The 228,449-nt window shown below is 40.4% G+C and overlaps 13 protein-coding genes and 2 long non-coding RNA genes across 25 annotated transcripts; 7 read left to right on the top strand and 8 right to left on the bottom strand.

The window, feature by feature from the left end:
• Positions 1 to 3,504: 3,504 nt before the first annotated feature.
• Positions 3,505 to 20,609, bottom strand: satb1a (SATB homeobox 1a). The gene is made up of 11 exons (XM_067611262.1): positions 19,917 to 20,609; positions 19,351 to 19,580; positions 18,793 to 18,969; positions 18,555 to 18,681; positions 17,249 to 17,372; positions 15,897 to 16,008; positions 14,719 to 15,254; positions 12,346 to 12,543; positions 8,654 to 8,809; positions 6,318 to 6,521; positions 3,505 to 5,115 (listed from the first exon to the last, which is right to left on the bottom strand). Exons 2-11 carry the CDS (start codon positions 19,565 to 19,567, stop codon positions 4,201 to 4,203), a joined length of 2,766 nt encoding a protein of 921 aa, XP_067467363.1. The 5' UTR covers positions 19,568 to 19,580; positions 19,917 to 20,609; the 3' UTR covers positions 3,505 to 4,200.
• LOC137197818 (uncharacterized) lies at positions 12,457 to 19,094 on the top strand. Its single transcript, XR_010931509.1, has 2 exons — positions 12,457 to 12,546; positions 18,925 to 19,094. It is a non-coding gene; the product is annotated as an uncharacterized lncRNA (long non-coding RNA).
• An 18,856-nt stretch (positions 20,610 to 39,465) lies between the features above and the next one.
• On the top strand, positions 39,466 to 86,013 carry kcnh8 (potassium voltage-gated channel, subfamily H (eag-related), member 8). The gene is made up of 16 exons (XM_067612522.1): positions 39,466 to 39,523; positions 42,497 to 42,730; positions 46,534 to 46,665; positions 51,627 to 51,754; positions 52,539 to 52,776; positions 52,980 to 53,137; positions 62,333 to 62,537; positions 65,423 to 65,632; positions 67,166 to 67,365; positions 68,845 to 69,094; positions 74,648 to 74,862; positions 76,786 to 76,824; positions 77,980 to 78,254; positions 79,364 to 79,479; positions 79,761 to 79,840; positions 83,774 to 86,013. The coding sequence occupies exons 1-16, from the start codon at positions 39,466 to 39,468 to the stop codon at positions 84,359 to 84,361; spliced, it is 3,126 nt and encodes a 1,041-aa protein (XP_067468623.1). The 3' UTR covers positions 84,362 to 86,013.
• Positions 86,014 to 94,898: 8,885 nt separating this feature from the next.
• On the bottom strand, positions 94,899 to 99,816 carry LOC137197816 (polypeptide N-acetylgalactosaminyltransferase 15-like). Its single transcript, XM_067611261.1, has 10 exons — positions 98,908 to 99,816; positions 98,607 to 98,773; positions 98,310 to 98,514; positions 97,238 to 97,405; positions 96,820 to 96,937; positions 96,091 to 96,285; positions 95,859 to 95,990; positions 95,671 to 95,772; positions 95,438 to 95,581; positions 94,899 to 95,336 (listed from the first exon to the last, which is right to left on the bottom strand). The coding sequence occupies exons 1-10, from the start codon at positions 99,432 to 99,434 to the stop codon at positions 95,136 to 95,138; spliced, it is 1,959 nt and encodes a 652-aa protein (XP_067467362.1). The 5' UTR covers positions 99,435 to 99,816; the 3' UTR covers positions 94,899 to 95,135.
• A 4,518-nt stretch (positions 99,817 to 104,334) lies between these two features.
• gpnmb (glycoprotein (transmembrane) nmb) lies at positions 104,335 to 111,382 on the top strand. 2 transcript variants are annotated; one of them, XM_067611259.1, is made up of 12 exons: positions 104,335 to 104,533; positions 106,019 to 106,174; positions 106,256 to 106,417; positions 106,551 to 106,724; positions 106,826 to 106,987; positions 107,102 to 107,425; positions 108,530 to 108,583; positions 108,759 to 108,977; positions 109,520 to 109,625; positions 109,781 to 110,001; positions 110,169 to 110,259; positions 110,634 to 111,382. In XM_067611259.1, the coding sequence occupies exons 1-12, from the start codon at positions 104,464 to 104,466 to the stop codon at positions 110,785 to 110,787; spliced, it is 1,893 nt and encodes a 630-aa protein (XP_067467360.1). In that variant the 5' UTR covers positions 104,335 to 104,463; the 3' UTR covers positions 110,788 to 111,382. The 2 variants fall into 2 exon arrangements, with proteins under 2 accessions (XP_067467360.1, XP_067467361.1); XM_067611260.1 differs by having other exon boundaries at positions 104,336 to 104,533; positions 106,256 to 106,396.
• Positions 111,383 to 112,122: 740 nt separating this feature from the next.
• On the bottom strand, positions 112,123 to 133,217 carry igf2bp3 (insulin-like growth factor 2 mRNA binding protein 3). 4 transcript variants are annotated; one of them, XM_067611254.1, is made up of 16 exons: positions 132,425 to 133,217; positions 131,397 to 131,457; positions 125,567 to 125,615; positions 121,823 to 121,874; positions 121,481 to 121,544; positions 120,265 to 120,543; positions 120,005 to 120,139; positions 119,425 to 119,547; positions 119,138 to 119,273; positions 117,845 to 117,976; positions 117,580 to 117,648; positions 116,471 to 116,593; positions 116,274 to 116,348; positions 115,874 to 116,005; positions 115,606 to 115,719; positions 112,123 to 115,126 (listed from the first exon to the last, which is right to left on the bottom strand). In XM_067611254.1, the coding sequence occupies exons 1-16, from the start codon at positions 132,597 to 132,599 to the stop codon at positions 115,025 to 115,027; spliced, it is 1,821 nt and encodes a 606-aa protein (XP_067467355.1). In that variant the 5' UTR covers positions 132,600 to 133,217; the 3' UTR covers positions 112,123 to 115,024. The 4 variants fall into 4 exon arrangements, with proteins under 4 accessions (XP_067467355.1, XP_067467356.1, XP_067467357.1 ...); XM_067611255.1 differs by having other exon boundaries at positions 116,471 to 116,590; positions 132,425 to 133,216; XM_067611256.1 differs by lacking the exon at positions 117,580 to 117,648 and having other exon boundaries at positions 132,425 to 133,215.
• A 6,517-nt stretch (positions 133,218 to 139,734) lies between these two features.
• On the bottom strand, positions 139,735 to 146,619 carry tra2a (transformer 2 alpha homolog). The gene is made up of 9 exons (XM_067611246.1): positions 146,479 to 146,619; positions 144,974 to 145,107; positions 144,666 to 144,831; positions 144,156 to 144,209; positions 142,342 to 142,530; positions 141,621 to 141,736; positions 141,204 to 141,326; positions 141,050 to 141,120; positions 139,735 to 140,860 (listed from the first exon to the last, which is right to left on the bottom strand). The coding sequence occupies exons 1-9, from the start codon at positions 146,512 to 146,514 to the stop codon at positions 140,850 to 140,852; spliced, it is 900 nt and encodes a 299-aa protein (XP_067467347.1). The 5' UTR covers positions 146,515 to 146,619; the 3' UTR covers positions 139,735 to 140,849.
• Positions 146,620 to 147,383: 764 nt separating this feature from the next.
• ccdc126 (coiled-coil domain containing 126) lies at positions 147,384 to 152,187 on the bottom strand. Of its 5 annotated transcripts, XM_067611251.1 has the most exons (5): positions 151,848 to 152,187; positions 150,787 to 150,908; positions 149,805 to 149,894; positions 148,922 to 149,603; positions 147,384 to 148,723 (listed from the first exon to the last, which is right to left on the bottom strand). In XM_067611251.1, the coding sequence occupies exons 4-5, from the start codon at positions 149,157 to 149,159 to the stop codon at positions 148,473 to 148,475; spliced, it is 489 nt and encodes a 162-aa protein (XP_067467352.1). In that variant the 5' UTR covers positions 149,160 to 149,603; positions 149,805 to 149,894; positions 150,787 to 150,908; positions 151,848 to 152,187; the 3' UTR covers positions 147,384 to 148,472. The 5 variants fall into 5 exon arrangements, with proteins under 5 accessions (XP_067467352.1, XP_067467353.1, XP_067467351.1 ...); XM_067611252.1 differs by lacking the exon at positions 149,805 to 149,894; XM_067611250.1 differs by lacking the exon at positions 150,787 to 150,908.
• Positions 152,188 to 152,472: 285 nt separating this feature from the next.
• fam221a (family with sequence similarity 221 member A) lies at positions 152,473 to 155,080 on the top strand. The gene is made up of 6 exons (XM_067611247.1): positions 152,473 to 152,673; positions 152,923 to 153,096; positions 153,190 to 153,380; positions 153,481 to 153,551; positions 153,656 to 153,788; positions 154,859 to 155,080. The coding sequence occupies exons 1-6, from the start codon at positions 152,609 to 152,611 to the stop codon at positions 154,966 to 154,968; spliced, it is 744 nt and encodes a 247-aa protein (XP_067467348.1). The 5' UTR covers positions 152,473 to 152,608; the 3' UTR covers positions 154,969 to 155,080.
• A 5,291-nt stretch (positions 155,081 to 160,371) lies between these two features.
• LOC137197810 (uncharacterized) lies at positions 160,372 to 171,033 on the bottom strand. The gene is made up of 4 exons (XR_010931508.1): positions 170,569 to 171,033; positions 166,849 to 166,968; positions 161,012 to 161,182; positions 160,372 to 160,846 (listed from the first exon to the last, which is right to left on the bottom strand). It is a non-coding gene; the product is annotated as an uncharacterized lncRNA (long non-coding RNA).
• npy (neuropeptide Y) lies at positions 164,760 to 167,963 on the top strand. The gene is made up of 4 exons (XM_067611245.1): positions 164,760 to 165,301; positions 165,622 to 165,809; positions 167,478 to 167,567; positions 167,683 to 167,963. Exons 2-4 carry the CDS (start codon positions 165,622 to 165,624, stop codon positions 167,702 to 167,704), a joined length of 300 nt encoding a protein of 99 aa, XP_067467346.1. The 5' UTR covers positions 164,760 to 165,301; the 3' UTR covers positions 167,705 to 167,963.
• On the top strand, positions 169,490 to 191,054 carry pals2b (protein associated with LIN7 2, MAGUK p55 family member b). Of its 2 annotated transcripts, XM_067611243.1 has the most exons (14): positions 169,490 to 169,639; positions 176,064 to 176,126; positions 179,656 to 179,927; positions 182,933 to 183,033; positions 183,688 to 183,840; positions 185,529 to 185,681; positions 185,848 to 186,075; positions 186,860 to 186,991; positions 187,078 to 187,174; positions 187,456 to 187,524; positions 187,613 to 187,774; positions 187,885 to 188,087; positions 188,274 to 188,402; positions 189,375 to 191,054. In XM_067611243.1, exons 3-14 carry the CDS (start codon positions 179,798 to 179,800, stop codon positions 189,549 to 189,551), a joined length of 1,734 nt encoding a protein of 577 aa, XP_067467344.1. In that variant the 5' UTR covers positions 169,490 to 169,639; positions 176,064 to 176,126; positions 179,656 to 179,797; the 3' UTR covers positions 189,552 to 191,054. The 2 variants fall into 2 exon arrangements, with proteins under 2 accessions (XP_067467344.1, XP_067467345.1); XM_067611244.1 differs by lacking the exon at positions 179,656 to 179,927.
• Positions 191,055 to 191,980: 926 nt separating this feature from the next.
• On the bottom strand, positions 191,981 to 214,558 carry ago2 (argonaute RISC catalytic component 2). 2 transcript variants are annotated; one of them, XM_067611242.1, is made up of 20 exons: positions 214,117 to 214,558; positions 212,910 to 212,957; positions 210,985 to 211,165; positions 210,730 to 210,850; positions 210,429 to 210,610; positions 209,328 to 209,464; positions 209,113 to 209,247; positions 208,644 to 208,731; positions 208,037 to 208,184; positions 207,820 to 207,939; positions 206,867 to 206,989; positions 206,581 to 206,714; positions 205,514 to 205,698; positions 204,449 to 204,608; positions 204,226 to 204,316; positions 202,920 to 203,114; positions 202,648 to 202,782; positions 202,220 to 202,321; positions 201,762 to 201,961; positions 191,981 to 201,631 (listed from the first exon to the last, which is right to left on the bottom strand). In XM_067611242.1, the coding sequence occupies exons 1-20, from the start codon at positions 214,133 to 214,135 to the stop codon at positions 201,523 to 201,525; spliced, it is 2,613 nt and encodes an 870-aa protein (XP_067467343.1). In that variant the 5' UTR covers positions 214,136 to 214,558; the 3' UTR covers positions 191,981 to 201,522. The 2 variants fall into 2 exon arrangements, with proteins under 2 accessions (XP_067467343.1, XP_067467342.1); XM_067611241.1 differs by having other exon boundaries at positions 210,985 to 211,182; positions 212,912 to 212,957.
• Positions 214,559 to 219,175: 4,617 nt separating this feature from the next.
• Positions 219,176 to 221,687, top strand: dlx5a (distal-less homeobox 5a). Its single transcript, XM_067611905.1, has 3 exons — positions 219,176 to 219,872; positions 220,315 to 220,499; positions 220,736 to 221,687. The coding sequence occupies exons 1-3, from the start codon at positions 219,515 to 219,517 to the stop codon at positions 221,048 to 221,050; spliced, it is 858 nt and encodes a 285-aa protein (XP_067468006.1). The 5' UTR covers positions 219,176 to 219,514; the 3' UTR covers positions 221,051 to 221,687.
• A 3,048-nt stretch (positions 221,688 to 224,735) lies between these two features.
• Positions 224,736 to 227,576, bottom strand: dlx6a (distal-less homeobox 6a). Its single transcript, XM_067611904.1, has 3 exons — positions 226,984 to 227,576; positions 226,088 to 226,281; positions 224,736 to 225,831 (listed from the first exon to the last, which is right to left on the bottom strand). The coding sequence occupies exons 1-3, from the start codon at positions 227,288 to 227,290 to the stop codon at positions 225,592 to 225,594; spliced, it is 741 nt and encodes a 246-aa protein (XP_067468005.1). The 5' UTR covers positions 227,291 to 227,576; the 3' UTR covers positions 224,736 to 225,591.
• Positions 227,577 to 228,449: the final 873 nt, after the last annotated feature.

The raw sequence follows: 228,449 nt of genomic DNA, 5'->3' as shown, positions 1-228,449 counted from the left end.
GAATTGACATGACTTGAGTCATTTCAGTTTTGGCTTTGAGACTACAAAATTAGTAACAGAAACCCTATATTGCAAAATGGAGACACAAAGTTTGAAAGACAGGGATCAAGTTTCCATCCAAACGTAGCACAAATGTGCACTGAATTCCCAGAAAATCCACAAAATAAATGCAAATTAATGTGCATTTCCTTCCACTGCTGTTATGCAATTATTATGAGTTGGCCACAAAAAGATCAAGAGTTGGTGGTGCTAAATTATCCTGTCAGGTGGCATTAAACCATTGCAGAAGAAGAGGGTGCTTCTACTGTAGATGTAATTAAAAGCGTCAGCCAAATGCTTTTACAGTGATATTTAAGTCACATGCTCCATGTCTATGTCATGATATATGCACTAAGTCTGTTTCCAGTGCACTTTGTTGCATTTTGTTTTTATTGCTACACCAACGATTCCACCTCAGCTAAGTGTATACATTTTTTGTTTGTGATATTTCAGCTTTTTCTTTTTTCACTTTATTTTTTTAATTTGTAAACTGAAAATGTGCATAAAAAACAGGTGAACGGAAATGCAGTTATGGGTATACAACCAGACGGGGAAGGTCTAATGAAAGATGCTTTTGAGTAGCATTGTGGGAAATGTAGGATCCTATGGAGGATATTGACCCATGATGTGGACCAAAAGTTCCACTGGAACAATGTTGACCATTCTTTTCTTTTTATCTGTGTCTTGCAAGTGCCCCCAACTTTATGGAAGTGCAATACTAAATTGCTGGAGTGCCCCTTCAAGCAAATTTGGCTTATAATATTTTGCTGTTATACACTGTTTTATGTTTGCTTATGTAAGTAAAGAATCTGAATCTTCTTTCACCATTTCTACCAAGTTTTCTGGAAAATGACATCATCACATGGGCCTATCTATCTCTGTGAAAAAATGTGTATCTTTTATTGTGTAGGCCAAAATTAAATTGCACTTCCTTGTCAAATTTAACCTCTTGGAATATATACAGAGGCCTACAGGGAGTTGGTGATATTTCCAATAATTGATCATCATAGACACTCACCAGGCAGGCAGAAACGATCCGCTGTCTCACATACCACAAACTAGACTAAGATCTTTGCCAAGATTGCTCTATTTGGGCTTAATGGCAAGCATTCCCCTTGCGGTCTACTATATAGCCCTATGCTTACCTTTTTCCCTGTCCTTCTCAGTCAGGTCCTTATGTGCATCTAAACAGCAACAACAGCTTTAAAAGTAGAATAAAAACAATATGGATGATCAGAAAGATAGAACAGTGATGCTAATCTATTAAGCTTGATGTTGTGCTGGACACCACACCACCATGGAGAAATAAAACACATCATGAATAAACAAGAATACCAAAGGGACTCTACAACACGAGGGTTAATTAGGACAGTTTTATGGAGGCTTAATTACAGCAATTTTTGAGGTCAGACAAGTCAGGTTTATCTGTAGAGTGCTTTTAATTAACACCTCCATCACAAAGTGCTTCAAACCGACAACACAAGACACAAAAACAAACTAAACCAAAGCAGCATGACGGTCATGATGGGAAAAAGCAAGAGTCTGTGGTGACTTTAAATAGCATTAATGAGTCAAATGTGTGCACTGGTGCTGTGTGTGTGTGTGTGTATTTGTGTGGCGGTGGGGGTTAACACAAAGCAGTCGTAATGATCATCATCACCATTACCATCATCATCATCACAGGCATGGCATTTCAAGAGAGCCATTATCATCATTATTATAGCTAATATTACTGATGATGAGGCTTTCATGGCCTCTCGTTGGCCCTGACTAAGGTATCGTCATGGAAACAGATGATAGAAAAGAGCATTGCTTTATTGAATTACTCTATGAAGCTATTCTGACCAAATGGGGCTTGAATGTTGCACTGTCTGAGTATAGTATGTGAGCAGCAATGTGAAAAGTCCCGAGGAGAGACAGATGAGAGTCAGGGGCAGACGGGGGTAGACACAAACACAGACAGAAATATCAGTTCAAAAACAAAAAAAAAGAAAAGAAAAGAAGATAGAAAAGAGACAGAAGATAGAAAACACTGGCAGCACTGACGGGCATGTGATCGGAGAGAGAGACACAGATCCACTGGTACAGAAAGCTCTGGTGATCAGCACAGAAGAATATTGTCTGATGGCTGGAAACAATGACACCAATTCACAACTCACATCAGAGCAAATCATAACAGTATAGCACCAGTACAGACAGTGTACATCGAAACCACTGATTAAATCTTAAGCATGTCTTAAAATAGTATTCTGATAAATGAGCCTCATTTCTTTTTTACTTCTCCATTTGTTTCAATGTGTCTAAATCCAATTCTATACATTTCTAACATACCCTAACTGAGTATTTTCAAAGTGCAAATGTCATCCGCTGCTATTATGCTACTCAAGACCTGGTTGTAGAGTTTAAAGGATGAAAACAACCATCTTTTTATGTGTCAGAAAGCAGAAATAGCACGGTGGCCTTCCAGCTATCTCAGCCTCTGTCATGAGATCTTAAACCTGAGTTACATCATGTGTCACTGTCTTTATGAGTAAAAAGTGCCCACTTTCAGTTTGAGTGTTTAGTTTTTTTCAGAAACATTTTTATGTTTTGTCAAAAAAAAAAAACACTAAACCACTAAACTAAACTTTAGATTAAGTTTAGTTTTTTTTTTTTTTAGTTTACAGTTACTGGTCCAGTCTCACTCGTAAAACACATAAATCTTTATTAATTGTAGTCAGACTCTTTGTGAAAAAAAAAAAATCTACTGAAAGATCAGATGGCTAGAACAGATTGAAGTAACGCAAAAATACAATTATGATTGAAAGTCTTCATTTTTACAAATGAAAGAGCTGTCATTGTGTTATAAATATTTCATGTACATACAGAATGTACTTCACTCATAATCTTCAACTCCGCAGTCTTTCTTCCATGGAAACACATATGAAGAACATTGTGCACTCAGTTCTAGTACAGCTCGCTCTGTGTGAAGTGTAAAAGGAGAACAAAAAGCAAACTTTATGCTGTCATAATACTTCCTCATATTCTCGTCCATTTCTGCTACATACGGCGATAAATCAGTTAAGTACGACAACCACAAGATGTGTAAAAATAACACTTACAGCTTTTTTTTTTTGAGAGACAGACTTACAAATTCATGCAACGATAGAAATACTGTATGTAAACTATAATCTGCTCAGGAGCAAATTAGATCTTAACAAATTTTAATATTGTGAATAAAGTTGCAAAATAGGAACAAGAATGGACATTTTAGATACTCCCACGGTGATCAGTTTGGTTATTCACTCATTGTTTGATCAATTGATTTATTAAGCACTGCAGTAAAAATTGCACAGGATGCCCCATCACTTAAAATAGGATTAATTCCACTTGCTATATATAATTCACAAATTCAACTCTCAATGTTCCCAAATGACTATAATCTTTGTCCTCAAAGTTCATAAAATGACATATGACGCCATCATGTAAATAGCAAGTGACTTTTTTCTCGGACACATTTAATTTAAAACAGAAACATTATATTTTACAGACAAATATGGACAAGAACAATGTAAGAAATTAAAGATAGGCTTCTGAAGGAAACGTTTAAATGACTGGCAGAAATCTGATTCATAACACAAAACACTCCTAAAGCATAGTTTCAATACAAACAATGGAGATACGGATCATATAAAAACAGACGGGCAGTGCCACTTTCTACAAGGCATTTCTGGCATGAACATTTCTGGAACTTTAGATCAGTCAACTACAGTTGCTCTTATTAAACAGTGATTTGTAATCTGAGGCTCTTTGCAGTATCTACACAGAAACCATGTGTAATAACATTATCTGTACATATAGTCACAGTTATTTTCTGTCTCAAGTGCATTAGGGAACCTCAAATCACAGAACCTGTTTTCCTAAATATAATGTAGGTCTCTGGTGATGAATACGAGCATCCTTCTGTGGTATAAACAGATAGAATTAGTCTTTCCACAGCCTTTCAGGACACCCTATAAACACGCCAAAGCACTGTGTCAGCACTCAATATAGTATGTAACAATGGTTGAGTTGCACATGGACCAAGGATGTGTTGTATCAGAGAAGAAAAACACCTCAGTGGCTCGCAGGGAACATACTGTATGACTCATTCAACCTGTGTTGAATGTACTGGGGTTTGTGCTAGATGTAGCTCTCCCGCTCTTCCTTCATAGGGGGAATGGTTTGAGTGCTAACATCCAACTCTTTCAAAATAGTTATCTCGCTCACATCATTTCTCCCTGTTTCCTCCTCCTCCTCCTCCTCCTTTTCTTCTGTTTCAGCCTTTGCGTCACCTTCCTCCTCTTGTTCCTCAGTAGTTCTGACTGCCTGTGACTGGTTTGGGTCTGTACAGCCATGCTGATTTTCTCGCTTGTGTTTTTGGATCTGGCTCTGATGTTGATGCTGGTCTCGACCTTGTCCATGCTCCTGGCTGTTGAAGAAGCTGCGGATGGTGTGTTTGGGCAGGCCCAGCTGAGCCGACAGGGTGTGGACTGCCTCCTCGTCTGGGTTGAGGCCCACATCCTGGATGAAGCTTTGCAGGATACCCAGAGCTTCGTGGGACACTTTTAACCCCTCATCTTGGACCTCATCTCCAGCTTTAACCTCATTATCTGCCTCTACACAAACCCCAACTCTACCTCGGTCCTCATCCTTCACACTGGACCACTTCACAGAGAGCGTCTCCTTAAACTTGACCTCTTCACCGTCTCCAATGCTCTCATTTATGCCTTCCTCGTCCTCATCTCCACCTCTCACCTGCTCCTTGCTTTCTGTACCCTTGTCCCTCACCCTCCCAGTACAACCCCAGTCCCCACCCAAAATCCCCCTGTCCCCTCTTCCCCCCTCAACCCAGTCCTTGCTGTCACCTCTCTCACTACTGCTACTGCCCCTGCCCTGCAAACGTACTCTCAAGTGCCCCCAGTTGCCCCCAGCCTCAGACTCGGCTGGTGATGCGGCGCATGGTTGCCGCGGAGACAGGTGAGGTCCTGCCTCAGGTTGCAAGGGTTGATGGGGTTGAAGATGGTGTTGCTGTGGCAGCGGAGAGTGGCGTTGATACTGATAAGAGAAAGAGGTTAGAAGTAATTAGAGTAAAAACTGTGCTTGGAGTGCCCTGGTAGCTGAATGGTTACTGTGCATTACACTGTAATGTTCGATTCTAGCCAGGGACCCTTGTTGCCGTACTTGCATTGTTGGATATTACACTTTAATTACATTCCTGGTATTCATGTTCATATTACACTCTGATATTTTAATGGTACATAATATAAAGTGAAGTCAGCCTAGATGGAAATATATTTGTATACTTTGAAGTGATAGGTCTTAACAATAAGGGACAAATTTAAATATTTTTTAATCATTAAATGATTCTACTTAAATGTCGAAACACTAGTTGTTAAAGAATTAGCTTCATTGCTTCATGAAATGTGCTCCATTCATTTTAGATGGGTACTGTCTGTCAAAGGAAACTCTATAGCTCTAAATTACAGATATTGTATTGCTATTATTATATTAGAATTGCTCTCACATAACAACTGCAAGCAAACACTTTCAGTAATTTTGAACTGTAACTTTGACTGTGTGGTGAATATTCTGCACCACACCAACAGAACAGATCACAGTCTGAACCATAACATGTTAAGTTGTCTTGTTATTGATATTAATACAGTGGTATCCAACAAAGTGTACTTCCACAAAAACAGGACACACCACAATTTTTTCACATGTTAATTCTGCTGAATTTGTGCTATAATCAAACCATCAATGCACAAACTATGGAAATGAAAGACAAATAACTAATGAGCCTCACAACTTAATGTGGTAGTCATCCTTTTTTCTGACATCTTTGGCATTTGGCTTTCATTATTGTGCTGCTTTTGCACTGCAAACCCTAGAGATCTATTGGCATTCAATGTGATGCTTTTTCTTTCAAATTTCTGGTAAAATTCATATTATTGTTTATATATATGTCACTTTTCTTAAATAGATTTTCAATGAGCTTTACAAAAAGAAAGTCAGGTCATCATCTCAAGCCCTCATGATGAGGACAATCTGCTCTCTAAAAAATGATGATTGGAAGGTTAGCGTTATCTTTCCAGACTGCTGTTTCTGTAGCTGGTAACATAAAATGCAAAAACCTCTGTGAAACTGAGGATTATTTTTCTCAAGCAAGATCTACCAGACACAGGTAGTTTAGAACACCGAATGAAAAAATGTTTATGTGTAATGATATTGTGTTTCTCTTGTTTTTGTAGCCTTACCAGTGTATTGTCATTGCTGAGCAGTGTAAGTCTGTCAGTGCAGTGCTGCTGTGCAGTTGTGTTGATGCTCTCCTGTTCATAGATGGCATCGCGTTCAGTCTGGGACAGGCTGAGGAACCGGCGTATCATGCACAGGTTCTCCCACAGGGTTCGGTTCTCTGGACTGGGGTCCTCCTTCCAACGCAACAGCTCACACAGCCAGCCCTACAGGAAGCACACACACAGGCGCTTACCAAGTAATCCACTGTGTAAGACATAGATGTTCTGTGGTCATTAAATGATCTGTCCTTCACTCAGAGGTCATGTCAGCACACATGTACTCTTTTTAAACAAGACTCTGACACCCACTGAGCTCCTGTGGTAAGATTCTGTCAGACCTGATCTGACAGCTCTGTGAAGCAAGAGGAAGCGAGGAGAAAATGTCTCTTTGTCTATCAACTAAAATATTGCAGTTGAGCTGCCTAATGTCCTGCCATAATTGCCACAGTATAGTAAACATATCCATTAGCTATGCTAATCACAATAATCATTCTGCTAATTAGTCCATTAATTCCATTAATTAGTATGTAGTTCTACATCAACAAGCTCATCTTCATATAGCTCAGATTATCAATATCTTACAGTCTTTCTGCCTATTTTGAGTCATAGAGGAGGTCTCTACATGTAATTTGATTTTGTGTTGAACACTGTTACCCTAAGTACTGGATGACAACGCCACTCAGAGAGATGTTAGTTGTTCAGCTTTAAAGTTTAAATTTGTTCACATTAGCCTAGAGTTAACATTTTTTGTGATACATATTTAGTAGATTATGGTGTGGAATTATTGTTGCCAAAATGTGCACGATTCATCTTGGTTGCATATAAACAGGAAAGTGACAGTAAGTTGATATGATCTTAAATGGAGTCAGACTATTTGCCTACCTAAGTCATATTTATGCATACATATTTATGTTCTCTAAAATCTATTAATTTGATCTATTCTATAGAATGAATCTCTGGTTCACTGATCACATAGTGGTGTGACATCACAATTGCCATGACAACACCATGTAAATATATATAATAAGTTTTAATTCATGTCACCACTACACACCTACTCTCCCAGTACTTTTGTGACTAATTAGAACTTAAGTAGTTATAAGTGGTGAAATTTGAGCGTCTGACTTCAGAAACAAACTGCAAATGAGTATATTCAGCCTTCTTTTGGTATACAGTATATATATTGATGTTGCCAAGCTTTTTATCTATTTCTTGTTTGCTCTCAATATACAACACAAAAAATAAAGTCAGTTTTTAGGAGTGTAGACGCTCTAATAGCAAAACTGAAAGATGATGGTAAGATTTTCTTATTAACTAGAATTCTTTCTGCATCATGACTTGTGAGTGGCAGATTGAGGAACGTAAAGCCAAGTTAGTTTCAGATTCATGAACTGGAGCATGATTATGTTTGCAAGCAGTCTGATACACACACACACACACACACACACACACCTGGCTAGAGCCCAACTCTAGCACACAATGCCATCCAGATGCACAGCGCAGATAGAACAGAGAGATCCAGCATGGATCTGCCTGCCAAACAGCCCGGGTAATACAGAGAGAGAAAGAGTGAGAAAGAGAGAGGTAAAGACCACATAGAGAAAGTAAGGTAAAAATGGAGGCCAGAGAAGAGATAGAAAAAGAACCTCAGGGGTTTTGGACCACCTGTCTGTATTGGCATGACCACTAAATGACCTCTAACATCTTGATGATGAGAAGAGAGAGAGAGACAGGGAAGTTACAGGGAGAAAAAAAGAAAAGAAAGAAAGACAAGTGGAAATTTGAGATATGCGCAAGAGCAAGAGAAAATGAGACAGCTAAAATCCCCCCATTCCATGAAAGGAAATTATCCTCAAAACAAAGGCAATAACAAGCTTATGGGGCCGACATAAAACTGAGAACAATAAAGACTCAAATAATGTTTGTGTGTGTATGTGTATTAGTGCATTTGTTTGCCTCTGCGTGTTGTGTGATTCAGCGTACATGCATGTGCTTGTACAGTGTGTCTTTGTGCACAAATCAGTGGTATGTGTGTGTGTGTGTGTGTGCCTGTGCATGTGTTTTTGTATGGCGACTATTAAAGCGATAATTTAGGACACAATAGCAGTCTGATGCACTGATGATAGTCCTCTGCAGAGTACAGCTGCTGGTTGATTATCTGGGCTTTCCTCCACACACACCACCCATCCTTGCTTTAACTGAGGAGGTAGATTTGCTAAATTTGAACATCCATGCAATAGGAAAGATTTGTGTGTGTCACCTTCATCAGATTCACACCAGCATGCAAATGTAAGTACCTGACTCTTGGAGGCGGCCACCTTTGCAAACAGGGCCTGAGACACCTTGGCTCTCTTCATCTCATGCTGAATCTCCTCATAGATAGAAGAGCTGACATTGAGAACACAACTGTCTGTCCTCAACCCTCTGTCTGCTGTGACTGGGGACAGTCTCGCCTAAAGAGAGAGAGAGAGAAAGACACAAGGAGATTGGATTTAGATATGAGCTACAGTAGAGACAAAGTAAAGGGCAGTTGCAACAAAGATAGATCTAAAACAGAGCAGGCCGAGCAGGAAATGGGAAGCCGGTGAGGGATCATGTCCTTTACATGGCACTAGATGTGCCTGTGCAGAGATCTGGGGTAATAGATTGAACCACTGCATGTTACTCCCTCCAAATGAAACTCTTTTTTGAAAACTCCATGTTTATCAGAGGAAACGTGGCAGTCTGCACCCTCTCCAGGCCAACAGAGGGAGTCTACAGTGTGGTAAACTGGGAGCTGGCCATTCCAATTTGGGATGAATTGGTATATATTAAAATAAAAAAAACTTCAAAAAAAATACAGGAGAGGTGATGTTATGAGAAAGACTCTATGAAGGACTCACTGATGACATGGCTAGAGTAAGCCAATGGAGCCAATCCTTTGCCTTGACATGGTTCATGTCATATTTCCTGCACTGCAGTATTGAATAAAGAAATTGAATGTGCATCACACATGGGAATAAAAGTGTGATGTATGAGTATTTGTACAATACAGTATTTGTAGATGTGAAGCAGGGTGTAATAAATATCTGAAGAACTAAGTGTAGCTACGGTATAGCAGATGATACTGGTCAGCTATTTATGAGAGTGATGACATGAGGGAAGGAACTGCTCTTGTGACTGGTAGTTTTAGTATACAGGGTTCTGTAGTGCCTGCCGGAGGGGAGAGGTTGAAAAAGGTTGTGTCCTGGTGTGAGGAATCTGTAGTGATTTTCCCTGCCTGTGTCCTGGTTCTTGAAGAGTACAAGTTCTGGGGGGTGGGCTGGAGAACACCAATGATTTTTTCTGCTGTTGTTACTGTTTGCTGAAGTCTGTTCCTATCCTGTTTTGTGGCTGGTCTGAACCAGACCGTGATAGATGTGCACAGGATGGATTCTGTGACTGCGGTGTAGAACTGGCTCAGCAGTTCCTGTGGCAAACCAAACTTCCTCAGTTGCCACAGAAAGTACATCCTCTGCTGGGCCCTTTTGAGGATGGAGTTGATGTTGGTCTCCCGCTTCAGGTCTTGAGAAATGGTAATTCCCAGACACTTGACGGTCTGCACAGTTGACACAGGGCCGTTGGATGTTGTGAGGGGGAGCAGTGCTGAGTCTTGAGCGTGTTCAGCTCCAAGTTGTTCTGAATGCACCAGCCATTCAACCTCCTGCCGATATGCAGACTCATTGCCATCTTGGATGAGTCTGATGACTGTAGTGTCATCTGCAAACTTCAGGAGTTTAAAAGCTGGATCCTTGGAGGTGCAGTTGTTGGTGTAGAGGGAGAAGTGCAGTGGGGAGAGGATACATCCCTGTGGAGCACCAGTGCTGACTGTCTGAATAGCAGAAGTGGCTTCCCCCAGTCTCACCTGCTGTTTTCTGCCTGTCAGGAAGCTGGTGATCCACTGACAGATGAGGGAAGGAGGTTTTCTGGAATGGTGATGTTAAATTTTGAGCTGAAGTCCACAAACAGGATCCTTGCATATGTCCTTGGGCAGTCAAAGTATGGCAGGATGTAGTGCAGTCCCATGTTGACTGCATCATCTGCTGACCTGTTTGCCCAAACAGTGTCCTGTGATGCTCTTCAGGTGGGTCAACACCAGTCGTTCAAAGGACTTCATGACAACAGATGTCAAAGCGACAGGCCTGTAGTCATTCAGTGCTGTGATGGAGGGTTTCTTGGGAACCGGGATGATGATGGAGTGTTTGAAGCAGGAGGGAACGTCACACAGCCCAAGTGATCTGTTGAAGATCTGCATTGGATTGGAGCCAGTTGGTCAGCACAGGTTTTAAGACAGGAGGGGGAGACAACGTCTGGACCCAGTGCTTTCCTGGTTTTCTGTCTGTGGAAGATCCACATCCTCTACACATATCTTGAATGCAGCCTGAGTATCAGGGGGAGAGTAGGAGGGTTGCCAGAGTTGTGATTGGGGCTGTTGTTGTTGGGCTGTAGAGGATGAGGGTTGTGATTTGTCCCTCTCAAACCTGCAGTAGAAGAATTTCAGATTGTCAGCCGGGTCTTTGTTTACCTCAGCAGGGGGGAAGAGTCCTCTGTAGTTTGTGATGTCTTGCAGGCCTTTCTGCACTGATGCAGGGTCATTGGCTGAAAACTTGTTTTTCAGCTTTTCAGAGTAGCTTCTTTTAGCCACTCTGATCTCCTTTGTCAGGGAGTTTCTGGCCTGCTTGTACAGGACTCTATCCTCACTTCTGTAAGCATCCTCCTTGGCCTGACGAAGTTGTCTTATTCTGGCTGTGAACCATGGCTTGTTATTGTTGTATGTACAATTGGTCTTGGTTGGCACACACAGTTTTCACAGAAACTAATGTAAGATGAAACAGTGTCAGTCAGTTTGTCCAGGTTGCCAGTTGCATCTTCAAAAACAATCGGTGCAGTTAAAACAGTCTTGAAGTTCCTGCTTTGCCTCGTTGGTCCATTTCTTCACTGTTTTGATCATAGGCTTTGCAGATTTTCTGCCTGTAGGTTGGAATAAGATGAACCAAGCAGTGATTAGAGTGCCCCAAAGCTGCCTGTGGAACAGAGCGATATGCATCTTTAACAACTGTGTAGCAGTGGTCCAGTGTGTTATTATCCCTGGTAGGACGATTAATATACAGTCTATATTTTGGTAGTTTGTTGTTTAATTTTGCTCCGTCAAAGTCCCCAAGGATTATGAAAAGTGAGTCTGTATGTTTTTTGTTCCAAGCTGGTTATCTGGTCGGCCAGGGTTTGCAGTGCATTATTCACACTGGCCGGGGGTGGGATGTAAACACTGACCAGGATGAAGGAAGAAAACTCCCACAGTGAATAAAATGGTTTGCAGTTAATGTACACTGTCTCCTAGCTTGGGCTGCAGTATTTACTTAGCACTGTGGCAACTGTACACCAACCTTTGTAAATATAGATGCAGATTCTGCCATTTTTCGTTTCCCAGATAGCTCTGTTACACAATCCGTTCAGTGTAGATGGATCCCCAGCAGATGTAATCCACTGTCAGGGACTGATTCACTGAGTTAGGTTTCAGTGAAACAAAGGGCAGCAGAATGTGCAAAGTCCTTGTTCTACCCATTGAGGAGAAGCAGGTCATCCATTTTGTTGGGTAAGGAGTGGAGTGTTGATGTTATTAATTGCACCTGTGCTTGTCCTGGTTTAACATTTCAAAATGACCTTGTTTTATATGCAGGTATCATTCTGTGTATATTCTGTTGTATCTGTGTTTCACCACCATTCATATAAAACATGTGAAACATCATCTTTTTAGCAGTGCATATTTTAAATCAGTTACATTTTACTTTTGCTTGTGTATAGTTTTACAGCAGTAAATTGAATTCTCCTTGGGTAAACATTCAGTCAGCAATATTTCAGTGCGCTTTCCTGAGGAGACACACATCAGTTAAGACATTTCACAGCAGGTTTGTGAGACTGACTTTTTATTTCATGTCTCTCTTTTTGTCTCCCAGTCCTTCTGCTGACTGACCTGTGTGGATCTTGGTGGCGTGTTGTTGCAGCTGGGTGTGAATCCAGTCAGGCTTCTTTCTTTCTCCTCCTGGTAGATGCGCTCCCTCTCAGCCTCGGGGAGCTGTAGGAAGCTGTACATGGCTCGCAGGTTGACCAGCAGAGACTGGGAGGCATGTTTAGGATCCTCCTCTTTCCGCAGAATCTCTGACAGCAGGCCCTGGTAAATGCACACACACACACACACAAACACACTAATTAACAGTCATATCATATGTCATATGGAGTACACAGTGATACATGCATGCAATGTCAAATTCATTCTGACATATCGGTTCACATTATATTGTCTTTAGATTACTATTCTAAGAAACTGATCGCTGGTGTGAAAATATTACCATCAGAGTTATCTGAAGGCTTTAGGTTATACCTTTGGGATCTAATCATCTATGCATTCAAATAAAAGACTTTTAAAGGAATATTATGACTTTTTGGCAAATATGTTTATGCACTTTCTTGCCAAGAGTTAGGTGAAAAGATCGATAAAGCCTTTATATCCTTTATATCCATTAAATCCTTTTATTTTCCTTAAATATGAATCAAAAGCCAGAGGGGAGTTAGCTTAGCTTTGCAGGGGAAAAAAGCTAGCAACCTCACAGTGCCCAGTCAAGAAATAGTAGAGTAGGTGTTGGTAGGCACATTTAAAAAAAATAGAGATAGAGTCAAGCTAGCTGTTTCCTTATGTTTTCAGTTGTTACGCTGAGCTAAACTAACCATTTCCTGGCTGTAACTTCATATTTAACTGACAGATACAGGGATAGAAGAGTGGTATTGATCTTTTCATTTATCTCTCAGCAGGAATGGTGTATTTACCAAAATGTTGAACTATTCCTTTAAATCTTTTCAAAGCAGACATTATGTAGCATATTATAACATTCAACTGGACAGAGGGATTACAAACATTGTGAGTCCAATTTGAAGCCAAATGCACTTATATAGTAATTTATTTTTATATGTTTCATTTTTTAAATCAATATTTAGGCATATAGAATGGTACTTTGTTAGGTATTTCAAAGAATTGGATAACCTTTTAAATACTGACTTTCTTAACACTTTGAACATCACACATACAGGGGATATTGGGATTTTGTATTAAAGATGATTGATTTTTTTTATTATATTTAAGTAATGATGGAAAATATAAAGTTTCTCATACATGCCGAAATTAATTTTTCAAAAGCTCTTCATATCCAACATAAATCTAATTCAGTCAGGCACCTTGACAAGTTCCTACAGATTAATGTTTCACAGCTATAGGTGTTATAGAGCCAGTTTCCAGTCACTGCTAAGCATGCTTCTCATCTGTAGAGCTAGCGTTATTCTGGGTGTATCTGTCTATGCAGGAAAGCCTTCAAACATCAAATGCAGATTGTAGGGCCTCTTCCTGAAAAGAAATCAGATTTCATGCTGGCAGAGAGATGGCATGGGAGGAAACAGCCTTCTTATTCAAATCATGGATCATCTTTGGATCCACCCAGCAAACCATGCCTTCCAAATAGAGTCTTAACATGAATTGTCAAATGACAAATGCTTCCCTCATTTCTAGATGGCATCTTGGCATCATGCCCAACTTGTATGGCTGGCACCAGAGCACCTTGGACTTGGCATTGGGGAAACATGGGGGTGGATAATAACTGGCTCTGCTTATTGTGATGAAAATGATAATGATGGTAATAATAATAATAACAATGGGCTTAGCCTGTCCTTTGAGCCCCATTTCTGTGGGCGTGGTGGTGAATGTAAGATAATGGACACAGATAACGCGGAATTTTAGTATTAGAGGCAATGGTAGAGGGAGATTTGGATAGCGAAACGAGGGACACCAATGGGAAGAAAAAAGATGGGAAGAAAAAGGGAAAGATTTAAGAAGATAGATTGACAATGAGAGGTAGAGATTTAATGAATAGAAGGGCTGCCGGAGTGAAAGGTGGCAAGATGGAGGGGCAGTGAAAAAGAGGAAGAGGTAGAGAGGGAGACAGCATTTCTCCAAGGGGTTGTGATTAGTTGGCCCAGCAGCTGCTTCAGTGCTGGCACCAGCTTTGTGCTGCAGAGAGCTGGCACAACCACACACACACACACACATACATACACACACACATGCACATGCACATACACATGCACATGGGGGAGGGAGCATTGCGGCAAAGGCCATGCCAATGTGCCAACCATCAAACACATGCACACAGAACACACTTACCAACTACTGCAACACCAAAAAACACTTCCAAAAGATAATCACCGGCAAGCAGTTGCAATCTCTTTTGAATTATGACATCTTACATTAAGACAACAGTCCCCAAACTGTATCACTCAACTGTCCTCCCTCCTTCCATACCTGGGTCCTGTTGAAGGCCACACGGGCAAAGATGGCTTGGGAGATGCCTGCTCTCTTCAGTTCCTCTCTCACACAGTGGTAGATATCACTTGGCACATCCGTTTGCCCCAGAGAAGACCCAGCCGATGTCTGGTTTTGCTGTCCTGCTGCAGGGCCTCCCCCTGGGCCACACTGGGCCTGCTGCGGGCCTTGGGAATCAGGGGCTTTGGAGAAGACCTTGGCAGGAGGCCTCCCTACAGGCGGGTGGTTGAGATACTGCTGTGGGGATGGCGAGAGACCCTGGCCAGCTAACATACGGCTAACAGCATACTGCTGGTTGAGAAACTGGGCCATCACTAGCTGCTGGCTGACCATTTGGCAGTTGAGAGGTTGAGTTACCAACCCGGGGGGATGAAGACCGAGAGGGGAACGGCCACAGATGTTGGCTACTCCTCCACGAGGGAAAAGAAGGCTCGAGCTCTGATCAGCTGGGCTACCTGTGATCGGCTGCTGGGTGAGGGTGATATGTGTTGACTGGTCAGAGAAGCTGTTAATCTCTGGTGCAGGACAAGGGAAGCAACGACAGATGCAGAATTATTAACACATTCAGTTATAGCAGCATTTCCCAAATCAATACTACACACTAATTTTAAGCAGGTTTTGAGTACTATATGTAGTGTGTTGACACTGGAAATGTGACAAAATGAAGAATACTAAAACCAGTGTACATACTAAATACGATTTTTCCAGTGCTCAAAGGAAATGGAGAAGGTGCTCACACTTGGAAAAAAATTAAAATAAATTTGAATTTTCTTTGTTAAGTTTAATTGGCAGCAGTGGCGTTGTGCCCATTCAACTTGAGAGGGAACATGGCCCCTCAAATATTTGAGATTGGATGGTTTTAGACATTGTTAAATTCTATTTTCACAATAAGTGTTTTAATTAGCCTTAATAATATGGTGTATAAACAAAAGTTGTTTTATTTGTGTTTACCTCCAAGGCACTTTGTTCCTTTCAGCTACAAAACACTGCATAGTAGCAGTGGAGCTGTTGACCTTCTGTATACTGCTAAAACAGTATACTATAATGATTAGTATGTAGCAAAATCTAAAGCATTAGTATGTAGTATAGATTTGGTACACACTGTTAAGACTTATCAGGAACACTTAATGTTTAGAGGCTTAATTGAAATCCCTCACCCTTGAAGCATTTGGTCTTCTTGAAGTGCTTGTACCATCGACCAAACTCGTGACACTTAGCAGCTGAGACATTTGCATAGTAAGTGCTATTTACAATAGATGATATCATACTCTGAAACAGAGGGGAAAAGACAATAGAAATTCATTACATTTTCCAAGCTCCTGCTATGGGCGGCCTGGGTGTCTCAGCTGTTCACACATCTGATATTAATGAACTCAGATCTGTGTTATTAAAAAGACCCCCAGGTAAATAGGATAATAAAGACAGATGAGTATGTCAGTGTGTTAGCTGTCTGTGCATGTGTGTGTATGTACAGTATGTGTGTGTGTGTGTGTGTGTGTGTGTGTGTGTAATCAAACAAAACACTAGAGGTCATCAGAGACTATGGCTCTCTGTCTCTCTCTCACTCACTCAGACACACACATACAAACACACACAGTTTGTCCCCGAAGACCGTCCTGTGCAATCTTTACATCTGATTACACCTTTCATCTTCTCATATTTATTTTAATCTGCTTCTCACAAACAAGAGAGGGGGTAAAGGGAGTAATAGGAGAGAGAGGGAGAGAGAGAGGGAGAGAGAGAGAGAGAGAGAGAGAGAGAGAGAGAGAGAGAGAGATATGGGGGAGGAATGATGGGGGAGGGAGGGTTTGGCTTATATCAGATCTTAAAACTGCAGAGAAGGAAGGAATCAGAAGAAGCGAGAGATAGTGAGCAATTTCTCTTTATCAAACTGTAGATGTCCTACGCACCCGCAGGCAAAACAGCAGATAGACTAAGTTGATATTTATGAATATTCATAAAGGGGCCATCTCCAAATACTGCATGATTAATGTGAAATTATTTGTGCAGTTGTGTCTATATTTGCTTAATAAAACACACAAGAATTGAGGGAGATCTTGAAACCAGATTTGGATGTGAGTTACTGCTGAATCAGACAAAACTGCGGAAAAAGCTAAATAGCAAAGAGCGAGCGTGATGGACAGATAGTAAGAGTGAGACAGTGGGTGTGAGACAGTGAGTGAGGCTGACAGACAGATAGGGTGGCAGGCAGTCGACAGAATCACGATAGGCAGCAGCCGAGGCAGTTGGGCTTTTTAAGAGATAGCCATCTCTATCTATTTCTCTCTCGCACTCTGCCCTCACGTCTTATCTACCTCTGCATCTGGACTTCCTGCATAACTACTGGACCACACAATCACTGTCTCACACGTCAAAGTAGGCACACACATATACACACACACTTGTGCATAGAAGGGCAAAGACATTACATGCACTCTTTGAACTTAGGTCCTATGTCTCTTTTTGTATGCATGCTTTATGTGTGTGTGTGTATGTGTGTGTGTTGTACCTGGGACAGTGGGCACTCTTTGGCCAGCGAGCTCTGGTTCATGTCCTTGAGGAGCTCCTTCAGAGCGTTCCTCACCGTTGAGTGACTCCACTGCTCTGCTGGCAAGTCCTCCAATTTAGGACAGCTTAATTAAAAAATAAGACTCAGTTTAAGAAGTAGATCTTCTTAAAATGTAACTGTCTTTCATTGCTTATTTCTATTTAGAGTCTTAAGTGGCTAGATCACCTCTCTGCATGCAGTTGGTGATGGGCAGAAAAGACTCTGGATGAGGTGCCAGTCTATCATAGAGCTAATGAAAGCCCTGCAATAATCATACTCAGACATTCACTCACACCCACAGAGTGCACTTCCTGTCTAACTTTGTACCACATGCTTACCATGTCTCACGTGTCAAAGCACAAACACACACACACACATGCACACACACATTTCGAAAGGTGTGAATAAAAGTCCGGGTTGTGGGAGGAAACTAAAGTCTTTGAATAAACGCATGTGAACACAGGGGAAAACATACTCAATCTCAGGTCTTAGGCTTTTTTCACATAAGACATTTTGAGATGTCACAGTACGAAAAGCACAGATGTAATTAATAAATTTAATGATGCCTGAATTCTGTTTAGCTCCTGGTCTTGTGCATGTTTTTCCTATTTTGACAAGTCAAAATGTCAAATTGTCTGCTAGGAAAAGGAGCTTTATTAAACCTCCCTACTCCTCTGAATTAAATGAGTCTTGTAATAATGTACCGTCCTATCCCCCACTGTGGGTCTGATCCAAGACCCAATATGTGGCATAACAAAAAGGAGATGCTGATTATTCAAAAAATATTAATAATATTTAATATGAAATATTTAAAATAATAACAACAGGTAGAAAATAACTCATCAGTATTTGTTGCAACAAGCAAATAAAACCACTAATTAAATGTAATATAGTGACATTAAAATAGTCAGAAAATAAGAATTCTATCATTCTCTGTTGGAAACTAGATATTGTATGGTCCATTCCCTTTGGTTTTATATTTTCTTTATTCAAATGAGGGCTGGTGGGTGGCTGGAGTCTTTTTCATGCATTCGGTGAACTGCAATGAAATACTCAACAAGTCTTGAGTCACGGGGCGAAGACAGACAATCACACTCAGGCTCTCATTTACACATACTGGTAATTTAAAGTCTGTAGTCAATCTTTCCTGCATGTTTTTGGACATGAACACAGGGAGGATATGCAAATTCCACACATACACAAACACACAGAGCAAGGAATAAAACCTCACTGTAAGTGCAAACAGATACAGATGTCTGCTCCCTACCTGTGCAGCTGAATTTTAAGGGTGATAACATGGTGAACATCCTGCAGCATGTCGGCCACTGTGGCATCTGGTGCATCTGTTACACAAGACAGAGGCACCGGGTTCCACCTGCCCACCTGAATCAGACCTGAACACACAAACACAAACACACACAAGTGAATGATCCATTGTGAAAATACTCTAAGATAGACTTACTTATGTCCTTGCCTCTCTGTGCTAGTGTGTGTGTTGCGTGTACCTTTGGCCTGTGCGGCAGAGCTGTGCGAGTAGCCCAGTGTCAGCAGGGCCATCTCTATCAGCTGGTTAAACAGCAGGTCTCTCTTGACCAACACAAACTCAGCGTGTTCTTCTGTCCTCTCTCCCTCCAAAGAGCTTTCCCTGTGCTCCACCACACAGAATACCGGCAGCAAGCTTCCTGAAGTGACCCGACGCAGATGATTTTATGCGGCATGACATTTGACAATGTAGTGTGAAAGCAGAGAATGAATATGACTTATAGTTTTTGAGTTGCCCCTGAAAAAATAAAATTGTCAAACAGCAGTCATGGGTAGTTAATGCAAATGATTTAAATTCAAGTTATCAAACAGGCAAAGTGGCGAGATTCTCCAAATGTAATCACATCAGACTTTATTCTAATTAAGATCAACATTTACACCTTCCTAATGAGGCCAAGACAGTTACTTAATATGTGACAGGAAGGAGTAGTCATTCTACTAAAAAACACAATCTGTAACATCAAATTAACCAAGAAAACACTTTTAGAGAAGACTTTTGGATCCCATATCGACTCATGTACCTTTAGTGTGCCAGCTCTTGCCTTGTGACCTCACTGTGGTGGGTTTCTGGGCCAGGCAGGGGTTTTTGGCCCCTGGACTCCCTTGCCTGCTGCTCTCCTGGGCCGAGGGTCCCGCTCCGTTTTGTTCCAGACGAGCCAGCTTGGCAGGAGGGGGCCGGGGGTCTGCAATGGGATCACTACCCTCAGGTTTCTTGGCTCCATTACACAGGGGGTCCATCTGTGGTCTCACACTGATACATGCACACGCAGACACACTTAATTATGACAGTGTACAAGCTTCCCTAATAAGAACAAAACACTTTTATTGTATTGAAAGTGTATCAGTGAGTTAATGGAAATCCTATTGTACTTTTCAGTGTGTTTAAACCCATATTATGTTCTTTAAGAATGTTATATTTTTAAACATATGTTTGGAATTATACTATGCAATTTGTGTCCTCATAAAATTGTTACTAATAATAATTTCTACAAAACACATGGTGAGTGTCAACAGAGTGCGAAAGAGAGATGTTTCAGTAAGTATCACTTATGATTTTAGAAAATGAGAAATTTTGACACACACGTACACGCACACAGACTCCGATCTGAAGGATATCCGGATCAGAATTGGGAGACGACCTTCACACAGATGCAGCGATTAGGATAACCCTCTAAATCCAATAAAAGTCCGGTGAATGCTACAGCGCAGTTTCCCATAATAAACCTGCCGTCATATCCAGGCGCGCCGCTGCAAGCGACAGGGATTCAGTTCATCTTCAGCACCTAAATGCGCGCTAATCGTCCCACGTCCGATTTTGCTGAAGTTTGATCGAGACGAGACCAACCTGTTTCAGTCGGCACAACGTGCATGCCCGACCTGCCATCATACATCAACACTCCATTCCTGTCGACATCGGCTGTATCCATATGTTGTGTTCGCTTCCATTGATCTCCAGGAACAGACCCGCTTCTCCTGGCTGTCGGTATGTGTCCAGCTGTACGCTCCGACGCGTCCTAATTCACATCGACATATCTCGTGTTCACAGTCCAAGTAGTTTTACCGCTATTCTTCCTTGTTACCCGGTTCACAGACCGCGCTTCGCTTAACAAACAATAAACTGGCGTTAGCGCAAGTTCAGAGCGACCTCCTATCCAGAGCAGCGGGACATGCTGCTGTGGATCAAGCTCTACAGAGAACAATACAGGGCTTGGAGCTCCTGGAGTAGCTACATTTGGTATCATATGTTAGGCTACAGCACTGACTGCGGGACAGCAGTTGTTGGTTAGGCTACACTTCAAAGCCCTATGCGCACGCGGAGAGAGAGAGAGAGGGAGAGAGAGAGAGAGAGAGAGAAAGACACACACACACACACACACACACACACAGACTCATAAATACACGGACCCAGCTGCATTAGCATATGGTGTAATAATGAATTCACTAGCGCGCTCCGTAAATGTATTAAATGTGACAATTGCGCATAAATCTATTTATTATTTTCTGCCGCATGCTGTGCACGCACTTATTATTGTCTTTAGGGTATTGGAGCTCTCCATGGTAACAAAGTGGAGCAGGACAAGGTGGAACTGGCTGACTGATATTAACTTTCGAAAGCTGATGTTTTATTGTCACAAGATTATCCATTGCTTATACTTAATATGCAGATAATCACAGTTTGCAGAATCCTGCTCTGTGTCACGTTACAATTATAGTTGTAGGCATATAGTATAATATAGTATAGTGTTTATAGTGCAGTATAGTGTGGTATCCCCTAGTTGTATGACATGGTTAATTGACTACAATATAGTATAGTTGAGTATAAATGAGTATAGTTCATACAATACAATACAATACAATACAGTACAATACCATACCATACCATACCATACTATACTATACTATACTATACTATACTATACTATACTATACTATACTATACTATACTATACTATACAGCATATACACTATACTATACCATACTATACTATACTATATACCACTAGGCATATATATACCACATAGTATACTATACTATTCTGTAGTACAATACAGTATACAGCACACGTTGGTATACTCTACTATGCAATACAATACTATACTGTACTGTACTGTAATATACTATACTATACTATACTATACTATACTATACTATACTATACTATACTATACTATACTATACTATACTGTGACTATATATACCACTGGGCATATATATACCATATAGTATACTATACTATGCTGCAGTACAACACAGTATACAGCACACCTTAGTATACTCTACTCTACTCTACTCTACTATACTATATACTGTATATTACAATAAGCATATACATTATGTGCTATACTATACTACTCTATACTATAAACTTACACAATAGGGTAGCACTTCTGATAAGGTACTATAGACAGCAAGAAAAAGCTCTGGATAAACATGAACAGACACATTTTAAACATCACTGTACCTCAAAGTTTTGATACAGCTGAATTATTCAATTTCCATGAACAACAGCTTGTCTTCTGCCTTGTTTTCAGACACCTGAAGTTGCAGTCAAGTCCTAGCAGACTTCCACCATGCAGTCCACTGCAGACAAGACACACTTCACCTCTGGAGCTGTAAAACCTTAAATGGTGCCTGAAATCTGGGTGTGTATGTGTGTGTTTGTGTGTGTGTGTGAGTGAGAGAAAGAGAGAGAAAGAGTCAGAGGAAATTCTTGGCAGATAAGATTCAAAGATTTGCCCCATGAAATGCTACACCAGTGTGGTCTGTCTTCTCTACAGACAACACGTCGATGGGTGGATTTTGTGCAATGAGAGCGTATGTTTGGGGAGAGAGAGCATGCTCTACTACTTTTGACTAATTAAACAAAGTGAATTAGCTATCTCCCCAGCCAGAACGATTCATGGCTAGTTACACATCATTCATCGTGACTAATTCAGAGAGAGAGATGTCACTCAGCTGGGTGGAAATGTGTGTGTATGTGTCTGTGCATGTATGTGTATTACACTTTCACCTCTGGGTATGCTGCTGTATAAGATCAATGTTTTGTGTGTGTATGTGTGTGTGTGTGTGTTTTAGAGATATCTACTAATGTTTTGTGTGTGCATGTGCCTTTAAGTGTTTATATGCACACATTTTTCTCTCTCTCTCTCCCTCTCTACTATTTCATCACTGGCTTGATACGTCGTCAATGAGGCTGGCATGCTAAATGATAATTAAGACCATTACACGCTCACAGAGCATGCTACCAGTGCAGCACACAGCTCCCTCAATCGGAGCCTCATCTCAGGGGACACCCTACTACTCACACAGTCGTGTATCTCTCCAAATTAGGTTAGATTTTCATTCCACCTCATTCACCATGGATGTGATGTGGTTATTATAAACTCATGATATGGTTAGTGAGCCTGCCGCCGTTAGCTGGGTGGAGGCATCATGTTGGCGCGTTAAAGGGGAAATGGATTGCCAACCCTCAGTATTGCACATCTCTTGTTTTTCTTGCTACTCCATGATCTCAAGCATGTTTGCAGATGCACACAACAACGTACAATCTAATACATACAATGTAATGCAAACGCACACACACAGACACAAACAAATGTATGTGTTTGTTTGTGCAGACTGACTAGCACACAACAACAGTGGGGGCTTAAGACACAAACACACACACATCATACCACATACAGCATATACACCATATCACCTAAACTTAAATTATCACCATCATCTCCATGTCCACTGGTGGAAAGTAACTAAATACATTTACTCAAGTACAGCTTTGAGATACGTGTACTTTACTTGAGTGTTGTCACTTCATACTTCCTTTATACTTCTACTCCCCTACATTTCGGGGGAAATTATTGTACCCTTTACTCTACAACATTCATTCTACAGATTAAGATTTTACATTTAAAAAAACATATGATAAGCTTATGAAAGACAATACATTTTAATGATTAAACCAGTGGCTTCAGGCTATTTTGGCTTGTAACCCCTTATAAAAAAGCAACATCTAGTTGGGGCCCCGTATCACGTTTCAGATGAGTTGTTAGCAGTTCAGCCAGAGTTATTTCTCCTTGAAATTTGTCAGATAGCTTCATTTTAGTAACCATTACTATTCAAAGCCCAAATAGCTCAAAAATTTCACAAAAAAGCAACAAAAAAAAAGAAAACAGATTTGTGTAGCTGAACTGTGTTTTTTCTTCTCTCTTACCTCATTAATCATCTCAGGACCCAACAGATTTAGGGGTACCTGACACTGTAGTTGGAAACCACTGGACAAATCTACCTCACTGTATATAGGATGGTTAAAACTATTTCCATCTCAACTGAGTGCAACAGTAAAATGCTACTTAACGTTTTCACAAGCTAATAATGTATAATGTAGCATATACAGTAATAATGTAGCATTCACAGGGACTATTTTCTGCTGGACAAGTAGTTTTACTTTTGGTACTTTGGGTACATTTTGCTGATGATACTTTGAAATTTACTTTTACTTGAGCAGGATTTGGAATGCATACGTTTTTCTTGTAATGCATTCTTACATTGTTGTATTGGTACTTTTATTGTTACTTTTTATGTTCAGTATCTCAGTACTTGCTCCACCACTGTTCTTGTCAAACGACTAATGTGAAACACCCTAACCCAGAAACCTCTCTCCACAAACATATTAGATATCCATACAATAATCTTATCGCTGACATTGTATCAGAGCTAGGCTTGAGGGCAGCTGTCTCTCCTCAGGTTTCTCTTGATCTGGGGTGTGTTCAGCTCCTCAGGCTTGTTAACATACCTGCACAGGTATCAAATATTGGCTGGAAAAAAACATACCCTCATGCACGTATACAAGTCTGAATGTCTCTGACAAAAGAGGCTCAAGTTTAAATTGAAAAACCCCCAGTTTTCAGATGAGATTGTGAGCTTAGGATCAGATGTGAGATTGTGCCCTCCTTACTCACAAGATTTAAAAACCGATGAGTGTTTGTTTTGTGAGGAGAGGGAAATAATTTTCTTTAGGTTTTGTTTGAGATAAGGATGATAAGTGAGGATAAAGAACAAAAGAAAGAATGGGCGAGAAGCAGTTTGACAAGAGGTTATTTGGGTCTACAGTAGAGAATGGTGTGTTATGTGACATTTCTATTTAATCTTGTTCTACAAAAAGGCCTGGACGTGTGATGACTGTAGTGTGATTGAGTGTATGAATGCATACATACTGCACATACTGTATGGGCACTGCCAGTCCTATTAGCTTTACCAAAGTCTGTGTGTAAAATGAACTTATAGACGTATCTTTAAGCAGCCATGCCCACTTCCTGTATAGCACCCGAGGGCATCTTAAAAACCATTAAGTTAAAATGCTGGCACAGTGTTGCCTTTGCAATGCAGCAAGGGAGTCTTAAAGCATCAATGCATGACTTTATGGTATACAGGCATGAGGCCAGATCTGATTAGAGTTTAACAAGGACTGTTTATAACGACAGCAAGGCGCACAAAGAGGCTGAGGAGTGCTGTTGAAATTACACTAGAGCAGCACATCACTCATCCAAAAACCAGTGCTTATAGCTTATAGATAAAAACACACAATGAATGTAATTACTTTTCTTGTAATTGTGCACTACTGTTCAAATTCTTTGATGAAATTTAAAGCAGTTTATTTATTTCTTATCTATTTCTTTGAAACACATTTTGTATGTTAAATTTCAGACTCAGGTGACTCCTAGTGGTAGTATCAAAAAGACATCAGACCCAGTGACGCTGAGGATGAATGGCTTAAAGCACCACAGCGATGCACCAAGATGCAAATGTTGCTTGTCACAAAATCCATAACAGCTCAAAATAGCTCAATGAGATCCTTCTCTTCTGCCTTAGCAGATTGGCCACGAATATGAAGGATACTATCCATGTCTTCGGTATAATCTTTGATTCTAACTTTTCTATGGACAGCAATCATGATATGACTTTTGATTAACCAGGGTTAGGATTGTTAACCACACACAATTAAGTGTTTTCAGACTTTCATCTCATCTTATTTAGACTTTTGTAAGTCACTTTTTTTCGGGGCTGAGCCATCAGACAATCTTCTGCTACTTAATCCAATACGTTGGCTTTTGTAAAATGAAAGTATAATAGGCTACATCTCTTTTAGATTGTTTACTGGTTGCATGTTAGTGTATTAATACACTTTAAGTTTGTAATAATAGATTTTAAGGAGGTAGTATAGTCTTGAGTTTGACTTTGTAGTCTTTACAAGGTCAAGCTCCCTTCTTGTATTTTTACTTTTTGATTCTGTTTTTATCTATTATTCATTGTAACAAATTTAAAATGGTCTTTAATTGCTTGTTGTGGTTTTAAAATTTGCATTTTGGTCATAATTTGTGTAGAAAAACACTTTGTACCCGAATGGAAAAGTGTGATATAAATAAAGATGTGATGGTGATGATGATGATGATGATGATGATGATGATGATGATGATATGCAAATGTTATTTTTATTAACATAGAATTTTGAATTTTACTTCCAAATCATGGATAGTTTTATGAATGCTCCGGCTTATAATAATAGATAAATTCTGATTCCGTCTCTAAAATCTAGTTTATTTTCTATGCTGGCTCTGAACTTTAATAAGAATTTTTGACCACCCCCTAACTCAACTCAACATATTAGCTTTTACTGACTCCAAGAACATGCACTTTCTAACCCTAACAAGTTTCCTTTACTGCCTTAACATTAGTGAATCCTTTTTTAAAATGCACTTTGTATCTCAATGATATCCGTAGCTACAAATCAGGGTTTTTTTGCACAAAAAAAAGCTTTTCTAGCCTTTGAGTCAGTGATCGGTAATTGAATGACGACAGAATATTAAATGGAGTGATGTAAGTGAAGAGACTAATTTGTAGAGGTTTAATAAAGCTTGTGGTGAGGTAACACTGCAAGCAACTATGACTCACTTTGATTCAACTGTCACTTGAACTTAACTGTGGCTTGCACACACACACACAAAATTTGTGTTTGGAGCAGTGATCAGGCTTAAATGATGCATTAAGCACTTTATTACTCAGGTGAAGCATCACTGTGCGTTGGCTGTCTGTTTTAATTTTATTAGCTGACATATTTATGGAAGTATCTCTGCGGTTAACTACTTCACACAGCCTCACCTCAGGGACATGATTCACAAGCTTCTTTATGTGTATCCTGTATGTGTTTGTGTGAATGTGTGCATTTTTTTATGTGCTTGCTTGAGGCCACTGAGGTGATACATGATTCACAGCCTTAGAGCACCTGATGACTTCACTTTGTCTGAATGACATAACAGCGGTAACAGCTGCTTCACTTTTGTGGAGGGTCTGAGTAGGAGGCACAGTGCTTGACTTTTGGTGTTCAGTACCTGTACACTGTAGCGCTATTAGTAATGGGATTGACCTAGATTGGAGTTCGATTCTGTCTACAGTGGCTGCATGTCTGTGTGTATGAACATGCTCCAGGTGTGTTGCTGCATGCCAGAGATATGAAGGTGTGAGCCTTGACTAGTAATTGCAGCATGAGCCCATTCTTGCAAATCTTTGGTGGCAATTCAATTTCTAGATTTACAAAAACAGAGTTTGCAAACAATAACATGTAAGATATCTTGAGACATCTCAGATTACATACAAGGGATTCATTTTTGAAAATCCTTTCTATTATCTGAGAGTTCAGTGATACATTTTAAAATAATGAAGGAATTACACATTGATACTTTAGATTAAAATTGTTGCTGTAAATCACATCCAAGGAGTGTGTATGTGCTATAAACTGTATTATCTACAAGTTGTTGGATGTCATTTGTATATGAATTTGAAAATGCGCCTGTTTTCTCTTTAAATAGTTTTTTATTTATTGGAGCTTGACACTGTGATGTCCACATGAGGGCGCTATCATGCAACTGATAAATCTGTAAAACATTGATTGGTGCTCATTGTGTTTTGACTCCAACCAGCCATGAGTTACATGCATGTCATGCTTTGATTTTACCATCGGGTGGCGCTCAGAACTCGTGTAGTGTCCTCTGCTCCTATGGCCAGCTGTGCGCCTGCTGACAGGTATTTGTGCGCTTGGAGAGAGAACAGCGTGGACAGGTTGTCAGTCAGACGATGAACACAGTAATGTAAAAGATCCGTGTCTTGCATTTTGTTATACTCTGGTTTATTTATTCATTTTTAACCGTTGTACAAGTTCTGTGCATGGCCTAATTGTTTTGACATATCTTTATTTTTACCTATTTTCACGTTTTTTTTTTTACTACAAGGAGCACTGGTCTCCGATCTGTATTAAAGACAAAGTATTGTTAAACTAATTTTCTATATAGTGCGCTACATCATATAACAAGATCAGGGGTAACGGTGATATCAATCTGATTTCATTTTCGCTGCTTTTAATTGGATTTCCATCGATTGGGCTACAATTTGACCACTATTGTTCTATCGTGTAATTGTGCCACAATGAATACTGAGCATTTGCACAATGATAAACCTATGACTTCGTGTACTGATGCGGTGATATGACAAAAAAAATGGATTTATGTAAGAAGTTGCAGAGAGAAAAAATATATAGAAAACAAGATGTAAATAAAAGTTTTGTTACTGAAACTTCCTCTTTGCGCTGTTGTGGAGAGTGATTGATCTCTCCCACCATTGCGCGCTGTGGAGAGATGATCATTGAATCCAGTGGCATAATAATGGCATCGCTGACAGGGAGTCTCACTCTCTCACGGTCGTCCTGGCTATTACCTGAGCTGCACCTGTGGGCTTCATCTCCTCTTGTCATTTACACACGCAACAGACGCTCCAGACACACGGGTGCGCGCATCACGTGCACTCTCCATCTCCATCCAAGGATCGCATTGTGCTGAGTTGACCGGATAGCTCTTCGGTCATATATGTTCAGCGCCTTAAAAGGGAGCACCTCACACGTTTGGACGACTTGCACCTTCTCTTCAGTAACTTTGATGGGGACTTCGACATTAAGCAGGGAAAATGCCTGTGATGAAGGGATTATTAGCGCCACAGAACACGTTTCTGGACACTATAGCCACACGGTTTGATGGCACTCGTAAGTTTGGCTTTAATTGGTTTTTACACACTAGAATCCTTTTTATTTTTTAGCAGCTATAATAGTTTTTGGTTTAAATGTCTGACTGACTTGTATTCCCTGGTTTATGAGGAGCTTGATAACACAGACTGTAGCCTTTTTTAATGGAGAACCCTGAGTAGATTAATACGGGTACGGGTTTACCTGCAAAAATCAAATGAGGACTAATGGATTCTCGGTGCCTTTCAAGATGTTTTGCACACTTGCATTTTGGGTTTGTTGTCCTTGATGCGAATGGCCTTTGAATTAAGGGTAGACGGCACCAGCCATCACAGGCTGATTTGGTTTTGCTGAGATAGACTTTAACTTCAAGGTAAGTCAAAATTGTTTCATGTCTCAGGACCAAAGAGCGCTTGCACAGCAATTAGTCGGCGAAGACTGTCGCTGTCCGCGGTGCTGAAACCTCAGCAGCACCACGGACAGCGACAAAGGGTTAACTGTGCGCTCACAAAGGCTCCCAGCCACACAGCATACATTTAGAGAACTTGTTCACAAGTTGCATCCATGTACATATTTGTGTACACACCTGAATAAATACAACTTTTTAGAGTTGTTCACACGTCAAAATCTTGTGAAGTTAACCTTTATTATCTCTGCTCCTTGGCCGACAAGTCCTGCCGCGAGTGCGATGTTCCTCCCGCTGGGCTGAAACCAGCAGTCGCATTTATCAAAATTAATTGGTCGGCGGCAGCAATACAGCCAGCCTTTCCCCCAGGCTGAGGCATATAGGCATTTCTAAACGACAACTTTTGTCTGAACTCTTGCCTCTTTCCTTGGTAGTCTTCTTTTTTCATAATGAGCATCCCCTGTTTCTCTTGAAAGACTTTTTGAAATCAGCTTTACAGTTGAAGTTTACTTAAGATAAGTTGTCCTACTCTCTCATTCTCTAGGCCTAGCTCTCTTTGTGCAGTTTCAGCTCATTTTTAGGCTTTTAAGGGCTACATCTTGGTTCATTTGTTTGTTTTGGCAGCTAATACACCAGCGTTTTTGAAATGATTCTCTTTAGAAACTGTGGTGTGTAGTGTATCATATCAAGGAGGTCAACACATTGAATACTTCATATAGCATGTTTGGGGAAAAACTCACAACATATATTACTTTTTGTGGTATGATTGGTGTTTCTTTTTTTTTTTTTTTAAATCAAACACTTCCACTATTTGATATATCTGATCAACCTAAGTTAAGGTTTGCCACTTACTGTTAAATGTCTTGTGTTAAGTATAATCGTAATAATGTGTCTTGCATTTAGTGGGGAAGTCCAACCCAAACCAACCACCTGACCCCACCCATATCCCACTCTTTGGGGCGTTATACATTTCCTCCTGTTTGTTCACCACTCAGTGAGCCACCATAATAACAATGAACATCCATCTTTATTTCTGTCCCCCTATAACATTCTCCAGGTTGAGCACCACTGTATGAGTAAGAGCAGGCTATGTGTCAAGTGGCAACAAACATTCATCTGCATGGGAAGGGGGCTCTGTTTTAACACAAGGGAATTGGAGTGGTACTGTACCTAACTTCTCTGGGGGTTTGTCAAGCCCTAGAGAGTGAACTGCTGTCCTTGAGCTGCAAGGGAGGAAATTAATGTTGGATTTGAACTGCAAGATGGGCTAGACTGGAAGCAGCAGAGCCTGACGGGACAAATTGGGTCTGATGGCCTGGCCAGGAGCAAATATAAGGGGAGTGCTGGGTTCACTGCTATGTGATCCCCTTTGACGTCATCCAAAGCGTAGGCGGGCAGGTCAGACCTGGAAACAGCATATGATAAATGGATGAAAACTAAAATGGGCAAGTCTAAAACTTGATCAGATTTTTACTCAGAGGAAAGGTTTTTACATTTGCCAGTGGCTTTTTCAATGCTCCCACTCACTAAGAGGTGTAGTCTCCCATATTCAGACTATGGCTTATTTAAGTAAAGTACTTTTTATGAAGTGTCCCAGGCATAACCCAGTGGTTACAGAGACAGTGTAGTTACTGCAAACTGTCTGCATAATTTCTTTTAAAAGCTGTGAGAAGGCACTGGATCCACACATGCTCACTTAAATAGCTCCGATGAGAGTTGAAGCAAAATTTCTAAGCCATTAAATAATTATATTTGGGCTTTTTCATTCTGGCTCTGTGTTTGAAGGAACGAGCAGCTTTGCAAATACACAAAATTCCTCGAAGGATATATAAAGATTTTTAGAATATTCCCGCAGCATCCAACACCTGATTTGGGCCAAGTTTTTGTTCATTTTGAACAAAATCATCTCATAGCTCAGTTTATGACATTTTAAAAGGCCAACAGTGTTTGAGTGCTTTACTGTGCACTTTGTTGATTTATTGTTTGACAGACACAAACACCTCTGTTCACTCTACTAGGCTCGGTGTGTCCTCATTTGCCCGTACTGTAACAAAAATAACAGAATCTGTCTGTAGCTTTGCACTGTGATGACATTGCAAGACTGCTGTGACACTTTCTGTCATCACTACAACAGTGCTACGTCCAGGTAACTAAACTGTCCATCATAAGGATGTAGTTAGTGGTGTGCTACTCATTACAATCACATTCTGGACCCCTTATAAGGGCCCAATATAAATCTGAAAGGTCACATGATGATTGTGACCAGAGAGAGAGAAAAATATTTGTGTTACACAAAATGATGTTTTTTTTTTACTACATTTCTCTTTACTTTTGGTTGAACTGTGATGGCTGTGATGATGTTTTAAGGGTTCACAAGCCAAAAAGGCTGGACACTACTGTACTACATATAAAGTAGTCATTTGAATATTATGGGCATTTTCTTTTTTTTATGAAAGAAAGATATGAATGTGTTTTCATTTTGATAAAACAAAATAATATATAGAAATCTAAATTCATAATTAAGATCTTTAGTTCTTTTATAATTGACGCATATAGATAAATGGTGGTTAAAATGCATCCGTAGAGTACATATGATGGATAGCAAACTGTCACTTAATGCCTCTGAACTGAAGTCATTACTGTAGTCTCATCACCAGTACAGAATACTTGCTGACTTGACTGTCTGTCAAGCCATGATGTTATTCATAAGGTAGATGGAGACCATATTGTACTGTCCTCCTGACAAATTAAGCAGACGGTTTGATGGTACAGTTGTAGCAGAGGGCTGTGTAAAGCCTCCCAGTGTATGCTGCATGCTTCCCATTCTGCCCCATTCTTCAAGATTACTATTTTCTAGCTCTCAGCACACACTGGTTCCACCTCCACTAGGCAGGTAATTACTGTCACAATCACTGGTGCCAAGACTTGGAACAGCTGTGTGTTGAGTCGGTACGGGGCGGAGGTAGTGGTAATGTTTAAATGTGTATGTGAATGAAAGAGAGAAAGAGAGAGAAAGAGTCTGTATATGTATAAAGAGAGCTGAAGACACAGAGGAAGAAGAGAGCAGTGCAAGAAGAAAAAGGAAAGTGAGCTGTATTTTCAGCACTTTGCTGGTTTGTGTCCTAGAACTTTATGTGTGTGTATGTGTAGCCCTGCTCAGCTGTCTCTGTCTTTGAACATGAAGGCACTAAAAGCACAAGTTTCCTCTCCACTGATTAACTTTCTTTAAATGCAGCGCATTTAATTAAGCTGTTAAAAAAAAAAAGTGGATGTGGGATCTCGCATTGTGATTACCACTTGCTGCCAGGTGAATGTTTAAAAACTCATCAGAGTATCACACACAATAAAGGAGGCCGTCATTATCAGATCCTGCTGTCTCAGAGAAGACAGTTGCTGTCCCTATGGCTCAGTCTCTATGACCTGCAGGAAAACCCAGGGAGCTAATTACTGAGTATGAAAGACCACAGACCACACACTGACACACATATGTTTCAACAAGGTCGACTGAAGTGGAGATAACCTGCATTGTTTTCTGGGATTAACCAGGATTACGTGCGTCATACAGTGCCAAAACATCATCAACAATTCCCTTTAACTAACATTTATTTTACAGTGTGATTATACCAGCTTGTGGAAAGAAAGGTCTGTGCTGTCCTCAGCCAGAGAATGACTGTGAAAGAAGTAATGAGCGCAGTTATGAGACTGTGAGGGAGTAATCAATCATCATTGACTGTAGTGCTGCGGGGTGCAGAGGAGCTCTCAATTACTGGCAGTGGATTGGCACTGCTGTTCCCATTTTCTCCAAAGCCCGCTTAATATTGAGACTGCTTTATTTTAGGGTAAAAATAAAGTAAAGTGAGTATGGTGCCGTGCTTTGTCATAATAACCAATGTAAAATAAAGAGGACCCCCTTTTCATGAAATCATATCATGGTATTGCCATAGTGCACAGTCACACCAGCATAGTGAACCATGTTGCATTATCTTTTGCAATTTAAACTCTGGCAGACCTGCATTGATTGATGTTTTTGACCACAAGCTGTAAATACATATTACATTTTATCACTTCATAAAGTTGATAGAGCAAACATGTTGGGAACAGAACTCTTTAAAACATCCAGCCGACATGGAACAACATTAGCATTAATATGTTGTGCCTCGGCGATCTGAATGTAGCATAAATCCAACATTCACTGTCCCTCTACCTGTTTTAATCTCCACCAACTCATGAGGTAGCGGGGTGAGTTTATCAGTTCTTTTTGCTAAAAACAGCTGTCTGCTGCTACGCACAATTTTGTGCCTCAAGACAACATGTTTTAACTTGTATTAATCAGAAACAGGCTGTTTTCTATCATCATCATCATCATCATGCATCATCAGTTGCATGTCCTATTAAAAGTAACAAGATCCAGAGCATCTACCTACTCATTCACATAGCCAAAGGCATCGGCTAAGTGCAGAAAATGTAAAGTAGGCCCAGTGTTTTGAATGAATAGCAATCTGGCAGCATCCAGTGGCTTTAAAAACTCTATGACAAAGTATTCAGTTAAGCTTCCATCATCAGTATAGACTCAGCAGGCAAACGTCCTCGCTTTAAGGTCACTAGACTTGATTATTACTGTGCACTTAAGAGGGGCTAGAATCTCGTTTATACCAGCAAACTTCTGAGACTTCTGTACAAGAGCACCCCAGTCACCATGGATGTTCTGCCTTATTAAACCACCTAATTAGCGAGATTCCTCTCCTAATCACTGTTTCTAATGGACTGTCCAAAACGATCGACAAACGGGGTTTCACCAGCCATAGTCTGGGCCAAGTCGGCCATTTTTAGACTCAATTAAATTTTCAAATGAGAGGATTAGGTGGTGAGAAAAAGAGAGAGTGAGAGGCTATGACGGAAAATTTCATGGAAGCAGAGAAGGAAATAGACAATGGAGAGTGAAAAAGATATTGACCAAGAGAGATAGAGAAAGAGAAGCAGGGAGGGGGGGGGGGGCCTCGCAAATTACAGGAATGTAATGACTGGTGTAATGTTTCACTTGGTGAGAGCCTCGGGGAGGGACTGTATGATAAAGAGCCACAGAAGTGATTAAGGCTGTGGATTTGTCTAATGATTTTCTCTCTTCAGTTATGTCGTGTGAGAAGATTATCACTTTGTGCCTGGCTGGATGTGTGTGCCCGTGTGTATACTGTATATGATGGAATTTATGCTTGTTTGTATGCTCTAATTTCAACAAAATATAAAAATATAATGATACACAACTTGCAGTTTACTGATACAATACAGACACTTTAGTACTAGATATTAATCGCATAATCTCAAGGGTTGATTATGAACGTTGTAACCTTGGTTGCCATGGTGTATGTCAGTGGTTACTATGGCAACTCCGGAGTGACATTTTTGTGGTTATGTGACTGCTCTGTATTAGTTTCTTTAGAGGCTAGCATGAATTCTAGCAGAGAGGTGAGAAGGTCTTTCCATCCATCTCTCCAATTCCCCACCAATTTTTACCACACTCCACCTCCATCTTTCATCATTCCACCTCTCACAGCTCCATCTTACTTTCAACTTTTACTCTCTCTTCACATCACCCTACCACCCTCTGTCCCTTTCTCACCCTCATCTGTCTGCCTCTGTATATTTCTCAATCTCCCCTTCTCTTCCCCTTACCTGTCCACATCCCCCTCATCTCTCAGTCTCTCACCTGCCTCACCATCCATCTCTTGCTCTCCCTGCTGTTTCTCTGTCACTTTCTACTTCCCTCTCTCTTTGCCGCTCTGTCTATGTATATGCTCCCTCAACCAGCACGTGAATTGTTGTTGTGCCTTAAATAGCTCAGGGGTTGCTCTAGGTAGTGGCACAGGAGCTGGTGAATTTGCATACGGAGCATTTGTGAGTGTGTTTAACACACATCTGGGACAAACCAGTGTGTTCACAAGAAACCCTCTCCTCAAACATGCACTCACCTCCACTGCCACTATTAGGGGATCGCAGTGAAGGAATGTACCTTATGGCGTAGTTTGTGCTGCCTATATTTCCCTCTAACCCACACTAGTTTTAATAGAACCAATTTGCTGAGAATGTCTGGAACAAACAACAAGTCCAGGACAAAACAGATTGTTTGTCATTGCCTTCTAAAATGACCCACATGAGTGTTTTATGAGCTGACACCTCCATGTGTCAGGTTTGGTTAAGTTTAGAAGAATTTTGTGATTAAAGGTTAAGTTTGTTAAATACCTTTATTTTGTCTCTTGCTGAGGGTTAGATAAGAAGATCAACAGCCACCACTCTCATGTCTGTAGGCTCAATATGGACAATCGCTAGAGCTGGGATGTGATTAGCTTAACTTAGCATAAAGGCTGGAGGTAGGGGTAAACGGCAAGCCCAGCTCATTTCAAAGTTCAAAAATACGCAGCACCTCCAAAGCTCACCAGTTAACATGTTGTATGTTTCTTTGTTTCATGTGTACACAAACAGAAATGTAAAAATGACAAATATGTGGTTTTAGGGGAAGTTACATGCTGTAACTATTTGTTAGCAAACAACAGCTTGGAGCAATGACTTCCTGGAGACTTGTCATCACGGTGAGGTTGCCAGGCAACCAGAGGAGAAGCTGCACAGAACTGGGCGAAGAGATTAAGAAATAGTTATGTGATACTCCCTCTAAACCATAACATTGAGTCTAACATTTATGTTTGTGTATGGGTTAAACAAACAAGATATCAAGTGAGCTTAACTTTGGTAACAACATGGATAGCTATTTCCCTCTGCTTCCAGTCTTTATGCTTAGCTACACTAATCGCCTCCTGCCTCTACCTCTATACTTAAAGGAATAGTTGGTAATAGACCATCAGACAGATATACAGCTGGGGAATACGCTATCATGATTGTATGCTATCTACGAAGCTACAGCCAAGAGACAGTTAGCTTAGCTCAATAAAAAGACTTAAAGCTCACAACCACCTATAAAACAATAAAGTTAATGACGTTACTTTGTGTTTTGTTGGCAGATTTTTACCTTTGGAAAGATCCAGGTGAACTGTTATGCTAAGCTAAGCTAACCATCATGGCTCCAGCTTCATATTTAATTGACATACACAAGAGTGATATCAATCTTCTCATTTAAGTCTCAGCAACCAAGCAAATATAATATTATTTCCCAAACTATTCACCAAACCTAATGCATTTTGAGAGGAGTTAATATTTATTTTGTGCTGGGGTTTTGATGGTATGATTATAGTTGGAAGTATCTTTTATTAATAGCTCACACATGCTTTACAAATGATTCGTTCACCTGCAATTAGAATGCACATCAGTTGACTTTCATTGTATAAGAAGGCTCTGCAACCATCTCTCTCGTTTTCCTTCTTGCTCTCTTTCTTCTCTCCCTGCCCTCTTTCCTCCTCTGCCCTCCCTCTCCTTCTTCTTGTCTCCATCTTTCCTCCTCCCTCTCTTTTCTGTGTCCCTGTGGGGTTTCTCCAGCAGCTGTCATGCAGTAGTTTGAGCATGAGGGGAGATGATCTATGGGCTTCTACACAGGAGCAATTAGCCAAAAGAAATTCTGAATGGAGAGAGAGATAGAGAAATGGGAGGTGATGAAGAGGTTGAGACAAAGGAGAGAGGAAAATAAGATCCAGAGTTTTTGAAAAAAGGAACAAAAGAGTAAGATAAGGGGGAGATATAGGTGGTGGAGTGGTACAAAATAATGAAATGACATCTGAAAAGGACTGAGAGATGAGGAGATGATTCAGACTTTTTTCCTTTAGCAAAGGTTCAGGGTGCAGAGGAAAGATAGCAAAAGTAGAGACAGATGATGCTCTCATAGAGGTGGTGGGGAAGAATGTGAACGTGCAAAGAGTGAAGGAAATAAATGGATCAGGGGGAAAGAGGTATAGTCTGGTGGAATTCCAAGGGTAGAGAGAAGATGAAGAGTAATTAGGCGGAGAGATCCAAAATGGTAGGAGGGATATAAAGAACAGCTGTGAGGAAAAGAAGGAGGGGGCGAAGGTTGAAAGGGGAGGCAGGGAAGGGAAAGAGTGGTAGGGCAAAGGAGTGAGAGAAAAAAGGGGGATGTAGTGAGGTAAAGGAGCAAAGGTAAGAAAATGAGTGGGTGTGGGGAGGGATGGGGTGGCACACGGAGCATTAGCAAAGGAGAGAGGGAAGGAGCCAGGGAAAGTAGGACAGTAGGAGGGAGGGGTGGGAGGAAAGGTAAAGAAAAGGAAGGATGAGGGAATTTGGAAAAAAGGACAAAGAAAAAACATTTCGTTCTGTGTCGACCAAAAAACAAGTGCCAAGCAATTAGCGGTGTCTGGGATTGCATGTGAAAATGTTTATGAAAAATGACAAGAAACAATGAAATCTCCTAAGCATTTTTCAATAACACTGAATATTTATAACTAAGTTTGAAGGTGTCATTTTTCAGAATTCAACTTTCAAATCCTAAAATAATCTGGATCATGTGGGTGTGATCAGATTTGATTGACAGTGGCCTGACAACAAGTAAACAGCCCCACAACCCTTATCACATTTTGATTCAAATGTTGCTAAACCCTGATTGGTGCATGGAAATAAGTGACGTCACCTTTTTCCAAATCCCTTGTCTAAGATAACCAAAACTTTTTCAACTTTGGCTGAAAATGTTGTGTTTACATGAGTCCACATTGCTAATAGTAGGTAGCTGATTGCGAAAATAGGTTTTCAGGGCCTTAAAAGTGAGCATGATCATCTTAAACACTTTTACGCTTGTCAACAGGCTGGTTGTAAATGTAAGACTATATAAATGTATCTACTTGTTTTCACATTACATAATTGCCTCTAACTAGCTCTGAAAACAGAATTCTAGGGAAAATAATAGCAAGAAGACATTCAAGTGTACAATTATTATACAAGTTATTAAAAAAGTAAAATATACGAAAGTAATAAGTAAGTAATATGGGAAGTTTTGTTCAAAACAGGCATGTTTGGTGTCATGGTGGCGTTTTGCATTCCCACTCTTCATTATGGCCACTGTTATTTATCTATTTTATCAACCGGAGCTCCTACATTCCTCAACACCTTTTCTAATTGTGGTGACTAGCAGCATCTGAATGATGACAGCTGAGGTGATACCGATGTGTTTCTCAAATCAGTCCAGGTCAGGTTGTGGTTAAGTTTTGTTCCCTGTCTGGATTAAATTGTTATTTGTCCAGATCCGGACCAGAGTCCGCCTGTTAAAGTTATAATCTCAAAGATTTTCATTTGAATAAATGTCTAAGTCACTTTCTATCACCGAATAATGTAACACAATGGTAATTAAGCCTATGGCCCGCTGATGAAAGCTCTTGCATTTGCAGTATTATGATTATTACAAACTGGGTGTTGATGGTGACTTTGCATTCAAATCACAAACGGCACAGTTAGTGATGTGTTTTCCATCAGCCAGTGGTTGATCTGCCAGAGAGGATAGGCAGACCTAATGCAACAGACATGCTCTTCAATTAGTTTGTGATAGTGTGACTTTACAACAGCGACACTGTTTGGATCTGTGGGAGTGAGGGTAAGTGAGGTCCAAAAACACACCTGCAATTACCGCTTGATCACCATGTGAGAACTAACGGGTATCTTTGAGATTGGCACTTTAAGTATGTATGATAATAAACATTCTCACAGATTTTAGACTCGATATCAAATTGAGTTTGGAGCTGGTAATTCCTAAACACCTGAGATTACCTATACATAACACCTATACATAACAACACATGTTGACCAAATTATATTCTTTGCAAGCTCTTGCAGGCCACATAAAATGAGGTGCCAGGCCAGATTCGGCCCATTGGCCTTGAGTTTGACACGTCAGTATATTTTCTGCTTCTAAATGTATCCCTGTAAACAGAAAACACATCACTTCTTGTGCAGAATACGGTATTTCTTAGGAGAGAAAGACTCGGACTGGTTTTGTCTGTCTTGGTTTGAACACATGGGACTATGGTCTAGGGTCCAATTAAAAATTAGGAGCTTTTCAATGAGGACAATGTCTTTTATTTATGCGGTCACTTGATAAGTCGTCCAACCTGCATCACAAAACAGGATCACTTTTCCTCCCCTCCATACATACATGCTGTACTGGCACACAATGCACAGTATATCTGTCACTTCCCTCCAACTAAAGTAATCCTCTGTTAAAGACAGTACATTGTGTATGTCACTGTAAACGTTAGCTGCCTGTCAACGCCTTTGTCTCGTGCTCTTGAGGCAGCCACCAGACAGGCTGCAGGCCTTTGCACCGGGTCCCTAGTAGCCAAGCAGTCCTGTCGTTCTCTCTCTGCTTACTGCGAGCCTGAGGGGCCTCATGTCTGACAGCCGGTCCCAACGCTGAGACCTGCTCTGACCATCTGTCTGGGCCACGCAGTCAGAGTATTACTGCTGACAAAACATTCTTGGTGTGTCTCTCTGTTTTATGAAAGGGTATCATAATTGCTGGATTCTATTAATCCATGAGGGTGGAGGTGATTGTAAAGCTTACGGGAGCTACTAGATAATATAATGTGTCAGGTGGTTTACACATGGGATTACAAAAACATTATTAGAGGATAACTCCAGTTTATCACAATTTTTGGTTTTTCATCGATTTGGCCATCATTCTTATCAGTAATAATACAGTTTCACTCAGCAGGTTCATTCCTAAGATGCAGGAATGCAGCGACATAGCTAAAGTGAAGTCCCACATGACAAGAAACACAAGTGGTGAGATGATCAGACAGGTTTTAAACAAACCCACAGATTAGCCAAACTTGATTGGAACATAAAACACGTTGGACATTAAAATGATTGCCCAAAATCTTAATTTGAAACATCCATCAAAGTTGCACACAAATTTTACTGTGCAATAAGGGATTAATACTAACATTTATGGTGCGTCACATTGGTTTAATTTTCAAAATCAACAATGAATTCATCCCACTGACAAGTATTGTCTGTGTATACCAAAAGACTGATATAGCTCCTCTGTGCCACCCTCCAATGTTGTATGAAAACTAGTAAAAACACATAAATCAACCACACTGTTGCTCTAGTGTTCCTTCATTACAATGAACATGGACACTGTAGTTTTTTTGAGTCAATCCCACATACACTGTCCTGTCTTCACTAGAGCACCACTGCCACTGAAGTCCCCCAAAAATGCACTATTGACCCTAACCCTAATCCTAACCCTGAACCACAGTTCTCAGCTGCTTTAGGAAAATATTTAGCCTTGTGACACCATTTTAAACATTTGTGTTTTCAATAGAATTCATTGAGCTTGGGGAAGTAACAACGTATTGAGAGACGGACTAACACTCTGTTGGTTTAGGTCTTTTCAAGGGATTTTTTGAGAAAAACAAAAATATAGCATGTCGCCAGCCTTATCCTTTAACTTCCATTACATAATTTCAGGGTATCTGCCCCTCTCTCCTGCTCAGAGAAAGTCCCACCCTCCTGAAATTGACATAAATCCTGATTTCTAGTGAGTGCCAGCAAGCGTGCAGAAGCAATTGTTGATCGCTGAATGGGATTATAAAAAGGAACATGTTGCTTATTCCTCTTGAGGGACGGATACAAGGATTTTGTTCTCTGCTGTCGTATTCCCAATTCAAATCTAAGGTGGTTTCCTTCAACAAAGCCTGACATACAACATAAAACAATTAAACACCGGGGTTGGCGGAAAAAGGAATTATTGATGCAGAAAATTGATTTTTGTAATAAAATATAATTGAAACAAGTCACTTTGCAGGATGTCTCAAGCAATGATTATTAACAAGCTCATGTTGCTTTGTATGTTTGTGTGCGAGTGTGTTTATTAATCTATGTGTGATTCATTTGTTTACTGTGATTATACTGATGTCATGAAGGTTATGTGGGCATAATTTAACAATGCTACATGTACAGTAATGTGTTTTTATGGTAGGAGACCTGTATTTTATTATGCAACTTAGGGACTAGTTTGAGCAGACACATTATAGAATCTGCAAAACCACTGGTGTAACCTGTGTCGTACTGTAAACATTAGCTAACAGCACAGCTCAGCATCATTCTCCACATATGCAGGCGCAGTGGGTGTTTGTTTGTGTGGAAGCGAGTGTCTGTGTGCTATAATAGATGGATTCACGTATTAAACAGCTGTTCCACTTCAACCTGGTATTTAGAGCTAGACACAAATAGGCTGATTAATTGTGATAGGCTTCAGCACTAATGTGAAACTGTTTTCACAATTTACACTCCAGCACATTCCCTGCCGATCCTCCACTTCTGCTTCATTGCTCACGTTTTACTCTTTTTTTTTTCTTTTTTTTTAAACCAAAATTTCTCCTTAACACATGACCTCTCCTTACTGCAGCTCTCGCTGAAAGTATTACGAATTCAGGGTCAATTTCTTGACATCGGGGAATGAGTTTCAAGAGGAGGATACCATGGCACTTCAGCTTGCAGATAGATCAGTCCTTTATTGAGGTAAATGACCTTCATGTTGCAGCCCACACAGGCCTTCATCTGCCTGAGTTGAGGATCCCATCAGCCTTTGTGTCTGAAAGTCACATTTTAGCCCCGATGGCTAGTGAGAGTGATTCACTGAAACATCCACAGAGACACTCCTTGACCAGTTGAATTTGTTTCCATTTTTATTACCTGAAGTTTCAAAAGTGGGTGGTGGTAGCCTTGAGGTTACAGCAGTGGGCTCACAACCAGAGTTTTGACAGTCTCAGTTTGAGAAAGTAGTCAGTAGTAATAAACAGCTTCCATGGTACTGAAAAAAATCCTTAAAGCTGCTCTAATCAGTATTTATATTAACAATTGACCACCTGACTTCTTGTATGTGAAAGTGGTCGAGAATTAGGAGAATTATTTAAAGAGAATCATCACCCAACTCTGCCCTTTCCCTCAGCTCTACAGAGTGTTTCAACTTCTTTCTAATGATTGCTTTGGTTTTACGGCCCACAACTTTACTGTTATGGCAGGCAGCATTAGCATTGCCCACCCTACGCTACTTGCTGAGCAATTTTAAAAACTGACAAAGTTAGTGACCAGCTAGTGAATTTAGTGGAGTTTTTAGCAGCTGAAGAGCCAGATATTTCCCTCAGGAGTTGGGGAAGACCAAAACAGAGCTAAAAGAAGAGTGAATTTTGCACTTATTTGTCTGGAATGCAAATTTTGCGTTGTGTCTGCTGGATGTGTAAATACATAAATGTTTGGTAATATGTATATCTGCTCCAGAGTGGACAAAAATCACTTATAGAAGATTTACAATTGTTAATGTTTTTACTATTACCAGTATTATTTAATGATATTTATACAATGCTTTGCCTGAAATGTAAAGTGTAATGGATCTGTGGTAAAGTTTTAAAGTAAAAAGTTTGGTCTATGGGGAGTTTTACTATTTTACCTACTTGTCTAGAGGCCAAAAACATTGCATTCATTTACAGTGAAGAAATGTTAAACAGCCCTTGTGTAATTTTAACAGTGTATTTCCTTTCTTTCGAGAGGTGCCATTTGATCTCATTGACTTAACTGAGCTAAACCAAGCTAAGCTCATTGTGCGTTATTCCTTTAAACTGTGTACAGAGACACAGACCTCTTTGAATTTGTGTGAATTTGGAGAACTTCCAGCTCCACCTCCGGAAAAAAAAGTCATTAACTCACTCTTTGTCCTTCTCATCTTGCTTCTTCCTCCCTCTTCTCCTGCAGACAGCAACTTCATCCTGGCCAACGCTCAGGTGTCGAAGGGCTTTCCCATCGTCTACTGCTCTGATGGCTTTTGTGAGCTCACAGGCTTCTCAAGGACGGAGGTCATGCAAAAGAGCTGTGCTTGTAAGTTCCTATATGGGCCTGAGACCAGTGAAAGCATCATTCTCAGCATTGATGACGCCTTGGAGGAGCGCAAGGAGTTTAAGGATGAGATCATGTTCTACAAAAAGACAGGTAAGCATTAGCATTGTCTAGTCTGGTTACCATAAAAGACTAAGTCTGTGCCTTCATCTACTATTCACCAATTAAATGTTGTAACCAAGGAAAGTGGATAAGTACAGAAAGCCATTAGAGAGTGCAAAGAAAGAGTGATTACCATGTAGGACTTCCCATGTATTTCCATAAATGGATGGCAGTTCTCTGTGGCTATTTCTGAAGAGGCTTCATTTAAATTGGCATAGATGGAGCCATGGATAAATCAAGTAATGGGTGGAGGAATGGATGTTTAACTTTTTTATTGGCCCATTCTCATTAAAAGGTGATTACACAAAGCCGTCAGTCACAAAAATCCTCCAGTTATTATTTAATGCTGACTGACACACATTAAACTTTCATAGCTGTCAGCTTAGTGACTCCTTAACCCTGTCTCCTTCAATTACAATGAGGCCAATTGCTAGCCTGGTTTGGTTTGATTAGCCAGCTGGACAGTGAACAAAATAGAGTTTAAAATAATGAGCACATCTAGGCATCAGTGGATCCATGTGTACTGTGGGATGGTTTCATCTAGCAGTTTACCTTACCTTTATTCGTCTTGTTTGGATTTCTTTGGTTCAATCTGGAGAAGATATAAATTACTTGTTACATTAGCACTACATGCTTTTCTTACTTGGAAACAGCAGTTGACAAAGCAATCTCACCACAAGGTCCATTTAGTAGTTGTAGAGTAGAGTTTTCAATCATTTTGCACAAAAGTTCGTTCTTGACCTTTCTGATGTTTTTGACCTTTCAGTCTTAGCTTTTGAGTCAACATGGACAAGTGAAACTCTTAAAGTGCTCTGAAAAATGGAACTTTGAACATCTACAATTTCTTTACAACCAGGCAAACTTCTTGCCTGATAATCAGACCGTCTTCCCATTTTGTTTCACTTAATTTATTCTGCCTGACATTGAGTTCATCTTAGTCACTTTCTTGTTGGGAGGTTATTTTGACTTGATTTTCCCTGAGCACTCAGTGGAGGGTGACGTATCTGTCCCACCGACATCATTTTCATGCGAGAAAGCTTCAGATGTGGTTGCTAGGAGCCACTCACCATTATATTGATTTATGAGTTATTTCTGTAAGTGGACTTGCAACAACTTGTGCAGCTGCATGAATCTCATCCATGCTTGTTGTTATTTTTCTGTTGCTATTGCTTTATTAATATAGCTAGGTAGCTTGCTATCTCCACAGACAATATAGGCAGAAGGGAAAAAGATGCCCCCATTCTTAATATTAATCCTGTTAAACTCTGATTGAACAATTGTGTTTCTAACTGGAGAAACAATGCCAGACTTTTCTGAATTGCTCAACAATAAATCTGAGATGGGCAGAGATTCAGAGGCCTTTAGCAAACTAAAGATTGTATAAGACAAGTGAAAGCTCCTGAACAGCTATTTGTAAGGATCCTTTACGATGCTTTATGCTTTTCTAAAAATCAATCAAAACTCATACAGGTATTATGGTATGTGCATGTGTCATATGTTGTGCCACTTTTCTATATTTTTTTCTGTGATTGATTTCTAAAGCAGATTTAACAGATGGCTACAGTTTGTGTACACACAGCTTTGCTAATACCATCACAGATGTCATCTGTCTATACCTCGCTGTCTCTTGCTTTGTTGTCTTTTCTGTCCTCCATCTCCTTTTCCCTTTTGCTTTCACTTTCCTTTTTTTACCCTTCATCTTCCTCTGTCTCTTTCCTGGCAATGCCATTTTCTTTTCTGCCATTCGTTTTACCATTTCCACATACAGTAGTACTGTTTGTGTTATTTTGTTTGTCAGTATCCCATGCTTGTCTTGCTGCCACTTTCCCCTCTTCAGTCTTCTTGTGTTGTCTCATCCCTCTCTTTCTGTCTGTCACAGCAGAGCCTGAAAGTAAACGTTGCTGATTGACTCAGTTTGTCCTTCGTCTGTCAGCCTGAGAAAAGAGAACGCTGCGTGTTCGCAATCAAGAACACTTTTTCTTCCACTGTAATTTAATGTAAATAATACTGTAATAAATATTCACACACATACACACACAGACAGATAAGAACACACTGTGATTGAGTCATCACCAGGCAAGGAAGATAGTGAGTGGGAGTGATGGGAGGGAACTCCATGGGAAAACCCTCTTAATCAGCAAATTCATCCCTGTACAGTCAATGGAAAAGAATGATGCTCTACTTTGAAGTCTTTCATCTTGACAAAAAAATATTTTGAGAGGAAAAGAAAGTTTGTAGGAGAGGTTTAAATAACACTCAGTCTCCAGTAAAATAAGAAACCCACAAAAAGGAATAAGAGTTTTAAATGATCTAAGAGCAAAGCAAAAAATACCCCTACATCTAACAAAACTATCAGCAAAACAGCATATGAGTAACACTGCCATGCTGCTACAGCATGATGTGGATTAGACTGAATTTGATGTGATTAATTAACATAATGACTAAACATACTGAGATGCACTAATGCTCAACATAATTCCTTATTTCATGAAGATCATTAATGAAATTTAAAGTTGGCACCAGAGAAAGGGGGGTAGCACAACAAGCTGTAAACACAACATTGACATATTATCGCCTTATAAAGTTGATAGGGCGAGCTATGTTAGCAAGAAGTTGCCTATTCACACATCTAGCAGACAGAGAGCAACATTAGAATTCATTTGGAGTTGTGTTTCCATATGTTTTTGGTCTCCAACTAACTCCTGTGGGAAATATCTGGCTTTTTAGTTACTAAATGTTCCAACTTGTTCACCATGTAATTATTAACTTTGTCTATCTGCTGTTTGATAGTGTACAGATAGCATACTGTCTTAGCTTTTGCTGCCTGCTGTGGTTGGCAAGGTTCATGAGTGCGGTGAGAGAGAACCAAATGTAAAGCTGTGGGCCATAAATCCAAAACAATAAGCTGAAAGACGCTGAAACGCTCTGTAGCGCTGAGGGAAACTACTAATTCTGATCATTCTCTGTGGGTTCATCACTGCCAGTTGACCGCTGTCACATTACCCATAGTCACTTGATCCATTGTTAATATTTGTTTTTGCAGCCTTAAACTCTTCCTCCACTAAAAAATGTGTTTTTCTTGCTACTTTACTTGGATGTTTGACCTTCACTGTGAATAATGTTATGTGCAGAGTTTGGCACAAGAAGGCTGTTTTCATTTTCATCTGCTGAAGGGAACGTTTCTTGTGTCTAAAACCTTTGAAATGAACAGTGTTTACATATTCGTAGATATTAAATTTTTGAATGAGGTAAAATGTGTAATGTTTTTTAAAGAATTCTTTAAAACTTTTTGTTGAAAAACATATAAGACTATTATTCAGAGCAGAGTATTTTTATATGTATTGAGTATAGAAAAAGTATTGGCACACCTCCCTACAGAGTGACAAGTACAATATACTTGTAAACCAAAAAGATCTATGTCCTATGATTTTTTTTTTGTTTGATAAATCAAGCTATAAGAGTGATACAATAATGGGCCCAAGCACAGTAACTACACAAACACACAGATGCTGACCCGGAGTTCCTCTAAAAAACAATCTATTTAGCAGAGATTGGACCTCGGAGATGGCTTCATCTCTTGCAGTGCCTGGGGAACAGTGGCTTGGTCTATTTAAAGGCTCTGCTTCTCCCAAGGGACTTCCAACTGTAGATAGGCTTACTAATAAGTCTGGGAGTCTGTGGGACTGTTGCTCCACACACACACACACACACACACACACACACTGTAAATCCATTCTGAATATAATCAGAGATAGTGTATAATAGTGTTAACAAGAGTGTTTTTTCCTTTTTAGTGGTGCTGTTCTGGTGCCTGCTGGACATTGTACCAATTAAAAATGAGAAGGGAGACGTGGTGCTCTTTCTGGCTTCATTTAAGGACATCACCGACACTAAAGCCAAAGCCATCCAAGAGGACAAGAAGGAAGGTCAGTATTTGGATGTATGTATGGAGTTGCGTTTTACTGTTGTTGAGTGGATTCTAATGATTCACAGATAAGAGAGAGAAATGCATTATAAAAAAGCTCCCAAATATTTATTAGCAGGTGAATGTTGGTCATTCTAAGGACGTAAGATTCACTACCACAAGGCAGCAAGGATGTGTCATCTATCCTCTGGTCCAATTGTTAAAAATGTGGTGCTTGATTTTGTAGACAAAACCCATCCTCAAGTTAACATGGTAACATAAAATCTATATGATTGCCACATGTTGAAGGTGAGTTTAATTTTTATTCCGTCAAGATCACTATAGATGACCGTGCCATCTCTTCATTCTTCCTTTAAGTTCTCTTTACATCTAAACAGTCCTGTAGGGAGCTGATATCTGTACTCAGTTGAATAGATTTGTAGTTCTTTTTTTCTTAAGTACAGTAGATTGAACGGAAAATTGACAAAAATAACAGACAAGCACACCCCTTGCACCTTATGAAATCTCATTTTAGTCTAATGAATAGGTTTAAAGGTGCAGCTTTGGCTGTAATATACTTTCAGATATAGAATTTGTAACAAAACAAAACAAAAAAACCCCAAAACAAAACAAAAAAAAGCAAAAAACCGGAGTCTCTGATATCCTTGTTAGAACTACACTTCAATTTTCCCTTTCAGTATTTTAATTATATTCATTATTGTAAGTAATGTGTATAGTGTTTAATAAAGTGTGTGTGTATGTGTGTAAAGTCAGCAAACCTTTCTCATCTCAGGCCTACCTCCCCTAGATTTTCCTAATTACTCTCATTACTGTAAATAAGGGGCACAGGAAGCAGAAGCAGAAAACAAAGTTGTTTTTTTTTGCTCACTTAATGAAATGATTTTCATAGAAAAGGTAAAAAAACTGATGCAGCATGCCTTTAGACAGCGATGAACGCCTCGCTATAATGGGTTCAGCTTTGACAAGTTCGTTTAAATATGAATGAGAATATGCCCAGTAAGTCTCACCAAATATTTGCATTTCGATGCATGCATGTTTTTGTGTATTTAAGCCACTGCAGAAGATTTAGTAAGTAAATAAATGAAACTTCATTTGCACCAATGTTACAAGGCATGTAGAAAAAACTGAACAATTAACGTCCAAAAATAAAATCGTTTAAGTGGTTAAATACAGTGTGGGAGCCAAAATTTTATGTATGTTTGGTTTGGTAAATAAGTGCAGTATGTATTTTGTTAAACATTTTATGTTAATTGAGATTGGTAAGTGATTTCATTGAATAAATTGTTAAAGGTCAGCTAATAATCATTTGATTTAATTCATGTTGATGATATTTTGTAAAAGGCAACATTATTTAAGCTTTCTGTTAAAACAGTGACAGTAAAGTAAAGACAGAGCAACATGGTTTTCTTACCGTAGTACAGTTTGCTGATTAAGAGAACTTAGCTTTGAACACTCCTGTAAGAAGATACTATAAACTGTAGAATAAATACTCTGGCTGATAAGCTGATAAGAGCTGTCTCCATATGGAACCCAAGCGTGGCTATTGTGAAGCCAAGAGACATCTGGAAGAACATTTCGGAAATGCCTACAAGATTTCAGTGGCATATATCAACAAGGCCCTGAACTGGCCCAACATCAAGTCTGATGACAAGTCTGATGACAGAGAAGCTCAAGTTCATCCGGCCTCTGTCTCAGAGGATTGTAATGTTATGACTGACGTGGAGTACATGGAAGAGTTGGACAATGCAGCTAACATGCGTGCTACCATTGCCAAGCTCCAGTAACCAAGCAGTGAGTCCCAAGTCTAAGTCAGAAAGTGATGGCAGCCTGTGCATTTTCCAAACCCCGCCTCTTCTGTCAGGGTGGAGAAAGACACACATCTTGCTAAAGACCATGGGGGAGAAAAATATTGTTAGCAGTCACATGGTGTCTGGCTTAGAAGTGAACAGTTTTGACTGCAACAATTTTCTGGGGCTCACAGATACATACTCCCAGAAGACCATTCCGGCAACTAATGGTAACAGTCCTTTACAAGGGGATGTCGATAAGTGGCCTTACTTTCACCAGGTGTTACTCCTGAAAATAGATGCAAAGATAGCACTGTTTATTGGGGCTAATGCACCCAAGCCTATTGACCATTGTAGATGACAGTCCATATACTGTAAGAACACGGCTTGGCTGGATCATCAATGGACCTCTCTGGGAAGACACTGGTCACAGTACAGCAAGTGGGCTAATAGAGGTTTCAGCCAACTATATATCAGTTGCCAGACTGGATGAACACTGGAGTCAGCAGTTCAAGAGTGACTTCCCTTAGTACGAGCAAGCAGAATCTCACCAGTACTGTCCTTGGTGTTATCACCAGATTCAGGCAAGAGCAGATGGCAGTCATGGCTGATGTGGAAGTGGTGTTCCACCAGGTGAGGGTGCTGGATGAAGATTTCGACCCTCTACGGTTCCTCTGGTGGCCATCAGGCAACATCAATCAGGAGATGGAGGAGTACAAGATGGTGGTGCACTTGTTTGGTGCTACCTTATCTCCGAGCTGTGCCAGCTTCACCCTGTGAGAGTGTGCAGAAGACAGGAGAACACTTGGCTAGGAATCCTATCCAAGTGCCAGGTTTGTTGACGTTCACATGGAGTTGCAGGGCAACAACAGATGGCCGAACTGCCTCAAGACAGAATCCTGCCAGACGAGCCTCTGTTTAACAACACTAGAGTGGACTACTTTGGGCCATTTGAAGTAAAATGTGGAAGAAGTACAGTGAGAAGGTACGGTATCATTTTTACATGCCTGGCAGTCCATGCAATACACTTAGAGGTAGTGTCTTCATTGGATACATACTCCTTAATGTGTGCTCTTCGTCGCTTCAGATTTAGGAGAGGCCAGGTGAAAACTGTCCACTCAGACAATGGAACAAACTTCATTGGAGCCGAGCATGAGCTGAAGCGAGCAATTGAAAAGTGGAATAGCCGCAAGATCAAAAACACTTTACATTAGAGTGGCATCCAGTGGATGTTTAATCCTCCCACAGGCTCCCTCCATGGAGGAGTCTGGGAGAGGTTGATCAGTTTTGTAAGGAAGATCCTGAGTGCCACCCTTAAGCTACAGACACTCGACGAGGAGGGCCTACACACCCTGCTATGTGAGGCAGAGGCCATCATCAACAGCCAGCCTATAACCAAGGCGTCCAGCGATCCAAATGATCTGGAAGTGCCTACGTCCAACCACCTCTTGCTCCTCAAGACCAAGCCGTCTCTACCACCAGGTTGATTCAATGGGCAGGATGTATATGCATGCAGGAGGTGGAATCAAATCCAGTATATAGCGGACATATTCTGGAAGCAATGGACAAAAGAATATCTACCACAGCTGAAAGAGCGCCACAAGTAGTCCTGTCCATCTCGCTACTTCGCTATTGGAGACATTGTGTTGATTATAATGTACATGAGTTAGGCAGAGGCCCTCATTGAGCTTCAACCAACACATACAGATTCATGAACAACCAGTAGATATGCAGACACTATGACATCAATAGGGTGTTTCCACCCTTGCTGAGGAGGCCTTTCAAGGACGGACGGACACTCTGGATGTGACCCATTTAGGTCTCTTTCCTCCTCACTGACTAGAGTGCACTGGTGTGCAAAAGAGGGAAACCCAGTCTCTGGCGTCAACAGTTCCCTCACTCTACAACCTGCTCTCCTCTCCCCAACGTCACTGTTCTCTCCTTCTCAGACATGAATTTTCACCCTCAGTAAAATCTCACAGTCTGCTTTGAGCTGGCTTTCTGTTGTCCTCTTCTCACCTCCCTCTTTCTCCATCACCTCTATTTCTCATCTATCGCAGCTGCTTTTACAGTATCTATCCATTCCCTCCTCCCCTCTCTGCCCTACATGCTTTCGCCCTCCTCCGTCATACACATGCACACCCATCCCTGGCGTTCCTCCCCACCTATTCTCCCCCTCTACCCCCACAAGAATGGTTATAAAAGCGAAGGGAAATTCATTAGATCTAAAAATAAGCATGTCTCTGTCTCTGTGCTCCTGCCGTGTCGCGTCCCCCAAGGCTGCACCGCGTTATGGATGGGCCCTGTCTGTTCGCCTCGTCTGGGGTCTGTATACACACACTCGCACTCCAGAGAAAGCACACACACTCTTTCCAAAGGACACTCAAAAGCAGTTATCACTTCTATTCTCCAGCTTTGTTATTGCCGTTATCCGCCCTCGAGCCAAGCTGGCCTTAGCCCTTTCCTGTGGGTTCACAGCAGTGAGAATGGGGCTCAAAAACCAGTAGCTATAATGTGCTTTCTCCTATTACCCAAGTCTTTGCTCTGAACACATCACTCTCACACATCTACTTTATCTACTAATACAATACACTTGGAAGGGATACACACAAGCATGTTTGCAAGCACCATCCCAGTAGCAATGTACCATAACAAATCTACCATACCATATTTAACTGCCTCTCTGCCCCAGTAGTGACTTATCAAAGCTGAAAATTGCTCTGTTATGCTGGAGATAGTGTTTACACAATAAGCCATCATCAGCCAATATTTATGGCTGAATAATGTGAATCAAAAGCAGGTAGCAAATGTTCTTTGACATTTACAAAAGAAAAATGACAGTAAATACACAAGTTGTTTTTTAAATTTCACTCACAAATTGTGCAATTGCTCAGAAATTACACATTCTTGCTGTTGCATATTCATGTTTTCCTATTCAGGACAGAATATTATGTATTTCATCAGGCATAATGACTGATTCAGTCATCAGGAGTTAACCTTGGGGGGTAAAGTATTGTAGGAGAGGATGTGTACTGACATTTGTGTGATGATGATGATGATGATGATGATGATGATGATGATGATGATGATGGTGTGTGTGTGTGTGTGTGTGTGTGTGTGTGTGTGTGTGTGTGTGTGTGTGTGTGTGTGTTTGTGTGTGTGTGTTTGTTTACAGAGCGGCGGCGCGGCAGGGTGAAAACAGGCTCTCCATTCAGCTCAGCGCGTCTGCGGAGCAGCACAGTGCTCTACCACATCTCTGGTCACCTCCACAGCAGAGAGAAGAGCAAGATTAAGCTCAACAAGGTATTATCAGACACTTCAAACAGCAGGGCAGGAAGCAACATGATGACGGTTCATTCAAAAGTGGGTGGGGGTGGACTGCTACACTGGAAGGGAGAAGATTAATGCTGTTATTGGAGCTCAGTGGACAAAATCAGAGTGCAGGAAGCTGAGGGGGAATATTGTGTCCAGGCGGAGAGGGGCTGTTAACTAAACAAAACTCTCCAATAAACAAGGTGTTATTAGCTCACACTCTTTACCACAGCTACTTTAAATATAGTAGTAGTAAGTAGTATGGTAGCATCAACGGATCCCAGTGGATTTATTGACTACTCTACCACATCTACCGACCTTTGGGAACAGAGTAAAAAGACAGATTACAATACATTCAAAATGTCTAAGATAAAAACAATGTTTTAAAAACACAGCTAAGTTGAGCTGGCTGTTAAACCAAAACAAGGGAGGAAAGATGCTAAAACAGCTAAGGGGAACTTCAGACTGGGTAATATTGTCTATTGGGTTTTGTGACTATGAGTGACCTCTATCACATTATTTAGTCATGCCATCATTTGTTAATATAAAAGTAGGGTTTAGTGCAGCTTTACATACTCCTGAACATAAATGTGCTGATGTGTGTGTGACCAGCAGAAGTGAAAGTAACCCATTCAGTAAAAGTTGTCCAACTCAATGCTTCTATGGTTTCAAATTTATGAAAAAAAATGTGAACATTTGAAAACAAAACAAGTGGATATGCTGTAACATATTGTTGCTACTGTAACACTTCTGTTATATTTTCTGTCCTGTCCAGAATGTGTTCGGAGATCCGCCTGCTTTGCCAGAGTACAAAGTAGCAGATGCCAAGAAGTCCAAATTCATCTTACTTCATTACAGCACATTCAAGGCTGGTTGGGATTGGCTGATTCTGCTGGCCACTTTCTACGTTGCTGTGACTGTGCCCTATAATGTGTGTTTCATCGGTGATGATGACGACCTGACCCGCAGCACAACTGTCAGTGATATCGCAGTGGAGATACTGTTCATCATAGGTTGGACTTTTTCATCTTTTATTGTTGAATCACAGTAGATGTACTAAAGATTTTTTGATACTGAACTCAACAGAAAAAAATTCTTAAATGTCAAAGTGGCAACATATCTGTACTGTAATTTTAAGTCAAGTATAAATATGACAACTTGAGACATTACATTAACCAGCAGTTACAATAAACAAACTTCTGTCCTTTTTTTTCAGACATTGTTTTTAATTTTCGCACCAGTTACGTCAGCAAGTCGGGCCAGGTGATCTTTGATGCTCGGCAGATTTGCATCCACTATCTGACCACATGGTTCATCATCGACCTGGTGGCCGCATTGCCCTTTGATCTGCTCTATGCCTTCAAAGTCAGCGTGGTGAGTAGCTATTGGCTTTATGGTAATATAGAGCATAATCGATGTGTTACTGGACTGTATGTTTCTAGTGTTTATTGACCTCCAACAAATTTAGATATAAAATACGGCAAAAATGTTCAAACAATATCCTATATTCAATAGAATTCCCTGAAATATATTGAAAAAATTCTAGTGATTAAGTAGTAAGCAAACAAGGAAGTATGGAAGAATGAAAGAAGGTAAGGAAGAAAAATGCAACTTTAGGTGCAAACAAGCCATTTGAATACCATTGTAAAAAACAAAGTTTTATGACTGATGAATTGCCCAGAAGCAGAGACCAGTCTCTAATCCTGTCAACACAGTGGTGCATTGTAAAGTGCAACACCTCCAGCACACTTGACATTTCAGAAGAATAGATCGCATGGATTGTTTCCAGTGCTGCTCCAGCACCTCTTTGATTATGGAATCAAATAAGGGTCATCAATATTCTGAGCTTGTGAAGTGGTTTGTGACTGTAATAACATAATAACGTTTTACAGCTGTAGAAATATTTTGTGCATGTATGAAAAAGTTTTGTGCACACAGATATAATTTACACATGTGTAAAAATACTTTTTGGAAGTATGTTTACTGTAGAAATATTTTGTGCATGTGTAATTAAAATTTGCACAGGAATATTTTCAACAGTGAGGTTTCACAAAGTCTGAGAGACAGGCACACAAATTTCCTATCTTTGTGTGTGACAGTGAAGTTACATGAGAGACCGACACACAAATTTCGTGCCTGTGTATTACACTGAAGTTACAGGCTACAAGCTGCAAGTTACAAGCATGAATTTTGACCCTGTTTTTACGTCTGAATCCAATTGGTCAAACATACAGTCAATCTATCCAATCAGAGGGCAGATGGTCCGTTGTGTTCATCCTGGTTCATCCCTCTGCAGGTCCTGAAAATGTACATTAAACTCAGGTGGGTTTAATTGTACTTGAGGATGCTTTAACTGTTAGATATTAGGTGAACATTTAATGTGTTGTGCATTTAGCTTGCAGCTAGTTGTTAGCTGTTCAAGCTGAAGGCAAATCAAGAATGAAGACATAGATAGATAGCCTTTATTTAACCAGGGAAACCAACTGCTAAGCTCTTATTTACAATGCTACCCTGCAAATACACAACCCAAAAAAAGCAATAACAATAACAATAAGTGTAAAAAGTATAAAATCAACAACCATATACAAAACATAAATACAACACAAACACAAGACAAATGACAAACACAAAACACAAAAAAACACAAAGAAAAAGACTGAAAAATAAGTACATTACACATGGATAAAACAGTCACATTAAGAAAAACAGGAGCATTCATTATGTAAAACATCGTTCAACAGAATCTTAAACTGTTCTTGGGAGAAAAATGTGTCTAATTTAAGGGAGTCCTGAAGTTTATTCCACCTATGAGGAGCATAATACGTGAATGCAGTTTTTCCCAGTTCTGTATTCATATATGGGATATCCAAGGTAATGTATTCTTGTGAGCGAGTATGGTATCCCATATTTCTAGGTCTTAAAAGTGACAATAAATAAAACGGAAGCTTATTTAGGATGACTTTATAAATTAACTAAAGACAGTGTTGTTCCCTTCGAGTGGTATGTGATGTCCACCCTACCTTCTCATAGAGGATAAAATGAAGGGTTCTAAAACAGTCACCTGTAATAAATCTAAGAGAACCGTGATACACAGCATCAAGAGGTTTGAGGGTATGGGCAGCAGCATACATGTAAATTACATCTGCATAGTCAAGCACTGATAAAAATGTTGCCTGTACAATCTGCAACCTACTGCTAAACGAGAGGCACTGCTTATTTCTAAAAAAAAAAAAGAAACCTAAATTAAACTTAAGCTTTTTAATCTGTTTCTCAACATGAGTTTTAATTTTTCATCTAACCAGATACCCAGGTACTTATAAAATGGGACTCCTTTAATTTGAGCCCCAGATATTGTACTAATATTAAAACTTAGAGGATTTTTCATTCGGGATCTGGTGAAGAGCATGTAATTAGTCTTATTTGGATTTAATAAAAGCTTAAGCTTAACCAGGGCCTTTTGAATAGCCAAAAAATCAGACTTTAAATTAGACAAAGCTTTGTCAATAGAGGTACAAGTAAATTACTGTCGTCAGCATAATAATTATTAGAGCTGTTACTAACCAATGAGTCCAAGTCATTATGTACAATGTAAACATGATAGGATCCTGTATTGAGCCCTCTGGTACCCCTTTTGTAACTTCAAGGGAACTAGATTGATGACCATCTACAACTATTGCTTGAGTTCTGCCAGTAAGATAACTTTGAAACCAGTTACATACATTTGTGTCAAAACCAACTGATCTAAGTCTATCCAAAAGAAGAGTATGATCCACTGTGTCAACTGCTTTAGACAAATCAATTAACAGGGAAATACAACACTCTTTATCCAGAGAACTAATTATATCATTTACTACCTTACATGCTGCTGTCAAAGTGCTGTGTCCAGGTCTGAAACAGACTGATGGGGGTTTAAAATGCAGGGCTCAGATAGAAAGCAACACATTTGATTATTGATGAGCTTTTCTAAGATTTTGGCTGAACAAGATTTTTTAGCCCTTCAGAGATAGAAGATAACCAGTCAAGGTTAAGGTCACCCATGAACAAAACTTCAGAAGCCTCATACACAGATATAAGATTTACTAATTTATCTAGTGCACTTTGATTAGCAGACAGGGGGTGATAGGCCCCGATTACCACCATGTTATTATTAGGATCTAGAGAGACATTTAATGCTAGCAATTCAAATTCTTTTGGCAGAGACACAGAGTGTAACACAGACACAGCAAAAGAATTTCTCACAAAAATAGCAACCCACTAGTAACAATCCATATATTGAATCCTTACATGCCAAGAGAAAAAAAAAGAAAAGTTACTGTTTGGAAGCAATAAACGCTCATGCCAAATAGATTAACTGGAATAATATTAACAATGAACAATATTCATATTTTGTACATATGACTTAAGTGTAACAACCGCTCTTGCACAGCAGTGGAGTCAATGATACATTTTTATGCATGTCATGCCTCCTGCTGATTTGTGTCTACAGTGGCTCTTGAGTGGTCAAGGCTGGTACAGCAGAATGTAAACCAAGCTAATGTGGATCATCTGGCCTTCTGGATCAAAGCTGTGGCATCCTAGACCCTGATAAGACTCATTTTATTACCATTTTATTACCATGGTCCTCTTTTGGGATGGAACTGTAGTCTTTGGCCTCCTTCAGTATCTGAAATATGAGAATGACAAATCATGTCTACTAGCAAATGGGTGTTACTATCAGGTCACACAAAGCTGCAGATATGTCTGCTATAACAGCACTGCTTCTCACAGATGTATTTAGCAATTACACACAAAGTGAATTCTTTACTTATTGGCACAAGGGAAGGCTAGATATAACTCTTTTTAAAAAGATTTTAGAAATAAAGCTTCAACATCATCAGTGGCAGTGCAACACATTATAGTCATATGTGATAGTCATGATAGTCATGTGATTACGGTCATTATAGTCATATGTGAACTGGGCAGTTTGTGAAACTTAATTGCCCTTCTGGGATAAATAAAGTTGTCTTAATCTGAATCATCCAATAATGTCAACTGCTGATCCATCTGGGGATACAATAGCTAGGTTATCCTAGCAATGCTTACATTATTAAATCAAACATATTAAATCAGAGCAACAGTATGTAATACAGCTGAGCAATTGGTTTGCATTTAACTTGAAAACGTTCCTTGCCAGTATTGATGCTGCTACTTTGGGAATGCTAGCAGACATTTGCTAACATCCTAAAGCTACATTACTGTTCTATTCTGGGTACATAAAGCAGCCCTCCTGAACTTGAAGATATGCATTTGGACAACTGTGTTGGCTTACAATAACAGTGAACTAACTGCAAGCTAAATACACAACACATTAAATGTTTACCGTATTAGGTGGAGCGGAGCAGGTGTACCCAAATGCAGGACACTGCAGGCTGAGCAAGGTTAAAAAATAACTCCTTTATTAAAGGCTTGTGCAGACAAAAACAAAGCTGGCAGGTCAAAAGTAAAACTGAACAACGCAGAGCAGAAAAACAAAATTCCCAGAAAACACAATATAATCATGCACAAACCCAGCAGAACTCACATGAACACAACTGAAATAAGTGCACAAGTCACAACATGCACACAGCAAAATAAACTTCAGCATATATTGCTGTTGACAAGAACATGAATAAATCAGTCTGTCAGGCAGAGTGGCCTGCATATCAAGGCTGCATCAAACAACGTAAATCGAACTAACAGACAACTGCAGCTCTGAATAACATAACTAGTGTTTCAGTTCACTTAAGCACTTAGTTCCAACAAGAGTCAATGTAGAAAGCAACAGTCTCTCAAGTGATCCTTGAATATAATCTTCAACCTCTTTTATCTGTCCTCTTCCCACTCAGTCCAGTATTAAACAGGCAGAAGCCTAAGGGGATCTGGTGGACTGGGGCAGAGCCATAACATACCTATTATCCACAGCATCCTCAAGTACAATCAAACCCACCTGGGTCGCGGGAGAACTGTCATTCATCTTAATTTTCAGGACTCGCAGGGGGATGAACCGGGATGAAAGCAATGGAACCACCTGCCCTCTGAATGGACAGATTGACTGTATGTTTGACCAATCAGGTAGGAAATTTATGTGTCCGTCTTTCATGTAACTTCACCGTCACACACAAAGGTAGGATATTTGTGTGTCCATCTCTCAGACTTTGTGGAACCTCACTGAAAATTTTCCCGCACAAATTTTAATTACACATGCACAAAAAATTTCTACAGCTAACAAAACATTTTTACACATGTGTAAATTATATCTGTGTGCACAAAACCTTTTCACACAGCACAAAATATTTCTACAGCTGCAACAATTTATTATACATTCAAAAACCATTTCGCAAGCTCAAAATATTAATGACCCTTATTTGATCCCATATTTGATTCTGTGAATTAATTCCACATACTATACAAGGGCTGAGAAAACAATTAAACCTGTAGGCTATCATTAAACTGCTTTTCTGTTCTGCTTGAGTCATATACATGGCCCCTTTAAGAATAATTGAATGGGGGAAGACACCAAGATTTGGAGCAATTAGGTAGACCTTTTTGTCTTGTCCCTGGCTGAGCAATATCACCCAGTAGAAGCACTACACTAAAGGTGTGTTTTGATTGGTTGCTTATAGACATTTTTTTCCGGCCTCTAATTTATTGACACAGATGCTTTGACTGTGTTTAATGCTGCTGTTTACTCTCACCCAACCAGTATAACATGAATCAAAAGGTCCAATATACAACATTAATCTCATATAAATGCATGTGTGACCAAACATGCAGAAAAACAGATTGGCTCCTAGCTATTAAAGTTGGTTTGTATGTTGTTGTATGTTGATTTGTATCCCCATTAGCTGCTGTTTTACATACAGGACATACAGTATTGTGATAATTCAAACCAACACCAATCACACACAACTCACTACGACATAATGACAATAAAGCACTCAATGGATGCATTCACATCAACATTAACATAACTAATTAGAATAACATGATATCCACATGATGCATACAAATAAAGCATTACATACAGCATGTGATAGAACATGAAATAAAAGACACAGACAAGCTCTGAAAAAATAAGCACTACTATAATGATCATACCATCACTATGACAAAGATGAAAAGGCAAAGAATATTAAACTTTTCACACAATTTTCTTGAATAATTTATCAAAGGAGTGAATTATATTTTTATGCATTCCTTGATATATGAAACTATGTTGGATTGAATTTGTTCTTATTTCTAGTAAAATATTTGGTGTATCAATCTTTATATACAGTCTATGGTATCAATACTAAAAGTGTATTTTTTTGTACAAAATGTATGGGAATATATTGTAGGTAGAACAACAGAAATTCAACTAGTAATCAATACAATAGAAATGAGGAACTGATGTAAAGCGAGCTTTGAAGACAGAAAGACCTTTAATAAAAGAAACAGAGAAAGACAAGCAGTAAGACTGTGACCAAAGAAAAAGAGCAGGAGTTAAAAAAAAGTGCTGTGAAAGGAAGTCTGAGCAAAAAACAGAGTAGACATCTTTTACAGTGTGGAGGGGAGGGGTGGCGAAGGGGTGGGCACACTGACTGGCCGCTCCAGGCAAAGGTGCTTGTTTTGTTCCAGACTCTATTAATGGAAATACCACATGCTCCCAGTAGAGTAGGATTTGGGTATAGGGCTACTTGGGCTGCAAGTTCCCCCGCTGGAGACCAGGAATGGCCAGTAATTGCTCAGCGTTCTGCGTGATGTCCCCTCTAAGGATGGAGCATTCAGACTGATGTCCCCTTTGAGGACAGAAGCCATCTTTCACTGAAATGAGCCAAGGGGTCCCTCCCTGGTGCTCGCTTTCTTTTGCTTTTGTCATAAATCTCTGTCATTTCAACTTTTTTGGAATGTTTTACAGTCTGACAAATGTTCCCATTTCACTTTGATTTTCTTTTCTTTTTTAAGTTATTTTATGTTATTTACTTTCTTGATATACTCCTATTTCCTGTGATCATCCCCTGCAATTCTCCACTGTCTGTTTCTCTTTCTGCCGTTTGTTGTGTGAACAGCTACACATTTACAAACTTCCCAAACAGACATTAGTTTGGAGTAATTTGAATCACCTTGTTTTGTAAAATGTGTTTTAAGAGATCTGAATTTTTGAGTTCTTTTTGTTTTCTGTATAAGTGAAATTCTTCTTTTCACTGCTCTTTTATAATGTTATACATTTTCTAATAATTTTCTAAAACTTTGAAAAATGTGCAAAACACTGTAATGTATCCTTCATTCCTGATCTGTCCATTCCATCCATCATATTTTGTAGTCAAACATCATCTAGACAAATAGGTCAGCAATAAGATGATGATGCAAGCACCGACTTCCTCCAGTGATAGCGCCAGAACACCAGGGCCGAAGGCAGCAATTTGTTATTAATACTTTACTGCTACTGTTATTATTAAAGCTCCTGTGAATACGTCTCTTGGCCCTGGAGGCCTAGCTGCTATCTTTGTGGAGACCAGCTTAGTTATTCATGCCTATTGGCCTCATGCTGCTGCATCAATAGGATAAATAAAAAATAAACATAACCAGTCACGCTGTTGTGATTGACTTGTAGGGATAAAGGCATGACTGCAGGGTGAAAATGATGAGCATCTTTGTAAAGTTATAGTCTCATGTACACAGATACTGCTGAGGGAAGGTAAGCAATCACGTAGCTAAATGTAAATTTCACACCTGATGAGCAGAGAAAATGGAAACGTGAATGGCACGGGCAAGATGGAATATAGAGTGAAAAGTTGAAGGAGAAAGTAGCAGGAGGTGCGTTGCGTACATTATATTGCTTACTGCTCATGCTGCTGGAGGAGAATGGGATGTGGCACAGCCTGCTCTCTCAATAGGTGGGATGCAGGGTGGTGATAGATGGTGGAGAGGAGAGGAGATGGAGCTACTCCCCAGGGCTCGGTAGGAGGCTTCATTACCCTTCGTGCAGCACCAGTTCTCTATTTCTCACAGCAAGAGTGTGGAAAAACCACCATAAAACAAAGTGATGACACATGCAGGAGGAACTGTCCACACATCTGTCCCTCTAGTTCAAATACTCTGATTGTGCATTTCTCTCTCTCTCTCTCTCTCTCTCTCACACACACACACACACACACGCACACAAACGCACACATTTGCTCTCACTTCTTTCTTCATCATCTCTCTGTTGCCTATGTCCCACATCCCATCACTTTAATTATTTAATTTGTTACATTATATACAGTATGTGTTTGCTATAGCGTTTCTGTCCCACTTTCTCATTCTCCACCCAGTCACCCCCCCCCGCCCACACACAAACTCAAACACACACATGCACGCACGCACACACACACACGCACACACACACACACACACACACACACAAATGACACAAATACACATGCAACAAACATCCTCAATAAAAAGGTTACAAATATCTCCCTTGTCCTACATCCCTCTAAAATAATAGCTGATGTGTGTGTGTGTATGTATGTGTATGTGTGTGTGTGTGTGCATGTATATCTCCACTGGGGATACAGTACATGATGGCAAGCCCCAAATGATAGACTGCTGCCAGAGATTTCCTTAGGAGCAGGTGAACAATAGATGACATTCACATCACATGAATGAAGGAAAGGTGTAAAAGGGAAGTCAACACCATGCATATAAGTCAGAAGGAAGCAGAAGGACTCGCGGCAAAAGTAGTTTAATTTGTGAAGGATTGAAAGAGTGAAAGAACAAAGGACAAACAGGGTTAGGGGAGGCAGAAAAAGAAGAAAATTGAAGTATGTGTGATGATGATGATGATGAGGATGAGGGAGGGAGGTTAAAAAACAACAGAACAAACACACCTGTGAAGAAATGCCTGATTGCTCTAATTGGTAATTTCATATTCAAGGATCCTTCATCAGGAAACCGTCTTATGGATCATATTGTTGATGCGTTTACAAGCATGTGCCAAGCTCTAATTGTAGAATATGAGAGCACTTTAGCAGCCTCTAACGCCGGAGAGGACACGTAGCATGAGAAAGAGCTTTTTGTTACTTCAGGCAGTGCTGCGTATGAAATTGTATATTAGCGTGTGTGTGTATTAAGCTGGTTTATCACTCTTCCCGGGAGATTAACCGTCTGTAAAAGGGAGACAATTGCAGTCTGCTCCTCACTTTTATAGTGTGTTTTTCTGTTTCATTTTTCTCTATTTCTGTGTCTGACAGTCTGACTTTGCCCTCAGCACAAATCTCAAGAAATGAAAAGGAGGTTATGTAGTAGTGGTTTTTGATCACTGCTTAGCAGGGACTGAAACATGTTGCCTTCAGGAGTTACGGTTTGCAGAGAGGGTGGTGGTAACAATGTATTGTTGATGATATATAGTGATGACTGTAGGAGTAGTACATGATAGCAATTCCTATTTAGGCTTAAAACACACAATAATGTTGACATCTGCCATCTCCAGTAGACGCCATCAGTGACAAAAACTGCACAAAATTGGTAAATTTATCAATCTGTGTCCTAAAAATAAGTTGATCTTGTGTCATTGGTCTTTATTCCCAGGTGTCTGTGGTCCACCTGTTAAAAACGGTGCGCCTGCTCCGTTTGCTGCGGCTGCTCCAGAAAATGGACCGCTACTCGCAGCACAGCACAGTGGTCCTGACCCTGCTCATGTCCATGTTCGCCCTGCTGGCCCACTGGATGGCCTGCATCTGGTACATCATCGGCAAGATGGAGATAGAGGCCAACGCCTACAACTGGGATATCGGTGAGTCGTGGGAAGTAGCTTGGTTTGTTGTGATGCACGACAGCACCCTCAAATCTCAAAAATGGAAAACAGTCATGACATTAATAATATCATTCCTTCCAGCTCACTGTTATACTGGTATGTGATTTCCCCAGATGTATTAATAATTGCCTTGATGTACTGTCTGATATTCGCCATTGATTAGCATGATGCAGATTCTGCTTATTCACCACAAAACATTATTACACCACAACACATTAGGACATTGTGGAGATTAAGATTTATTAAAAACTATGTGATTACCTCTGACTGTCATGAGACACTTGGTAAATGTTTACTGTCATAACTGATTTATGACATTTCAATGAATGCATCTAAAAGGCCTCCCTTTTTAAAACTAATCCAGTTTGAATAGGAATTTAGTTGAATAAGTAGCTGTTCTGCAGCAAATTTTTATTCACTAAGCACTTCAAGGACCTCTTGTCCACATTAGCTTAAAAGCTGCGATTGAAAGTTCATCCATACTAATGTTTTCAGAAAAACTTTTCATAGAAAAATGGACTGGAAGAATCAGTACTCCTTGCAACGGCTTTACAAGATATGTCCAATGAGAGAGCAGGCCATCTAAGTCTCACTCCTAAAAAAAATACATTGAATCTTTATGACTACCTAACAACTATAGCTGGCTGGCTGCAACCCTATATTACCAGACAAGAATGTCAATATTGGACGATTCTGCAATATGCCACATTATGCTCAATGTCAGGGTACAGTGTGGTTAAAGTTAGGTAAAGACAGTGGCTATGGTTAATGAAAAAGTGAACATAAATTGCAGAACCGTGACGGGAGGCAAACACAGATCTCCACACCTTTTGTTCCACCTCGCTACATAAAGCACACTACTTCCTGCACTGGCACTGAACATTAGCATTGGATGTAAATAGTTTGGTGCAACATAGATGTAATCCAAGGATACTGTGATTGTGACCAGCTGCTGTAGCGAATGTTTGGGAGGTATTTGACCTTAGCCCAGCAGCAGTACACTTAATGTGTGGCAGTTTCAGAATAGATCCTAATTGGATATTTATGGCATGACATACAGACAATTGTGCTGTTTCTGTTAATGTAAATGTCATTCTTTATGTGTTTTGTTTTCTGTATAGATTGAGCATTGAGGCCAGTTTAAGGGTTTTTATTTTATCTACATTTTTCTCATTGAGGGAGCCATTATCCAGCTTCGTCAAGCTCTTCCCTAAATCAATAGAAAGGAAACACTGCGCTTTTATGCACCCTGTCCAAACCTCTGTCTAATAAATGGCTCATGACTTGTGGTTTAGAATAAAGACAATAAAGCTAAATTGTCAGGTTTTTTATTGATCACCTGGCATTAATAAAAGAAGTGATTTTTCACTTTTTTGAACACATAAATCTCACATATATCTCATGGAGGAGACTCCTGTTTTCCTCTTTTTTTCTACTCTTGGCTTCTGTGTTCAGATTTAATTTCTGCTTTGTGTTAACTATCATGTGTAGAGCTTGGTAAACATCTCAATATTCTGGTGCACTGCGATTTCATTTCTCATTATTTCAAAATCACATGATTTTGAAAAGCTATTGATGCAGGTAAGATCTGATATTCACCTCCTGTGAATGTGTTTTTCAGCATGGACCTCAACCCTGTAGGCTTTCAAGCATTTAAGGCAGATGTTTATGTATAATGAGGATTAACCAGCACTTGACACAAGTATTGATGTATGGTTTGGTTCTTAAGTACTAACATCACAGTCCTCATTTAGTATTTGAAAAGACAACATATGGATTTGGATTTGAAATGTGTTGTCATGTAGAGTAGATGTTTTGCAGGCCAGTAACAGTACTGCATGTTCGTCTGGGTCTGTTAATGTTTCAGAAAATGGTATATGTTAGCAGCTAAATTAAGCTGATGATTTCTTCATTGATTTTATTGATTGTTAAGTCAGTTGTAAAATATGTATGGAATGGAAAATGTGAGAGCAACAACCGGACCAGTCTGTGTGTGTGTGTGTGTGTTGTAAAATTGACCGAGAGAATAGTGTGATTCCTCTGGTAATTAATGGCGAAGCCCCGAGGCTTTCCTCTCAGCCTCCAGGTCCCTCCTATAATGAGGCCCCCTGGGCAGATCTCTGGTCAGTATCGATGAGCTGCACTTCTCGCAATTACCTCTCTCTGGCATCTTCATAACTGGTTCCGGGTCAGCATTGACTGGGTCATGAGAACGATGCAGATTTCTCTTCACCAATTACTGCATTTCAGTGTCATAAAATAACAGGTCAGTGCATGAGGCAGGATTAATGTGTTGTATCCTAATTATGCGTTTCTGATGCCTAACGTGCATCGAAGTCAGGCAGCTATGAGAGGCTTCCATCCAATTACCATTCATCAGTGTCTGCCAGAGACTCTCCTGGGATCAGCTGCTTGTCTCCACACTGTACTGACCAGGGATCAGTTCTGGTTTCCAAGAATCTGATCTGCTTCTACTGTTGAATCCATTGTTCTCAATGTAACATGGAAAAGACGACTGCCTACCACAGTTTCCAGAACCTACATGCTTTACTGCACTGAGCTTTGAATGGACACTGCAGCGCTTTGTATCTAAAAACACTATAGATTCTATGTATTGAAACAATACATTTCCAGTGATAACATACAGAAGACAAGAAGAAGATTGTGGAAAATTAGTGGATATGTGGAAATATTAATAGATTTATAATAACCTTTGGCTAATAGGTACTACTCAAAATAGATATGGTTATTTGAAACATGCTGTTGTGACAAAATGGCACAATGTTATTAACTTGGAAAAGTATTTAATCTTCTATTTCTCATTCTGCCCATCAATTCCCCCACTTACGCCATCTTATAAACAGGATGGCTCCATGAGCTGGGGAAGCGTCTCGAGTCACCGTACTACGCCATAGGAGGCATGAACGGGACCAGCAACGGTCCATCCATCAGGAGTGTCTACATCGCCTCACTCTACTTCACCCTCAGCAGTCTGACCAGCGTTGGCTTCGGCAACGTGTCTGCCAACACTGACGCCGAGAAGATCTTCTCTATTTGTGTCATGCTTATAGGAGGTAAACAGAATACACACACGTCACTGATCACACATAAATAAATGAATGTAGAATGATGAAGTAGAATTATATTTATATCATATCTGGGTTTGAAGAACAGATTTTTGCAGTGCAAGAGCAACTGTATCACACACATTTGGACAGGCATGGGCAGAAGTGGTGAGCCCGCACATATACACACATATACCATAGTTTTATTATAATCCTGTAGCCTGTGCTTTTATCAAATATGTCTTATCAGGTTGGTCTGATCCAGTTTAAACTGGCCTGTTAAACTAGGTCTGGTTTTTGGGGGGTAAAGAGAGGTCACTGTGGCGGGGTTTTCCCTTTCTGGTTCGGTCAAATATTAAATGTTCCTGGCTGCCTGGGGGCAGTAGCAGTCACACATACACACACACTCATGTTTCCATCACTTCAGAGGACATTACATTGACTTACATTCATTTCCTGGAGACTTATCCTAACCTTAACCACAATCACCACATGCCTAACCCTAACCATTACCCTAACCTTAACATAACACAAAATTTAACTTAACTTTAAGCCAAGTCTTCACCCTAAAATTAATAGTTTATGTCAAGGGGACTTGCTTTTTGTCCCCATAAGGGAGGCGAGTCCCCACAACATGAGGAATACCTGGACCACACACGACATGACATTGATACATATGACATACTGTATGCCAAAAGACAAAAGAAACATTATCAGGATAAACTGTTACTTTAGCACAATACAAAAGTCCTTTTTTTAAACAACTGCACATGTCAAAAAAGTGTTGGTGGCACAAGACTCACACTCAACATATATATGTTCAGTGGTTTCATGCCCAGAGGTGAGTGACACACCTGCGGCACAGTTGAAGACAGAATAAGATTAGGAGAATACATTATCTGTGGCGTTCAAAAGGGCAGGTATCTGTCACTCCAATCAAATCAACTCCGCTCAGTGCTGACACTGATCTCCCTGTCTGGGAGGTGCAGAGCCGCAGACATGAATGTAAATATAATGTTTAGCTGGTTGACTGGTTTGTATGTTTATTTGTTCACACACAAACTGACAGCTTCCAATAAAGATTGTGTTAACATGACAGAAATATTTTGAGGTTTGTAGAAAATACATTTTAATTATTTAAACAGAACTACTGGCAAGTAGTCTGACTTGGTAGAGGTCTGTTTGGGTGTGGAGACATGAACAGACGGAACATGACTGCTCCTCAATGCACCATTGACCTGGTTTGAGCCGGCAGGCGGTCTGAGTGCAAATCCCACTCATTCCAGTAATGCTGCACTGGTACTGAAACAACCCCTGCTGGGTCTCTTCCTGCATTTTGGCACTGTCAAGTTAAGAATGAGCAATGCACTTCACAAGCGCCAAGCTTCCACCATAAAAATAGCATCCAAAGCTATTTTTGTCTCCTGTCTTCGAAATCCGTTGTCTGATCTATTTCGCTTTATTTCATTCATGCTTGTGCTCCGTTAACGCTTCCCTGTCTAACTTTCCTTCACCTCCTTTCCTCTGTCTTCTTACCCACAGCACTGATGCATGCATTGGTCTTTGGTAATGTGACAGCCATTATCCAGAGGATGTACTCACGCTGGTCCCAATACCACACCAGAACCAAAGACCTCAAGGACTTCATCCGTGTCCATCACCTGCCGCAGAGCCTCAAGCAGCGAATGTTGGAGTACTTTCAGACAACCTGGTCAGTCAACAACGGCATCGACTGTAATGAGGTACAAAAAGAGGTCCAGTCTGATTCAGTTTCAAGTTTTTTTGTGTCAACTCATAACACACGCACATACATACACTCAAGCTGACTCACACCCTCATTCTCCTCTTTTTTTCAGTTATATTTCTGACACCAAGGATCAATAATGCATTTGAAAGATCACATACTCCCCACTCCTCACATATCAGCCCCATTTAAACTAAGACAGTAAGAATGATAATGCGATCAATATTACATGATCTCCTACAATGTAACAGCATGCTCATTCTCGCAGCACTGACTGACACAGCATGGACAAGAGCCTCTAAAGAGAAATCACTTTTCTCTCATACATAGTGACATTTGAATGACAGGATATTTTGTGACCTGGAGATTCAGGGGTTTATACCCTTGTAGATCCTTTTTAACCAGTTGAAATCAGGCTAATTTTATACAAAATATACAGAAATTTGAGGTGTGGTGAATGCTACATGCCAGCAATGGAAAAATGTGAACAATACATATTAGCATCAACTGAAAAATGGAGACAGGTGGAGACAGAGGCGAGGTTTGCAGAAGTGGTATGAGGACAGCTTAGAGAAAACACAAACAGAGAAGGAGAGAGTGAATGACACCTTTCCTGACAAGCTCAGGAAAACGGACTCAACCATTCAGTAGTCTAATAGGAACGTGTCCCTCTAGGCTGTGAATGCCTGCGAGACAGCTGTCAGAGCCCAGAGCAGCGCTTAGATGGAGTGATGATGATGAATCCCAGACAGATGAATTATAGATGGGCCTGTTGATTAAAGTCAGCCTGGCCTCTGATGACTCATTGATCAATTGTATGTCACGGTGAGCTCCAGATCTTTGTCCTGACAAGGAGACAGACAGATGATATGCAATGTTTTGACTTTTTTTTAAACTGTGAAAGGGGTATTCCATATTGTATTTGAGTGTTAACGTGTGTAGCGTAGCATGTGTGTATTGTGTTGATTTACACGGTAGCATATTAGTCTTTAGTGATTTTTAAGGGTTTTTTTTTTTTACATTGAGGGTCCATCATTGAGTTGATATCAGCGTTCTAGCATTTGACCTAAAATAGTCCTTAAATGTACTGTATATTCATCATAGTGCATAGAAAATAAAAGATTATATTTTTTTCTATTGGCTGACTGGACATAAAATCATAAAATGTGTATCCTAAAGAGGGATGAGAGGTTTCTCATTTTCTTTTTCAAGTTTTTTCTTATCAGAATTGAGGGTCTAAGGATAGAGGGTGTATGTTGTGCAGACTGGAAAACTTTCTGTGACAAACTAGTGCTTTTGGGTGATAAAAATAAACTTAACCTGGCTTTAAAGGAATATTTCCTGTAGTGCAGTAGGTGAAGAATCAAATCGGGGGTGATCAAGGCCGTGAATTTAATCACTGAGTTGCAGCATGGTGGTAGTTTCAAAGCTCTCTTTCTCTCTCTCTCTGCCTTTCTCCCTCCTGTCATCTTCACAGCTGCTGAAGGACTTCCCGGATGAGCTGCGATCCGACATCACCATGCACCTTAACAAGGAGATCCTGGAGCTGTCGCTGTTCGCCTCTGCCAGCCGCGGCTGCCTGCGCTCCCTGTCGCTACACATCAAGACTTCCTTCTGTGCTCCTGGAGAGTACCTCCTCCGACAGGGCGACGCACTCCAGGCCATCTTCTTCGTCTGCTCGGGGTCCATGGAGGTGCTGAAAGATGGCATGGTGCTGGCTATCCTGGGTATGATAAAGGGTTGGAGGGGAGGATGGAGTGTGGCGTGTGTGGGATGAGGAACAAGAATCCCTCTTTGCCATCATTATAGCTTTACAAAGAAACTCCCCGCAGCAACCTTCATAATAAAGCTCTGAGCGGCTCATTGTGATAAAGCTGGGTCCTGTAAATGAGCCCATTGTTTAGAAACAGGAACATTACAGTATCGTAAAGGCTACAGCTCATTCTCACAGTCTATTGTTATTAAGCTACCATAAAATCAAATGCCATTTTTTCAATATGTTCTAGCAGATAAGAGCCAAAGAAAGACTTAGTCTCACATGAAAAATGAAGGAGCTGGATTCTTGCTTTCCAAAGCTTTATTTTAACATGTTTTCTTGAAGGTGAGCAGTGCTGAGAGGCAGATGTTGAAACAGATACAAGCATTCACCCAGTGCAGCTTGTATTATTTTATACATAGGTAATCTGCTCAGAGCAGCCCATGATCATCCAATTCCCTACAGGTTAAGCCACTGCAATCCTCCAGCTGAGTGAGGTCAAGTCTGTTTTAAAGCATTGTAATTCAGGCCTGTCAACTCTAATCTGTGTTGTCCAGTTCAGTCCGGCCCATTTCATCAGACCAATTCACTGGAGTCAGGTAATTTCAGATCCATCTAGTTCAGTCTAGTCCAGTTTAGTTCTGTCCAGCCCGGTCCTTTTTAGGTATGTAGTAGTTTTGTGTGCATTTTCACCTGTGCTTTTAAATTAATTTTTGATTTGCTAAGGCTGCAGCTAATTACAGCTACTGGCTTTACCTTGATTCCCTCAGTACATTCGACAACAGAAACAGAAAAAAAAAACCTGAAATCAGCAATTCTATAAAAAAGAAAATATAGAGATGCTAAAATGGAGTTTGGCTACTCATTAAAGAAGGAATGAGATTCCAAAACATTTGCTAAAGCTGCAATTCAGTTTAAACTGAGAAAAGGTACTTGGGGGTCTTTATTCATAAAATTATAATAATAATCATTATTTTATGAGAAGGGTTGTGCTTTAACTGCAGAAGGAGTCATTATGGGAACTTCTAATGAAAGGAAAAGTAGCTGAAATGACTTAAAAAGATGCATTATAAAAAGACTGCTCGTTAAAAGGAAGATGAAAATACTTGCCCCCACAGACATTCTCAGGAGAGCAAACTGACCAAGATGGAAAAACTAGTCCAGCAGATGCTCGGTGTAGCGGGGTATTTTTCAGGATGGTATTCATCCTGTATGACTGGTGTCTTCCTAGAATCCCGAGTTAGTGCAAAAGTAAAGTGCGTCAGTAATGGGTTTTTTTTGTTCCATGAACTTATTTTACTGAAATAGATTATGATATATACTTACTAGCCTCTTTATCAGGAACACCTGTGCAATCTGATGCAATCCAATAGAACAGCTCCGCCATAAACTCTACTTTTACTAAGCTTGTACATTTTCAGTTCTTGTTGACATTGTCAGAAAGGTAATAATTCTACTTTATGTTCACTATTGAGGTCTTAGCGGGTGGTGGTGGTGTACTGGGGTGCATTATATTGAAAAGTGTTCCTAATATTTTGCCTCCTTCATGTATGTTAATATAATATTAGGAACATCATTTAATATAATACATCCCAGTACACCACCACCACCAGCTATCAGTTCAATAATAAACATAAAGTAGAATTATCACCTTTCTGACAATGTCAACAAAAACCTGAACAAAAAACAAAACAAACAAAAAGAATGTCTGGCAGAGCTGCTGTACTGGATTACATTAGATTGCACAGGAGTACCTAATGAAGTGGCCGGTGAGTGTATGTACTCCAAAATCTTCCCTATAAGTATTTTGATGCAGAGCTGGATCCAAACAATTTATGTTTTACGCTAAAAAACTTCAAAAGATTGTCATTAAAAAAATAGTTCACCATACTGGCAAATACACTTATGCGCTTTCTTTAGTAGTAGAGATTTTTCCTCTCAGAACTGCAGAGAAAAGCTCTACAAAAACCATGCATGTCTCAATGTTCAGAACAAATGTGAATCAAGATGCAAACAAGCCCCAGTTAAGCTGCTGAATAACACAACCTCTTGTCCTGAGTGACCTTCATGGCTTTTACTATCTGACCTTCATGACAGACATATAGACCAATCTGCTGCAAATGTGTAAGCGTGCCAGGAATGTGTGTATGTGTGTGAGTCAGTAAGAGAAAGAAAGATCTGAGTCTGAATCTCCATCCATCACGATCACTTGAATTAGACACTCTATTTGTGCGGTACAATCTTTTTCTCCATCTCTGTTATCCCACTTGTATATATATATGTGTGTGTGCTGTACAAGTGTGTTTTTTTGTCTCAACACCTGTATGCAAGTGAAGAAAGTTTGTGTGTGTGTTTGGGTGTGTGTGTGTGTGTGTGTGTGTGTATGGAGTAGGCGGATTTGTTTACTGGTGAGTGTGTGTGGGTGTGTGGGTGGATGTATGTGTGTGTAGGCTTGACAGGCGGAGAGCATTGTCTCTGTGCTTGCCTGCTGACTGTGCAGAAGGTCAGGCTGACATTGAGTGTCTGACTGAAGGAGAAAAAAGCTTCTCTGTCTCTGTTTTTCTTTCTATGTGTGTGTGTGTATGTGTGGGTGTTTGTGTGTGTGTCTCCCCCCTCTTCCTTGTCACACCACAAGTCCGCAGACACAGCTCGGTAACATAATAGAAAGTGAGGCCACAGCAGGAGACATGGAGCAGAGAGACAAAGGATGAGGCGGAGAAAGTGGGAAAGTGGGGTTGATAGAGAAATGAGAAGAGAATGTGTGTAGCGGTAAATCTGAAACAAATAAAAGACAAGAATGTGTGTTTGGTTGGGTGATGCACTAAGGGAAGGAGTGTAAAAGACAGAGACTTTAGAGAAAGTAAGGGAGCAACAAATAATTGTAAATGTGGAGAGAGGAAGCAAGGCTGAGGGATGGGTTAGAGGAAGGGATAAGAGAAAAGAGTGAGAGCAGTGAGAGGTAAGGTGGAGAAAGAGAGGAACAAAGGACAGTTGCAAGGAAGGGAGGTGGGAATGGAGGAAAACTTGGAGGAAGGAGGGAGGAACAAAAAAGTATGGGAGGAAGGACAAGAAAGGGAGGGAAACTAAACAGGGAGGAGTGAAGGAAAGAAGAAAGAGAAGAAAGGGGGAAAAGAGAGGAAGAAGAGAAGAAGGAAAACACAAAAGAAAGGAAGGGGACAGAAGGGAAGAAATTGAGAAAAAAAAGGGAAGGAAGGAAAACAGGGAAGAAGAAAGCAAGAGGGGACTGAAAATGCAAAATAGGGAAAGGAGGAAGGAAGGAAAGGAAACAACGAGGCATGGTGAAAAGAAGGACAGAGAAAAAAGAAATAGGGAACAAAGGAAAGGAAGCTGCAAGGAAAGGTAAAAAGAAGGAAAGAAGAACAAGAAGAAAAAGAAGGACGGGAGAAAGGAAGGAGGCAAGAAAGGAAACAGGCAGGAAAGAAGAGAGGATGAAAAACAAAAAAGAAGGGAAGGAAGACAGAAAGACAGTAAATTGGGAAAAAGAAAGGAAAACAGGGAGAAAGAAAGGAAGAGGAAATAAAATGCTAAATAGGGAGAAGGGAAAGAAGGAAAGAAAATGGGGGAAAAGAGAGAACGAAAGGGAGAAAAGAAGAAAAGGAAAGAAAACAGAGAGGATGAGGAGGAGAGAGGAAAATATGAAAAGAGAGTGTGTATGCGAGCACAGAAGACAAGGACAAAGGGTTTTGATATAGAGGAAATGGAAAGAGAGGAGTGAGAAATCTTCGAAACTGAGCGACAGAGAGGGTGGGAGAGAAATAATGAAAGAGGTGAGGAGAGTTGACTGAGAGACAGCAGGAAAGAATCGGAGAAGAGGAGAACGAGAACAGTCACGACTGCTGCTTCATCAGCCTCGGTGTAATTGAGCAGCGTTCACAGTTCACAATGACCATAATGAATATTTTATCACTGCTTAAGGGGCATTAACACTAACGGGGTACTTAGCTCAGTCCTGTATGTGTCACGAGAGCAGGAAATATCTGTCACCGCCGTTTCATTCAAGTAGTACCAAAAACTGTGAGAGTGATTATGTTTTGATAAATAATAATCAGACTGTAAACAGTGATGATGTGTTCGTTCATTGCCTTTGTTTATACTTGTTCTTATTTTGTTTTTTACTACCATAAGCCTCTTTTTCTCAATAAAGTTCTCACTTTGCAGTCGTCATCCACATACGACTAGTTGTACTTTAACCTTATGTGACAAGTTTGTGGCAACAATTCATTAACAACAGAGTCAATGGTACAAAAACTGACTATAAAATCTTGTTGTCTAGTCTCAGTTGTGGTTTCCTGATCCTTGTAAAGAGAAACAAATTTAAATTATAGCAACAATTCAAACCATACTTTCAGTCATAGTAGCTAGAGGAATAACTAAGCTGATAATGGTGGCACTTTCTAGTAAGACACCCTTTATAGAGAGTTCATAAGGTTATCTCTCCTGTGGGAAACTTGCTTTTTCTTTTTTATTACTTTAGTTCATCAGTGGACTGTGGTTTTAGCACTTTACTCCTGGAAAAGTGCTGCAGAGCACCAGGAGCAGAATCTGTACAAATTATTAAAGATCCCCTCCAGACATGTTTTAAGATATATAAAAAATACTCCGTTTTGACTAAAAAAAATGTGTCTGGTATGGTTATTCCACAAAAAAAAGTTCAGTTATCTCAGTAAAAAACATAAAATTGCATCCACTCTCATCCTCTTATTGAAAAATGCTGAATACATGAATATGCAAATATTTATTATTTATATTTAAAGGTTTAACTGTTGGAAACAAGATGTCTCCTACTTCACTGTAAAGTCCATTCTTAGTGTCTGTGCACTGGAGGCTTCAAGTTCCCAAATCACACTTGTTTATGTTGCATACTGGACCAAAATTGGCTTCTAAATTAGTTGTGATGTGACAAAGTTTTTTTTTTGTTAGCACGGAGAAACTTTCCACTCTCAGCAGATGAATATGAAAACAGCCTTCTAGTGTCAAACTCTGCACACATCATTCTGCACAATGAAGCTCAAACATCCAAGTTAAGAAAGATTTTTGAGTGGAGGACTTCAACATTTACAACTCTGGACTTAATGGATTATTACACAAATGCTCCACTAATGATTTATCAGCATCTGCATAAGACATGCAGAAGACTTACATTTTTTTTCTGCTGGCTTATTAAGAAGTGATAAACCTGTGACCCTTCTCATTGCATATTAATATAGCTATTACTTACAACTTATACTATTAGAAAGTAGTACTCTACAGATTAATGTAATGCTTTTTGGTCTAGTGCAGAATGGCACTATGAGATAGTACAGATTCAGTCTTGTTTATAGACACATCAGGAGCAGACATACATCCCCAGACACCATTTAATAAATGGAGAACCTAAAACATGTCTTACAGTCTACATCATACTCTGAGCTCTACAGTCTGTGCCCTCAACCCTTTAACAAGAGTATAAACAATGTGCTATGACCCTTATTCTGACCTACCTCGTCCATGTCTCTCTGAGCAGGTAAAGGCGACCTGATTGGGGCGAACCTGTCCTTAGATGACCGAGTGATAAAAACCAATGCGGACGTGAAAGCTCTGACCTACTGCGACCTGCAGTGTATCAACCTGAAGGGGCTGTACGAGGTGTTGGACCTTTACCCGGAGTACTCGCAGCACTTTGTCCAGGACATCCAGCAGGACCTCACATACAACCTGAGAGAGGGACACGAGACACATGTGAGTCACGCAAATGCTTTTGATTCTCATTGGTGAAATTCACCAAGAATCTGATTTCATTACATTATAACTAAAGAGATGAAATCAGAAATAACTTTTTCACCAGAAATATGCATATTATGCAGAAAATGAGCTGTTTTAAAGGGGACGTATCATGTACAATCCCGGGTCTATATTTACATTCTGAGGCTCTACTGGTATATCTTTGCATGATTTCCTTATTTATCTTATATTGACCCTTCATGCAACTCCTCAGTTCAGCCTCTGTCTGAAACAGGCTGTTTCAGCTCCTGTCTCTTTAACGCCCCCCTCCCAATGAGTCCACTCCATTCTGATTGGCCAGCTCCTGGAAGCTGCATCTGGGCCAAGACAAAGTAGTATTAGGATTTCATTTCTTTTTCCCATTCTTTACTCAAAATATAAATATCTCAAATACATCTGTACATATTTGAACCAGATCTGAAATATGCAAGTGGACAATGCAAACAACACATGGACACCAACCTTAGCAACAAAAGCTATGGAACAGACAGCCTTTTGTGGGCATATGCAAGCGATCAGTTCAATGGGGAAGTGGAGTTAACATTGCAAACAAAGCATTCAGAGCAGACTGAAGCCCTGGCTTTTTACTTTCAGGGAGCATTTTACAAATGTACACCTCTAATTTTCGAGCTTTAACATACACATCCATCATCATAACAGTATATTAAAGATAACAGAAAATCACAAAAAGCATGTTATGTCCCCTTTAAAGTGATTTATCCTGGATAACTAGTCCCCATGCATCCAAATGTTATTATGTTGCCTGCTGGATGTTTACATTAACGGGTTCCTTTTATGATGTTGACAATTTAGAAAAAGTTTCCAGTTCTAGAAAGTGAAGAGAAAATAAGGGAGAGGATGAGAGGATGAAATGCAAGGGAGGTGCTGATTGAAATAAGTAAACAAACACACAACAACAACAACAACAAAACAATTAACAGTTAAACTAAAGAGATTTTCTCACTTCACCTCACTAAAATGTTTATATTATTGATTTTTTAAATCTGTACTTCTCGTTTGTTTTAATAAAGACATCCTGACAAGTTCAAAATGTTTTTATTGTTGTTGCTGTTGTATGTATTTAAAAAAAATTAATGACTCCTATGTATAACCCACAGCAGTGCAGCACAAGAGAAACACTTAATACACACTTGCCAAGTTCTCTGTGTAATGAATCAAGGTTCTGTAACAATGTGTGTATGTGAGAGAGAGAGAGAGAGAGAGAGAGAGAGAGAGAGAGAGAGAGAGAGAGAGAGAAAGAGAGAGAGAGAGAGAGAGAGAGAGAGAGAGAGAGAGAGAAAGAGAGAGAGAGAGAGGGAAAAAAATAGCTGGGGCACTTGGGGGAGCTCTGCTGCTGTAATTACAGTCAGGTGTTCCTGTCTGTCCTGCCCAAACACCACTGGCCCACTTACACACACACACCACCACTGGCCCACTTATACACACACACACACACACACACACACACACACACACACACACACATACACAACCTGCCAAAGGGCTTTTTGGGGAAGCTAAGGTGCAGAGGGGCAGCCCAAATCTCAGGACTGAGCTCAGTTTAAATGAAGACCGGATGAAGGAGGCAGCTCGGGATGGAGGGTGTGTTTGTGGCTGACGGCTGTGAGATGTTGAGATTGCTGTTTGGATATTACTCGGCTGTATATGAGCACAACACAACAATATCAGTGTACTGAGGTGGATTATTTCCCATCACTGGTATCACCGCAAAGCATGTAATCATGTATTATTTTGCTGTGCCCACTTAACAAAATGATTCACTGCTGAGCCTTGTGAAATAGCTCCTCCGTAATTTAAAACTGAGACGAGAAAGGTCACATCTTGATTGCTCTTTTTTTCTATATGTGTCCTCCCTTCCAGGTCAAAGCCAGACTGTCCACAACACCTCTAGATACTCAGGTAACTGGACCACAAGCACTCGCACACACAGACACTGATCGATGATTGAAAATCTAAAGGCAATATACCCAGCTTTGAGACAAGTACCATTAACATAAAAGACTTGTCCGAAGTCGATCGCCTCACCGTATTTGTTGATACCAGTCCACAGCGTTTTAATCAGCTCGCAATAGAAAATAATGAAACTCAAATTAATGTTCAACCCCAGATCAATTTTTATACTTTGAAAAGTCCGCGGGGCAACCCTGCGGTAGACCTCCGTCAATGATAATGGACTCAATTACTCTTTTAGACTTAATGATTCTGATTGAGAGATTTTTTTTTGTTGTTGAGGGAGGAGAAAGATCAATTCTGCTGGAGAATGAGTTGGCAGTCATTAAATAAAGGCTGCACCAGAATAGAAGGCGATGAAATGCTCTACATGCTGTCATGCTGCTCTTTCAGTGTTGCGAATCTGCACAAAGAACACAAATACAATAATCAGTAGTCAAATATTTTACAGAAAAACCAATTCAGCTGTCAGACCTATTAACTTCACGCTGGTGTTGTTTTCCTCTGAGAGAGCTGGGTCAGGGGCCTCTGATCAATAGGTTACTGTAGACCTTATTTCTGTTATTATCCTCATATAGTTGATCCGCACCCTTGCAATTTAGCACAGTTGCAGACCCTTGACAGCAGAGGACACAGGTCTGCCTTCGTTATTCTGCAGGTCACAGCTGTAAAATGTCGATCTGGGGATTTTTGGTCAACTTTGTCATTCATAAATCCAGCTGAGTGTTCTGCTCCTTGCACTTAGAAGTCATTAGACATGTGTCTTTCAGAGTCATGGTATCAACTGTATTTTTCTAGCTGTAGTCAATTAAATACAAATGAGTGTATTCAGCATCTTTGGAGGCAGCAGGAAAATGGGTTGCAAAAAGAGGCATTTAAGAAAAGTAGATATCATCAAGGCTAATGCTTTAGATGGCTCAAAACAACATGATAACAATTTTGATTTCATACCAGCTCTCTGCTTTTTTCTAGTTATGTAATCTGCAAAAGTTCTCTTAGTATCCACACTCCAAGGCCATATTTCAAAATGTCCTCAAATCACAGGTGATATTTGTTTCTGCTCTCATCTATTACATTCATGTACTCTTATTTTTTCATTTCCAGTCAGAGGGGAGAAGGAACGGGCGAGTGATTCAGGGCTATCCGCCCATCATTGAGGCACAGGAGGAACATGAGGAAGATGAGGAGGAGGAAGACGAGGCCATGTCTGTTTCTCTGTCATCGGAGCAGAACCGAGCAGTGAACCTCAGGGACACCGGTGGGAAGTCTCCACTGAGCCGGCCCAGCCAGAAGACCACAGGACAGAGCTCCAGGAGGTCTCGGAGGAAGGTCCAGGAAATTACTCTCACCACTTTAGACCCTTCCAACCTGAGTCCCAGGTGAGTTTGACTGTCTTTGATTTCTCTGTCTGCCTGTGTAGACTTGTGTCTCTGTGGGTCTGTGTTATGTCTATTTTTACCATTTTTTAGCACGACTCATACTGTACAAGGTGGGTGCTTTTGACAAAATTAAAAGTCATAGTCAAAATTGAGAGACAATATTTTATGACCATTTATTGTTTATTTTACACAGTCTAAACACTTAAGTTCAGCTGATTGCACCACTTTTCTTTTACATTTTGGAAAATGCTTTCTGCAAAGTCAAGCTAACCGTCTCCTGGCCGTAGCTGCATATTTACCGTACAAACATGAGAGTGGTATGGATCTTCTCATCTAACTCTTAGCAAGAAAGCGAATAAGCATATTTCCCAAAATGTCAAACTATTCCTTTAACACCATGAAAAACAACACTACAGTGTTACGATAACCAAAATCTAAGATAAGATCTAGTGTCACATCAGAATATCAGAATTATTTACTTACTATTGTTTTGAAATTATCCAACAGTTATGACATTATCAGTAGTAATCTTCACCTCCATACTCTCTCACACACACACGTTTCCAGTGGTGGAAAATAAATCCATTTACTCAAGTAGTGTATTTGAGTACAAATCTGTGGTACTTGTAATTGAGTATTTCCATTTTTATGCAACTTTATACTTCTACTCCAGTGCAATTCTGAGGGAAATATTGTACTTTTTACCCTGCTACATTATTTTGACAGTTATAGTCATTAGTTATTATATTAGCATAAAACATATGATGAGCTTAGAAAAAATTATGTGTTTGAATGTTTTAGATTAAACTACTAAAATAGTTAATTAGCTCCACCTTTACAAAACAAAACAGTCAAATGCTACTTACACATTAATGCATCAGTAGTAACATAATAATATAATATATAAATGTGTAACTATCACATTTTTCTGCATTGACCACTTTTAATACTTTATTTGCATTTTGCTAATAATACTTATGTACTTTTAATTACATAACATTTTTATATTGGACTTGTGCATGTAAAAGTGTATTTTTACAGTGCGGTAGTGATACTTCTACATATGATCTGAACACTTCATCCATCGCTTCACTTTTCTCTCTCTGCAGGATAGTGGATGGTACTGAAGACAGTGAGGGGACAGAGGGTTCCCTGGCCTTCTCCTTCTCCACAAACCGAGGTTGTCCTCTCAACGAACCAACCAGTGCCCCAGCATCTGCCACAGGTCCTCCCATCATACAATACACAGCAGTTTCCCTCTCATATAAAACTCAGCACCATTTACAATCCCTTCAACTTCCAAAATCCAGGGTAGTGAAAAATGTTGATGTTCAGAATCCTGCAGTACTGTTGTGTAATTAGGGTGATTAATGTGAATTTGCTGTGAATTTTCTGTCAATGTCTACACTATTTATCAGCCACCTTCAACCACTAACTGCTGGGTATAAATTTGTAGCTCTTGTTCGTCGCTGGGAGTGATTTGTAACTCGCTAATTTGTGTCACAGATATGCTGCAGATCAGCACAGCAGAATTAGCAGCTAAAGCAGAGGAGACCAGAGGACAACTGCGACACCTCGACCAGCAGGTAGGTAGGAGTGTGTGTGTGTGTGTGTGTGTGTGTGTGTGTGTGTGAGAGAGAGAGAGATAGACTGACAGGAAGACAGAGATAGAGGGAGACAGGTTGGCTAAAGGCAGCGACACAGTGCCAGTGTTCAGGTAAGCATAAGCCATATGGTTGTGACAGCAGGACTCAAAGATCTAATGAACCAAAAGAGATTTTAAAAAATACAGAAATAATAAAGTAATAATGTCACACAGTGGGCAATTTTGCTCCAGAAGATGTGGTGTTATGGTTTTTGAATAATGAGGCCTTGCAGGATGGCGTCAAACATGATTTATCAAGATCATTTTTCAACTATTTTACCCTACATTCAAGTGTTTTCATGAGCCTGACAATAAATGTAACATTGGAGTCTGTTGAAGCTCAAATAATCCTGATCTAAAATGTTTTTGTTTATTTTGCTTCTTTTCACCAGGACTTAGTAATACTGTGCCTGTTCAGCTGTCATATGTAATACCATATTTGGATGTTTTATAGACTTCAGTTACCAATTGTTCAGCTTGAAATAATCTGTTCGTGCACACAGAGTCTAAATCGTGCTGTATCCTATGGTTTTGATTGGCGGGTGGCTAAATTGACATTAGACTTTTGGCAGGTGAGGAAGAGTGTTTGCTTCCTCCTGCTAAGCTTCAGCCTGTATCCTGGGTTGAGGGGATAGCAGCAGAGAGAAAAAGAGAGCTGGAGAGAGTGGGGGAAAGGAGAGCATTAGGAGAAAAGTAATGGGGCTTTTTGAGTAGAACACAGAAGCAAATGAGAGAGAGGGATGGAACAGAGGAGTGTGAGCAACAATAACACGACACCTTCACTTGCAAACACACAGTTATTGGCTCAGTTGTCCTTTCTCTGTCTCTGCGGGTTACTGGTGTTTGACAGGAAGTCTCTCAGCATGGTCTTATAGGTTGTTAATCCTCACTTGGATCCATCCACACTGATCACCATAGGAGATGAAAAGGGGGTGTTGGTTTAAATCCTATCTGATCTTTTCACAAACATACATGTGTGTACTGTGGCAAGGTGACTTAAAATTGAAAAAGGACCAAATGAGAGCATTGGATATTATGTGATCCTTGCAGGGTGTATGCAAAATGTGTTTCTTATGCAAAAAATATTGAATTGTGTCAGCATTAGCCTATAAACTCATTGTTCAGTGTCAGTCTCTCCTCCCAAGCAATTTATGGTGGTCAATAAGGTTTCATTTCCAGCACAATGTGCAATAAGCCAATGTTTCATTTTTGATTCTTGCTTTTGTTGTTGCATCTCACCTGAAGGTAAAATCACTAGACAAAACATGAACACAAAAATCCCTGCATGAGCCTCATTTTTTAAATTCTTAATCTCATAAATAACTACATCAGTAACATTTCTACAGTCAAACTCAAAGACCAAGGGCTTCTTGAGACCTCTGTTTTTGTTCTGCAGCAAACCAAGTGGTGCAACTTTCACTTTTTCTCACCTCATCGGCGTGAACAGCAAAGCACAAATTGCTATTCTAAACAAAAAATGTGACCATCTGAAAAGTGAATAGGTTAATTTCTTTGTAGATTCTGACCCGAACTGCACAAAAGCAGCAACATTTTAATGAACTACAAATTGTGTGAGCACAGCAATAAACCAGCTCTGCCTTTCTCTCTGACCTCTTACCTCTGCCCTTTAACCTTATGCTTTATTTATGCCACTGAAGGGTTTATTCTAGTGGGATATGAGTATAATATCGCTGAAGACAGACCTAACATGGTGACCTCTGTACTATGTCATGGAAATCATACTATGCAACTGCCCAGGAGAGCTAAAACAATAAGAGCTTTGTCTGAACAACATGACTAATTGCTCTTAAAATTACAAGAACAGGCTAGAAAAGCACTAAAACATGACACACACATATACCACACATGCACTTGAGAATGTGACAGGGGATACACACACATGTATGCACAGTAGTAGTGGCCAACTTTAATAAATTAACAGTGAGCAACAAGATCAAATATGGGAAGTAAGTAATTAAATACAATTAATTGTATAAATAGCACATATAATTTAAAGCAGCAATAAATGATCAAGTTATAAATTGTGGCAAATGTGTTAGCAAACAGTTGCATATTTCCACATCTGGCAGATATGGAGAAACATTAACATTCATAAGGAGTTATTTTTGTGGTCCCCTGGCTAATGTAAGTCCAATACTGAATCTTCTTGTTGCTCTTTTATGGTCTCCACCACCTCCTGAGATAAATATGTGGCTCTTTAGCTGCTAAATGTCCCACTGTGGGAGGTAGAGTTTTTTTTGCAAATAATAGCCTGCTGTTTGGATGGAAACAAGGTTGATGAGAACAGTGAGACTGAACCAGAACAGTGAAGTTGTGGGCCAGAAAACCAAAACAATGAGCTGCAAGACGCTAAGACACTCAGCTGAGCAGCATTTCAGAGTCTCTGTGGGTTTCTTACTATGAGCAACACCTGTCATATTACATGACATCATTTGATCACCTGTCAATATAAAAATATTGATTAGTGCAGCTTTAAGGCATGGATGCGAAGAAAAGTAAACTCACATTGAATAAAAAATGAAGTGGAACTATCTACATGAAAGACAAATTTAGATGACCAGTTGTATAGTGAATGTGTACACTAAGTTATATTGCATCAAACTAAACAGCATGCAGAGAAAGGCATCTAAAGTGCATTCACTCATTGCTTGATCAACCAGGCAATCAGGATTTCAGCTTGATCTAATGAATCCTTTAATGTACTGTGACCTAGCAGATTACATGCTCATTTCAAGTGCTGTAGTACTACTGCTGAACACTTATTCAGAGCCAGATGTTTGTTTGTTTGTTTTTTTATAGATTACATAGTCAAGTTACCATAGGAAGTATATGATCTAATGATTCAAAAACCATCAGTTTTTGAACTATACATGTACCTACAGCTGCAAAGGGTTTCTGGTCATCCATGGCTGCTGTTTGTCTGACCATCTCTACAGACGGGTGTCTCTGAGGTGAGAGTACTGGAATCATGCTGACAGCGTGTCAGATTGGACTGTCCTGTCGCTCGTAGCTTTTCTATTTTTATCAGAGCCAGAGTTTAGAACCAGGGTTTTATCAGCCACTCCAGAGAGAGAGAGAGAGAGAGAGAGATATGGAAGAATTGTAGGAAATTGTAGAATTGTGAACAAGGGAGAGAGAATATTTTGTTCTCCTAAAATGATTGTCGGTGCAGTAGAAGAAAGTTAAACAAGCTCAGTGTAGCAAAATATTGAAAATGTAACAGAACACAACCAAATGTGCATTTGGACTATTAGCTGATTTCTGATTAAGAAAATGAATTTGTACTACATTTTCAGGGTAAACAAATGCACATATCTGTTGTATGTATGCCTTATAATGTGCATCCATTTAACCGAGAGTGGAAGAGGGATGTCCTAGCCTGATTTGATCAGAATATACTTATGCGTGCAGCCTGATCACCTCTTCATGTATTCACACAGCGACTGGAGCAGTTCCCACATGGAGTTGTGTGTCCTGCTGAGGGCTGATATGCATCCAGTTGCACTGATGATGTGCGTGATTGGCCTGATGAATGGTCATGGGTGCTTTGACTGGCAGAAACAGATGGCACATTGGCAGGGCCTCGTGGTCGTGCCCTCTGTGGACATGCCAGGAGCAGAGAGCAACTAATCACCCGCCCCTCCTCATCATTGTAATGACCAGTTATAGCAGCATGATGTTACATGCAAAACCACATTCAAGAGACAGATATATTTTGACCCAAAATGACTGACCTGAAGACACAAAATTCATCATAATGTTCTTGGTAATCAGTAAAAGCTTCCTAGAACATTTGTCTTCATTACAGAGCCAGAAAAGTCAACTAAAGATGCTTTTTTATTTGTGTCTGCAGGTGAGCACCCTCGGGAGGGAAGTGGCCGACCTTGGTCGTGTCATGAAGAGAATGGCCCAACTCATGGAGACCCTCATGTCATCAGTACCACATGCTTCAGTGGTCTGCCCAACGCACTACTCCCCAGCACACCACAGCTACCTGCCCCATCCTAACCCTCCACCGTCTTACCCTTCCCCGTCCTCGTCTCAGACTGCCTCCACCTGGACAGACACGCCCATGTCATTGCCCTCATCTCCCCTCACAATTCCCCAGCAGCATGGTGCAATATGCCACATGGACTCTCTCACACATAGACCCCAGGACCTTCAGCTTGGGTACTCCAGCTCAAGTCCACCTCTAACCCCCAACACATCTGCCTTTCAACTACAACACTCCCCTGTCATCGCGGAGTCTCACCTGCCTTCCTCATCCCTCAGCTCACTGGAGACTTCTCACTATGAAGATGGGGTTTCTGAGTCCATCAGGTCAAGGGTATACAATCCACCTCCGCAGGACGGGGGAGATGAGGGCCCTCATCAGAGCTCTGGGTGCTCTCCTCAAACTGGACTTAGGGGGACCTACCAGCACCAAACCAAGGGTTTGTAGCGGGCCTCCATCTGAACATTCCTGGACTCTGCAGGAATTTTTTCCAGGACATTTTTCTGGGACATGTTCCTGCACTAAAGATCAAACTGATCATTGGAGGACATTTGCAGGGATGCAACGTAGATTTCTTTTGTTTTAAAGGCACGTGTTTAAAAATCTGGTTGCATGAAAACAAGTACAGAAGGTTTAGGTGTGTTAGCTTTACCTTATAGAATCTTAGTGTTGTTAAACAGGATGTAGAAGTTTGGGTCAGTTGTGGAGCTGTATAATGGCAGCTCTCTGGATAGAGTCCACTCCCAACCCCCCCACCTTGAGGCTCCTTCAGAGAGCAACGGCAGGATTGTGCCATAATGGAGGACAAGAGGGATACAGTGTAGGAGGAGAGACTTCTTTCTGTTTCTTTCTTTCTTTTTTTTTCGCTCCTGGCTAGAGATGGTTTCAGGTTGGCTGGTTTGGTTGGAGGAAGAGAAAGCATCATGAGTGGAGGTGGTGGGCTTTGGAGACAAGAAACCCCAAGGACCCCACCTCCCACCCACCCACCTCTGTTATTTCCTCTCCTTTTAACCCTTCTTTCTTTGTTCACTCAACCTGTGCCAGATGCTCTGGATTACGTGGACCAGTGCGTGGCTGGTTGGGGCTGGTAGGACTGGGAGCACAGGATGGTGTGAGGAGAGAGATGGAATGTATTGTGCTCTTTACCGCAGGTCCTCAGGGAAGGGGGGGAGGAGGGGATGGGTGGAAGATTGGAGCGGCTGGGAGAAGTTGGTCATGGAGGTGGGGTGGGGGGGTTTGTTACGCCTCGGGCAGCACAGCCCCTGCTGTCGTCAGTCACACTGAGCACAGGGACTCTTTCTCCCTCTCTATTTCTCTTTTCCTTTTTCTCTCCATACACCTATACCACTCTCTCCCCCCCTTTCTCTCCCTCTCTCCCTCCTTCTTTCTCTTTCTCTTGCTCTCTGCATGCTTTTCCGAGCCTTTTGAGTAGTGCCTGTAGACATACATTAACATGCTGCATGTCACCCTGTGGAAATCCAGCTTGCCATTTATCTATCTATTTAAAGGAAACATGGTTCATTCTTTTAATAACCGAACCTGGCATTTACTGATGCATATTTATTGGATGTGGGCTCAGTTTAAACAACTGAGTAATTTTAGGCAAACGGTAGTTCGGAGACACCCCTGTTGTGTGGTGGCCTGGAGCAAACTGCCAATACTATATTGGTTCATGATCCATGGTGTAGGTCATTTCCCTGATGGTCGCCCAGGGTTACAAACTCTGAGATCCATTTTCTCAGCTGTTCAGAGTGAAGGCAATATTCCCACATAAAAGCACAATAAGGAAATTAAGACGCTTTTATATTTCTATGAATGTATCAATACTAAAGATGTATTTTTTTACCTCAAAGAATGCAAGAGTGTGGGATGGCAGTAATGATGCTACTGTATATGAGGTTATGGCAGTGCTGTTTGCTGGTACCAGCCAATGCAATCCTAACCAGGAAAAAGGGTCATAACTCTTCGTCCCAACAGATCTACAGTTCTCTTTTGAATTCATGTAGGTTTGACTCTACTTCTCTGCAAATGGAATGTACTGTAATGAAACTTTTTTCCCTTAACATTTTGATATTTATTAGATACAACTGTTATGCTAATAAACGACAAATATGACTGTTAATCCCGGGCGGCTGTTTTTCATTCAGTGTTCACAGAAACATTCATCAAAGCTGGAAAGAGGTTATTAGAGGTCACATCCAGGAAATCCATTTTTTTTTTCTCTTTTCCAAAGCAAATGAATATTTCTTACAACCCACACATATAGGCTAATATGCTTATGAATGGCTATTCACCTCAGTTATTGTGCTTTGGATGTCAGTTGATAAAATGACATCATAACAGAAAGTGTTTACATTTCAAAGAAAGAAAAAATTTCCTGATCCTAAAAACACAACTTTACATTTAAAGCCAGGTCTTTCATTGTTTCATGGACATGGCAGAAATAAGAAGTAACTCTTGATGAGTTGGATCAAATGCTAAGCCACCAAATTTCTGCACAGATTTTTATGATGTTCTGCTGACATTCAGATAAATTAATAAGTAAATACATAATGTCCTTGGATTATAGCTAAACTAGGTATAAATTATCTAAGTTTGATATCTCAAGACTGGTGATGGGCTGATGGGAATGTCATAAACCAATTGGACAAATTTATATTTTTGACCTGATGATGACACTATCATCAAAATTATAACAATTCATCCTGAGGGTGACATGGATGTCCTTACCACATTTCATGGCAATCTCAACAATTGTTGCAACATTTCACTTAAAAACCACAAATGACAACATCATGGCACTGGAGGAAATATCAGGAGATGACCAGTGTCAGTAGGATTCGTCCTCTAGGTGACATTACTGTCTGTACAAAATTTCATGGAAATCCATTCAGTAGTTTTTGAGATATTTTTGCCGTCCCAAAATGACCAACTGACAGACCAACATTGCCATCCCCATACTATAGTACTAACATGATTAAAAACATAATGAACATATGAACATAATGAAATAGACATGCCAAGAAACCACAGGCATATAAGACTTGTTTGGGTGTCTAAAATTTTGAAAATACTACATCTTGTATGATTCATACAATAGAAAATACTGAGTGGAGGTAATGTTTGCATACACTAAATAATAAATAATGTAATGTTTAAAGAAATTGTGAATCATATCCACAGACATTTATCTTGGGTATATATCTCAATGTATCTGAGACAACCTACAATCATGCAACTGACAGGCTGCTAAGTTGTTCCTGGACTTTTCATACACCAACACATATATTTGTGTACACAAAAACACACAAAGCTAATAATGCCAGATCTCTGTCATGCAAGACTGTTGCTTGTCCATACTCTGTTTATAATAGTAGTGTGTATTTGTTTGTTTTGTGTACGCGCGCGTGTGTGTCTGTCCTTTGTTAGCTGCCGTTACGGTTCATTTGAGGTGAAAGTGTAACATCATCACGTCCCACCGGTGACGTAGGCAAGGGTGAAAACTGAGTAAGCATGTGTTCTGTGGATCACATTGACACACCTGTCAAAGGTCCAGCTGCTCTCACCTGGTGAGGCACTGCTCCACTCAGTGTGTGTGTGTGTGTGTGTGTGTGTGTGTATTATTTGTCTATGTTAGGAAGTGTGAATTACATACATGTGTTCAGCAGGGATGCAGGTGAAGGGGAGTGAGAGTTTTTTTCTTATTTGTGGAGATAACATTACAACCATGTCAGTGTGTATGTGTTTCTGAATGAATGCATGCGAGTATTGAAGTGGGCAATGACGTGAGTGAAAGAGTGAGACTTGTGTGGGCAAAATATTCTCCACTTACACAATTTCTTGTGTATTTTACTGAGAGGGGAGCTGCAGGTGGGTGGGAGTGTGTTTGCATTTGGGATGATTATTTGTGTATTTAGCAGCGCCTCCAGCACATCTGTGGGAATACTGTCATTTAGCCTGGGGTCTTGAAGACCCATCCATATTTGATGGTGTACAGACGATCTTATCCTGACTGTTTATGCATCATTTTATCTGCCCACTTGCAAACTCATCTTTTATTTACTACTTTCCCACTTTATCTGCCATTAGCAAACTGAGGCCCATCTGCCTTCCTCCTTTGCATCCTTGCTTTCTTCGTTTCCACCACTTATGATTTTCGATGACTCAGAAGGACAGAATAGGTAAGGGGAAAATGGGAGAAAGCACAACAGAAATGTTAATAAAAGAGAAAAGTGGAGCACTGTGGTAGCTGAATGGTTACAGTTCATGCAACATCGCTGGTTCGAATGTGCCTGGGGACCCCTGTTGTATGTCGTGCCCATCTCGCTCCCCCTCATTTCCTGTCTCCTTCTCCACTGTCAAATAAAGGCACAAAAATGCCCAAAAACATATCTTTGAAAAGGATTGATGAAAGAGGTGGGATGAGGCCTTATTTGATATCTGAGCATTCATTTTTATATTTAACATACACTTAACTTTGTGTTTCATATTAACTTTGTTGCTGTGTATCTGTGTATGTGTTTAATCCACTCTACTCACATTGTTTAATGACGGCCCTGACCCAAATACAGCAACTATTCATCTCTTTCCACTCTTTTCATCTGAACACACACTGAAAGCATGCGCACACACACACACACACACACGCACGCACACACACGCACGCATTCACTCTTCCATTCAAATGAGCACTTTATCCCAGTGAAAAGAGCCTCTTCACTTGTCCCTCGTCCCAGATTGCAGCACTAAAAAACACCATCACTGTGCAGGAGGTGAGTCTCTCTCAGTTTATACAAATCTGTCCATTTCTTTCCTTCATCTCCACAGATATAATGGAGATATGTTGAAATCTGCATGCTGCGGTGTGGCGTTTCCATTCAGCCTTTACAGACTCTGATTGGCTGCCTGCTCAAGGAAAGAAGCCGAGCCAAGGACACATTATGTGTGTGTTTTAATGTGTGTGGTCCGATTTACATGCTTATGTGTGTCTTTTGTACAAGTATGTCCATGTGTATGCATTTATAAGAGCACGCATACACATGTAAAATATGGAGGGAGCTCTCCACACAAGGGCTTTGCATTGATCTGTTCCAGTCTGGGTGAGACAGCGGCTGCTGATGCACATCCAATGGTTATATTTGCATTGGTGTAAAGTAGGAAGGGAGGGAGGGGTGGGCGGGTGGGTGGGGGGGCTTGTAGGACATCTTGTGTGTTTGATAAATGAGTCTGAGCTGCTCCCCTGGGTGCTATGGCACAAGTGGTGGTGGCACAATGAGTGGCAGAACAATGTGCATGTCAAAAGTGGAAATTAATGATGGTTTGTCCATTAAGCCAAGATACGGCTGCTAAATTACCTCTTTTGTTGCTCACCTGTCAAGGGAGTGGTCTGGCATTTTTAAGCACCAGATAGAGGGATCATCACCATGTAGAGCTCTCTGTAAATAGTTGTCTTCTGTTGTGTTGGTGTAAAGGTGATGTGACAGCCCCTGTTGAAAAGTCTGGACTAGAATGCAGAGACGTTTACAGAATAAGACAGAAGGTATTCATCTGTCTGTGAAAACCTGGCAGCATTTTACCCCTAAAATCACTTTAACACTGTTAGACAGCCGTAGATGATGTTTTCCTCCATTCTGTTGGGTGGTGGATTGTTTTTCTAGGATAACTAACCAAAAATTGTCCTTTTAAATAGCACCCAGAGGTCTGCAACTTTTCCTTTTAGCCATCTAATAATTATAAGACAGGACACATGTGTCTGGTTCTAAGTCCAGGTCCAGATTCTGCTGATGGAGGAGGTAATGAGAACTGAGACAAGCAGGAAAGGGTGCACTATCCTTCCTGCCTAGAAGCAATATTGGCCCATTTCTTCCTGATGGATTTTCAGTGCTATCAAAATATTGTGCCTCTGTTTATTCACAACCATTTCCTGAACTAATATCTTAACTCCCACATAAGGATGAAGATTTATATCAGCTCTCTCACAGGAACATCAGACATTTATTTTTTAAGCTACTCTATATTAGTTCTGTTTTTCAATAAAGCCCGATAAATCAGTTGGGCTAATACATCAGCTGATATATCTAATCGGTGTGTATGTCGGCCAATATGTAACAAGAAATTGCAGTGAATAAACAGAAACACCAAAGATATTTGAGTCATTTAGAACATCATGAATAGGATGTACAACAAGGAGCACTCACAAGTTTATTTTGCAGCTTTTTAAAATATCAGTACATATCATAGTCATGATTCTTTAAATAAAATAAAAATAAGGGATCCTTATCAAAAATGTTTGTTAATGTTACGTGTTTAAGCTAAAAAGAAAGATGAAGAAATTAAATTTTCATCTTTGTGAGGCTGACGGAGACTATGTGATTGCTGAAGTGAAACATTCCACTTTTGGTCCTTTGCCCAACAAACTTATGTAACTTTTCTCTGTGTGGACGTGATAAGACAATGTTAAAAGGTCATTTGTGGATATCTTGCATGCTTGTTAAATCCACAGTGTCAATAAGCACTGAGATGTCAAAAGAGCCTTTAAACTGGCTTAATCACAGCCTCTCAGTAACCTCTGGCTGAACCAGTGTGATACTGAAGGGGTAACATTAATAAAAACATAGTCATGCAAATGTTAATGCTGCCAGTTGACACTTTAAAATACTTATATTTTAACCACCTGTCAGCCATGTATTTCATATTTGAGGTGAAAATGAGATCATGGCTAACACCTACCATGCATGTTCAATAAAAAGCAAAATATGTGCTGCTTCAAAATACCTTATGTGTTACCCATCTGTAGAGTTTAAAGGCTTCACTTATAAAGTGTTTGTCTCACCAGGAACTTTGTAAATGAGACATTCAAAAGCCGTTTTTGTTTCTGACCTTAATTGCTGCTGCAAGCTGAGTTTTTGTCACATTTTAATGCACTTAATCTTTGCTCAGTGTCAGCCCCAGCTCCTGAGGCTCATCCACATAGCCTAATTGCACAACAAGCGCATTACGAATCACTGGAAACAACAGTGTCTGTGTAAAGAAGACCCAAGGCTCTTTGAGGCGCGCACAGTAAGTACAGCCAGCTCCGTCCTGGATGAAATAGCCCCATGGATCTTCATAAAGAGGCCACAGCTTCCTGCAACACAGCAGCTGACATCCATCTGAGTCACCCGGGTACCTCGGAAGATGTGTGTGTGTGTTTGTGTGTGTGTGTGTGAATCGAGGGTGGTGAGGAGGAAAAAAAAGACCAGGAACAAAGACACTGTTGGCTGGTAAGAATGGGACATGCCCAGCAGCCATCGGTGTTTGATGTGGGTGTTCACTGTATTCACCGCACTCACCTCAGCATGGAGAAGAGATGGAAGATGCTATTGATGGAAGACAGAGGGGAGGGGAGGGCAGGCAAAAGGTCACATACAGCAACAAAGAAGGAGGACAGTACAGGACAGGAGGGAGTACAGAAGAGGAAGAGTCTCAGGAGGAGAATTTGATTGCAGACAGAAGGAGATCGAGAAAACTGGACACATGATAAACTGCTGCCAAATACTGAAGCACTATTTACAAAAGTGGACAAAGATGAATTTTGTGAACAGAGTCTAGCAAAATCTCTAATTTGAGCACAAACTAGATACTGAGATACATATAGATTTAAAAAAAAAAAAATCTAGTACAAAATCTAATCTGAGTATAAAATAAATGCCAAAGAAATGTAATGGCACCTTAAAGAATAGGTTCACAATTATTCAAGTCTGTCTTAAAACAATCAGGTGCCCATAATACATTTTTCTTGCTATAATCATTCCTCCTGTTCATACAGACCATTAGAAGATCCCCTCCAAATGTGCTTACAATGAAAGTGATGGGGGATAAAGTGGATATCTGACACAGTTGTCTCTCAACGGACAATGTTTTCCTGTTCAGCTGCAGTGGAAGGATAACAACAAAAAGAAGGAATTTGGCACTAAAAAGACATTAACTCTGAAATACATTGTGTTGATTTGACTAATTTGGACTACTGAAGCCTCATATTTGCTTCAAATAAACTTTGAAATATATTTTTGCATGGAGGGAAGGCTATGGATTTCATCTCCCATCACGCTGAGGAATGATTACAGAAAAAAAAAAAACATTTGTCAATGTTTTTTGGGCACCTGACTGTTGTTTTAGGACAGACTTGGAAAGTGGAACCTATCCTTGAAGTTGTCATATGCAATAACCTTGAAACACATTGTTTTCCCACTTGAACAAACATGCTGAAAGAGTGTTGTTTTATCAGTATGCTTGACATGACTTGTTACTGCTGAGACACACAGTGAGTGATCTTGAGTATTTAATGTGGCCCATCATATCTTTTACTGGGGTTTTTCACACATTTTACCATAATCTGCAATAGAAAGTGACATCAGACATCTCTGTAGGGTTTATGATTAAAATTATGTAAAAGGCAGAAACAGGGGTACAATCTGATAGTTGGTGGACTAAAACCTTTAAACATAAAGCTCTGTTATGTGTTGTATTTGGGTAAATCATAAATAGTATCACCTTGGGAGGTAATGGTAAATACATGGGTGAATATTTATGCATATGTGCCTTTATTTAACATTTGTATATGTGGTGGAGAGGTTCAGGAAATGTGGGGAGAGGAGGGTGGACATGAAGTAAAACTCCTTAGCCACATTCAATATATAAATAACGCTCACTTGGCTTACATTTTGGCAAAAAGTGACTTACAATGTTATTCAATCCAGTGATGTCATAGTCCCATAATACAGCATGCAGTGGCCAAAGATATTGATCACTGCTGTTTTAAACTATGAGTTTTATGTATTAGTGGTGCTGTCAGTCAGACCTGTCACTGGCTTTATATTGTCTGTTATTAAACTTTATACCTACACTATGTCCTGCAATCTTTGACCTTTATTTTTTATCAAACAAGACAATCATCACTATCAAATCTATGAGTAAGGTCTGGCTGATCATGGATTGAATTTCACAGTGAAATGACCCACCTACACAGTCTGTGACCTCTGGTCATCTTTGAAGACCCACAGCAGAGATACGGTACATTGCCCATCTTTAGTAGCCCAGAGTTATGCAACTGAACGAAGACACACTGTACACTATTAATCACCAACATGTCTTTGACCCATGCCTCTAAGCTGCAGACATAGCCATATGACTGGGTTTTATTGAAAAGGTGCTGTGTGCTTGGGCTAAGTACTAAGTGCATCATGGGTTAGGAGGAGCATGAATGTGACACAGTATAGATGGTTATTAGCACTGAAAGCCTGGGGCCAAGCAGAGAGTTACTACGGACGAGCTCAGGGTCTTTCCCTTCTTGCCGTGTTCACCATCCTAATCCTGGGCTTAAATAACAACTTCACTTATGATTTGTTTAGCTGTGAGTTGGATACTTAGACATGTAAATGTTTATTCAAATCACTGACACAGCACATGACACTGGTTCCTGTGTGCTAATCACATTATCAAGAGCACACACTCCTCTCAATTAGGAATCACTGTTCATTTCTAACAATAACAAAGTGATCAGGTGGGGGTGTCAAATAGATTATAAAGGCAGATGGCTCCCTCTGCTGTTGAAAATATGTGACATTATACAGTTTATTTTGTCACATATACATTATGTTAAAACAGGAGAGTGTAATAAACAAACATGTTTTAAAAAAGAATCAAATATTTAAGATTAAATCATTTTGGGAGTAGTCAATGTAAAACTAATTAATGTTTAATTAATTTTGAAGACCCTGCACACCTATGGTTTACTCAAACGTGTTTTCACTTATTTTGCCTGATTAGGTCTCTTCTCAAGAGTTTTGCTGCAGCTGTTATGGTGGAACACATCACACATTTATCGTTCTTAAAGGCTTTTCTCACAGAAACATTGTGACATGTCACAGTGAGAAAACCACAGGTGTAAATAATAAGATGTAGCTGCTCCTGTTTCAGGGTCCTGGTATTGTGTATGCTGCTGTCATTTCTTACTGGGACACTTGAATAGAACAGAGTCATTGTTAATGACATTAATAACACCTGTGCTTTTCCTGCACAGCTCTAACTTCAACTTGAAAAGGCATCTAATCAGTCAGATAAGTGAAAACACCTGTGTTTGATATCATGCAGTACATGATATATATAACAGCCTTCACGCCTCTTGGAAGGATCTATCCGCAGGGATTTGTTCACCTTCAGCCACACGAGGTCAGTGCAGGTCAGTCAAGTTCCTCCACACCAAACTAGGAAAACCATGTCTTTATGGACCCCATTCTGTGGACAGGCATTGTCATGTTGAAACAGGAAACTTCATTGAGACTTCCCCTAATTGGACCACAAGAGTATAAGTGTTCATGTATTAACTAACTGTGGGGCCTTTATAATAACTTTAGTCTGTTTTTTATTCTCAAATCAGTGAGCCTAACTGTAGGCCTGTAGGCAACAGGCAGTTCTTTTTTATAGTGATTTGAGTATGTTTTAATTGATCCCTATCAATAATTGAGGAGTCATTCAGAAAATAGATCCCATTTTCTGTTATCTTCTTATCCTGTGTGTGAAAAATGTTTTTAATAACCCTGTTTTTAATAATTCCTTTTTTTTTTTTTTTTTTTACTTCAAGTCAAGGGGATAGGAAGGATGAATTGACTTGTGGTGTAGGTCTAAAAATTCATGATAGCTGTCAAGAAGCCTTTTAAGATTTTGCCATGATTTCTGCCACAACCCAGCACTCAAATCATAAAGATATAGTGGTTTTAAATGTGATTCTGTCTGCTGAATATTTAAATATTTCAGACTCGTAGTCAAAAACATTCAAACGTGAATTAATGAAATGCATTTACTGAAGTAAGAAAGAACTTTCTACATTTCTTCATACTATTATTTACAATTTCATTTAGCATATGCTGTATGATTTAATATATATAAATTAGCTACAATACAATAATAGATATCCAAATTGATATTCCCAATATATAATCTGTCATTTTATTATTTTATTTATTATATTTTATTATTTATTATATACACAATAAATGCTATTTGCAATCCTTAAAACAGGAACAAAAAAGCGTGATAAAGTGGAGCAAAAAATTATATTTGTTATACTTTTCTACACCATTTCACTATAGGCGTACTGCATGTCACTATGTATAGTACATATATTATAATATGTGCCAAAGGTTCACATCTTGCAAATTCACCAGTCCATTTGTGCTTTCTGTCAGGCACCTTTAGGAGCCACTAATTGCTCAAAGTGCCACTGTTGTCTGGGTTGATGGGTGCAGGGGCGCAGGAAGAGACCTCCCACGCTGGTACGGGTGCTGACTTCTTTTGGTTTAACACTGCTGCTGTGTGGGAGCCCTCCATCCTTTACAGCCTCCAGACATAACTGGGACTGTTGGTGAACGAGCTGGCCGCTCAGCTGAAGCGCAGCAAACAGACATATAGAGTTAGCCAAACACCTTTGGTGACTATATAAATGTTTTAAAATGTACAACAAAAATGTTTAGTGTTCTGTCTTGCCTTTATGAACTTCCACTGGAGTCTGCTGGTGGTTGGTCGGGGGTTGGGGCATGGAGAGAGGATCACATGCTCTCCTTTGGTGTCTAAACACAAAGACCCCATTGGACCCCATCGCACTTCACCCTCAGAGTTTAGATCACAGTGCTGCAACGACAACAGAGATCATTTTTGTCACTGTGTGTTACTCGTCTCTTTCTGACTTTCACCACTGGATAAAGTGTCAGCAAGGTTACCTGGCTGCCCGTCCCGCTGCATGGTGCTATTTTCATGGACCCACCATGCAGTCCCTGCCCTCTGGGGTAGTCTGCACAGCTACCGGTGCCGACATTGTAAAGCTTCAAACAGGCACAAATATGACACATCACAGTCTGTCATGGCTATCGTGTATATTTGTGTGTGTATGTGTGTGTGTGTGCGCTACCTCTCCTGACAGTCCAGGCATGTCCTGTGGGATGTAAAGTTGTGGATACACCGTAGTGAGGTACCACTGGAAGTTCCTGCAACCCAGACTACTCTTTATGTGCAGACGCTCTGTGATATTAGGACTCTCAGACTGTACAAAAGACAAAAAAAACATTTATGTGTTTAGATTTTCAGTATTCAGGACCCTCACCAGTTGATCTCTTGACAAAATCCCACTAACACACACATACCTGCCTGATGAAATGAGCCAGTGTGTCTCTCCTGTAGAAGATCTTCCGGTAATCGTCCATCCAGGTGTCTGCAATGCGGATCTTGTTCCTCTGAAGCAGGTCCTCATCTGGGAAGCGGTAAGGCAGGTGGTGGTGGTCTAGGTGGGCCACACGGGAGCAGGGAACCACCTCCATGGAGCCCCCGCATGACCACACCTAGGATAGCATGAAAAATAAAAACAGGTTTATAACCCTGATGTACATTTTACTGTAAAGTGACAAAAAGCTTCTGGAATTTCTGTAAGTATAACAAGAATTACTGTATTTTGCATGTTGGTCCATAAATGATCTTTTGTTTTGCAAGTTGCATTTTTCCACACTGTACCATTTTACTGTTTAATCTCCCACAGAACAGGCTACAATACCCCAATATGAATTATAATGGTCATCACAGGAAACCAAGGGGTCATGTAACATTCCCTCTTTATAATTGTGCAGTGAACAGACCAAGACATTCCCAGACCACAATCCAACCTGAGATTTCCATTTGCAAAAGGCATCATGTCCCAGCTCAACATTCCTGAGGCCCTGACAGAAGGCAACTAAATCATTCATCCAGAGTAACGCTTAAAAAGATTATGTGACTTAGAAAGGAAAAGCAAAAGCAATCTGTCATCTGTCTGTCCTGTGCGAAGCGTGCAAATGGGAGGATTTAGCCGGAAAGTTGATACCAAATAATATTCCCCTCACCCTGATTGACAGCTCAATTTGTTCTGCACCCCACAGCAGCATCCCCGGGTCGTAGGCTCCCACACTCTGGAAGAAATGTCTGTCGATAGCCAGAGCTCCGCCTCCTAAAGCTGGGCTCCTGTCACAATCAGAGTCAACATCACTTTACTGGCCAAGAAAAAAAACACAGGAATTTGTCTTGTTGTCACTGGAGCAAAGACACAATACGAACTTCAGAGGATCACAGGCTTACTTCAGAGGTTTCTAGTTCATACATCTCTCTCATTTTCTGCACTTTTCATAGCAAAAGGTAAATTGTGCACCCATAAACATAAAAGTATATGTGATCAGTTTTTCCTCTCGAGGTTCACTCTGCATTACTTTAAGTAAAACTCCACTCTCTCAGGTAAACTCATGTGAGAAGCAGTTGTAAACTCACCGCACAGGGTTAACAGCCGAGCTTGGGTCCTTATCTTGCAGCTGTGGTTCTGACTCCCAGTAGAAGTCCAGTCTCCAGTTGAACACTCCTTTGACTGGCCACTGGGTGGCATTGTACTGAAAAGTCTGCCAGTCTATCACATCCATGAGGGGAGACACCACTCTGGTCCTGCAGAGACACCACATTCATCTGAGCAGTGATTTTTCTGTTCAAATGAGTCTTTTTGTTGACATCTGTCAAGTATCCAAAATAAGGGCGATGTTATGAATGGAAAGCATGTTCCTGACAGTCAATTTGAAAGATTGAGAATTTTTAAATTTGAGTTTTCCACAGCTACATTTTATTATTCAAAGTCTGTGTGCATCAAGGTGACATGGATACTGACAAGAGGAGAAGTGTTTCTTCTTCAGTGTGTGTTTATATTTGCACATGTCTGTGGTTGAGTGTGTTTCAGTCTGTGTCACGGAAGCCAAGTTTAGAAACATGCATTGTCCTTTTGCTGGGGTTTGTTCTGGTTCGCATATGTTATTTTGAAATATTTTTACCGAGAGGTCATGTGTGATATGATGTTCAAAGGACTGAAAAGATTCATGTGGTGGAGGAGGGGGGCAAGAAATGGGAGAAGGGTCAAACATGTGGCTAAGAGAGTTGAGTGGTTGCAGATTCCAGGCTGGAGAGTTCAGCCTAATTACCTAGTCTAATTAGAGCCACGCTGCAGGCAGTCTGAGACACAAGACCTGAGCCAAATCATGAGAGCTGAGGTTCGGACACAGCAGCATATGTATCCCCTGCCTTCCTAATGAGTGAGGACAACTGATCACTCTGAACACCTCCATCTTCTCACTTTTCTCAAGTGCTTCTGTCAAACAGCAGAACGCAACAGAGACAAGCAGGGAGAGAGAGTTTGGGCACAGCTGGTTTTCCCCAGCCAGATGTTTATCTACACACAACTAATGTTTTCTATTTTTGGTAACCAGCAGATCAGTTTGCAATGAGTGTGTTTATCATACAACTAAATAACAAGGCTTTTGAACTGCTGGTCATTACTCTCATTGAGGATTAGAGTGAATACCTGTCCTGGGCCACTCTCTCCAGCAGCGGTTCCAGCCAACCCTTCTGGCATTCACAGTGGGAGTCAATGAACACCAGCACCTCCCCTGCAGCCCTGGCAGCACCCAGACTACGGCACCCTCCAACCCCCAGTCGCTTGGTGCTGCGAATCAAACGCACCCCATCCAGATGTGCCACATACTCGCTCAGCACACTCTTCAGGTGACCTGAATTGCACAGAGGCAAAGACAAGGACGTGTGATCAGCAGATTAATCAGGTCAGACGGATGGATGAATGTGAAGGGGCGCAGAAACGTACCGTGTTGGCTCAGGTCGTCCACCAGCAGGACCTCCCGTAGGTGCTGTTTAGGTGCAGTATCCAGCACGCTGTGCACTGTGCGCAGGAGCGTGGACCAAGCCTCGTCATGGAAACAGATAACAACACTGGCCGACGGCAGCGACTCGCTGTACTTCTCCCCCAGACACCTGTTAAATGGGAAACAATTACACACAGTCAAAGTAACAACTTTGACGCTCTTTAATACCAAAGTGGGGTAATTGCACTGCAAAAGTTTTGGTTTATATCTTGTGAGCTTTGGCCACATGCGCCCTGCACTCACTGAAGATGGCGCATCTCAGGCAGCCTGCGATGCAGTGAAATCTTCTCGCTGACCACTTCGTTGAAACCGTACTTCTGCAATGCAGACAGCTCCTTATCCCTGTCCGCGCCCTTCAGGTGTAGCCGCACTGCCTTCCCCATTTCACCGTGCGTCGGTGGCGCCGGGGTGGTATGCTTATTCGTTACCGGCAGAAGCACCTTGTAAGTCGCCTTCCTCTGCGGAGGGTTCTTGGTGCCTTGCGTCGATCGCACGAATAAAAGCTGGTCTTCTTGCAGAGAGTTGAGCGGGCTGAGGTCGACAACGAACTCTAAGGCATCGTCCCGGGAGTCCACGATGACATCCAAGTCCGGTGGACTGGGGACCCGCTGTAGGGGACGGCGGGGAGGGCCAGGTTTCTGATAAGTGTTGTCCCTTTCCCGCTTAAACAGGTCCGAGAGTGCTAGCGTAACCAAGGCGAACCCGAGGAGCAGCAACCAGAGACAGAGCATCCTCCTCCGGAAAACTTTAGCTCTGCCCCACAGCCTCATACTGAGGAGAGGGGAGAAGAGAGGGGTGCTTAGAAGTTAGCCCAGTGCTGTCTTAACTTCCCCATGTTGCCTCAACTTTTAAGTGCACTGATGAGTGTGTGCAGAGATTACCCGAGAAACAGGAAATCAAATAAATCGTACATATTGAGCAATCTCCTGACGAGTAGAGCTGTATCCATGGGGCATCAGACCTGCGATACGTGTGACAGGCAGGGCAGGTTGAAGACAAACCCTCAACTTCTAAATGGTGGAGGTGCGCAGACTTTGCCTCTCATGATCCAGCTCATCCCGTGGTCCTAAAGCCTGCGTAAATCTGAGAAGTCAAATAAAAGCTTGAAGATGCACCTGATACATCCACCTGCTACATCTACACCTGCTAAAGGGGCTGATAAAGTATTCTGAACAGTTCAGAGGGTAGCAGGGGTTATAATACCCTTTTAGACAAACTAAAATTCCAGTTCACCGTGGCGCACAAACTATCTGCTACTCAAACTGTCAGACTACTTAGAGTTTATTGTTTTTATGGTATTTTTAATTTTATTGCTTTGCTGGGGATTCAGTGGTTAGTTTTACTGTCATCTTGTGTCATTCTAATATTACTGTCAATCCCAAAAGTTATGTTCTGCTCTGAAACGTGGTCTGTCATGGCAATGGCTCAATTTACCAAAGCAATATGTTTTCTAGCAGCAACAACAGTAAATTATAAATAAGCCCACATTGCAGCGGAATGAGACTGTTTTTATATTTCCTCCGGTCTGTGCGTGAGAGTCAGTTTGGTGCAGGCGTCTCCCCGGTGCGTCACACATCAAAAGAGGCTCTCTCCGGCCAGCTGGCGGCGGGCCTCGCAGTCCCATGACCGTCTGTCGGTGCCGGGAAGAGGGGCGGCTCGCAGCTTCGATCTCCCCGGTTCTCCGGGGAGATCTTGGCAACCGGCGCTGCAGTTTTCATCTGAATGGAGACAAAGACCTCGATCCGTCCCAGTTCGAGTGCTGGACGAGTGGAAAATTTTTGTCAGAAAGTTGTTTTCTACTGTATCACAATGAATTTAGCACAAAAAAAAAAGTGGCACCAAATGAGATTATGGAAAAAAATGTTTATAAGGGAAAATGTTCATAAGTCATGTATTGAGTATTTCAGTGGAAAAGGACAAATTTAACCTAATTATTTCCTAATACCTTTTCCAAGTGACCTCAGAGTGCCTTGACAGGAGGTCAGACTGCCCAAGTTTTCTTCACCACATCACCAAATGAAGACCTTTCTGCGTCAGCTCACTTCACAAGCTCTGCTCTGTATTATGGCTGACTCGAGCTGTGGAAGGCCACTGCATGTAAGTTGGCAGTACAACCTGTGGAGCTTTTACTTCCAGTTTGGCTGCAGTCAGAGACCAGTTCCCTGTCCTGGTGATGGTGGTGACTGTCTGGCGGCTCTTGCGTCTGTGATTAGGCCGTCCTGGGTGAATTGGTGGGATTAGCAGCCTCCTGCCTTCTTTCCATTATCCACAAATACACTCACCCTCCCCTCTGCTCAGGATGACAGGGCAGGATGGTTTCTGATGATTATGATTACAGTATACGCAGGAGGGAGGAGGGACACCTGGAGGGACAGATTGAGAAGTTGAAAGAGCAAAAGAGGGCAAGAAAGAGAGCAATAAGATGAGGGTGTTACAGAGGAGGTGGACATGAAAGAGAGGGCATGAAAGACCAGAGAGAGAGAGAGAGAGAGAGAGAAAGAAACGACCGGCTCCTGACTCCTGTGTTCTTGTGGGAATAACGTTGTTTATAAGGCACGAGATTGAAAAGGAAAGAAGGTCTTCATGTATTTCCAGTTCTGCACAGTGAACACTCCCATATGTTCCATCCTGCGGCCAAAACACACACACACTGAATTGAAGTTTCCACTGCCAGCACATTTTCAGACACACACATAAACACAGAAAGAACACGGATACACACACGCACGCACACACACATACACACACACACACACACACTCACACACACTCACACACACACACTCACACTCACACTCACACACACATAGACACACATAGTGAGAGAGGAGGTCCAGTCCCACACACACATACTCAGGAATGTGCCTGCATTCCTCCATCTGACGAGGAGCCAGAGCTGTAAATGAGAAGGCACGACAAGTAGGCCTACTCGCATGCATCCTCCCCTCACTCACACACACAAACACACACATACACACACACACACAAACACACACACGGAGAGAGAACGAGAGAGAGAGATAGAGAGAGCAAGACAGGGAGAGAGAGAAAGAGAGAGAGAGAGAGAGAGAGAGAGAATACAAATGAAAGACGAATTGGCTACATGATGCATTTCTGGGCTGTTGTTCATTCAAATTTCTGTTTTACAACCATAGATGTCCTCTGTCTGGCCTGAAAAAGAGGAGCAACGCACACGCATGCGCGCGCACACATACATAAATATAAATATATGAATGTATGTATGTGTGTATGCATGTATGTATGCATGTATCTCTCTCTCTCTCTCTCTCTCTCTCTCTCTCTCTCTCTCTCTCTCTCTCTCTCTCACTCTCTCCATATATATATATATATATATATATATATATATATATATATATATATATACATATATATATATATACATATATATATGGAGAGAGAGTGCGCAAAATATCATGTTATGTTCAGAAATCACATCACATAATTGAGGGTTAACTTCCCTACATTTCAGACAAAGCAGCAAAATGTCTTTCTTTCGGCAAATTTTGCAGTCGTTTGCCACAACCAAAGAGAAAAGGCATGACTCTCTTTATTCATTCTACTTTGTTTCATGTTTTTATGTTTGTGTATATTAGTTCTGATGGTTTGTATTTGTTATCTTGCGATTATTGTTTTTTTCTTGTGTAAAAACATTCAATAATGTTAGTGTTGGCAATAATGTAACTTCACCATTCATGTCAATGAAAAAGCTTATTTGACAGACACAGACACAGACATTCGTTTTAAGTGAGAAGCTGCGGAGTGGTGCTGCCCTCTACTGGAGAATGAGCAGTATTGATGTTCACTGACGTTTTTTTCCCTACAGTTCATGTTTTTTGACGAAAAAAATGAATTACAAAATTAAAAAAAAATCTTAAGTCATGGTCAACCTACTGAATTTCTTCAGGAGCTTCATTAACAGATGCTCAGGTGTCATGAAAATGGAATGAATGAACAACATCTGATGTTTTGTTTAATTCACACATTTCCAGTAGGAATGTGTTCAGTATACATGTGATCATATGATGTTATGAATTATATTTGTGTTTATCTGCTCCTGGTAGAACACAAATGTCAACAACAACAAAGTCGATTAGAATGCATATTATTATTACTTTACTTCTTTAGAAGCTGGACAGCTGGACCGATTACATTGAGTGGTGGTGTGACTTAGAAATAATTTAATTGGATTATAATTAACTAATCATGCACTGTAGCCCCAGAGACAAACCAAATCATCATCACCTTGTGGCAGGAAAACCTTATGAATAACCTTATCTATAGGCTAATTCATGTGAATGTACCGGGTGTATGTTAGATAGCTTATGTTGGCTTAATTCCTGACATCATTTTACCAATCAGTAAAGGGATTTGAATTTATTCTACATTACATATGAAGTCGTTGCTGTTTCAAAGTTGACAAATTCTTCTCTCGTTCTGTTCTTCTTTGGATTTAATGCGGGAAATCAACTGGAGATAATTAATGTATTTTATCTGAATTCTCCTCATGAAAAAATAACATGTCTAATGCAGTCTGCTGTCAACGTTTTATGTTTTAGAGGTAAAGAATTTCCACACCGTAAAGAATAAAGTTTGAATAAAGTTTTCTGTTACAAGAATGATGAAAGCAAATTTTATTTGACTTTTAAACAGACATGTGAATTTGAGAGAGATGTCATGTTTGCGTTGTTGCTGTTTCAAAACTCTCCTTGTGACAGGTCAAAAAAAAACCAAACAAAAAATGACGTTAATCACATGCTGGATGCTGTCGTGCTTTACATCAGACGCTTTGCTTCTGCTTTTGCGGATGCAGCTGTGGCGCAACCTGCTCACAGTCTAGCACGCAGTGGTGCGTCTCATCATGACATAGCTCAAATGCATCAATCTGAATTACTACTATTATTTTATTATTATCAATATTATTATTGGAATACCGACTGTCATGTGGTTAGCTGTCACACACGGACATTTAAGGTTATCAAGCGTCCAATCTATAATTGAACGAAAACGCCCACAATCAAAAAATAACTTCATAATAGAGTTTTCTAATTATATCAAATGTAATATGATTCGACTTGTTCAGGAAAGGAGATACTGATCAATCTGAGTCGAATTTTATTGGAACCATGACAAGAAGTTACAACTGTCTTTAATAAAATTCTCTTTGTTTGGATAATAATAAAACAATTTCGTTTTTGGATGAATTAAGTTTGAGAATCATACTAAAACCTGTGTGTTGATAACAAAGATAATGGCCTAAATTCGCAAAAAAATGAAAGTTGTCGACGACATCGCACTGCAGCAACAAGTAATAGTTAATAAAAGATTTTGTACACACATGTTCATCACATTTTCAAAAGCGTCTGATACCAAATCAATTAACAAATAAACACGGGAGGTGATCATACAGCCTCTATGCATGAAGTTATAAAAATGTTTATAGTCCCTCATCAGAAAGAAAAGCCTTGATAATGTGTCATCAGAGAGAGTTGAGGAAGTAAGAAGACGAGGGGGGCACGCGCATACACCATTTCTCTCGTGTGTTTCCTGTGTCCAGGACACTAATAAGGGATGAGATGCGTCTTGTTAAAAAACATCACATGTTTGTGCGCTCAGCGGCCCCAGATTAAATTACTGAACATCAGGACAAGCAGAGGGAAGTACTGGCAGAGCTGGACGAGCAGAGAGTGGGACAACATCTGTCGGTGCAGAGATAGTATTTAGGGAGGTGGACAGGTTACTTTTTTAAATAATATATATTAATATTTTCACCTTGTGGAAATGGGAGCCTTGAAGTATGTTATTCTTCTAGCCTGTGCCTGCTTTTTGTACCAAGCGGATGGACACAAAAGTAAGTGTTACTACTTTAAACTTTAGTAGTCAGCAGGCTACTGGAAGTCAAAGTTATACAGTATTTTGAACAGTAAGTCTGAAGAGGTCTGGTGTTGAAATATTAACTGCAGGATCATCGTGTTAAATGTCCTTGCTTCAATTTAAGCATTCACATTGATATCACAGAACTGCTGTGAACTTATCTGTCCGGGCTGAGAGAATATTATGTCATTAAGTATGAAATAGACTTTAAATATATTCGATATTTTGCTCAGTTTCTGTAATAACTGTCCTGTAGTCAGCTCTCTGTAGTCAGAGTCCCATGAGTTTAATTAAGGCGTGTGCCCTGGCTGACGCTCTCCAGTCAGACTGTGACTGAATAGCAGACACTCACTCAGAAAATAGAAAATTATCTTTGCAAAGTAACGATTTTACATTCCTGCACCTCAACCCTCAAACGGTATTACGACATATTTCATTTACAAAGTCGAGCTGGGGTCACATATCCAAAGGGGGGAAAAAGAACACCAACAAAATACTTTAATTTTAAACATTATTACAACAAAAGTTGTTTTCATTATTACAAATAGGCAACACAGTTATTTCAGAACGTCTAAGTTTGTCATGCCATCAGCTGATGATCTTTACATATGTCTGCCTTCACTGAGATCTGGATTCTTTTCCTTTAATCAAATTACAGAGATGGAATTTGTTGTTTTCCTCTGCCATCCACATTTGACAATTAAGATATGTCACTCAGGCTAAAGTCTAACAAAGCCATGGAGTTATACAGAACAAGTTTACTGATTGACTAAAGACATTTTGGCAGTATCAGATAAATTAATTTCAGATAATAATGAATGAGTCCAGGGTCAGATTTTATTATCTGTGAGTGTTTATCATCTTTCTCACTGAATAGATATTCTCAGTATATAAAGGTTATCCCAAATTTTGTGTGTTTTTTTCTTTTTCTTATGTATTTGGCTTTTCATGTCCAGTTTCAATTATATTGTGTGCTGGACCATAGTCCTTCTTATACTTAATTACTTCAATTAAAACACTAATAATAATATTTCAATTAAAACACTAATAAAAACTGAATCTCAGCATTCATCTCTCAGGTGAACAGAAAGTCAGATTGTTGTTCTTATTTTTTAGATGGGATTCATGAAAGATTTTTATAATTTTGTAATTTAACACACTGTCGTGAGATAAAATGTTTCCATGATAACTTTATAATGAGTTGAACTTCATTATAAATAAGATTTGAAACCAGCTCTAGCACCATGCTTGTAGACACCGTAATAAAAGTCTTTTGGGGATAGACTTATCAAATTATCTTTGTAGCTGAGCAAACAATCACCTTTTAAACTGTAGCCTGATGGAATTCCTGTCACGCTTTTTACACATAAAAGGAAATAAACAATTCAATAGCCTCTAAATGCACACCGTTAACTAACAAAACTAAATGTTTTCATATAGCTGCTCTGCTTTCTCTCTCCAGCATATGGTGACATGTTTCCCCACAAGCATGCAGTAGTAGGAAAGTTTCCATTTCCAATTCCACCAATCCCTGGCTGGGATCCTGATACCAACCCATGGGATGAATACCTTTACCCACCACTAAACCCGAAGCCAAAGGAGCTCATGCACCGAAAAGGTGAGTTAGGTCATCTTTTTTCATCTGAATCTTTGCTATTACACGTTGAGTTGTTAACCAGGGATATCCACCTCTCTGCAGGTAAACCCAAGGTTCGTCTGACCAGTGACAGCCCGGCTCTCAACGGCTCTTCCATCACCTTCACTGCAAAGCTGGAGCATCCTCCGTGCCAGAAGGAGGATGCCAATGGGGACCTTGTATGGGATGACCACTGTGCGGACGGTACGGAGCTGGAGGCCTCAGGTGCTGCGAGAAACCCTGAAAAGGCCACATCCTTTAACACCTAACATCACATTCCACCACAAAATACCATGATACCATGAAACAAACAGACTTAAAATAATGCTTTTATTTCACTTTTTTCTCCTGTGAGCAGCAAATGGTCAGGTGCGCTCCGGCTATGTGTATAACTGGACTTCCTGGTTGGATGACTATGGCTTTGGAAAGTGTACAGACACCACGAAATGCAATGTATTCCCTGATGGAAAGCCCTTCCCTCAAAGCAATGACTGGAGACGCAAGAGCTATGTCTACGTGTGGCACTCAATGGGTGAGACATGCAAGTTTACAACTGTGCACAGGTGCATTAACAAAGACAAAATCCACCTCAAACTGACTTCTTTCTCCTTCTGACTTCTCTATTTGTTCCAGGCCAATACTATGAGACATGTGATGGCTCCTCCTCCAGCTTGACCCTCAACACATCCAGCATCCCCGTGGGGGCAGAGGTCATGGAGGTCTTGGTCTACAGGAAACGTGAGCGCAGGAAGTACAGCCCCCTTACCACTGACAACGCTGTTTTCTATGTCACAGGTAGAGACAAACCTCAGGTTGACAAATAACTGTTTACATGTTTCAGCAAATAGACAGATCTAAGCACTGGTAACTAATTAATTATTTATCACTCCCTTACACTTGCTCTCTTAGATAAGATCCCAGTGGCAGTCAACATCTCCCAGAAGGCTGCGGTCAACCAGTCCCAGAATGTTTTCTTCCGTGGTGAAGATGTAGTCTTTCAAGTCAAGCTCCACGACCCAAGCGGCTACCTCAAAACCGCCTCCGCCATTGACTACATCTGGGACTTTAGAGATGGCAACCAGCTGGTAACACACCGTGACGTGACCACACACACCTATAGCACGCTAGGGAGCATGAGTGTGAAGCTGGTGGTGGAGGCTGCATTTCCTATTGAATGTCCACCTGCTGGTGCCACCCCGACCCCAAGGAGCTCCACACCATCTCCTGCTACAAGTAACAGACTGAGACAATCACATAGATATATACATAAGTACATGTGCATATAATGGGCAAAGCATTTTGTGAGCTGCTGTATGTTTCTTACTCCTTATGACAAAATTTTGCTTTCAGCATTTTCATCTCAGTGTCCACTGGGGGGCGCCAAAGGCAGACATTTTCTAACTCTACAATAGTGGCTTTAAAGTTAAAGGGATAGTTTGACATTTAGAGAAATATACTCATTCAAGTTCTTGCTGAGAGTGAGATAAGAAAATCAATACTACTGTGTTAAATATGAAGCTACTACCAGGAGATAGTTAGTTTAACTTAGTAGAAAGGCTCTGTCCAAGGTTTTTTTTTTAAAAAAATCTATCATCCAGTACCTCTAAAGCTCAGTAAGTACCATGTTATATATCTTGTTCATTTAATCTGTACAAAAATACACTACAAGATATATTTAGTGTAAATTAGTGAGCTATAGAAGTGCTGGGAGGTGTTTTTCTTTTCCAGCCTTTATGCTAAACTAAGATAAATGTCCCCTGGCTATAGCTTCATATTTAGGGTGCACACAACCTCTTATCTAACTCTCAGCAAGAAAGTGAATAAGCGAATGTCCCAAATCCTTTAACTTGCTACGCTATATATAGAATATGTCTGTTCACCATGGCTCAGATTTAAAGACATGGACAACAAGGTAGTCTAATAGTGAAAGATTTTGTCCTTCAAGCCTTGGTTCACCCTATATTTACTTTTATGCTCAAGTTTAATATTATGTACCAAGTTTTAAGACATTAATTTCTGAAATGTATGTGGTTGAGCATGTTTCTGGAAATAGTTTTTAATTTCGATTCATCAAAACTTGCAGAGATTAATATCTCAAAACCTGGATAAATAAAACCAAAGCTATCTGATTATGACTGAAGGTAATTGATAAAATGTGACCCCTCTGTCGGCAAGCATCCACCCTGTTAACCTAGAGCTGAACACTGGATTAATTATGTTACAAAACGGCAAAAAAATGCAAAAAAGTGACTCTCTCCAAGCAGATCAATTTGAAGAGTTACATAACAATGCACAGGTGTGTGATGGTCATATCTGTATTCTTGTCTCTTCCTCCAGAAGCCCCCACACCGGACACTCATGCTGTTACTATCAAGATGGAGACCACACACAGTGAGTTGTCACAGCTGACCGTGTGTTTGCTGCATGTATCTGAACAGAAGCTTGTTTATTTTTAATGAAGAATCTATAACTTGAACATAAAACCATACCTGCATGCACTTGCACCATGCACCATGCATGCGCTTGTCCAGTGAGTTCATATCTTGCCACTTGTTTCTTGTCTCAGTGCCACCCAGCACCAGCCGGGCCCTCCCCACCTCCACCCCCATTTCCATGACAACAGGGTTGCCCACCACAGAACCCCTCCCCCCTCTTGTTGCCAGTGTTACCCCAGAGTCCAAACCCACCAGTGGCCTGGCCTGGCTCCGCAGCAGGCGCCTGGTCCACAGCAATGCGTGTTTCCGCTACTCCTATGGGACCTTCATGGGTAACATCAGCATTATTGGTAGGTGGGAGGAAGCAGTTTCCTTTTCATTGTGTCATCAATGTATTTATTGTGTTCTATCAATTATCACATGTTATATAACATTTCCTTATTAGCACTAAGTTAACATATCATATGGCCTACTGAATTGCCTCATTGTTTCATTTTCATTTGGCAGGATTGTGTCATAGAGGAACAAAAAATAAACAATATCGTCAATAACTAAACTGACCTTTTGTGTCTTAAGTTTAATTATACACTGGTTTTTGAGCAAATTAAATTAAAAAATAAAGAAATTCAATTTCTTACATGCATTTTTATGTGAATTATGGCAGGATTATAATTTCATTTCAAAAATGCTGATCCTTCATTTTTTTGGTCCAGTTTTTTCCCCCACAACCCTGTCTTTGTGGAGCGAAACACACACATACACACACACACACACACACACACCACCCTCCAAATGAAAACCTTTGAGGTAGAACGGGCTTGCTTCATCTTTTTAATGTTATGAGAAGATGATCTCACATCACAAACCAACTGCATTAATCTGTTCTCCACAGAGCCCAAGCACTCACTGAGCAGCGAGGCAAACAGCCGCATTGTGGACGTGTCGGCTGCCAGAGTGACCAACACTGACATCAACTTCCTGGTGAAATGTATGGGCAGGTGAGTGTATAATTATTTTATCATTTATTTTAGATAAATGTCAAACAACATAAGGTAAATGTATATTTGTTTTTCTCCTCAAAGACAGTTTTAAGATGTCAATAAATTATATGTAGAGCTGAAAATTTCATTTCCTCATCGTCGTTCATCCTCAGCATCCCCACTTCAGCCTGCACCATCGTGTCAGACCCCAGCTGTACTCAGGTGCGTAACATCATGTGTGATGATGTGCCACCATCGTCAGAGTGTGAGGTGCGTCTCAGGCGAACCTTTCTGGAACCAGGTACCTACTGTGTCAACATCACTCTGGAGGACTCCAGCAGCCTGGCTCTGGCCAGCACCACCATCACCATCAACAAGTCACAAGATACACCTGGTCAGTTACACAAACACATCTGTATTTTCTGATATCCCATACATGTTCACAATAATTTCTTTTTTATATATGTGTGGTCTCATCACAAACACACTCCGCTTTATAGCAGCTTTGTAGGAAGTTGATGAACAGTCTGTCCCTCTTACTGTTATTCTCTGTTCCTGTAGTGTCCAAGACTTCTCACACTGCAGAGGTGGTCCTCTCTGCGAGCGCTGTGCTGGTGGCCGTCTTTGCATTCATTGCCTACCTTGTCTACAAGTAAGCAGTCCTCACATTTAGATGTGAAGTTTAGATGTTTTTGTGATGTTTAGAGTACATCGCATGTGTACATAGTGATACTGTCCAGCTGAGTACTCTTGAGTTTTATGATCCCATATGGAAGGAGACGAACACACTCTCACAAAAGATGCAAGCATTATTTATACCAGTGACGTACAGGTTTGCTAGAACCAATACTTTCACCCATGCAATGATTATCATCCTTCCCTTTGGACGTCTGCTTCTATTATTCTTTTCCAACCCTTCCTTTACACCCTTTTCATCATTGTGACTTCACCTGCCTCATTTTCCCCATGAATATTCCCCTCTCCTTCATCCTCCTATCCCTTATCTTACTTTTCTCTCTCTCCCAGGCGCTACAAAGTGTACCGGCCCATACGTAGGTCACTAGTGGAAGACGCCTGCGTCCATGCTGGGGTTGGAGGTCGCATGATGCGCCTGAGGGAGTCACTCTTCCCTTCCAGTGAGGAGAGTCATCACCTGCTGACTGAGAGACGCCCCCTGTAGGCTTTCTGTGACACCTAAAACCAAATCAGAATTTCTCTTTTCTATCTTTAATGGTAAAAATACCGAAGCCTATGCAACAAAAATCATACAAATCTAATCAAAGGTTGAATCCTTAAAGAATCAAAATAACAGAAATATATTAATATGTGTACGAAAATATTAGTAAATAATACTAATGTCTTGTTTGTGTCATAATTTACTTGTTTAAGAGTGTTGGCTCCAGCAAATGGATAATGCTACAGCAGTATATGACTAGTGAGATTATTTACTCGAGAATTTGTTAAATGTCTGATTGAGGCACTGCTCTTTTTGATCTGGCTCATCTGTGGGTGAAGTAGTTGCTGGGAGATGAAATAGGTTCAAGTGGCTGTTTTCTTAAGAACTGCTTTACAATATTGTGAATTCCTGTAACAATAATCCACAGTTAAGTATATCCTTGAGATTTTTTTTCTCCCCGATACATAAAATGCATACTTCAACTGATGCTACTAGTATCAGTGGTCTCGTCCTCATACTCAGATTGAATTCAAATGAAAATCGTTATTGAAGGAACTTGACATGAGGTCCCTAATAAAGGCTGTGAACTAACAACTCATCTTTTGAAGGCATTCGGTTCTGTTGCCATTTCTTTGTGATTTTTTTGATTGTTTCTGCACAATCACAAGTGACCTGCAGATAATTCAAGGTTTGGTGAAAGGCTGGTGGAAATCTTTTTTTTACCATTCACATCCATTTTAATGTTATTATTAAAATGAAAGCAAAATATCCACCATAGAAAGATTCCTCTAGTTTACCTGTCAGACTAAATAATGTTATACCCTCAGTGACAGTACATATTTAGATTTATCATCCTGTGTTTGCCAGTAACCACCACACAGTAGCACTGCAAAGCATTGACTATACACATAATACCAATCCACAACATGACTTTTCAGAATATTTTTAAAGGTGCTATTTTTAGCATGTTTTAAATCAACACTACTGGAAGACTGTTTTACTGCTCAGTCAAAAGGTACGTTGCTATTTGTCCTTTCCAGACCAAAAAATAACATGTCACAGGTTGTCGTCAATTTACCCTTCTTTTTTTTGTTTTTGCACACCGTAAAATCTGTGTGATTTAACTGATGCACAATTCTGAAGAGTTTGGAGTGCCCAGTTACAGCATTTGCTCTAAACAGTTCTGCTTTTGAACAACACGACATTCTGTTGTAAGAATAACTAGCAATATAGGTTTGGTTGCCTGTATGGACATGCACAAATAATGATAGACCCAAATACAATTAGAACACAAAATCCTCAATACACCCGTGGAAAGGACAGACAACACAATTTAACTTTTTTTTTTTTTTTTTTTTTTTTTATTCAGAGGCATTTGACAAGTGGAGCTGTGTGAGGGGGAGGTGAAGGGGCACAAGCATGGTTGCAGAGAGGGGGAGGAGGGAATATCATGCTGAAGTTAGATCACTTTTCCAAAAACTCAGAGACCCAGTCCCTCAAATCTGTCCCATACCAAGAGGATGTTCCACGTTACACAGCCAAGAAATGCTAACAGAAGAAAATAGCTACCAAATCAGCGAGTGTGTGTAGCATTTGTGAAAGACAAAAGGTAAAAAAAGACATGACTTGTATCTATTTTGTAGTCTTACAAATCAGAAAACAAAAAAAAGGCAGGCCCTTTTAAAAAAAACAAAACAAAAAAAAAAAAAAAAAAACTGTATTTTCTCGTTTTAAACTATTGAATGCTAAATCAAACACGTGATTTGACCTTTTTCACAAAAAACCCAAGCAAGAGTTCAAATACATGTAAGCCACACCACCAAAAATAGAAAGCAGAAAGAAATAACCATCGTTTGAGGATTTCAATTAAGCCAAAAAGAGTATATATAAACACTGGCAAAAGAAAATATTTTTGATCACTTTCGATTATTCTCTCAATTCTAAAGAGTACATGATTTTATTTTAAGTTTTCATTCATATCTGGGGAAGCATGGGGAGGTGTAAGGAGGGGGGGGAGGGGGGGCGGCTAAATCCTAACAAATAGAAGAATGCCTCTACTTCAAATACGTGTCTAAAGAGGTAGATCAAAACAAACTGCGGAGGAGGGGAAGGGGTGGGGAGGGTGGTTTGGCAGGAAGGAAGCGGGGAATTGGGAGGTGTCAGGGATAATTTTAAGTATCACTTGTGCCCCTCAGTTAAAGCGCGGTGTTAGGATGGCGCGCCCATGTAGAAAGAAGTGTTCGTGGGACTGAGGTATCAGTGCGCGCTGGCGCTCAGTGGGGGCAGGGTGGGGTGCCTAGTGCCACAACAACCCCCCACCCCCTCAGCTGAGGTAGACGGCGTTCTACTGTGGAAGCATGGATACACTCAAGCACTTTTACCACAATCAACATATTTACATTCGGCATGAAGAGACAAATGAAATAAATTGTATATTTAAGTTTTGGATTTCTTTCCTCTTTTCTTACCCCCAGTCAGGGTTCATTCAGTATTTTGTGTGCCTTTTGAGCTTATTTTCCCTGTAGGAACAACAAATTGAAACATCAAGTTACATTTGTGAGTTACAGAGAATGTCTTTTTTGTTTAAATCATTTTGCTATAGCAAAAAAAAAAAAAATGCATCTATCAGTGCGACTCCCCCTACCCTCACCATGCAGTGAACAACGTTAACATTGACTTGATGGCCTGGCTACAAGGGCCACTCCGAACTGACAAAGCTTGCTCTATGAAAATAAACCTAGTCGGGCTTGGACCTTGCTAAGACACTATTGTCAAGGTGGTGGCAGATGGCCTGGGAACAGAACAGACAAAAAACAGACGCTCTGCTAACTCTAGGGCAGCTACAGAGGGAACCATTACAGTCCATCCTGTACTGCCCTGACCACAGCCCTCCTAGGAAGGCGAAAAAGGAAATCTTTTTGACAAATTAAAGTACCATTACCAATAACAATGTCAATCCCAAAACTAAATGGCATTGCTGCAATTATGTACGGTTGGCATTATTTGCATGTCTTAGTCATTTTGTACTTTTTTTCAGAAGATGGTGGACCCTCAGGGGAAAAACTGAGGCGATTTTCTCTGGATACTCCTGTCAGCCGCCAGCTGAGGGGGCGCCAACTCTTGCTCCGGGGCCGCTATGTACAAATAGACTTTATGTACAGGGTCATCTTAAGTCACACATACACATGTACAATGCCACCTAAAGCACCAGAGTTGAAGGAAGGTCAGTTGGCAGCTGACCAAATTTTAAATTTTCTTAAAAAAATAAAAATGTTCAAAGACTATCAGCTTTATAAAGTATACAAAATACCACAAAAGCAAAATAAAAAAGAAAGGAACATTTTTTCATATATATATAATCATTTTCTTTTCTCTTCTGAGGTACTAGATCCTGAGGTAGTTAAGTAAAATGCATATTAAATTGGTTTTCCTGGGCAGCAGCAGTTCGGCACCGTTTCCCTAAGTGTCAGTCATGGCGCTGCCCTCACCTCTAAATATATATTCATCTATGTATATAGGTCTATCTATAAAATGCATCCGAATTTATAAAATGCCACTATCATTACAAGGGCAGGACGCCCAATATAATCCACCCTTTCAGGGGTCCTGTCCTGAAACAAGAATCTTTCCCCTAAACATGGCCCAACCAACCTGAGCCAACCCTCCCCCCAAATAAACCTCTCTGTTGGTCCGACCAGGACCTTGATAGCAATGCCTTTTCCTTTCCACAGAAAACTCATGAGAAAGCTTCATCAACCAATTGAACACTGAAAAAAAAAGAAAAAGTGTCAACTAAATCTGAAGTCAACCAAAAACATCTTGTCAGGTTTGAAGTACCACACCAAAGAGGTGATAGGAGGGGGATCCTTATTTCTTCTTTGTGTTTCTAGTGTAAAAAGAGGAAAAAAATAATTTTTGAACACACCCGTGGGGGGAGGAGGAGAGCGGTCGAGGGGTGCGCACATGTGAGGGCAGGTGACGTTGGGAGCCCTCAAAAGTACATTCTCACAGAGATGCAGAGAGGTAAGGTGGGTGGGGGTTTAGAGGTGTAGAGTCTCTTAGCCACACTTGAAAGCTCAAGTAAGACAAGGAGGGGTGGATGTTTGGTTGGGTTCTGATAACCTCTGACCCCTGAGATGAGCATTACAACCCCTTGTCTTCTTCTCCCCCTGGACTCTGCTGCATCTATCCAACTGTCTAGTCTTCTGGCAGATTCAGTCACCATTCCTCCGCTAGATCTTTACTTCCTGCGGGGCAGTGGAGGTTGGGCTCCAGATGTGGGCTTAGGCTGTTGCTGCCTCCTCACCTGGGCTAGGATCTCCTGAATCTTCCTCTGGGCCAGCTAGACGACATGGGGAGAAAAGGGGTGTGTTAAAACCAGATTATAGCACAAAGTTAAGAGTCCTATGAAGGGATCCCGTGATATCCTCAAGTGATGCCTTATGCTCAGTCCATGCTTTTTTTCAGCATGTACTGGACAACTACAAGACTTTCTTCAATTAAATTAAGATGGCCAATGTTTAAATAGTTGGATTTTCATAAGATCAGTTCAGTTGGGATATGACTCAGTCTGTATAGACTTTGCCCTGGCAAACCTTACATGGTCCTGCTTAAAAATGACTTATGAGAGATTGTATGACTGCGATTAAAAGCAGACACTAAGCACTGTGTTTGCCCACAAGTATCTTACTGCTAGGACCTTTATTTGATTATACAGAGACAGAGAAAGACTAATACTTAATCATGTGCCTTTTGGGAGATCAGACCCAGCTTTTGACTTCCTGAGATACTGTACATGTCGGTTTTCTTTGCGAGACCCACCTGGCATGCAAAGAAGTGGCCGCTGATCTTGACTATGACCTGATCATTCTCGTCAGGCGTCTGGTCCCTGGGCACCACCACTTCTGCACAGGTCAGGTTCTGCAGCTCGTTTACCTGCAGCCAAAATTGAGAGATCAAGATGAAAAAGAATAATAAACTGGATGAGATCATTACTTAACGGCTTCATTTTTTATTTGTTGGAACAAACTTGAGGTTCGTGCCAAGATAGCTTTCCAAATTTCAAGCACTGATCAGTCTCCTTATTTACCGTTTTTCCACCCTTTCCGATGACCCGTCCAGCAGCAAAGGAGGGAACCTTGATGTGAGCCTCCAGCTTCACCTCCTCTTTGGGTCCAAAGAAATTCTCTTCCTTCAGCTTGCCAAAAATGCGACACTGAGCCTGCAGCCGAACACGTTAGAATACCAATTACTTTTGCTCTTTTTTTCCTGGGGAAAAATGTCTCATTTCAAAAGTGCAGCTTAAGAAAAACTTATTTCAGTTCTGGCTGTAAAGAGCCAGCAAGATACTACTGATGAAAACAGTAGATGAAATGAGAACACACTGACTGCAAAATTAAGACCTCGCCAACAGTTGCTACTGTGAAATTTAACAATGTGGTTCCATTCGTTTATTTCTATCAACAATATTTCATGTGAAGGTACAACACCTTAAACTGAGCCTCTGGTGGTCCAACGATAATGACCATCCTCTGTTTGGCATCCATCCCTTCTGCGGGGGCAATCTGAAGGAGGGCAGGCAGCCAGCATTAAAAAAGAAAAAACAAACAAAAAAAAAAAAAACAGCAATCTGGCACTGACAGGTTATCATTGAGATTCAGAACTTCACTGACTGTCCATCACTCACCTTGATTGAGGCTCCGGCAAAGTGTGACAGCTGTTTGATGTGTTGACCCTGTTTTCCAATGATGGCTCCCACTGCAAGCGCAGGGATGAACAGGTGAACTGTCTCCGACTCTGGGTGTCCCTGCTGGGTATAAGCACATTAGTACTAGTGTGACCAGGAGGCGATCACACAAACAGCAACTGAAGACCACTTGCTCAACTCCAGCCACCAATGCGCAAATGCAGACTGTGGATCTAGCAAAGCTGTTAAATTCTTTAAGCTACATTGGAGCTCACAACCTCCACTTGAAATCACCAAATGGCCAGAAGTGGCATATCTGCAATGCAGTAATACAAACGTAAATGTTGCAATACATTTTTAGTTTTATACTGCTTAGATCACAGTGTCAAAATCTATATCAAATATATTTAGCAAATAGATTCTCAGTTTCAGTGTATTAAAAAAAAAAAAAAGCCACAATCTCAGTTTGCCACATGCATCAGTTTAGTACGTCAATCAAAAAAAAAAAAAAAAAAAAAAAAAAAAAAACCCTCAGGTGTACATGAAGCTCATTTTTTGACATTACGCAGAAGAGTCCTATTAGAACTGCCTTGTGCTGTAGCAGTTTGCAACAGCACATCATTTGTGTTTGAGTGAGTGATTGACATGAGCTCTGGAAAAGGAGGTGGTTGCATCGTCAAAGGGGAACAACAAGTACCGCTGTTGATTTAGGATTGAGCCCAACATTCCAGTCAATATGTCAGCTGAGGGCACACTAACAACTTGCTTTGGCAGCCTCCAAATCTGGAGAAGGGCTTTTAGCGCTGAGAATGTTTTACTGGCTGTTCAGAAAACATTCACCTTCCTAAACAAGTGGAAATGCCTCCTATTTGTTAGAAATAACACTGTAAAACATGTGGTGAAACTCAACTAAAATACAACTGGTAGCCAAGCTGCTGTTGCCCTCCAGGATTTATGTTTCCCCGAGATTAAAATTGCACACAGATTAGGGCCTGCCTAAAGGTCAGAAATCAAGGGGCAGCTGGAGAAGAACTGTAGCAAACCCTGCCATCTTGTCCTGCTGCGAGCCGCCACAAGCCGTGCAAAGCACTTTGGGACGGGTGACTTACAGCAAGGGGCTGGCTGCTCGCCGACAGCATAGAAGCCCAAAATGGCCCCTCACCCCCATAAGGACTGCACTAAAGGGAAAAAGAAACATGAAACTGAGTTGCTAAAGACTAAATATCTGATTTTGTTTTAATAAATTATAGTTTTCACTGGCCTGACCCAAGAGTAGAAGCAAGTTTAAAATTAGAAAACACAACCAGTTCTTGGTAATGGTAGTGTAAAGGGGCAAGCTACTGTATAGCATGTGACAAGGAGACTGTCACTTACTCCAAATGATGAGCATCCAGCGTGGGCTCCAGGAGGTGGGACACTGGACATGGAGGGACCCATGCCTGGTGTTCCGCTGGGGAACAAACCCAGAGCGTTCAGGTTCAAACCTGGAATCAGGTTTGACTGGAGCTGGAGAGAAATGAGAAAATTTTCATCAACACAACATACACAGCAGATTACAGATACCCCTTAACACCTCTTATCTGAAATAATATTTAACAAAAAGACATGTATATCTAGAATATGGAGCTCAGTAGAGTCTCACTGAAGGGTTTAGTCCTATTTCATCTCCACATTTTAAGATTTAAGTATACATTTTCAACTAGAGAAGAGGTACACTTCAGCTCAGAAAGTGAACAAGTGTAAATCATAAAACTTGCCATCTTTTAATAGCTGCACATTATAGTATGGTTAGGTAACCTTTAGGAAAAGTTGGGAAGAAAATAAACTTTTGCAAGGAGGGAATTGGCTTATAATATGCTCAGAAAAAAAACAAAACCCCACAGTGACCATTTTGGGGAAGGAAAACTCCTCAGACGACTGGTATCAAAACTTATGTAACAAATAAGGACATCAGATAGAACTGAAATATAAAAATCACTTCAGCTTGATTCTAGCCGAGAGGTTTGTAAGAGACAGGAAAATATATCCAAATGTGAGACTGTGCTTCCAGTTTCTTGATGCATTTTTTTCCTACCACACTTCTTAAGTGATACATTTATTATGTGCACTTCATAAACATGACCACTGTGTAATAAGCTCATCTGTCAGGTACAGTTGATACATCCTCTGCTTAAAGTAGCCACTGTAAGCTCAGTGCCAAAAGTTGAGATGGGATTGCGTCACAGAAAAGTTTAAGTAATCTCAATATTCACATTCCCGAATATCTAAAATTTCATATAAACTGAAAATCGTTCTACTCATAAGAAGTGATTAAGAGAAACCTGGTCAGCACATGCTGCAGGAAAACCATGATTTCTATAAGTCATTTTTAAGTGTGTATATTTATAAACACATATGCGAAGGTGGTAGTGTTTTCAGATCACTGTTGTGCATGTAACCACTATTACCTGATTTCCTTTCTTTTTTCATTATGTGGTTTGCATGTATGTAAACTTTCACCTTCAGGAAATACTCCACTATTGCAGACTGTCTGCTGTCACTTTTGAGACAATTAGTTGAGGGAAACACGTAGGTTTACCACCACATACTTAAGATTAAAAATTAGAGAAGTCACACTCCGCATTTCCTGGAGAATTCATTTTAGTCCTTGGTGTAACGAACACTTACATTCATAGCAGCCATGTCGCTCTCATACGATTCCCTGATCTTCTTCATCACCTCCTCCTCTGCACTTGCGCATGCCTCAATGGCGCCCTTTATTGTGATGGTCCGCTCTGGGTTGTACAGGGTCAGGTCCTGGAGACTGGATAGAACAAGGGGGCAAAGAAACAAGAACTGTGTGACAATATAAATTGTGATACCACAGCAGCTACTATTAAGTTATGCTAAGGACTACAAATGGTGTCAATACATCATTTATCGGTGAACTTTGGGAGAGTGTCAAGCAATCTTACGGTGAGATTGTGATCTTGGTCCCCGTGTCCTGCTCAATTTTCTTTAGGTTGCGTCCTTCCTTCCCAATTAATCTTCCTACAAAGTTGTTGTGTGCAAGGATCTTCAGTGGGATCTCCTCAGTACTGCACAAGACAGATAGCATGTTAAGTTAAACAGTCCTTCACATTTACTGAACACTGAATGTGACTTCTACCAATGTCTATTTCTCTGCCTGCTGTAAACTATGAATGTCTTGCTGTATAGGTGTAGAAACTGTACAAGCTGTCAAAGTTAATTTTCTTGAGTAATGAAGTATCTGTTCTTCAGTTTTTACAGGCCTGGCTAACAAGTCAATGGCACTGACATCCAATCACAAACCTTTGCCAGTTGTAAAAGCTGTGCATACATCACCCTCATGCAGACTGTATCGTCACACATGTGAATAATGACTGAATTTAAAGAAAGTGAAAATATTCTAAATCCGACTAGGCCAAGGTGTGTTTAACCCAATGACTTTGTCTGATGTTTCACAAGTATATACACACACACACAATAAGTAACGTATTCCATCTTTCTCATTCTGTTTGAGCATAAACTCACAACTTTGTGTCAAGGGCTTCCTTCTGCATGATCTCCATGATTGTTCTGCAGGCGTTCGAACAACCTTCGGGGGTGGAGTGAATTGTGATGGGCTTCTCTGCTGCACCTGCATTTTCTTTCCTATGGATGTCAATCCTGGGGTAAAAGGAGAGAGGATTTAAAGTAAGCCCACTGTAATGCTGGAAGTCAACACTCCAGTAAAGGAAAGCACACAGCTCACTGGCAACGTTCAGCATAATTCCTGACCTCAGTGTACGTACTTTGAGTGGGTCTGTTTGGTGATGTTGCGGATAGTGGCGCCCTCCTTGCCGATGATTGCCCCTACAAACTGGGTGGGAACCAGAACACGCAGCGGGATGTCTGACTGAACTTTGGGCCGGGCACCCAGACCTGGAGAGCTAGAACGAGGGGGTCCACGGGCGTTAAAGCCTCTGCGACCCCCCGGTGAGGGACCCTCTGGTGCAGCTGTCTCATCTGGGATATAAGATACTTTCAAGGCATAGTTCTCCATCATTGATCCGTTCAGCTTCTCCATTGCCCTACGGAGCATAAAGAGATGTCAGCCTCTGAGTAAAACATTTGATTGCCACTGAGTGGGTATGATTTAACAAAACAGGAAGGCTTTTAGACAGTCATGGAGTGAAAAGATCCGCTTTACTGCCAAACAAATTTCTGTTGAGGCACTTAACATAAAAAGGTTTAGGTTGGATTCCTTTCCCCATCTCTTTGTCAGAGGGAGAATCCAAGAACAGGGGACATGACAACAAAATCAAGAGGCTTCAAGCCAAATTGATGCCATTGTCTCAAGTGACGGATACAAGGGACAACGAGGAGCTAAGAGCTCCCAATAAGCCAAACAAACTTAAAGACCAAACATGACTTCATGAGTGTACAACAAGAAATTCACCCTAACCTTAAGAGAGTATTAACATTTACCACACATCTGCCTTGTCTGCTTCAAGAATTTTGATTTTTACTGAAACAATAGCGCCTCAAGACTTCCACAACCACTCGTGCCAAGAGCTACACTGTAGTATGATTCATGTACACCAGGGGGCACCAGATGGCTAATTTAACCCCCTCCCTCTCCAAAACACATGCACACACACACACACTCTCTCTCTCTCTCTCTCTCTCACACACACACTCACTCACACACACACTCACTCACACACACACACACACACACACACACTCACTCCCCCCTCCTCCCAGTCATCATTGCATGTCAAATTAAACTAGACTGGTTTCTGGAAGGAGGAAATCAGGTGCACTGTACGAACACTAGATAGAGGAAGTTGATGTAATTTCCTGTAGAGAATGCTGGGTAAAGTAAAAAACTTCAGCGGATCCATGTCAGATATAAAAAAAAAAAAATGAGTTGGAGGTTAATGATGTGAACACAGTGTGTGTTAGTTGTGTGTGTGTGTATATATACACACATATATGTGTGTGTGTGTGTGTGTGTGTACTCACAGCCTGGCCTGGTCCTTGGCTGCATATCGAACATTGACTACTGCAGTCTCTGTGTCAGTGTTTACTGTGGGAGAACACACAGCGGAGTCATTCACACACATTCAATGATAGTGACACAATTTACCACCATGGGCTACTTTTACATAGTAATTTCTAATTGTTTGACCTTCTGCAATGATGCATTTTTTTAAATTATAAAATCATCACTGCAAGTGTGCACAATTATTAAACATTGGAACACAAATTCTGAACGCTATATAAGGTGTGTGTTGAGGCAAGGTGGTGGAATTACATTTTAAGTAGACTTGCAACACAAAAGCTTTAACAAGAGTCTGTATTTACCTTGTTCACAGCTCTCTACAGCACCATACTGAGCAAGCATACTATCCAAAACCTGAGAGAAAGAAAAAAGAAAAAGCCATGATTACTCAAGAGACTTTAGAAGGCTTTGACCAGAAGCTCATCCATGGAAACCAGCGCAGCTCAGTGCCAGGACACAGCCCATTAATTCTGAACCCCAGAGTTCAATGTTGAGTAACGTGGTTGAATTTGCTGCCTTCTTGTAAAAGCCTGTCTATCTCAAATTATGGCTGTCCTCTTGGTGCACCAGGTGTTAAGTTAAAAATTTAAAACGCCATTTTAAAAATACTTTATTTCTGTGTATTCTTTGTAAATAACCATTTTTAAAAATTAAAATTAAAATGATAAATGTATCAGGATGCTTGTAAATCTAAACATACACTTATTAAAAAACAAAAACAAACAACAAACTGATGACCATTTAAAAAATAAAACACATTTATAAAGCTATGGTTGCTTTAACTTGTTGGACTTTGTGTTTTTTTCCCCAAAACATTGTCATCATACATGCACAAAAGCAACTAGCAAAAAGAAAAAAAAAAAAAAGAAAAAAAAAGTTGCTTTATTAGAAAACGCAAATGAAAGCCATGTCAAGCTGGCCATCTGCCCAAATCTGGAGACCACAGGATTTTAATTCATAGATGTGATCAATTGCGAGCGAGAGGGGGAGCGAGGGATCTAAGCTAAGACCTTCGACCATGCTCAGTCAAACCCAAGGCCACACCCCCAAGAGCTCAACCCCACTTTCCAGCCAACAAGACTGCGTCCCTGCCCCCCCACTCCACCAACCCACCAACCAAGCAACCTCCCGCCTCTCTGCCATCTCCACTCAGAATCATTGGCTGCTCCAGCACTGATATGAGTTCCCTGAACCCAAGAGTTGCTAACTGCTGGCTGGCTGCTCCGCCTGTCCATCTGCAGAGTCTGGCCAATGGGAATCCAGGCCATTCAGGAAAGGGTGGGGTACATTCCAGCAGGAAGCAGTGGCTGGGGGAGGGGTGCGAGTTCATGCTACATATTCTGTGAATCGGCGCACATGGAAGGGAAGGGGAAACAGTCCAGGCCCACCCACCCACTACAGCTTGTGAACACGCCACTACTCTCCACCACCATTCGCTAGCTGTAGGGCTATAGACACACACACGCACACACCATGACCCATTGTCTTATCTACCTGATAGATACATACAAGGCCTTTGCATCAAAAGATCCCAGTCTATTCTGTTCCTCCATTCTTTTAACCCCTCCCCCTCTCTGAAGGGGAGAAACCTCCATGTCACCTTTTGAGAAAGCAAACAGCTCGCTCGCTACATACTAGTAACATGGGTGGATCTGGAGCTGCAGTTTGAGGGACATGCGTAGGCAAAGCGAGCCCACCATTACAAAACACTGAGCCCATCCGTAGCCATTTGATCACAGTGTGTGAATCAAGCTGAAATCTAAAATCCATGCATCAACCTTACAATCTTACATTTTAGAATAATACTGATCAATTGTGCAATTCAATAAGGAATTTCTCATTATGCTTCCCTACTCTTTATGGAGCAGAAAATTAAATTGAATAACACTACAAGCACACGCTATCACAGCTAAACCTCTTTGGAGAGACACAAGGGGAGGAGGAGAGAAAAAAAAAGTCACGTATAGCTGTGTTACTGGCACGAGATTCCAAATGGAAGTTAACAGTGAGATCCTGACTTTCAGATGATTTCTGGGGGGAAAAAAAAAGCTTGCATGCATTTTGAACATTTTTAAGTTGTAAGGTAAATTTATGTCCAGAGAATGTACGTGTGCCCAGCAGTTTAGTATGTCATCAAAGTACAATGTGTAGCTGATACTGAATACCAGAGTTTTAAAACTAAACGCTTATCACATGCAGAGAAAGAAAGACGTGCAATGCACGGACAGACACACACACACACACACACACACACATTCTCTCTCTCTCTCACACACACACACAGACTGTTGCTCAATGCTTACACTCGTTTTTCACTAATCAGGCAGTGGCCTTGAAATCTGACCATGTTCTAGTCCACCATGTTATGTTATAGTTTCTATTGATATTCATCTTTACATGACATTAACCCTTTATGGAACACAAAGCAAATGGACTGCATTTGAAATTTAACACTGACCTTGAGGAGCAGATTTACTGCTTAAAACTCAGTTTTAATAACCCGCTGTAGAAACCTGCTATAAGAACATCCAAGGAACTACTACTTGTGCAACTGAGGACAGTTTTGCATGATCAATTCAAACATGATTTTGTTGAATTTGTCACAGTAAATTCAAGGGTGTATATTTGCCCTCTCAATCCAGGATCATGTCAAGTAATTCATGCAGTTATCTGTGCTGGAATAGATGTGTGTAGAACTTTTTTTGTAAGTGATTAACAGCAAGTCATGAATTTTTGTTTTTGACTTTTTTTGGGGGTAATGTGGGAGCTTGTTCTAAGCTGCTGCGTGAATATGGTAAGGGACACAACGTAATGGACATAAAAATAATATTTGTACTATTTAATGTGATTCAACACAGTAGCCTTGAAACCAATACTTTAGTAGAGTAAACTGTTGTATTTTCATGCAGTGTCAGCAGTGTTTTCAAAATATACACTAATTTTTCAGGCTGTGTGGGGTATTTATGGATAGTGTTATTTATATGGCATTATTTAGTTACAAATTAATAATGGAAATGTTATAGTATCTCAGATACCAAAAAACATCCTTAAATATTGATACAGTTGAATCAACACCTCTCTGACAAACTTAATAAACTTCACAATTTTCAGGGCCAATGTAATGGATTGTACAGGTGCAGATTTTATTTCACACACCCTCTGTATGTCACGAAAACACAATTCAAAAAAAAAAAAAAAAAAAAAAAATCACATCATTTCCAGAGGCATGAAACACAAAAAACTCACTCACAACGACACTGAACAAATAGAGACTTTCTAAAAAAAAAAAAATTAAAAAAAAAAAGTCCCATAACCACATAAGGACTTACACTCTTGGGTTAGCCAGGTCAAACCCGGCCGCATGAATGTTTCACAACCCCTCAGACAATACACTATTTTTTAATTTAATCTCTAAGTTTTTTTGGCAAGAAAATACATGGTGTGAAAAGGCTTTCACTTTCAAAATGGGCACATGTGATCAGTGTCGAAAGACACCATGACACAACAATTAAGTCACATTTCCCATTTAAGCACTTCAGATCCTGTGTAGCCAGAGAATAAATTCAAATCAACAGTAAGCTTTTTCAAAATGCTTTAAAATCACGCCTAGTAGAAAGCCAACACATGTAGGAATGTAATGCAACAAAAAGATCACATAACTACTTGAAGTTTCTTCCTCTACTTGAGCCAAACCACCTTGAGATCCTACTCTCATAAAAAGGCAATCCTTTAAAGATTCCTCTTTACATAAAACTTGACATCCTATTCTAGCCTTCCCAAGTTGCTGTGAATCTATCTTACAACCTTCATCATCAAATTTCCAGCGGTATTAGCAATCATTTATTTCTGTTCCACCAATCACAGTCACAATCATTGGTCGGTATGTTTAACTGGGCTGAGCTGCAGCCTTGTTCAAACGAATCAAGCGCGTGCTCAATTGAAACCCAAAGGGTGGCAAGGTGACTCCAAAGGCCACTAAATGAGCCCAGTTGGGTTGCCCCATGGTGCCCCGCCCTGGAAGCAGTTAGCAGCCTGTTAGCACTCACCTCCCACTGCATGTGAGGCGGGATGTTCCTGATCTGCAGCTTACAGCTCCTGGAGAGAGAACAAGGGAAGAAGAGGGTGGGGGATGGATAAAGGAGGGAGAGGAAAGAAGAGATAGATGAAGGTAGATGGGAAGAGAGATGGGAAAGAGGAGGGGGAGATGGGGCGGAAGACAGTTAGTAATCAATAACACCTAGGGAACAATGATACAAATGATGTAAAAGGCATATATTTAATAAAAAATAAAAAATAAAAAAAAAAGTCCTCTTTCTCTCTATCATCTAGTTAAACAGACCAGGGTGGAGAAGCTGCAGATATGACTTCTGCGTTAATTCCATTTCCAACCCAGCAGGTGCACTGAGTAAAACGTGGGAGTAAGTGATGAAGGAGAAGCAGGTGAGGGGGAGATTTAAAATCACTACTGGGTGGCTTAAATTGAGTTGAGGTTGCTCAAAATTAAAATTAAGCTAAAAAAAAAATTAAAAAAAAAAAAAGCACCACGCCCTTTCTCTCAAACCACCAATTGTGTCAGAGCCACACAGAGAGCGAAGAAGGAAATAGGGAAGAGAAGCAGGACAGTGGAGCGGCAGGAAAGAGTATTAGAGGAAAAGATGAAGAAGGCTACAATACGCTATCCAAATGTCTTGTCTTCAAACTGTTTGAGTCAAGCATATTCCCCGTAGCACTGCATCATGAGGTTTCAACCACTGCAGGGCTCAAGCCCACACTTTTCAACCAAAATAGACACTTATCCAGGAGCATCCAGCTGTTGTATCAAAAAAAAGGGGGGAAAGGGGGTGAGGGGAATCTCCACTCAGCGCGTCACACTAAATAGGAAGAATCGAAATTGCATGCTTGTTCATAGAGAGTGAGCATCCAGCAGAGGCAAGTGGAGACTACCAATTAACAATGGCGCTGCTGTGCCCCGTCACTACAAACAACCAGGACAGAAATCCCCAATTCATGCTTTAAGAAAAAAAAAGGTCCCCAATTTAGTTACATTTGGAGAACAGCAGCACGAGTATGCGGGTTATGTGTGGAGGTCACGCAGACAATGGAACTTGTGGATGAATGAGTGAGTCAGAGTTTCAGTGTTGCCTGTGTGTTTGCCTGCATGTGGATGTTGTATAAAAATGTGAGAAAAAGTGCATGCCACTCCAAAGTCCACCGCCTGTTGACACACATAGACCTAAATGAACATAATGTACATATGGCTGGGAGCTGATACACGCACACACACACACACACAATGTGGAATCACAAACCCTGACCCCTACCAGACTTACACATACTCTGCACATACCTGACACACACACACACACACACACACACGCAGCATAAGCAGCTCATTTAAGTTAGACTGCGTAGACACCATTTTCTGTCTTCTATGTGAAAACTTAAAGCGTTATATTACACACATCTCTTGTTCTTTTCCTCAAGCTTCACTGAGCTGTTAAATGACGTCTAAAAGTAGCTCATCCACTTCTAGAAACTGTTCCACTGCTAATGGTTGTTCTGTAGAAGATAGAAGGTTAACACATATAACATGCAGCATTCATAAACTCAGCCTTTACACCATGAATTCAAATTTACCTTGGAAAACAACAACATTTAAGAAAAAAATAAATAAAATTTAAAAAAAGTGTTATTAAAAAGATCACACACAAGCACATCTACGCAGTAAAACCTACTGCACATGTGCAACAAGGGCCACAGCAGAGAGTCCTTAGCTTAGTCAATACGACCGTAATCAAGAGAACAGTTCAACAACATATTTAATTTGAGACATTAGGAAACTACTTAATTCTAAATGGGCAAATTGTAAAGAAAATTCCCAAATAACTTCCAAGAGGAATTCCAGCCCTTTCCGGCCCACTGTGCCATTCCTGGCTGATCCGTCCCCCCTCTCCCCACACATTCTGTATGCTCTGCATTGCGGTGGGAACGCCATGCGAAATGTGCGAATGCACCGAGCACTTCCAGTCGGATTAACCTATAGCTCCACACACAGAAGAAGTCAGCCAGAGTATGGGGTGGAGGTGGGGGTTGGGGTGGTATACATTCCCTTGTCCCAGCCTTTGATTTGGGGAGGGGGGGGTGGGGGTGGGGGGGGGATAGTAAGTGGGGTGTGGTGTGGGGACTAGCCCCTGTTTCAGGCAAGGGTAACAAGGGCCCTCTCTGCCCTGTGGGGGTGGGGCCCTGTTGCCATGGACACGGACAAGTCCACTGACAGGAACATGTAGAGCGGGGTTAAAAGTGGGAGGGGGAGAGAAGGAAGGGAGGGCCAGGAGTGACTGGGGTTGGCTCGTCATGTGATGGCCAAGAGGAGGCCGGGCTCCTTATTTACTTTTAAAAAAGGGACCAACATTCTACACGTTCACCCCCATCCTCTGCCACCATGCTGAGACCTATGGGCCTGAACCGAGGAGACACACAAGTGTAAACACGTAAGCAAGCATGCAAATGCATCCATAAAAAAACCACAAGAGGATCCACAAGTCAAGCAACAAGAGACTGCACCACACCTGTATCAATCTCCATTTCTCTGCCATCCCAGCAAACTGAAGCACTCAAACGTCAACACTAACAGGGACGGTGTGGGACACATGAGATCTGTGCTCAACGCTCATCCAGCCATTGACTATTCAGTATGCAGAGGTTCTGAATGACTGAACTCCACACAGTCTGGTTTCCGCTACCCTCTCACAGGCCTTATATGCACACTGTGCACCCAATAAGCTACATTCAACACTTGCGTTTGGATAGATTGGTTTGGAATTCCCTCAGAGAATTCCAATGAGCTGAATATCAACAATTAGAAATGACTCAACTTCTGCAAAGACTATTACATATTTATGTCTTTACCTCCCCACCTCATTCACAGTACTTTTTTTTAATATATATATATATTTAAGAAAAAGTAAAAATACAATGGCATTTTCATGTGAGCCTAGGAGCAGGGAGAGTTAAGGAGCCTTTGCTTGTAGTCTGGGTAAAACAAGGGGCCACATTCATAATTCTCTGGCACCCCAAGTCTCCGTTCCAAATCCCCGTTTTTGCAGGTGGGGCCCCACAGTGACCCCATGACCCAGAATTCTTGTAATAAGAGCCAGGAGCCATTTCTACAACCAACACTGATACGATCTACACTACTGTCTCAATTTACAGACTTTTTTTTTTTTTAAATATAAATACTTGACGTAAAAACAAAAGCTACTTAAAATAAGAAAAAAGCAAAAGAGCTCAAATTTTACAATAGTCAGAACAATTGCTAGGAGCTGTGTGTTAAGTGTACACCTGTGAACAAAGTATGTTTAACGTCTGTTTTCCCCTCGCTCATACACGTACGTACACACACACACACACACACACACACACACACACACACACACACACACACACACTCACACACTCACTTGGGGCCACCCCTCCTATAGCCATCTTTTTTCTTCCTGTACATGTGACTAAGCGGGTATGTGCATGCGAGGTTGGGAAAGCTTCATTTTAATTTTGTTGAATTTATCCAACACGAGGAGTACATCTGACCCAGGAAGTTAAGTCAGAGTGCATAAAAAATAATGACACTGTTGCAACTCAGTTTGTCATACAATTAAGGATTAAATTAAATTTTTGGAGTGACTTTTTTTTTTTTTTAAATATTCACTTTGTAATTGATAGCAAAAGTGTGTAGGCCAGTTGCGCTAACAAGCACAGACCCAGCTTTTTTACAAGAGTGAAAATATAATTTCCAATTAATTTTGGAAATATTGCTGTTTTAACTGAATGACACCTGTAAGATTCTGATTAATGCTAGATTTATTTATTTTTTTGTACAATTTACATACTTTCTGAGAATAGAAATAAAAGCACAGGATATTGTCAAGAATGAGTGGGTGTCATTTTTAAATGCCAGATTTAAAAAAAAAAAAAAAAAAAAAAAGTCAAGTACAAAACGTTTTCAGAAGTCAGACAAAGTTAAATGTAAATGACTACAAGATGGCTGAAAGGTTTAATAACTATGAAAAGAAAACAATAGCTGTGGACAAGATGTTTTGAACTATTAATAAATATATTTTCAGGAGTCACCACAGTATACAGCAGATGTTTTGCTAATGCAGGAGAGATAATTTTAAGCAGCCTTTTGGTCATAACCATTACAAATTCAGAGAAATGCACATCAAAATATCACATGATGCATTTTGGACAATATTAAGCAACACACTCGCCAGCATTCACTCTACGTTGCACTACTATCGTTATCAAGCCCAAACTGGAGCCATCCCACCTTGATCCCTGTCTGCTACAGCACTTCCCCTTCCTGATGAGTTCAAAGGTTAAGCCATGGTGATTGGCCAAGCCCCCAGCTGATATTTGCAGGCTGGAATGCAAAGAGGGGCCCCAGTATGGAAGTGTGTGTGTGAGTGTGTGTGTGTGTGTATATATGTGTGTGTGTGTGAATGTGTGTAGCCTATACTCAGAATACTGTTCCCATTGACTACTGCTATGTTCCATGTTGTAAAGGGAGGGCACGTTTTACTTTTTTGAAGTGTGGCTGAAACTCGACTCTGTTGCTACCATAGCCAGCACAGCAGACTGCACTAAAAGGCAGAGCAACGTCACCAGTTTTTTCGTGATCAGGAAAAATTTGGAAGAAGGTCTGAAGATTTGACGCAAAATTCCCCTTGTAGCTCACCTGGTTTATTTATCCAAGCTACAATTTACACCAACCGCCAACCCAGCTACCAGAGAAAAGCTTGTATAATGTCCAGGTGGAAAATACATTTCACGTAAAGATGTCAAAAATTCCCTGCTCGCCCCGTATTCACATCTAAGCACTTTATAAATTAAATGAAGCCACGTTTAATAGTTTAAAATACGTGTTTCACCTCGACTTCCCTGTTTTCACTTCAGATGATCATTTAATAAAACTTTAGTCCTACAGAAATGCATATTACGTGTAATGACTCTCAGATATCATTACAGCAATTACCAATCAACGGCCATTTAATTTAAAAATCAAGAAAACGATCAATTTTGACCGAAATGCACCACCACCAAAAAATACGCACACAATGCCAAGAAGCCCCAGTATTTTTACGTCCTCAACACAGATTACGTAGACCCTTCAAAAAATATTTATAGTAAGACTACTTGTGATCATGAATTGAAACACGACAGTGGCTACGGGGGTCTAACTCTGAAACTGGGGGTTTCCGTGACTTGGGCCCCAAACCTCCCATTCCACTCGCGTTTGGGAGTCCATCTCATGCAACAGCAGCACAATGTGCAGAGGAGGGCGGAAGCGCAGGGCAGGCAGGGAGAATGACGGGCAGATCCTTCTCAAATGGACGACTCCACAAGGCCTGTACGCCTCAAATCCAGCCTGCACTCACTCTGCACACATTTCAGCCAGCACACCCAGGCTTCACTAATCGCCCTGGGGTTGGAGCACAAATAATATCAAGTGCTGTACAAATGCAAAAAAATAATAGTGGATGGGCGAGCGAGACAATGCAAGCAATGTGCTGGTTAAACCCAAAATGACGGTTTTAGGAGCACCCCACAGCCATGGCGAGAGGAGGGAGTATACCACCATACACCCCTTTTATTTGACCCCAGAGCATTCAGGGAAAAAAGGACACCTCATTTAAACAAAATGAAAATACATACGCCACTGAATTTAACAGCAGCAACATGGACGCACATTTCCAGTAAATAGCCTATGACTTAGGGGAAAAAAAATAGGCTTCTTGTAGAAAATGGCTAGAGGAAGAAAAAAAATAGGAGCTCCCACGAGTTGAACCAAGCACTGTATGATAAAACTCGACCTACCTTTGACGTTTAGGGACAGAGTGCTCCACTTCGAGAACTTTCCCATGAAGTTCAACTTTACCTAGAAAACAAAATATTTTAATTTCATTAGTCTTTTGACCTCCTAAACAGACCTCCCCTTCTCGCTTTTGGAAATGCAATTAGGCCTAGTGTTTACTACTCATTTTATGGAGTGTACTAAAATCTAAACAGGCATATGGACGTATGGCAGCGTCCAGGATATTTTCAACATAGTGTGATATTAGCAACACAAATTGCTGAAAGTGTCCGAGCCTCTAATAACACGAGGACACAGATGAGCCAGACATTGTACCAATTCGTAAAATTATACGAGTTTAGCTAAATTGTTACGTGTCCTGCATGAACAGGCTTAACTTTAATTTAATAACAAAACATGAGACGAAGTGAATAATACACAAAAGCTAATGGTCGTGTGGCTCAGTTAGTTGGCCTACATTTGACCAACACAATTAAACCACCTGGTGTGTCAGCATGGGCGAAATGGCTTCACAACGTAGCGAGTTGTGGCCACAGGAGAGGGCCTATACTTTGAAACCTGGGTAAGAGTGTGAGTTCAAATTGAGGCTGGTAAAAGCAGCAACACACTACGACCTCTAGCCCTAATCGTGCCAAAGTGGGCTGTGTGTTAGAGCCTACAATAAGGCTCACTTCACGGCGTCCACAGCCTCGCTGCCTATGCGCCCCACTGCCCTGAACGGCACATAACCGGCATAATGCCTTGGTATTCTCATCCTCATGATTGTGTTTACTCGACCATTTTATCAAGCTACACTCAGTGAAATTACAAGAACTGAATTTCACTCAAACCTCGGGTAGCCTTTTCTCTGAGCCCACAGTGTCAAAAGGCCAAGTAAAGATTGTGTGAGAGAAAGAAATGCTTGGATACACCCCCACCCTACAGGACTACATGCATTTCTCATAGGGGCCCTGAAGTAAGGCAATCTTCACACAATTGCAGCAGTTCGTGCGTCTTTCCAAATAGCACTTTTTTACCCAAAATCTCTCACCTGAAAGAACATCGATGGCCTTCATTGCAGCCTTCTCGTCCGGGCAATCCACAAACGCATAGCCAGTTTTGACAAGAAATGGACCACTGTGCGGAATCTTCCACTGCTCAAAGATAGTTTCGAAGTCCTCCTCGCTCGCCTCTGCGCTCACGTTGCCAATGTATAGCTTATTCATGTTCTGCGCCGATAAAGGGACAATCTTTACGCTGAGGGAGAGATAGTTATTTGCTCTCACTGATGTGCAGTGTTTGGAGTAGCCTAAATCGCCTTTACTACTACGGAGTGGCTGTGGCGTGCTTCCCGGTCGTTCAAGCCACAGATAGATTTAAACTGGCAGCCTCACAGTGCGTTTGCGCTCCCTCGCCCCTCTGCCTCTATCGCGCAATAAATAAATGCTCAATTATTAATCTCGTGTCTCCAAACGATGGCTGGCTGGGTGAAAAGGAGGAGAAACTACTTTGTGTCTTCCTCCAAACCCCTTGGCAAAGAGACAGAGAATGTCACACAGGGTAAGGCTGGCGCCCGCCTCTAAGTCTAGAGCCTAGAATAAGAAGAAGAAGAAGAAGGGGGAGAAAAAAATCCTCTTGCTATTCCGGCTTTTTGAATGAGCCACGTGTTCAAACTACAAATCAGCCCACACGTGAGGAATCCCAATTGCTCAATTAAGTGTTTGGGATTGGGGAAAATTGCACGGGAATCTGGGGTGGGGACAGCAGAGGGGAGTGGAGAAAAAAGGAGGGGAAGAGTGGATTGCTGTTGGGAAAAAACCTGGCCAGCTATGTGCGTAAAGGGATTCCGTGAGAACCAAGTGTATCTTTACTAGAATCACATTCGTGAGCCTTTCTCTAAAAGCCTCGATTCTCATTGGTCAGATGAGGAATAGTAAAACGGCAGTGCGCTCACGCACGCCCATAGCAGGGAGACGCTGATATTGCGGGGGCTTGTGCGCACGGCTGTGCTAAGTGCGCTGTACTGATGACACAGTAGGAGGAAAAGGGGGTGGGGCCATTCATAAATGATGTTGCATTATATTGTTAAATTGCATACTGGACACATTAAATTTTAAGAAATGTAGAGTAGGGAGGGCCCTGTGCTGTTCCTTGGGCCCTCACGCAATGTGGGAATGACACGTATTACTATCCAAATGACGGCATCCATCTTCTCCAACTAGACTGGAGCCATCCCCTCCCTGATCCACAACTCAAAGTCCAACTGCAGGCCCGGCTGGCCCGTGGTCACACAAAATGATATTGAGGGGGTGTCTTTGGTGCTGCCACACCGCTCGTTTTCTGCAACTTTCAGACCGTTTGGCACAGCGAGGAAGCCTTGGCCATGTGGAGCGAATGCACATGGCGAATCCTTTCTGCCATATACCACTGGCATGGATTTGCATTTGCTGAAAGAGGGAGGGGTCCCCTACGCCAAAGTGCCCCTAGCGTTCTATGTAATGTACAGCCCAAGTGAATCACGTGTGGAATACATGTCTAAAATATTACACAACTGTCAAAAAGATCTTTTGCAGACCATAGGCAAAGGCCGACACTTTACGCGTATGGTGACTGTGCAGAGAAAGGCCGTGTTTACACGACTAATGTTGTAGTAGAATCCATACTCGTTGATGCACTGTCAGCACAGAACTTGTTCAAGTTTTTTCCGACACTAAGGATCCCCAAAATGAAAAATTCACACACAAGGTCACACACACTGAGCTATCATTTGATCTAATCTGACAACAGACTTGTGAGGAAGGAATATGAAACATACAAACAAAAATTCTTAAAGTCCTTAAAGACCTTGGTGTTATGTTTCCATCTATGAACTTAACTAGTTGAATTACGAACAGCTTCAGACTGAGGGTCTAGTGTTTATATGTGCTCAATGCGCCGCACATGTGACAGTATAATTTGAGATACGAGGTCATACGAGTCAAGTGTGGGCAAACATAAGGGCATTATTCAGCCTAATTCCTGTAGTCTAATTATTGTATATGAGTTCTCCTATATGAGTTATGATAGGCAAATTAAAAACTAAGTTAACTATCTTTGCCATAAAGTATAAATCTAAACTATACACTGTATAGTATTACCTTCAATTGCATTTTCCTGTAAGTGTATTTTTTATCGCAACCTATAGGCTATATTATTTGCTCATCACGTAGCCTTCAAACTGCAGGATTTTGACCATTTTACCAAGAAAAATGTGTTGGAAAAGTAAGTTTAGGTGGGTGTTACCTCCACCCCAGCCCTGCAATTGCCAGTGCAAAAAGCTATGCTTTGGGCTGAAATGATAGTACCAGGTCCCTGCGGTGTTTGTTAATGAAAAGGCCTAGGTGTGCATGCTCATGTAAAGCAGGTTACAAAGGGAGTGTTGGTTTAGTGGGCCCTTCAGCCACTAGCTCAGACTGGGGCTATGGCTGCTGCCTCAGTGGGTTTACTCCTCTGCTTCTGAACAAACACACAAAGTCCTCTGATTGGTCGGAAGGACTGTCCAATCAGAGGGCTGCAGAGTCGCTCCGTACTACTTCTGCTGGCTCTGCCTCAACGCGCTCATTCATTGGCTCTTCGGCTCGACTATTCTATATGAATCAGCGCGCCAATTATGCATTTCTCCCCATGTTTCCTCTCTTGGGCTTTGTCATAAGTCATAAAGATGTAACGAAACACGGGCCGATGACCAAATCCGCGGCACTTTTCAGAGCTGTTATCAACTTTTGAGGAAGTTTAGGTTGTTTTTACGTTTTGGGGAAACTCATATAAATAGTTGAAGCAAATAGAGAATAAAAGAGTGTGTTTAAAAGGCGCTTTAAGGGCACTTCCTATACCAGTTTAATCACTTTATAATTTGTTTCAAGTTTCAACTGCCGAAAAGTTTCTTATTAAGTTTAACTCAGTGGTTAGATGCTTATATTCCTCCTGTATGGACCTATATAAGGAATTTATTAAACCAAAGCGCTTTCCGCTGGCCTAGTTAGGTTCATACAATTTTTTAATAACCCAGTTTATTTGGCTTTAATGATTTCCACTGCAAATAAAATAACGAAACGCAGACACAGGAACTCAGTCTTAAGTGTGCTCTGCCTGTTGAATGGTGCCACATAGATGGCAGATTTGTGGACTTGGACGTATAGAGACAGCAGTCATGTGAGTGCTCGCCCGGCTCTGTCGGTTTAAATGAACTGATGCATGGCTGCAGCCTGCCTGTGTGTGTGGCTGCAGGCTCTGCAGGAGGAGTGAATGTATCGCTGAGGAATGTACAGAAAGTCTCCCCGCCCCCAGTTTCAGGACTCCTCGCTATGGACAAATTCCATAGGGGCAAACTGACATAAAGTTTCAGACTAGACTGCATCCTATGTGGGAAGATTGCTGCGGCTAATGTCAGTGTAGGAAAAGAACTGACAAAATCGATTTGGTTAAACATAGTCTGGGATATTTCTAGAGAGAAAGACAGGAGGAAAGGGGAAGTAGATTGTTTAAGTAAAACGCAGCTTATAGCCCAACTTTGAGCTGTTGGCCTCACTCAGAGATATAGGCGTCGCCAAACGCAAGGCTCTTTCACAAAAACCCCTTTAGGCTACACTGAATCAAGGGATTCTGTTTTCCGGTGAGATTGCTTTATTTTTTTATTTATTGTTAGGCGATTCAAATCTGTAACAATGTTTTCTTTCCACTTGAGTTGTGTAATCAGTAAATCCACTGACTGACCGCTTCGGACAGAGTCAGGGAACACTGTGGTGAACGCCATGTTGAGGAGAATGTGGAGCCTTACAGCAACATTAACTGATGGAAACAATGTCCCTTTTGATGCTAATGCAAGCTTTTTTTTTCTTTTGGTCCAGACACATGTTTTGTATTTACATCAAGTGGTTACATGCAGGCTCCAAAACAAAATATTAGATGCTTTTTAATCCACAGATTCTCCTATGGGATGGCACCCCTCATCTCATTAGAAAATGGCGGTTTGTGTCCCCTCAAAACACATGCCAAGGAACATTTATTTTTAGCAGTAAATAATGAGTTAATGCTAAGTGGTAAAATATTAAAATAGAAGCTATATTCAAGGTAATATCTTTGCTATTTTTAAAAGAGTAATGCATGTGAAGAAACTGTCGTTTTTCTTGTTTTCTCGTCACTCCCACTGTTTTTTTCTACCAAAACTCAAATGTTGCAATTGCTATGAAAAAGTTCACTCAATCTAGGTCAATAGTAGCAGAAAAGATTATTTAAAGGTGACTATATTTTTTAAGGAAATAACTGGCCCTTTGTTTGGTTGAAAATAGCTCAGAAAAGCTATTAATAGCAGCTACACATGCAATCCGTCATGTTTTCTCTCACAACTATCCCTGTAATTTCTCATTCTATATTTGTTTAATTGCAAGCCATTTGATTACATGCACACGTTGCATTTCACACGCTGTATAGAGTGTAAAAGAAATAGCTTGAAATTCTTATTTGTTTTTACTTTTCTCTATTTTCACAAAAATACAGTTTTTTATTATTAACATCTGCTGATTTTTGTATTTTTTGTTACCTCAAGATGACTACATCTTTATTGTTCTTTAGCATTTGATCAAATTAACACCACATGTTCATGCAGCACAAACGTCTGATGAAAGTGGGTGTTTTCACGTAGTCACATGAATATTTGCAGACTTTGTCACACATTGCAGTTATATTGCATGGCCATGCTTTAGCATGTTGCTTTGTGTCTGGTATAGGGGAACTTTCCTCCTGGCTGTTGTTGTTTTGCTGTTTTCAGCACCTTGATTGATTAGTGACACTGTGATTTGTGTTGAGAAATTTCCCATTTTAACAGCCCAAAAGCAATCCATTTCTTCAATATCTTGTTTTCTAAAAGAACAAAGAAACAGGATTTGTTTTGCCTTAAGTTTTCACACTTGTAATTTTACATTAGATTACGTTTATTGCAAAATCAAGTGCAGGATTTATTGAATCTGGAATAGACACTTTCAGATGGAAAAGTTTCTGTAAATTCTTGCAACAAATAAAACTGTTATTTTCCTCATGTGAATATTGATGTAACGTAAAAGTGGTGGAGATTATATCAACTTATTGATTTTGGTTAATAATTTCTGTTGAGTAATTCAAATTATTTGATGTTCGAATTAACAGGGCTTTTGAATCAGCAACTTTTTAAAATGTTATGGCAGAGTAATTAACTTTTCCGCTGTCTGTGGATTGTCACTTGTTTATATGTAACAGTTTTATAAATTGGTGCTGAAATATTTTTTTTGGAACAAATTAGCAAACACTTAAACAACAATTAAAATACGTTTCTGGCTTAGTAAAGAACTGTTTCTTTATAATTATCATGTAAAAAAAAAAAAACCCACCAAACACCAAATTTCTTTTAGATGCAAATAGATAAATGCACTAACTTCTACAAATGCCATTTTCAGAAATCATATTCCACTGAGTAAGATGAAGAACTTAAGATAAGCCCAAAGTAAAATGAAAATGAGCTTTTTTAGTACCATTATATCATCAAGAACTCTGACTGATCAGCATGATTGAATAGCAAACAGTTGTTAATGTTTATTATACCCTATGGACCCTTGTGTTTACAGCTTAGACATGAACAACTCACATGTGGGGAAGTTTAGCCTGTAGTCCCCACAGGTCCTGCTGTCCTCAAAACACACAGAATACAACATGTAGTTGTTGATTAACCTTCAGGCATTGTCCAGTAGTTTAGGTGTGTATCCTCACAGCTTTTTTCTGATCTCAATTACATGATGTCAGAGCTACAGGTTGCACCTTGTCTACTTTGGGTGTGTTTGGTTCATGAAAATATTTTCTTGTAAAAGTATATGATGGATTTCATTCATAACAGAGACAGGTTTATTGTATGTAGAATCAGAATGTACACCATGTGTCTGGCCCCGAAGATGAAACATTGATTTTACTCATCTATTTTTGTGAAGTAGAAGATGTAGACTGTTTCCCCCCAATAATATGAAGCAATCTACCTATTCTGTCCCCTACTGGTCAACCTATCAGTAAATGCCCCCTGCAATGACATATATGGCAGGGTAATTTAAGTTAAAAATAAAATGTATATCACAGCCTTGCATCTAGCCATAAAATCTAGTGAGTTATCTGCATTTTGTTCAATCTGCGCACCTTTTCTCTACAATTGAAACTGCTAAGAAGTGGCTGTAACAGACATTGGAACAAGGGACACTACCTAAAATTGTATGGTTTACTTGTTTTATTAGCTAAATCTCTACAGGAAAGAATGCTAATAATTTAAGTTCACTTAATGTAAAAACCAGAGGTTAAAATGAGCACAAAACATACACACAATAGACATCAGAGTATATGGCTTGGACTGTTGGATCCTCATTGAGAAAGACCTCATACTTTGACCCTCCTGTCCCACTAGCTAGTGGTTACCTTGGAACCTGAAGAATTATCTTTGAGTCGGTGTGAATGAATGCATAACTCTGAGGGGCCCCATGACATGTCAGCAGTGATTATTAACCCCATTTGAATGGAGTGCTTTATTATTGGGGCTAAGGTCTACAGATAAAGAGCCCTCCATTCCCTCAGGTTTGCTTTTGTGATTAGCCACTCAGTCTCAAGATCTTGTTTGCTCTCAAGCTGTATCAATCCAGTATCTTAACCTCCATCTCTCGGGGGCAAAAACTGATCATTTTGCCTTGATGCAATCTGCCAGTTTTTGTTAAATGCAGGAAAATGTGACTGTATGAAGAACAAACTTGGCCCTGTTCTGTCATCGTTTCATAATGTAAAGCACATTTGTTTATGTTTAAAATAGGGGAAATGTTCTAGTAATGTCACTGTTGAGGTGATGTACATCATAGTCACATGATACCGAAGTCATTTTAATGTGCATCATGGTATTGAATTTTTTTAACAAAGCACAAGCTCTTTCATTGTAACTTCATATGTATATTGAGAAATTCAATGTAATTACAGAATTCACTGCAGTATAATATGTTTTCTAACTTGTAAACTTTACATCTTATGTAATAAACACCACCCAATAAAAGCTTTTTTTCCCCATGTTTCCACTGGCGTAGCTTGAATGAGAGAAAACTAAACTTTTGGAGAATATAATGTGGTTTTTAAATGTGGCTCCAGATCAACTTTTCAATTTGTGTGAACATGAACTTATCATGCACATCATCTTGGCGCTGGTCTTTGTCTATGAAATTCTCCTAGCTTATTTTTCCCACCTCACCCACTCAAACTTCTTAACTCCCACCTAGACAACTAAAGCTCAACTTCAATTTCATGCACATTAAGTCAGAAAACCACGTTACAAACTTTGGAGTTTTCATATATTTGTATTTCCATACAAAGAAACAACAATAAAAAACATAATAGAGAGCAAATGCCAGTAGGTTGGCTGAAGAGTGCTACTTCACGAATGCAGGTATCAAAAAAAAAAAAAAAAAAAACCAAACAGGTGCTCTTTGGATCCAAGGACATATCATGAGACCAACAAAAAGTTAGACTTGTACTTTCCTTTGAAATCAATAAGTCATAATAAAAAAATAAATTAATTTAAAAAATACCAAGGCACACTACTTTGCAAAACTTAAAAAGCCTTTAATAAATGGCTGACATATAGAGTTGCTAAGCCCATTTATTAAAGGCTTTTTAACTTTTGTAAAGCAGTGTGCCTTGGTTTTTTTTTTTTTGGTTGACTTATTGATCACAAAGCAAAGTACAAGTCCAACCACTCTCTTTTATTGGTCTCACGATAAAAAAAAACCAAAAACAATACATGATAAAACTCTCTGGAGAAACTCAAAGCAGGACTTCCTCAACTTAAAAAAAGAAAAGTTATTCATAATGTGAGCAGAGACCCCAACCACCGATTGCTGGTAGCACTTCATTTTACAGCCACATTTACCTGCTACTTACCAGTAGGCCCAGTTAGTTCCAAGTAGCATTGAGATTTAAGTTATATTCAACTAATACATATGCAAACTTTATTGTTTGAGTTACCTCTTAATACATATGGGAAAACTGTCACTATTCTCAACTAAAACCCAGTTTTCCTTCCCCATTTATGACAAGAACTCTTTTAACAGAAATGAAAGTAATAGACCAAAAACACAGCTCATTATCCATCATTTAAAAGAAAAAAAAAAAAAGGAATCACTGCTACAGAAAATGAAGAGGGAAGGAAGGATGCAAGTCTAAGAATGACACAACAGTAACCAACAGTTGTTGAGTTCTTTGCTCACACCAGACATGGACACGTAAAAACGCCTAAAAATTAAGACATCTATTGCATGTAAACAAGAACTATCTCAAACTTAAAAGAGTTCTGTTGATATAGACATGCTAGTTCAAATTGTCCCCTCTGAAACACCTTGATGAATCACACACCACCAATTATTGGAGGGAAGCTGAATGTTGTAAAAAGCAACTTAGTATCGCCCTGCGAAAAGAAAATAGGAAATATATATTAGCACATGTAAAGGTCAGTGCATTACTAATAAAATTCTAGCAGCTTTCACCAGTGATTACAGTACAGGAATCTGTTTAAATATGCATACAAAGAGCAGTCTGACTTCATGTCTAAATAATGACACAATAGTTAAGCAAGTACTGTATGCTTCACACTTACGTGGGCTGTAGGAGCGAGACCGTGAGCGAGACCTGTATCGACTGTAGTAGGGTGATGGAGAGCGCTTGCGACTGCAAGGAGACAAAGAAAAATTTTAAATGTTCTCCCACGTAATAGTGCAACACTGGCTTTGTACTCACAAATTATTACTCACCTATACCTATAGTCATACTCGTCATATCTGTCGTAGCGGTCATAGCCACGATCATAATAGGAGTCTCTCCCCCTCCTGCTGCTGCTGCCGCCGCCACCGCCGCCGCCGCCACCACCACCATTGCTGTTGAAATAAGAATATAAAAAGGCCATGACTTCCAGGAATCTTATCTCTTGAGAAACATGGCACCATGTCAAAACAGATAGAAATTGTTAAATTTTAACAATGTGTTTCAAGAAAAGATGCACAATTAGATATACAACAGTGATATGAGAGAGCGCTGACCTCAGAACAATACACCTTGCATCGCATTTCTCTACTCCTGACTACTCAAATGTACAGTCACATGCAACTATGTGATGTATATCTACTGCCACATACTAGGTAAAGAGAACTTGACATTAGTGTTGATCTTACTGAGTTGGACGGCCCATATATATTCCTGGTGTGGGGGTATGGGGACGTTTGGTAATGGAATAATCCACTCTGATGCGTCTCCCGTCCAGCTCCATGCCGTTGGCTCGCTCCATTGCCTAGGGAACACAAGAGGGATGAGGAGACATAGATGTTATCATATTATTGCAAGCTCTTTGGTAAAAATTATTAAATTCACAAAAGACCACCTACAGTACATTACACACAGTAACCCATTTCTAGGGATGCATGGCTCTAAGATGAGGTAATTTGTGGCAAGGCAGACACCTAGTGGTGAACTCAGGTAATCACATCTAAATAAAGACTAAACACTATCAGAGAGGAAGAGACCTTTGAACCTGCATGTACTGCAAATATAAAAAAGTGCTAAGCAGGCAACAATAATTGCAAAGACTATGCTTAACACTTTATACTAATACTCTTCACTCCTGGTTCTCACCGGCAGCCATGCAGCAGCCCTCTTATTCTAGCCATCTAATCATGGGATATTTTACACTTTGGACGACAGATGAATCAAATTAACTATAGTACCAGTCAAAAGTTAGGACACAACTTCCCACTCACTTGAATGAGAAAGTGTGTCTAAACTTGGCACTGACTGGTACTGTGCATAAAAACACAGAAAACAAATGACTCTCCAGGACCAGGCCTGAAGATTATTGGCTATCTGATGAGTAAATAAAACCACAAACATTTCCCATACCTCTTTAGAATCCTCAAGTCTCTCAAAGTAAACAAAGGCAAAGCCCCGGGAGCGACCTGTGCGCTGGTCGTACACCACATTGACCCCGGCCAGAGGACCATAGCGCGAAAACACCTCCCTCAGGTCACGCTCTGTGGTGTACAGGCTCAAGCCAAACACCCCCAAACATGTACTGGGGTCAGGGTTCGCCTGGAAGGGTCAACAACAGAGAGTCAGAGGTGATGATGTGGTTTACCACATCTACCCATCTAATGTTTTGCATACTAAATCCAGTGAATGGATTTTGTATGCAAAGCAGTAGATGCTTCTTCATCCACAGGCAACATTTTACATGTTTAATGCACTGGTTACATTTCCAAAACACAAATATAGAAAACAACAAGGCACCAGGAAAATATATTCATATATAAAAAATATATAATGTATATATATAATTATATAATAACATAGAAAATATATAATTAGATACTACTAAAAAAAAGGTAAAAGATCTATATAGAAGTTAACAATGGCTACAAGAACTTTTCCCTCCAAGCATCTTCAAATGAACCAGACCATCAGAAAATGCTCAGTGGGTAAACTATGACAGCTTTAATAACCCCTTAAACAGCTTTCAAAAAGATGCCCCTGGGAGACTTATATATAGTACAAAACCATTTCATTTGCCTCCCACTTGCTTTGAAAACCACACCTAATTCCTCTTTTCCACACGAACCTTTTACAGCAGTAGTGTACTACAAACATCATTGAGCTTACACAAACTGTAGTAAAAATGTTTCATTCATTGTATGACGTTCCACACCAAATGGTGGATCATGAAAATGTATTCACTTTATCCTTTATTAACTTTAATGATTTATTTTTTTACTACCTGTTGCAATATATTACTAAACATCAGTATTTCCAGGTGTAAAATAAAGATTTTCAAACATTTGTGCCTTTTCATTTATACCCCAACAGTAGGTTTATTAAAGGCTTTCAAAAGGGTTCCCCATAAAAATATTATTGTCATAAGATCAATTTTAGAAGTGCATTAACTTCAGTGGTATGTTTAATATACCAATTTTATATATTTATATTTGCAGGTTCATGTCATGATTGTCTGATACTGCATATTATAAGTAAAATACATGAGGACTGCATACACACATGCACTTACTGAAATCATCCACATATTATATTGGTCCAATATAATTACGATAATACAAAAATATTAGCCTTGATATTAGTTCATGTTTTTGCCAAGTACTGATAACCTGACTTATACCCACTTTGCACCAGTGTTTCCACCAATGTTTACCTTGATAAAGGATTGATACTACAAGTGCAGTCAATTTATTGATAACTGTCATCAATTCAAACAGGTCCATCTTTATACGTGCCAGGTAGTGAATGTCCTTTTTCACCAAGCAACCTATTTTGCAAATACAGGTGTGACCCTGATTGCAAATATGTGTTTGACCCAATTTCAAGGTAGGTCATCCATGCATGCAGCTGGACAAGGGTCTTGGTATAAAGTGGTAGGATATATTGTGCACTCCTGCCCAATTTTTCAAGCAATGGTGTATTGAGGAAAAGTTTAAAAAAAACAACACTTTAACTTGACAGATGGCCCATCCAATGAGCACTGCAGTGATGGTTGTTTTTATTGCAAACCAGCCACATGTCTGAATATAACATGATCTATTTCATTTCCACTGGGTTTCATGTCACCCTTTATCCCTGATCTAGTATTACACTCAGGGAATCCCCCTTTGACCCACACACAAACATTACATTGCTCTTTCCCAAAATATGTCAGAAGGTCCACATACCCTAATATCAGCATCACCGCTATGACTGCATGCTTCTTTTGTGAAGTCATGGCTCTGTTGATATAATGAAAGGAGGGGAGGGTGAAACAAAGGGGTTATTAAATGTCATGTCAGTGGTGGTTTCCCACAGCATTCATCACAATCATATCAAAAATTACTTCCTCACAAATAGAAAATTCAAATTTCCTTGCTCTTGATTTTAAACTAAGTGTCAAGTTAATCATAAAATACTTGTAAATGTTTGTAATAATACAACTCAAATTCATATGCAAAACCGTTCAGTTTGTTTAACACATCCAAGTTATTTTGTTTGCTATGGCCAAATATATCTAAATGAAAAGATAAAAAAGTGCTGACACTGTAAGATGCTAAATGGAAAACAGTTTTGGGGAGATCAAAATGTCACGACTAACATGATATAAATGTGTGTGAGCATACACAAAGTGTCTTTTGGCTCTCCATCTATGGCCTACTGTACATTGCCCTATCTTCAGATCTCTTCACACTCACCCTGCTGCCAGTGTGACGGCGGCGGTTCGACATTGGGGAGGTGCTCTGGCTCCTCCTGCGCCGGTATTCAGGGCTGTAGGAACGAGAGCGAGACTTCCTTCGGTGGGAATATGACCGAGAGCGTGAGCGGCTACAGCGCCGGTTTGAGTGCCGCCTAGAACGAGACCTGAATAGGAGGCGGTAGAAGAGGAGAGAAGGAAAACAAAAACCCTGTAACCTAGTGACATATTTCAGCCTGTAATGAGCATTTTTTTGTTTGCAATATGATCACAATATAACAAAAGGTAATTGTAAAAACGGTAACATACCTTGATTTTGACCGAGAGTGGGATCTGGACTCAGAGCGTTTGGATGCTCGGGATGGGCTCGGGGAGCCGGACCTGCTCTCCGACTTGACCCGAGCTGGACTCCCACGATCCGATTTAGATGGGGAGCGAGACCCCTATTGCCACAGCAGCATGTTAACAACTTTCTCATGGACAAATAAATGTATTTCTTACACAGAAAAAAACAGTCAAGCACAGAGTAATGACATGTGGTAAGTAAGTTGCACATAAACCTGTCTAAAATCTACAGCTTATGTACTGTGGAGGAAAGGGTTAGTAAACTTATCATTTCAATTAATAAATCTTTGGTTTACAATAAGATATAATATTAACCATATACAACAGTGTACATGACAGGTCTATTTCCATGTCCACCTGGGCCATCAAGGGAAAAAATAAAACATGCATTTTCATGTTACAAAAAGAGAGCAAGGTAAAGAAAAGACATTTGTGACACAAGCAGTATATTTACTTAACCTAGGGACACATTCATTCTTCCAGATTCTTTACACGCTACTCCCTTCTCTCGGGATTTCTATCCTTCTTCATTCTTCTTTTTTCAGTTTTCACATTTTCTGATTCCAGGTCTGTTTTTCCTCTCTTCACCCAAACTGAAACCAGTTTTCATTTTAGCCATTACACTGCAAGCGCTTCTATCTGACACCAATCTTCCGTCACATTTTCCTCCCTTTCCACTTCTATGTTCTGCTCTGTAAATGTTTTCATTAGCCTTCTTTTATCTTGACAATTTTCTTCATCATTCTTGGATAAAACTCTTCAAATCCTTCACGATCAATAACCTTAATGAAAAAAGAACATTCAATAAAATTAAGATCATAGGTTTATGAAAAGGAAAATATCTTTAATAGAAAAAAGATAATAAAACACTGAATGCAGTAGTTACATTGTTGCTAAAAATAAGTATTTCAAAATGAGCACAACAATTTAAGTTAAAATGGTAACAAGTAAAGAGCTTAGACACATGTAGCTTTTCTTAATCAGAGCGTGAAAGTAGAGAAGGAAGAGTGGCTTAGGACTAATTACATTTCATATCAAACAAAAAGAAAAACTCGGGTTTCCAACGTGCATCAATGACTGTAGATAGCTTGTAATATAATTCATAAGCGAATCTGCCAGCTGCAGTAAAATGAACTGGGAATGCAAAATTATGACAACTTGCAAATACCGAGGTCTAACCCTGGTGGTGTTTTAAGCTAGCGGTAATTAGCTTGCTAGCAGAGCACTGACCGTCCATGTGGAAAAAAAATGTATATATACACTTTAATACACAAGTATTGTTGGCTTAAGGCAAAACCAATAAAAATGGCCGCCTCTCTAAAAGGTAACGATACCGCCAACAACACATGAAACTTCAACGATAAACAATTTATTTAGCGGTTCGTGTTCCCTGTCGGGCAGCCACACGGGAGAGAGAGAGAAAGGAAGAAAAGGGGAGATATTCGATATAATTCAGTGTCACTGCTTACCCGTCCTTCATAGTTTCCGTCCTCAATGTCACTCATTTTTCAGTACAGCTAATACAACCAAAGTATTATAACAGAAATAACTTAGCACCGTGGTTTAACACAATGTTTTATTCTGCTCGGTTGCTAACTAGAAGATGGCGCGTGAAGTGGCTGCTATGTTTATGTACTGCAGGGTCTGACGTCATCTCCCGTCTCGTCTCCTACGCCCCCTTCATGCGAGTGAACGTCTCGTAACCTCGCTGTAAGCTAGTGGAGTAGAGCTAGAAAATAACATGCAATTACTCAAGTACAAGTACCTCAAAATTGTACTGAAGTGTTTGGGTAAATTGTTACTTTCCAGCACTGCCCATGACAAGACAAGGTTTAGCTTGTACGTAATGTCAAGTACCTCAGGGTTTTTTGCAGCGGGGTCAGTAAAACTTTATGAGCTGAAAATCCAACCATGCGCACACCCACACACCTTACTTAAGGTCTCATGGAGGGTGCCCTATCTGAGAACCACTGGCTGAATGTTTGGATAGACGCAAGTAAAACTGGATTTATTGTTTTGTGAGTCATCTCATATCACAACTAAAACCATCTTCATCTCCTGAATGGCACTTTTGATCACATTTAATTTACAGGAAATACATAGAGGATCTGGTATAAAAAAGAATTCAAATGGGAGGGACACTCATTTTTTCCATGGGGGCATTTTATTGGTAAAGTTATCTCACCTTTCTACTTAAACATTATGAAATAAAGTACATGTAGGGTATCACTCAATAGAGACACAATCAAACCACAGTTTAATAATTCAGTCTAGCGGCTCTAACATACAGTTTAGTTTGTAATGTGAGCAACATTTTGAAGCAGAGTAAAAGGGCAATTATGACTACTAGTATGTTTTCTTCAAATGACAAATGTTCTTCCTCATATTTTATTATTCCATAAAGCACATTGCTTTTTTTATCTCACAAAATCCCCAAGTTGTACTGATGAAAGTATTGCCCACCTTTGTTGCTGAGGAATGAGTATTCCAGAGCTTGATGTCTGCCTCCCTAAAATATCCCCTAATGTCCAAGTTGGATTAGCCCAGTATTTTTAGAAAATCTCTATAGAGTCACAGTGCAACATGAACCCTGAACATGTGTAAGCAGCAGGTCAGTCATCTTAACAGCACCACAGGGCTAAATACCGACCTCGCAGTACATTCAATCCATTCTACATCTGAACTGAAACAACTCCCAAAGCAAGATAAAGGAACTAAAGCATTGGATTTCGACTGAGACAAAGCACACACACACACCCATGTTTACAGTGGCAATTAAGCTTCATCCCATCACATTCTGCACGTACATCAAATTGTCTCGTAGCAACAGTCAATACACATTTGTCCTTCAGATGGAGTGCAAATAACATTCTTTGGATTATTTTTCTTACAGGTTATACTGTTTAATTATCCTTAAAATCACTAAATGTGTTATCTAAGAGGAAAATCTTCTTCATATAGTATTTAGCAACCGCACCAGCTAAAAACCCAGACGCAGCGATTCCTAACTATCATGAATGAACTGTTAAGTCCAGCATGTGGATATGAAGCAGTATTGTAAATTTGTATACAATGTACACAGGGGAGCGCTTTAAGCCATTTCTACGATAAAGCATATCAGATTCTGTGTCTGTTTCTAGTGTTTATACCTTTTTGCAGTCACAAGATCCAGATATGACATTATAAAAAATGCTAAAATTTAAGTCAAATAAAATCAGCAATGGAAATATATAAAACTGCGCTAGGTAGTCCTGGTAAAAAAAAATAAATATCAGCATAGGACATAACATAAAGAAGTCCTTCTTCTTCCCACCAAACATTTCTGAGACGCATCCCACATATAAAGTTTCTGGATGTCCATATGTCTCCCTATTGCTTTTCATTAGTCTGATGTTGTTACATCAGTGATAAATGCTGGAAAAGTGTGATGTGCTAAAAAAAAAATTTCAATACATCTATAAAACTATGCTCCTTGATGTTGCCGAGGCCTATTAGGGATGTGTGGGTGAAAGCGCAAAGTCCCTGGGTGGCTGCCAGGTGTGTCCTGTTTCGGAGCTTTCTGGAGGGCAGCGGGAGCAGAAGCAAGGACACCCCCTGCTGTATGGGAGGTGTTAGTGGAGGAGGCGTTGACCACCAGTTCAATTTTGCCCTCCAGTTTGACCAGCCGTGTCAGAATGTCGTCCAGTAACACAGCAATAGTCCTCTTCAGATCAGCTGTTTGTGTGTATGTGAAAAGGGAAGGGAAAGAAAGAAGGAAAACCAGAGAAAGTAAATTAATTCTTGAGTATGCTTTTCCACCACTGTGTAGCAGGTAATGTTCATACAGAAGTAAACAAATATTTTAATGTGCAGAAAATACAGTAGTAACCACATGTATTGCCCAGAATTCCTGAATTCTTCTAAAATGATTACCGTAACCAGCCATGGAGGTTCCTTGTGGTCCACCAGGTGCATTCTGGTTCTCCTCTGTCAAGACCTTGACATATCGCCGACTGAGCTCCAGGATCTCCTCACGTAGCTCAGCGCTGCTCCGATGGCGAGGCTGCTGCACAGTATAGCGCAGCAGCATGAGTCCCCACACCAGGCCGAATAGCAGCAGCAGCACACTCAGCTTCTGGGACATGTTCCTGCGCAGGAGTGTGCCCAGCATGGTACTGGGGATGGCAAAGGGGAGGGGAGCTGGAGACGCCTGGTAGTGGCTGAGATCTTGTCTTGGATGTGAAGATGTAAATAATTTGATAGAGTGATAATTACTTGATTCCTGTAGGACAAATTCTCTTTTCTGTCGTCCGTATCCAGAGAGGCCAGAGGTCAAAGTCTACCACACAGCATTCCTAGAGCTGGTGTGGATTTTGTGCTTTGCTCAAGTGAATTCTGGCAAGACATGCGTTGAAGAGGTGGTGAGAAGGCGTTGAGCAACAGCAGAAGCAAGGAAATGGAAACAGAAGGAAGTTGACGCCCACAGGTGCCGAAAGTCAGGGGTTTTTGGAGAGGTACTTTGGTTGCCAGATGTCTAGCTCCAAATCACCGATGCAGACCAGGTGTTCAGGCAGGGTGTCAGCAGACATTGTTGACAACTCAGACGAGTACGGCTCTATAGAGAGATAGAAAAAAGGAAAAAAGCAACAGGAAGGAAATACAGAAACCACACACGTTAAAGCACAACATAGTCATTGAAAACAACTCAACAAACATGATTTCAGTTTCTTTTTTGTATGATGTTTTAAATTTTCTGTGCTGTGCTGTGCTGTAATGCCATGAATTGGGGGGGAAAAAAATCTGAAATTTTGCATACCATCGACCCCTTACAGTTTCACTTCTGTGGTCCCTCAGGCTCAGAGGCCTGCTGAGCATTGTGGTTTTACCAGAATGACTGTGAGGATTTCTGGGTGGATAAATACACAAACCTGTATGAATGTGCTGGATAAAGAACAAAATTCACCTCATCATTATTGGCAAAGAGGTGGTGGCTACATCAAAGTGGCTTCCTAGACTGTTTAACTCTGGGTCAGGGTACACAATAGCCCACTCAACAAATCTTTTTCAACCCTCTTAGCCCAGAAACCTGATTACCAGTTTAGATTTCATGGGACCCACTTTGCAGCTCTAGATAGGAGACACAGCAACAGACAGAAGCACAGAGGGCATTCAGTTTCTAATCCCACTCTCACAATGGTTATCGGACTGACAAATAGCTTGTGAGTGGACTGTGCACATGCAGGGGAAATTAGGTGATTATTTTTCAATTTTCACAACTTTGTCACCGGGTTCATTCTCTGCACTTTCTCTGTGGGTGTGTCACTTCCTATTGGGGTCAGAGAGGGGACACTGACTGAGGGAATAAATTATGAAAAGAAAGGTAACAGAATCCGTTTAACGATGCTTACACACACACACACACACGCACGCACGCACACGCACGCACACACATGCACGCCCTTCCTATGACCTGGGCACATGTATCACTAGATACATAATGTACAGAGATAATGCGTACAGATAATCTCTAGATTTATGACAAGGAAACAGAAAGCAAGGTGCAACGACTTAATGAAGTAACAGTTGAATGCATCCAGGAAGCAAAGCAAACATGCATTTGCATTGACCCACATAAGAAGAAAGCTCTACCACCCACTTTTTGGGTGGTGCAGTGTTTAGCTTCTAGTCTTAAACAGCAGCTGAAAAATGTCTCTCACAATAAGATTATAGGAGTCATGTCAACTTCATTTATGAAGCCATTTTTAAATAATGAATGAATCAAAGAAAAACAGCCAAACCTGACAAAATCAGAAATACTTGCTCACAGACACCACACATGATACACAGAGACTTTATGCACAGTCAAGAATGCTCATGTGATAGGTGCTATGTTTACAGATGAGGTTGAGCCATTCCAGTCCTGCGGCAGAAAAAGAAAACATTCAGGCTGATTTTTTTGTACTCTCCATATGGCAAACAACAGCTCATTTCCATCTTAATTAGGCATAGGGTTGACATCCAGAAGATTTTTGGTATTCAAATCAGTCCCCGCTATGATGGCAGGGTATTCACCAGGCCTGGTCATTGTTCTTTGGAAAAGGCGCACCATTTAAGCCACAGTTTCAGACAATGAATGTTCCACTTGTTTAGAGGACTGTTTAAATATTGTGTACCTGATGAGATGGTTGACAGTGATAGGGCACATAGTATCCCTCAAAATGCCTAATCTAGAGGTTAAATATTGACCACAACAGCTGTCACACGTGATCCAACAGCTGGTGGTCTCACCCATAGACTTAATCAGATGATTTGAAGAGCATGAACTAAACACTGAAATGTCAATATTGTCATGGTGGAGGAGGTAAAAGATATGAAGATTTTGGTGCTGTGTACGGTAACATTTAGGCGCCTACAGCAAACATACAAAGTCCTGATAGTAAACCACATAATTGCAACTTGGTAAACATGTGATTATAATTACACAATGTCAGTTATACAAATACATGAAAAGAAAACTAACCAACACCCCGCTGGCAAAGGATGACAAATTAGGGATACTTCGGTTTAGTTTCAAGACTTTTTATTACCTGCATCATATTTCTAAATAAATGTTATCAGCTGCTCATAGTTCAGCAGAGAGAGAGAGCTGCACAGAAGGAAAGCTCAGTTGAAACTGTCTCCAACTCCACTAACAGTTAGCTCGACATGTTAGCCCCGGCAACGCTCAAACTTGTCAGTCAACAGATAAGATAAGTTAGTGCGAAATTCTCTCAGTAATTGTGGTAAATCCCGACCCAAACTGACAATTTACCCGAATGTGTTGTCTGAGAAGCTATTTTCTGGTTGAAACGGAAATTACCAGGTTCCAGGGAAGCAGGGACAAGGCGTCCGAGAGCTCCAGCTGCTACCTCTGGCTGACACTGAATGATGCTTGTTGTTTGGCAACCCTGGTCTGTCGTTGCTGACGCTGGGGAAAATATCTTAGGCAGGTCGCTGTCTCCGTTTAAAAGTTAGCCGCCTAGCTCGATACTGAGCTGCCTGTTCACTCTGGTATCCATTTGGTTTCTACTGCTACAGTCTCAGAAACGGTGTGGTCTGGTCTATGCAGGCTAAAGTCGACAGCTACAATTACAAGCATGCAACTGTGCTGCCTGTCATGGTTCCCCTGAACGATCACTGCGTGCGTCATTGCGACGGCATTATGGGAAATGTAGTCATACCGCGTTGTCTCACGAGTTAAAAGGCAAAAGAAAGAAAAGGCAAATTTTGAAAACCCAACAGATAGCGTTGATTTGTTTTAATCAAAACAAAAGAACAGTTCATATACATAAATATTAACTAGGTAATAAAAAAATGTGGAATGGTGTGTTTTAGCTACATAACCTAGCTGCTAAGGTTAAGTCTACTGTGTGTGTGTGTGTGTGTGTGTGTGCGCGCGCGCACGTGCGTATTAGTTGCACTTCACTTTGCAGCCGTTAGAGGGCCCAACGACAATTTCCATGGCAACGACAAAGCTGGTGGTAAACAGTCGTTGTTTTCTGTGTTTCAGCTGTACAGTCTATATGTTTCAGGCAAGACGGTTTGAAACAGCAGCTCGAGTTTGGGTGTTTTTTTTCAACAATGGAGACAATATCTCTCGACAAATCAGCCTTAAAAGCAGTGGATGAGTACTGGGAGTATAGAAGGTTTGTCTGAATGTTACAGCAGACTATTCCTCTATAACGTTACCGACTTTTATTGTCTTTAGGGTTTTTGTACACTTAGGAGCAAGCCAGTATCAGCATGTGACAACTACAGAGGAACTGATGTAACCTAACAGCTAAATACAATACAAATGCAGACTGTTTGAATTTAAATTTGTAATTAACCCTTTTTTTATATAGGCGTTTAGCCAAGAATCTTTATTGTATTTAATGGTGGTTTGTCTCCTTCAGAATCGTGGGTGATGATGATGGAGGCAAACTGTTCACTCCAGAGCAATATGAGGAGTATAAGAGGAAGGTGCTCCCTCAACGTGTAAAAAACAGGCTGTATGTAAGCTTTGGGGTACCAGGAGGTGTTGAATGTAAACTCATTGGCCCTGAGACACAATGCTTCTGTACACATAGGTAATACATTACACTATATCACATGATATTAGATGTCCTTCACCTCTACATTCAATCACACACATAAATATGTGCAAACTTTGTATCTTTAAGATATAAGCAACACAAGACAGACTTTGAAGTTGTTCCCTCTGAGCGACCCTTGGCTCTACCGTGCCAGGTCAGGGGATGTCATTGTTCTGCCTACCAGTATGTTCCCAAGATCGGGCCAACACCTGTCCGCTGCAGGTGTAAACACTTACCCCACGATCACAGTGAAACTACTGGACATTTGTGCAAGAAGTGTGAGTCTGAAATCCTTTCTTTATTAGTTCACCATACAGAGTCATAAAGACACTACATCCAAGAAGATTTTCACACTGAAAGTTTTCTGGGCTTTTTCAGGTACCTGTACTGGGTTCCAGAGCTCCTACATCTGTGGCTGTGGCCAGCCCAGCTCTGCCCACCTGACCCTGGCAAGTAGAGTCAACACGGGTCAGCCTTGTGTTGAAAAACACTGAAGGGGTATCGGACATCGCCATGAAATCACTATAACGTTGTTTTTCTATTTTCTTGGCAGGTTGAGACAAAGCTTGAGAGGGAGGCACAGGGTCGGCCGGTAGGCAGGGATGTCCCTTATGCTGCCATGGGGGGACTGACAGGGTTCAGCTCCTTGTTGGATGGTTACCTCGCTTTGGAAGCCAGTGGATCAGGTGAGTGAGCAGCATGCACCGTCATTGAAGACTATATGTGATGACTCACTCTCTGATTTACAATGAATAGCTACATGACAGAGCTGTCTTAAAATGTGTGTATGCATGTGTGGTATATGAGAGGTGCTCTGCTCTATGCTTGGTATGCTGAGTGTGGAATATTCCATGTACATGCAGTCACATAGAGCAGCATCAGCCCCAAAATACCCAAAAACCAAATACCAGTCAAGCCATTTTTCCACCCATTTTCATTTATTCATTGAGCCAATTTTTGGTGATCAGGCCTTCAAAAACTGAGAGTAATGTAGGTGTACGCATGCATTTTAATAAAAGCAAAGAGAATTCCCTTTAGAGGCATGTGGGGGCAGCAAAGAGCAGCATCAGCGTTTAATACACACGATCAGGGACCACATATCCCTTAAATTTCACCACCACATAAGATGACATGAAGACCACATGTAAGATGACATGATTGCACAGAGGTCCTCAACTGAAATACATTACAAAGCATTACGAAGCTTACAGGTAAGGGGAATATTCAGTCATAATGCTTCAGTGTAATTGACGTGTTTGGAAACACTGAAATGCAAATGCAAGAAAGCCAGTAAAAACTGCTAATTATATCAGTGTCTGAGAAGTCATTTTCACCTTTCCTGAAAACCACAGGGGTTTATTCAGTTATTGAATGTGTTTAGACATTTATGGTCACAAAATTCAGCTTTGACTTTGCACACACAGTAACACTAAATTTGAAAAAACAGTATACTGTGAGGTACAAGATCGGGTTGTATGTAGCCATTGTATCTTCTATTTTAAAGTTATCACCCAGTATAGTTTTATCCTTAATTAGGGGGAAAGTGATTAATTTTTGAGTTGATCTACTGTTTGATAAATGAATTTTACATTAATTAGTGACTGCAAATAAATTAATTCTATAAAATGTAAAACTTTATTTATGATTTAATACAATCAGTGCTCCAGATCCTGATATAATTAGTGCACACAAAATGGTTTTTAAATAATTACCACATCTTCACATCTTTCTGTAATCTCTGTTGTATCTTTTTCAGATCAAGACAGAGAAGATGGCTGCCAGCAGAGATGCTCAGCATTAAAGATCAACCAAGCGTCTACTAAAGCATCTAGCTCTGTTCACTGCAAGATGACCAACAAACAGTGAAATGTAACATTACACTCAGAGTCCACCTGTCACTTCTGTCCATTAGATATTGGACAATTAAGGTTGATCAGAGCAAATAAATCCTTCAGTTCTGCTGATCTCTTACCTTTAATTTTGTCCAAAGCTTAAGTTTTTGATAATTGCAGTTTTTTTTATGAATGATGTGTCTGTCTTTGTCGTGACGCTGTGGTATAATTTGCCAGCAACTGTAGTGATTCAATTCAAAAGCTAGTTTGAAAGAGACTGTTTTTATTTGAATACTCCAGTATAGTTTGAGGCTTCTTAGCAATACCTCAAATTTCCCTCTTGTTCCATTAGTTGGTCAGTTTACACATCTGAGGTTTGTATGATTGATGTTCTCTTACAAAGAGAAAGCCACCCACTCAACATGTCACCAAAATAACAGCAGACCCATGACGCTACGTGCTCAGTGATGAGCGCCGTTTTTAATTTGCAGATAGATGTACTGTCTCCGATTGATTAATCCCATTCCTCACGGCAGATCAGTGGTGATGAGACCTGATTTAATCCACGCAGTAAATGGAGAATGAAGCAGGTCATGTTTTCTCCATTGGCAGCCCGCTTTCCAACGTTTATAACTGAGAAATAAAATTAACGGGGATCCAAATGAGGATTCACTCCCACTCAAATGTTCCCACTCTATGGATGGCAAGTCACAGAGGATCAGCCTCCACGCTGGTGTTGGCCAGTGCACCTCAAGTCACCTGTATTGTGAGGCCAGCCATCTCCTAAGGGAGTTGCATTTGTGTTTGTGTGAGTGTGTGTGTGTGTGTGTGTGAGAGAGAGAGAGTTGAACAGGTGGTCTTGACGGAAAGGAAGTAGGGCTATGCCTGAAGGATGGAATGGATGCACCTGGGTCTCTGCAGCCGAGTGCTGAAGAGGAAGCAAGTGGAAGGGATCTCATCTGAAAGCTGACACTTCATATTCGGCGTGTATCTACGATGACCATCGTATCAGGTTTCAACAAGATAAAGTATGCACACACACATGGACAGCCTCATACACACTTTAAACCAATGCTGCTTCCCCTTCACTACTGAGGAGAGCTTTGTTGACTGCTACAATTAAGCGTCCTTAAAAAAAACAAAAAAAAAAAAAAACACTTGACCTGTTTCCACTGATTACTCCTGGACATTTTTTTCTCAAAGGGGTAGGCAGTAGGTGGAGTGGGACGGGGGTGAGAGAGGAAGGGCGAAAACCCAATTAATTTAAGAGGTAAAGGCCTGACACATTAGTCTTGCACAATTACAATTTAGGGTAATTGCCTCTCCATAGCAACCCCGTATAGGAGGCAACAGGTAATTTACTTAGGCCATTGGTTGATGGAAATGACTACTACACTTCCCTTATCCCCATGGAAACCACACCCAGCTTGACTGACAGATCCAACACTACAAATCAGGAGGTGAGCACAAAAGATTAAATTGGCAATTACTGTGCAAGGAAACACTTAATTACCCCAGTGACAGTTACAGTAAGCACACACTGACGTGAGATGAAGAACACACTCCCCTAATTTCCCCACAGACAGACAGAGAGGTAGCAAAAACTCAGGGCCATGGAGAGACACAACAGACTGACAGATCACTTGAAATCATTCTTAATCAGATACTAAAAATTGCACCTTAAAATAGAATTTACAAAATGTGAAATAAACAGGCCATGAGTCTCTTAAGAAAACGTCTTTTAGCTGCTTTATTGACAGTGGAGGACGTTTACTGAAAAAACTGTGTTTCCCAACTACAGAGAAATACATATGTGAAAGCTAACACAAATTGCAAACTCCAGTTCCCTTCAGGTCTATGGAGTTTTATTGCATCTATTAGTTAATTGTTTTGTCTTACCAGTTTGCAACCTCACTGTTTTGGTTCACTCTCACTGCTCTCATCAGCATTGTTTTCAGCCACAGTGGGCAGCTATTTTCAGCAAAAAAAAAAAAAAAAATCAAATCAAAACCCACTGTTCTCTACCTGCCCTCTACCAGGTTGCAGACAGATTAATTTAGCAGCTAGTGGGTGAACACTGTGGAGCATTTAGCAGCTAAAGAGACAGATATTTTTCTCAGAAGTTGGTGGAGACCAAAAACAGAGCTAAAAGAGATTGAATATTGGATTTACAACCAACAAGTGGACACAAAGAGGACTACAAATGAAGGTAAATGTTGCTCTGTATCTACTGGATGGCCATGGCCATATATAATAATAATATGGATAATAATAATATTAGCCATATTAACATAATCAGATGTAATGAAGGACATGCAGATAAAAATACAAAATTGATTTATCCCATTGCGATACAATATTATTTCCAAATGTGAATATACAATTGTTTTAAAAATAAGTTTAAATATATTATTGTTTATATATCATAGTATCACTATGTATGGATCTTAACTGAATGACTTATGTTCTACAGTCAAACAGTTTCAGTTTTTCACTTTGTTTCAGTTTTTCCATCAAAAATTGATCTAGACTGTTTCAAACATCCTCAACACAGATTTTCACTGTTGTTTCAGACCATTCTCCTTCCTCCAAGCATCTTTCTTTGATGATCAGAAATGTTAGCCCACTTTCTTTTTAGTGCAGATCTGGCTCTAACAAAATACAGCTTGTTCCGTTTCTAAGAAGAACAAAAAACCCATCACAGTCTCCTGAAAATGAAGCAAAATCCTACGTATGTCTTTGACACATTGAACATGTGCGTGTTGCCTCTCTTTTGTGGTAGAAACAGTGGGAAATTGACAGTGCTGCAACTTCATAGACACTATGCTTCGAACCCCTCCTGTGTCGGCAGACTCGGGGAGGAGGATGGAGAGCGAGTTGTGAGAAATGGATTTAGCTTTTTCACAAAGCAGTGTGATAACGAAGAGAAAGGAATGTCGTAGAGCTGAGTTCAATCAATAGTAATGTTTGAGTAGCAAAAGTGTGTTTAAGCACATGCAGTCACACACGCCTACACACATATACAAACATTAATGTAGTGTATATGCACATAAGCACATATTGACCCACTGCATACTGTGAATATGATAGAAAGAAATTAGTGTTAATATTTTTTTAATGTTTGCGTGTGGCAGCTTTATTATAATTAACAATAGCGCACTTGTGAAGGGTTTATAAGTTGTTATATAGTAAAAAGTCATTAAAAAGGGATCATAGGGGTTCCATGTTACAGTAAGTCATAAAGTCTGCTGGTACATTTTTAATTATAATTTAAAAGCGACCCAAAATACAAAACAACCCACAGAGGATACACCTATCAGATGGATCCTTCAATCACCTGTAAAGACTGGACTTGGTCTGTAGTTGACATTTTGTGGTCTTACAGTCACCTGGGTTTTGTGGTATTTCACAGACCCTATATTTACGAAAGCTGTGTCCCCTTTATGGAAATTATTATTAAGTGGCCATCAGTCAGAATCCAGGAAAAATTTTAAAATTACATGAGTAAAAAATACTTAAACATTGAGTTGAAGGATTTCCTTCATGCATCTTGTATCTATTTCTATTCTAGACCTAAATAAATATTGTCTTTTGAATACTTAAAGGAGTAGTTTGACACTTAGGGGAATAAGCCTATGTATTTTCATGCTGAGAGTATGAGGAGAAGATTGATACCACATTTGCCCATTAAATATGATACTACAGCCAGCAGCTAGTTAGCATAGCTTAGCATAAAGACTGGAAACAGGGGAAAAGAGCTTGCTTGGCTCTGTCCAAAAGTAACAAAATCTGCCTACAAGCACGTCTAGAGCCCCCTTAAATAAACAAACAAGATATAAAGTGTTAATTAGTGAGATTTAGAGTACTGCTAGTATGTAGATTTGGTTACCTTTGGGCAGAGTGAGGCTGTTTCCAGTCTTTATGCTAAGATAATTAAGATAACCAGCTGCTGGCTGTAGCCTTACATTTAACAGATATATATGAGTGTGGTATCAATCTTCTTATTTAATTCTTGGCAAGAAAGCGAATAAGCATTTTTCTAAAAATGTCAAACTACTCCTTTATAAGACTTTAAAGGATAGGTTCACAATTTTTCAAGTCCGTCTTAAAACAACAGTCAGGTGCACATGTGGGCACTGAAACAGTTTTTCATTGCTGTAATCATTCTTCCTGTTATTACTGTCCATTAAGAGATCCCTTTTTAATATTGTCTCCAATGTACGTGACAGGAGACAAAATCAACAGTTTATCTGAAGCTTATAGAAGGCTTCAACAGACTTAGAGTCAGACAAATAAAGTGGGTATCTTCCAAAGCTAGTCTTTTTAGTGTCCCTCCTTTGTGTTTCCTCAGACAGTGATTCCTTGTTGAGCTGCAGTGGAGGGACTGTAACAAAAAGAGGGATTTTATTTTTCTAAAAAAGACTCAAGACTCAGCCTTTTGATCTGGTATTAATTTCAAGGATCTCGAACAAAATACACTTGCTGATCAGTAAAGCATTGATGAAGTATGTTTGAAACACCACTTATAGCCTAAACCAGATTATTGCTCTTCCTAATAACAGTATTGCACAAAATGTACCTGCATTTTTCAAATGCTGCTTCAGTGAGAAGGAGAGTGTGCTCCTATGGTAAGTGTGCCCTTGTGTGTAACATGCACCCTTCCACCAGCGCTTAGAATAATAACACATTAAACCTAGAATTGCCTTTAATTTGCAGAATAAGTATTTGAACACACTCAATGGCTGATTGACAGCCATGTGGAAAATTTTGTTCTTTCATGAATGGAGCACACTCTTAAGAATTGACGCTTTCAACTGCTTTCTAATGCATTAGATGGACTGCTTAATTCTTACATTTCACCTCCATTATCAGGCTCCCCGTCAGTGAGGCCTGCATCTAGCATGGTGTTGGTAATATATTTAACCTGGCTGTGCCAGTGGTTATCACATTTACTCTTTAGACCTACAGTGTGCTAAGTGGCTGGAAAAGTGCAGACACATTAAAGTGTCAAACCACAACAATGATGTAATTTGGACATATGATTACCTGCTTAATTTGTAGATGCTAATGATGTGAGTTATGAAAGCTTGTTAAAGGATTAAGGCTTTTAATAGGTGCTTCATTTTTTGTCTTAGTTTTGCATATTGCTATTTAAATCAGATCTGGCACATTCAGACATCATATTCACCATAACCTCTAAGGGTAGTCAGCAATTTAATACTAATATAGTAGTTTATAATCCATAAAACACATAGTGATCAATTATTATTTACTAGGACTACTCATCAGTTTAAAATATTTTTAACTCGTGATATTCATTCCAAAAAAAGTTAGAAAGGAATAGGTCTTCCTATAAGAAATGACACTAAAATAAAAATAAAAATGATCCTTCAGGAAAAAAAAACAAATGAATACAGAGCACATGTAATAATGATACTGATTTTTCAAAAGCCTTTATATGTTTTGTTAGCATCTAAATCCATAATTATCCATTAATCCAGTAATAGTAATATATATCAGACATAAGAGTGACACTTGTGACTTTTCCTGTTTCACATCCAGAGTACGGTGGTCTCATATCAGAAGGTCACAACAGTTATTAAACTAAAGTTTAGTGCCAGTTTGACATGGTCACAACTTTCATCAGGTTTCCTAATATCAAGGTTCAGGACTCTGTGACCTGCACATCACACCTGAGCTGAACACAACATGTCACATCTTGGTGACTTGACCCTCTGTCCATCTGTCAATCAAAACACCTCATATGATGTTTCTCTTGATGTGACGTTTGCACTGCTTTCACCCTGGCAGGTGCAGATGTGGCCGAGGCACATTTACGCACACACACACACACACACACACACACACACACACACACGTACTCACGCAGATCACAGCGGACAGCAGGAACACTGAGAAAAGAGAGAAAAACAGGTGAATTAAAACACAGAGTAGATAGAGTGAGTCTTAAAGCAGTGGGAGCTTAATTAGAACAATAGATGAACAAATGAGAGAGTGACAAAGAACATTAATTTCTTCTACTACCCACATTGAGTAGTTGTCAGTATTGTACTTACTTTGAACTGAAAGTGGATAAAAGCTTGTGTTCTCCAAGATGTTATATGTCTCAGTAATTGCATGCAAAGGCTGTCAATTAATGTCAAATGCAAAACAAAGACAAACACTTAGGGGACATGCTTCATTGAAGTGGTGATCAGCTCAGACATGTGGATAGCGTTAGTCCAATTCTGTGAAAACAACCAGATTATTGTTGAGGCATCCGTGCAACATACAATAAAATACATTTATATTTGATTTAACACAGATGCAACACAGCTCAGCACAAAAAAAGTACAATTTGGTAATTCTCAATGGTTTGGTTGATGTAATCAAAGACAAATGTCCCATAAACCTCCAATTTTGAACCTGATATCAGGACTTCTTGACTCAAATCACCTTCAGTTTGAAGCTTGAGCCCATGTAGGGGGCTGCCGATGCTCTAAGTAATTAGTAGTGCTAGCTTACCAGAAGTAACAGAATGTCACCGTAGCACAATAGCAAAGTCAAAAGCAGCAATTTAGATGTCAGACTTGTGTGTTAGAAAGAGGTGTAATAGCCAAGAAAGCACCAAAGCTGTACAAGATTTAGCCTGTTTTCATTTGTCTCCTCAGTCCGTTTGCTTGCAAGTTGCCTGATAGAGAAGATACAGACAGCCTGTTTGTTAGTGTTTCCTTTACAGTTTCTTACACACTGTAAATTCGAAATGTGCGATTCACAGCAGCAGAAAATTACAGGCCTTTTCATCTTAACAAATCATGGGAGAGAACTTATTGTCCAAAGCAGGAGGCTGATGAGAGGAGGAGAAAACAAATTTGCATTTAAACAGCTTGTTCTGTAAAGGATTCGCTCTCCACAGAAATGATTTCTGATGAGGACAAACCAAGCTCCGAGAAACTCTTTTGTAATACATTTACCTAGAGGTGCTGTACATGTAGCGTTCTGGAGCAACAATAAATTATTGTCACATTAATTGTGGCTGTTTTGATTGGTCTAATTAGCACAAACAACCGAGACTGTATTGGAGATGATTGTTAGTATTGATATTATTGGTGCCGATGTTGATTAAAATTAATGACCATGTTTCCCCCTGAACCCTACTGGCCCTGTCATACTGCCATTTGTCTCTCTTTGAGCTGGAAGAATGGCGCCCTCTTCCTCTTTTGTGCTGCACAGAAGATTTCCTCCAAAATCTGACCTGGTTGTCAGAACCGTGTTAATTATAGAACATGTAAATATTTAATGAACAGAATACTGGCTGAGACTGATTCTACCGCAAGCGTGGAGTAATCCACTGTACTGTCTATGCAATGAGAGATTAAGTGAGAATAAAGCTGCACAGAGGATGTCTTAAGGAAACATTTTTCACATGCATGCTCATAAATTGATGTTGTTGATTACATTTTATGACTGTTTGTTGTTTTCTCATATTTAACTGACTGACCTGGATAAGTCTGCTGTTATTCTATATTGTTCTTACTGTCAACAAATCCCATGAAAAGACCAAAATCAATAACTACTGAAAATGTAAATATTTAAAAACAGGTCACAAATGTATAGTTAATTTTTGACTAAATAATTTCCTAAAATTGCAGGGCACATTACTCCTTGGCAAACGTTTGCTTAATCAGGAGTAAATTGTGGATTTGTTGGGGACTATTTTCAGCTGTGGATTAATACTCACATGGTAGTGAGTATTTAAAACAGCAGGAAGGTGTATGTGGGATTGACTCCTACTCAAAGGATAAGGCTGGTGATTGTCCATATTTTCCTTATTGTCAACAAATCTCATGTGCAGAACCAAACCAACAATGAACTCATGATCTAACAAGGATTATGTGTGTATCCAAACCCTCATATATCGTATTCCTCTGTGCCGTAGAGCCTCGCATGAATGAACCACACCGCTGCACTGGGTGACATGTTCCTTGGCCACGAAGATTACAGTCACTTTAGTTTGTTTAGAAACAGCTCCAAAGACTAATAACAGTGCTCATTTCTCAGTCTCCAGAGAGTAGTCCTTTGCAAGGCAGGCACTGAGCATGTGCAAGAACACAGCTGCATTTTCAGAGCTTCTCTTGTTTGTTGTGTTACACATCACAACCTACCTATTTTGCAGCCTACTACACTTGTAAATAAGTTTCAACTACAGTATGTGTCCCATCACTCTCTGACTGTCTAAAGGCTGTTTGACTCATGCTGGCAAAGGTGCATGCTGCTTAAAAAGCTCAAATTCATCCCCAAAGATGTGGATTTGTCTATACAATCCACTGTGAGACAAGCAGATTGTACTTCGGTTGGGATTCATCCAATATATTGTCAACATTTTGTTCCACCTCATACCAAAAGCACTTCCTGGAGTTGAGACTTAAGGCCTGTGTAAACTGAAGTCACTGTCACTTTGGTGGAACCTTTTTGAGTTAATGGTGCATTATTGTGTAGACAGCATTTGATAAAGGATAGACTGTGAACATGCAGGTATGCACATGGTCTGTAACGACATGCATGTGATGCTCACCCGCTACCAAGGAGCCAAGAAAACATTCCCGAAACACTACACCTGTGCAATTCTGTACTATTTACACCAGGCGTGTTGTTTATGCATAACTGTGGCCCTTATCATCAACATGGAAACATTTTTGTTTTCAGGTAATTTCCACTCTTCAGTATTTTAGTGTTTAGCTGTTATGAGTGTAACCCCATATGTTCTTCTATTTTAGCCAGTCCACTTCAATGTTTGATGAGTTGTGTATTTAGAGAATGCACAATTTATCAAATCCAGTTGCAAGTCACTTTGCTCACTCTTATGTTTAGGCAAATACTAACTGACCTCTCAACTTTGTCCGTGTGCTTTAAACATCTGCTTCATTCACATGTCAGACACTTGTGCAAGCTGGTTGCTTAAAAAAGGTGTTATACCTATTGAAGTGAGTCTGCCTGAGTGTGTTTGCCTGAAGAGGACTAGAGGTTCTAATTCCTGCCTGTGATTCGGTCATGACTTTGCGCTCCACGTTCTCTCACTTGTGTCTCATTCCTCGTCTCCCTCTTAGCATCCTGTGTTATACAAAAAGCCCTTAACGCATCCTCCGCGCAACTTAAAAAGCAGCACTGCTGAAGAATACTGATTTTGATAGATTATATGGCAGGGAACTGGTATACAAAAAGATTATGAATGGGAGGTAAATGAAGCACTTGGTGATAGAGATTCATTTGAAGTGCTATTTGGGTTTTCTTATTAAGTGTGTATCTTGGAGATTGGGCTCTTCTTTGGCTGACGTGTCTCGATATTCAAATTAAGGCCTTTTGTTCACGTTGAGTATCCCAGTCTCTCTTTCCATCTGATGGAATGAACTGCAAAATGAAATTAGTGGACTGATTCAGTCAAACAGCGTGTCAAAAAAAAAAAAAGCAAAGCGTTCGTGTACATGCGAGTCTGTTTGAAATCTTTTTATTCCAGATCACCCGAGGCGTCGTCATAGGAGCTTCTTCCTTCTATAAGATTCATTGGAAGTTCACCCACAATGTTACATTAACACCATTCTTTTGTAACTTCAAATGGGATTATTGATCTCGTTGTGCTGAAGAATCACTACTTGATTGGGAAATAATTCACCCCCTTCTTCTTCTATAGAGAAGCATCATAAACACCAAAACATCACACTCAGTTTGTTTGACAGAGTGTGTTTGAATGCAAGCTTGTGTGTGTGTGTGTGTGTGTGTGTGTGTGTGTGTGTGTGTGTGTGTGTACTGCCTGGTTATATCCACACACCTGTATTTGAGACAGAATATAATGTGTGTTACTTTAACAACATAGTGACTCAAATCAGGATCATTTCTAAAGGGAATATTGTGTCAAATGCTCAACAGTGACTTTACAGTGAACTTATACTTTCCATAATGTACAGTAATCCTTGCAATGTGATCTTTAGTTGTGTTAATTGGTTTAGTATCCCTCTAAAATGTAATTGCAGCGATTCGGATTGATTACATTCTTTTAAAACGACGCCATCCGTGTCCTCTTGGTCTCATTGGAAACAAGGCATATTAACTCACTCTATTTTTAGTTTGTATTGCCATTTTACGTCTTTTAAATTAATGTAAACAGATTTGTTTTTAAAAAACACACTAATGACAGCATCACCAGTGACGTTCACATGAAGAGAGGCAGTGACTTGCGCTAAAACGGAGCGCAGCTCTGACGCGTTTTCTGGCGCACACAGATATAAGACCCGCCGCGCACCAAAAGCCCAGAAGAGCAGAAGAGACGCCACAGGACAGCGCACAAATCTCCCTCGAACCATCTGGGAATTGTAAGTATCTTGATACTTCATTTACAAAAGCATGACTCGAAATTAGTTATTTAAAGTCTCTCAGCGTGACTTTTGACTTTTCTTTCTGCTGCAGTTGCAATAGTAGTAATTATTGGAGCTTTATCACTAATATGTTTGTATGTTTTTTTTCTCTGATCAACTAGAACATTATTCTTCAGCAACGACTTGAAAGCTTTTGCAGTGATAAATCTGAGCTAAATGAACAGTACTCATTCTTAGAGTTGAGTAGGGGAAAAAAGCTCATAAAAAATTAAGTGTCCAAACAAGGGGTCTCACAGTTGCTCTTTACTGTTCCTCAGATGCATCCTAACTTAGTGAGCTGGCTGGGGACTCTGGGGTTCCTGCTGTGGGCGCTGCTCTGCCTGGGCACCTTGACGGAGGGATACCCGGTGAAACCGGAGAACCCTGGGGAGGACGCCCCGGCGGAGGAGCTGGCCAAGTACTACTCAGCCCTGAGACACTACATCAACCTCATCACAAGACAGAGGTAGGCGGACTAATTACACCTCTGCAGCAATAGAATAGAATAGAAGCTGATTCACAGAGCTGGAGTTCATTTGATTTCAGGTCTAATTTGATTTCAGTAAACCAGAGATATACTTTTTGTCATATCTCACATGTGCTTTATTCTATCATTCCAATTTGTCATGACTTTGTTAATCAATTGGTTTCTAATGACGTCATATCATTGTTTTCTGTTTCTGTTTTAATTAGTGCTTTTTAAATATACCAATGTATTGGGTTTCCTGGGGGACCCCAGTCAAAAGCATCCAGTTCTGCCTATGCAGTTTTAATAGATGGAACTATTTATTGAGTTGATGTTTGCCATGGGTCCTAATTTAAAGTATCACACACTATCAAAGGGGTGTAGAGACACTCTATCAATCATTTTGAAGGCTTTGTGTAAAGATTGTACTTGGGATAAAAGCTGCAAATTTCATTTTACACAATATGCAAATTAACTATAACTTTCCCAAAATAATAATAATCTGTTTTTTTCACATATGACATTAATTATATAACTAATAATGTTTTGAGAAGAAATGAGTTAGCATTTTGCTTTGATGGTTGTTTCTTACAATAGTTTATTCCCCAGTCGGTTGTCCTTGTATGATAAATATGTTGGTAGGATGAGGCTTAATTCTCCACATTTATAATCATGGTATATAAAGAGATTACTGCATGCTATCAGATAAAAAAGCTTGTAATTTCAGCAGTGCTGCAGTATATTCTTCATGTTTAAACCATTATCTCCCCTAATAGGTAAACACCGCACCAATTCCACATTTTGCTAAGCAGGAATGCAGTATTTTAATTTTGGTGGATTGTTTATTCTCATAGGTGCCACAGAAAAATAATATATAAAGTATGAAAAATTAATTTTCTTCTGTTTCTGCTATCATCTAACTAGACAATAATAGGAAACTTTCTCTGACAGGCATTTTCTGTTATGGGCATATCTGTAAATACAGCAACAAAATGGGTTTTCAAAGAAACAGAAACGGGGAGCATATCAATAAGTCCACCTGGAGTTTTGCCTGTTGGAGCTGCCAGTCTGAATCATGCAGGTCTGGCTGCAGCTTTTCCTAAATGATACTCTCTCACACACCTCACAGAGCAGGGCACACCCGCTGCCCATTCACCACCTGTGAAAAAAAAAAAAAAAAAAACCTGAGGTGAAATAACTGTCATGGTCAGCTTGACATGTCAAATTACCCCCAGTTTTCAGCTTTCTTCTGAATGTCAGGGGCTGGGATGCCGCTGCAGGCATTTAGACACCCATGGGGAGAAGCGCGCCGGCACAGCTTATCATCTGAGGAGCAGAAAAGGAAATATGACCACCTGGGATGCAACTCCTGTCTTCACCCGCTGAGTCTGTGTCTGACTGTGTTCAGTTTTCACTGAGCTTATAATTGGACTTATGACATGAGAACATGCAGAGTAATAGGGCACTGTCATTTATTGCTCTGTCTTCAATTCAGCACCAAGGCTCTTTGATCTTTTTTTCATTTGACAACCAAAAAGTCTAAATCTCTTCAGATGGATAAATCATCATCTGTGTGTGTGTGTGTGTGTGTGTGTGTGTGTGTGTGTGTGTGTGTGTGTTTGTGTGTGTGTGTGTGTGTGTGTGTGTGTCTCACTTTGTGTGTCTCAGGTATGGGAAGAGGTCCAGTCCTGAGATCCTGGACACACTGGTCTCAGAACTGCTGATGAAGGAAAGCACAGACGCTCTTCCACAGTCAAGGTGTGTGTGTGTGTGTATGTGTATGTGTGTGTGTGTGTGTGTGTTACTTTGAGCGCTATACATTGCTATAACTCTTGCAGGAAGCTGACTTTCAACTTTGCTCCTCTCTCCCCAGATATGACCCATCATTGTGGTGATGTCATCAGTGTCCACTTCATACCCTCCTACGCCCAAAGACCACCCTGCCTCTGCCCTTTTACCTCGATGAGCCGCCACGTATACTCAACCCCTCCTCCTTACCCATCAGCTACAGTCAAGACTGCTTCTAGTATGTGCCATAAATTGTAAATAGTTTATTCAAAGCCGCCATCTGTGAATCATACAAGTAAAGAGGGGGAGGGGCATGTTGATTGTATTGTATAATTGTGCTATTAAAGATTCATTGTTTGAACAAAATGTATTTCTTGGCATCTGTTTGAAAGGCTGTCAATTTTAATTGGTTTTGAGGTATTTGGTTTTGTACATATTGCAGTCAGGGTGTGAGTTCACTACACTCAGGGAAACATGCCAAAGCAGTGGAGCAATACAGGATATATTCTACATGACGAGTTATTTGAGATAAGTCACCCAACTGTCAGATTAGAGAGAACATTGGTCCTGAATGCACTTATAATGTTAAAATGTTTCTTAAAATAGTCTCCAGGCACTGTTTGGTTCATGTCTCTCCATGATGAGATCAAGTTTGAACTTGCTGTGCCACACCTTGCCTCCCAGCTGCAACCCACGGCTGTACCCAGCGGTTATATAGCTCTATGAGACTGGATAATGGGGCAAGTGCATGAAAAGAACATTTGAACTGGGCCTAACAAGCATGAATGGTCCGGTGAAAAGCTCATACAGTCAGAAAACATCAGTCAATTTGAGGCTGCCAATAGGGTAGCTAATGGCGCTCTCTTGTGGCCATAAGGATGAGTACCTACTCTGAAACTAAATGAAGGGAAAAATGGCATTGCCACGGGCATTATTGCAATTATACGAGTGGTTAGCCTACCGCAGCTTGACATCACATCAGCCCCACAAAGCACAAATCAGTTCAGTTAAGAGGCTCTGCAGACACACAGTCTGCAATGGAAATGAGATACCCCCCACCCCAAAGGATGAAAAAACATTCAGAGGAGGACCGGGTGAATTCTTGGTAGTCATGCAGACGTTCAACATTTTTGGAACAGGTATAGAGTGTGAAACAAGCGGGCCATTTATTCTAGTGGTAACACCTGGTCATTCCCGACGCTCATTTCCATGTGAAGTGATGAATTGGAGATCTGAAATATTCACCGCCTCCTCGCTCTCTGTCTCCCTCCTTCTCCCAGCTAAAGGCTTGGAATCTCCGTGGAGACCAGATAAAAGTAGATGAGAAATGAATGTGCATGTATGTGTCTGGTAAAGAAAAAAAAAAGTAGATTAATGTGGAATAGAACTCATCAGCCTCATCAAATCCAATTCGTGGTTGTTAATCTGAAAAAAGAACCTCTTTCTCCTAGATTTTAGTCACACTGTTACCTGTCACACATGGTTAGCGCAGACATTAATAAAATATTACTGTTATGTAATTATCTATCACAACTAGAGTGATCTATGTTACCGAAAGTGAATAGTGACCGTTCTGTGCTTGAATTTTCTCTTGGTATCAATATAAATACATTATAAAATAGTATTTTGTCACAAATGAGTCAACAAAGGCTTTAATACGTAAAATATCTTATAATAATGGTAATAATGATAATATGAGTTATGCTTCTCTTAGAATTATAGCTCCTTAGTTATACTTTTCTTTAATATCCACATAATATGCATTTGAAATTATGCTATAATGTATTTGTGTGAATAAACGACGGTGTAACTTTGTATGAAAATACTATACGTTACAATATATTCACTTTGCGAGGGTTGAACCTCAGCTGCCATTGGTCTGTGTTGCGTGACGTCAGCAGAAGAGGCGGGGCGTGTCGGTTTGATTGGCATCTTGTTCTCTGGTAGTCTGCTGCGGGACCAGGACAGACAGCTGAGGGGGGTCTGAATGTCCAACCGGGACGGTCGGTGGACTACCGCGAACTCACACACACGATTCACAGGTAAGTCACGGCTCGTGATCATATTCGTGCTTTGAAGATTTTGAATTCATTCATCCCCTGGCATTGAAATGAAAGACAAAGACACTTTGCCGTGTTTGAGGTGCAGTAGAGTTTGACAGAGGGGAAGCTTTGCCCCCCTCTAGAGCCCGCTATGCTTTGAGAACAGGCTTTATTGAGACAGATATCAGTTGGCGTCTGGTGCCTATTGTGGAGTCAGACGCGTCCTTTCCCTTTTCCTGCATATGATGAGGAAGGATACAGCGGATGGGTTGTAGTCGTAAATGCGCGCACGCCACAATGGCTGGGATGGGTAACAAAAAATGGCCGCACGTGTGGCGAGATCGGTGTGAATGTACAGTTGTCTGGTCAGCCAAAACGGCGCAACCGTTTGGCACGGATCTGGCGCACGGTTCAGGCGCACGGATCCAGCGCACGGATGTGGCCGTGCGTCAGAACCGTAGCGTGGACCCATGACTGGGAAGACAAGAGGAAAGAGCTGCAGGTTATAGTGCTGACAGGATGAGAAGGTTGGAACGCGCCACCGTGCCGAAATGACAGACTGCGATATCTACCAGCAAAGGGTGGTGGGCTTGAGGAACGACACATAGAGCGCGCTTTTATATTTCATCAAGTCACGTAGGGTAACATCTGCGCCAGGGAGATCATTGTTCCATATGTTATTTTCTGGAAAAAAACAAAAACTTTCACAACAAATATTACCATCGCATTGTTTGCACTGAGCTGATGTTGAATGAAAAGAGACCGGTGTCTTGGCACAAGCTGGCCGACCGGAGGTGCAGCCAGACGGTCCTATCGATTTATTTTTTTTGTCCTCCACTGAGATGTACGAGTGCGCCATCCAATAATGTACTAACACGATGTCAGAAGCAGTGTATGTGAGCACTTAATCGAAACATGAAACCACCTACTTATCGCAGCAGACCACAACTCTCAATGAATCTTGGGACTTCCTTGCTCAGATGAGCGCAGGGTCACTTGGCAAGGTTTATAAGCTGTTTAGCCTCGCGCACGTGATGGGGGAAGCCCATGGACATACGCAACATCCCCGGGGATCCTTTCCTGGGAAGGCTATGGGCCACCAGACCACTGAGAGTGGCAGCCTAGATCTTGTTGCATCTAAACCAGAGTTTATGGGTCTTCACCTCTTCCTTTCTTCTAATAGAGCCTAATCAGATTACTTGAATCTAATAGGTTGAACAAACAGAGGAAGGGAAGGAGACGAAGACAGTTTAGTGCATTAGAGTAAATCTGGAATCTCTGGGCAGGGATATCCAGTAAGTCAGGATCCAGGATGACCTTTATTGTTCTGCTGAAGTAGGTGGAATAAAGTCAGATTTCTCCAGCCCTTATATGCATATTCTTTCCCGTCAGCAGGGCAGAAGAGAACACGAATTTCAAGTTAAGTGCATGTTCCCCATGTTGGAACATATGAGAGCTGTCAGTGAGTCATTCAGACACTAAATCCAAAACTCAGAGGCCTCTACTTTTCCATTATTAATACACGGCTATGGGAGCGATAATACAGGGGAGTAATACAGTAATACAAAAGGGAGGAAGGGTGTAGATAGAGAAGACACACACACACACACACACACACACACACACACACACACACACACACACACACACAACTGGAGTGACTCAAGCCTCCCAGCTATGAACAACACATGGCTGTTATCAACACACCTACAATCAACCCTTCCTGCCTTGCACCTCCCTACTGTTAACACACAGCTAACCCCATAACAGTTATCATGAGCTAATTGCAATTCTGTCAGGAAAACACACAACCACAACCCATTCTGAGAAGAACAGCATTTTGAAATGTTCATGTGAATTGCTACCAGGAAAATGAAGGCAACCCGTCTTTGACTGTTTTTGCTGCAGCCCATAGTGCTGATTCACCAGATTCCATCCATCACTAAGGTCTTAAAGGGGCATACCACTGCAGATAAACAATAAAAGTATCCATGCACCATTGGGCAGGTTGGTTTTGCATAGGAAACGCCACCTTCTGTCTACCAGCTACCCAATCTGTGATGCAAAGCTCTTAAAAAAACTCCACAAAGGACAAAGTGCTAAAGATGGAAAAGGGGGACATAATAAGCTGAAAACTGACAGCTGAAAATGTACCTACACTGAAATCTAATGAGGTCATCAAGTAAGCATACCAGATCAATGTCTTCTTCAATATTTACTGGAGCAGCCCCAGATAGCAGGATACCACAGGTTATAGCTCCTTGGTTTGACTCAGGATATACAGTACATGTGTTTGTCTTGCCAATATTCAAAAATATAACAAGATAAACCTAGAAAAGGGCATTTGGTGAGCAGTTCTTTTTCCTTTCTGTCTTCCTCATATCAGAATTGTATCATCCAGCATCACATAACATCAATTTTTCAGATTTTTAAACTTTGCAGTCATGTTAAATGCTGTTGCATCACTTCACCATCCCCCCCTCTTTTCCTTAATACTAATGATCAGTAGCAGGAGGCTGGGAAGGGAGAGACTGAGAAGCAAGTGAGGCCATGTGGCAGTTAGATTATGTCATGAGGTGCTCATTATTAAGATCTCTGCGGGTTCAGTGCCTGAGGCTTTTGATGAGCTGCGGACGGCCATGTAATTATATCATCCCAAGCTTCGTGGCAAAGCACAGACATCCCACCAGCTGTAACATCACCGAGGAGGGGGGAATGAGGTCATTTTTGGTGATGCGGAATAGAAAGTGCACCGATGCAGCAGTTGATGTCTTTGTGTGAAATGGTAGCAATTTTGGTTGCGGTGTCAGGTGAAGAGTATAGAGGTGAGCATGAATCAGCAGAAAGGTGGATGGAACTGCATTGTCATCACTTGTGGTGATGAAAACTCTCTAGGATTTGGGGAGATTGAGCTGATTTCATCAACTCTTTGTAGACAGCAGCACCAGCAACTTCAATAAAAGAGTGATAACTTGTTTAAAAAAAAAGCAGTCATGATTAATATTATGCTGATATTGATCTGCTAAGATGGCTATCTTGTGGGTAGCAGTGTAATCCTCTTATTGAGCGGCTGTGTTAACACATAGAGTGACCTACATAGGGTTTGTTTGGAGGCAGAGGGTGACGGAGATGGTTAGGTGGAGAGGGGGTTAGTCATCTGAATAGCCAGTCATTGCACATTCTTCCTTGAATATCTTGTGCCTACTAGCACTCGCTACCAAACTGGAGACATACAGCGAGAGTGCTGCCTTAGTAATTGCTCTTTGCTACCCTTGGAGTCAGCCAATGCAGCGACATCTGGACTCCCAGGCAGGACTGAGCTCACTGGCCTCCTTTGTGATTCTCAAGTCAGTGAGAAGAACTGAGAGTGACGGCTGCTCTCAGAGCCCCGTCGCCTCCGGCTCTGCGGTGCACAGGAGGGCAGAGAATAAAGGTGGAGAGAATATCTAGACATGAATGGTTCCTGCAGGATGGATGCCTTATGGACTCTGTGTGTGTGTAGTTGTGTTTCATGACCCCGAGGGATGTGGCATTGTGCTCCAACCCGAGACTATAAAGTCACAAAATGTGCTACCGACTCAGGGGTAGAGTGAGATTCCCTGCTAGTATGACAAGAAATGCGGGAATTAAAACTACACTGCCCGCTGATGTTTGTTTGCGCTTTTCATAGCGTGCACACATACACACACGTTTACATGCCTGAGACAGCAATGATGTTTTGCACAAAAACAAACCCTCTGATCCCCCATAATCCCTCTCCCATGAGCTGTCCATCATCTCACTGCTTGGCAACCGGGGGGTACTCTGAGGGCTTCTGTTGGCTCATCCTCTCCTACAGACCAGCCAATGGTGGCCTGTTTTGCAAGTGACCACTTCCTGGGATTTTTTCCCCTCTGTCCCAGCAGAAAGAAAGAGGTAGAGGACAGTGAGGTAGTAAGAGGACATTGTGAGAGTCCGGCACATGCTCAGTGTTATAATTGAATTGCGTGTTGTAACCTAGTTCCTAGTCCTTGAGGTGACCTGCAAATAAGTGCATACACAAACTCTCCACATCTATTCTATGTAATGCAAATTCCCAAAATGCATTCGTGGATATTCTGATAAAACAAAAATGTTCTATTTTAGTGCAACTCTAACCAGAAGAACTACGGTTACCTGGTAGTTTCTAGAAACACATCACAAAGGTTTCCACACGACCACTCCCACCACTCTTTTATCTCTCCAAGACTTTCTCATCAGCTCACTCTCCTCTCCTCATCCTGCCAAGACCTGAGAGGCTTTTCCTATAACTCCATCTTATCTGTAAGGATTCTTCTCTTTTTCTCTTTGCCTTCATGACTCCTAATCTATCCCTTATTCTTGTGCTCTAAATCTCTTCCCCAGCTCCTCTAAAAATTCTCCCACTCCCTCTGCCCCTTTTTATACATTCCTCTCAAATCAGGTTGCAACCTTTCCCATCTTTTTTTCTGCACAGCTTTTCATCTCCTCTGCTCGCTCCTCCTTCCTGTTCGGACCTTTGATTGGCCCAGCCCGGCTCCTGCTCCTGCTCCTGCTCTTTGGTGCGGATGATTTGGCGAGGAATTGTCCCAGTGGCTTTTCCTCCATTAACATTCTTCCAAGGGATATCTTTCACTTCCAATGAGCGTGCCGAGCCTGATTGTAATCTGTGTTGCGTAATGAATCGACCTCTCACTCTCCCCCTTCCTCTTTCTTTCTGTCACACAATGAAGGACCAATTAGCTCCAGCATGATGTGTGAAAAGACTTCTGTACAGCGAAAAGGGATAACAGCAAACCGATGATGAGTAGACTTCTCTAGTGTGTTGTAATCACCTTTACAAAGTGTGTTTTGACACTTGGAAACCATTCTGATCGGGCAGGGGAGAACATGTTGGTATGACCCAGACTAGAGAGGAGCTTAAGGTCAAAGGTCAAGTGTACTGTGTGATCTCATCCTGAGTGGGAGAGAGAAATATTCTTTATTTTGGGATACTTGAGATGAACAGAGCGCAGAATGAGTATGTAGAAGCTCTGGCTTTTATGAGACAACCTTTTTAACCACCAAACTCTCCTCTCACTGCTCAGGACGAGAGAAAGTGGCCAAAAGAAATGAAGCATAGAGGAGTGTAATCTATTGTTTTGTGGGTGAGTGCAGGCATCAATTATTTGTAATCATAGTATTTCATTGTTTTTTTTGCTGGCATGCATTGTTCCAATGGTCCATTTCACAATAGCCATTCAGAGCAGCATGAATGGGTTTAGCACCACCAGACTTTGCAGTTCTATCATACGGATATTGTTTTAAACATCATACAGTAGTGATGGGGTTGTTGCCGGGGGCAACTCTTTGTCCATATTCAGAAGAGATGAGGAAATGGCCTTTAGAAAATGTGGTTTTGGGGGATAATGCTGATACCAGAATAATTTTGATTACTTGGGATGAACTGTTCATTCTTGACCTCAACTCAACCCAAGGTCCACTTACTGTACTTGCTTGTTGTGGAGCTTTCGACTGCCTCTCACGAACCTCCAGAACAAGCTAGTAAGTGGATCTTGAATTGAGATTGTTTTGTCAACTAATTCTGGTAATTGGCAATTAATTCTCTGTTGTTTTTTGTTTTTTTTTGGCTGATTATATTTTATTTTTATTATATAGACACATGAACACACATCTTCACCAAGAATGCATCCATTTAAATTTGAGGTTAAATTTGTTTTTTTTGTTTTTTTGTTAAAATTTTCTTTTTCTGTTATCTCAAGTCCTGCAGAGTATCACAGTACAAACATATTTCACTACTAAACATTGTAATAATAAGAAGAAAGTCTGTTTCTAAATGAACTAAACCACTGCCCTCTGCATTATCCACTCAATCTGCAAATGTACAGTGATACAGTAGCCAATAATACTACCTTCCAATACAGTCAACATGATATACACAGATAGTGCGTGTATGCACGCGCGTGCAAGACTGCAAGTCAAAGTTAGCAGAAAGTCGTTCTGGGAATGATTGCATACTGCTTTGTCATTACTTTCAGAGAATAGTGGCTATATTACTACGTTTGTGGCACGTTGCCAGCTGATGATGAAGGCATACTTGAATAGCCAAGGAAAATGAATCGTCCTGGATGACTCTCTGTTTCGTTCTGAACAAACAACGGCCTCAGTCTGCAGACGAAACTCCTATCTTGCGAGAGGCAGGGATGACATAGATGGATGAAATAGATAATTCACAGGGAAAAAAGAAGTCAATGAATGTGTGAGGAATAAGCACAAGGGTGTATGTCTGTATGAGTGTACGAGTGTGTGTGTGTGTGTATGGAATAATGAAAACCGGTATGCAGGAATGCAAGTGGAACTGAATATTCATCCCCATAAGGATAAGCCTCACAAACTTTCAAACACTTCTCTTCTTCTCTCTCTCCAGGTCGTCACAGTCGACTGATGAGCAGCCAGTAGGACGCGGGTTGGGCTACACCGACTGGCACAGGTAAACACGACTTCCTCCCTGCCTCTACCTCGGTCCTGACACACTGGACACATTTAGGGGGAAATGTTTCTTGCATGCTGACATGATTTTGTCAGTTTGGTGTGAGAACTGCCAGCCTTTGAAGCGAGGATGTTCTCTTGCTGCTGCTAAAAAAAAAGCCTCACTTTCAAAGAAGTGAGGGAGCAGCTGGTTTTTCTATTCGTGCATATACTGTATGTCCATGTGGATTACAATGTTAATAATTCATTCTCTGCAATTCAAGGGCCATACCAATATTAATCTGCAAACAGTGAATTTCGAAATTTCAAGGTTTTTATATGACAAAGATCTGTACATATTCACTTAATGCCTATGAATAATACCTGATCTGTGGCATTATTGGCCCTTGGGTACAATTATATTTTTGTCAGTGTAAATATGAGACTGATGTCTAATATTTGTCAGATTTCTTACTCATACAAACTTCTCTAGCCTTTAAAAATACCAGTGTGCTTTTACTGTGTGCTATGTACATGCAGAGATTGGCTTATTGCTGAAAAATAAAGCACTTATTTTAGTAAAAAATGGCACAATCTTAATTTTGCTGATGATACACTTGGAGCTTGGGCATCAAATGTTTTCCTTAAAATCTGTCACGTTGTGACATCTCATGATGCTTTGTTATAGCCTCTGTTTTCTCCTCACACAGCTGCTCTGCCTCAGTCAAGCTCTGTGTGAAATCTCATCTTCTTACTTTCTAAAGAGAATCAATTAAGTCGACATTTTAGAGGAAAGACTCATGATCAAGAAACTGAACTGCCATTAGTTCTTTCTGTAGGCCATTTATGTTACTTTCAGTTTACTGAAATGTAGTTTCCATACTGATGACCAAAAAGGCTCCACACTTGGGTCAGAGGCAGTGGAAGTGATTCAGTGTGTTGCGAAAGGCAATTTGAACCACTCCCAAACCAGGCGATGTATCGTACTGCGCTGATAGCCGTGTAGAGATGTTTGGACGCCGGATATGGTGAGAGAGGGAGTGAGAGATTCTGTAATCCCGTGCTTTGGTGGCTGGATTAAAATCCTACGTCCTGAGGTGGGGGAGGGGTTGACTGGTCGTGTTAAGGATGGGTTGGAGGGAGAAGGGGCGGGGCTGGGCGGGGCGGGGCGGGACGGATTAAAGCCTACAGATCTGCTCCTTGCACAGCTGTGTGTGTGGGTGGGAGGGGTTTAATGGATGCTAAAGAGGAGGAGCCTGTTTAAAGTGACTCTGATGCCTTTTTTTTTGGCTTTTCCTCTGACAGCTTTGGTATTGAATATGCAAGAGGGATGACCAAAGAATCTCAGCTGAGCATAAGTAGTTGCATTATGTAATATTGTAGCTACAGAGTGAAGGCCATTAATAGAGACTTTAGGGTTCTCTACGCTAACAGCATGGCTCTGGTCAGCCGGTCAGTCCACCCCTTTGGTCAAAACCGAAAGAGCTCAACAATTATTGGATAGACATTCATGGTAGAGAAGACAATGAAGCCCTCTGACTTTGGTGATCCTTTGACTTTTCCTCCAGCATCATGCACTATGAGGTTGACATTTTTGTTTTTAGTGAAATGTCTCAAAATTATTAGAGTGATTACCATGAAATTTGGTACAGATATCCATGGTGCCTAGAGGATGAATCCTAATGACCTTAGGGATCCCCTGACTTTTCATCAAGTGCCACCAACAGGTCAAAGTTTTCTCTTATCCAGTGAAATATCTAAATACTGGATGGATTGACACAACATTTGGTACAGACATTCATGTTCACCACAGGGTTAATTGTTATAACTTTGTTTATATCTTTTTAATTTGTCCAATATAGAGCTGCAAGGAATAGGCAATTAATCGATTAGTCATTCGATTGAAAATTAATCATCTTAATTAAATGTTTTAGTAATTTGCTGAAACCATTTGGGCTGGTTTCAGCTTCACACAGTCATGATTCAATGCTTTTCTCTGTCATGATAGTAAATTGATTATCTTTGGGTTGTGGACTGTTGGTCACACACATTTGTCTGACCGACCATCATGTTTTCACTGTTTTCTTTCATTTTGTAGACAAATCGATTAATTTGAAGAATAACATGGATAGCATTGCTAATGAAAATAATCATTAGCAGCCTTAGTCCAATACTTTGGTTTATGTCCAAATACCTTTCAAAATGAATAACATACCAATCAGTCCCAACTGTACTTTGTGTTTAGTGCTAATAAGCAGATGTTAGCATGTTAACTCTCTAAAGTAAAATGGTAAACATTGTAAACATTACATCTGCTAACATTACATCAGAATATTAGCATTGTCATTGTGAGCATGTTAGCATGCTGATCTTAACATTTAGTTCAAAGCAACATTATTCCAGAACAGCCTTGCAGAGCTGCTAGCATGGCTGCAGACTCTTTTATTTGAAAGACTGCCTTGTTGTATTGTGTTCCTGTATTTATTTGTTGTGTAGTAATTATACATTTTCATTATCTCTATATAAAATGAGACATTGGCAGAAGAATATTTCCAAAAAAACCCCCATCAAGACACACCCAGTAGTTAGCCCAAAAGTGTTAATACTCAAGGGTGGAGCAGCTTAAACTGCAGCCCCAAAAATGTGCATAATCCTGTCAGCAACTCAACTTCACTGACTTAGCAAGAAGTAAGGTGGTGAGGGAACATTAATTTAAAGAGGAAGAGAGACTAAGAGAAAAATTAGAGAGAGAGAGAAAAGCTCCCATTAGGCTGACACATGCTGCTTTAAGGAGGTGGAGGACTGCTGAGGGAATACGGCCGAGCACAATCTGCACATGCTGGGAGTTTCTGCACAGTGCTGCAGCGGGGTGTCAAACCCTAATGCTGTTTGAATGAGAGAAAGAAGCAGGAGAAGAATGGGAACGTAGGGTCAGGCCCCCTTCAGTAACACTTATGTAAGATTACTTACATAATGACACTTCCAACTGGTGTGTGTATGTGTGTGTGTGTGTGTGTCCCTGAGTCTAGACAAGAGGGGCAACTCAACTTTGGGTGGGGTCGGGAAAACAAGAGGAGGGGTACTCAAGCAAACCCTCAACAGCAGGAGAGGATTGTGGGATTATGTGTGTGTGTGTGTGTGTGTGTATGCGTGTGTGTTATCAACGGAGAGGGAGGGGTGAGGGTTAGGAAGGGAAGGTATTAAAGCCAGAGTGGAGGGAGGGGACTGACAAGCATTGAACGCATGTCCACATCTGTGTGTGCAATCCAGCTTTCTACCTCTTTCTGTCTTTCATGCCTGTCCTCCAGAGCTTGTCTTATCTTCTCATCGGTCTCTCCCCTTCTTCTTAAATTTCTCCCTCCATCTTCCCTACTCTTCACCGCTCCTCTTTGCGTCCTCGTCTCTTAATATCCTCTGATCTTAATCCCACTCTATTGTCGCTCGCTTTGTGTCTCTTTGCTTCTCTCATTGTCTGCCCTCAATCCCCCCCCCCCCCCCCCCCCCCCCCTCCTCTCTCTCTCTCTCTCTTTCTCTTCTGTACTGTCCCTCAGTGTTTCTGGGAGTTTAAAGGGTCAGCAGTGCCAGACAAGAGGATTGGAGGACAGAAGACGTAGTTGCAGAACTACTGGTGGTTGACTTGTGGTTAGCCTTAGCGTGCTTGTGGCGGCAGGGAGGAAGAAGGAGGGCTTGGAGATGGTCACGGAGGATGCCTGTCCCAATGGGGTACGGGAGGAGGAGGAGCAGGAGGTGATGCCCCCTGGAGAGCCTGGCGTGGAAGGGGCCCCGGCCGTCCGGTCCACCCAGGGAGCAGATACGTCTGGAGGTGAGGAAAGGAGGAGGAGGAGGAGGAGTTGAAGTGTCACATACAGTAGATGAGCAGAGAGAGATACTGTAGTCTTTGATTTTGTTTTAAAATTTGAGACTGAGCCCAGTTTAGAGTGTGAGTAACTCCTACAAAGTGATGTGGTTGCCAGATTTATTTAATTATCTTGAGATGAATATGATCTGACAATTCTTCAGAAAAGGTTTTCTGTGAGAGTTTCCCCTGCAGGGCAGTTTGGTTCACATCCTGCACTTCACACATGGGTAATGTTACTTTTGTGCAAGTCGAGATGTTCCTCTGATCTTCATCTTGCGAGCTAAACAATAATAATACCCCATCTAACGCAGGTTGCCAGGTCTTCTCTTGTGGGATTTGTCTTGCATTCCTTGAGAAACAGAGTTAGGAATTATTAAACAGGGAGTCTCTGCATTGGCATTCACCGCACACCGTGCTGGTAGGTGTTCATTACAGAGGCGGTGGTTAGATGGTGAGAGAGACTGCAGACAAACCACACAGAGGGAGGAATTAAGAGCAGGTAAGCAGGGTGATTCATTATGTAGATGAATAGTACAGCTGAAAAAACTAACTCTGCTGTACACTGAACATTGCTGTAATCTGGTAGCTTTTACAACTTCTTCAGGCCAGGTTTAACAAGGGTCTGGTAGGTTGTTGCCTCTCCATGCCATATTTCATAGGATTATAGAGACTTTAGGTTAGGAAGCTTTAGCTCATCTCCAATCTCTGGCTGAATAGAGAAGCATCTCGCGCCTGCTTGTCGGCATGAGTAATGTACACAAAAGTACACGTGGCAGAGGGGCGGAGGGCGGGATGAGATGAGCAAACATTCCTGTGGTCGAGGATGCAGTGACACAGTGAGCTGACCAATTGGGTAAAGGTCAACACTGAGCGCACAGAAACTCACATGGATCCAGCTGTGTGTGTTTATGTGTTTGAGGTTTTGAAGTCAGATATGTTCAAGTGCACGAGCGAGGTTAGTTTTGATGTTGCTTTTTGCATATGGTTAGAAAGTTTGTTGTGCCATAGAGTGGGATCAGATTTTGCATGTTTCTCTCATCCATGTTCTTTCTCTCTTTCAAACAAACAGGACTATTTCTTTTTCTTTTTCTTTTTTACATTTTTAGACTCACTGAACCATCTGCAACACATTATAGTTCTCCAGATTTCAGGAGGTTTTATACTCAATAATTGTAAGTGTGAGTGAGTGAGTGATTGCTGTGCAATCAAGGCAGAGGTTTAATGCCTGTTCATGTGTTTGCACATGTTAGTGTGTGTGTGGATGCTTCCATTGCAATCACAGCTTTGACAGACTTCATGTTTATCTTGGCTTGTGAAAGATTGCGTGGGGTCCCTGCAGGAACTTAATTTCCTGTTTATACATACTATCTATTTCATATCTGAATTTAGTTTGAGATTATGTCTCTGTGTTGTCACACATTAAATACATTGCTTTATGGATGTGCAGTTTTAACCTCCTTCCCCTATTTGTCCTTCTCTAAGAGCATCATAAATATTTAAGGTTTGTTTTTTGCATGGAGCGAGCTGTTTACACAGTCTTTCTGTGCTCACTGTGGTTATCAAGCCTCAGTGAGGTCTTTGCTTCACTGCGAGACAAAATTGTCTTTTCACCCATCCCGATCTTTTCCATGCAGCTGTGGGACTTTTTTGTATGTATGATGAATAGATATACAGTATCTCTGATGGTAAAAAATAACACTGTCAACCTCTTTTTTTAGTGCTAAAACTGGAAAATGAACCATTTTTCTAAAATACATGAATACATTGACTTCTGATGACAGATACCACTCAGCTCTTACAAAAATATATTTTAAATTTTTACATGTACAAGCCACATGTGCCATATATCACATGAGATTTCATCACATGTGACATGTCCAAAAATCACATTAATGTGAATTTATCACATGTGAAATGATAATCCATGATTTCAAAAGTACAGATATCAAATACCATGAGATACCAACAGCTGCAGTATTTCATGTAGTATTTCGTGGCAGCAATTTATCTGAATTAAATCACCTGAAGGACTGACAACACTACTAACATTTCTTCTGTATATGAAGATGTTTGCTTCAAGTCTAAACTAGCACCTTTCTTCTTAGTGTGTGTCACTTTTTTCAAATGAGGAGCTTAAGGTATCACAATATGACTTGACTTCATGACATGAAACATGAGTCCAGGTTTAAGAATAATAGTAGGCTCGTACATAAAATTACAGTCAAACAAAGAAATCGTACAGTGAATCTACTCTATACAAGTGCTGACTGGACATATTTACTAGCCACATATGTGACTCTGTGTGTAATGACACAGAGTCACATACACGCACTCCCAGGGCTTTAAGTATCTTAAACGGGCTTAGATGGGCTTTGAGACCCTGGCATTAGGGCGTTAGCTGGCTGATGTCGACAGTCCACACCTCTCCCTCACTCTGTCTGTGTGTACATAGCGTACAAGACTCAACAGAGGTCATTTATTGAGAAACTTTCTTACAACTGAGAGCATTTGAATCCTGGAAACCTGGAGTTTTGGAGCTCGTTCTGAATGGATTAAACTTACTGTACCTCAAGATGGAGCCTTAATGTGAGACTTTTGAGCACTCTGCTGCGTGACTGGTGTACAGAATTCTGTATGAAGAGGGGTTAATGGACTGCAATCATGCACGATCAAGGTCTCAGAAGGAACTCTCAGCATAATTGTATAATAGCATATTTATATGGTAGAAAATATCTCTTAATTTGAAGCCTTGAAACATGTGAGGCCAGTCCTAACATTCATCAGCCAGCGCCTACTTTTCTTCCCATCAGCTGCTGTTTTATCTTAAAGACTTTTGTGTGTGTGTGTGTGTGTGTGTGTGTGTGTGTGTGTGTTTATGTTTATGCTTTGTCTGACTTTAATGCCCGGCTAACTCACCTTATCTCTCTTTTCCACTGTTTCTATCTGTGTCTCCGGACCCGTCTATCCAGCCATGCAGCAGGTGTTGGATAATCTGGGTGAGCTGCCCACCTCCACGGGAGCCAAAGACATCGACCTGCTCTTCCTGCGTGGCATCATGGAAAGTCCCATTGTACGTTCCCTGGCTAAGGTAGCACACACACATACTGTAGCCCAGGGTGAGCAGCAGTGAGCAGACTAACCGCTAGCCGGCTCTGCACCCCCCACCCTGCTGCCAGCGGTGTTTTGCTTACTGTGACTGAGGTGCTGTAGTACAGTAAGGCTTTGACTAACACAGAGTGTTCAATGCATCTGAACTATAAATGCATACATACTCTCAGTAACAAACTGGTGCAGATTCACACCGTTGTGTCTTTTTTTTTACTGACGGTGCATGTATTGCAACACCGCTGCACACAGACAGTGCTGTAGGAAGTTTAGTGTGCAGCGAGTTCAGTTAGAGGACAGCTGTAGTTTCTGCTAGACAGGCTGTTGTCATTTTCCGCCGGTCGACTTCTCCCTGCAGGGCTGGAACTTGTAGAGATGACTAAACATAAATAAATACTCCTCTGACTTTTCACACAGTAACACAAGGCAGATGGTGGCTACCTCACAGAGCAAAATAATCCCACGATAAATCAGCATCCGATACAAAACAAAACTCAACTCCCATTCATCATTAACACATACAAATAAAAAGTAACACAACACTTCAAGTCATGACAATATAAAAACATAACTACCATCTCTCCACGTGCCTCCCTGAGCTTTTTTCTGTCTCACCCAGGCTCAAGAACAGCTGGAGGAGGTAAAGCTGGAGGCGGTGCAGGACAACAACGTGGAGCTGGTGACGGAGATCCTGGGTGACATCAGCGGGCTCAAGGTTAAAGACGACAGTGCGGCCGAACTGTCCAGGATCCTGCAGGAGCCTCACTTCCAGGTGAGCAAACACACACAAGCTCATTCACACATAGCAAACACCTTATACGCTGCATGTTTAAATCTTTGTTCTGGTGATAAGGCAGAACAGACATGATTTGTGGGAGTGACTTTGCTGCTGTTGGATTGAATATTAACTCAGTGCATTGACGCTATTGTTAACCACTTTTTATCATATAGAATCGCAACTTCTTTGCATTTGATACCACAGACTGACATTGTAAAGAAAGCTTACTTTTTCTGCTCCTTATTGACAGTAATTCAGCCAACAGCAGTTCACAAATCATGTGTGTAGTACTTTTTTCTGTGCAAAATGTAATATGTCACTGGAAACCAGGGACTAGTTTGGGTTTTTTTCCTTTTAAGGTTTATAGTACAGTGTACATTAAACTGTTAAACTATAGTTACAGTGGCACAGACTTGATGTTTTGGATCCTGTCCTCATGCATCAATAGAACACTAACCTCTATCCCTGTACCTACCAGGGGCATTACACAGGCTAGACCAATAGGAGTTAAGACCTCTGAGCCTAGAGAAGCAATTCCACCAATCAGAGCCATGTGTGCTATAAGCTGGAGGATAAGACCCTGTTGACCTACTGAGAGAAAGAGAGAAACAGGGAGGGAGGGAGAGGCGGGCTAGGGAGAAAAGAGAGAGGGAATAAAAGGAAACTGATATTATGTCACATATTGAGTTTAGACTTGTTTTAGCTTACCTATCAATAAATTGTTTGTGCCTGGCTGCTGGTAATATAGTTGTAAAGGTTGCACAAGTAGTAACTTAAAAACAATGGATTTGGATGAAAGTTTGAGGATGGATATTCAGTGAACCAAGAATTGATTGGATTTGGTGGTAATCCATATTTGGGATTTCAGCCATTACATGATTAGTTCTTTTTATAGCCACAACTTTTAATGCGCCGGTGGGAAGACACATCTGAGACTTTCAAGTCTGTTGTCAAAGAGCATCATGTTCACAGGGTTTTTTTGTTTTAGAAAATCAAACCAGTTATTATAGTTGTTGCAGCATAGCATATGAAAGCATTATCAGGGTTGGTTTAAGCTTCTGCTCTATTGATGGCCCTCGAGTTGATTCTCTTTGTATCTGTGATTGTATTTAATCGACTTCACAAGTATTCTACCTCTAGTCTCTTCTAATGTTTTTCTTTGAGACATCAAGCCTCAGTTTGGTTGGCATCATTTAAAGTGAGCCTATGTAACTGTTGCTAAACAGCTTTCATTGTGGCCATGAGTGACAGTCACAGAATAGAAGTAAATGCTGCATTCAGGCTGTAGCCCTGTGTGGAAAAAAAAATACAGCCTCCTCATTCATTTTAACGCAGTCCAGTGATGCCGATGTGGTATCAAAAGACACAAAAAGCCTGGCTCAGCTTTTGCCGCAACATAACATAATGCAATGCTACGTTATCTAGTGAGATGCTGCGTTGGTCTGTCAAATACTTGCAAGTGCACATTCCAGGTAGATTACTTTGTAATGTGAACAAAGCATTTCCACTGTCTGCTTGGCAACCATCAAATAATTACCACCAGTATAGCTTCACACATACCACCGAAGTAGAACTCTGTGATGTTTTCAGTCTGAACACCCACTAATGTAATAATAGCACAAGTAGAGAAGAGTCATGAAGTCAGTGAACTGATTCACTTTTTCTCCTTTACTTTCTCTCAGTCACTTTTGGAAGCACACGACATAGTGGCCTCCAAGTGCTACGAAGTCCCGCCCCCGGCTGAGACGGCCAATGATGCAGCGGTGAACAGTGCTCTGATGCAGGCCGATGCTGTGCGCATGATTGGCATCCGAAAGAAGGCCGGAGAGCCTCTGGTGAGCAGAGACAGAAACAGTCTGATCGTATCTGCATACAGTATGTGTGTGTGTGTGTTTGTGTGTAGAAGAGGAAGATGGGGGTGTTTGTGTGTATATGCATGCTAATGTCGACAAGCAGATATCAGAGGATAAACCTCATCCTGCTGTCTCCTCTTCTTCTCAGGGTGTGACATTTCGTGTGGAGAAAGATGACCTGGTCATTGCAAGGATCCTTCACGGCGGCATGATTGACAGGCAGGGCCTGCTTCACGTGGGTGACATCATAAAGGAAGTGAATGGCAAGGACGTCGGCAACAACCCCACCGAGCTGCAGGAGATGCTCAAGGACTGCAGCGGAGGGATCACTCTCAAAATACTCCCCAGCTACAGAGATGCTCCTGCACCTCCACAGGTACACATGCACATAGAAATGTCAAACAAGATGATAATGTAAACAAACACAAGCGCCGCCACTTACGTAATAAGGGGCAGATGTTGGACAGGGCTGGTGATCTGTCCTTCCCACAATCCCCTGTGCAGGAATGTGAACCCTGGGAGCCCTATTAATAACACTCCACATGCTATCTAGGTCACACTAGCTGTTTCTGTCTCTTGCACACACTCCAAACACACACATGCTTCCTGTAATCTCATTCTCCCACACATGGAGAGTACAGTAATTTATGTTATTTTTAGACATTTTCTCTCGTGCATGCAACACCTATTTTTTGTCCCATTATGGCTCCCAAGCACTCCTGAAGATATTGTGCATTGTAAACAAATAGACATAAACTTGGAATTGCTTATAAGGCTTAAATTATAAACAATGGCAGTAAAACTGACTGAGACATAATGCAAAATCACATCCTGCTCTGTTGCTCAGGGCGCTTTGCACAGTATTTTTTACTGGCTTGTTTTATTGCTTCCTCTGGCTGCTTGTTTAATCTATTACATCGGCCAGAGCACTTACCCTCTCTGGCAAAAGGATCCACTATTGGCGCAGCGTGAACAGCTGTGTAGGGTGCATTGTGGGGACCTAGGATGTAATGGGTGTGAATGAGTCACACAGTTACTGTGTCAGTGTGTGAGATGGCACACTGAGCTCGAGCCTAATCAGATTTTCTTTTGATTTCAAGTGTGCCAAATTTTCCTTTGACCACTGCAAAGACTGGGGACTGTTTATCTGCTTATCACAGGTGTATGTGCGGCCGTACTTTGACTATGACCCAGCCAATGACAACCTGATCCCTTGTCGAGAGGCGGGCATGGCTTTCAAGAAAGGCGACATCCTTCAGATTGTTAACAGAGAGGATCCCAACTGGTGGCAGGTGAGCTTTCCTCCATTTTTTCCCCTTTATGTGTCTGTTGTGGAAGATCACAGGGACATAATCATCTGATCTCTGATCTGTGCCAGGCATGCCATGTGGTGGGCGGGGCCACAGGACTGATACCCAGTCAGTTCTTGGAGGAGAAGAGGAAAGCTTTTGTCCCCCGAGACTTCGATGGATCAGGTAGGTCACTACATGCATTTCTTGGTGGTGTTTTGTACAAGCACTTTGAAAGATTCTTAGCTTAGCGCTTATACTCTTAAGTTTCCTGTTCTTCTCTTTAGTAATGTTGATGTTGAACAGTCTGTCAACTGGTTTGCTGCCTGACCTCTGTTCTTTCTCTATTGCTTTTACCTCTAAAAACTGATTTACACTCAGAAAATGGCCCACTCCTGCCCTCGTCTGGCCAAATGCTGCAACAGCAGAGATATGAAAGTGCTTAATTGTTCCATCTTGTTTTGTAGGGATCCTTTGTGGCACCATAGCTGGAAAAAAGAAAAAGAAGATGATGTATCTGACAGCTAAGAATGCAGGTCAGATTCTTCACACTGTTGAATCTTAGCTGACATCTTCAGCATCATTATCTTTGATTGACTCACAATTGTGCCTGTGTTTGAACAGAGTTTGACAGACACGAGCTGCAGATCTATGAGGAAGTGGCAAAGGTGCCTCCATTCCAGCGAAAGACACTGGTTCTGATTGGTGCTCAGGGTGTGGGCCGACGTAGCCTGAAGAACCGACTGATGGTCCTCCAACCTACCCGCTTCGGCACCACTATACCATGTACGTCTCACTTGGTTTTATCTGTATTTCAGGTCACAACCCAACCCTAAAGAGGAGGAATAGTTCAGCGAATGACTCATCAAACATTTAACTGAACTTCTTCTGTTCAGACACTTCGCGGCGGCCCCGTGACGAAGAGCTGGATGGCAACTCTTACCACTTCACCACAAGGACAGAGATGGAGGTGGACGTGAAGGCTGGCCGCTTCCTGGAGCATGGCGAGTACGATGGCAACCTGTACGGCACCAAGATTGAGTCCATCCATGAGGTGGTGGCCACAGGTCGTACCTGCATCCTGGATGTCAACCCACAGGTATAAGAGAGGTTTAGGGAGAGTTAACATTTTAGATAAGATTGGATAGAATAAGATATGTTGAGGGTCCTTTAAGAAAGAACATTTTGCAGCATTTCCTTTTTTGGAGGGAAGAGAAATTAGGGACATTGAAGCTAGGACAAAATGATTTAGGACTGCTTTGTCACCTCCTGTGTTTCCCTGCAGGCTCTGAAGGTATTGAAAACAGCAGAGTTCATGCCTTACGTGGTTTTCATCGCAGCGCCAGATTTTGATACACTCAAGGCCATGCACAAAGCTGTGGTGGACGCAGGCATCACCACTAAACAGCTCACGGTGGGTTAACAACCGTCTTTTGTTCACACATACACACACCTGGTTATGTGCATCGATTACACTCCAATTTTTAAAGGATATTTTAATACTATTAGCCCTTTTATTCTCCATATTTATAATTGCTCCCCTTCCTCAAATCCTGCACCAACCCATTTAAAAATGCTTTAGTCCAGCCTTTATTTTTTAAAAATAGGGCTCAATCCCAATGATTTCAATAATTTTAGACTAATTTCTAAACTTCTCGTTTTAGCTAAACTCCTTGAGAAAGTGGTGGCTGATAAACTTTAAGATTTTATGAATGAGAACATTTTCAGTTTCATTTTAGAGGTCGCTGCAGCACAGAAATTGCACTTCTGAAGTTGGTCAATGATGTACTTTTAGCAGCTGACACTGGGCGCCCATCTATTTTAGTTCTTTTAGACCTCAGCGTGGCATTTGACACAGTTGACCACGTCATTCCGCTAACCTGTCTTGAGTGGGTAGGTCTCAGTGGTATGGCTCTGGATTGGTTCAAATCCTACCTCAAAAATAGGACTTTTTATGTTGGTTGAGTCAAGTGCAGGTCCTCTAGTTCAAAGCTGCATTGTGGGGTTCCTCAGGGTTCAGTGCTTGGCCCAATTCTCTTTTCAGTCTATAAGATACCTCTTGGAGTACACATCAGTTTCCACCTTTATGGGGATGATACCCAAACTTATTTTGAATTAATGAGATTCTCTCCCTCTTAAACTGCCTTGAAGGCAAAAATGGATGGCTTTCATTTTTTTTACTATTAACTCAAAAAATGGATTGGTGTTGATGTTGCTAACCCTAAAATCACAAATTCAATTGTGCAGACCTGTTTCTATCAACTTTGTGTGACAGTTAGCAACATGCACAATACCAGGACCCTGAAACTGAAGCACACCCACCCAATTTTTTTCTACTTGCTTGTAATAAGTTTCCACAACTCACCTGTCCTTTGTGCATTGACAGGATGTGGACCTGAGGAAGACAGTGGATGAGAGTGCCCGGATCCAGAGGGCTTATAATCATTACTTTGACCTCACCATCGTCAATGACAACCTAGACAAGGCCTTCGAGACATTACAGGCCGCCGTGGATAAACTGTGCAGTGAAACCCAGTGGGTCCCGGTGAACTGGGTGTACTGAGGACCAGCAGCAGTGCTCCACTGACCACTCTGAGCGGGTCACACTGACCCACCAGCATGTGTGTGTGTGTGTGTTTCTGACCACAGAGGCCAAAGAGGAAGAGAAGAGGGAAGAGATACTTCTGCAAAATAACAAAATATTCTTTAAAAAAAAAAAAAAAAACTTCTCTTGGGCCTGCACACCATGCAACTTTTTTTCTACTCAAACTCAAAGGGAAAGAGTGCTTATTTATTTTATAACTTTTTATGAAAGATCTTTCTATTCAATGTGGAATTACAGTGAGAATGAAACAAAAAAATCTGGTCATGGGCCATATTTTTGCATTAATTTATTGTTGTAGTCTTATTTTTTAGTTGTGTCCCCTGAGTTCAAGTGTTTTTGTCGGTTTTTCCTTCACGGACACCTAGGATTTAGGATCGCCATCCAAGCTCCAAAATGAAGACAAGGAGAGGCGTCGGATTCATCAAGATTTTTGAGCAGTCCTTGTCCAAGAAACCTGTCAGTGTCACACATCATTGCCACGTCTGAGCAACTTGTGTACTTGTGTTTTATTTTCACCTCCGTACAATTAATCCTTTAGTGTTGTTATGTAGCTCTAAACTCTTCTATCAGTGTCACAGGATAAGCTTGGCAGAAATAAAGAGGTTGACAGGCCTGTTTGTGCACAACTCCTCCAGTATGTAAAAGAAAAAAAGTTATAATGTACTTTTTCAAGATCAAATACTGTCTGTCTTTTAATTTTGTCTAGCTTTGTTTTCTTATGCTAGTTTTTCACTGGTGTTGTGATTTTTAGAGTGTAGTGTTTTGTCACACATGATCATTTGCTTTGTTTTTAATTATCCCGCCTGTCTGTCTGGAGTATGACTGTCATTGCCCTAATCTTTATTGTCTATATGCCAATTTATTAATGTTTTATATATGTGAATGTGGCACAAACCCACTCTCTCCTTATGGCCCTTATCTTCAGTGTTGCAGTATGCCAAAGCCCCAATCATACTCCAAATAAAGTTTGAAATCCATAATTGGTACATCTGATCAATATTTCAACTACAGGCTATAATATGCATTTATAATTTAACACAATATGACTTTGTGTGGCAAATACATCTAGCAAAGCCAAAGGTTAAAACTCCTTTTACGCAAAAAAAACATGTCTTAGACTAGTGTATGTCTTAAATACTTCTTAATCTGTCTTAAAACAAGTATATTCCAAAATGCCACTAGTTTCCATTTCAAATTAATTTCTGAAACCTGTCTTGAATCGGGAGTCATTGTATTGGAAAGTTACAGACTTCAGGATCAATTTAGGACCCAGATATATGGCCTAACTTGGATGATCTTAGCGACATTTGTGATGTTTTTAAAATTGACCCGTGCCACGTTGTGAAAAAAAAACAGCCCTACTACTGCCTGTTGAATTGTTTTCACATCAACCCATGTCTACAGATTTGTTTCTACATTTTTATCAGCAAAGTTATAATAAAGTTTATTACATCTCACAAACTAGTTTCTTTTTAAATTGTGTGTATATTACTTTAATACATGCCTGAGTAGATTAACTGGTGGTGAGTGACCAGGGGTTCAAGATGCCGACAATGTCACTGAAACTTCCTCGGTTCTAGTCCAGCAGGAAACTTTTGCTGTACATCATCTTTCTCTACGTTACACACTGGAATCCTCTACTATCCACTCAAAATCAAGTAAAAAATGCCCTCCAATCACAGTTTATACTGACAGAAAGTTGGTGTTGAACCTGTCAAGTATCAAAAGTTGGCATCACTTGGTCAGGTTTATAGTCTTGATTACTTATTTTATCAATTGGTTCCAGATTTAAATCATGATTCTGCCAATTTTAAACCATTTTAATCAGGTAATGAATGAATTATCTAATAAATTTGGCTTCTTTTGTTGAATGAAAAACATGACTATATTTCTCAAAGAAGATACTGAAAAATCTGTTTGATATCTGTACCAAAATGTAAGTGTTTTGAATATCCAGCCTAGAAAATAGTTTGAATGAATTTGAATGATGTTTGCAAATTATCCAGAGTAACCAAGACATCATTCCTGGAAAGGGATGTTACTGTTGAGTTTATCAAATGCCATTTTAGCTTTCAGTACCAAATATGAAATTTCATTCACTTCCACTGTATTGGGCAGTGGCAGAAATGTCAGAGGTTGAGACCGCTGATATTAATATGAAAATGGCCAATCTGCATGGCTAGATGCTGCTAGTCACTACAGGTAAGAGATAAAATGTTTTGTGATTTGGGTGAACTGGTCCTTTAATAGATTAAGCAAGCTTAAATGTTCTTGAAAAATTTGATATTGTGCGCACAATTTCAAAAATGAATCACACCATGACTAAATCTGAGCATAAAAACAACACATTAAGAAAATTGTGAAAAAAGGTCACAACACAGCCGGAAAACTTTTTAAATATTTTTATTAATTAACGCAACTTACAGTCAAGCCAAAAGAGTGAACTATATTAAGTGATACGTATTCACATTATGTCCTAACAGGGTTTACAGCATATCTTGTGTTCTGTAAGCATAATTGTTAACAAAAAATAAGGAAATGTAAAATAGAAATCAAAGCTTACAACTTTACAACAACAAGAACAAGGAGCTTAGCAGTGGATGTGAACAAATTAAAATCAGCAACATAAAGACCCTCACCAGAACAGGAATGACAGCAAATTCAGTTTTGGCATGTCGTGGTTTAAATAAGGGAGAAGAGAAAAGAGAAAAAAAAAACAAAAAAAAAAAAAACAACAACTCAAAATTGAGCTCATCATGACACAAATGAAGGGAGGTTTGAATTCACGAGGCTGTGCAGCGCTGCCTTTGCCAAGAGACTTTGGTCACTTTGCTTCTCCATCATGGCTTACAACGAAGAAAAAAAAATATCACGAAGTATAAAATGAAAATGGCCAATGAGGGAAAAAACATCAAGAAAAATGGAGTGTCCTGGAATCAGCTCTATGACTGAATAGGGGAATATATTTTATATTTTTCAAGAATCTACAGATGATTGTCTGTTTTCCTTAAATGAGCATGAAAATCAAAAAGTTTTGCAGTCGACTACATCTCCAGGACAGCCCCTACATTCATAGGAGGTAGATAACATGGCAATGACACGACACAAACTCTTTAAAAGAAAAGAAAAGAAAAAAAAAAAGGGTCCGAACGGGAACTGAGCTCTGTCAAGTCTGTGAAATTGTAGTGCATAATTTGTTCAACTTTTAAGGCCAAATAGGAACCTCTCGTGTAGATCTAAGGCTATTTTAAGACAAAGGTGCAGGAGGAGTTGGAGCAGGGACACAGTAAGCAGATATAGCCCTTTCACGGCAATACCTGAGTCAACAGTCATATATATTATACCACAGAGCCTCGTAGGATGCTTGGTGCAACTCTTCGTCAACTAAACCCGATATTTTTTTTTTGGCTACACAGACACAGAGAATATGCGAAAACAAAAAGACAGAACACAGACAAATGATGTGGCCACAGCTGAGAAATATTCAGATGAGATTACGTATAAATTGCATAAATGACACATTATGATTTGGCCACAAGGTGCAACAGCTCCTTTGTTACAACAGAACTATCAGATTAACTGGTTGTGGCATTTGCACAGCCTGCAGTGACATTCAAACCTCCCAAAGGGGAAAATTAGATTTTTATTGGACAATATGAAGTACACTAAAGAAAAAACAAGTCAATGCAGCATATATCAGGCTTATGAGGTACTTCATGAATATATATATATATGTATATATATCTCAACCTTTTTAGAAAAGCTCTTCAAAGTCATATTATTCCTTATAATTCCTATTGATAGCATAAAATACCTCGTCAGTTATTTATTTTTTACTTTCTGCCCAACTTCAAGTGGGCGATTTTTTTTTGAGACTGCTTTGAAAGTGCAAAACACAAATACTGATCGTTCTATGCAGCATCTACACGCAAAGGTTGCATGATGATTAAAAATGGAAATTATGTTTATGTGGCGCGGCAAATTTTTGTCAAACCTTTATGTGGAAAAAAGGACTTACAAACCCAAAGTTGGGGCAGATGGAGAAGAGAAAGATCCGACAAAAAAGGCACACATAAAACGACTACAAACAACGCTGGATGTTTTCTGTTGAGACAAAATGACAACAATCTGAAGTTCATTGCCACACGACCTCATATGTACCTTTCGTTGAAGTTTACAATGATGTGAGACATCGTAAAGTATGTTCAAATGTGTATATTCCCTTTGTAAATTGTCACATGCAAAACTACTGCTTATACCCTCAACACAAATGACGTCCGGCTAATCGTAGGAAAGTGGAAATGAACAGAGTAAGAGACAGGGACATCCTCCCTGATTTTATTGCAGTACTGGGTTAACACGGCAGAGAAATGTAGGCATTTGATCACGTGGAGTGGCTCTATCCAGTATGAAACCTTGATATTTTAACATTCCGGTAAAACAGAAACAGAGAAAGCTGGTTACAGGAGTGGAGACAAAGATTATCCGTTGATCTACCCATTTGCAAAGTATCGTCCTGCTAACTAAAAGTCAGATGTTTACTGAGAGTTGCCTTGACCAGCGTAAAGACGAACAAATAATTACCAACGATTCACAGCCCACAGGCTGACATTATTGCTGTACATACATCTTTCCATGAAACCTTTTAACGCCACAACAGACATGACTCAATATCGCCAACATTTTGCTGGAATATTAACACACTGTCATACTGAATTAGCAATTATGATGGCACATATGTCAACATGTGATCCAGTCATGATTACAGTTTATTTCAAACGCTGGGTTGTTTTTGTCTGTCTTTTGAAAAATGAAGGACTTGCATGAAACAATGAGACTTGACCTCCCAATTACAAAAATTTGGTCCCTTAAAATGTAACCAACTAAAGCAACCAACCAGTCATACATGATACTTAGTTTTCCATTTATTAAGGTTCAAAAAAAGAACTGTGCTCTCACACGATATTGGCTTGTATTGGTTTGGTCACTACAATTTTTGATTTTGTTACCATTATTATAAATTAGGGCTAATATTAGCTAGCACCGGACACTGCTCTGAGGTAGTTCTTTTCCAAGTTGGTAAGTAAAAAGCCAAGTCATTCAGAAGACTAGAAATGCTTTGAAAAATACAAAAATACCCACACAAGTCTTGCATGATTGGGTTCATGTAGATCAGCTGGATGGCATTGGTTTGGTTTGGTGAAGCTCCGAAACAGTTCGGTCAGATTTACAACAGCCACAAGCCTAACCTTCAATGTCCACTGGATGCAGCCGAGTCGCGTTTTTGGCTCTCTCACAGCTGCCCAACAGAGTACTACCAGTTGCAACTACCAGTTGCAATTTTAGCCAGTGTATCAGGCTATGAGCTAAATGCTATCATCAGCATGCTAACAACAACAATGCTAACATGTTTACCAGTTATAATAATGTTTACCATCTAAGTTTATTGTGTTAGCATGCTAACATTTGCTAACAAGCACAAAAAACTAAATATAACTGAGGCTGATGGGAATGTCAGTTTTTTTTAGATATGTGGTCATAAATCCTGAGGGGGGCATGAATCCATCCAATAGTTGTGAGATATTTCACTCAAAGACAGAAAATGTTAACCTCATGGTAGCATTGGAGGAAAAGTCAAGACCCCCAAAGTCATTAGGATTCATCCTCTGGTGAACATGAATGTCTGTACAAAATGTCATGCCTGTCCATCCGATAGCTGTTTAGGTATTTCAGTCTGGACCAAATTGGTGGACTCATCAACCATCAGACTGACAGTACTATCACACTGCTAGCATGGCTTAACATGTTGGTGGAACAACTTCAATCAATATTGGAAATACGAATGTTGAAGAACCAAGTGCTTGAAGACTCTGCTTCCTGAAAATGCCTCCACAAGAAAAAAAAAAACACGGCGGAGATGGTACTGCAGCAAAACGCGATGTAGCGGCATCAAGTGGACATGAGAGGTTAATAGTTCTTCCCTCAGGTCTGCCAGTACCCCTTTTGAATTTGTACCCAATAATTCAGATTTGTAGCTGCAAACAACAATATAGGCAAGCTTAAATTGCAAAAAACCAAACCGGTATCACATGGCTTCAGGTAACTGGGTGGACATTGGCATGATAAAGACTGACTTTCAAGGACAAAGTTATGCTTCAGAAAAGGTTTATCTAGGAATAGGAACAGGAAAATGATGCCTGCTGAAGCCAACAGAGTGCCATGTAAATTGTAAAACAGATTTTTTTTAAATTTGGAGAAACAGCTGCGTAGTAATACTATCGCCAAACATAAGGAACATGAGCAACACTCAAAGAAAAACATAAGCTTCTTTGCTTTCAAGTGGCATGGCACAAATGAGTGAGTGAACTGAACTCAGGGAGGACTTTTTGGATTTATACAGGACAACTGTGCAAGGACTGGACAGGAATATCAGACTGAGGGCTTAAGCAGAAGCCAAAAAAAAAAAAAAAAAAAAATCTAACAGCAAACAAAGATCACACCAAAGCAACCATCATATATATACACACACAGCTCTTATGTTACAGCACCTCACACAAGCATGACGCCAGAACAGAAAAAATCATGACTACTTTTTGCACCAGTGTGAAACGTTTGTCTACTAAAACTACAGTCGCTAACATCCAAAGAAAGACATCTCAACTGTAGACTTGTATTTCATGTTAATCAGTGAAAAGATGAATGATATCAGCTGTGATGTGGGCGATATCTAATCAATGAGATTATTAATAGAAGAAAACATAATACTTTTTCTTTAATTAAGCCTATAAATAAGAGAAAAACACACAAAAATAAAAAAGAAAAGGCTGTACACAAGAAGCAAATATGAGTATAAATGTACTGGATGGATAGCCTATACACTATTACAAACCACGCAGGCTCTAAGTACATTCATTGTTATTTGGATCTAGGAAAATAGGTTCTACTCTACAAGAGGTTTCTTTATGTCAGAAATAGTTTCTCTACAAGAGACGGATGAGAGGCAGAGAGGAGAGACATTACTGTACAGAGGGTTTGGAATAAGTCGATGTATAGGTTTTTGCTTCATATGAAATCTGTTTTGTTTTTGTTTTTAAATCCCAAGAGCATTCAAAAGCCAGCAATCCTGCTGAAAATGTAAAAAACAGGCTGATCGTTACACTTGGAGCAATTTTATCTCAGCCTCTTTCAACCCTAAATTTAAAAAAAAAAAAAAAAAAACATATCTACAAAAAGAAGAAAACCTGGTATCATGAAAATAAAATAAACGGATCAATTAACTTAGCTTATGATATGCCATTTAGTTTACAAACCGGCCATTTCTAGAACTTGCTTCGTCCTAGTTTTGGCCACTCCAAAAGACACAGAAAAACAGCCAAACTGAGGTGAATGTGTGCATTTAATTTAAGAATCGGAGAAAAGTATCTTATTATTTCATGATGGTTCCTGCCACATGTGTTTTGAATGCCTAACTAAGCACCTCAGGCACCACTAAACTATTAAAGTAGTGCCACATTTATCCAGGCTGGTGTACTTATTTTCAGTATTGGTTTCATACACATTCTTGATTTAGCGCATTATTGTCAGGCAGATTTATGTAAAAAAAAAAAAAAAAAAAAAAAACGTCTCTTCTGTATATTGATATGTATAGTCTGTGGTTATTTTAGCATGATTTCTATGCACACTGCAGTCTCTAACAGGGACTGTGACCATGTAAAACCTTCCTACACACTTCGTCCTCACACAGCACTTTGGCATCACATCTCAAGCAACGCAATCACACAAACCTCATCATCCGCAGCCAATCAGTTCATTTTAACAGCTGTCAGTTTGTTTTGCATAAAAGCACCTTTCTCTCTCACCACTGAAACAAAGGCAACCCACCCGCGCAACTACAAGTTTCACTCGCTTTTTAACGTTTAAAAAAAAAAAAAAAAAAAAAAAAGGCATCGGGATATTTCTGAAAAATGTTGGATGTTGGTTGGCTTGGTGGAAAATCCCTCCTGATCAGCAGGCGTGGCTATACAGAGCACATAGAGGCTCTCAGACCTGTTGGCTGCACACGCAAGATTTATTTTTGACAAGCCACCGAAGCCAACTGCTCCTTTCTAAATAAAAACAAAAGAGGCTGCCTTGTCTGTCACCTGATAAATACTCTTAATGCTGCAACAGCTACAAAGTCCATTCTTGTTTAGTGCAAAAACAACATTGTAAAATGTTTTGAGTTTTGTTTCCAGGAAAAGCAATGCCATTCTGATCTGGTATTCTAAGGTGCTGGTATAGGTAACGTAAAACATAAAGAAGCAGTAACAAGAAGTACAAACCCATCTGCTAAAAGGAGACTTTGATGTTTTGAATTTTAGTAAGTTATTATTCAGGAGACTTACTACATCATGTGGAAACTGAGTGTCAAAAACAGAAACTTTTTGCCCACAAAAAGACCAGCCTCCCCCTAACCATCTCCAACTAAAATACCACATACCAAGGCATCCCTTTGAGAGACAATCCCAAGACTGAACATTCGATTAAATGACGAATACGGATCTTTGTGGCGTTACAAAAACGCCTGCAGTCACACAGACAGTCACGTTTCCGAGCACAGAACCAACGACGAGCCTCACCTTTCGGTCTACATCAACACATCCGACTCATTTGCTCCGATCCAGCCACACTTGAACTTGAATGAAAGACTTAAATGCACGATTACATACGGAAACAATAACTGATTAGAGGTCTTGCTGTATTACAAACATCTAGTCACATGAATTTCAATATCAGCTTGATATTTTTCCAGGCTGACGGGGTTGTTCTCTTTGTATCGTTTACGCTTGCGAGCAACTTTGATTAACATTCGACCTAACAGCACCGCTGGAGTACTTTTACAATTTATCCAAGCCAAGGATATGCAATAATCATACCTGATGTGGGCTTTTCATTTGTTGTTATACTTCTCAGGTGGAAAATCAAGGTGTCAAAAAAAAATAAAAGGTTGTTTCATTGGTGCATAGAATAAAAAGGAAAGAAAGAAGGGAAAGCTGTGTGTGAATAAAAACACACTTCAAGAATTTGGTCGTACAGCTCAACACTCAAAACCCCTAAGAGAAAAAAAAACAAAAAAAAAACACATTCACTCTTGACATCAGTTTGAGTAAAACTATGAAAAATCACACAACTATATATAAACTGAGAAAAGCGTGTTCACCATCATCATGCATACTAAGCGTTTAAAACCTCTGCCGTCAATGCAAGACTCCAAACAATGCCAATTAGACAGATAGCAGGGGTAATTATACAGAAATGGCCAGCAGTGTGATGTTACCATAACACTTAAACAGGTAACAAGAGGTAGAACACACGGCCATTTCCATACAATTACACCAGTGTCACACAATATGGCTGAGCCTCCCGTTTCGATCGAGGCACACACATCTATAGAAATCGTCGTTCTGCTATCAAAAGTGCATCCAAATTTACATGTTGTGAGACCAGCACCGATAAGAACAATATTGACATCATAACAGTAAATATCAAGTACGTGATTTTCAAAATGCCCCACAAACACAGTCAGTCGGATTTTATAGTTGCTTTACAGGTAATGAGTTAAAAAGGGTAACACAGACAGGTCGTCAGAGGGAGAGAAAGATCCTCAAAATGATGAAGCATCTTTTTTTTTTTTTGTTTTTTTTTTTTTTTTTTTGTTTAGCATACAAGTTAAAAAGCCTTGCGGACCAGTCCAGTGAGGATTTAAGGTGGTTTACAGTGAAAACTTCTAGCACCTAGAATCAAGATGTCCTTTTGTGCTTCCATGTCTTTTGAATATTAATCATGTAAAAGTTTGTAATCTTGTTTGGCTAAGAAAGATTTGTGTGTTACAAAGGATACGCCCGACTTTCGGGCTATAAAATCTACAATGTTACAAATGACCACGTATATACTTCATCCCTTAGAAAGGTATGAAGATGCTGAAAAGCACTAAGAAAACGCTATTAAATGCGACATGCTAAAAAACAACATTAACAAAAAAAAGAAAAAAAAAAAAAGCCCTGATTATCTACCTCTATAAATGACCCAAATTCATGTGAGACCCCCCCACTACTAAATCTCTTGGTTAAAAATGATGCATAGTTAGAAAATATAGACTACTCGCCTCCAAATCAAGACTAAGTGAACATTCGCCAGCTTAACTTAGTAGTAAAATTTAGGTGGGATGTTAGGAAATGTCTAGAATTATTAGTAAGACTTAAACAGTCTTAAAAGGCAAGAGAATAATTGCATTTAAAATATGTATACAAATAGACAGTGTTAATTTAGACTACATGTGGGCCAGTCATTTAAAAAACATCTCTATATTTTTCAGCAACCTCCGCTGAAAGCTTATTCAAAATATACCTTATTACCAACATTACTATATAGTATAAAGACTCACAAAAAGTCATTTGCATAAAACCCCAAGCTTTTGTGCGACAAATATTCTGGATTCCTGGAGCAAACACTATAATCAAAAAAGGTTTTTGTTTTTTGTTGGTTTTTGTTTTTTTAGGGAATTTCGATCAGTTTAACTCTAAAATGTTGCAGCTTTCACTCCACTGTACCGAATGCCTGGATATCGAAACGCCACACAAATATCCCGCTCTGACAAAGACACTGCAGAAACACTATTCTGCTGCTATATACATTAAAAATAGAAGTTGGGTTAATGCGTATAAAGGAAGAAAAACAATTGTCACAAATGCCTAAATGTCTAAAACATGAGTCAGCTACATGCATATTCATTACAAAAATGATTGAAATTAAAATAGACTATAAAAACAGAAGGGAACAAAAAAAAAATGTCATTGTGTTCCCCTGTGTTGATTTCTACATCATGTGTCTTATATCAACACGGCTCAGAGTACATTAGAAAGGTATCCTTGTTGGGAACCAGTCCCAATACACTATTTACCGGCACGGGAATTAGGTTACTGGTGCATCTTTATCAGTTCAGACTAATACGTGAAACAGGGAAGAAATAAATCGCTGTTCTTTCAGTCTCTAAAAGCCATCTAGAATAAACTAAGTGTTGGTTCAAGGGTTGATAACAAATCTGATGCAAAGAATTCTTTAGTAAGTTGTCCCAGATTTGGCATAAAATGGTCGTCAGTGTCAATCAAGGACAAATACTGAAAACCCAGCACATGTGGGTCAAATAATTCATAGTTTTACATAGAAATGACAACAGAAAGGTGGTCTCAAATGGCACTTTTTTTTTTTTTTTTTTAAATCACATAGTGCCCTATGTGAAAATCTCACACAACCCTAAATGTGTTAAGTACTTATGTCCTGATTGAAGTACCCATTCTGGTCAGTGCACTTTGCTTTGATTGGCTGATAAATAATGTTTGTCAGAGGAGCAAATTATTAGGCAAATGAACAGTGAACGTGCCCCCACCATCTTTTGATGCCGCCTTCGCCCTTAAAGCACCGAGACAGAATAAAAACAGGAGAAGGAGGGTGAACGGCTTCTTCTAAATTATAAAAATCACCCCGCTGTATAATGATACTGCCCACTAGTTTACAAATGCTAGATTTTGTGTATCGGTGTACACACGTTTCTGTTTCCTTTCATACTTTGCAACATGTTTCCCTACGACAAATACAAATACACACTAATGCACAACATGAAAATAAAACCTCTTCCAGCTCAAACCAATAGAAAGAGGAATTCTTTTTGCATCTTACAGTCTAATAGCTGGCTTGGTTTGGGTGGGTCAGGGGCTTTCACATGTGGGCTGAAGTACAATTGTAGACATACTTGGTAACTGACAGGTGTGTTAGGTAGGGAGATCACGATGTGAAACCACTGTGATGCTATCTACAGCTGACAGTAAGACAGCGAGGGGTAGTGTGTTCCATCAATGAGGTCTCACCCACGCCAACCTGGGGTTGTGTGCTCTCAGGCAAAGTACATGGTGCGCAGGGTGTCCTGGTGGATCTGAACGGCCTTAGCCAAGGCCTGGTGGTCGCGACCGTTGCTCTGGCCTGATGTATGACTGCCTTCAGCACTGAAACAGCATTTTTTTTAAGAATTACAATAGTGTAAACGCTGTCTTGATTCATTATAATATCTATAGAGAGAGCAATTCAAAAAGCTGGCAAATGTCTGTGACGTAGCAAATGGTTCTGAGTCCTTACCTGTCGTGCTCTTTGTCCACCAAGTGATAGCGAGCACGGAAAGCCACCAAATGCGCGTAGTAGGCTGGTGCTGGGATGGAAACTGACCGGGTGCAGCGCACATAGGTGTGGCAGAGCTGGTATGTGAGGACCTGCAGTTCATCTGAAGAGAAGTGGTTGTCGTCCCAGAGCACATGGTAGTGAGACGGCCTGCTGGTACCCTGCAAAGAATGAAAACTGGTGAAGGTGTTGCTTCTGTGATCACAGGGTGAAACATTAAAAATCTGATGGTTTTAATATAGATCACTTGCAATTAAGCTACTAGAACTAAAAAACTACAGATATAGCAGATAATGTACTGCCAAAATCTACTAAACTTGCAACTTAAATAACAAAATCTTTTTTTTAAAGAATCCACAGGCACATAGGTTGCTTTAGGTCATTACTTCAATTGAAGCTCATCCAAATTCAGTTCTTACCTGTATACCAGCGTGACTGCAAAGGTAGAAGTCAAATTCTGATGGGTGAGTGATTTTGGTGTCGACTGTGGTGCCTGCAGGAATGTTTCCACTCTTCCCCACCTGCAGAAATGCCAAAAAAAATGTTGTGGTGCAAACATTATTATACAATGTTTAAGCTTCAAGGTCTGGATTGCAAACTTGATTTTGTGGGAGGCAAAACAGCCACGAAGAAATTTGATCTTGGGACAACTTTCTCGACTGAGAAGGAATTTTTTCCAAGAATGGGAATTTCATTGGCAACTACAGGTTTAAATGGCAAAGTCATGACTAGTGTCAATAACCTTATATTTTTTACAATTAAATACCAAATCAAGTTACATCACTGTGGTCTCGCACTGTGGACTACTCTTATTTTGGCAAAATTACCAACCAGTGACAATACTGACCCTCTCGTTCCTGTCCATACAGAACAGTCTTGTGTGGTGTCTCTTCTGCACGACCACAAAGGTGATACCGGGCTGGTAGTCCTTTTCTAGTTTGATGCAGGCCTCGCGGATCGCCAGCAGCTCATGCTGAAGAACCTGCAAGTATAACAACACAGGAATTAACAAAAACCACTGGCAGATCGACAAGTTTTTCTTGTGGACCTGTCTAAATAAATGTGTCTACATATTTTTAATATTTAGTAGACTGTTCTTCATCATGCCTGATATATCACCTGGTTGAACTGGCCCTCAGAGATACCGTCACGGTAGTAGATGATTCGGGTGGGTTTGAAGCGGGTAGACTTGTAGAACTGGATGAGCAGCTCCCTCACCATGGTGGCCAGGTCCTGGATGATGTCCTGGCGATGCTGCTGTACCCGGACTGTGGCACAGTATCGGCTGGGATGGGCATCCATACTGCCAACGACCTGAAGACGAAAAGCAAATATCATTTAGTACCAACTAGAGGGAATGAATGAAATTTACATATAATACAATGTTATAAATTTAAGGGTAAACAAAACATAAAAGTAAATTGGTAGTGTAAAAGTGGTTTATTGGAGTGTTTTGTGCTGCTACAGGAGTTGATGATAGCAGCTCAGGCATGATCATACTTTTAGTGTGTGGGAAGTTAAACAAGACAAACAAGACCAGGTCAAAACCTAGTATACTCAAATCATACTATACTCATAGTCAGTGGTAGTGTCTATAATGTGATTTCCTGGGGGCTAATGTCAGTAAATTCGAGTAAAATACAATAAAATACGGAGCTCATCGGCTAGACGTTTCTCTGTTCCCTGTCAAACAGCGGCTGAGATTGACACTAAAATGAGAATTGCTGGTCCACCTTAACCCCCTTCGATAGGTGAGTATTTTCTTTGTCTTGAGGAGCTGCAGCATTTATTAACTGACAAACAGCCTGTACTGTACACTTACTGCCAGATTGACAACTTACTGCTAAATTTTTCTTCTGCTCCGCTCGCGTTCACGTCATGTTTCTGCCGCTCGCCCTCTGCACTCGCGCAACTACACACGCACATTTACACACACATACCCGCACACGCACTGCCTTATTCCCTAACGGAGCTACGCTACTCTTGTACCTTTCACGTAGATGTCCTTTGAAGAACGAAGAGAGGGAGGATGACTTAAGAAAATCCATAATAACGTAGGGTGTTATTGTGCTCACACAGTGTGTGAGTGAAAATCACTAGTAGCTCATCTATATTAATGAAGCGCTGTAAACACCCTCCGATGACTCCAATGATACTAGAAAACTGTTTGCACCGATTCATTTTGAAAGAGCAACAGCCAATGAGGAAACTCCAACACATGGCCAGCCAACCAATGGTAAACCTCATCCCTCACAGACAACCACATAGCCCCACTCTTGCAGTCCAGCCAAAAAGTTCTGTAGAGCTGAGTGATAATTTTCCATAATTTTGGCCCATTGAAAGATCCTTTTACATTACACATACTTATGTATGAAGGGAAGTGACTTATGCTGCATTGTACTGTGTTTTGTTTGATGTTTCTTACAGCAGCGATAGAAGGCTTCTTTCCATCTCCTGCAGGCGGATGAGTCACATCTGCACCGAGGAAGATCACAGGCTGCTGGAACACCAACGGCCTGGAACAAGAACACAGAGCACAGGTGAAATTTAACACAAAAACATTCTTACAAAACTTGAAAAGAGTTTACAAAATGTGATAAGGGTTACTTCAGATTTCAGTAAGGGGTGTAAGTGATATCTCCACTGACCTGCCCTGCGGGAGTAAGATATTGTTGACGCCGCCCAGCTTGACGTTAATCTTCAGACAGAGGTTGGAGAGGGTCTGAGGTGTCGTCTTTTGAACATTCTTCACCTGCACACACTGTGTGGCCATGCCAAGGACCGTGTCTCCAACACGTTTCACCTCAGCTACAACACACATAGACGGATACATCAATAAATTAAACATGATCACGCAATACTAATGTTTTGTATTTAGAGTTCTTGGAGGCGTCCACCTCACTGGCAACCTGAAAGTATAATACAAATGTTCTCTATTGGGGTAAATCCTTTAATTTTGTTGTTACGTGCGGAATGTTTTAAGTGAGTTGGGAAGTACATGGGAAGAATCATAGAGAGAATGTAGCTTTATTTACTCCTTATGTCCTTGTAGCTCATTCCTAAAGCAGAAATAGAAGCAGTAAAACTTGCTCAGCAGGCACTGAAGCAGCAGGCATGTTCAGATACACCAGACCAACTGCCAGAGCTTGAAGTAGGAGTGAACACTCTGTAATCACACAAATCTTCACTGATTTAGAGACAAGATTCATTTATGAAGTGTTTGTTTTAAGCAAAGCTTTGCCACAGCAAGTTTAAGTAAGGAGAGTTTAAAGTAGAGTTGCTGATGTCATTTAGCTTGACACTTCTGTTTTAAACAACTCATAGTCCAACCCTAATTACATGCTGTCATGACATTATTATTTGGTCAAATGTTATTTATATTTGGCTTTAAGAAGCAAAGCTGCTTTCAGGGGGGAGAAAGTTTATCTTATCTCCAGAAATAAATGAATACATGTGATAAATTGTGATTTCACACTAAAACAAAATGATCATTATTAGCAGCCCTGAGTGATGGAAAACTTTAACTTGTGGAAAAAGCTCTGTTCAGAGTTTGACAGTTGTTGGGTATGAGCTAATATTTAGAGTATGAGTAATCCTAGAGTATGATTTCACTTAACTTTAAAATATAAATGTCCAGGAAGATCTCTCAAATCTCTGCTGCGAGAAAATACATGTATAATGACACAAACAGAATGTATGAGTGCATCGCTCACCGTAAACAGGCGTCTTCCCCGGTAGGATGACTACGACCAGCTGGAGGCCCTGGTATGTGTACTTGAGGTGCCTAAACATGGGCTCCACGCTGTCCGCACCCTGGGCGTACTTACAGAAGCAAGGCTGACCCTGGATGGGCATCCCTGCGTCCCTGGAGATCTTCCTAAGCTGATCTGTGAATGCTCTGAGACAGACGAGGAACTTTTTTTTAAATTTACAGTTTAGTGTGCATCACTTCAGATTACTTGAGATTATTTGAGCTCTGGATAAAAAGTGAGGAATGATAGGTTAACAGCCAACCATAAAAGCAAAATCAAGAACATGTCAAGTAGAGAAATGCTTCAAATATGCACTTGGTAGATACTTAACTGTCCAATATTGTTGCCAAGTTACCTTGTGTCCCTTAATTAAATTAAATGGCATTAATCATTTTTTTTAACTGAAGAATGTGCAGAAAATATTAATATTAATTATGTTTATTCTGAGCCACAATTATATCTGAAAAGAAAACCATGACACTCAGATAAAATGGGACCTTTAAGTCTTGATATGGATATAACGCTTGAAACATACCGTATAAGTACACAAATGCAAATGGAAAAAACCTTGCTAAGGCATCGCAAATGCATGGCACAGCTGTACATTCTCAACATGTGCTCATAGAGCTAAAATACTTCAGTCCTCAGGGGGGCAATACCACAAGAGACTCGATAAACTGGGCCGACATGACAGTCATGACAGAATGAAAGAAGCACAAATCAAATAAGACAGCATCTGCTGTTGTTGCAACATTTGAAACTTTGGCTCACACTTGCATGAAGTTGGGAATTACTGGTGACACATTTTCAAATTTAACTATGCACAAAATAGCTCAATGTGTCATTCTGTGTGGTATGTTTCAGGGCCCGCGCTACACTCACAAATTTTCACTCCCAGCCATTCAATTATGGTTCTGACTGCTGTCAAACCCGACAAGTTTCAAGTTTCAACAATGGCACACATTCATATTAGCATGAAACACATATGCAATACGCTTGAGCACATGCTCTCTATGTATCTCACTTACTTGAGCAGGAGTTCAGTGCACTGTCTCTGTGGTGCAAAGCATGCAATGGCCCACACTTTGATCTCAATGCCAGTGTGGAACTGCTTGTTCCTCATGTCCCATACCCCCTGGATGGGTGTAGCTATTGCTTTGTTCTGCAAATTATAATGAAAGCAGCCTTATTAGCACTAACAACGTTATACCAATAATTCTTTAAAAGCAATGGCTCTAAAAAAAAAAGTTTGTGCTGCAGCAACATGCGGGTACATTAATTCCACTTCGCCAAACAAACTGGCGATCAACATACCCTGCCCCCATACAGGATGGAAGGTGCTTGTAGGACGCGGCCATTCACTTCTGTCATCTCGTCCCTCACCATCACTCCGAATTCACGAACGTAAGGGTCAGTGTTGAAGTTGGCACTTCTCATCTGAAATGATGTTATAGTTATGTATTTGTGAATATCTATGATACGACTGAGTTAAGATTTTTTTAAAGGGCTGTTAGAAAGATACACAAGGCAAATATAGCAGTTGTACACATTTCTGCATTGCATATTTATGAAACCTACTAAAGCCAATTATTAAAAAAAACATCAGTAAATATGATCTTTATTCACAACAATCCTTTACTTCTGAGAGAAGTAGGTGTTGATGTCTAGATACTGTCTGTATTAATTATTAATGACTGAACACTGTAACTGGCTGAAAGTACTGATACACTTCCCGAACCCCTCCCCGGCAGCCAATCAACAAACACAACTGGGCCTGTCCTCGGTTGTCAAGCTGAAAAACTTGGTCACAACCTTTGTCTTATCTCATCCAAACAGTCCACTGAAACCTGCTCCTGAAAATATGGCAAGAAACAGGCCATGCGGTCACTAAAGATTACTTGTTCCTTAAACCATAACAACTATCATTAAAGTTTCTTTTACAGCTATGACTGATAATGATATTATTACATTGGACCATTGTGCTTGTGACAGTGACACGGCTGGCAACAAGTAAGAATAGTAATGAATGGTAAGAATATTTGTTGGCAGGAGTGGCTGGCATGTGTGCATGTTCTGTTCTGTTGTGCGGAGTTATGTGTCACAAACAGGCTACAACCATTTTTTTTTGGTTTGACCTGACAATGAATTTTACTTTTACTGTGTTGGTTTGCTACTGGCCATGGACCAACGGGCAAACGCCATATCTTGTTCAAAAAGTGGCAGAAATATAGTGTTATATTCAGTAAATATGTTTTTCATAGGCTCACCAGTTTACTGATCTCATCCTGACGGTCTGGTGCTGATCGGGCTGTGGCACGAATCATAGTGGAGGTCTGATTGTCTGTCAGCTTTTTGATGCAGCGCTGTCCTGCCACTATGTTACACACCTGGACAAAGAAAAGAACAGGTTTTAGTGAATCAGCTCTTTTTTTTTTCCCTAAAAGCAAAAACACAAGTAAGCACAAGAGGTTGGTGACAGCTTACCTCTAGAGGTAGGTAGGTGTGCTTCTGCTCCTGTCCCACCTGTAGACACGGGAGGTGCGGGTATCGCAGGATGAGCTTGTACTTGTCTTTGAAGTACTGTGCTACTGTGCATTCGATAGTTTGGCCGTTCTCCTGCTGCAGGGGGAACCTGAAGGAAGCACGTACCAGAAAAATAAAAAAGGGGGGAAAAATACAGCAGCTCCTTTTATACAATCTGATAAGATACACAAAGACCTGACAAGAATCATCTTTTTTTTTTCTTTGCCAGTCAATGAGTCACATTTCTGAATCCACATAAGCAAAAACACGTTTCAACAGTAAATTAAACACTCAGTATGCCTGTTAAATATCTTGACTCCACACGCTTGTCAAAGTAGTGGAATTATCACACCGGTTTGTCACAATTTTTAGTATCACTAAGCATCATCGACACAAGTCATGCTTTTTAAATAATAAGTAGTCTGTGGAGTAACATGCCTTCATCTCCCAGTACAAATCAAGTTAGCTGCATTTTATATTTTAGTTTATTTTATTTAACAGTTTTCCTGTTGCTGCTGTGCATGTTTTATTCAAACAGTGCACCCGAGAGACAGAAGAGCATTCTTACGTTTGGTGGCTGGCTGGTCTTCTGGTCACGTTGCACACTCTGTACTTCCTCTTCATCTGCCCACAATGAGTGATCTCCACCTTCAGGCCTGGTGGAAGGAATCACAACACAGTGTAACAGTTAACAGAGTTTTTCCAAACCACTTTAAAAAAAAAACCCCAAAAAAGCTAAATTAAAAAGGCCAGTATTGAATGACCACTGGACAAAAGACTTTCAACTCTTCACATGATGAGAAAAAACTAAAATATTTAAACTAATCAGGCATAAAAATCAAGATTTAGAGGAGACTTTAGAAGCAAATTTATCTTTGACAACATTAAACAGACTGATCAGATTGAATCAAATTCTAACCCCCAGTTGAGAATGAACTGTATCTTAAGACTCACACACTTATTCTTAATATATTTCACCCATAAAGTAAAACAAATCTGACAAGCAAAGAGCAGGTGAGCTCCTGCACTTTAATTACCTTTGATTTCCTTAGTAAACTTCACTCTTTGAGAGTCTGTTAAGGCCTTCTGTTGTTCTTCAATGCTTTTGAAATCCAAGACCTCACACATGAACTCAATTACAGGCTGGGCTTTGTAGAATGCGGTGGCCGAAACTGCAAAACAAGCAGGTTGAAATTAAATACACAGGAAACAACTTTACTTCCAACTTGCGCACAAACAATATGAAAATTACCGTCAATATTGAGCATCATTTTCCAAAGGGAGGGCCTGACAGACTGGTGGAAGCCAAACCAAACCTCTCTGCCTCCACCGAGGGGGTTCGAACACCCTTCTGAGGGAGTGAAGAAAGAGCGGCCCACTGGGGTATACCTGTAACAACCAATCACACGGTCTCAGTAATAAATTCTGAGTAGGGCTGCAACTTAACAATTATTTACATTAGCAATTAATCTGCAGATTATTTTCTTGTTTAATTGTTTGTCTATTAAATGTCATATGTCAAAATAAACATCACAGGCAATGTCTTCAAATGTCTTATTTTACTAGAATGTACGACAAAGAAAAGCATTTAATCATCGAGCTGAAAACAGCTAACTTTTGCTTTAAAGAATGACTAAAACAATTAATCCATTACCAAAATAGTTACCGATTAACTAATTGATTAATTGACTAATCGTTGCAGCTTTAGTTCTGAGCGACAGAAGCCATTCACCAAACTGGTTGAAAGAAAGGCAGTTATTAAAGAAACAGGAGGAAGATCTGTAACAGAGGATATATGAAGATGCTACAGATGATAATGTGACCATTGGGTCAGTTTTGCATGTTTCCCCCATAAACTATAATTTGTATAGTCTCCATCACTAAGTATACATTCATTTTAGCATTAATATGCAATAAGAATGTTATTGTGGACAAAATATACTTGTTTACCACAACAAATCATCTATTATATGCAGATTTCAAGTCTCTAAATGCTGATAGTTCAACCATACTAAAACAAACAGAAACTAATCTCTGCCTGGTATGTAGTGATTGAACGCCCAGAATATTAAATTAATGAAATATGTATGTGTTTCCTTGAAGGTTGTTAACTTTATTAGGGTGATCCTTGAAACTGAATCATGTTTATTTGTATTCAACTGGATAATTAGTCATATTATATCCCATTGTATAAATGAACTTGCATTGTTTATGCTTCAAATTATTTTAAACATCTGCCTCGGCCGTGTATTCATGATAAGATTATCCTCAAGACAAATATGCCAAGAATGATAATCTATAAAGACAATCCATCATCCATTAATAGATCAATGTTCAACAATGAAATTCCTACCTCATAGAGGGCAAATGTCTCATGACCACATCCAAGGCTTGGATGGTCTCAAAGGGGACGCTGGGTAGCCGTCCTGAGAGTGCCTCATGCAGAGCTTGCAGGCTGACGCAGGAAACCCACTTGATGGAAACTTTGAAGCTGCGGTCTTTGCCTTCACCGGGAATGGTCACCTCAAGCTCCACCTGTGTGGTTGATGGGCAAGAAAAGAGTACGAAAGGGGAAATGTTGTGATGTTTTTCTGCAGCTTTAGCTCATGTTAATGTGATTTCATTGTTGCAGGTTGTCCTGGAAAAATACGTACTTTGTCTCTGCCGATGGGCAGGGGCATGGCAGTGTACAGATTCTTCCTCCCGTCATACACTGGTTTTCGATCGCCAAAGATCTGCGTTTTAAAGTGCTGGACCATGTGCTCCACAATTTCTCTGAGAGGCAAAATGAAACCGAGAAATTACCACTTTGTAATTTGTCTATAATGACATCATTACAGAAAATGAGCCACTAATCTATCTACCAAAAGTCAGACAGAGGCTGCCGATGAGGTAGCGCTCGTACATACCGATTGACCCTCCTGGGACATTTTTCAGGCTTGATGTCGATGTCATAGTGGTAGACCTCCAGTTTGGGGATTTCCATCTCGAAGAAGTTGGCCTGGAGCTTGATTGTCCTGCCCATGGTGCCAAAGTCTGGCCGTGATGGTGGCTTGAACACATATTCTGGCACTGGGGAAGATGGGGGTTCTGAATCGGATGGGTCAAATGGGTGAAAGTGACAAAGCGCGTGGTTAGGATCGCATTGTACAGGTACCAGACATTTACCCAAGATTGTGAAACCCCAAACTGTATTTTTGATTACATAAATAACATGTATGTTCACTCAATACTTTCACTTACAGATTAAACATAAGCATTGTGTGTTTCTCAGCTGGTCGTGGTGGAAAACAAAAGTTTGTTTTACTACTTAGTTAACAAACATGATTGACAAGTTTCACTGCATCAGGATACAACATTAAATCTGAGAGTGACAGCAGGTTATAATCCTGTGTTTGTGAGGCTATCCATTTGTTCAAATTTGGATCATGAATTTTGTCTTCAAAGCAATCCCAAAACAAAACCTTTAACAAAACGGGAGTGAAAAATTTCCAGATTTATATATTCAATGACAGATTAAAGATGCAAAACTTCTATTTTTTTCAGTCTACGTCTTCTTTTTAATGGTTTAAATAATGACTTAAAACTTGTCTTGTGCGACATGTCACAACCTGTTTAACCATGTCAATTAGTAGGCTTTCTTTCAAGTGATGCCGCCGTCTGAGGAAAACCACAACCTCCAAAGTCTTCTGTTTATTTAAGGCCAATGTATCTGAAATTTCATTGGAAGACTCAACGGGCACGATCCAAATGATACTGCGAGCAACTGGGTCAACATTTGACCAGCTCTAACAGGCATCATTTCAAGCCAGCTGTACAAGTTCTCTTGTTTACTGATGTTGATATGAACCCTTCCTGCGCGGTTGGACAAATATGTCACTTGCAGGGCACTTCTTTTCTTTTTGTCCAATCTCTAAAAGGAAAAAGGCTGTTGAAACAATAATATATCTGCTGAAATATGTTTCTGAATGAATCTGAGGAGAGACATGAGCCACACAGTTGCAGGATCAAGTCTTGTTTTACATCTACAACACAGCAGTTTTATGTGTTCACGAGATGTTTGAATATTAAGAGATAGCGAGTCAAGTCATCATCTAAACAACACTGTGTAGTTCACAAATTGTTTTGGCTTTCAGCTGACAGACTCACTCCATTTATTGCATATATATTCCAAGTTAATATCTCACAGCAAGTACCAAACTTAAGATTTATTGCTAGAACCAACAAGCTCAGTAAAATTAAAACTGTTGTTCTAATTATCAGCTATAAAAACACTAATCAAGTATTCTGACCCTTGCAGGCTCTAAATCAGCACCATCCTGCTGTTTTACACCTGTAGAGATTTTTTGTGATACTTTTCCTTCTTTGTATTCTCCTGAATAAGATGACAAAAGCTGTTGAACCAAGAAGCTCCCCATCTGCAACTGGAGATATTGCAGTGAGACTGTCAGAGCACACGCTCCATTCCCTTCAGCGCCTTATCTTTGTGCTCCAGCTCTGTTCATTTAAGCAGAATAACACCCATAAAACCTAGTTGTGTATGGTAGGGATTACTGAATGCCTTTTAGTGTGTAAATGTGCACTGCCATTCAGAGCTCAAAATGAGATGCGCTTTGAGGAAATTGACTATCTAGAACAACATTGACTTCTTTGTAGATTTTCACCTGTAGTGCCAAATTACTTGTGTTCTATTTCCTGGACAATTCATTGTTCAGTCAGAAGGTCAAATTGTACTTAAAATGAGTACATATTGTGATGTTTGAAGGATGGAAAAAGCATAATGTTGCTGCTTACAGTGAACGAGGCTTTAAAGCGGTATAAGGGAAAAACTTACCAGAGCTTACTGACCCAGAGGGACGGGGTCCCTCAAGCATCTCGGTGGCTACAGAGGACAAAAATTACATGTTATAAATGCTCTTTGTCTCATGCACATTGTAATCAGATATACAGTGCTGAAAACCTGTATTTTTGTCCTTCACACAGGACATAAATCTAGTTAGAAAAGTTCACATATTTCCTTTATGTTGCAAGTTGCAAAGAAGGCAAAGTATAGGGTGGTTATCATTAATTGTACATTTGTAATGCATACCCTTTATTGCCTCATTTCAAACATATCGCCTCCACAATCAAGGGTGCCTTACAAAACTCTTATCAATGTGCACACAGTAGGGATCGGGCAAGCTGGCAATCTTAACTCTGAAGACACCCAGCCTCACGCTACATGTCAATTCTTATTTTAGTGCCACATAGAGAAAATGGATGATCCTACATTTAAAAAAAACCCAAACATAACAAGTAACTGGATTTTAGTGAAATACGCTAGTGTTGCTATTTTTTTTAATGGTTTGTTACTCAAACCGAAAAAAGCCAATAATAGAGAAAAATACAGCAAATTTCTACATGAGAGCAAACTGTACCTAACCTCAAACTTCTCCTGCATACTTGCTGTTTATTCCGTGTATGTTCACTGTCATAAATTCGATGTTACATTCATAGAGAGAGTTGATGGCGTCAGGACATTTACATATCATAGGAAAAATCGATGTTACATGACTAAATTGTAAGTTGGGTACTGCCAGCTAACCACAGCTAAGATTGGTGATGAGATTAGATAGCATGGTCGGCCGCTAAATATTGCTATAACCCCCGTGCTTAGTGTTAAACATTTTAAACTGAAATCATAACCATTCAAGATTGTAATGGTTGCTTATTTAAAAATTCTTAAGCCAATCGACTCCACTACACATAAATTAGCTTGAGAAGCTCCCTAACAACAAGTTCGAGGAACGAGGTAGCGTTGAAGCTAACTTGGCTAACAGCAGTTTGTTGTTGTTGAACGCTAGCTAAAGCTTGCCTCCACTATTGATGTTTCCAACTTAAAACTGGGACGACGTGTTCTGCAATAACTAGCTCGATTAAACAAGCAATCGAGTATTTGATCTATCAATGTTTTTATATAACGAAGCACCAAAACGCTGCAACTACTGTTTGAATTTGTGTTAGCTACATCACTTAGCCGATGCTAATGCTTAGCCACTTACCTCCAGCAGAGGAATACATTTTGTCGACTTTTTAGCGTGTACAGATACTCCACTTTACGGTCGCCAAATTCCACCCAAACTCATGCGTGGTCGAAAAGTATTTATATGTACAAGAGCGAGGGAAGCCCAGTTCGGAAATAAAGATATTTAGTTTTGCCAAGGTGGTAAATATTTGGAGTCTCTCATCCTCGACACGACCCCATCCCCCCAACACACAAAACAGGAGCCGCGACAGAAAAATCGCAGGAAGACCCGTGCAGAGCGAGAGAGTTCCCTCCCACGTACTTCCGTCTTCGGCCACAGATTTGGCAGCAGCAATATTTTCAGCTTCCGGAAATTGAATCTGAAGTTTGTCCTGATTTATTAGGCTATTATTGCTCTTAAAATATTGTTGTTGTTTTTAGCGTAACACCGCATTGTTTAAAATGTTGGAAATTTATTTTGAAACGAAATGGTCTGTAGAAAAATGAAAAAAAAAATAAAAATGCATGAATTATTTTTTATTCAGTGTTCAAATTTTAGACTGTTGTACACGTACCAATCCTACGACGGAGTATTAGGTAGTATTTTTATTTTTGTATTTTTTATTTTATTTTATATATTATATTATTTATTTATTCATTTAGAGATTATGATAATAAAGTCGTAATTCTACGGGAAAAAGGTGGTGATATCAGATGTAACAACTCGTATCCTTGCAGTCGACGACTTCCAGCCATTTCCTCTTCCACAAAAAGAGGCAATTTCCTCCTCCTTCGTGTAGTTCTTTCTTCGGAATAGACACAATCGTTTCAAAATCCTGAAACTTAAAGAATCCGGTTGCTGGTGTGCCAAAAGATTAAGTACTGCGTTATTTGTGAAATCATGCTACACGGTCCTACTTTTAACACGGGCGGCAGAATGCTTCTTTGATATCCCCCCCCCCCCCCCCCCCCCCCCCTAAATAGGCCATTACGTTTTTCTCGTAATAACTGTTCATTCTTGAGACTTATCTTGGTGCTTAAACTCTTCAGTGACGTCAGAAGCACGCTGCGCGCTCACCGCCGTTGAAATGAAAAACTGCAGCAAAGGTCGTTTTTTTGATAGGAAACAATGCTGCTATCATGTGGGTGACAATATCGGCCTGCTTTAAGAAACCATGAACCATAAACTGAATTAATTTGAACTTGTCAACAAGCAAGACACCACAGGAAGAAATTCCTGGCCTCGGTGGGGGGAGTATTTCCGGGGTAAACTAATATTAGGCATTAGGGAAAGTTAATATAAGAGAAATTCAATTGACACAGCAGCACAAAGGAATGTAGTTACATCAAAGACAGAAATTTCCATGAACACTTATACATAAAAAAATAAGTTTTAAAAAATAACTAAAATAGGAATAATAGATACGATAAAATAGATCTGTGTGTTGTATATACATGTGTAATATCTGTGGTGGTGACAATAAACTATTAAAACATTTGGTGACATTAAAACAATCTGACAACACCTGGACAATTATTTAGTAGAAAAGGGAACTCCTCAAGGAAGTATACTAAGTCCAATATTGTTTTCAATTATGATGGATGAAATATAGTAGATAAGGTCTATTAATATTAATATTAGGGTCGCATTATTAACAGATGATGAGGTTATGTGGGAAAGTGGAAAAATATAGTTTATAGTTAAGAAGTTACATCAAGCAACAGAGAAAGTAGAAGCATGGGCACCAGGATGGGTTTTAGATTTTAAGTTGTAAAGATAATGATGTTTTTGTTTGTTTGTTTGTTTTTCTGGGGAAGGGGGGGGGGGGGGGGTCAAGTCAAGAGAAAACTTAGAAAGAGCAGATTTCCCTATTATTATTATTATTATTATTATTATTATTATTATTATTATTATTATTATTATTATCATCATCATCATCATCATAATCATTTTTTGATTTTATACCAGGGATATTTTTTTCTTTTTTTTTCATTTTAATTGTCTGATTTACTGCTTAATTGCAGAACTTAAATGTTTTAACCACGTAAAGCACTTTGTAACTTTGTTTTGAAATGTGCCGTATAAATAAAGTTTATTATTATCATAGATTGTGTTCAAGCATTTGGGGATTTAGTTTCACAAGATAGCTTACTTGGAATGGTAGGAAAATGTAAAAAGATGAAAACTATATACATTGGTTTAATCAGATCAGTTCTTGATTATGGCTGCAAAATCTATGAATCAGCTTCAAAGACTCTATTAAAAAAGTACTAGTACTAGCTCTACAGGTGGAAATAAGAAGATCACAGCTAGCATTAACATATTGGCCAAACTTAAGGGAACATAACAAGGATCATCCGGCTCAGTTTATTAAAACCATGTCAAGAGAAGGAAAAATGACAGACAAAGAGTTTTGGTTGGACGATAGAGAACAAGGTCAATGAGAGAAGAATAGCTCATAAAATATTAAGCTCCACTGTGGTTGTAAGTAAGGGTCAATTTGAACCTGTTAAAGAAGGAAAAAGGAAAACAGGCAAAAATTGAAGTCATTAGATATAAAGGAAGTTATTCTGATTATGTTAAAGTATATACAGATGCATCTAAAACACTGCATAACAGAGTAGGGATAGCGTTTATTATTCCAGACTTAAATGTAACATGAAATAAGAGGGTTAATGATAACTTAGTAGTATATATTGGACAACTGATACTCACTCGAAGTTAGATAGAAGAAGTCAAACCAATAAAAATTTAAAAGGTTCTGATTCCAGCAGTGCACAAACAAGTGTTAAATACATGCAGTCAGGTATGAGACATGACATTGTGTTTGAAATAGCTCAAATGACATTCAGGATCAAGAAGTCAGGAATAGAAGTTAAATTCATGTGGATTCCTGCACATATAGGTGTGGAAGGAAATGAGCTGGCAGATAAATAAGTGTGGTAGTATAATATAGCAAGACTGAGGTTAAAATTAATTCAGAAATGAAAAAGAAATGGCAGGAAGAGTGGGATAGAGGAAAATAAGAGCTGATACTACTACAGGATTCAAAGAAAAGTAGGAGAAATGAGAGGAAGCAATAGAAATAGTGAGGAGGAGGACATAATATCAAGGAGGAGGTTTAGTCACACCGGTCTGAACAGTACACTGAACATCATGAATAGCCATGCTACTGATAGTTGTGAGCATTGTGGGCTACAGGAAACCAGCAACAGAGACAGACACTTAAAGTTATACTTCAAAGGAATTGTATGACACTTGGCTTGAGAGAAATGTCTTTTAGAAAGCACAGGACTTAGCAGGAGAATTTGATGTATTAGTTTTATAGTAAATGTTCTGATCCACACGCCGATCCAGAAGGTGGCAGTAATGAGCCTAAAAGCTGTTTGCAAACCTCCAATAAACGACAAAAGAAGGAGAAAAATAAGACAGCACCTGTGTATCTACTTAAATTATTGGTGTCAGAAAAGCATTACAGTGTGGAGACGAGGTTAGAACAGGCAGAGTACTTTGGTAAGACTCTTTGTTGGCTTCAAGCAGTATTAGCTTGTTATTTGTGGTAGTATTTGAATATTGCGGACAGAAATATGTTTGTTTTACTTCACCATAAGATATCTATGACACAGATGTTTGTAATTAACAGTGCTGGTCAACAGGTTTAGACAAAAGTGTCTCTGTAAAGGTTTTTACACACACATACACACATTCACAACAGCTGCCCAGTAGCTTCAAGTAAGCAGCTCTAAAGTGCGTTTGCTCTGTAAAGTCTGTAATGGAGGCAATAACCTACAACCTTTCATTTACAAGCTCTTACCGCCCTGCCCCCCGCTGCCCCACATTATTGTTCTTGTATAAAGTTTGGAAAACTCAGCTATGAAAGCAGCAGGTATGCTCAATATAGTCTTATACTTCCTTTTCTTATGCATTGAGAATTTTTTTTTTTTTTTATTCATAAAATGTTTATTGTATAGGGACAACATGAACTAATGCCACATAGCACAGCATTCATAGCCTAAGCTAGTTTGCAATGCCCGTCTCTATGGTCCTTTAAAATACATAAAACTCAACTATATGTATAGATAGATAGATAGATAGATAGATAGATAGATACATAGATACATAGATAGATACAAAACAGCAAAAGACACAGACATAAACAAGTATCATAAAATGACAAAATACTGGAATCCAAAACTGGATACTGGACAGAGTTTATCCAGCGTATGATCATTTATGATACTAACAATGTGTGATACTAGATATAATGTAATACTATACAATGTATCAGGGAATTTCATACAACACCTGTTGCCATAAAGCCTCTTGGACTCTTTGGTTTGTTAGCCTATAGTCCATGTTTTTTATTTAGTAGCATACTACTCGTTTTAAAGTGAGATCTAATTCATTTAATTGTGGGTTTCTATCTGGGATGAGGTTGCAGCTATTGAACTTGCCCACTGGTCGGCGCTGTTCACCACTGAATGTGCAGACTGGACGGCTGAGCATTGATTTTGCATGCTTGGCAGGTTATAAAATTAGATGAGATTAATCTTTAATGATCCCTTTAGGGAAACTGGTCAATTTTGGCATTAATACATGTCAGTCATGGACAAACACGCATGGGTGTCTTTGTTTTTTATGTGAGAGGGCAACTATTGTTAACTATTGTGTGTGCGTACATATATATATATATATATTTATATATATATATGTAGGCTATATATATGTATATATTAAAGTATATTTTCAACAATGGGATGGGTTGTGTTGTATATTTCATCAGGTTTAGAATAGCCTGTTAAAAATAGAAAATACTATGAATATGAACCTATGAATTCAATGTTATTCTAGCTTTATTTATTATTATTTACTGTTACATGATATTGTTGAAATTTTTTATTTCATGCCGTAATTTGGGGCTTATTTAGCCTAATTAACTTTATAGAATAACGTCGAGTCTATGTTAATAAAATGCATAAATGAAGAATAATAAGACAATCGTAATAATCGGTCAGTATTAACAGCAGGAGGCCTTTTTGTTAATGATGTTTTGTCCCTCTAAATCAGAATAACGTCGATTTGCGACACGGCCAACACTTTAATTGCCCCCATTGATTGATAGTATAAAAACACAACAATGCAGCCACATAGCCCGGGTGGTTTCCCCCCTATAAGAAAGCTGGCTGAGTGAATTGGGTGTAGCTGTGTCTGTGTGCGCCTTGGCCAATGGAACCAGATCCTCCCTGCAGTGCGTAAGAGCGCGATTTAGGATTTAACCAAGTCTTTGCTGCGGGGCTGGCTGCAGTCTTCACCAGAGCCCGACGGCCTGAGAGCCCTTTCGACAATGCAAGTGTAGTTTTCACGCCACTTTGGAATCAGACTGCCTCGTTTTTACTAATTAAATCAAACAAACCCTCGCGTCCCCTCTCGAAGTATGACTGGAGTATTCGACCGAAGGATCCCGAGTGTTAAACCTGCAGACTTCCAGAGCTCCTTTCAACTCTCCACCATGCATCATCCGTCTCAGGAATCTCCTACTTTACCCGAGTCCACCGCCACGGATTCTGGCTACTACAGTCCCGCCGGTGGAGTCACTCACGGTTACTGCTCGCCCACCTCGACCTCGTACGGAAAGCCTCTCAATGCCTACCAGTACCAGTACCCGGGTGTAAATGGATCCGCTGGAAATTACTCGACAAAATCCTACACTGATTACAGCTCTTACACGACCCCCGCCTACCACCAGTATGCTGGGACTTACAGCAGAGTGCAAGCCCAGCCGAGTCCACAAGGTACGGGCCCGCAGTTGTTGTTTTTTTATTATAATAAAATCAGATTATTAGTGACTAATCATGTTGCTCTGTTTAAAAAACGAATCCTTTAATTTTCATCTGATTTTCTCAGTTATTTGCATTTTTTTCCCTTGTTATTCTTGCGTAAAAATCCAGAAATGTGCAATCTGAAGTTAAAGGAATAAATAAAGTAAAAATGCACATTTGTGTGATTGTTAATTTATATTTTACACCACGTGATTCAAGATAATTTTGAAGTATTATGAGAAGACATTTGCTTTCTTTTCTTTTTTTGCCAGTCTATAATTCATTTGGTTCATGAAATAGGATTTTCACTGATTTTAAGGGACAGCTCACCAGAAGACAAAACTGCTACTACAAAGATACTATAATTTATAATGGGCACATGTGCTTATTGTTGTTGTTATTATTATTTTAACAGAAAAAGAGATAAGCGAGACTGAGGTGAGGATGGTGAACGGCAAGCCGAAGAAAGTGAGGAAACCCCGGACAATATACTCCAGCTTCCAGCTGGCCGCCCTGCAGAGGCGGTTTCAGAACACACAGTACCTGGCGCTGCCGGAGAGAGCAGAGCTGGCTGCCTCGCTGGGACTCACACAAACACAGGTGAGATTTTGGATCAAGAGATTTTGGATCTAATTCATGCTTCCTCCATTTTGTAACAGCATAAAATGTAATGTTTGAAATGTTTTTGATGCCACTTAATTGAAATGAATAATACTTTGGAGAGCTATGTCTCTGTGCGTCTTTACGCACTGCGCGTCTTTAAAGCCTATTACTGATATTAAGATTATTACATAAGGGTATTTATATTAATAGTCTTGTTTTTCTCCCTTTTCCAGGTGAAAATTTGGTTCCAGAACAGGAGATCAAAAATGAAGAAGATCATGAAAAACGGCGAGCTTCCACCGGAGCACAGCCCCAGCTCCAGCGACCCCATGGCGTGCAACTCTCCACAGTCCCCGGCCGTTTGGGACACACAGGGGCCCTCCAGGCCGCACAGCCTACAGCCACAAAGCATCAACACGACGGCCTCTAACTTTTTGGAAAGCTCGGGGTCATGGTACACCTCAGCCGGCAGCTCCATGACTTCCCACCTCCAGACCCCTAACTCGATACAGCACTCGTTGGCTCTCGGAGCGGGGACGTTATATTGAAAAACCTGTTGTTCATTTCAAATATTTTTTTTTTTCCTCCTTCTATGGGACTCGTGTTCAAATTTCAGAGGAATATGCAATGTATTTGATGACAGTCATAGAAGAAACGTGTAAAATGTGTAAATGTGTGCATGTAATTTATTGCATTTTTTGGAAGACTATTAAACGTTTAAATGGACAATGGAACTTTGAAACCTCCGGCCTCCCTGCAGTCTCTTCTTATTATAACCCTCATATTTACACAGAAAATCACGACAAGGACCCGCAGACATAGATAATGTTTGTGAGCCTCAGGTGACATTTTCATACAAGGTTGTAAATCACAGCTGCTCAGTCATGAAATGAATTATCTAGAAAATGTCGTAAATCTTATCTGATCAATTTTCATATGCCACGGTCTATATTTATTCCGTGATTTTCATTTTTATTTATTTTTTATTTGTTAAAGACTTCTTCTTTTTTTATGTGTGCAAATATTCCGCAGACCAAGTGAATAATTGTCTTGAAGATGGGCAATGTGGAAGAAAGACGGAAATATTTGCCTTTTTGGTGAGAAATTTGCTTGAAGATCATACTCAATTTAATCTGTTTGCGATTATATGGAGTGGGAGGATTAAGACTTGCAATGCCAATTTTTCACTTCATTAAACATACATTAAACACAAATTTGTCATTGTAAATATATTTCTGAGAAAACATGGCTACTGTGTACTACAATAAGCCATAACCTGACATAATAATTACATTTACAGTTTATTTGAATACCGGTGTTTCAGAAACAGAGTTGATCTGTTATAAGTGAATATATTACAGTTGTGATTTCTGCAGAATATCATTACAATATTTATAAAGTGTCTGTGGAAGTCAGAAGTGGCACCATGATAGTATTTTTATACAATCTGATTTATGTAATAGGTTTTATATCAGAATATTGTCATAATAATCCCTCAGTATTTTGTCACCAATTTCTTATTATATTTATTTTTATAAAATCTTGGGATCACTTTGATTCAAATTATAATAATTATTATTATGATGATATTCACTACTACCTCTGATCACCAGGATGATCACCTTTTTTTTAAATCATTCATATTGTATTTTAGTGGAGAACCTGATTGTGCCTTTTCAGCTGGTTCCAGCTCGTCTGTAAAAGGAAAAATGCCTGCCTCTCGCAGCAGACAGTCTGCAGTCTCTCTCGCTTTGTGTCCCCTACAATTAGCCGCTTTGAATGGCAGAGAGGAGGCGAGGGGGGCGGCACGGAGATCTGAGACAATCCGCATTCCTGTGGGGGTAGACCGGCTCCAGAGCTCTGCCACTCCCGGCCGCAGCCCACCTTCCGGGTAAAATAAAAAAGAAAGAAAAATCCTCCACAATTTCACCATGTTATTAGCAGGCAGTAATACCAGCGCTGCCACTGCAAAAACCGCTAAACAAACCGTGCCACTGTGAGAAACACTGGGGATTTGAAAATTGATCTAATTGAATTTGCCCGGCCATATGCGCAAAGATCATATAAGTGAGATTTTACAAACGAGCATGTTGCACAACCCCCCCTCCCCCCCACCCCCTTTCTCTCTCTCTCTCTCTCTCTCTCTCTCCCTCTCTCTCTCACACACTAACACACTAAACAATGCTGCATCTGACCTACACACTGACCCATGCATTTCCACCTGACACAGAATCCTCTTCCTCTTACTGATTGCAGCCTACTGAATGCATTTTTTTTTTACTCACACATGTACACGTTTGAGCAAAAAAAAAAAAAAAAAAAAAAAAGTTCTATCCTTTAATCCAAATCGCCACACTGCTTGTTGTTGTTGTCAGCCTAATTTCTTCTGTAGGCAAAACGGTAGTCCCGTAATTACGACGCGAGCAGGTCACTCGAGAAATTTAGATTTTTCGCATCGCACACGTGCACGCGCTCAAGAACACTCGAGCGCGCGCACAGCCTCGTGTGCACACACACACACATACACACACACACACAGGCCTCTGTCTTTCTCATACACCAACACACACACACCACTACTGTATGTCTCACACTATCCATCTCTCTCACTCACACACACACACACACACACACACACATACTAGTGGTGCCATTATATCGAGAGCCCCCGTTTATTTCCAACCGAATATTTTCCACTCAGCTAGTTTCCCCCCGTTTTGCAAATCGAGTCTAAATAATGACAGTTAGCTTTACTGGACAGCTTCAACTGTAACACTCCACAATAATTATTCTCCAGGATTAGGGCCTCCATTATCATAATCTGGACATTGACAATTACCTATAATTTGCAAAGATGCGCTTGGTTCTTGATTGCAGAGGGCTTTTTTTTCAAGCTCGCCATCACTAAACAGTGACAGTAATAACAGCTAATTTTGCAGGCAATATATAAGAGCTTACCGGGGTGTGCAAACACTTTCCCACCTGGATTTGCTTATTCAACCACCAGCAGTAAAACCGTGCAGCGCTTTTTTGGTCAGTTTATGTTGAGAAGCAGAGAAAGGTAAGGACGTGTCTTATATTTTCTTTCCTGCGACATTCCTATTTTCTAATCAGAGGAAGCTACAACACTCTTGACTGAAAAATTACAGCTCAATAAGCTTTTAATAGATTAAAATATCTACATAGAAAATGACACTTTGCACTTTCCTACAATCTGTTTTTTAAAAATATATATTTCTTAGAAATAATATTTGGATTGTGGGGATGTTTGCGGGGCTTGTTCCGTCGCTGTTGAAGGATACAGTTAATGTAGTGATGTGTGAAATCTTGTCAGGTGCTATAGGAGCTTTTATCTGAGAAGCCTGCTTTAGTGCATCAGCAAGAAGTGACACATCCCCCCCCACATGCATCCCCCCACCCCCATATCTATCTATCTATCTATCTATCTATCTATCTATCTATCTATCTATCTATCTATCTATCTATCTATCTTCAGTCTCATTTGATTTATTCCATCGAAGCCATTTCCATTTTGCACAACAGGATGAAAAGGTGTCAGTTCTTAGAGCTGAATATGCACAACTGTGTATTTCTGTGAGCGTTGTTGATGTTTACTCGACTGCTGCTTCGGGCTCCCTGCTTTGCAGATCAGATACAGCTCAGATGCTCGTGGCCCAGGAGCAGATAGGCCCCAGCCTGGGGGCCCAGGTAGGCTGAATGTGCGCCAGTGGGACATCCGCGACTTGACAGCTGCATGAAGCTTTTCAGCGTTGTAATTTCAGATAATATCCCGAGCGCTCACTCTTCTCAGCAATTTGTATATGAATAACCGAATAATTTTCCCTTTTGTTCCATCTGTGCTACCTCAAATCCAAATAAAGATGCCTTTTAGTATTAAAAGTGGTAGAAAATTACAGGTAATTATCTTTGACGGTAAAAACGCTGTAATCAGCGGGCTACATCAAAAATTACCCTAATTATGCCTGCATTTATGAGAAAGGGGGAAAAAAAGCCTCACTTGGATAAAAACCCACAAATTGTCCCAAATATCTCCTTCATATTGAACGCCACTGCAGCTGGCTGCTTTGTTCAACATCGATCCCGTGGAGCTTGGCATTTAACGGCCTGAATTAGGACGGAGAGAAGGGAGAAAACATTTTGTCAATACTTCTAATAATTGAGGGTGAAATGACAAGATAAGCTGGACCTGGAGCAAATGTCTTTCGAGGTGAATGTAGACAGCAGCGGGGCAGGGTAAGTTAATTTCCTCTAGTGTTCAGTGCATTTGATAAATCTATATACTGTAGCCTTCTTTAGCAACTTCTGAGCGCTTTGGATTTATTTAAAATGTTTACTCTGATGAAATGGGCTTCTCACAGAGCACTGTGTCATTAGTTTATGCTCATATTGTATGTTAGAAGCTTGTAGACACCGGAGTGACGGGAAATAGGCCTGTTTTTAATGTGATGTGGGCCCAATATGAAGCATAAAGAGGCCTAGTTTAAAATGTATGACTTTCACTTTTTTTTTTTTTTTTTTTTTTTTTTTTTTAGGAAATCATGCAACAGCAGGCGTCTGTTTTGAGTCACGGTTTACTCAATCTGACAAAACATAAAAAGTGTATGTACAACTAAAATCGCAGATTATATTTACAGACAGACAATTTGCTTGGTTTTGCATGTTGGAGAAACAACCAAAAAAAAAAAGCAGTCAGGAGTCCACCATGGCGAAAGGTTCTGTGCGCCACAGCGCAGGGGGAGAGTGTACGCAGTCTTTGCCCAAAGTGGCTAAAATGTCACTGATAATATTTGGTATATTGACGTTCAGATGTTGACATGAATGAAAGCATAACAAATATGCGAGCCCGCTGAGCAGCCATGTACGCTAAAAAAATGGTTAGTTCCCTTGTCTGTGTCATCACAACGAGGCTTGGCTGCGTTTTTTATCCGTCAGCAGAGGAGCAGCGGAGGGTTTTCTCCTCTCCAGCATCCAGTCTCTGCGCTGACACAAATTGTAGGCTACGTTGGAAACTGCATGGCGGAGATCCGGAGGCCTCCAGACAGCTCACTGACCTCCTCGCCTCATCAGTCTATCTCTGCATTGAATCTTGATGTGGGGATGAATACCAGTGAGAGTAGCCCGGCATGTAGCTGTTGGCCGGCATGTTTACTCCTTTGGAAGAGGCCGAGACGTCCCATATTGGGGGAATGGTCGGGGAGCGAGGGGAGAGGGACATGGAGCCCGGTATAGGGTCGCTCTCATGCGGGTTGCCGCCTTGCTTCAGCAGTTTCTTGAACTTTGACCTCTTATTCTGGAACCAAATCTTTACCTGCAGGAGAAGAGGAGAGGGGTGCATGCAATTAGAAAAGGACGTGTATAAAGAGTTGTGATGAGGTTGGTTAATTTCTGCAAAACTGTGTTTATTAATGATTAAAAAAAGAGGATAAAACAACAAAATAATCCACCAAATTTGCAAAATTATAATAATCCAATATTTGTAATAATTTATATAATTACAGATATGATCGTTTTCAGGGGTTGATGTAAAAAAAAAATCAAGCAGTGTACACCTCATCTCATCATACCTGGGTTTGTGTCAGTCCTAGAGAGGCAGCCAGCTCGGCGCGTTCCGGTAAAGCGAGGTACTGTGTTTGCTGGAAACGATGGTTCAGTGCTTGAAGCTGCAAACTGGAATAAATTGTCCGAGGTTTGCGAATCTTCTTGCCTTTCCCATTAAAACGAATTTCCCCGTTTTCAATCACTGTCGTTTTCTGCTGCTCTGCAACAAAAACAAGCAATGTTATTATTCAAAACCACAACCGCGTTGTCTTATATTTTTCTCTGTGTGCAGTGAGATAGAAACATGTCAAACAGATGAAATATTCTGCGAGGGGGGTGAGCATAAAAATCTGAGACGCTGAAATGAAACCGTCTAAAAAATGAAAAAATCAGGCTGATAAACGTTGACATCTCATATTGCCTTTACGCGCCGTGGCAGCCACAATCCTCATACGCTGTCATATTTAGGATATTGCTGGTAATGACATGTCAATTAAATGCTAATTACAACATTCAAGGCGTGCGGGCTGCCTAATTTCCACGAGTAGTTGGTGAGGATTGCACGGTCGTGATGATCACACCCCGGGCATTAAAACAGGTTTTGTGGGAAGTGAGGGGAGTAAACGGGACAACAAAACGGCTGAGAAGGTAATAGGCTGGATCTCGAATTATCCGGTGCCATTTACGCACGATTTTTCTTCATTGTAATCGTCCACCTACGCTTGAAAGATCATTCGTCTGAATTTGGAGTGGCCGTGCGGTGACTTGGGCATGACACCAACACTGGCAGGGAGAAAGGTTTGATCCCCACTGTGGGCCACCCATACTAAAAGAAGGTATGCGCTAATGCTACTGTCAGGCGCCGGGGATGGACATGACTCGGTGTATTTTCCACTTGGCTTGTGAAAAGGGGATCTCTTACCTGTGCCGTCTAACCTTGTCTGTCCTCCCGTGTTGCTGTGATAGGATGGCAGGTACGGGCTGTGGTGCGCATGGCTCACGTAGGGGTAGGGTAACGACCTGTTGTAGGTGTTGGTCCCGGAGTACGCGGTGTTGTCGTGCTGGTGGTGAGCGTGTGAGCCGGAGTGGAGACAGTGCAGCGGGTAGTGGCCGCTGGCCATCGACGGGGAGCTCTGCTGTGAGTGCGACTGCTGCCCAAACTCCATGAAAGCAGACTTGGACGAGTCCTGAGCCTCCAGACCGTCAGCCATCGTAGTCATGGTCATCATCGAATTTTCTGCCTTGAGAGCACTCACCCCCCTCTCTCTCAAGACCAAATCGGTTTTCTCTCTCTCGCTGTGCTGTTGTCTCTCTCCCCTCTCCACCGCGAACAGATATTGTCCTATTAAATACCCGAATTTTCAAGTGGCGTCTTTATTTCCCCCCTGGTCCTGTGATATTCTCACTCAAAGTGGCGGAAGGTAGGCATAAGTTAAGGGAGAGATTTTAAGGTGGATTCTGTTAAAATTGAGCCCTTGCTTCCAGACTTGATGCAGACACTACAAGTAAAATGGTTTGTCTCCAAAGGGCAGCGCCTCCCGATTGGTCATCCAACCCAACGTCATCAGTGCTCTGCGCTTCACTGAGACTTGAGCTGGAGTTAACCCACCTTACCAGCTCCTACTACAACTATGGGGGAAATAATATATGGTGGGAAAGACGCCTAATTCCTACAGACAAGCTTCACACGTAGAACCAGCTCTTTTGGAATTGCCGAGTCGATTTCGTTTTTTCCCCCCAAACCCCCAAATTACGCACGACGCGCATCGTATAGCGCGCACTTTGATTAAGCCTGATGAGCCAGCAGCCTATATGTGGCTCTTTTTCTTCTCAGCTTTTAACTCCTCCTTTCCTCAGGAATTAATTACTTATAGGAGAGCATCACACAAGCATCATATTAAGTCTAAAATGATTTTTAAACCAGATAACCATTAAATTATTATTTTTTTAAAAAATAGTCATTTACTGTAAAAATATCCACCTTCACATGTCTTCTATCTTCGTTTAGAGCGATTAAATAATTTTTAATTGATTCTATAAACATTTACAAATGAGTGTGGAATAATCTCAATCATATTAAATGCACTTTTAAAGACTTTTCTACATTTAGTGACATTCCATATATTGATAGCAGAGGAGGGATCTGTTTTATGTCAAGGAAACTCCTGAAACAGGTGGAATTTCTTTGGAAATACGTCAAAATAGGCCTACTACTCTGCTATTTTTTATTTACAAATTGTAACTTTTACATTTATTTTTACAGTTATTATTAAATTAAAAACCTTTTTTTTTTTAATTTCGCAATGTAGTATTCCCTTTGATGTCGCCTAATGAGCAGCCCCTCTTTAAGCCCCCCTCTGCTCTGAAGGTAACATATATTATAACTGT

This window comes from Thunnus thynnus, chromosome 15 (genome assembly GCF_963924715.1).
Source record: "Thunnus thynnus chromosome 15, fThuThy2.1, whole genome shotgun sequence".
Lineage (NCBI taxonomy): Eukaryota > Metazoa > Chordata > Actinopteri > Scombriformes > Scombridae > Thunnus > Thunnus thynnus.
This window is presented reverse-complemented; position numbering and strand designations above follow the sequence as displayed.

Coding starts and splice junctions, on each gene's coding strand:
- fam221a (XM_067611247.1), top strand. CDS start 152,609: ATGGAGACAATATCTCTCGACAAATCAGCCTTAAAAGCAGTGGATGAG. Junction 153,552..153,655: donor GCTCTGCCCACCTGACCCTG/GCAAGTAGAGTC, acceptor TTTTCTTGGCAG/GTTGAGACAAAGCTTGAGAG. Junction 153,789..154,858: donor TTTGGAAGCCAGTGGATCAG/GTGAGTGAGCAG, acceptor TATCTTTTTCAG/ATCAAGACAGAGAAGATGGC.
- satb1a (XM_067611262.1), bottom strand. CDS start 19,567: ATGGACCCCCTGTGTAATGGAGCCAAGAAACCTGAGGGTAGTGATCCC. Junction 18,970..19,350: donor CAAGAGCTGGCACACTAAAG/GTACATGAGTCG, acceptor GGGTCACTTCAG/GAAGCTTGCTGCCGGTATTC. Junction 18,682..18,792: donor CTCTGCCGCACAGGCCAAAG/GTACACGCAACA, acceptor TTGTGTGTTCAG/GTCTGATTCAGGTGGGCAGG.
- tra2a (XM_067611246.1), bottom strand. CDS start 146,514: ATGAGTGACATTGAGGACGGAAACTATGAAGGACGG. Junction 142,531..144,155: donor GCGGTGATGCTGATATTAGG/GTATGTGGACCT, acceptor TGACCCTTCCAG/GCGAACCCTGACCCCAGTAC. Junction 141,737..142,341: donor GACTTGAGGATTCTAAAGAG/GTATGGGAAATG, acceptor TGTGTTCCCTAG/GCAATGGAGCGAGCCAACGG.
- gpnmb (XM_067611259.1), top strand. CDS start 104,464: ATGGGAGCCTTGAAGTATGTTATTCTTCTAGCCTGTGCCTGCTTTTTG. Junction 108,584..108,758: donor CAAGATGGAGACCACACACA/GTGAGTTGTCAC, acceptor TTCTTGTCTCAG/TGCCACCCAGCACCAGCCGG. Junction 110,260..110,633: donor ATTGCCTACCTTGTCTACAA/GTAAGCAGTCCT, acceptor TCTCTCTCCCAG/GCGCTACAAAGTGTACCGGC.
- dlx6a (XM_067611904.1), bottom strand. CDS start 227,290: ATGATGACCATGACTACGATGGCTGACGGTCTGGAGGCTCAGGACTCG. Junction 226,282..226,983: donor GACAAGGTTAGACGGCACAG/GTAAGAGATCCC, acceptor TTTTTGTTGCAG/AGCAGCAGAAAACGACAGTG. Junction 225,832..226,087: donor TAGGACTGACACAAACCCAG/GTATGATGAGAT, acceptor CTTCTCCTGCAG/GTAAAGATTTGGTTCCAGAA.
- pals2b (XM_067611243.1), top strand. CDS start 179,798: ATGGTCACGGAGGATGCCTGTCCCAATGGGGTACGGGAGGAGGAGGAG. Junction 187,175..187,455: donor CCGAGACTTCGATGGATCAG/GTAGGTCACTAC, acceptor CTTGTTTTGTAG/GGATCCTTTGTGGCACCATA. Junction 188,403..189,374: donor TCACCACTAAACAGCTCACG/GTGGGTTAACAA, acceptor GTGCATTGACAG/GATGTGGACCTGAGGAAGAC.
- LOC137197816 (XM_067611261.1), bottom strand. CDS start 99,434: ATGAGGCTGTGGGGCAGAGCTAAAGTTTTCCGGAGGAGGATGCTCTGT. Junction 97,406..98,309: donor GAGAGAGTGGCCCAGGACAG/GTATTCACTCTA, acceptor GTGTCTCTGCAG/GACCAGAGTGGTGTCTCCCC. Junction 95,337..95,437: donor TCCAGTGGAAGTTCATAAAG/GCAAGACAGAAC, acceptor GCTGCGCTTCAG/CTGAGCGGCCAGCTCGTTCA.
- igf2bp3 (XM_067611254.1), bottom strand. CDS start 132,599: ATGAATAAGCTATACATTGGCAACGTGAGCGCAGAGGCGAGCGAGGAG. Junction 120,544..121,480: donor GCCAAGGACCAGGCCAGGCT/GTGAGTACACAC, acceptor TATGCTCCGTAG/GGCAATGGAGAAGCTGAACG. Junction 120,140..120,264: donor ACCAAACAGACCCACTCAAA/GTACGTACACTG, acceptor CTTTTACCCCAG/GATTGACATCCATAGGAAAG.
- dlx5a (XM_067611905.1), top strand. CDS start 219,515: ATGACTGGAGTATTCGACCGAAGGATCCCGAGTGTTAAACCTGCAGAC. Junction 219,873..220,314: donor AGCCCAGCCGAGTCCACAAG/GTACGGGCCCGC, acceptor TTATTTTAACAG/AAAAAGAGATAAGCGAGACT. Junction 220,500..220,735: donor TGGGACTCACACAAACACAG/GTGAGATTTTGG, acceptor TCCCTTTTCCAG/GTGAAAATTTGGTTCCAGAA.
- ccdc126 (XM_067611253.1), bottom strand. CDS start 149,159: ATGCTGGGCACACTCCTGCGCAGGAACATGTCCCAGAAGCTGAGTGTG. Junction 148,724..148,921: donor AACCTCCATGGCTGGTTACG/GTAATCATTTTA, acceptor ACACACAAACAG/CTGATCTGAAGAGGACTATT.
- kcnh8 (XM_067612522.1), top strand. CDS start 39,466: ATGCAGGAATGCAGCGACATAGCTAAAGTGAAGTCCCACATGACAAGA. Junction 46,666..51,626: donor CCAAGAGGACAAGAAGGAAG/GTCAGTATTTGG, acceptor GTTTGTTTACAG/AGCGGCGGCGCGGCAGGGTG. Junction 79,841..83,773: donor TGCGACACCTCGACCAGCAG/GTAGGTAGGAGT, acceptor TTGTGTCTGCAG/GTGAGCACCCTCGGGAGGGA.
- ago2 (XM_067611241.1), bottom strand. Junction 208,185..208,643: donor AGACCAGCCAGCCACCAAAC/GTAAGAATGCTC, acceptor TGCTTCCTTCAG/GTTCCCCCTGCAGCAGGAGA. Junction 202,783..202,919: donor CTGAGGGCCAGTTCAACCAG/GTGATATATCAG, acceptor TTATACTTGCAG/GTTCTTCAGCATGAGCTGCT.
- npy (XM_067611245.1), top strand. CDS start 165,622: ATGCATCCTAACTTAGTGAGCTGGCTGGGGACTCTGGGGTTCCTGCTG. Junction 165,810..167,477: donor AACCTCATCACAAGACAGAG/GTAGGCGGACTA, acceptor TGTGTGTCTCAG/GTATGGGAAGAGGTCCAGTC. Junction 167,568..167,682: donor GACGCTCTTCCACAGTCAAG/GTGTGTGTGTGT, acceptor CTCTCTCCCCAG/ATATGACCCATCATTGTGGT.